At 42.1% G+C, this 288,358-nt stretch overlaps 6 protein-coding genes and 1 pseudogene across 16 annotated transcripts in view; 4 read left to right on the forward strand and 3 right to left on the reverse strand.

Annotated features, from left to right (window-relative positions):
• Positions 1–3,108: 3,108 nt before the first annotated feature.
• On the forward strand, positions 3,109–12,224 carry LOC111967783 (phosphatidylcholine:ceramide cholinephosphotransferase 1-like). 2 transcript variants are annotated; one of them, XM_023993131.2, is made up of 5 exons: positions 3,109–3,801; positions 5,309–5,426; positions 11,322–11,475; positions 11,662–11,828; positions 11,959–12,224. In XM_023993131.2, the coding sequence occupies exons 1-5, from the start codon at positions 3,191–3,193 to the stop codon at positions 12,136–12,138; spliced, it is 1,230 nt and encodes a 409-aa protein (XP_023848899.1). In that variant the 5' UTR covers positions 3,109–3,190; the 3' UTR covers positions 12,139–12,224. The 2 variants fall into 2 exon arrangements, with proteins under 2 accessions (XP_023848899.1, XP_023848900.1); XM_023993132.2 differs by having other exon boundaries at positions 3,109–3,711.
• A 2,076-nt stretch (positions 12,225–14,300) lies between these two features.
• Positions 14,301–29,260, forward strand: asah2 (N-acylsphingosine amidohydrolase 2). Its single transcript, XM_023993133.2, has 21 exons — positions 14,301–14,544; positions 15,049–15,190; positions 15,425–15,531; positions 15,851–15,994; positions 16,168–16,344; positions 16,556–16,683; positions 16,826–16,903; positions 17,082–17,202; positions 19,149–19,274; positions 19,458–19,547; positions 19,897–20,001; positions 20,578–20,659; positions 21,186–21,301; positions 21,482–21,576; positions 21,883–21,922; positions 26,570–26,668; positions 26,771–26,866; positions 26,963–27,115; positions 27,236–27,292; positions 27,400–27,488; positions 28,604–29,260. The coding sequence occupies exons 2-21, from the start codon at positions 15,058–15,060 to the stop codon at positions 28,800–28,802; spliced, it is 2,235 nt and encodes a 744-aa protein (XP_023848901.1). The 5' UTR covers positions 14,301–14,544; positions 15,049–15,057; the 3' UTR covers positions 28,803–29,260.
• Positions 29,261–30,354: 1,094 nt separating this feature from the next.
• a1cf (apobec1 complementation factor) lies at positions 30,355–38,876 on the reverse strand. Of its 4 annotated transcripts, none has more exons than XM_023993136.2 (12): positions 38,759–38,876; positions 35,980–36,123; positions 35,334–35,468; positions 35,113–35,243; positions 34,656–34,894; positions 34,275–34,439; positions 34,058–34,155; positions 33,473–33,752; positions 32,536–32,729; positions 32,202–32,338; positions 31,146–31,282; positions 30,355–30,633 (listed from the first exon to the last, which is right to left on the reverse strand). In XM_023993136.2, exons 2-12 carry the CDS (start codon positions 36,076–36,078, stop codon positions 30,482–30,484), a joined length of 1,767 nt encoding a protein of 588 aa, XP_023848904.1. In that variant the 5' UTR covers positions 36,079–36,123; positions 38,759–38,876; the 3' UTR covers positions 30,355–30,481. The 4 variants fall into 4 exon arrangements, with proteins under 4 accessions (XP_023848904.1, XP_023848902.1, XP_023848903.1 ...); XM_023993134.2 differs by having other exon boundaries at positions 32,536–32,753; XM_023993135.2 differs by lacking the exon at positions 38,759–38,876 and adding an exon at positions 38,567–38,656 and having other exon boundaries at positions 32,536–32,753.
• A 14,169-nt stretch (positions 38,877–53,045) lies between these two features.
• On the forward strand, positions 53,046–208,915 carry prkg1b (protein kinase cGMP-dependent 1b). Of its 7 annotated transcripts, none has more exons than XM_023993141.2 (17): positions 53,046–53,627; positions 86,778–86,944; positions 125,606–125,719; positions 162,649–162,754; positions 164,894–164,957; positions 174,117–174,194; positions 174,578–174,672; positions 182,882–182,947; positions 191,919–191,993; positions 201,807–201,903; positions 203,523–203,662; positions 205,535–205,624; positions 205,736–205,877; positions 206,004–206,167; positions 206,350–206,535; positions 206,696–206,762; positions 206,872–208,915. In XM_023993141.2, the coding sequence occupies exons 1-17, from the start codon at positions 53,362–53,364 to the stop codon at positions 206,968–206,970; spliced, it is 2,016 nt and encodes a 671-aa protein (XP_023848909.1). In that variant the 5' UTR covers positions 53,046–53,361; the 3' UTR covers positions 206,971–208,915. The 7 variants fall into 7 exon arrangements, with proteins under 7 accessions (XP_023848909.1, XP_023848908.1, XP_023848906.1 ...); XM_023993140.2 differs by having other exon boundaries at positions 53,047–53,627; positions 201,807–201,921; XM_023993138.2 differs by lacking the exon at positions 53,046–53,627 and adding an exon at positions 69,864–70,461 and having other exon boundaries at positions 201,807–201,921.
• Positions 208,916–213,849: 4,934 nt separating this feature from the next.
• Positions 213,850–215,662, forward strand: dkk1b (dickkopf WNT signaling pathway inhibitor 1b). Its single transcript, XM_023991931.1, has 4 exons — positions 213,850–214,186; positions 214,400–214,541; positions 214,761–214,904; positions 215,017–215,662. Exons 1-4 carry the CDS (start codon positions 213,977–213,979, stop codon positions 215,268–215,270), a joined length of 750 nt encoding a protein of 249 aa, XP_023847699.1. The 5' UTR covers positions 213,850–213,976; the 3' UTR covers positions 215,271–215,662.
• A 49,686-nt stretch (positions 215,663–265,348) lies between these two features.
• pcdh15b (protocadherin-related 15b) overlaps positions 265,349–288,358 on the reverse strand; it is a 185,485-nt gene continuing 162,475 nt past the window's right edge. Inside the window, exons 31-39 of the mRNA XM_070444889.1 lie at positions 286,885–287,103; positions 286,234–286,242; positions 285,785–285,895; positions 270,134–270,155; positions 269,645–269,683; positions 269,426–269,499; positions 267,772–267,901; positions 265,930–267,600; positions 265,349–265,436 (exon numbers count right to left, since the gene is read on the reverse strand). Of these exons, the coding sequence (XP_070300990.1) occupies positions 265,930–267,600; positions 267,772–267,901; positions 269,426–269,499; positions 269,645–269,683; positions 270,134–270,155; positions 285,785–285,895; positions 286,234–286,242; positions 286,885–287,103 (2,275 nt within the window). The 3' untranslated portion in view covers positions 265,349–265,436. The remainder of the gene's footprint in view (positions 265,437–265,929; positions 267,601–267,771; positions 267,902–269,425; positions 269,500–269,644; positions 269,684–270,133; positions 270,156–285,784; positions 285,896–286,233; positions 286,243–286,884; positions 287,104–288,358) is intronic.
• LOC139028092 (protocadherin-15-like) lies at positions 278,723–281,515 on the reverse strand (annotated as a pseudogene).

A 288,358-nucleotide genomic window follows, 5' to 3' on the forward strand; every position in this document is an offset into this window, starting at 1 on the left:
TTAACTGCACCTGTTTGAACTCGTTACCTGTATAAAAGACACCTGTCCACACACTCAATCAAAACAGGACTCCAACCTCTCCACAATGCCAAGACCAGGAGCTGTGTAAGACATCAGGGATAAAATTGTAGACCTGCACAAGGCTGGGATGGGCTACAGGACAATAGGCAAGCAGCTTGGTGAGAAGGCAACAACTGTTGGCGCAATTATTAGAAAATAGAAGAAGTTCAAGATGATGGTCAATCACCCTCGGTCTGGGGCTCCATGCAAGATCTCACCTCGTGGGGCATCAATGATCATGAGGGAAGGTGAGGGATCAGCCCAGAACTACACGGCAGGACCTGGTCAATGACCTGAAGAGAGCTGGGACCACAGTCTCAAAGAAAACCATTAGTAACACACTACGCCGTCATGGATTTAAATCCTGCAGCGCACACAAGGTCCCCCTGCTCAAGCGGCGCATGTCCAGGCCCGTCTGAAGTTTGCCAAGACCATCTGGATGATCCAGAGGAGGAATGGGAGAAGGTCATGTGGTCTGATGATTCAAAAATAGAGCTTTTTGGTCTAAACTCCACTCGCCGTGTTTGGAGGAAGAAGAAGGATGAGTACAACCCCAAGAACACCACCCAACCGTGAAGCATGGAGGTGGAAACATCATTCTTTGGGGATGCTTTTCTGCAAAGGGGACAGGACGACTGCACCGTATTGAGGGGAGGATGGATGGGGCCATGTATTTCGAGATCTTAGCCAACAACCTCCTTCCTCAGTAAGAGCATTGATGATGGGTCGTGGCTGGGTCTTCCAGTATGACAACGACCCGAAACAACAGCCAGGGCAACTAAGGAGTGGCTCCGTAGAAGTATCTCAAGGTCCTGGAGTGGCCTAACCAGTCTCCAGACCTGAACCCAATAGAAAATTCTGGAGGGAGCTGAAAGTCCGTATTGCCCAGCGACAGCCCCGAAACCTGAAGGATCTGGAGAAGGTCTGTATGGAGGAGTGGCAAATCCCTGCTGACAGTGTGTGCAAACCTGGTCAAGAACTACAGGAAACGTATGATCTCTGTAATTGCAAACAAACGATTCTGTACCAAATATTAAGTTCTGCTTTTCTGATGTATCAAATACTTATGTCATGCAATAAAATGCTAATTAATTACTTAAAAATCATACAATGTGATTTTCGGGATTTTTGTTTTAGATTCCGTCTCTCACAGTTGAAGTGTACCTATGATAAAAATTACAGACCTCTACATGCTTTTTAAGTAGGAAAATCTGCAAAATCGGCAGTGTATCAAATACTTGTTCTCCCCACTGTAACTGCCTGTAGCTCAGGCCCTGAAGCAAGGATATGCATATTCTTGGTACCATTTGAAAGGAAACACTTTGACGTTTGTGGAAATGTGAAAGGAATGTAGGAGAATATAACACGTTAGATCTGATAAAAGATAATACAAAGAACAAACCAACCATTTTTTTTTTTTACCATCTTTGAAATGCAAGAGAAATGCCATTATGTATTATTCCAGCCCAGGTCAATTTAGATGTTGGCCACTAGACGGCAGCAGTGTATGTGCAAAGTTTTAGACTGATCCAATGAACCATTGAATTTCTGTTCAAAATGTTGTATCAAGACTCCACAAATGTGCCTAATTTGTTAATTAATAACTTTTCATGTTCAAAACTGTGCACTCTCCTCAACAATAGCATGGTATTATTTCACTGTAATAGCTACTGTAAATTGGACAGTGCTGTTAGATTAACAAGAATTTAAGCTTTCTGCCAATATCAGATATGTATATGTCCTGGGAAATGTTCTTATTACTTACAACCTCAGGCTAATGCGATTAGCATATGTTAGCTCAACGTCCTGCAAGGGACCCACCGATCCTGTAGAAGTTAACTGACTTGCCTAGTTAAATAAATCAAATATAATGTTTAATGAGGTGTGTATGTGTGTGCGCATCCGTTTTGGGAGTCGAGCAAGAGTCGACTCCTACGACTCAAACCACAGGAGTGAGGTTGGGGACGTCCCAAGGATACCGGGTAGCAGTAACTAGAATTACGTCAGAAGACGTACTTATTTTTTCTGAAGAAATGGCTCCGATGGGCGTTTGATCCTTTTGCTAATGTAAAGCACATGAGGTGAAAGAGAGAACCGATTTGTAAATACAGTTGCCACACCCTGTGAGCACACCCTCCCGAGTTCTTCGAATCGCTTGCATGGAAGTTACCTCTCCCGCGCTTAACATAAAGTTGCCTCAATTTGCCTATTTGTTCATTACGAGGAATAGTGTAGCGTAACTATTTTCGTATCGGGGTTCATTCGGCAACATAGACACAGTAGCAACAAGGTAAAATGTTATTTGTTTAAAATTATTCCACAGAGCGTGAAACATTTTAAACATATTTGACTCTCATAACGGAATTTGCTTTCTCTGCTATACTGTATTGATACAAGAACAATATCAGACATGGTTCAAGTAGTTAGTCGTTGACGCTGTGTGTTTATGAAATAACTGTTGTACGTAGCTGTTGGCTACTTCCTCACCTGAATGCCCTTTTAACGGGTATTTTAACGGATCATTTTGGCTTTGTCTTCCCACATAGAAGTCTCATGCCCTCTTGAACGAGAGCGCGTGCATAAGTGTCAACATTCTGTGGTCCTGTGTGTGTGTGTAGACATTTCGAAATATGTTGAATGGGTGACGAATTTTAGTCCGCTCATTATGAATATTTTACTTTTACCATTATAAAAGTTTTTTTTAATGTAAGAATATTATATAATATAATATACATTTTGTATAGTTAAAATTATTTTATTCTTTGAGTCATCACACTATTTAATAGATTACATACAGTATAGGATATACTTGATTGTTTGAGGGGAACATAAAGCCTAATATGTCAAAGTGATGCAAATTTATTTTGAATATTTATTCAAATGTTTTTATTTTTCTCCCATTTTAGTACAAAAAGTCACTGCATCGAACAGCTGAAAATTCAATCCCACCTTGGTGGGTTAACCTCTAGATAAACCTGACTGGATACTCCATTTGTCGGCAGCACCCAATGTGCTTACCACATGATGTGTGACTTCAGGAGGGCTCAGGATTTGTTAGTCGTGAACACCTCTGGACTCTCCCTCCATTGTTTCTCCCTCTGTTTGCAACGCGTACGGCACAGGGTCTGACATGAAGAAAGTGGTCCATTGGTCAACGAAGGACGTGCTCCTGTGGCTGACTGATGTGGGAATGCAGGAATACTCAGAGGCCTTACGCCACCTGAACGGCAAGGGCCTCCTGCAGCTCTCTAAAGCGGACTTCCAGACGGCTCCTCTGGCCCTTGTCACCTTGGACGGAGGCAGACAGCTCCTGGACAAGATGGAGACTCTCAGGATAGAGCACCACATTGAAACGCATAAAAACGGGCATGCCAACGGACACGCCATCTTGGCCGTCAACAGTGAGGTTAATGGGAACAAGCCCAAGAGGAACGGTGTGGTCAATGAGTTCCACAAGGAGCGGATCCAGATCCCCATGCCTGAGATCACCCGCTCTCCGTTTCCTGAGGAGTGGGGGAAGACGGGCGTGGCTTTTGTCTACGCCATGATCTGCTTCATCTTCACCACCATTATGATCTCCGTGGTCCACGAACGTGTGCCTGCCAAGGAGGCCACTCCACCCCTGCCAGACAAGTTCTTTGACTTTTTCGGGCGAGTAGACTGGGCTTTTTCTATATGCGAAATCAACGGCATGATACTGGTCGTCCTGTGGCTTCTACAGTGGGCACTGTTAAAATATAGGTAAATGACCAAGATATGCTTTTAAGTCCCGTGCCATTATTTTACATGATATGATTTTATAGTAAGGAGAATATATTTCAACTTAGCTGAATAAAATAGATATTATATTTCTCCCGTTCCGGATCGAGTGCGCATATGAAGTTCCTATGTTGAGCGTATAAGTGATAATTTGAAACAGGTCCTATATGCTTGATTTTTTGTTATTTGGCAACTTGTGAATGAGACAAACCTTAAAATGTCTTAGAAATCATACGTATATGGGCTGCGTAATGTGACTTTAGGCTATTGGTGATGTGAGAAAGTTGCAACAAAAGCTTGCCTCAGGCTGCACACGCTGTTCTCTCATCAAGTGATCATATTTTCACCCATCAGACTATTCTCAATTTAATCTGGTCTTTACTAATATGTAAAATTAGTTTTGATTTAGGGTCAGGGGAAAAAAGACATATCATCCGTATGCATATCATATATCATATCATCGTTTTTCAATCATGCCGGGTAGGCTACTCCGGTTTTATAGGGGAGCATGGAGAATGTGCTTAATATTAGCAGAAAAATATAAATAGTAGCAGCTGGGATCCTCCTCTTTTTAGTGGTAAAAACTAAACATTAAATTAAACTGTTGACAGCTCCTCTTTCTGTGCGCTCGAGAAATGAGATGGAAATGCATGTTGGTGAGATTCTGTAGCTAAAGGTAATGTCAGCAGCCTATTACTAGGCTATTCAAAATCAAATACAAATTCACTATAATTGTAGGCCAACTCTAAGCCGCCCTACATAATCAATGAACCAACAGCATCGCCTAGGCCTATATGTTCTCTCCCAGACGTGTGGATAGAACATTTGGAGCGTAGCATAAGGTAACCAGTCCATCCAGTAAGCATAATAATACAGTCCACACTCAAAGAAGATTACTCTAATTTGTTTAATTTTGGAGTATAGACTAGACCAATTATGTACCAAAGACATCTTAAGTATGCAGTAGGATATTAGGCTATGTATTGTATATCGGCACGATCATCATTTTAATTATTCTCATATAGGCCTATGCATATTCACAAGTTCTACCTTCATAAGCATTCACCTTCGAATGCGTCGTCCATTTAGTTGTGTTAGGCTTTAAAACAACATACACAACAACCATGTTTTCACTCAGGTACAACCTGTTGAACTTCTCCAAATTGATTGATCATAGTGAGGTGAGTTTTACAATCAAAACAGTATCGTGATTTTAAGTGTTTGATGTGATTTTTGATTGCATTTGCATTGATTTCAGAGTGGTTAGAGGGACAATAGAGCACTGAGTTACATTTGGGTACAACCAAAGCATGTCCAGAGAGCATAATAGGATATTGCCATGACTCAACGGTCATGTGGAATTTTACTGCGGTCATGACTCTTGACTGCCGGTGTGGCGGTAATACGGTCACCGCAACAGCCCTAGTAGTGTGCTGGTTAAGCACTCCAGCAGGTCTTGATTCTTTATGTACAACGTTCTCATCCTCAGGTCCATCGTTGGTCGGCGGTTCTTCTTCATCGTTGGCACACTCTACCTCTACAGGTGTATCACCATGTACATCACCACACTCCCCGTGCCAGGGATGCATTTCAAGTGTTCTCCTAAGGTACTTACCACCTCTCCCTGGGCTCAGAAATATGCCATATTTGTTGCATTTTTCCATTATGCAAAAACATAGCATACTAAGTTACATGACTGTGTAGTAAGTAGCCTTATGTCTTAGAGAGAGGAACTGCACCCTTTGATTTGGCCTCATTTCTTTGGCTTGCTCCTCAGGAAATGCTTGCAGAAGTCACAGAAGCCAAACGCGTGTTGGGTTGAGGATGTGGTTTGATGTGGGTGTTTCTTGGGTGTGTCCTTGCCACCACCAAGACACACCCATATGTCAGAACCTTGCCCGTATCCATTTTCCCCCACTCAATTACAACAAACCAAACTCCTGCAGTTTGAGTTCAATAACTACAGGTAGATGTATGGTGACTTGCTGAATTTATGTAGATGTTCTAAACTAAGTGTTTTGATAACTTTCAAATGTAGTAATACCATAGAAGCAGTGTTTTGCTAATATATCAATGTGCACCTGTCATTGTCATTCCCAGCTGATACAGATACTGTGCCTATTGGCATTTTGTCTGGTGGTAATGGGGCTACCTTGGCAAACATGTCAGAGTGGTCATACCTTCCTGTGTGGTGTCCCGTATACAACAGGAGTTCCATGATCCTGGTACAGAATACTTTGGCTTTTTCCTTCCCGATATTGGTTTGATATCATCAATTCAATAATTTAAAAAACAATACAAGTGAAAGTTGTRTAGTAAAATTTTATGCTGAGTGCCAGGGCTCTCCGTTCAGAGACATCCGTATCAAGCCATTCTGTCAGTCTGGACTTCATCACATCATCTTGCAAGTCTCCATGTGCTGGCTCCATAGATGCCTCTGTGAACACATACACACATAGTCACTGTTCTATAACCAATGGCAGTTAGGATAGGTGATATCTGACAAACAAACATATACTATGTTGAAGTTTGAACAGGTCAGACTAAACCTACCTAATTCTGGCGCCCCATTAATAGGCATGACAGCGTAGGTCAGCTCCTGGCCTATGACAGCGTAGGTCAGCTCCTGGCCCATGTCAGCGTAGATCAGCTCCTGGCCCATGACAGCGTAGATCAGCTCCTGGCCCATGACAGCGTAGATCAGCTCCTGCCCCATGACAGCGTAGATCAGCTCCTGCCCCATGACAGCGTAGGTCATCTCCTGGCCCATGACAGCGTAGTCAGCTCCTGGCCCATGACAGCGTAGATCAGCTCCTGGCCCATGACAGCGTAGATCAGCTCCTGGCCCATGACAGCGTAGATCAGCTCCTGGCCCGCTGAGTGTCCTCTTGTTGGTCTTCTTTATAGTGCATGTTAGGCTGCAAACTGGATATCTCTGAAACAATTACAGCAGGCAATCCTTACAAACAATGTACTTCCTCATCTTATGAGGTGGTGTGGTAAATTGCATTTTGTTATAAGAAAGGACAAAGCTTTTTGAATATCCAATTCACATCCAAAATGATTACTACATGTATCTGCTTGGCTGGGAAATTGATTTATCAAACCGGGTATTTTTTTCACTTTTCACGGAACTCTCATTACCTTTGATGAAGCTGTCTGTGTCATCAAGGAAGTAACTCGGATCAAGATACAAAGTCATACAGGCCCCCTATTTCTAAAATGTTTCTTCTTAAAATGTGATAAACCCTAACCCTTAACCACACCGCTAATCTTATGCCTAACCTTAAATTAAGACCAAAAAGCTAATTTTTGTTTAAATACATTTTTGACTTTTTAACTGTGGTAACTAATGGAAACTCTAATTTTATGCTTTACAGATGCATTAGACTGATTGTAGCTCCAGATTGGATTAGATTCAGGCTGGCAACGCCATTACGGTTCTTGATTCTAGTTCACTGTATTAGTCAGACTCAGATATTAGTTGGCTACTACCATACCTGCATCCATTATTTCGTTTTGCCCTAGTTGGACTGGGGTGCTCAGGAGTATGGAAAAACCTAAGTCATTATATTCCAATATCTGGTTATACTCACCACCACTGGTCGTTACACACCGGAGCGCCATTCAAAGGGCAGATTCGTTTTTCAACCTCTCCACAAATTTCTTATTAACAAACTATAGTTTTGGCAAGTCGGTTAGGACATCTACTTTGTGCATGACACAATTCATTTTTCCCAAAAATGTTTACAGACAGATTATTTCACTTATAATTCACTGTATCACAATTCCAGTGGGTCAGAAGTTTACATACACTAAGTTGACTGTGCCTTTAAACAGCTTGGGAAATTCCAGAAAATGATGTCATGGCTCTAGAAGCTTCTGATAGGCTAATTGACATAATTTGAGTCAATTGGAGGTGTACCTGTGGATGTATTTCAAGGCCTACCTTCAAACTCAGTGCCTCTTTGCTTGACATAATGGGAAAATCAAAAGAAATCAGCCAAGACCTCAGAAAAAAATTGTGTAGACCTCCGCAAGTTTGGTTCATCCTTGCGAGCAATTCCCAAACGCCTGAAGGTACCACGTTCATCTGTACAAACAATAGTACGCAAGTATAAACACCATGGGACCACACAGCCGTCATACCACTCAGGAAGGAGACGTGTTCTGTCTCCTAGAGATGAACGTGCTTTGTTGCGAAAAGTGCAAATCAATCCCAGAACAACAGCAAAGGACCTTGTGAAGATGCTGGAGGAAACAGGTACAAAAGTATCTCTATCCACAGTAAAACGAGTCCTATATCGACATAACCTGAAAGGCCGCTCAGCAAGGAAGAAGCCACTGCTCCAAAACTGCCATAAAAAAGCCAGACTACAGTTTGCAACTGCACATGGGGACAAAGATCGTACTTTTTGGAGAAATGTCCTCTGGTCTGATGAAACAAAAATATAACTGTTTGGTCATAATGACCATCGTTATGTTTGGAGGGAAAAGGGGGAGGCTTGCAAGTCGAAGAACACCATCCTAAACGTGAAGCACGGGGGTGGCAGCATCATGTTGTGGGGGTGCTTTGCTGCAGGAGGGAGCACTTCAGAAAATAGATGGCATCATGAGGGAGGAAAATTATGTGGATATATTGAAGCAACATATCGAAATCAGTCAGCAAGTTAAAGCTTGGTCGCAACTGAGTCTTCCAAATGGACAATGACCCCAAGCATACTTCCAAAGTTGTGGTAAAATGGCTTAAGGACAACAAAGTCAAGGTATTGGAGTGGCCATCACAAAAAGCCCTGATCTGAATCCTATAGAAATTGTGTGGGCAGAACTGAAAAAGAGCGTGCGAGCAAGGAGTCCTACAAACCTGACTCAGTTACACCAGCTCTGTCAGGAGGAATGGGCCAAAATTCACTCAACTTATTGTGGGATGCTTTTGGAAGGCTACCCTAAATGTTTGACCCAAGTTAAACAATTTAAAGGCAATGCTACCAAATACTAACTGAGTGTATGTAAACTTCTGAAAGAAATAAAAGCTGAAATAATTCATTCTCTCTACTATTATTCTGACGTTTCACATTCTTAAAATAAAGTGGTGATCCTAACTGACCTAAGACAGGGAAGTTTTACTAGGATTAAATGTCAGGAATTGTGAAAAACTGAGTTTAAATGTTTTTGGCTAAGGTGTATGTAAACTTCCGACTTCAACTGTAAGTAAAAAATACTTTAAAGTACTACTTAAGTAGTTTTTTTTCAGTGTCTGTACTTCACTTTATTATTTATATTTTTGACTACTTTTACTTCACTCCATTCCTTAAGAAAATATTGTACTTTTTACTCCATACATTTTCCTCGACACCCAAAAAGTACCTGTTACATTTTGAATGCTTTCAGGACAGGAAAATAGTCAAAAACACGCACTTATCAACCGAACATCCCTGGTCATCCCTACTGCCTCTGATATGGCGGACTCACTAACCTCAAATGCTTTGTTTGTAAATGATGTCTGAGTGTTGGAGTGTGTCCCTGGCTTTCCCGTAAATTAAAAAAACAAGAAATGGTGCTTAATATAAGGAATTAGAAATTATTTATCTTTTACTTTTGATACTAAAGTATATTTTAATCCAAATAKTTTTAGACTTTTACTCAAGTAGAATTCTACTGGTTGACTTTTACTTGAGTCATTTTCTTTTAAGGTATCTTTACTTTTACTCAAGTATGACAGTTGGGTTCTTTTTCCACCTCTGCTGTGACGTGAATGGGGGAAAAAGAGGTGAGGGAGGACCGCCCTTCTCAAATTGAACAGTAATCTGCGCCACTCGGTCATGTTGGCAGCATGGTGAATTGTTCAGAAACAAGTTTAGAGCAAAGTTATTGGTCAATCAAATCTCCTATGCGGAGGCGATTTAAAGGAGTTGAGAAAACAAGTGACGCTAGTTAACATATAGTAGTGGATGCACCTCAGCCTGTAGTAAATGTTTGCTGCCAGTTAAAAGTTACTTTGTGTTAAAAGGGTAGATTTGTGGGGTGCATTGCCACAGTTATAAACTTTACGTCTCAAAGAAGCTGGACATTATTGTGGCTCCAGCAGAATTTTTTGGGGGACTCAAGGGTTTTGCATCTGAAGACTTGCAAGCGGTACTGGCGCCGGAAGATGGCCCGCCCTCCCAGGCTCATCTTGAGCCTGTGTAGGGATCAGATCTATTTTTATTTTTAACGGAACAGTTGTTTGGTTTATTTATTGTTAGTTTTTTTGGTAGTTTGTACATCCCACACAGTAGGTGGCGGGATGCACACTAAATTGTGCGAATGCCAATATACCATAGAATCATTCTAAGTGCCTACTGCTTGCAAAATATATATTTTTTTCAACTATAAGAAAGTTCAATAATGCCTGAATGGCTTCACCTTGCTTTTCTGGTTGGCTGTCAAGTTTCACCATCCAATTATTTTAGATCAATAGGAGAGCAAGTTTCACCATGGCACGACTGTAGCGTTATGTTGACACATGATAATTATTAGAATATGGCAAATATTAGTCAATTATTGCATTCTATCCATGCTGGCTTTCGCAAACTACCTGAGACATGAAACAAATAGGTGGGATGGCATAGGCTTCAGGCTGTCGCCATTTTATTAGGCCTAATGCGCAATTTGCCTAAATGGGAAATGGAAACACTTCAACCACTTAATTTTTATTAGACACTGTAGGTTTGTTTTTTTGTTTCTTTTGTTACATCTAGCAATTTTTATCGACACAAGCTAGTTAAATGGAAATGCACCGTGGCATGAAATTGTCGCATTTATTTTCTATGCAAACTTTCTAAATGTCGACAACAAATTCACTGGACAAGTTAATGGAAACATAGCTAGTGTCGGTTAAAAAAGAACCGGAGACGTTCTCACATTAAACGACAACAGACGATGTATGCCTCTTTGGAGGATTTATTTTTCGTTTGTGGCAACGTTGGTCCCATTTTAATGGATAGTAGACAGCATTTGTCAATATGACTGTAGACCCATTTCTTCAGCAGTTTCACCTCAGCCATGCTGTAGTAAAAGCTGATCTACTGTATGCCCTCCCATTAAGACGTCAATATATCTGCAGCCAATGTTTGGAACGGTTTCGAGACTCAACGGCTGGATTTTTTTGTTGTTGGACTGCACACGATGACTTCGCCTACTGTGGCTAACCTCAATGCTCCCGACCGTTAGCACGTCTTTTCAGTGATATCACGAAGCAGTGGTGAATCAGTGAGTTCCTCATGAGAGTCCCCCCCCCTAAAGTTAGTGTGAGTCATACAGTATAGGCCTAGTGAACATGGTAGGGGTGAGTCTAACTATAATTTCCTGTGAATCTAACTATAATTAGCGATACTGTTGAAACCTTTACACAGATACAAATGTTACTGTATTGTTGTTGAATAAGTCTGATTTCATGTGCTTATGCCTTTCTGGAGCACACTAACTTCACACACTTTTGTGATGTTTTTTTCCTGTTGTAGCTGTTTGGTGACTGGGCATCCCAAATGAGCCGAGTGATGAAGATGATTGCAGGAGGAGGCATGACCATCACTGGCTCCCACCACATGTGTGGGGACTACCTTTACAGTGGCCACACAGTCATGCTGACACTCACCTATCTCTTCATTAAAGAGTGTAAGTAGGCTACACAAAACTACTGCATAGCCTCTCTTAGTAAAAACCTGCCTATAATGTTTATTTTGGAGCAACAGAGACACCTGGTGGTATATTGTAAGAATGATTCAATCTGATATCTGACTGTTGAAAAAACACATGTTTGATTGGTTGCATGAAATAAAAGGTATTTTCTGTTTCTCATAGATTCCCCCAAAAAGTTATGGTGGTACCACTGGATCTGCTGGCTGCTCTGTGCTGTGGGACTCTTCTGCATTCTCCTGGCTCATGACCACTACTCTATAGACGTGGCGGTGGCTTACTTCATCACCACACGCCTATTCTGGTGGTACCACACCATGGCCAACCAGCAAGTAAGTCTATATTTTGTCACACTTACTAGTGGAATAACCAATGTAATTACCCTATAATGGACTAATATCACTTGTATGTGCAACAATTATGGAATGGTGTTATTCATGAACATTTTTATTTGTTTCACAGGCGCTAAAGGAATCATCGCAGAGCAACTTTTTCTCAAGGGTGTGGTGGTACCGAATTTTCCAGTACCTGGAACAGAATGTCACAGGCATCGTCCCTCGGAACTACCAGATGCCGCTGTCATGGCGATCGGCCCAGTGGAGTCAAGTGAAGTACAGCCGGATCGACACTGTGTGCCCGTGACAGGAGGAATTGACCCCCCCCCCCNAGAAGGACATGGTGTAGGACTCTTAACTACACTCCTAAAAGTGCTATATCTAATCACAAGAAGATGCCCTATCTATTGAACTCTGATGCTGTTCCATCTCCCTTTAACTTTCTCCTGTAGCATACACTCCAGTCCAACTGGCTAGTACTGTGACAACCATCGTTTCAGCCAAAACATTTCACATTGGAAAACAGTCTATCATCTAATCTGAAAGCTATAAGGGTTTCCAGTGAGTGGATCACAAGCATTTTCTTTGTCAGGTCCAGATCTAGTTCAGTTAACAATAGGACATGTAACTATATATGTGAACACCAATATCTCTCTCTGTAATTGTTACAGATACTCTGTTGCTGAAATTGAACGAAACAATCATGTTTGTCACGGCAATTGGGCTGTTCCAAATGTTTAGTCTTTCATGCTCAAATGTTTTACCAAGTTTTGGTTCAAAAGACGTGCTGTAGCATTGAGAACTGACCTGTCATGAAGCAGGAGGCGCTTTTTGTAGTGCAAACCATTTCCTAAGTATATAAACAACGTGGTCTCAGAGCATTTCGTATTATTCTGTATGTAAATCCAAGACACTCCATTTAGTATGCTATTTTACGTTTCATATGGTGCGCATTCTTTTGTGGATGTTCGTTATCCATTTCGTATTATGTTATGAATTACAATTCGTATGATATGCTACAAATTACATTTCGTATGATATGTTCAAATTGCAATTCGTACAATATGTTACGAATTTCAATTTGTTGTGGATAACATTAGCTAGGTGGCAAGGTTGCTAACGCTACAGTTAGCTAGCTGGCTAACCTTAGCTAGGCTAGGGGTTAAGATTTGGGGTAGGGTTAGGAGTTAGGTTAACGTGTTAGGGGAAAGGTTAGCTAACATGCTAAGTAATTGCAAAGTAGCTAAAAGTAGTAAGTACTTGCAAAGTTGCTAATTAGCTAGAATGCTAAAGTTGTCCGTGATGAGACTAAAACACCCAATGCTATATGTTCACGTTAAAAGCCCATCCATCCACCCCGACCAAGCACCCTCCTTTCATTTTTCCTTAACTAACCACTAATTTCAGTGTCCCAGATMTACATTTACTATGTTACGTCTAGTCTATGAGACTAGTCTGATATAACAGATTTATTTTTCAAATTAATGCTTTAGATTTCTACAGTTGGGAGACAAAAGAGAGTGAAAAGGAGATAAGAATTAGTAACAATGTTCCTCAGTGCCTTTCTTGTTATGATTGTATAGTAAGTGTAGCAGTGTCCTCACTAATGTATTCATGTTGAATTGAATGACCGTTTTAAAGTTATACATCAGTGTTTAGACTGGAACAGATAGGACGATGCTTGAATTATCCTGATGCTGATCACCAATATAGCACGCACACACTTGAACAATTATGACTCCATTACATTTTCTCCTTGTTTCTGAATGTAAAGAATCATGTAATTCTTTGAATCCATTCAGTGTCTTTCCAAGGCAATCATGTTTGAAAAAATAAATTCTGACTAATTTCTTATTTTCTATTGATTTATTTATTACATTGATTATTGCTTGTGTTTTTCTCTGTTAGGGGAATATTAGACTCTCTATGTCATGTAATTTCTTGCCTATTATGCCAAATAGCTGCATTGTGTGGGCTGTCCTTTGACCAAATTGTAGGTCAGTGTGATGGAGAGAGAGGTTAACACAGTGAGGTTTTATTGAGGGGTCATGACAATGTCCCTGCTTACTGATGAAGACTGACCCAAATGCCCCTCTCCTCAAATGAAATGTATACCTCAGAACTGTCCTGTTAACCACCCAAAAAGAAGAGCTGATTGTGGTGTAACCATGGGAAAAAGGTATCCGATAGGAAATTGCTTACTGATGAAGACTGACCCAAATGCCCCTCTCCTCAAATGAAATGTATACCTCAGAACTGTCCTGTTAACCACCCAATGAGAAGAGCTGATTGTGGTGAAACCATGGGAAAAATGTATCCGATAGGAAATAAATCCTATGTAGCACACTTAATCTGTGATTGTTGTATGTATGTACTGAAGAAGTGATCTTTCTCTGCTCAGTTTGGTCACGTGTATATTATTTCACAATGTAATCAACCATATGCATCTATGACCTTTGGAGTGAAAAATACTTCTAAGTTATATCTAATAGTTATGTAACAAAGCCACCCTTGGACAAGGCTGAGATGTATTTTATTGTACGAATGGGTTGTTTTCAATACAGGCTGTAAAAAAAATATCAGTCAAGTCATGTTACCTTAGTTCCAGGACTGTACACTATAACCTTGTCGGTCTGTTAGACACAATTCCATTTGTGTTGTCTTTTTCTCCTGAAGATATTGATCCTTCGCTCAAGGAGCGTGTAAACAATATGTGAGTATGACATGCTTTTACCATGTTGCTTTGCTACGTTGAAATGTGATTCTTATGTACGGGTAATGGCATTTTCTACTCCATGACAAACACCCGTTATGCTCTCGTGGTGTGCTATGACGTGTCATTCTGCAGTGAACTAGAAAAGATTCTGCTATTGACTGTTGTTATCTTGGAATGTCATTCAATGTTTAAAAGAATTGGAGCTTCAACAGTTGTGATTGCTTGGGGAATATTGTCAACTTAGACAGTTTCAACTTTTCTGTCCAGTTGCAAAATAAATCCATGCAAAAAACGGAATGAAATGATGCAGCATTAACAGATTTTATTACGTTTTTCAATAACCGTTTCTTTCTTCTATTTGCTATAATTTTCTAATACAAGCGTATCATTAGTGTGCTTCTGTCAAGCTTTAAGCTGAATGACTTTCGTTCATGAAGCACTTCTCACATTTCTAAGAAGTGCCTCTATTAACATTCTTACCACAATGTCTGTTATGCTTAGCGTTGGGCCATGGCTCGGGGGAAAACGGTGTGCTGTGGCCTGAGCACCCTCGAAGTTACCCTCATGGTCCTGTTTGTGGTCATGACCGCAGTATCTGTGGGGCTCATCTCAGTCATGGCCGTCCACTGGGAAGACCGATTGCGTAAGAGTTCATGTCCGCTTGTCTGCTTTTGCGCATGTGGGCAGTTTGTTATTTTAGTGCGAGATAGCAGGGGTTTATCATGTTGTTTATTTACGAATACGAGTAAACGTTCCTTGACCACATGACTGCCAAAAATGAAATCTACATTCCTTTTATTTATAAAAGTCTAATTCAGAAACATGTGTTTATTTTTGATGGTATGAACAACTGATGTGTCATGTTTTTTGACTACAGAGGAACCAGAGCCTACAGTAAGTCCTACTGCAGGACCACATGAGAACCCATACCTCATAGGGGTGGGCAGAGCAGACTGCACAGGACCCCCTGGGGATGTCCCCCTGGTGAGTGGCAACGGTCCTTCAGGACCCCGGAACTGAAGTTTTATTTATTTTTGTATTTTCTTGACTATTTCATAAAAAGTCATGCATGCTTCTTGCATTACACTAGTGGCGTCTCTTGTATGCTCACAAATCATTGTCATGGAGATGTGGCTGAGATTGACCCACCCACATTGAGAAATACCTGATAAGAATCTGTAATAGCATTTATGATGAGACAATGAGATGAGATCTATGATAAGGAGTCCTCGTTTTTAGTTGTTTACAGTTTGCACTTACAATGCCATAAACCAGGGAAGTTAATGGTATATCTTCATTCCAGATGGGCTATGCGAACTTGGAGCAGACTGCTGCGGGTATCCACACACGCCTCTTCAGCAGGGCCTTTATTGTGGATAATGGGAGCAAGAGGGTGGTGTTTGTGACAGCTGACATCGGCATGGTCTCTCAGAGGCTACGGCTGGAGGTGAGCTACAGTGTACCGAACTACACACACACACGTTAAGCTCTATTCGCTTTCAGAATCAAGGAGGAGGCTGACGGAAATGGAGAATGCAAATGCACTATAAAACACACTCAAAAAATGCATACGTTTGAATTAGTAGTCAGTGTTGTCTCATCCAATGCAATGTGTTTTAGGTGCTGAAGGAACTTGAGGTGAAATATGGTAACCTGTACAGACAGGACAACGTGATTCTGAGCGGCACCCACACACACTCTGGTCTGGGTGGGTACTTCCAATACACCCTCTTCATGATCACTAGTAAAGGTTACATCAAACCCTCCATCAAAGCCATCGTCAATGGAATTGTCAAGGTGCCTGTCCCTATGTCACTCCTGACTGCAATATATAAGTCCATATATCGTACTGCCTCAAGTTGACAATATTGATCACGTTTTATGCATTACAGTACTTGAGTTGCATTACTTCGCTATATATGGTATTCTAATACAATAAAATGGATGAACTAGTGAAAATGCTGTTGGAGTTTGCGGTTTGACAATAAAACCTTATGTGTCCACTTAGAGCATTGCTATAGCACACAGGAATATAAAACCTGGGAGAATCTACATGAGCAAAGGAGAGCTCGAGGAGAGCAACCTAAACAGAAGTCCTCACTCCTACCTCAACAACCCTGCAGAGGAGAGGAACAAGTATGTTTGTACCATTTTTTTTATACTGTAGCTCACAAAGTATAAATACAGGATATAGCTTGTAGACCAGGCTTGTTCATATTAGTGAATGTTTCAGAAATTGGTTTGTATTGTAGACTCTCAATCATACAACCTTTTACAGYTATAAATCCAACACAGACAAGCAGGTCACACTTCTGAAGTTCACAGACCTGGATGGAGATGGTATGGGCATGCTCAGGTAAAAGGAAACACGTTTCCACCTCTTATGTGCATCATACAAAACCAACCTGTGGCCTGTTGGTGTCAAAATCTGGCTATAATGACTTATGAGACTGGCAGTGAGATGTCTCTGAGGCCCTCTGACCCGTTGGTTCACATTTATCAGACCCATTGACATATGGCACTGTCACTTTCAGCTGGTTCGCTGTCCATGCTGTCAGTATGAACTACACCAATCAGATGGTCAGCAGTGATAACATGGGCTATGCCTCTTACCTACTGGAGCAGGAGAAAAACATTGGCTTCTTGCCTGGAGAGGTGAGGTTTCATTATCCTTGTCCAATCAACATTTTCATATTTAGTATAATAGAGACGTGGTGGCTGTTGGCCGTTTCCCCATTGCAACTACAGAATGATTGAATGTGTGTGTTGGGAGAGTGACTCGAGTCTGTTGAGAGCCTGTGTGGAACAAATAAATAGAGCCAATCTAAATGTTATTTTTCTGCACTTTTGGGCTGAATGTGTAATAAACTTAACTTCTGTAATTAAATCATGTTAATGCAGTTCTCCGTTATGCAAGTTGATTAAACCTAGCTCTCCACAATCACTCGAGAGCTGAGCTTTGATTTCTTTCTTTAACAAAATCAAAACTTTCAGACTGCTTACATATGCAAAACTTGGCTTTGATAAGCTAAATTGGGGTATGAGTTCATTAGAGCTGGGAACATTTTAAGTATTGATTAATAAAGTGATTTTGGAACTTACATTCATGGGACATGAAAACAAAATAAATATGTATATGAAATATATTACGTATATTACATTGTGTAATATATGGAATATATAGAGTACCAGGCAAAAGTTTGGACACACCTACTCATTTATTTTTACTATTTTCTACATTGTAAAATAATAGTGAAGACATCAACACTATGAAATAACAAATATTATGGAATCATGTAGTAACCAAAAAAGTGTTAAACAAATCAAAATATATTTTAGATTCTTCAAAGTAGCCACCCTTTGCCTTGATGACAGCTTTTCACACTCTTGGCGTTCTTTCAACCAGCTTCATGAGGTAGTCACCTGGAATGCATTTCAATTAAAAGGTGTGTCTTGTTAATTTGTGGAATTTCTTTCCTTAATGCGTTTGAACCAATCAGTTGTGTTTTGAAAAGGTAGGGGTGGTATACAGAAGATAGCCCTATTTGGTAAAAGACCAAGTCGATATTATGGCAAAAACAGCTCAAATAAGCAAAGAGAAATGACAGTCCATCATTACTTCAAGACGAATGAAGGTCAGTCAATCCGGAAAATTTCAAGAACTTTGAAAGTTTCTTCAAGTGCAGTCGCAAAATCCATCAAGCGCTATGATGAAACTGGCTCTCATGAGGACTGCCACAGGAAAGGAAAACCCAAAGTTACCTCTGCTGCAGAGGATAAGTTACCAGCCTCAGAAAATGCAGCCCAAATAAATGCTTCACAGAGTTCAAGTAACAGACACATCTCAACATCAACTGTTCAGAGGAGACTGCGTGAATCAGGCCTTTATGGTCGAATTGCTGCAAAGGAACCACTACTAAAGGACACCAATACGAAGAAGAGACTTGCTTGGGCCAAGAAACACGAGCAATGGACATTAGACCGGTGGAAATTTGTCTGGAGTCCAAATTGGAGAATTTTGGTTCCAACCGCCGTGTCGTTGTGAGACGCAGAGTAGGTGAACGGAAGATCTCCGCATGTGTGGTTCCCACCGTGAAGCATGGAGGAGGAGGTGTGACGATGTGGGGATGCAACAGGAAATTGACCCAACACACTTCCAGGCTGTGTAAGGGTTATTTGACCGAGTGATGGAGTGCTGCATCAGATGACCTGGCCTCCACAATCACCTGACCTCAACCCAATTGAGATGGTTTGGGATGAGTTGGACCACAGAGTGAAAGGAAAAGCAGCCAACAAGTGCTCAGCATATGTGGGAACTCCTTCAAGACTGTTGGAAAAGCATTCCAGGTGAAGCTGATTGAGAGAATGTCAAGAGTGTGCAAAGGGTGGCTACTTTTTATTTGTTTAACAATTATTTGGTTACTACATGATTCCATATGTGATTATTTCATAGTTTTGATGTCTTCATTATTTTTCTACAATGTAGAAAATAGTCACAAAAAAACCAAACTTGAATGAGTAGGTGTGTCCAAAGTTTTGACTGGTACTGTATGTGAAGGACGCCGTACTCCATTTGTATGTGTGACACTGTCTTGTTCCAGGGGCCGTTTGTGGCAGCCTTTGCCTCTTCTAACCTGGGAGACGCCAGCCCAAACATCAGAGGGCCATTCTGTGCCAACACTGGACTCCCCTGTGATTACCTCAACAGCTCCTGTCCCATCGGAGGGGTGTGTACGGCAGACACAAAACAATAGGAGTACTCCATGGAATACTGTAGCAGATGTTTACTGAACAGCATCAGCATGTTTACGTTCTGTGCAAATTCAAAGTTTATGTTCGCATAGAATCCATAGCAAAAAAACACTACCGCTCCAACCTATGTACACCACCTCTTGTGTGATGTTTTCCAGCTAAAAATGTGTGTTGCGCTGGGTCCGGCAGGATCTGACATGTTCAACAACACCAAGATCATAGGAGAGAACATTTTCAAAAGGGCAAAGGTAAGACATCTTACCGGTCACTATGAGTGATATGCCCATTTTAAGTCCATGACCTGTGAAACAACTTTGCCTCGCTGAGAAACCAATTACGTGGATAGATGTTTATCTTCTCCATCAAGAGATTAGTTGAGTTGATGATCCATATCTAGGTAACCTAAGGGTCAAGATCGTTGGCCAGTAACCGAAAGGTTGCTGGTTCGAATCCCCGAGCAGACTAGGCGAAACATCTGTTGATGTGCCCTTGAGCAAGGCACTTAATGCTAATTACCCTGTAAGTAGCTCTGGATAAGAGTATCTGCTAAATGACTAAACTGTAAATGCCTGTTATATTGTTGTCTGCCCCCTGAAGGATCTGTATGGTAAGGCCAGACAGGAGGTTCGTGGGCCCCTCCATGCAGCCCATCAGTGGGTGAATATGACTGACGTGACCGTCCAGCTAAACTCTACACACACAGTGAGAAACCCTAACCTTAATTCTCAACCTAACCTCTGGACCTGTAAGAGCACACAGGGAGCCAAACCAAAAAGTGTGTCGCAAGTAACAAAGAATGCCCTCGATTCAACTTCTCACCTCTGCCTCACTCTTTATCTTGAAACACTAAGAGGATGTTCTAGGCATTGACTTTTATGGTGCCTTGCTTTATCAACATCAGAGATAATGCTGGAAGTATTAAGGATAATATTATTCCCTGATGTCGACTGCAGTGTGATATAACTGAAAAATATGCCGATGTGCCCTTGAGCAAGACACTTAATCCTAATTGCTCCAGGGTCGCCGTTGATTATGGCAGGCACTGGCCGTGACCCCACTCTCTGAGGGTGTCTCAGGAAGATTTGGGATGTGCAAAAAAACACATTTTCAATTCACACATGCGTATTAATACACACTTGTACATGTATGAAATAGGACAAATATAAGCACCCACCTCATTATTATTATAATTATTATAACTGCAGAAGTTTGACCCAGTTCATTTTGATACAGTATGTATTGAATTTTGTGATTCTGACGCTTGTCTCTCACAATCAGGGCAGAACCTGTAAACCAGCCCTGGGACACAGCTTCGCCGCAGGGACTACAGACGGAGGAGGCGACCTCAATTTCACACAAGGTTAGAAACCTTTCTCTGCTTTTTAATGTCCATTATACACTGAGTGTACAAAACATTAGTAACACATGCTCTTTCCATGACATAGACTGACCAGGTAAATCCAGGTGAATGCTATGATCCCTTATTGATGTCACTTGTTAAATCCACTTCAATCAGTGTAGATTGGTATTTGGTTTTGGTATTGGTATTTAAGTGCAGTTTGAGTGTCAAGAACTGCAACACTACTGGGTTTTTCACGCTCAACAGTTTTCCGTGTGTATCAAGAATGGTCCACCACCCAAAGGACATCCAGCCAACTTGACACGACTGTGGGAAGCATTGGGCCAGCATCCCTGTGGAACGCTTTCGACACCTTGTAGAGTCCATGCCCCGACGTTATTGAGGTGCAACTCAATATTTGGAAGGTGTTCCAAATGTTTTGAACACTCAGTGTATATTATTGTACTATATTAAGATAATTTTCACGTAGATAATCACTCCTCAATGTACCGAATTGTTCTGAAATGTACATGCTGTATGTATCCAGGAGCTGTTGAGGGTGACCCATTTTGGGACGGAATTAGAGATGCACTGCTTGGAGCTCCCTCCAATGAGACTCAGGACTGCCACCAACCCAAACCTATTCTCTTTAGCACTGGAGAGGTGGGCACTGTTCTCTTTTTCCATTGCGGTCCAAGTGCGGCCAGAGACTTTCCATGGGCTTGAACTGCGTCGTTACAGTAGGCAAATTGTGTTTCCATAGCCAGAGCTGTGTGTCAGTATACTGTACATGATGTCACCATCAGTGTAATGTGACTGTAACCGTGCTGTTCTCTGCCTTAGATGACCTGGCCCCTCCCCTGGCACCCAAGCATTGTGGACGTTCAGATGATCACCATAGGACCTGTGGCCATCGTGGCTATCCCTGGAGAAATGACGTGAGTTTCCACTACAGTCTGTAGTTTTTATTTTTTTTATTTTTTTACCCTAATGGACCCTAATTAGATTTTCCTCACAATACTGTCATGGAAAATGTGATTAAGCAACAATGAGTTAGAGTTGGACTTGAGATGGAACAGGTTGTGACTCTGGGGTTGCTGGTCACGCATTCAGGCACACATTGGAAGAACAATGCAAATCAACCTTTAGTGAGAACACACAACACAAAACAGACAGTCCGCAGTGTTTGTTTAGCTGACGTGTTAAAAGACATTGATTGAATTCTGTTTACCCATGTGTTGCAGCACGATGTCAGGAAGGAGGATAAGAGAGGCAGTCAAGCAGGTGAGAATCAAATATCACACACATACAAATGTAGGCACATGCACACCACATGCACGCACACCCACTTATTAAGGCAAATATTCTTTTAGCATTCTTTATGTTTTAAATTTGAATGTATGTCATACAAATCACATTTTATCAAATCACATGGTTCGTATACAACAGGTTTGGACTGACAGTGAATTGCTTACTTAAGGCCCTCCCCAACAATGCAGAGAGAAAGAAAATAGAGAAATAATAGAAAAGTAAAACATGTAATAAAAGACAACACTGAGTGACAATAACTTGGCTATATGGGTACCAGTACCTGGTCCATGTGCAGGGGTACGGGGTAATTGAGGTGGGTGTGTACATATACAGTGCATTCAGAAAGTATTCAGACCCCTTGACTTTTTCCCCKAAAAAATTACGTTACAGCCTTATTCTAAAATGTATTACATATTTTTTTCCTTCATCAGTCTACACACTGACAAAGGGATAACAGGTTTTTGCAAATGCATTAAAAATAAAAAACAGAAATACCTTATTTACATAAGTATTCAGACCCTTAGCTATGAGACTCGAAATTGAGCTCAGATGCATCCTGTTTCCATTGATCATCCTTGAGATGTTTCTACAACTTGATTGGAGTCCACCTGTGGTGAATTCAAATGATTGGAAAGGCACACACCTGTCTATATATAAGGTCCCACAGTTGACAGTGCACGTAAGAGCAAAAACCAAGCCAGGAAGTCAAAGGAATTGTCTGTAGAGCTCCGAGACAGGATTGTGTCAAGGCACAGATCTGGGGAAGGGTACCAAAAAATGTCTGCAGCATTGAAGGTCCCCAAGGACATATTGGACTCCATCATTCTTAAATGGAAGAAGTTTGGAACCACCAAGCCTCTTCCTAGAGCTGGCCGCCCGGAAAAACTGAGCAATTGGGGGAGAAGTGCCTTGGTCACGGAGGTGACCAAGAACCCGATGGTCACTCTGACAGAGCTCCAGAGTTCCTCTGTGGAGATGGGATAACCTCCAGAAGGACTACCATCTCTGCAGCACTCCACCAATCAGGCCTTTATGGTAGAGTGGCCAGACGGAAGCGACTCTTCAGTAAAAGGCACATGACAGCCCGCTTGGTGTTAGCCAAAAACACTCTCAGACCATGAGAAAAAAGATTCTCTGGTCTGAAGAAACCAAGATTGAATTCTTTGGCCTGAATGCCAAGTGTCACGTCTGGGGGAAACCTGGCACCATCCCTACGGTGAAGCATGATCGTGGCAGCATCATGCTGTGGGGATGTTTTTCAGTGGCAGGGACTGGGAGACTAGTCAGGATCGAGGGAGCAAAGTACAGAGAGATCCTTGATGAAACCTGCTCCAGAGCGCTCAGGACCTCAGACTGGGGTGACGGTTCACCTTCTAACAGGACAACGACCCTAAGCACACAYCCAAGACAATGCAGGAGTGGCTTCGGGACTAGTCTCTGAATGTCCTTGAGTGGCCCAGCCAGACCCCGGACTTGAACCCGATTGAACATCTCTGGAGAGACCTGGAAATAGCTGTGCAGCGACACTCCCCATCCAGCCTGACAGAGCTTGAGAAGATCTGCAGAAAAGCATGGGAGAAACTCTCCAAATACAAGTGTGCCAAGCTTGTAGCATCATCCCAAAAAGACTCAAGGCTGTAATTGCTTCCAAAGGGGCTTCAACAAAGTACTGAGTTAAAGGGTCTGAATACTTATGTAAATGTTATATTTCATTTTTTTGCTTTGTCATTATGGGGTATTTTGTGTAGATTGATGAGGGGTTGGGAAATGTAATCAATTTTAGAATAAGTAACAGAGTGGAAGAAGTCAAGGGATCTAAATACGTTTCTGAATGCACTGTAACTAGGAATAAAATAATGGATAGTAAACAGCATGGGTGGACGGTGCCGTTCAAGATTTGGGAGGCCAATATTTCTTCTTCTTCTAATGCAGCATATTGGATGACTGTCATTCATATTCCATTCACCCAGCTCAATGTAACATCGATAGGTTTAGGCTACTACATGATACTCTAATTTTCCCTATACCCAATCATGCGGTTTCTACAACCTAGCATATGAATGAAAGTTTGCAACACACAGTTGAAGTCGGAAGTTTACATACACTTAGGTTGGAGTCATTAAAACTCGTTTTTCAACCACTTCACAAATTTCTTGTTAACAAACTATACTTTTGGCAAGTCGGTTAGGACATCTACTTTGTGCATGACACATAATTCTTTCAACAATTGTTTACAGACAGATTATTTCACTTATAATTCACTGTATCACAATTCCAGTGGGTCAGAAGTTTACATACACTAAGTTGACTGTGCCTTTAAACAGCTTGGAAAATTCCAGAAAATGATGTCATGGCTTTAGAAGCTTCTGATAGGCTAATTGACATAATTTGAGTTAATTGGAGGTGTACCTGTGGATGTATTTCAAGGCCTACCTTCAAACTCAGTGCATCTTTGCTTGACATCATGGGAAAATCAAAAGAAATCAAAAAAAATTGGAGACCTCTACAAGTCTGGTTCATCCTTGGGAGTAATTTCCAAATGCCTGAAGGTACCACGTTCATCTGTACAAACAATAGTATGCAAGTATAAACACCATGGGACCACGCAGTTGTCATACCTCTCAGGAAGGAGACGCGTTCTGTCTCCTAGAGATGAACGTACTTTGGTGCGAAAAATGCAAATCAATCCCAGAACAACAGCAAAGGACCTTGTGAAGATGCTGGAGGAAACAATTACAAAAGTATCTATATCCACAGTAAAACGAGTCCTATATCGACATAACCTGAAAGGCCGCTCAGCAAGGAAGAAGCCACTGCCCCAAAACCGCCATAAAAAAGCCAGACTATGGTTTGCAACTGCACATGGGGACTAAGATCGTACTTTTTGGAGAAATGTCCTCTGTCTGATGAAACAAAAATAGAACAGTTTGGTCATAATGACCATTGTTATGTTTGGAGGAAAAAGGGGGAGGCTTGCAAGCCGAAAAACACCATCCCAACCGTGAAGCACGGGGTTGGCAGCATCATGTTGTGGGGGTGCGTTGCTGCAGGAGGTACTGGTGCACTTCACAAAGATGGCTTCATGAGGAAGCAAAATGATATGGATATATTGAAGCAACATCTCAAGATATCAGTCAGGAAGTTAAAGCTTGGTCACAAATGGGTCTTTCAAATGGACAATGACTCCAAGCATACTTCCAAAGTTGTGGCAAAATGGCTTAAGGACAACAAAGTCAAGGTATTGGAGTGGCCATCACAAAGCCCTGACCTCAATCCTATAGAAAATGTGTGGGCAGAACTGAAAAAGCGTGTGCGAGCAAGGAGGACTACAAACCTGACTCAGTTACACCAGCTCTGTCAGGAGGAATGGGCCAAAATGCACCCAACTTATGGAAGGCTACTCGAAATTTAAAGGCAATGCTACCAAATACTAATTGAGTGTATGTAAACTTCTGACCCACTGGGAATGTGATGAATGAAATAAAAGCTGAAATAAATCATTCTCTACTATTATTCTGACATTTCACATTCTTAAAATAAAGTGGTGATCCTAACTGACCTAAGACAGGGAATTTTTACTCAGATTAAATGTCAGGAATTGTGAAGAACTGAGTTTAAATGTATTTGGCTAAGGTGTATGTAAACTTCCCACTTCAAATGTCAGAATAATAGTAGAGAGAATGATTTATTTCAGCTTTTAGCTACAGCTACTGGCTGTAGCTTATGCTTTCTGTACTAGATTCATTTTCTGATACTTTGATTGGGTGGACAACATGTCAGTTCATGCTGCAAGAGCTCTGATAGGTTGGAGGACGTCCTCTGGAAGTTGTCATAATTACTGTGTAAGTCTATGGAATGGGCTGAGAACAATGTGTCTCCTAGGTTTTGTATTGAAGCCAATGTACCCAGAGGAGGACGGAAGCTAGCTGTCCTCTGGCTACACCATGGTGCTACGCTACAGAGTGCTGTTGAGGCTACTGTATACCATTGCAAAACAGTGTGTTTTAGTCAATTATTTGGTGACGTGAATATATTTACTATAGTTTTATCTAAAAAGGATAACTTTTTAAATGTTTTTAATCATTTTAATTTGTATTAAAATCACCGAGGAGGATGGTCCTCCCCTTGCTCCTCTGAGGAGCCTCCACTGGTAAACAGTAGCAGCAGTGTATGTGACACTGATGAGTCCAAAAAGTTAGTGCAAAAAGGATCAATGGAGATAGTCCGAGTATCTATTTGGTTAACTATTTAACTTACTATTTAATAGTCTTATGGCTTGGGGGTATAAGCTGTTCAGGGTCCTGTTGGTACTGCGTGCCATGCGGTAGCAGACAGAACAGTTTATGACTTGGATGGCTGGAGTCTTTGACAATTTTTAGGGCCGTGCTCTGACACCGCCTGTTATAGAGGTCCTAAAGATCGGAGTGCCCTTGCCAAATCTTTTCAGCCTCCTGAGGGGGAGAGGCGTTGTCGTACCCTCTTCACAATTGTGTTGGTGTGTTTGGACCATGTTAAATCCTTAGTGATGTGGACACCGAGGAACTTGAAGCTCTCGACCTACTCCACTTCAGCCCCATTGTTGTGAATTACATGATGCTTGTGTATGTGTTTGTTGATCAGGAACTGGAGGCCCAGGGAACATTCAGTAACGCAGAGGTGGTCGTCGCTGGCCTGTGCAACATCTACACTCATTACATCACCACCTATGAGGAGTACCAGGTACGAGAGAACAAGCGATTTTGAGTGATATCAAATCACTGCTCCTGATCTGATCTGATCACTAAAGGGCCCATAGTCACTGATGAGTATTGTTTTCTACAGATCCAGCGTTATGAAGGAGCTTCCACCATCTACGGGCCTCATACACTTTCTGCATACATTCAGAAGTTTAGGGGCCTGGCCAAGGCCATTGCAGAGGTGAGGACCACATACTGTACAGTACATGTACCGGCTCCTGTTACAGTGAATGTCTTTTTCCAGCTGACTGCATTTCAACTTCTCCTATGCTCACAGGGTAAAGAGCAGGAGCTGCCCAAGGGTCCTGAGCCCCCGTTCTTCAAGGACAGTCAGCTGTTCAGCTTGCTTCCTGCTGCGGCTGTAGACAAAAAGCCAATCAACACCACGTTTGGAGAGGTTTTAGAGCAAGTGGACCCAGAGTACACGGTTGTAAGTCTGACTTGGTCAAAATGCTATGAGCTGATGTTTTTTTTAACTTGTTTACAACATCAATATTGAATCTCCTCAGCATATGAATGCAGTTCAAGGGATGTTAATGTATTCCTGTAGGGGGATGTTGCTTCAGTCACATTTGTTGCAGGGAATCCAAGACACTCAGGAGATATGGTGAGGCCGCAATCTTACACTTAACTAGTATCATTGATGGCATTATGCTTCTTTAGATACCTTGGTTGTATAGTATGTAGCACATCACTGATACCATGTCATTTTAGAGGGACAAGACTTTTGTCACTGTGGAAAAGTATCATAACAGCACAGCATACTGGGACGTCGTTCACACAGATGCATCTTGGGAGACAAGGTAGAGCACTGTTCATTCAAATTTCTTATTTCATAAACACTCTATCAGACATAATCCATTTTGTTAGAGCTTGATATCATTTTAATGGCCGCTGTAATAATTAGCGGCACCTGGAAAACTACCTGTTCAGTTTGATTATTTTATCTGACAAGCACAGAATGCTCATTGGGCATTATTCACATCGGGCCTTATCGTTCAAGGACCACTCGTTGATAATGTTGTGCTGAGTCAGCACCTTGTATCTGATTATCACCACAGCTTAACACACAGGCTGCTATTAAAGGGATATTGTGAGATTCTGGCATTTTAAGACATTATTCTACTTACCCAGTCAGATGAACTCGTGCAGTATGAAGGAAGTTAGCGGTAGTTTCCGAGCCAATGCTGACTAGCGTTAGCGCAACGACTGGATGTCTACTGGTACGCTGGCATTGCTACTGTACCTGTAGACTTCCAGTCATTGAGCTAATGCTAGTTAGCGTTGGCTTAGTTGTCTCACAAAACTACCACTAACTTCCTTCATACTGCACTCAGAGACATAAAAATGGTATCCACCAGTTCATCTGGCTCTGGGTAATCTCGCAGTATCCCTTTAAACACAGGCTCAAATCCAGGTTCACAATGACGCACAAGATGCGTCTAAAGGAATCATGAGGATGTAGACAGTGTATTTTAATTGACTCAGATTATTGATGGCCGAGTAGGTCGTTCATTGGCAGAGTTCGGCTGCGACGTTAATTGAAAGCATAACATGTATTTTTGAGAGGAGCATTGGTAGGTTGGGCAGGATGATTGGTTGGGGGTGGTCTTTAGAGCTTGTATAGCCCAATTAGGGTTAGATTCAACCCCCGTTCAATGGGGTCAGCATTGGTCCACTGACCTCCATGGTGTGGTCATGATGAGTCTAAAGCCTGATATATCTGTGTGACAGTAACGAGGTCACAGTCTCTTTGAACAGCTCAATCAACATAATCCTGACGACATCAGGGGTGGAGGTGGGGGGGAGGGTTTCAATGGAGGGTGTGAATGGAGGGTGACGCTGACCCCTCATGTCCCCCGTGTTCTTGTTTTCTTTTCTCTCTCCTCTCCTCTCCTCTCGTCTCCTTTCCCAATAGGTTTCACTGGGTGAAGAATGGAGCGGAGAGCAATGCTACCATTGAGTGGCACATCCCTCTGTCAGCCCAAGCTGGCTCCTACAGGATCCGACACTTTGGACACTACAAACAGCGGAAGGGATTCCTAGAGACTGTGATCATGGCGTATGAGGGTGTGTCGGGTGTCTTCAGAGTCTCCAAAATAACGTATAATTACTAACCACTGATCATTTGAATACGACAAGACCAGCAGTGGAAATAAGGCAGACGATGTACACTTCTAGTGGCCCTGATATGATAAAGATTGTATGTTCTCTATTTCAATGTAATACAATGCACGTACAGTACTAAAGCATTAAACAAGACCCATGCTTCAAAACAAAACCGGCCTTTGGGTTGACGTGCAAAAAGCCCATGTGCCGAATGGGGACTACACTCTACAAGGTGTGAGGGGAAAATACGTGTGATTTTGAATGAGAGCAGCTTCATTGCTAGTCTATATTTCATCTTCCATGGAAGTTAAGATAATTTGTTTATGATCAGTTTATTCACATGTAATTATGTGCAGTCCTAATTCTTTTATAGAATGAAATGATTTGAAGTATTGTGACACATTTCTTAGTTATATGTAGAAAGAAAGAGTTGTAATAAAGTGAAGAAAGCAGTTCTCAAAATGCAGCTGGTTTATTCATCATGGGCAATTGCAGTTCATGACACGTTCTAATTACCCAAGCAGTACCACATGTAGTTTCACAAAAATGTACCCATTTCTCCTTAAATTTCAGATTTGCATTRATTTCAACCCTTTATCATTTGCTTTTATGGGATTTCAGAGAAATTATTGAGGCACAGAGAATTTGAAATATCCAAAAACAATATAACTATACAAATAGTGTTGGATTTCTGGTATAAAAATACGTTCTAAGTGCTATACACACTTTAATACTGTCACTGCTTAGGCATTATCATATTTATCAGTGTCGTTTCYTGCCCTGATAAGTGTGTTAACACTTCCAATGTCCATGTTCACAAGCCTAGGTCGGGTGTAAGGTAATAAGGGGAATAAGCAAAACAGAATGACGTCGATCTCTGTTCAAGATGATCGTCCATAGCTAACACTCCAATGTAAAGACATTTTTTTACAATAAATATCCCATGGCTAAAACAGACACGTTTGCACAGACTTCCATAGACAACAAAACCTTAAAATATTAAAATAGGCAGTTCAGCTTCACAGCTTGTGGATGGTTTTCATTTTCTGCACACTATAACATCGGAAAAGAGAGGGAAACAAATTCTCTGTATGCATCTGTAAATACTGAGACACAAATAGCAGAAAGAAACCCCCTTTTCCACACATCTCACCATCAAAAGTGGCTGAACTACGCCAGTGTTTTCAGTTTAACAATGTACAACTGTGCAACAACATCAAAAGGCACCTGCAGCAGATTTAGGTAGAAAGTAAAGGTCACCATTGAAACTATGGCAGAAATGGTATCCCTGACATTTGCAAACTCTACTTCTATCAATGATTTATGAGGAAATATAAAGACTTTTAGGGACAATTGAACAAACTTGAAAGGGACACTACAACCTCTATTGGGTCAAAGGAAGTCACTAGTCCGTCACTATGAACCAGCAGCTGTGTCATAAAAAAAGATGATTTGGGAAAAAAAGAATTGGCCGTCAAAATAATGATAAAATACATCATAAGCAATCTACTTCTGACAATTTGCTAACTCTACAACATCTAATTGTGGTCCTCTACCACTAAATAGATCAACACAATCAAATGAAATTGACATAATGGATACTACATAAGTTTTACACAGACTGAGAATGTATATACTAAGAAAGAATGCTGGTGACTGAGACGAGGTTCCAGGATGGCCCTAGAACTTAGAACACTCCATAACCGTCTCCACGGGTTGCCACGGCGAAGGCCGGATAGCCCTCGTAGGTAGCGTATGCTGTCAGGTCCTGGCCCAGGGTGACAGCCTGTTTGAGCTGGGAGGCAGCTACTGAGGCTGAGGTGTTCGCTATTGTGTAACCTGCAGATCAGGAGAAATGACGTACATTTAAGTAGTTTAATCTCATATCTTGCTGTTATTGTGTCTGTATGATACGTTTTTTTCTAGAACCTATCACAAACTAGCACTTGCCAGAATATGTCATTAATGAGGTTCCAGGATGGCACTAGAACTTAGAACACTCCATAACCATCTCCACGGCGAAGGCCGGATAGCCTTTTGGTTTGGTTAGTATATGTAGTGTATACCATTATGTGGTTCTAGGCTAGCGACCTACTCTAGAGAGAGGGTTGGATGATGGTTCATCTTATTGACCTTTGTGGGAGGCAGGTAGCCTAGTGGTTAGAGTGTTGGGCCTGTAACCGAAAGGTTGCTAGATGGAATCCCCGAGCTGACAAGGTAAAAATTGGTCGTTCTGCCCCTGAACAAGGCAGTTATCCCACTGTTCCTAGGCCGTCATTGTAAATAAGAATTTGTTCTTAACTGACTTGGCTTGTTAAATAAAGGTAAATAATAAATAAATTACAACATACCTGGGAATGCAGCTACTGCTGCAGAGGAGGCCTCAGCGCCCTCTGTCTGCAGCCCCAGGGTCTGCAGGGCATGCTCCGCAGCATGAACCTTGGCCTCATCCACAGCTGTACACAGCTTGGCTGGGGTGAACGGATGCCTGGAGGAAAGAAGGGAGAGAKGGTTAAAGAAGTTGATGTTGTATGTATGTAAATGGTATGTAATAGAAGAGCCCAGACACTTGCTCTTTTTGCGATTTCACTTGGCTTTAGAAATTGACCACACTAGCGATAGACTTCCTCATGCTTATTCATGAGTTGTGTCATTACAATCTTTATCCACAACGTTTTTTCCATGTTGTGTGACTCGAGCTATAGCAGGGGTGGGCAATTCCAGTCCTTCGACGGCCTGATTTGGTGTCACAGTTTTTCCCCAGCTCCAGTTTTACACACCTGACTCCAATAATCACCTAATCATGATATTCAGTTTAGAACGCAATCTGATTAACCAGCTGRGTTTGCTAGGGATGGAGAAAAAGTGTGACACCAATCAGGCCCTAGCGGACTGGAGTCGCCCCCCCAGGAGCTAGAGCCTACCTTTACGTGTGCGCATGCGCGAGCTACACGGAAGAAGTATCGCTCGAGTCGCACGCACCACATGTCTGACATGGAATATAACGTTTCGGATAAAGTTGGGAATGACAAAATCACATGTGTACGACATCTAAAGACCTGRATCGCTATACTGAGAGCGTTGCCGTTTCCAAAATGACAATGTTTGGGTGTTTTTGGAATCTTTGTTCATGTTTTATCTGTGCCCTTGCAACTTCTTAACGAGCACGAATAGTTTTATTGCTGGTGGATTACGTTTATCAAAACCAAGTCGAATCGCAAAGAAGGTGTTTGGGCACTTCTGTAACATGCCATTTACATCCAAAATACAGATTTGGTAAAAAGAAAAGAAAAGTGAACTTCTTTTAAAGGTTATTTTATCCAAAGGGGTCCTTCGATATAGGAAGCCACTACTGAAAATATAACTGATGTGTACAGTAGACGCCAAAGTATGGCTGTGTTTCTTACACATTAGGGTATTGGGTGGCCAGAGCCGGAATGGTGACTTTGTAGAGGAACAGTTGCCTTTGATCAAGTCCGATGGCAGAGTGAAGCTGGTAAACTGGCTGCCCCCAGTTGTTCTTCTGGCACACATCCTCCAAGATCTGGAAGATAGTATACGAATCGATACATATCCATAGATCAATCAATGATATGACATTGTTTTTCTGCATCATTCAATTATTGAGTGAGCAGAATTCTGAATACCTTATTTAGGGCTAATAAGTAAGTGTGTGGGTGCGTGTGTGTTTGTTCCTCATCATGCAGTTCTCATGCATTGCCTCATCCAGGAGGTGTGTACCTGTGGCGCATGTTTGATACCGGGAGGCTTCATAGACACAGGGTTCATGGGCGTGAGCTCCATGCCCGGCAGCAGGTCAAAGAGCTTGTCGTCGGGGTGCTTGTCTGTCTTTAGTTGGTAGGTGGCACAGCCTCGGCCTACACCTGCGTAGGCAAGGTATCCGCGACCACCCATTCCGCGCACCCCCGCTGCCCCTACAGGTACATTCATGTAAATTTCTAGGAATGCAAGAAGGCATTAAATCCAATCAAAATCACCAGAAATCACCTGGGGGCCATCAAGACGATGTAAACACTGATTATGGTGTCATCCAGGCCGGCACAGTACAGCGATTCTCATTTTCACCGCTTAAAGCTGTGGCGTTATTTTGATTATTTTTTGGGGTCGTCATTCATTTCAATGATTCCATTTTCAACATGTTCAATTCCCCCCAAATCCAACTTAATTGAATGATCGCACTTGTCATACTAGACTGTAATATGCAGCCATGGAGAGCACATTTTAAATGAGTCAGACATCCCAAATCTCTTTCTACTATAAATAAAGCAGTACAGCACAGTGCTAAATGCATGAAAATGGGTAACTTATCTCTATTATGAGATCAAACATAGACATAAATGAAAGAAAATATACTATCATTGCAAAATGTGTATTTGGTTCCAGCCTTGTTTAACATTTGAATGAAGTATTTTAGAACATGCTGTGATTAAAACCATTCATTGCAATTTAGACAAGTCATTTCAGTTTAATCTTTCAGTGAAGTGCTGATGTTGGAATCTACCCATCGAGGCTGGTTGGATTTGGATCTCTCAAGTGATTATAGCAGATACCATTGATCAAGTCAGGTACTCAAAGACAAAGATTGGTAGATAAATTGCCATATATATTTGTGTCTCACTGATTGTCTGTGGAGAGGAAGCAGAGAGAGGGTACCCACCTCTAACCGAGGGTGTGCGCACCAGGCCACGGCCACCCACATGCCCCTTGGCACTGGGGAAGCGGAACTGATTAGGAATAGCAGCATATGCCTGTGGGGCGTAGAACACTGGGGCACCCAGGTAGGCTGCTGAGGGATCATACACCTGGCCCAGTGTGTAGGTGTACTCCCCCTGGAGCAGGGCCCCACCTCGGCCACCTGTACCTCGGGTGTAGCGCACATAGTTGTCCTTATCCACCGGCTTGGCCAGGGTCACCTCCACGGGAGAGCCATCCACCAGCTAGGGGAGGAGTTGACATTTAGTAACTGTTCAGTGTAGAGGATGGTTGTGTGGCTGGATCGTGCATTGTTGTGTGGCTGGATCGTGCATTGTTGTGTGATATTGCTTGGTTCTGGTGGCTGAGTGGCTGGAGCCTGATTCTGATGTGAGTTTGATTCCCACATGAGTTGCATGTATTGATATTGCGTGTATGGTTAACTGGGAGTCACTTTAGATAGAAGCACGTGTCGTCATAACATTACATGTCCTGGGATAGACCGGTGCGAGAGAGAGGCCCGCGAGAGAGAAAGTGTTAGAGATTATACCTTTCCGTTCACTGCGTCCATGGCGCTTATCGCGTCCTCTCTCTGGGTGAAATGGACAAAGGCGTAGTCTCTGATCTTCTTCACTCTCTCTACAGCACCTGTGGATCGTTAACATACATCCGCTTATCAACCCCATTACAACACACGGTCACGTACAGAAACTCATTGTTGAACCCAAACGTGACACACTATCCGGCTGTACTGTAACTGAACCTGCCTGGTTTGATGCTGTTGAACTCCTTCTCGATGGTCTCTTCTGTAGTAGCCAGCATCAAGTTCCTCACATAGAGAATCTTCACCGTTGCCATGGTGTCCTCGTCCACTTCCACTTCAGGCTCCGCCCAGTCCACAGCGATGGCGTGTCCCCACAGCTGGATCCTCCCTGGGGAAGAAGATCAGGAAGTTCAACATTTCAGCCAATCAGCCCACCCAAAGTCATAAGACCCAAATTGGTTTTCATAGTCAAAAGTCTCAAAGTTATCATCCAATATGATATACTATATCCTTCCATAGGATTATGTTACAATGATGCTGTTTTTAGACTGACTGCGATTCTCAGTACTATGACTGTTAATAGTATAAAATAAGGGCCCAGTACCTGGCAGTAGTTTCCTCCTGGCCATGGCTGCAGCACGGTGACTGTCGTACTCCACAAAGGCGAAGCCCCTGTTCTTGGTCTTGTCCGCAGCACTGGGGTAAACAATCACCTCCAACACCCCATCTGTCACTTTCTTCATCTCCATCAGGATCTCCTCTCTCTTCTTGGATTTGGGGATTCCCCCRACAAACAGACGACAGTTGTCCACACTGGCACACACTCCTAGGAGTCTTCCGTTCCTGGAGAGGAAACAGATTGAATTGAATGGGAAGATTGATTTAGTTTGTCAACAATGTACACAATGAAATCCGATATTGTTGCTGCATGCTGATGAAGAGAGTGTTCGTAGTCCTGCAATGAGTTTTCCATGACTCAGGCATATGTTTCTGGTAGCTGACCATTAGGCTTCACAGGGCTTTTTCTCCATTTCATTTCATTGTGTCATGTGATTGTTTACCTGATTTCATAGTTATTGAGCTGTTTCATGGCGGTCTTAGCTTCATTTTTGGTGGTGAAGGTAACAAATGCATATCCTCTATTATTGCCGTTGAAGTCCATCATCATCCGGACCTCATAGATCTTCCCAAACTGTGWATAGAAAGGGGATTTATTTTGAAAACAAGGACATACAACAGGTTACACTTTGGCAACCGTTTTAAGTCGGCAAACATCTCTTACTTTCTCACAGAGGGGGACCAGCTCATCCTCGAAGAGGTCCCTGGGTAGCTTCCCCACAAAGATCTCACTGCCCCTCTCTGGGGGAGGGCCTTCCCAGCCTGGAGGGGGCCCGCCGTACCTCCTCTGACCATTCTCCTGTGGACACAACTGGAATGAGTAACCAGTAGCACAGGGTTTGTAAGGATTTCCTACCACTTCAAAGCCCTTTTGTAATGCAGGTTTCATTCCGAATGAGAGATTGGAGCATTCATATAGAAATCTCCCTGATATCTTCATTTGGTATGATCTTGTAGTTGTGCACAAATTGCTCAGACAATCCGCATAGCAATAAAGTATGAGCTGTAGAATCACCAATCAAATGAAATTGCCAGGGGCCAGACTGCAGCAATAACGGCCAAAGGGATCCAGTCGTTTGTCTCTTCCACCACAGGGTGGTGCCCCATTATCACTTGTCATGATCGAGGCCAAGCGAAAATAGGTTTGAAACTGATGGATAGGCGTTGGATTTTATCAGAGCCCCACTTCATTGCACACAAACTCCATAAAGAAGGATGACTTTTGTGCGGGGGCCATGTGATAGTATCCAACACTGTGCATTGGCCATATACTGGGTGAAAGGCCTAAATGATTGGGGTCTGGTTCCTACCTGCAATAATTGATATCCTGTGCGCTGAATGAGTGCACGCAGCGACACCTCTTTCTGCATGCCCGTCAGTCCATCCCCGGATTTTTGATTAGATTCCATTGAGAGCGATTGTCAGCAATAAATCAGCAAAATTAGGGGTGCTCACTGAAATTAAATCACAATTCAGAACACATCAGTGACATCGCTGAACAACCCATACAGTTACCTGACTGAACTGGAGCTCAATAGGTCACCAAATCACACTGTTACCGTGCCTAAGCCTTCTTTTGTTACTATTTTCACTTTTTAGGCATAATCTCTTGAACTGGTTCAGACCTTCAGTAATGTATCACACTTATAGCAAGACAATTGTGCTCTGTATTGTGAGATACATTTGCTCATAAGTACAATTTAGCCTTTACAGAATGATTGCCTTTACAGAATGATTACCTTTACAGAATGGTAACCTTTACAGAATGATTACCTTTACAGAATGGTAACCTTTACAGAATGATTACCTTTACAGAATGATCAGGTATGATTTTGGCTGAATAGCACCTCCAACATGTACTCAGTTGTTATGCACTAATGCCATTGCTCCATGTCATGACGACATGTAGAGAGAAGCCTATTTCATTCAGTTCCCTGTCAAGGACAGCTATGTAATTATTAACGAAACTCAGCCAACCACAGGAACAGCAGACCACCACTGAGGCCACTTTTGTCTCAATCTATTCCACCCCACTCTCTCATGTACTGTTACATAAGACATACATGAAGTATTTATGCAACAGCTTTGAATAAGGGTCTCTTAATCAAGCCTTTTGATTTTCAATGGCCAATCACAAGACGCCCAACACTAGCACACTATAGGCTACTTCAAGATAATCCTCTTTTGTTGGTAAGAGGTTGATTAAATTATCAGGACGATACAGTAAACAGGCAACTCTGAGTGTTGCAATCATTTCCATCCTGATTGAGAGGCCTGTCTCTGTTTCTTTCTACACATATGGATCAAAGAGAGGCCTGCTAGTGACGACAAGGCTCCACTCAGAAGGGGTCAAAGGGTACGTGAGGGGTGACGGCCACTCAAACGATCTTCAAACGTTCTCAAGTGCCAATCATGACGGAAATTATGATATCATGCARACACTGTCTTTTTCACCTTGAAATGTTTCCAAATACAGTCAAACCAATCTCTCCTTTAAGAAAGTGAATTCTGCCAACACACACAAGCCCACAGATGGCTTTGTTTTCACAGTTCACTCCTCATCACTCTCCTCAACGGCTGTCTGGAAGGCTTTGTTGTAAATGTCAAGACACCAGGCAAAATATGAAATACTGGAGTAGACCTGCTCTCGGGTCGAGCACCATCCTTCACRGACAGTCAAGCCAGAGGTGATATGGTTTCACTCTCTCATTTCAGATTTCAGATTGTTTGTTCACAATGTCATCAGTAACAATACTGGGACCCAGGTCATGTATTTTCATCTGTGAATTCAGTATTAGCTGCCATTATGATACTCTCCAGGCCTGTGTCTAGAGAGATGAGTTATTGCCTAATCATTCGCTAGCAGAACATTAGCGTAGGCAGCCAGCCATGGCAACATCACTCTTCTATTCCCTGACCAAGAAACACCCTCAATGAATCTCTACTGTCAAATATGAGGTATTGGGTTACGCGGGTGCCACTTTAAGCCTAGGTAAACACCTGGGGAGGAAAACGGTCTTTATGTTCTATTTCTGTTCTGGGTGGCTTGGAGAGAAGGCGTTGTTATGAGGGTAGGCCCTGAGTGAACATAATACTACAGAACTCCATTACACTCTCTCTCTTTCTCTTATTCTCACTCTGTCTGGGGCTCTCTTCACGATAGCCTGGTTACCGTTTGCGTAAACAAGATAACTAGACGGAGGCTTATCTGGCAGTGATCAGTACCTGCTTTTAGGAGCTTTGTTGACTGAGGCTAAATACACACAGGGCTGAAGGCCACTGGGTTGGCCGCTGCTGCTGCTGGAAAAATTAGTCCGAAAAGATTTATAATACAAATGATATCAAATAGTTCAGACTTATATCCCTTTTGGAGTCTTTAGTCACACGTTTTATGAATTATCTTTCCTTTTGAGAAAAGCCCCTTTAATGTTTACTGGGTTATGTGTTTTTTCCACTGGACCTCGAAGTTAAAATGGAGCTATGACTAAGGTTCCATATGTTCATTGGCATCTGGCCTACATACCATACCTTACGGTATGTATGTGGTAGGTAGTGGTAGGTGTATTTAATAGGATTACATTTCAGTTGAAAGAGCTACTGTTAATCAGTTTGTCTTATCTGAAACTGTAAGCCCCCTACTGTGAACACTATGCCCTTACTGTCATAGAATCAACAATTGACAAATAAAAATGATAGACCGGCTACAAAAGTATAAACGACTGAATTAAACTGACCATTTCAAACGTGGCTTTTCCCCGCCAGGCATGTCACACATGTGACACCTTCAACATCAACACGATTAACAGAAAATGACACGCCACTGTTTGAATCAAAGTTGTTTCCAAACATCTACATGAAACCATCTAACCGTGCCTCCCTCTCCCTCTGCTTTCTTACCTTGACCGTGTCCTCAGAACCATACGAGTCACCCAACACAACATTTGACCACAGGTGATCAGTTAGATCTGTCACATGAAAAACATCCCCAGTGCTAAGAGAGCAGATCTCCAAGGGGAGTTTTTTTTTTTTTTTTACAAGACTCCAAAGCAGCAGACACACAGCAAGGAAGAGTTAGGGAGCAAAGCTTACCTGAGCAATTCCAGAGATCAACACCCGGAAGACTCAGTCCTTCATTCTGGGGAATTTAGCAACGTGTCACTGGGGTGATTCTGTCATCACATCATATCAAACTCCAAAGGTTCACTGTCCCGCAGCTGCTTTATGAGCCTGCAGGGTTAAACTTTAACCAGCCCTATCTCTCTCTGCCTCTGCCTGCAGAGAGAGGAGCCCTTTGACCAGGGACAACAAGATCATGGTGCTCTCAGCCAGACACAGACTCACTGCTCACTTAACTAAAACACCACATTATATACTCTCAAGTCAATATGATTATTTTTTGTAATATTAAATCACGGTATTAACCATAACTTTTGACTCAGGAATACAGTAGCAGTCAAATGTTTGGACACGCCTACTCATTCAAAGGTTTTACTTTATTTGTACTATTTTATACATTGTATAATAATAGTGAAGACATCTAAAGTATGACATAACACATATTCTGGAATCACGTAATAACCAAAAAAGTGTTAAACAAATCAAAATATATTTTATATTTGAGAGATTCTTCAAAGTAGTCACCCTTTGCCTTGATGACAACTTTGCACACTCTTGGCATTCTCTCAACCAGCTTCACCTGGAATACTTTTCCAACAGTCTTGAAGGAGTTCCCACATACGCTGAGTACTTGTTGGGTGCTTTTTCTTARATTTACATTTAAGTCATTTAGCAGACGCTCTTATACAGAGCGACTTACAAATTGGTGCATTCACCTTATGATATCCAGTGGAACAACCACTTTACAATAGTGCATCTAACTCTTTTAAGGGGGGGGGGGTTAGAAGGATTACTTTATCCAATACCTATCCTAGGTATTCCTTAAAGAGGTGGGGTTTCAGGTGTCTCCGGAAGGTGGTGATTGACTCCGCTGACCTGGCGTCGTGAGGGAGTTTGTTCCACCATTGGGGTGCCAGAGCAGCGAACAGTTTTGACTGGGCTGAGCGGGAACTGTACTTCCTCAGAGGTAGGGAGGCGAGCAGGCCAGAGGTGGATGAACGCAGTGCCCTTGTTTGGGTGTAGGGCCTGATCAGAGCCTGAAGGTACGGAGGTGCCGTTCCCCTCACAGCTCCGTGAGCACTCTGTGGTCCCAAACCATCTCAATTGGGTTGAGGTTGGGTGATTGTGCAGAACAGGTCATCTGATGCAGCACTCCATCACTCTCCTTCTTGGTCAAATAACCCTTACACAGGCTGGAGGTGGGCTGGGTCATTGTCCTGTTGAAAAACAAATGATAGTCGCAAACCAGATGGGATGGTATATCGTTGCAGAATGCTGTGGTAGTCATGCTGGTTAAGTGTTTCTTGAATTCTCAATAAATCACTGATAGTGTCACCAGCAAAGCACCATCACACCTCCTCCTCCATGCTTCATGGTGGGAACCARACATCCAGAGATCATCTGTTCACCTACTCTGCGTCTCAAAAAGACATGGCGGTTGGAATCKAAAATCTCAAATTTTGACTCATCAGACCAAAGGACAGATTTTCACTGGTCTAATGTCCATTGCTCGTGTTTCTTGGCACAAGCAAGTCTTCTTCTTATTGGTGTCCTTTAGTAGTGGTTTCTTTGCAGCAATTCGACCATGAAGGCCTGATTCACGCAGTCTCCTCTAAACAGTTGATGTTGTGATATGTCTGTTACTTGAACTTATTTCTGAGGCTGGTAACTCTAATGAACTTGGGTCTTGCTTTCCTATGGCGGTCCTCATGAAAGCCAGTTTCATCATAGCGCTTGATGGTTTTTGCAACTGCACTAGAAGAAACTTTCAAAGTAAATTTTTTCCGTATTGACTGACCATGTCTTAAAGTAATGATGGACTGTCAATTCTCTTTGCTTATTTGAGCTGTTCTTGCCATAATATCGACTTGGTCTTTTACCAAATAGGGCTATCTTCTGTATACCACCCCTACCTTGTCACAACACAACTTATTGGATCAAACGCAATAACAAGGAAAGAAATTCCACAAATTAGCTTTTAACAAAGCACACCTGTTAATTGAAATGCATTCCAGGTGACTACCTCATGAAACTGGTTGAGAGAATGCCAAGAGCATGCAAAGCTGTCATCAAGGCAAAGGGTGGCTACTTTYAAGAATCTAAAATCTAAAATATATTGTTTAAAACTTTTTTTGTTCCGACATGATTCCATAATATGTGTTATTTCATAATTTTGATGTCTTCATTATTATTCTACAAGTTAGAAAAAAGTAAAAATGAAGAAAAACCCTTGAATGAGTAGGTGTCCAAACTTTTGACTGGTACTGTATGTGTTTTCCTGTTTAAGAGATAGTGCCACAATTACATGTGTATAAAGTAAATTAAATGAATGTGTAGTACTTTGACAGCGAGAGCTATATATTCTGTTATTCTATTCAGCAAAAATAATATCACCAAAGTCGTAGTGTGACACATTATCCACCATTTGTCAGTGATAGACTGCAGGTAAACAAGCTTCTGAGATGCCATGTTGTCGTGCCACAGTGTTTGCTGTTTCGTCTTGTTTGTTTGAGTGACATATCACCTAGATTACATAGGCAGGCAGAGTCTCCCTGCTTAGTACGCTTTACCCTCTCAGGGTTTTTACCAGGTGTTTCTCTGTCTAGCTGTTCACATCCACACCACTAATCAGAGTTGGCCTCCTAGCTGGGATGAATAAGAAGTAGGTGAGACCGGGCATGATTGTAACACGGGATAGTTGTAACACTCTCAAATACTCCAATCAGGAACAAGCTAAAATCATGTGACTCACTGCACATGTTCAGTTTAGTACGCAACCCTCATGTGACGAAGCAATACCCTGTGATAAACTCTGCAAATTTGATTGACAAAAATCACATTTTGAAGTAACAGAGTATTTTTTTTTGTGACGGTATCACCTGCTTTGTAGTTAGATTCACCAAACTTATTTCAGGTATATAACCAGTTTGTGTAGATATACTTGGCGTAAGTTAGCAATGCTAAAGTTTGAACGGCTCAAATGATTATTTCTGCAACACAAAATGTTTAACATGGCAATGTTGTTCTCATGTTCTCAATAAAGGCTTTCAATATCTTGTTGCATGTCATGATTCAAGCATTTTTTCAAAGTGTTACATTTCACCCTAGGCCCTGTTACAATTGAACTCTCCTTGCATTTGAGCCAAAGTCACACCTTGTCTGTTGGATTTAGTGATAATACCAATACCAATTTGTAGCAGACAGATGGAAGTTGTTCCTATCACATTTTGAATGAAGTAGCTCTAACAATCTCTGAGAAATTGACAAAAATGGTGTTGCAACCATCCCGGTCTCCCCTAATATCATGTCACATAACCCAGGTTTTGGTAAACAATATGTAATTATAAGAAACCTATTATTCGTGCCAAACATTGGTATCCATATTTGGCCTCAACAATTGTGAATTTAATGAAACATTGGCAGTGTCGTTGATCTATGTTTTGTGCATAATTGCTTTTGCCCATTTCTTTCCACTGGCAGACATTTTTCATTTCCGCACAAATAATTGGTTTGTGTCTCCCAAGGCTGTGTGCCACTCATTCCATTACTGATGCATTCAATAAATTGTGCATGTCAGTGTTATCCTGTAGACATGGAAAAACATTGCATGTCACATTGTTTGTCCAGACCTCCAGCAGTCTGTCACGTCTTATTGACTCTCTAGCGCCCCCGTGRGGTTGAACAGATACGCCCGTAAGTAGTGAGTGGTGGTACCTTTACTGGTGGCTCACTTGAACCAAAAAGTGAGAAAACTGCCTTAAACATTTCCTCAGCATTACCTCATTAATCTGAATGACGTAATAATGAGGCAGCCTTGCGAGAAATTCYGCCCCTTCTGTAGATCCCAGATCCCATCTGTCCTTTGGAGTGTCTGTTGTTTTCCACTTGGTGTTACTGAACATTTGTTTCTATAGGGTTGTGGCATTATTACTCTGGGTGACCTCCTCTGGCGCCATGCTCATTCAAACAGAAAACCACAAGGACATCCCTGACCAGGCATTGTTTATCAACTCAACCATGTAGTTAGACATATAACATCCATGAATGCTGTGTACATCTCAACATTTCATACACTTAGGAAAACATCGGCATTGAGATACTATGAATTCTGCATACAGTAATTGTTAAAGTCCTCAGAAAAAAGTCCATGTGTGTTTCATACATATTTTTGTTTGATGTTACATATATACCAAAATGGAGCCATCCATCACAGGGCAGAGCTGATATCAAAAGGAAGTGGCATGGGAGGAAGTCAACAGGATGTTAGATGACAGCTTCCTGTTTATTAAGGTACTGTGTGACAGATGGCTATAATGGTTCCCTCCTGGCCTGTCACAATACATCAGAACACTTCGTGTCTGTATGTCCCAGTAAAGCATATCTACTGGGCATCTCGGCTCTGACACACATGGAAAATGCTAAAGAAACAAATCAGTCATTCCAGAGTGTCCCTACCTTGGAAAATGTTTTCCTGCATATGAACATTATAGATAAGAAACCGGGTTGGCTTGCAGTGTGACTCTCTGGCGGTGATATCCAATCACTTATCTGATAGACACTTAATCACTGTTATCTGATTTAGGGTGTGAGGAACCCAGGTCACATTAATCAACCTGAGAGGAAACTCTGAGACTAACAAGGGTAAGGTGTATTTAATAAAGTTTGTCCAGCATTTGATCAGACGTTCGTTTAAAAAAAAACTTCCATTCATCACTTATCTCGTAACATAAAGCACTGCTGTGTTGATGCACTTTGTGCGACAGTTAAATGCATTTTGACATTTTGCATTCATAAGGTTAACCATTTGTGGTGTCCAGTCTGAGGGGGTTGTTGTAGGGTGTCCCTTGACTGGTCTCAGCTGCTCTGGGTGATAGCTATAATGACAACCTCGCACTGAAACACTGACATGGAGAAATCCACCGTGGCCGAATGGAGAAATTTGCTACATTCTCTCAGTCAGCTCTATCCTCTTTGGCCAAAGACTGCTTGTTTAATGAGGTTTTGAAAGCCAAGCCCATGCTGTGTGGAACATACTGATGACGTTGGGTCAGAAAGCAGACCGACAGGATTAACTAACTCAGGATGAACATCTTTACTGTAATTTGGTAAAATAATGAGGTTAGTTTGAGACAATTACATTCGTTTGAACCCAAAGGTAGAGCAGATTTGTATTTGTATTTTTTTAGGGATAACCATTAGCTGCGACCAAGGCAGCAGCTACTCTTCCTGGGGTCCAAACATATTAAGGCACTTACAGTACATCACACATAAAACAAAAGCTAAAACAGTACATCGTATAACATAATTACACCACTACAATACAACAGGTATAATGCCACTATACAGCAATATTACAATGTACATGGGTGCAGCGTGCGTGTACTAGCGTTTGTGTGTGTATGCGTGTGTCTGTACAGAGCAGATGTAATCAAAACTTACACTTATTTCAGTTTTCATACAAAGTTTCGATCTCATGGACATGCTGCCTATTTATGTCAGATAATGCCTACAAAACAACTAGAATTGTATTCAAAATGTAACAGAGTGCCATGCTTGGTACAGTGCCTCAAGCGTAGGTTCAAGGCATCAAATGTCACAACAACTTGTCTAAAAGTATCAGCAACCAATCAGTCCCCCGTTGTGCTCAGCAATATAGGGACACTGAGGTAGCTTTCCTTTATTGATCTTCCTCCGCGTGTTTCTATTTCTGCACCTTCAGGCATCTCTGAATATTAATGTGCTCTTCTGAAAAGGCAGTGAGAGGAAGGCTGGTCTTTTTTCTGATGTTTATTGACTGGAGGAGGCCCCTGTAGTGATGTGAAACAGTTCTCCTCTCTCTCTCTCTCTCTCTTAATGTGCTCTTCTGAAAAGGCAGTGAGAGGAAGGCTGGTCTTTTTTCTGATGTTTATTGACTGGAGGAGGCCCCTGTAGTGATGTGAAACAGTTCTCCTCTCTCTCTCTCCCTCTCTCTCTGTGTCATCCCTGTCCTCTGAGAAAGAGGAGACAAGCATACTGTAAGCTACAAAACAACTCTTTTGATTTATTGGGGTGAATCTGCCAAAGGAAACTTCATATCATATGCCTGCCTCTCAGAGTGAGTCAGTGAAATAGGAGGATGATGAAATGCGTTTGATGCCTTAGGCAATATCTCACTGGTGAGCAGCTGAAGCAGTGGTAGAGGGGAGGATGGTTGCTAATTGCACTAGAAGTCTGGTTCTCAATTACTGCAGTAAAACAACATGGGTATTAATGGGTCATAGGTGATAGTGTGTGAGTACATTGAACACCAGAAGGGCTGTCATTTAAGTAAATAAATTATACATGACATAATGGCTGGCTGCTACTTATCCTATAATGGTTCTTCGATGGGGGTGAGACAAACTGTGTGCTTGGAAATCTCTCTAACTCTATTGATATGATCATACCTAGTGGTAGAGAGCTCTACGCAGACATAAACATGAGATATTATCTAATCATAAGATATTATCTACAAACACTCATATTTTGTACTGAAGACCTATCAATGCAGTTCAAACCAACAACCAAAAACAAGTGACTCAAAAGCAGACTGAAAAAAGCAGCATGATCAAAAATATATAGAAAGCTTGGTAGTAGCCTATAAGTAGTGTGATAAAAGTGTTGAGCATCTCTCCTCAAAAAGCCTTAATACGTACAGTACAAACTATAGGGTTGTTGATTCTTGATGCACTTCTCAGACAAAAGTCAATTGTAGGCTGAGTAGGGTCCTAATGACTTCAAAGTAGCTGCAGCACTGTTGAATGGGCAGTAGTGGAATAGATCACATGGCAGGCCGCCCAGCCCTTCCTCTCAATAGAGCGTGTGGAGAGTATATTATAGGAAGGCGAGACAGGGTGGCACCATTATTGAGCTCTGCCTGACTGAACACTGTGATGTGAGTCTGGGCTCAGGGTGGCACACCCTTCTTTATCACACACACTATTACTGTATTACTGTATGTAACAATGCAAATACAGTATGTATTGCACATTGTTTCAGTTTTGTGATTCATGTCTTCCGATTGATAATTCAACAGGGACGCCTTACATAATATAGCATAGAGCTAAATCTTTATAAGGTTGTTGGGTGCTAAAATTAAAGTCATAATCATAATTTATGCATTCAATTACGATTACCAATATGAAAGGGAAAACATGACTCTGCATAATAACACTGTATTACATGAATCAGCAAGGATATCAGTAACCTATATTCAAGTATTCAATATGTAAATCTTTGTTTATTATTTAAAAAATCTGAAAACACTCCTGATTCAGCAGCTTCTCCAAGAGTTGTTCTCTATTTTTCAAGCGATAATAATTTCTCCCTCTGAATTTCTCCAAATTCATCTTACATTTTATGGCTGCCTGCCCACAATTCTTATTTTATTCGCCCCCCCCCCCTCTCCTAGAGAGCTACACATTGCAGCTTATCCTCCTTGACAATTTCTTATTGCCACATCTAAAATAATATGATACACGTGCTCTGACCTTTTCAGCTGTGCCCCACTCCTTACACGCAGACAGAAAGAGTGAGAGGGACAACGAAAAGAGAGAGTGAGAGACAGAGAGGGGAGAGAGTGAGAAGGGTATAAGACACAAGAAAGAGAAAGATAGAGGGTGAGAGAGATAAGAGCCAGATAAGGATGGGAAAAATAAAACGGAGATAGAGAAATTGAGGCAGAAAGACAGTGGTAGATGGAAAAGGAGAACTAAGGGAGGGATGATCTAATTTGATCCAAAACCCCATCATCGGGATAGGTTGCTGATGGTTTCAGGCACAGTTTGTCGTCAAAAACGTGATTTTCCTGTGTTTAAGATATATTTCCACATTGCGAGGGTTTGGAATATTACTGCGAAAATTAGAAATGTATGATAATTTTGCCCTTCTAGTGCAAGAGCTGTTTGAAAGGTCTGCCTGAAATTTCTGCCTGTTTTGGTGTGATGGAGTTTTGGCCTGCCTGGTGACATCATCAGACGGTAAATTAGTGAATTGACCAATAAGAAAGAGAGTTCCAAACCTCTCTGCCAATTCCAACTCGTCTTCATTTTCCCCCTCCCCACTCAGACCACAACCAGACAGTCATAGCAAAATTCTTGCTTGAGAAATGGCTCTTTGCTCAGAAGCTATTGTTGCTCATTTTTGACCATTTTAATTGAAAACAATCACAATAAGGTACTTAATTGTTACCCAGAACTGATTTGATATTGAGATAAAAATGGCTGCATTGGACCTTTAAGCATTTGCCTTGAGAGATCTCCTTCAGTGACCATCTGGAAAAGTGCCCATCAGTCACTGCACAGCGCTGACAGAGAATAATTCCTCTCAATCTACAGAAGGTCTAGCTACTCTAACAGTTATGCTTTAAAATGCCTAGAAAAATGTTTAGTAATGTGCGCCAAGTTTAGTTAAAAAGGCATTAGAGCCACATTTCAGTAATCTGGACAATGTCTGGCTGTGGCTTTGAATCTCCAGGCTTCTGTTTCTACTCTCTTRAAAGCCTTGTGAGAATAGCAGACATCCAGGCATGAATAACATCAAGTTTTTCAAGAGCTTTAGCAATATGGGGAGCTGTGATGAAGAGGCATCTGTTTCATCCCCTGGTACAGTAATTATACCAGGTAAAGCTGTTACAGCTCAGAAGACAAAGTGAGAGAACAGTCCTAAAAAMAAACACCTTCCAATAACCTCTGACCAATTTCCTCAAAATGTGTAAAGTGAATTGTGTATGTACCGATAATATGTGGGTTATTCCACATAGTGCCTTTTGCGTCCCTTTGACCACTATGTCTGCAAGTTTTCAGCATCATTGTAAAGCCCCAATTATGCTATTGCTATAACATAGTCATTTCTGGAGATTTTCATTTATTTTATTTATGTGATACATTTTTGTCTGTCCCTCATTTTAAAGTCAACCCTGTACCTGAACTCGTTTTAATATGGTCAAACTATTCCCATGTTACAAGGGGATTTATGGCTGATTTAAGATGAAATCGTCAACCTTGTTAGGGTCAGCCCTGTTACTAATTGGTGCTTAATTAGCAGATAGACACATGTTTTTATGAAGTTGAACATCTGCTCTTTATGACATAATGTAAACATTTTCTGAAATAAATAAATAAATAATTACACTTCCCAAAAGGCACTTTATTGGTGGGATGATCCATGTGTGTCCATCACTTTACTTTATTGTCTCTGTATGTACTGTATTGGTGTCCATTGTTTTGTCCTGTATTGTGTGTATACTTTATTTTTGTCCTGTCCATTGCTCCATTAAAACAATTGACCTGTACCACAACTTTAACCTCTTTGCTCCTTTGTCTGTCCAACAGTATGGGGCCTTGGCGTGAGTGCTCTGCTCTGCTCTGCAGTCCATCGGTCCATCATTTCTGCTGGCCAGGCGATTGAGGCAAACAATATTGATTTTGAAACATCCTGTGTTCCCTTAGAGACCATCTCTGGTTTCAATGAGAGAATCTGTATGCATTACAGGAAGGAGGTGACTAATGTCTGCCCTGCCTGACTCCTCTGAAACACAATACTCCCAGTGGAGATAAGGATGGACCAGATGATCTATTCTGGAGTGATAACTGCCTTATGCTCCCATTTTGTCAATCATAGTAGGATCCCCTTTGTTAGATGTGCTGAATGACAAAGTCAGGTTGACCAGTGAATGAAATTTTCTTTAGCAGGATACCCAGAGGCAAAGTCATTATTATCCTTCAGGTGATTGTTTGAGCCTTATTGGGGGCGTGGCATCCTTCTGAGCACTTCAAAACACAAAACAATGACAGACTATTTCTCTCCCCTCGGATCTAAAACCAGTAGTAACCACCAACTTCAATGACAGTTATCTTAAAATGAAAATAAATAATATTCCCGGACCCCAATAACATTGTTGCAGAGGAGGGTTTGTTAGCTAGCTACAGGAATCTAGGCACCTCAGACGTTTTCTTATAAAACAGCTCAGCTAGCAATGCTAGCTAGCGTTAGCTAGACTGCATCTAGATTCGGAGGCTCATGGGCACATACATAGACAAGTCACATAGGCTTCAGAGCCAGCTGATTAGATACATTTCCACCAATGGCAACAACAATTGGCTACTAGTTTGTTTTTACCAAAATATTTTAAACTCATAGCTAGTTTATCCAGTGACCACCGCATTATTTAGAAAGATAGCTACTGACTGAAATGTAGCTAGCCAGCATGCTGTCTCACACTGGCCAGGCAGTAGCCAACTAGCAAGCTAACAGTTAGCTAATTTTGGACGCCAAATGACGCCGCTAGCTAGACTCTGGGCAACAATAACTGGCAGCTAGTTCATTTTCAGACATATGTTCAACTAATTGTTAGTTTATCCACTGACCACCGCATTTAGAAGGCTAGCTAAATTACTTAAATGTAGCTACCTAGCTTACTGGCTAGGCAGTGGCCATGACTAGTACTGCATGATTAACAACATTAGTTTTTCAGAAACAACTAATTGACCGACGTCGGTTCAATTATTTGAATTCCATTTCGTTCATTTTCTTCTGAGCTCAATGCGCAGTATCTCTAGAGATAAATCAGATCAAGCCCAAATTGTGCAATGTTTTAGGGATATTTAGTTTAGCGCAGAAAACGTGCTAATTAACTACAATGACCATAACCCATTGCTCACCTACTTGTCTGGTCTATGCAGGGCACGCAGACACGGAGAGGAAGAGAAGAGACAGAAAAATGCAGGATCGAGAGGGATAGTGAGCAGTTGCTTCACGAGGTATCTCTCTCTATCTGAAAATACATGATCTAAGTGATTGATAGTTAGTATTCAGCAGTCATAATGCCTTATTTACTTTGAAGAACTACTAAACTAGTGATTTTGTCACACAGCATAGGCAGCAGCTCGGTTGAGATGAGTAGAGATGATGTCTTGGAATGAAATAATAAAGTCATCAAATAAAACAAATGTAATATACACAACAACTGAAATATTTTATTGAAGTAAAGTAAAGTGAATAAATGATGGTTGATAAGTAATAAGCAGTATGGGCAGTCATTACCATAATGGGACTTTTATTACTTGTTTTATTCTGTGTTGTTACAGTAGTCAACCCACATAATTCATTGTGCATTTAACATTAAATTAAATAAAACATTGAAATAGAAAACCGTGATTATATATTTTTTTATATCTAACCTAAATTGAACCGACTTCAAAAAGCACAAATCGATCAGCACTTGCCACTACTAGTCAACTAATCGTGAATTTCCTGTTCTTTGATACATTTGGGTCAACTTGCTCATATCAAGCAACAGATTTGTGGAAAGGTAAAAATAAGAATTAGAGGCTCGTTTTCTGAATGATTGGACAGTGAAACTAAATAGATTGGTAGCTAGCTGGTGAGGCTTTCATTTATTTCACAATGAATTAAGCCTATGTGACCTCTCTAACAATGGAAATACATGTCCTCAAAGATGGAAGTCAGGCAGGAGGAAGCGAGATCAGGTGGGACCATGCTAGCCAATGAGAGTGCAGATGCACGTGTGAACAACTCTGATATAAAGTAAAACATTTGAAGTTGCCAAAATGCCATGTGTGTCCACTTATATCAGTGCATTTGTAACAACCTAAATACTATGAAACTTCTATTAGATCAAATAAGCCTCATGTAGCAAATGAGCAATTCCATTTTTGTTCATCAAATTCGACACGCTCTCATTGACCTCCATACAAAAATTCCTTACTTCGTGGTCTTATTTTCGTGGACAGATTTTGGATGGAGTAAATAAACCCTCTCGCTTCGCCTTTTCCTCTCTGATTAAGCTGAAGCTGGGTTTCCCAAGTCGTTCCGTGCTTTCTGCTTATGCCAGCGAGCAAGATAAACAGACGGCTGTGCAGCACATCTGTCGGATGTCACACACCCAAAAAGGCTCAACCAATCACCCAATGTAACTCATGAATATTAATGACTTTGCCTCCGGATATCCTATGAAAGGACATTTTGCGACCGGTGATGGCACTGTTAGCAGTCGATATTTACATTTGAGCAATGTTGGGGAGATAATGTGTTTCAAACCTGGGTTGAAATATACTGAACAAYAATATAAACGCAACATGTAAAGGGTTGTTCTCATGTTTAATGAGCTGAAAAAAAAGATTCCAGAAATGTTCCATACGCACAAAAAGCTTATTTCTCTCAGATTTTTCACACAAATTTGTTTACATTCCTGTTAGTAAGCATTTCTCCTTTGCCAAGATAATCCATCCACCTGACAGGTGTGGAATATCAACAAGCTGATTAAATGGCATGACCATTACACAGGTGCACCTTGTGCTGGGGACAATAAAAGGCCACTCTAAAATGTGCAGTTTTGTCACATAACACAATGCCACAGATGTCTCAAGTTTTGAGGGAGCATGCAATTGGCATGCTGACTGCAGGAATGTCGACCAGACCAACGTTTTTTTTTAGAGAATTTGGCAGTACGTCCAACCGGCTTCACAACCGCAGACCACATGTAACCATGCCAGCCCACGACCTCCTCATCCGGCTTCTTCACCTCGGGCGTCGTCTGAGACCAGCCACCCGGAGAGCTGATGAAACTGAGGAGTATTTCTGTCTGTAATAAAGCCCTTTTGTGAGGAAAAACTCATTCTGCTTGGCTGGGTCTGGCTCCCCAGTGGGTGCAGCTATGCCCTTCCAGGCCCACCCATGTCTGAGCCCCTGTCCAGTCATGTGAGATCCATATATTAGGGCCTAATGAATTTATTACAATTGACTGATTTCCTTCTAAAAATTTTAACTCTGTAAAGTCCTTGAAATTGTTGCATTTATATTTTTGCTCAGTATACATGTGTATTTGGATATTTTTATTTAGAGATTTGAAATACTTATTTTCTGTGTATGTGAGTATTTAAAATAATTTGTCAGAATCCACTACTTCTATTTAAAGTATATGAAAGTATTTTCAAACAATTTACTATAAATATAGCCTACTATTTGACACTATTTTCAAATAGTTTTTTCAAAATACATTATTTCAAATACCCCTTGGACCAAAGAGACCTGGGTTCAAATGCATGGAGTATTCAATTACTTGTATTTAAAAAAACACTTTTGTGTATTTGAGTATTCAATAACCCAAATTATTTTCATCAGTTCATCTCTCTCTCTATTTCTCTCTCTCTCTCACACACACACACACACACATTGGGGCTACTTACATTGGCTCAAGGGTTTCAAATGCATGCTAATACTTCCCAAGTGTATTTCCAAATCCATTTCAATGTTCAACCACTTGTATTTTCAAAGAAACAATATCCAAATTATTACTTCCAAATGTCTTTGAAAGTAAATGAAATACCCTAAATAGCCTTTGAACTCAGGTTGGGTGTGTGTGCGCGTGCATCCGTGCGCACACCTCTTTATATATAGTAGGCCTATACAAAGTTTTACGGATCACTGTGTTACAAAATGCTACAGGCTCTGCATCTGTTGTTTTGCAAATAAAATATTAACTTTTGCAAATAAAATATAAACTTTTGGTAATGCTGAGATGCTACTGGACATTCCTGCATATTCAAAAGGTGCCTCTAAGTGAAATTGTCTGGTGGTGCAATTTTACAGAAAACAGTGACATTTATGTCCTTTGATAAATAACAACACAAGGTGATAATTGATAGAAGTGATCGATCAATAAACCATAAACACAGCTGGGTAGAAAAATAATCACTACCCTGTGTGTGGTGACTCACCACCCATATCACATGACACCTCCCTTTTTTGCAATTATTTTAGCTCCACAGTATGTGGATTGGAATATATTAAATATAAGTGCCTTTTAAAGAGTAAAACGTTTGAATCATTTCAGCAAATGGAGTTTGCTGAAATGCAACAATAATGTCTCTGATCCAATGATCAAAATTATTTTCATCAGTTCATCTCTCTTTTTATTTCTCACTCTCACACACACATTGGGGCTACTTACATTGGCTCAAAGGTTTCATTGATGAGCAAGCAGTCAATCAGACTGAGGGGTAACTAATAGCCTCAGACAATTCTGCATATAAGATCTCCAGGAAACATAACTTATTGCACTGCTCTATTGTTTTCAAGTGCTGGATCAAGTTACATGAAACTACGTCATCCACCGGCTCGTATGGTAATTTATGCTATTTCAGGCAAATAGTTTAGGGTTGAGAGTGAGCATGATTTTWGAAATATTGTCCTGTGTTTAGTTGCTGTTGTTCAACGTTGGACGGCTGTTTCCTCTGCATACCGCAAACTCTCTGGAGAGAAAGGGCAGCAGACCCTAATTGGTTTCTCAATGAAATATAACCATTAGTCCCACCACGGGAGGGACTGAGGAAAAGCAACACCCAGCATTCCCAATCGCCGTTACTCAACTGTCCACCATCTACTGTGAACAGAACCTTTTGGAGTGCCAAGGAGCCTCGACACGATTTGATCTCCATATTCCTACCAAATATTTTTTTTTTCGTTTTAGTAGCGGATCGCATTGGACCGTATAGCATCTTTCTTTCCGCCTAGAGAAAGTTTGTGCAGATTCAAACATGAGTGATTTGGAAGAAGACTTCAAAAAGATCCTATTGGTAAAAGAGGAGAGAATTAAGGACATGGAGAGGCGTCTCGTCGAGAAGGAAGAAGAGATCCACGAATTAAAACGAAAACTGCACAAATGTCAATCCGTTCTTCCCAGCGCGCAGATAATTGGACCTAGAACCAGGCGTGCTCAAGGCATCTCAGCAGAACCTCAAGCTTACCGAACCTTCCAGGAGTTGAACAGTGAAGCATTTCGGAAACATTCCAAGTCTGACAGGTACCCACATAGCTTATTATTGTTAATTCAACATAATTCATGTATTTCCTGTTCCTTCATTTCCTGTTTCCAATTACTGTTTATCGACTGGGCACCAGGGTTGGGTAGGTTACTTTAGGTTACTCCTAAATGTAATCCGTTACAGTTACCAGTTACCTGTCCAAAAATGTTATCAGTAAAGCAACTTTTGGAATACCCAAACTCAGTAACGTAATCTGATTACATTCAGTTACTTTTAGATTACTTTCCCCTTTAGAGGCATTAGAAGAAGACAAAAATGTATGTCACCAATTGAACGACATCTATTGCAGGATAAATCAATGTTAAAGTTTACAAAGCTGGCCATATATGGATGTAAAATGTTACTTTATGGGTTGGTTATGTAGGCTTCTTCCAAACCATCGCTTTCGACTATATATAATAATGATTAAATTATATCTTTACTTTAAAAACCAAAGTCTATCAGAATTCCAGTCATTCCAATACGTTATACCCCTTGATCTTCAAGAATAGGACTTAGAAATATGGAAGTATAGATTAGCCAAGTTGTTTTACCTGAGCATGACTCCAAAACGAAGGATTTATTAGCCAGCCCTACTCTGTTATTTATGATTTTGTTGTCATGGAGGACTAATTTGGCTCATTGATTAGAGTAAAAAWAAATAAATGCTGTGCTCATGGAATGGCATGCTTTGAGCACTCCTGAAAAGTGCTAAATGCATGTGAAAAATTAATACCATATACTGCATTTGCAATAGGCCTATTGTTTACCTTTTTGTTGGCGACACTTTGATATCTTTATATTAAACATGATATGCAGCTGTTTAAAGGGCAAGTACACAGATGAAACAATAACAAAATGGTTGCTTCAGTTTTGGTAAAAAGCTGAGGGATGGGTCTGAAGAAATATATAACCACTCTCAGATTAATACACAGAGCTATGGATGCAAGGCCTGACCATCCATGATATCACAATTATAGTTTTAGCCATGTTATGAGGCTATACAGTGTTTGTTTACCTTTACAATGTAGTGTGTGACAGTTGAACTAAGCTCATGAGGCATTTATAAGTTATATTCTTTAAGAATCAATGGATATACAGTACCAGTCAAAAGTTTGGACAAACCTACTCATTCCAGAGTTTGTCTTTATTTTTTACTATTTTCTACATTGTAGAATAATAGTGAAGACATCAAAACTATGAAATAACACATATGGAACCATGTAGTAACCAAAAAAGATTTAAACAAATCCAAATATATTTTATATTTGAGATTCTTCAACGTAGCCACCCTTTGCCTTGATGACATCTTTGCACACTCTGGGCATTCTCTCAACCAGCTTCATGAGGAATGCTTTTCCAACAGTCTTGAAGGAGTTCCCACATATGCTGAGCACTTGTAGGCTGATTTTCCTTCACTCTGTGGTCCAACTCATCCCAAACCATCTCAATTGGGTTGAGGTCGGGTGATTGTGTTACTATTTGTGTTATTACTATTTGTGTTAACCATATTTTTCAGGGACATTGTCACTGCCAGTATACAATAAATCCCAATCTCTTTTCTGCTGTTGCTATAAAGACAAATACACCATGACAGCGTAATACACAAGGGGGGGAACAGTGGCAAAGGTACCCACAGGACAAACAGAATAATATTAGTCTGAGGAGAGATTAAATAGCATTAATACAACAAAAATAATTCTAAACACAACTTTAGTTTACAAAGTTAAACAGATGTATTTTTTCTTCCCAGTAAACACAAACACCTTTGGCCGACATATCAAAATGTGTTGGGAATATGTAGTGTGGAGAGCGTTTGCACATTGGGAAGATGTCGCCGAGACATCAGAATAGAATGCTGATGCCAGGCCGACGTATAAACGATGTAGAACTGCATTTAGAATAGGTATTCCTAACACCTCTGTAAGACGTCTGGCCAATTAGCAAACAATGTCTAAACTGCATCTTCCCTACGCATCATGTATATATCCGTTGGACAGAGGTATCTGTGCAATCTGGGTTTGTTGCCTCTCTCTCACACATTTTTTTCGGTCACACACCCACACATGTACAACCAAAGAACCGTTTAAGGTTCTAGATAATACATTTTATTCTACGGTTCTAGATAGAATAAAAGGTATTAAGTGTGTAGGGCCGGGACAATACCAGTATCACAATATTTTTTTCAACCCAACACCTTGGTCTTTATATATCTTGTAAGATATACTGGTGCTGAGAAATAGTAAAAAGTGTGACAAAAAAACTCAGTCTCCCCTACGGTTAGCCTAACAAATAATGCATTTGGTAAACAAATTATATTGTGCGTAATTCCTGGATGTGGGATAAGCCAATAAACCAGACATCCAAAAAATAAAGGATGTGGTCACAGATCAATTAGCAATTTCAGCATGGAGGGATGTGGCAACTTTTAGATGGAAGGACAGCAGTCTAGTGATTTTAATTGATTGGCTCCATCTTCAAACTCCTAGGGGGGAATTACGCACAAAGGATGTCCCTAACACTAGCAGATTTTTTAATGCAAATACTGTTTTATGTAAAGAGTCCAATGCATAGGCCTATTTATGCATATTTTGCCAAATACAGGCTACTCCATAAAACATCTAATCTGTGCTTTGCTTTTCAGATGTCACTTTTCATGTCCCTCAATTGCTTCAGAGCAATTTCCACTGGGTACTGCTAATAGCCCGTTACTGTAGCCTCATTCAGGGCTGTTCAGCTAAAAGCTGTGGTTGTCATTTTATGCAGACAGTCACCATGGGGATGTAASCTGGAGAGAAGTGAGGGGATACTGTTATGTCTGTTGTGATCAGTAACTTATTCATTAGACATGTTCACCTAACTCTGTTGTGCAACAATGAGTGGCCCCTATGATTGGTTTACTTATAGAATTTTTGTTACACTGTTTGTAAACACTGCATATTTATATACTYGATTATTTTTTATATAATGGATTATATACRGGATTCTTATTCATATACTGTATTCTTTACATAGCTCTTTCGAATATATCCACTACTGCATTGCATTGCATTTTTGTTGCACTGTTTATATTCACCGCCTGTATGTACACTACCATTCAAAAGTTTGTGGTCACTTAGAAATGTCCTTGTTTCTGACATTAGAAATGTCCTTGTTTCTGTCCATTAAAATAACATGAAATTGATCAGAAATACAGTGTAGACATTGTTAATGTTGTAAATGGAATATCTACATAGGCGAACAGAGGCCCATTATCAGCAACCATCACTCCTGTGTTCCAATGGCACGTTGTGTTAGCTAATCCAAGTTTATCATTTTAAAAGGCTAATTGATCATTGGAAAACCCTTTTGCAATTATGTTAGCACAGCTGAAAACTGTTTAAAGAAGTAACTGTGCTGATTAAAGAAGCAATAAAACTGTCCTTCTTTAGACTAGTTGAGTATCTGGAGCATCAGCATTTGTGGGTTCGATTTCAGGCTCAAAATGGCCAGAAACAAATAACTTTCTTATGAAACTCGTCAGTCTATTCTTGTTCTGAGAAATTAAGGCTATTCCATGCGAGAAATTGCCAAGAAACTGAAGATCTCGTACAACGCTGTGTACTACTCCCTTCACAGAACAGAGCAAAAAGGCCCTAACCAGAATAGAAAGAGGAGTGGGAGGCCCCGGTGTACAACTGAGCAAGAGGACAAGTACATTAGAGTGTCTAGTTTCAGAAACAGACGCCTCACAAGTCCTCAACTGGCAGCTTCATTAAATAGTYCCCGCAAAACACCAGTCTCAARGTCAACAGTGAAGAGGCGACTCCGGGATGCTGGCCTTCTAGGCAGAGWWKCWCTGMKCAGTGTTTGTGTTCTTTTGCCCATCTTAATCATTTATTTTTATTGGCCAGCCTGAGATATGGCTTTCTCTTTATCACTCTACCTAGAAGGCCAGCATCCCAGAGTCGCCACTTCACTGTTGACACAGGAGTGATGGTTGCTGATAATGGGCCTCTGTACACCAATATAGATATTCCATAAAAAAATCTGCCGTTTGCAGCTACAATAGTCATTTACAACATTAACAATGTCTGCACTGTATTTCTGATCAATTTGATGTTATTTTAATGGACAAAAATTGTTATTTTCTTTAAAAAACAAGAACATTTCTAAGTGACCCCAAACTTTTGAACGGTAGTGTATATACTGGAACATCTCATTCCAAAATCATTGTCATTAATATGGAGTTGYTCCCCCCTTTGCTGCTATAACAACCTTCKCTCTTCTGGGAAGGCTTTCCACTATATGTTGGAACATTGCTGCYGGGACTTGCTTCCATTCAGCCKCAAGAACATTAGTGAGGTCGGGTACTGATGTTGGGCGATTAGGCCTGACTCGCAGTCAGCATTTCAATTCATCCCAAAGGTGTTCGATGGGGTTAAGGTCAGGGCTCTGTGCAGGCCAGTCAAGTTCTTCCACACCGGTCTCGACAAACAATTTCTGCATGGACRTTGCTTTGTGCACGGGGGAATTGTRATGCTGAAACAGGAAAGGGCTTTCCCCAAACTCTTTCCACAAAGTTGGAAGCACAGAATTGTCMAGAATGTCATTGTATGCTATTGCGWTAAGAATTCCCTTCASTGGAACTAAGGTGCCTGAACCATMAAAAACAGCCCCAAACTATTATTCCTCCTCCACCAAACTMTACAGTTGGCACTATGCATTCGGGCAGGTAGCGTTCTCTTGGAATGTGCCAAACCCAGATTTATCCGTTGGACTGCCAGATGGTAAAGCGGGATTCATCACTCCAGAGAACCCATTTCCACTTCTCCAGAGTCCAATGGCAGCGAGCTTTACACCACTCTAGCCAAAACCTGGCATTGCGCAAGGGGGGGGGGGGGGGGGGGGGGGGGGGGGGGGGTGGTGGTGATCTTAAAGGCTGTGGTGAGGCTGCTCGGCATGGAAACCCATTTCATGAAGCTCCCGACGAACAAGTTCTTGTGCGGATGTGCTTCCGGAGGCAGTTTTGGAACTTGGTAGTTGCAACCGAGGATAGACGCGTTTCAGCACTCGGCGGCCCGTTCTGTGAGCTGGTGTGGCCTATCACTTCGCGGCTGAGCTGTTGTTGCACTTAGACATTTCCAATTCACATAACAGAACTTACAGTTGACTGGCCAGCTCTAGTAGGGCAGAAATTTGATGAACTGACTTGTTGGAAGGTTGCATCCTATGACGGTGCCACGTTGAAAGTCACTGAGATGTTCAGTATGGGCCATTCTACTGCAATGTTTGCATAAGGAGATTGCATGGCTGCATGCTCGATTTTATACACCTGTCGCTGAAGTAGCCAAATCCACTAATTTGAGGGGTGTCCACATACTTTTCTTAGTATATATCGCATAGATTGCTTTTGGATTACTGATAGTGTTATTTGGGTAGTTAACTGGCTTCATAGTTTTCCGGGACCGGGGTCTGCATGCTGAGGTGTGGTTCCTTAGTGGTGTATCTGGATTCATGCATTTGTGAACATTGTACTCTAGACGAGTTAATGTGACCGCATAAGAGGTTATGGTACGACATATAAGTGACAAGGACTCAGACTGACAGAGACAGAAGCAGTAACGTTCTCCAGTGCACAGTCTAATTTTTTCCTAACTTTCTCGCTTTCATCTTGTTTAATGTCTGGGATGGCTATTTCTCTAATCTGTGCCAAATTCATGCGCAGTAGTGTACGTTTGTGTATTTCAAGACACTAATAGCCGCTGGCAGAACTAAGAACTACGCCCCCTCATCCCCAAGGTATGATAAGCACGTATGTGTTCCCTGTCGCATCATATAGTGGATGAGATATATTCTGCCAAGTAAGCAATGTGCTCCAAAAACGAAAATTGGTCAACGGTTTAAGTTGCTTGTACAGTTGAAGTCGGAGTTACGTACACCTTAGCCAATACATTTAAACTCAGTTTTTCACAATTCCTGACTTTTAATCCTAGTAAAAATACCCTGTTTTAGGTCAGTTTAGGATCACCACTTTATTTTAAGAATTTGAAATGTCAGAAAATAATAGTAGAGTGATTTATTTCAGCTTTTATTTATTTCATCACATTCCCAGTGGGTCAGAAGTTTACATACACTCAATTAGATTGGTAGCATTGCTTTAAATTGTTTAACTTGGGTCAAATGTTTTCAGGTAGCCTTCCACAAGCTTCCACAATAAGTTTGGATGATTTTTGCCCATTCCTCCGACAGAGCTGGTGTAACTGAGTCAGGTTTGTAGGCCTCTTACTCGCACACACTTTTTCAGTTCTGCCCACAAATGTTCTATAGGATTGAGTCAGGGCTTTGTGATGGCCACTCCAATACCTTGACTTTGTTGTCCTTAAACCATTTTGCCACAACTTTGGAAGTATGCTTGGGTCATGTTCCATTTGGAAGACCCACTTGCGACCAAGCTTTAACTTCCTGACTGATGTCTTGAGATGTTGCTTCAATATATCCACATAATTTTGCTTCCTCATGATGCCATCTTTGTGAAGTGCACCAGTCCCTCCTGCAGCAAAGCACCCCCACAACATGAAGCTGCCACCCCCGTGCTTCACGGTTGAGATGGTGTTCTTTGGCTGAGCAAGCCACCCCTTTTTCCTCCAAACATAATGATGGTCATTATGGCATAACAGTTCTATTTTTGTTTCATCAGACCAGAGGACATTTCTCAAAAAGTACGATCTTTGTCCCCAGTTGTAGTTGCAAACCATAGTCTGGCTTTTTTATGGCAGTTTTGGAGCAGTGGCTTCTTCTTTGCTGAACGTGGTACCTTCAGGCATTTGGAAATTGCTCCTAAGGATGAACCAGACTTGTGGAGGTCTACAATTCTTTTTCTGAGGTCTTGGCTGATTTCTTTTGATTTTCCCAATGTGTCAAGCAAAGAGACACTGAGTTTGAAAGGTAGGCCTTGAATTACATCCACAGGTACATCTCCAATTGACTCAAATGATGTCAATTAGCCTATCAGAAGCTTCTAAAGCCATGACATATTTTCTGGAATTTTCCAAGCTGTTTGAAGGCACAGTCAACTTAGTGTATGTAAACTTCTGACCCACTGAATTGTGATACAGTGAATTATAAGTGAAATAATCTTTCTGTAAACAATTGTTGGAAAAAGTACATTGTGTCATGCACAAAGTAATGTTCCGCTAACCGACTTGCCAAAACTATAGTTTGTTAACAAGACATTTGTGGAGTGGTTGAAAAACGAGTTTTAATGACTCCAACCTAAGTGTATGTAAACTTCCGAKGTCAACTGTACATAATGTTCTCTCAGCTCTTGTTGTTTTTGGGCACCATTGATTACAGATGTGTCCTGATGCATTGCTAACGAGCACCAAGGCATCGTCTGAAGTTATAAACAAGCTTTGTGGAACTAAACCCACTTTTGGTAATTACATGTCACTCACACTAACATATAGGCCTGCGTTGAGTGCACTGACAGAGGTCCACTGATATTGACTCTTGTGAAAGTGTATTTTTATCACTGATTGATATAACGAGAGCACTATTGGGTACTTACACACCCTCCAATACAATATTGAGTGCCCTGACTCCGAGTATACTTACTATGAGTGTGCATCGGAGCCGATACGATTCTCACTCTACAGATACTAACGTTTTGTCTGTGCTCACTGTTGGCTCAGAACGTGCCATGCTTTGATCTTCTGAGATGCAGAATTCCACGTGAGTGGGAGATGTCACGGAGGAGCTTGATTCACAGTTCTGATAGGGTGGATTGGCACCTTTCTCTGAATCGTTAATGGATTCACTGGTCTCACAGTCAGTCAGCACCTTCTGCTCTCTCTCTCGCGCTCTCCGCTTTTTTGTTCAATGGTTTTAAAGATGTGACGCTCAAACGTGTTCACAGGATCTGCGTCTGACTCGCATGCCATTCCCTTTTATTAAACCTAGGTATCCTCAGCTCTCATTGCAAGTGTTAACAGTACACAGTTTGAAACTCCTAAAGATGTCAACGTGAGCAATGTGCACTGTGAGCCATGTGTGACAATTATAAACACCCCAAGGCAGTTTCTCCACAGACACACGCAGACATAACAAAAGTGACCACTGTCCCAGATATTCTCCTCTAGTTGCAGGTAATAACAATAGCCACATGATGGCAGCAAAATGCTTTTTCATGGTTAGGATCCTTTTGTAAATGGGAGTGGCTGTGTGACCGGATTCTCTTGATGCCTATTCCCAATAGGTAAACAATTGTACCTCCTGTGTATGTGCTACTTTTCTGTTGTAACTAATATACGYCGTGATTAACACGTAGGCGGCCTACAAATAAATGCCTTTGTCTGTTGTAACTATAATGACATATTGCAGTATTACAAACATAAGCAGGACACAGACAGGCAGTCTAAATAGCGATTTAATGTAACGTTCTTTTTCCAGGTTTGGGAGGTGCATGCAGCTATCTTGTCAGCATATCTTCGAAGATTACATCATTGCAAACATAAGCACGAGGCAGACTGGGAGTCAAATGACTAGTGTTCTTTTTTCAGCTTTTCAGTCTACGATATGGCAGCATATGAATGGGTATGCTAAGAATTGAGTTTCAAGGGACTAGTCCTCTAAAGGACTAGTAAAGGCCCAGTACACTACTTCAGTTATTATTATTTTTTCTTTCTGGGGGGTGCTGCAGCACCCCTCCTTCCTGCAGCTATGGTTGTAACCATGTTTTAGTTCACTGTGTATACACTGTGACAATCCAGATTAACAWGGCGAGTAGTAAATGGATCCACTTAAGCTGTTTCGATCCAGTATGGACACTATGCTGTACATGCAAACACATAAGGGATGAGAGGCCCAATTCGATAGGTTMTTGTACATGGCTTACACTGTCTGCACCCAATGTTTCTCATTTAAAACTCCATATATAATCAACAAGCTCCTTCAAAAGCACTCCAGAATGGAAAGTGTGTTTTCTTGCTGAGACAGACAAAAAGGCCCTTGGGTTACCAGTGACCTGTGCTCGCATGTAGAACAGAGTGACTATTCTCTGCATTTGGAGATGYCAATCATACACCTTTCACCTGTATTGAAATCATGTATTGTATTGTACTTATTATTGTAGTGGTCCAGTGCGGGCTCAGTTTCTGAGTGCATGTCACTAGCAACACAGTTTCTGAGAGCATGTCACTAGCAACACAGTTTCTGAGAGCATGTCACTCGTAACACAGTTTCTGAGAGCATGTCACTAGCAACACAGTTTCTGAGAGCATGTCACTAGCAACACAGTTTCTGAGAGCATGTCACTAGCAACACAGTTTCTGAGAGCATGTCACTRGCAACACAGTTTCTGAGAGCATGTCACTAGCAAGTTGTGGGTCCGATTCATACCGGGGGCACATACAAAAATGTGTGGATACTGTTGTCACTTTGGATAAAAGCACCTGCAATTTCAGTAAAGCAATGTGACCCCAGAAACTTCATTTTGGATACATGTTTACTTTACAAAGGATGCATTTGTTATATACAGTACTTGTTATATACAGTACTTTTTTTTCATAATAGTCCTCATCAAACCKGTTTAAAATCTATAGGGATACCAAACGGTTAACTGATTATCAATTTAGAGCAGTCGGCTTAAGTAATAGTAAAATGTATTTTAACAGATGACATTCCAATCATGTCTAAAGCACTGTGACAATTGCATTGTGAAAAGCAATGACTTTATATGAACATTTATTGCAAAGTGAAACACTCATTAAGTTTGGTGAACTGAGTCAGGTTGTGACTGTAGGATGTTGTGTTATACTTAGTCAATCAAAAATGTGCTTAGAGTTTTGAAACAACTGCCTTTTTGATGATCTGTTTWGAGTTTTGTACTAAATGGGATGAAAATGTACCACAAACTGTACTGTTGAAAATTGGGGGGGGAAATGTAATCCCAAATGTATATAAATCTGAAACATTTGTTCATTATCTAGTACTGCTGCTTGTCTAAATAATAAAACCTAAATAGGATTCTGGGCTATGTGTGCTATGAGTTGGTCACAGGATGGAGCTGTAGACCCTAGTCAGAATCGTGTCCTTATTTGGCATCACTATTACAAACGTCATCAAGTCTGTGGCTAAGTAAGATAAGCTACCAAATGAAGCTCGGGTTAAAAAAGAAGATTAGGAAAAATATTGTCTTAAACTCAAGGGAACAATGATAACACAGAAAGAATGGTCTCATTTATGTCAAATAGAGCCATAAGAGAGGGAACCTGTTGGAAGAGATTGTTATTTTTGATCTGTACTTTCTCCGTTTCTGGGACTTGTCACAGACATTAGCTCAAACAGAACGATCTATCCAAACTATTAATCAGTGTTTGCAAAACCATTGTTACCCCAGTGTTTTGGGGGTCAACCCATGCTGCCTCAAAGGGGTGAATACCATCATCATTGTCATCKTGCCAGGATCATAATTAGAAGTGGTCAGCATCTTTTATCGGTCTCAAACCATGATAATGAGTATTGTCCTAATAGTGGGAATGGGAGTAAACGTATTCACATTACTGCATACAGTTCGTATCTGCACATTACTATTGAAACCATGCAATATTTTGTGCAAAGTAATTGATTACAAAATGGGATAAAATACGTAAGGGGTCATCAACGAGGGGCTCTATGCGGTCTGTGTAACAATAAGGTTTGATCAATAGTCCTATACTTCTACCCGAATCCTCACTGATCATGGAACTGGTATGACAACGGTCCAGTCATCATAAACGGTGCGCTAGGCTTCAGGGTTACACTGCCAGCCTAACATAGAACGGACATGGAACGAGACAGTAACAGCGTCAGCAAAGTCATAATACAGACAAAAAAACGATTAATGCAGCAGCGTGGAACTGACAAATATAGGGGAGGCAATAAACAGATGATGAGTGAGTCTAGGTGAGTCCAATATCGCTGATGCGCGTCACGAGGGACGGCAGGTGTGCGTAATAGATGATAGGCGTGAGTGATGCAGGGCAGCCTGGCGGAGGGGGGAAGAGCGGGAGCAGACGTGACAGGTGTGGAATTTTGGACGCAGAAGTGCAGTTATACTGCGATGTACTGAAGTTATACTGCGATCTTTTTTCGTAAGGGAAAGTGGGCTACATGTCCCAATTATTCAACTTGTTAAATATTATCCACTATTGCTAGCGACCCTCAGGATCAACCACACGGATGTAACAAAGGATAGATCAGGAAACTAATGATGTAATGGAATGATGCCAAATGTAAGCTACAAATTGAAAAAGTGACAGTTAAAGATTTGTTGTGATATTTGCGGGCAAAAATCATTGTTTTTGCTGCGGAAATCCTGACATTATGTTCAATTTATTGCGAAAATGCTCTGATGAGGGGAAAAAGATTGTTGACGTGTGGCTTGATTTGAACCATATTATGCAGTAAATGTGTGGTGATTGGTTGAAAATACGAGCCCTCTTTTTGCAATGGGTCAGTTTAATGCGATAATATTCTGATGTGTTTGTTTTATGCGGAAATAGTGCAGTGATTAGTCAAATTTGCAAGCCCTTGCATAATATGCAGGAATTGTTGATTTAGCAAAAAATTGTACGTTCGCAGAATCCTGGAGGGACTGATTACTGATGTTGGCTACCGATAGTGGATAATATTTAACACGATAAAAATAGTTTAAAAAGTCTGCGTTGAAATTAAAAAATTCTAGAGTGCACAAAGGTTATCTGTCTCGACTGTCACTCTGCACGGATTCGGTTTGTCATCTCATTTGGCTTGCATCTCCAAGATTCATCCCTGAAAGTTATAAAGCCATACAATTTTTATTCTGCTTAACCGCACAGCATTTCATATACTTCACTGTGAAAAAAGGGCACTCATATGATGACATGATTCCCTTTTCTTCTATATGACTGGTTTCACGTTAGTCTCCAGCGATCATAAGGAAAAAATAAAACTAAATTAMATTTGTTATTACAGTCCCATTCTCCAAACAGATTACTCATTGACCTAGCTCTTATCAATTACACATTACAGTGCATGGATAATGGTGTAATTTATATCGGAAATAGTAGATGTTTTTCCACTTGGAACCGACAGGTGCTCAACCTTACATCATGGTTTCCTCCAGAAGTTGAAATTGTTACATTTTTGGCTCTGCATGAAAGTTGAAAATACCAATTTTCTGGCCGTTGAAAAAAAGAAGTTTTTTTTCCTAACTTATGGATGTTGAAAATACTTATTTTCTGGGTGTTGGAAATATGTCTTTATGGACATCATTGTTTCTATGGCCAAATTTCAACCATACATGCATTCACTTACACTGAGCATACCTAATATTGAGTTGCACCCCTCAGAACAGCCTCAATTCTTCGGGGGATGGACTCTACAAGGTGTCGAAAGTGTTCCACATGGATGCTGGCCCCTGTTGACTCCAATGCTTCCAACAGTTGGCATGGGTGATGGACTATTCTTGATACACACGGAAAATTGTTGAGCATGAAAAAACAGCAGCGTTGCAGTTCTTGACACAAACCAGTGCACCTGGCACCTACTACCATACCCAGTTCAAAGACACTTAAATATTTTGTCTTGCCCATTCACCATCTGAATGGCACACATATACAATCCAGGTCTCAATTGTCTCTAGGCTTAAAAATCCWTCTTTAACTGTCTCCTCCCCTTCATCTACACTGATATGAAGTGGATTTAACAAGTGACATCAGTAAGGCATAATAGCGTTCACCTGAATTCACCTGGTCAGTCTGTCATGGAAAGAGCAGGTGTTCTTAATGTTTTGTATACTCGGTGTATATCGACATGTCAATGAAGAAAGCATTATATCACATTCAATATTATGAATTTCAATTAAAATAAAAAAATGGAGCAAACTAAAGTTTGCAGTAAGGAATATTTTATTATTCAGACCTATAAAAAATAAAAATAAAAAACATTCTCAGTAACGGTTACAAAAAGTTTTTCTTGCTATGACTGATGTGTGGTTGTTTATCTTCCTTACTTGAATGCATTGACTGTAAGTCACAAGGGTAAGAGCATCTGCTGAAGGAACAGAATGTAAATATAAAACAAACACTTACAAAGCATGCTGGTAACTATTCTAATGATCTCCAGCCCCAAACAAGTACAAATTTGGTCGGTCTGGAACAGACCAAATCTGAACGGTTCATAGATGTCTGAACTGTATGAACTGCATAGTACAGTTCAGTACAGTAAAGCAGGGCTTCCCAAACTTGGTCCTGGGGCTCCCCCATGGGTGCACGTTTCGTCTTTTACCCTAGCACTACACAGCTGATCCAAATAACCAACTCATCGTCAAGCTTTGAGTATTTGAATCAGTTTTGTAGTTCTAGGGCAAAAACCAAAATGTGCACCCAGGTGGGGCCCTAGGACCGAGTTTGGGAAACACTGCAGTAGAGCACAATAGACCAGAGTTGAGTACATTTAAGTTCAGAAGAGTAGAATACATTAAAGTAAACCAGGTTGCAATACGTAAGGCATAAACACCGACGTACTTCGGAAATGGACGACGCAGCGGGATGAGGGGGAGCCTTTTTCCAAAGTAATGTACAGAACGGAGGCGTTTATCCTGTTTATACCACAGTTGCCAAACAAAACACTACTAAAGCACACACTTACCGGTATAAATAACATTTTATTGTTGATATTTAAATTTTTATAAGATAATTCACGCTTTCTCATCTTTTGGTTGATACTCGACCCAGTCATTCATTCGATTAGTTCAATATTTATGGAAGCGACCGAGTTGTTTGTTCTATATGTTCCGTTGCCATGCAACACAGTTGCATAGCAAGTTGTGGGTCATCTCCAAACAGTTTACTCATTGACCTAGCTCTTATCAATTACACATTACAGTGCATGGATAATGGTGTAATTTATATCGGAAATAGTAGATGTTTTTCCACTTGGAACCGACAGGTGCTCAWCCTTACATCATGGTTTCCTCCAGAAGTTGAAATTGTTGCCATGCAATGCTCGCATTGCATATTGTTGCCATGCTCGCTGCTAATGTTCGTGTCCCTTGCTAGCTAGTCAACTAACTACAGCTAACACAGTCACAACCTCTGAAGACAGAATAACAGCAAAGTAGTTGCATTTGTGTTTGTTTAAGCTGTTTTCCAAAGTTTATTGCAACGTACCGGCCGCCTACTCTTCTTCTTTCAGCTGTTTTCTATTGACATTCATTTGGATACATCATAACAATGAGCTGATAATGCCCAATTTTGCCTGGCATAGCTAAAAAAAATTGCCTTCTCGTCAGAACACTCGACGCTGTTCATTACGAGGAGATCGCATTGCATATTAAACACTAGGCTAGAAACTAGCTAAATAGTTTGTTGCCAGTAAACCTGCCAACATCACAAAACCGAATTCAAAAATACCAGTTGCTGAAAACAGCTAGAAATATGTGAGAGGATTTGACGTCATTGCTCCACTTGCGTCATGACTGCAACAGTAGGGATCAGAGAAATTCATGTTTCATCACTCACCACGTTAGGTCAGCAGATGCTCCAAAAATAAGTCAAAGCTAGGTAGCTAGCTACATTTTTCCTCATTGGACCTACATTTATAATGTATCCAATTTCGGTTTGTGTGGTTGTTGATTTAGTTTTGTGTAACAAGTACGGTTATCATGTGTAGGCGAATACTGGGTCATGATTGCAAGGTGTACCGATATCTTTTCCAACTGTTCCAATATCCTTCCCAACTGTTCATTTATCTGGTTTTAATGTCCATGTCTAGAAGGGCATCTCTAGAAATCAGAAACGACTATTCAGCAAAGCTGTGTATAAAATACATTATCATGTATTATACAGCAGGTGGGTCTAATCCTGAATATTGATTGGTTAAAACCACATTCCAGCTGGCATCTATTCCACAAGTTACCACCGGCTAAATCTATGACATTAAAATGGCTATTAACTCTGTTCCATCTGACTGCGCAATCCACTGTCTCATTAGCCCAGCCAGGCAATTTATGAACTTGATCTCCACTATAAAAAGCATCTAGACATTATCTTACATTTCTTTTAGACTAACATGTACTTTTAAACAGAGGAGATTTGTATACATCTTGCTGTCTGTCTCTGACATTTGCAACATTGTTTCAATATTCAAATTTGATCTCCAGCTGTCGCATAGTAATGAAGGTTTTCTCAGCCAGTCAAAATCATGAATAATTTTTATGGACAGATACAAAGAAATACCAATAATAAACAGGTCAAACAAAAGCTAGTTTGCGGTCTTCGCAGCGTCAGTTTGAAGTGATTGTGTTAGCTGTGTTGTTGGCTAGCTCATCTGAACAACAGTGTCCTGACGAGAGAGCACATTTTCTAAGCCAGGTGAAATGGCGCCTCATTAGCTCATTGTTATGGATGTATCCAAATAAATGTCACTAGAAAACGGCTTAAACAAATGCAAATACTTTGTTCTTATTCTGGCTGCACTGTTTGACGTGACTGTAAGTTAGCTAGCTAGCAAGCAAGGGATAAGAACGTTGAACGTTGAAGGAACGTCCATAGATACAAAACAAAAAGACTTGGGTTGTGTCTCTGGCAACTGAACCGATAAAACYAACAACCAGCCAGCTTGGGTAGCAACCCTAGATTTGTGTGGGGACTATATCTTGTAGAAGGATGAAATAGGTTGAATAAATTAATGAAAATAACGTTTTTAATTAAAATGTTAAATCATTATTTGAATTTGTTGGTAACCTGTTGTATAAAAGTGATAATGCCTTCAAAGCCGGTGTTTGGAGGATATATTGACACGGTTTTCTGGCCCTCGACTTCATTTTGGGCCAAACAACATCCGTGCCAATATATCCTCCAAACACCGGCTTCTCCGGCATTATCACTTAACTATACTCTGCTGTACTCTACTGTACTGAACTATACTTTACTCTACTGTACTGTAATGTATTGTACTCTGCTGTTCTAAACTGTACAGTGCTGTCCAAACTTGTGAAACATAGATGTGTATGATTCGTTAAAATCTGAAACAAACATAGAAGTCCATGTTTGGGCTAAATCCAAGGCTGTTTGGGCCATAAACAATCTGAACCAATTATAGACGTTGAACTCAAGGCCGGTCTGGACCGCACCAAAAAAAAGATTGAAAAAATACATCCGGTCTGGACAGGACAAAAAAAAAACGTCCAAAAGACATCTGCGTCGGTCCGTGCATACTGGGTTATTACACTCGTGGGGTGGATGATTGTGCTTTGGCATCCTGCGAGCGCTGACGCTCACTCTGGGTACTGACGTATGTGAGCAATAAAATGAAACGTATTGCTCGTCACATTTGACCAACCTTTAATTTGAAACTCACCTGAGAGCTTCAAATCAAGCGCAAGAATTGTTCTGCCCGAAATCTGGAGCAATTGTTCAATTTGTGTAGTGGCACTGAACTGGGAGGTTGCCTTCCATATCTGTGCATCATTCATATCATTCGCAAAGTTTGCTGCGCTCTTGTGATCCTGACTTCTCTGGAAACTATGGGGACTCTACGCGATCTCCAATACGCACTACAGGAGAAGATTGAGGAGTTGCGACAACGAGACGCGCTTATTGACGAACTGGAGCTGGAATTAGATCAAAAGGACGAATTGATACAAAAGCTTCAAAATGAACTGGATAAATACCGATCCGTTATCAAACCGGCGACGCAACAAGTCCACAAGGCAAGCGTACTACAGGAGCAGCACAGGACCAAGAGACAGGCGATATCAGGAGAGCCCACCGCCTTTGACATTCATGAACTCAGTCATGTCACTCTTCCATTCTACCCCAAGAGCCCACAGTAGGTGTCATATGACCATCTTTGTTCATTGTCTCTTGTGTGCTTACGCCTGTGCGTCTGTTTTTATATCACCATATCCCTGTTAGAGTATGAGTCAAATGGTACCAAAAGTGAATCCCATGAAAGCAACATTGATGTCTAGTAAGCTAATTGAATGTCAACACGATGGCTTTAGATTTGCCTGTGTTTGCATTTGCAATGAGGTACGTGTGTGTGTGCGTGCATGTGTCTTAATGGCAATATGATATCAGGCAGCCACTATATATTTGCATACTGGATGCTAGTTGTGCAGTGACAGTATGGTTTGTGCATACACCTGGTTGAGTTTATATGATAAAACTAGCCTTCCCTCAAGCCTCAACATAAACATTTGTTTTACTTGAGTTTGACACCGTTATGGAGACTCAGTAAACCCAAATCATGCACACCCATTCAACATTTTACATGTTACAGTAATAGTCAGCCTCTGACAGCATACGCCTGACATTTCTAATTTACTTGTTGCTCAAACCCACATTAATCGAGAAGTGTTTAGAGACACAAACTATTCTTATTTACAATAAAAGTGACTCCAAAATGACACACTACATTATTTATGATTCATTTTTATTGGGAACAAAATGATCTGAAACAACTAAAATAAACTGCAAATGCATCCAACAAGTTTGTGGAGTCACAAACTTGATGTAGTCATTACTTGCTAGGACTATGGTACCAAATACTAAACTTTCTACTTTAATAATAAAGAGGAGTGGCAGGCCCGGTGCACAACTGAGCAAGAGGACAAGAATCTGGAAACAGAAACAGACGCCTCACAAGTCCTCAACTGGCAGCTTCATTAAATAGTACCCGCAAAACACCAGTCTCAACGTCAACAGTGAAGAAGCGACTCCGGGATGCTGGCCTTCTAGGCAGAGTTGCAAAGAAAAAGCCATATCTAAGACTGGACAATAAAAACAAAAMATTAAGATGGGCAAAAGAACAAAGACACTAGACCGACGAACTCTGCCTAGAAGGCCAGCATCCCGGGGTCGCCTCTTCCCTGTTGATGTTGAGACTGTTTAACCGGTACTATTTAATGAAGCTGCCAGTTGAGGACTTGTGAGGTGTCTGTTTCTGAAACTAGACACTCTAATGTACTTGTTCTCTTGCTCAGTTGTGCACCGTGGCCTCCCACTCCTCTTTCTATTCTGCTTAGAGCCAGTTTGCGCTGTTCTCTGAAGGGAGTAGTACACAGCGTTGTACCAGATCTTCAGTTTCTTGGCAATTTCTCGCATGGAATAGCCTTAAATTCTCAGAACAATAACAGACTGACGAGTTTCATAAGAAAGTTATTTGTTTCTAGCCTGTAATTGAACCCACAAATGCTGATGCTCCAGATACTCAACGTGTCTAAAGAAGGACAGTTGTATTGCTTCTTTAATCAGGACAACAGTTTTCAGCTGTGCTAACATGATTCCAAAAGGGTTTTCTAATGATCAATTAGCCTTTTTAAAATTATAAATTTGGATTAGCTAACACAACGTGCCATTGGAACACAGGAGTGATGGTTGCTGATCATGGGCCTCTGTACGCCTATGTAGATATTCCATTAAAAATCAGCCGTTTCCAGCTACAATAGTCATTTACAACATTAACCATGTCTACACTGTACTTCTGATCAATTTGATGTTATTTTAACAGACAAAAAATTTGCTTTTCTTTCAAAAACAAGGACATTTCTAAGTGACCCCAAACTTTTGAACGGTAGTGTGTGTGTGTCTTTCTTTATTTTTTAAAATGTATTATTCTTTATTTATTCAGGGTCAACCCATTGAGACCAGGGTTTCATTCTCAAGGGTGCCCTGATCACAGTAATACAACAATCAAATACAATGTGAAACCAAACAGCAATCAATGCAATGTAAAGTTTTTTTWAAAATTCAGCACAACATTAAAGAAAAATAGTTACATTCCTCAGCTACTAGGTCCTCAATCAACACTTTAAATTCCCCGAGCGGCACCAGAACATACAATTGCAATTAATTTTGGACAGATAACAGTTTCAGTGTAAGAGATACAATATCTGCATAAAACAAAATATTAGGTTAGGAATTTGAGTATTGTAAAAAATACAAATGTTTATGTTAATCCCTTCAGAGTACGGAACATAACTTTCTATTACAGCACTTTGTTTGTCAAAGCTCAGTTAAAGGAGAAAGATTTCTTATGTAGTCAGCCATTTGTCTCCCAGCTGGCTTTGCATTTTGATACAATCTAAGGCCTATGTAATCCACTGTCAAGATAGACTGTTTGTTTCAGCAAAACGAATAGGTTCTCTCCCTCTCGCCAATATTGTATGTGTGTGTGGGTGGTAGGGGGGGTATTCCCAAGGAATGGATTTTTGTGAGGATGTTCATATCTATGAAACAATGTTGTGTTATTTTACCGAATGGTTGCCTGCCTCATGTTTGACTTCTAAAAGCTTGATCTCACTAGTGGATCTACGGTCATACTTCTTCCATCACCACTTTTATCTCGTGTTTCATCACAGCAGCAATACTATAATAATTGTTAGGAACTCCATGTGTGCACTGATGTAATTGAAATAATGTCACATCTCATGCATGCCTTGGAAACTATATTTCTGAAACTGAGCCTTTCTCAGGCTTCTGTTTTGGTCTTGAAATGGCATTCTTGGGAGCAGTAAATATCCATATGATACTTCCTTGTTTGTGTTTTATAAGCCAGTTACAGAAGTCCTGCTTCTCTCAAAGAGAAATAGTTTTTTCAGTACATCTCATAATTATAGACTTCATCCATGTATCTGGTTGGTTGTGGTGGCCCAATTTCCCTCAACCCCAATACTTGCCATTAGAACAAGCTACTTCTGAGCAATTCCACGGTCATGGAATTACGCTAAGACTAATACTTTTCACTTTAAAATGTATGCCAAACAAACCATACAAATCTATGTACATGGACTACTTTTAARGATTTACACAGAACATTTGACCCAAAACAATTTTACTGGAAGAAATGTGCAGATGAAAAGTTTGGTAGCAGAATTAAGGTAAAATCTCCCTCAGTTTTTTATGCGACCACATTTTCCAAAAACTCTTGTTAAATATCTGCTCCGAATTAAGATTCAAAGATGTCTGCACTGCAGAAAGGATCAAATCAAATGTTATTGGTCACATACACATGGTTAGCATATTTTATTGCGAGTGTAGCGAAATGCTTGTAGTGAAGCGAAATGCTTGTGAAAAGTTTCTAGAAGGACTAGAAGCGAGGCAGCCCTCTCTGTCGGCGCCATCTTGTTCTCATAGGGGGTGTCAGTTATGACATTACAACTTTAGTTAAAAAAAAATCTAATTTGGTTATTTAACTACAGTAAGTTAAGTGGATTTACACACGGTAACAATATTACGGTAACAGAATTACATCACGGGTCCCTACACAGAAATGAATAATTATAGATATGAATGTCATTCTCTTAAATTTTATTTGTCACATGCGCCAATTACAACAGTTGTAGACTTTACCGTGAAATGCTCACTTATGAGCCCTTCCCAACAATGCATGTATCCATGCTTTCCACCTGGCTACCCCTACCCCGGTCAACAGTACTGCACCCCCCACAGCTACTCGCCCAAGCCTTCCCCATTTCTCCTACTCCCAAATCCAGTCAGCTGATGTTCTGAAAGAGCTGCAAAATCTGGACCCCTACAAATCAGCCGGGCTAGATAATCTGGACCCTTTCTTTCTAAAATTATCGACTGAAATTGTTGCCACCCCTATTACTAGCCTGTTCAATCTCTCTTTCGTGTCGTCGACAACTACTGTGATTATTATTATTTGACCATGCTGGTCATTTATGAACATTTGAACATCTTGGCCATGTTCTGTAATAATCTCCACCCGGCACAGCCAGAAGAGGACTGGCCACCCCTCATAGCCTGGTTCCTCTCCTAGGTTTCTTCCTAGGTTTTGGCCTTTCTAGGGAGTTTTTCCTAGCCACCGTGCTGCTACACCTGCATTGCTTGCTGTTTGGGGTTTTAGGCTGGGTTTCTGTACAGCACTTTAAGATATCAGCTGATGTACGAAGGGCTATATAAATACATTTGATTTGGTCTGAGATTCCCAAAGATTGGAAAGCAGCTGCGGTCATCCCCCTCTTCAAAGGGGGGGACACCCAAACTGCTACAGACCTATATCTATCCTACCCTGCCTTTCTAAGGTCTTCGAAAGCCAAGTCAACAAACAGTTTACTGACCATTTCGAATCCCACCATACCTTCTCCGCTATGCAATCTGGTTTCAGAGCTGGTCATGGGTGCACCTCAGCCACGCTCAAGTTCCTAAACGACATCTTAACCGCCATCGATAAGAAACAATACTGTGCAGCCGTATTCATTGACCTGGCCAAGGCTTTCGACTCTGTCAATCACCACATCCTCATCGGCAGATTCGACAGCATTGGTTTCTCAAATGATTGCCTCGCCTGGTTCACCAACTACTTTTCTGATAGAGTTCAGTGTGTCAAATCGGAGGGTCTGTTGTCTGGGCCTCTGGCAGTCTCTATGGGGGTGCCACAGGGTTCAATTCTTGGACCGACTCTCTTCTATGTATACATCAATGATGTCGCTCTTGCTGCTGGTGAGTCTCTGATCAACCTCTATGCAGACGACACCATTCTGTATACTTCTGGCCCTTCTTTGGACACTGTGTTAACAACCCTCCAGGCGAGCTTCAATGCCATACAACTCTCCTTCCGTGGCCTCCAATTGCTCTTAAATACGAGTAAAACAAAATGCATGCCGATCAACCGATCGCTGCCTGCACCTGCCCGCCTGTCCAACATCACTATTCTGGACGGCTCTGACTTAGAATATGTGGACAACTACAAATACCTAGGTGTCTGGTTAGACTGTAAACTCTCCTTCCAGACTCACATCAAAGATCTCCAATCCAAAGTTAAATCTAGAATTGGCTTCCTATTCCGCAACAAAGCATCCTTCACTCATGCTGCCAAACATACCCTTGTAAAACTGACCATCCTACCAATCCTCGACTTCGGTGATGTCATTTACAAAATAGCCTCCAATACCCTACTCAATAAATTGGATGCAGTCTATCACTGTGCCATCCGTTTTGTCACCAAAGCCCCATATACTACCCACCACTGCGACCTGTACGATCTCGTTGGCTGGCCCTCGCTTCATACTCGTCGCCAAACCCACTGGCTCCAGGTCATCTACAAGACCCTGCTAGGTAAAGTCCCCCCTTATCTCAGCTCGCTGGTCACCATAGCAGCACCCACCTGTAGCACGCACTCCAGCAGGTATGTCTCTCTGGTCACCCCCAAAACCAATTCTTCCTTTGGCCGCCTCTCCTTCCAGTTCTCTGCTGCCAATGACTGGAACGAACTACAAAAATCTCTGAAACTGTAAACACTTATCTCCCTCACTAGCTTTAAGCACCAGCTGTCAGATCAGCTCACAGATTACTGCACCTGTACATAGCCCATCTATAATTTAGCCCAAACTACCACCTCTTTCCCTACTGTATTTAGTTATTTAATTTGCTCCTTTGCACCCCATTATTTCTATCTCTACTTTGCACATTCTTCCACTGCAAATCAACCATTCCAGTGTTTTACTTGCTATATTGCATTTACTTTGCCACCATGGCCTTTTTTTTGCCTTCACCTCCCTTCTCACCTCACTTGCTCACATTGTATATAGACTTATTTTTCTACTGTATTATTGACTYTATGTTTGTTTTACTCCATGTGTAACTCTGTGTTGTTGTATGTGTCGAACTGCTTTGCTTTATCTTGGCCAGGTCGCAATTGTAAATGAGAACTTGTTCTCAACTTGCCTACCTGGTTAAATAAAGGTGAAATAAAATAAATAAATAAAATCCTGAATAGGACTGACCACATTTGGTCAGTCCGGACCAAATCTGAACCAATCATAGACGTCTGTTTCACAAGTTTGGACATCACAGTAGAGCACAGTATAGTTCAGTACAGTACAGAAGAGTAAAGTATAGTACAGTACAATACGTTGTACTGTACTCTATACTGGACTCTACTGTACTCTACTGCAGTGGTTCCCAACCTTTTTAGGTTAATGTACTACCAAGTACATTTTCCTCTGCCCAGAATACCCCAGGAGTACCCCCTCATGTGCATTTTACCAGTAAGTCCATGGTCTCTTCTCAGTACCTCCTGTGGATAGGCCAAGTACCCCCGGTTGGGAAACTCTGCACTACTGTACTCTACTGTGCTTCACTGCACTGTACTGTGCTGTCCAAACTTGAGAAACAATCATGTCTATGATTGTTTCAGATTTGGTCCGTTCACCAATCATGGACGTTTATGTTTGGGCCAAATCAATGCCCCCAAAAATCMAAGTCGATAGACGTTAAGGCCGGTCTGAACCAGCCCAGAAAACGACGTCTGTGGACATTGAAATCAAGGCCATGGTGGACTGACCAAATTTCAACATCTATGGACGTTCGACATCCAATGTTGTTCGGTGGGTGCGGATGCTGGTTACAGTAAATGGAAAGAGAATGGGCTCTTCGGTAGGTGTCAGTAAGAGCCGGGAGAGGTATCACCGGAGAGAGAGAGAGAAGAGAAAGGCAGAGAGCGAGAGAGAGAGGGGTTGTCCAGACTAGTGTCGTCACGATACCAGAATTTTTACTTCGATACCAGGTTTAGTATTACTGTCAAGGTTGTGCGCTACTGGTACGAAGTCAGGTGCAGGAGAGCAGTGAGTTGTGATCAGGCGCACTTATTTGTCAAAAGCACGAAAGAAAGACACAACTGCATCCAAAATCCTCCAGCCACAGGTAAAAGCCAATAAGCGCAAAAACACTCACAAATATACAAATGCATACAACGGGTCAAAATACGATACCCGGGGGAAAAACCAGTCTGGCGCATCACACTAAACACGTAACAAAACAATTTCACACAAAGACATGGGGGGGAACAGAGGAATAAATACATGTAGTGAGATTAGGGAATGCAAATCAGGTGTGCAGGGAACAAGACAAAACAAATGGAACAATGAGAAAATGGAGCGGCGATGGCTAGAAAGCCGGTGACGTCAACCGCCGAACGAACAAGGAGAGGAGCCGACTTCGGTGGAAGTCGTGACAATTACGTAACTCGATACCTTCATGATACCCAATACCAAATCGATGCCAAAACGATACCATGGGAGAAAAGGATACTGTGCCTATTGGCATTTTGTCTGGTGGTAATGGGGCTACCTTGACAAACATGTCAGAGTGGTCATACCTTCCTGTGTGGTGTCCTGTATGTAAAAAGAGTTCCCTGATCCTGGTGCAAAATTCACAGATGTTCTCCCTCCCTATATTGACTAATACCATTAAATTCAATAATTGACAACACAAGTAAAAGTTGTGTCTAGTAAAATTTTATGCTGAGTGCCAGGGCTCTCCGTTCAGAGACATCCGTATCAAGCAATTCTGTCAGTCTGGCCTTCATCACATCATCTTGCAAGTCTCCATGTGCCAGCTCCATAGATGCATCTGTGAACAAATACACACACAGTCACTGTTCTATTACCAATGGCAGGTAGGATAGGTGATATCTGACACACAAACAGCTACTATGTTGAAGTTTGAACAAGTCAGACTGAACCTACCTAATTCTATTCTCCCCGTCGACGACTGTTGGTGAGCAGGCAAGAGGTGAGGTCTTTGTCAGAGCCCCATTTATGGCATGGCATTGTAGATCAGCTCCTGGCCCCTCATCAAAGATACTGGTCTGTTAAACACACACACTAATGCACAAGCACTGGTGCGTTATCCATTCATGGTGCTTATGATTAGCATGGTGGAACCAATCTGATCGCTGCGTTCACCTTTTTATTTCCCTTCAGATATCATGATATGTGAAGTGAAATAGAATGTCGATCAGGCTGGTTCCACATGTCCTGGACTTTAAATGCATCTAATAAGTAGAGAATAAGCAACAAATAATGTCAGTTTACATAAATTATGTTTCACAATTGGATTATGAAATGTATCAAAGTAATGAAGTAGGTTACCTTCTGTATTTGTACATATAATGAGACTGTGACAGGTGAAGGTTGCTGGCCGGATACTTGCCAACATATGGCTGACTGTTCCATTCATAGTAATACTCACAGCGAAGGCATGTCTGCATGATGCTGATGAGCGACCCCTTGCTGGTCTTCTCTATGCTGCATGTTTGGCTGCAAACTGGACATCTTGAACAACTGCAGCAGGGTTATCTTATGAGGTGGTGTTGACTGGAAGGGCCTGTAGTAGGGGGGTGTACAGTGTAATAGACCGCAAAGTGGTAAATCACATTTTGTTTTAAAGAAAGGACAAAGATTTTTGCTACTGCACTTCACAACCAYAATTACTCTTTGTTGTATCTGCATGGCTGGGGAATTAGCCTACTATTTATCAAGCCTGGTGTTTTTAATACAACTTTTCACATAACACATTGCTGAACATGTTATGATACCCACCTTTGCTCCTTGTGGTAGGTCCTGGCATCCGTTCAAGACCAGGGGATCAGTCTGGCACCCAACTGTGCACTTTGTCTAACAGAAAAACAGGGTCAAGGATTGTCATCATCCCTCAATTATAAACATAGCTTTAGAGAGAGCGTAATCTTGTTTGGAAGCTAAATTCTGTTCTTTACAGATGTTGACTGACTGGCTCTAGATTAGATTAGATTCAGGCCGGTGACGAAGTTACACTATGCAACCATTTGCGACATGTTTTGCTAAGGCCCTGGGTTGGTTTGAGTTTGTTGCCACTACTTAGTACACTGRTGTAGTCAGACATCAGTTAGCTCGTACCACGATATCTGCATCCAATATATATTTGTGCCCTAGACATGGGTTGCATCTCGGAGGCTAATGTGACTGTTTCATCTAAATTGCACGAACTTAGTGGCATGGAAATACGATGACATTGCTAAAGTAGGCAACTAATTAGAAGGAAACAACTTTACCATATTATGATGTCGTCAAATTTACTTAAGCGAGATGGTAATGTTGCCATTACTGTTACTAACAAAGTTCTAAAATATAGCTAGCAATGCTAATGTTAGCTAGCTAAAATATGGTGGTCCCCTCTCTTAGTTAGCTGGCTAAAGTTAAACTGCATTTAAAGTCAAGCAAGCCAAATCTGAGTTGTATTAAGGTAGGCTAACATTAGCCAGCTGGCTAGGTAGCTAGCTAGCTAACGTCAGCTATGCTAGCGACGATAATGATGATCAAAATATACATAACCAGATACATAACTAGCATTCTATGGTCTAGCTACCGGTATACTCACAACCACTGGGGACCAATGAACTCCAACCACTTATTCTGCATGATAGGGTCATTTGGCAGGGCATGCAAACCATAGTTGTTGGTTGTACATTGTGTTGGAAGCATGCATTGCATGGTCAATCGGTATATGGCTTTTCAGTCTCAAATAGCCATGATCCTTTGAACGCGTTGGTTGGGGGCGATGAAACAATGGAGTAGTGATGGGTCGTTTGCGAACGAGTTGTAGGTGAACGTTGGGAGCCGGCTCGCATATCAGAAGAGCCAAATCTATTTATAAAAAATTAAGATATGAATTATCAAAAGATTTAAATGAATAGAATTAACTATTTCAAAGAACGAAAAAATAAATAAAATAATATAGGCCTAAATGCTCAAGCACACACACATTCTTTCTGACTGTCTGCTCAGACTAACAGCCTCACCTGTTGTTCCTGTCAATCAGARACCCAGTGTCAACCAATGAACCAAAGATGCGTGAGGGAGGGCCGAGCCAACTAACACAGTCACACCAGAGAGAAGCAAATATAACCACAGGACATGTGACAGAGTTGATGGAAACCCTATGTTCATTAATGGACAGAAAGTTCCACCGAATGGAATATAATCACGTGCTATCAGAAACCGCTGCACTTGACCCRAGGRTTAAGAAGTTAGCCTTCAGTGATGCCAGAGCGATTGATGAGGCTCTTTAAAGAATAACCTCAGCAGCAGGGAGGGACAGCAGTCAGCTGGCTCAGGCACCAAGGCAACAGGAAGAAGAGGGATCAGATGGAGCAGAAGCACCAGCAGTAGTGCCACAAACATCTGCTGTTTGGATGCTGTTTGACGAGAGAGCAACTGGGGATGCAGCACYAAGGAATCCCTCAGCAGATGCCATAATGGAGGTCCGATCCTATTTGGAGGAGCCCCTGCAAAGATCTGCAGATCCTCTGAGCTGGTGGAAGAACAAGGCCTCGGTCTACCCACGGCTTACTAAAGTCATGATCGAGAGACTCTGCATAGTGGCCACATCCGTTCCTTCTGAGAGGGTCTTCTCGAAAACGGGACAAATAATTACTGAGAGAAGTGAGGCAGCTTGCGTTTCTGAATGCAAATCTCTCATAAAAGCAAAATATGGTCAGCATTGCTGTGTGGTGCTGGTTATAACATGGCAATAAAGAAGAGAGAAAAGAGGGACCCGTTTAATGTTTTAAACGGGATGCTGCAGTTTTGCACATTGTGATTTATTTTTCTTTGATATGGTGCAATATTCTATTATGCTGTTCAGATGGTATTCGTTTTGAATGGTTAGATTTATATGCACTTTGTTTATATACATTAAAAAGTTATACTTTAAATGCAGATGTTTAATAGCACTCATTTTCATAACAAACCAATGCATTTTTAAATACATTGTGGTTAAGGTAGGGTATGATTTAATTAGAATTGTTTAAACACCAATCATAGTCAAACTATCGCAAACTGTTTGACTTGAAAAAATACAAAACATATATTTTTTTTAATGAGCCGTTTGGGAGCTAAAAGAGCCGGAATGCCCATCACTACAATGGAGCCCCATTCAATGAAAGGAACCGAAGTGGGCGGAGGGGTGATTTGCACGTGGTCTTGGCAAAAGGGGGCATGATTTGTTGACATAATTGTAATCCAAACCCAACCTTCATTTACTTGTGACGTACTCAGGTTCAAAACTCTGTTTTAGACGAGACTGACTTTATGACCAAAATGATCCTATTTAGACTTTTTGCAGTCCATTTTGACACCAGAATAAATGTTTCTGACTCATTAATGCCACACAAGCCTTTTCAAAGGGATGAGTTGGTTTTTAGGGCAGTCACTTTTTAATGAATCAATTCAACAATCCTACAATCAATTTGACTTTGGTAATAACAATCTAACTCCATAACAACATAATGTTAATCATTTATTTGAATGGTAAATCTATCGCTAAACAGGGTGAATCAAGATGTAGCTTAGGCCTATTCACAATACAGATGGATGCATATTCAATAGGAGTGTGTGCATGCATTGAGTTATTGAGCTTGTTTTGGCTGATTTCACAGGGCTACAGATGACAGACAAATCCCTTCCATTTGGGACTTATTTTATTTTATGGATCAACAACATTTGCATAGAAGTGGCTTATTTTATAAAGGTGCGTGCTTTAACCAGTAATGACGTTATTCACAAGGCAAGAGGGGGGCAGCCCATTGAACCCCTATTCACACACACAGTCAGTTCCCAGAGGTAATAGATCATCTTTGTGAGAGGCGTAATAGAAAGACCGTTTTGGTGGCAATCAGCTTTGAAATCAGCATATWTTGCGCTATGGTTTGCATMTTATCASAAACATATTACTAGACTCGTGAATTGATGTTAGCTTCAGCTGTAAACTTAAGCTAGCGCTCTAACTGGGGCGGCAGGTAGCCTAAGTGGTTAGAGCGTTGGGCCAGTAACCGAAAGGTTGCTAGATCAAATCCCTAAACTGACATGGTAAAAATCTGTCGTTCTGCTCCTGAACAAGGCAGTTAACCCATTGTTCCTWGGCCGTCATTATAAATAAGAATTTGTTCTTAACRGACTTGCTTAGTTAAACAAAGGTTAAATATATYTAGATATTTTTAAACTAGCAAYGAAAGGTAGCCTAACAAAGCTGGAAGCTACCAGTATCTTCTTGCATMGTAAAGTTATTTTTAATCATTCATGGACAGTGTTTTGTAAACAGTAATTAACAGTAAAAAAAAAAATCTACATGCCGTGTCGCATTATTCAAGTGTGTTAACTTCTGTGCAGCATGACGCAGCCCAGACTCCCAGTGCAGGCTAAGTGGAGCAGACACGGTGCACTCGCGCTGTAAGGGGGACATCGGCTGCACTGATAGACAGACTTGATATGTAAGACACATTTTACGGAAGTACCGAAAGAAACAAAAATTCCAGTACCGAACGTTGTTTTGTGTTCTAGTATCGAAAAGGTACAGAAGTTTGGTATACCGTGCAACACTAGTGTAGACTGCTTTCACGCTCACTTTGACCACCAGACAACAGAAAGAGAAAGAAAACAGTTATGAGCTGAACATAACAGTATGCCAGTGGGAGGAAGGACAGTAGCAGGTAACCCAACTGGGGTTTGTTGCTGCTATGTTTTCCCATTGTAGCCAATTCAATTGCAGTAATTCCTTTTACCGATTTTATTTATATATTTTTTTATTTCTGTTACCGATTTGGTAACAGAATTACACGTTTTTATCACTTAATAATGAATAAACTAAATTGGTAGGTCTACCTTTTCTTGTTACTTCTGTGAACTTTCATTATCCTCCCTCATGGAGGGATTAGAAAAATATCTTACAGAAGCTTACAGAACTTCTCCAAAACGAAATATAAGTGTTGATATTAGTTGGCGGGCATCTTTACTTCAACATGATTATGTTTTGATGTATTTCTAAATACCTTTTAAGACTGTTTATGGAAAATGTTTTCTAAGACCCCTTTTCCATCTGTTTAACCAGAAATCAAAGCTGTAATTTATGCCTAATTTCTAAGATGTAAAATGGTTCAAATCTTTCCCCAAAATATAGGCTCTTAGCTTTCCTTTGACACCCAGTTTGATTTGCTCTTATGAACTTCACATGTTGGTGGTCATGCGTRCTTTTACATGGAAATGTCCTGCTTCAGTCTGGAGAAACATATGCTATCCATTATGGAAGCACTTTTCTGTCTGAGCTCCTAATTGAAACTAAGGTTGGACGGTATGGTACAGGGGGGCATTGGGAACAAGAGTTTGATTCCTGCACCCGTCGTCKGAAGGCCCTATAAAGTCTGTAGTAATGCTGTCTATCCATCTGGCCGTGCTCTAAAGGAGCATATTTTATCCTTTTATGGGAACCGCTATGTTTATCTCTGGGCTCTGACAGYGACACGTTTTCTGAAGCAAAGGAAATGAAAAGCGAAACGAAGACGRACAAACGCAACAGGTCAAACTGGAATCTATTGACTTTCAGTTAAAATATTACATGTGACACCAGTTACCATAGTCTTGTAATTTTATGTTTTAATTTAACTAGGCAAGGCAGTTAAGAACAAATTCTTATTTACAATGATGGCCTACCCCGGCCAAACCCGGACGACACTGGGCCAATTGTGCTCCGCCCTATGCGACTCCCAATCACGAGTGTGTAGTGACACGAGACTGTAGTGACACCTCTTGCACTGAGATGCAGTGCCTTAGACCACTGGATCACTCCGGAGCCCTGTAATGTCCATCCAAGTTTGTCTAAGTTATGTTATTTAAAAGACTCCAACCAAAGCCCCTTTTTGTCTCCATCTGGCCATATATCGCATCAGTATTCCCCTGAAAAGCATGCCAGGGCACCCTATTAATGCAGAATATCAAAGGCTCTGATTTAACTTGAAGCAGCCTTATGAGCAGTGGTATTTCTGTCCCTTCTCCCCAAACCCTCTTCAAAAGGACAGGCTGGCCGGCCACCAAGGGGGGTCGGTCCTCTGACACTKGCGACCACCTGGAGTTCAATACCTCCAAAGGAACGAATGGTTTCGCTCTCTTCTTTTTGTGCTTTTTCCCAGAATAATTTTTGACTTTTTGGAGATGAGTCATTGTAGTTGAAAGAAGTATACTCCAGGGATTTGCTGGGTCTATATTTGGTTTCTTAAAGAAACATTTGACTTTTCTATCTGCTGATTGGTTCATTTAAAGAACGTTGTAATAGAGACTTAGAATTTTGACATTCCTCTGATGATTTGAGGATGGATATACAGTGGMGTCCAGAATTATTGGATCCCTTGATAAAGATAAACAAAAAAGACTATAAAAGAAATAATACAATTGCTGAGCTTATATTTATATTGTATGCAACATTATTTTATACTAATATAGATTTTGTTAAACGAGTAATAAAAGATTATCTCAACAAGATGGGGGTAAAAATGATTATCTCCTGTTTTCAATAATCCGTCACTCTCTCCTTGCGAGGATAACGACAATGAGCCTTTTTCTAAAATGTTTTATGATATTGGAAAACACATTGGAAGGSTCTTAGACCATTCCTACATACAGAATCTTTCCAGATCCTTGATATCCTTTGTCTGCGCTTATGGACTMCCCTCTTCAATTCAAACCACAGCTTTTCAATGGGGTTCAAGTCCGGAGACTGAGATGGCCGTTGCAAAATGTTGATTTTGCTGTCAATTAACCATTTATTTCCTGGCAAAGGCAACCAGGTTTCTGTCTAAAATATCCTTGTACTTGCTTCATGATGCCATTGACCACTGGCATACCCCATGTGCGGGGGCTTTTGGGGGCTTTTGTGGGCCCCCTCGAGGTCGGGCCCCTTCTCCCCAGATAGCACACATCACCGAATGCATCCCCCGGGGCAAAATGAGTTCAACACCCTGTCATAAGCCATGGTGAAAATGTTCAGAATTACCAGAAATTAGCTTTCAAAAATGGCATGAGAATAACTATATAACTGCACATGTTTCTCTCTGCCCCATGGCAGTATGTGTAGAATTGCAGGAAATTTGCTTTAAAATAGCAGCATTTTCTCTCAGCCTCATGGTAAAATGTGTAGAATAGCATGAGATAGATTAGACGTTTATTGTCATGAGTCTTGCCCTGGAGACAGAACTGAGCGGTTTCCGCTAGATAGGCCAGCTGCAAAGTCAAAATTGGCTATATTGTAAAAATGATCTTTTTGCCTTAATTTAAGGTTAGGCATTAGGATTAGCAGTGTGGTTAGGGTTAAAATAAAGATTGTATTACTTTGTGGCTGTGCCAGCTAGTGACCACTGCAGAGCTGTCTACAGTACACAAGTCAACGCAATTAATGCCGACCTGCGTTTCAGAGCCAGATTTGACAGCTACAGAGCTAGGTGGATTTTGGTTGATGTATCCACCACCCACCTCCACTTCTAGCTAAAATCTATGCATGTGAATGTATACAGTAGGCTACAGCAGATCATGTCATTTAAAAATAACACATTTAAACTCTCAGTGCCCTGAATGCCCTATCTGACACTGTGCTGTGTGACTCTCTCTTCTGGGCTTCGTAGAAAAACAAAGCTATCAAAAGTGAAATAGGAACTCAGAACTGGCTATGAACTTGTTATATCATTGTTAGGACAGACTGAGTACAGGGGGGCTTATCTTGAATCACAATACCAGCGTTCAAGTGGTGCCAGTGGCACAGTGCTAATGCCTTGTATCTGAGTGTCATCTCTCAGCTCTCCGTACCTCCGAAGGGCAACAGCACCAATCTACCAGCTCAGCTAGGATTCGCTGGAACCGATGCCCTATCGCGAACCATCCTCCCACACGAGACAACATAATATAATTTCCAATCCCAAAGAATAAGGCCATATGATTTTTAAAGTGCCCACTCTCTCTATTATCAGCACAGTACGGATGAATATGGTATAGTGAAGCCAAAGTACTTCTGAAGCTGGTCTTTTACAGCAAATCGTTGGATGAGGCAGTTCTGGGTAGTCATAACAAGACCTCTGAAGTAAAATGCAGGGTAGTAGAAAGGCCGTATAATCCAGCCTCCCAGCCTATAAAGGAGGACTGGAGTACAGATAACAACTGATTATATTCACAGGCCCTAAGGTGTGGAGAAACAGTATGGTGATTTTTGCCTCAAATTACTGGTTGTGCAACACTTCTCTCCAAACTGACCTTTAAGTGCCTTTCTTTTCCAAACTGTTGACTGGATGCTCACATAGCGTTATTTATCGATTGAAGTTTGTGGACCTTTTTTCAAATGGAAATATAGAAAAAGCTTCATGTGAAAGCAGTCTGTCAAAACAGAACAGACGTTGAGCCACTCATTTTTGACGAGATTTGTTCATGTGAACGGTTCCATTTTGCTAATCATTCTCAATTCAGTGACTTTTCCCCACACTTCATTCTAGCTTCAGGAACAGAACGTTAAACTTTGCTTACACATCTCTTTCCATTCAATTCACAGGTCCAAGGACTTAATCAAGGAGGCCATTCTTGACAACGACTTCATGAAGAACCTTGAGCTTTCTCAGATCCAAGAGATCGTTGACTCAATGTACCCAGTAGAATATGGCAAAGACAGCTGCATTATCAAAGAAGGAGATGTGGGCTCCTTGGTGTATGTGATGGAAGGTAAGGCATTGTGCAAATGTCATGTTAACKTCCCCATGTTGAAGAGAACTCAAGCATGTTGAGTCCTCTCACATCTCACAGAGGAAACCTTTTTTGCGCTTATGACTTCACTCACTTAACAATAGACATGACCCCCTTGTTCTGTAGAATGCACTTTCCGTTTTGAAAGATCCCCCTATGTATTGACCCCCCGTTGTACCTGATGTCTAGTTAAAGAAAGAGCGGAATTAACCCAAACGGAAAGCCGTGTAGTGTATCTACTGTGGGATCTTCATGGTTAAGACCTTCTGTTCTCATCCCTGTTATTCGTCATCAGTTTAGTTAGGAGCAGATCTGGAAACAGTGATCGCTTGGCTTGACCTATAGATGCATTTCCAAGGAAGTGAATAAATGYTCCTCTGCTGAGCTGTTATCCACAATTTTGACTCCCTATGAGAAAAAAGACATTCATGAAGGAATGGAGTGAATCCATTGATGCCAGATGGAATAGAGTAGCATTTGCCATGATTGCTGTCAGCTGTTCCTTTCCTGTTTGTTGCAACACAGTTTCATAACCACTCCGAAATGTAATGCTATCTTATGCCGTGTTAGTTCAGCAGAACCAGAACAAAACATGGAGAATGGAGAGGGATTTGTGAAGTGTGTTATTGCAAGCTTTTTTTCATGTCCAGTCTATGTATAGCCAAATGTCCAAACTGAACTGAAACAGTTAAGAGCAACTTCCGTTTGCACTTCTGGTCAATGTTGACTTTAGCCATAAGCAGTGTGTGTTTTTGTTCCAAATTGCTTTTGTCCCAAATATTAAATGGTCCAGTAGTTATATAACATTGTCAGGAACTTYACTGCAAGATCCTGTTCTCAGAGGACCTGGGTCATTTTTTTTGGCAMGACATGCTGTCACTGTCTTGCTGTTGAAAATAAGACTTAAAAAGCCTGTTTACACCAGTTTCTTCCCGGCTCCTTGTCATTTCCTTGTAGCCTAACTTTATGCCACAAGGAGCACTCCACTTTTATTTGAATCTGATAACATGCTTTATGTACTTGACAGAAATTACTGAAAATCCATCTCCAAGTCTACTGAATGCCATGAGTGGTTCTTAGTCACTCTGTTACTGTGGCTCTGTATTRCACCGTGCTGCCGGGTGGTTCAGAGTGGTCCTGAGGAAGATGCTCAAGCTGATTTCAGAGAACCTGTCTTGGCTTGAGCTGTCATTGAGCCACACTCTGCCATTGATTATGAGTAAGCAAGGCAAATTCCCTAATCTGAGCACAGGTGCCCACCACGGCCGGGCAGAGATTAGCACGTAGGGATGCTGCCTTGATGTGGTTCAAGGTGTCCTCGTCGATGGAGCCATGAAGGATCTGGCAATGGGAGGAACATTTTATTCRTAGAGAAGTTATTCTCCCGTCTGATGGCATTCACCTTGAATGTGCCCCTTCCCGCTACTCTATTCTGAATACACACAATGGTAAAGTCTGAGGACAAGTTCGCTGACAAAAGGGAATTTCTTAAAGTTAAATTAAAATGATAAAAATGAATTTGTAGGAATATTGCATTCGTGTGAGGGTTCAGTGTAGGCATTGACTTGTTGAGAGTATCTTGCTGTGTTAGCAGACTGGTTCATTTACTACTGATGGACTTACTTGTTTCCCACCACGCGGTCTCTCTCTCTGCATGAGATGTGTTTTGTATTGACAAGCTCCGTACAGAAGACCCACTTCACTGTGAGATACCTTCTGGCAACATACTGTATTTATAGTTTGTAAGGGCCTATGTAAGTTGAATTCACGTCAAGTAATAACTATATTCATCCACAGGAAGAGCGTTTCAAGTTTGGGCATTTTTACTTTTCTTGTCTGGTAGTTTGAGTCAATTGCAACCATCAAAAGCCAACAGATTATCGCCATCTGATCTCTCATTAAACCATCAGTACATGCTAAAATCACAGGCACAGCGGATCTCAATTGCAACCAACATTAGCCAGCAATTTACCACTCCCTAACGCGGATGTTGAGGTTATCTTTTTGTCTTGATTGCTGCCAACCAGGGGTTGGAACAGAAATTATTTTCCAATTGTTTCGTTCTGAACAGAACCTTTATTTTATTTTTTTCCCATTCCACTGTTCCGACCAGCAAAATACAGTTCTGAACCGGTTTGAAAGTACTGGTTTATATGGTTCTTTCTGTTCCTTTTTAAACCTCTGAAATCATTTAGTTCCCCCCCCCCCATTTAGCTCAACATTAAATGACTTCACCAATCAGTGTGATTAGAGCAGCTTGCTATGGAGCGGGAAAGCGATTTAATCTGTATAAGAAAGTCATTAAGAACAAATTCAATTTTGTCGTAACAGCATGGTTTAATCATAATGCCAGCCACAGTGTAGGGAGCGAGATGCAACTGAAAWTTTGCGGGTGATAAGATAGCGAGAGAAGATGGAGGAAACTTGCCTTTTAGCACTGGGCAGCTTGTTATGACATGCATTATCTGAATTGGGCCCACTGAATTATATTTAGGAAGAGCGACTTTCGTAAATCCAATGGGAAACGTGATAACTATAATATAGTTATATAACTATAAACATCTCTCCCTAATTTCTGAATCATGCTTGTAACTTCGTCAGTAAGCTACAGTAACCTATACTTCAGAGGGGAGGGGCAGGTAGCCTAAACACCACACACACACACACACATACACACACTGGCTAAGATTTCCAGCTGGCAGGCAGACACTGGAATACGTTTCTGAGTGACAAGAGTGAGGGCTTTGCATAGGCACTTTGTTAGGATTTTGTGGGACTGGGAAAAAATGCCTGGAATTTAAAATAACGTTATTATACGGTTCCTATGTTTTAAAATAATGATTCTGTCCCAGAACAGTATAGATCACTTAGTTTCCGGTTCTGTTCTTCAAATATTGTTTTCTGTTCTTTCCCTGAACCGGTTCCAACCATTACAGCCAACATTTTTCAAGACTATTTCGCCCTCTGGTTGGTATTATCATCGGAACAACTTTATGAGCAGACTATCTATTTATCTATTTGACAATCGTTCCGTACAACTGAAACAAGGTATTTCCTCGTTTTCCACTGCAAATCTTCTGTGGCAATTACCCGACACATTGTATGAATGGAAAACTAATTTAGCCTACTCTTATTATTTTCTTTGGTTCCAATTGATGTAATCCATTAAATACAACTGTCGTTAAAAGAAAATGGTCTGAGATGTTTTTTCTCCCCAAATTTGTGGTGTCCAATTGGTAGTTAGTCTTGTCTCATCGCTGCAACTCCCGAGAGCCGTGCGTCCCCCGAAACACAACCCGCACTGCTTCTTGACACAATGCCCATCCAACCCGGAAGCCAGCCGCACCAATGTGTCGGAGGAAACACCATACACCTGGCGACCGTGTCAGCGTGCACTGCGCCTGGCCCGCCACAGGAGTCYCTAGTGCTCGATGGGAKAAGTACATCCCTGCCGGTCAAACCCTCCCCTAACCCGGGCGACACAGGGACAAMTATGCGTCGCCCCATGGGTCTCCCGGTCACGGCCAGCTGCGACAGAGCCTGGACTCGAACCCAGAATGCTTGTGGCARAGCTAGCACTGTGATGCTGTGCCTTAGACCACTGAGCCACCCGGGAGGCCTGGAGATGACATATTAAGTCTAGGTAGGTGAGTTACTAAAAACAAGCATAATAAACTAGCAATGAGAGCATGTCGAACAAAACATAGAATTGCTAATTTTCTACATGAAGGTTATTTGATCGAAWATAGGTTTCGTAATGGTTAGGTTGATACGAATGCACTGACATACAGTAAGTGGGTGCACGTGGCATTTTGGGAACTTGTCATACAGGACTCATKATGGATATAACTTGTTTTAGCACGGACATTGCCATTGAGGCCTTCCACTATTTTAAAGTAGTCAACTGGTGGGGATARCTATGACTTGGGAGCAATCAGCCAATGAAGGAGAAGAAAATGTACTACTTTAAAATGGAGATTGCGTCAATGGCACTGCGCATGCTGTCACAGACACTATAATGGCACAGACACAAAGATGAGTACTCTATCTCTATGGCCTGTTGTTCACATGCYTATCTCTCATTTCCTAGAATGGTCCCACCTGATCTCGGCTCCTCCCACCTGCCTTCCATCTTTGAGGACATGTATTTCTATTGTTAGAGTGGTCACTTGACTGTCAATATAATTGATCATCTTTGGTGTTTCTTATTATTGTTGACGATGTTGCCCCAGTGCTTGCTCTGGTGTTTAAAGCCCCATGGTTTACACATAGATCTACAGCATCCTAGTGTTAAGATGTGATACGATTTTTTTCTGTAATACAAAACAATCAACTCAAACTGTATTTGTCACATGCGCCGAATACAACAAGTGTAGACCTTTACCGTGAAATGCTTACTTACAAGCCCTTAAACAACAGCGCAGTTCAAGAAGAGTTAAGAAAATATTTACCAAATAAACTAAAGTAAAAAAAAATGTATAAAAAAATGTATAAAAAGTAACACAATAACATAACAATAGCGAGGCTATATACAGGGGGTACCGGTACCGAGTCAGTGTGCGGGGGTACAGGTTAGTCGAGGTAAGTTGTACATGTAGGTAGGGGTGACGTGATAATAAAGATAATAAACAGCAGTGTACAAAACAAATTGATTGTGGGGGGGGGGGGGGGGGTCAATGTAATAGTGGCCATTTGATTAATTGTTCAGCAGTCTTATGACTTGGGAGTAGAAGCTGTTCACGAGCCTTTTGGTCCTTGATACAGCTGCACTTTGAGATAATATAGGTTTAGTGACAACACTAGAAAGTCATTTTCTGTGTCTCCTCTCACACAGCACAGTCACCAACCTAACATGATCTCATTGACATCTGCATAATGTCAAAACCATAATTCGCTTTCCATCATTTATTGAACTCATTAATGAGGTTAATGTTGTATAAATCATTGTGTGGGGATTGAAGGGTCTCTCTGAATACTCAATCTATCACATGCATCCTTGATTAATTATGTATTTACCATGGACACACAACACCTCTGACATCTTCCTAGAGATGACAAGGGTCAAGGTTTAACACATGCGGTCTCTTCATTAGACTATGGAGCAGAGAACAAGATTCAGCATCACTACTGCTGTCAATTAATAATGACCTTGTCACTATTGCTGAATGTTAATGGGAAGAAATACCCTGGCTAATYTGCCTGCTCTCCCAACAACTGCTATCTGGCTCTGGACACAAATAAATAACCAGGAAGAATTGAGAAACCCATTGATATTCTAACACAGCACAGATAGCTAATGACGTGATTGCTTCACTGAGGAGCGAAATGTGAATAGAGAGAATTTATGTGTGTGAGTGTTTAACACTTTTGGGCAGGGATAAACATTCTCAGCCTTTTCCAACATTTCACAGTCTTCTCCATGGCCCTGTTAAACCCACAGATGGACTCCAAATATAATGTGAGATGTAAACGGGAAGAGAAKATTTCCCGAATGAGATTCTGATGATGACAGGGCGCTATACTGTACTTGGGTGTTTTTTAAAAAGAGGATATGACTGTGAAAAACTCATCAATTCTGTTTTTGAAATGGGCACAGATGGAAATTGGCTCCGTCAGCCAACAAGTTACACTTTACAGTCATAAACCAAATGTGCCCAAGCTGTCTCAACATGGATTTYGTTGCATAGCAACCTGCTGGATTCTCACCCTTTGGCAACCCACATGAAATACTATACTACATACTGTAGTATCCCTTGATTATGAGTAGTACTTACTATAGAATGTTGTAGTATACTGTACAATACTCTAGTAAATACTACAGTAATATACTCAAAAACAATAGTCCGCAAAAAACACTACACCTTTTTAATTATAGAAATGACTATATTTTTCAATACTACAGTCTGCGAAAACACTACAGTAAATCCACAGAAAAACGACAGTGTACTACAATCCACAAAACACTACATTAATTACTGTAGTATATGATACCATTTCCTTTTAGTATAGCATTTTTACTATAGTTAACTGTAAATACTACAGTATGCACTACAGTAAATACTACAGTGAATACAACAATAAAGTCTGCAAAAAACACTACAGTGAGTATGTTGTTTATCTACATCTACATTAATATACAAGATTCCAGATGAACTGAGACCTGGAATTTCATGCTATAGATCCAATGATCTGAGAGGGTTTGGGGTAAACAACTAAGGCTAATGCAATCGATCAATATATTGTATGGGCAACTGACAAATTTAGCATTTATTAAATAGGCAAGTCAGTTAATTAAGAACAAATTCTTATTTACAATGACAGCCTACGCCGGCCAAACCGAGATGAAGCTGGGCCATTAGACGCCGCCCTATGGGACTCCCAATCACGGGTTTTGAAGAGTGAAAAAGTTAATGAATTAACATTGAAAAAAAAAAAAAAAACTATCTTCACATAAGTGTTGTCTTTGAGCTTGACTGTTTAAAAGTGAAATTATGTGTTTAATTTAAGATCCCCATGTTTAGTCCTGTAAATGTCATGCGGTGTGACCACTATAATTTTCTATATTTATTATTTCTGTAAATGTCTCACAAAATACATTTTCATATTATAATTTAGAAACTATTTCAGAAGAAATGCTAATTAATGATATATTGCAAGCAGCCATATTGTGATTCTCACTTGGCAACACTCCTTTTTGGGAACTGTCTATATAGAAGTTTCTGTAAAAAAATTAAAACACAAAAATAAATGAGATCGTTATTGTATTTTATTTGGGGGGGAAACGATATTGCATTTGGGAATGGCTAATTAAGCAATAAGGCACGAGGGGGTGTGGTATATGGCCAATATACCACAGCCAAGGGCTGTTCTTATGCACGACGACGCATCGCGGATTGCCTGGACACAGCCCTTAGCCGTGGTATATTGGCCATATACCACAAACCTCCGAGGTGCCTTATTGCTATTATAAAATGGTTACCAACGTAACTAGAGCAGTAAAAATAGATGTTTTGTCATACCCGTGGTATATACCACGGCTGTCAACCAATCAGCATTAAGGGCTCGAACCACCCAGTTTATAATAGAAGTTATACCATGTTGACTGAAATGCTATGAAACAAGGTTTAAAGAGGGAATCTAGGATTCAAACAACAACAAAGCAGTCCCTCCGCCACTTTTTTTCTGGCCAACAGCTGTGGGCTGGAGCTGGAGAAAGGTAACCACTCTCAAATTCATCAACAGAACTATGGACACAATGATCGATCATCCGTGAAATCATGATATCATGTTTTGAACCAATCTCAGATGACCTTTTTAATTCCAGAGGGCAAGCTTTGAAAGCTATTGAAGCAGATCTTAAGGCAATGTTTTCAACTCCAGGCCTTGAATACCCTCAACAGTACGCATTTGTATTGGAGCCCCAGACAAGCACACCTGATTGTACTTGTCAACTAATGGCTATGTTAGTAGAATGGCGCCGGAGGGGATGGCTGATGTTTTTTACGTGCTCCTAACCAACTGCAATTTTGTTAGTTCTTTCGCGTTGTTTGTAACTTATTCTTTACTTATTTTGTACATAATGTTGCTGCTACCGTCTCTTATGACCGAAAATAATTTCTGGACATCAGAACAGCGATTACCCATCTCGAACTGGAAGAATATATTTTTTTTTAACGAGTCCAATGCGAAGGATATACTGTTTTCTCMGGAACGGGCCCAAATACCTGTCATTTGCGTGAAGAAGAGACAGAGATAAAGGGGGTGAAGGTCGGACTGCCTTCTGAGAATTCGTAGGCGAGTGAGTAAACTCCTACTACCGTCCCTTCTATTGGCCAACGTGCAATCATTGGAAAATAAAATGGATGACCTACAATCAAGATTATACTACCAACGGGACATTAAAAACTGTAATATCTTATGTTTCACAGAGTCGTGGCTAAACGRCGACATGGATAATATAGAGCTGGCCTGATTTCCCATGCATCGGCAGCACAGAACAGCTACGTCCGATAAGACGGGGGGTGGGTTGTGTGTCTATTTGTCAATAACAGCTGMTGCGCGATGTCTAATATTAAAGAAGTCTGCTCGCCTGAGGTAGAGTACCATATGATAAGCTGTAGACCACACTATCTACCAAGAGAGTTCTCATCTATATTATTCGTAGCTGTCTATTTACCACCACAAACCGATGCAGGCACTAAGACCTCACTCAACCAGCTATATAAGTGTCACAGATTCCCCCGGTACTGCTGCTCATTCCATGCACCAGCTCCGGAGGTATACGTCACCGTCCTCTAGGCGTCACTGAACTGTTTCATTACATACACTTGGTTCCCAATCCCCCTGAGCCTTTTTATTCTCTATTTGGTTAGGTCAGGGTGTGATTTGGGTGGGCATTCTAGTTTTTCTATTTCTTTGTTGGCCGGGTATGGTTCCCAATCAGAGGCAGCTGTCTATTGTTGTCTCTGATTGGGGATCATACTTAGGCAGCCTTTTCCACCTTTAGTTTGTCGGATCTTGTTTTTGTGTAGCTGCCTGTGAGCAGCCCAGAACGGCACATTTAGTTTTTCTTCTGTTTTATTTGGTGAGTTTATTATTTATTAAACATGTGGAATTCTACACACGCTGCGCCTTGYTCCAATCATTATGACGATCGTGACAACCTCGCTCTTTTGTTTGGGTTACATCCCTGTGTTTTTGTATACYTGTTTGTTTTGGGCTTCGTCCCCGTGCCTTTCGTGGCATGTTGTATTTTGGGTGGAGTATTAAAACCCCCTATTACATATTTCTGCGCCTGTCTCCAATAATTGATATCACGTGACAATAAGGCCGTAAGCAAACAAGAATATGCTCATCCAGAATCGGCGCTCCTAGTGGCCGGGGACTTTAATGCAGGCAAACTTAAATCTGTTTTACCTAATTTCTACCAGCATGTCACTAGAGGAAAAAAAAACTCTAGACCACCTGTACTCCACACACAGAGATGCATACAAAGCTCTCCCCCGCCCTCCATTTGGCAAATCTGACCATAATTCTATCCTCCTAATTCCTACCTACAAACTAAAGCAGGAAGTACCAGTGACTCGCTCAATACGGAAGTGGTCAGATGATGGGGATGCTACGCTGCAGGACTGCTTGCACAGGCAGGAATATGTTCCAGGATTCATCAAATGGCATTGAGGAGTATACCACCTCAGTCATCGGCTTCATCAATAAGTGCATCGACGACATCGTCCCCACAGTGACTGTATGTACATATCCCAACCAGAAGCCATGGATTACAGGCAACATCTGCATCGAGCTAAAGGCTAGAGCTGCCGCTTTCAAGGAGTGGGACACTAATCCGGACGCTAATAAGAAATCCCACTATGCCCTCAGACGAACCATCAAATAAGCAAAGGGGCAATACAGGATTAAGATTGAATCCTACTACACCGGCACTGACTCTTTTCGGATGTGGCAGGGCTTTAAAACTACTATGGACTACAAAGGGAAACCCAGCCGCGAGCTGCCCAGTGACGAGAGCCTACCAGATGAGCTAAATGCCTTTTATGCTTGCTTCGAGGCACGCAACACTGAAAGCATGCATGAGAGCACCAGCTGTTCCGGACGACTGTGTGATCACACTCTCCGTAGCCGATGTGAGTAAGACCTTTAAACAGGTCAACATTCACAAGGCCGCAGGGCCAGACAGATTACCAGGTAGTGTACTGGCAAGTGTCTTCACTGACATTTTTAAACTATCCTTGACTGAGTCTGTAATACAAACATGTTTCAAGCAGACCACCAAAGGCCCTGTGCCCAAGAACACTAAGGTAACCTGCCTAAATGACTACCGACCTGTAGTACTCATGTCTGTAGCCATGAAGTGCTTTGAGAGGCTGGTCATGGCTCACATCAACACCATTATCCCAGAAACCCTAGACCCACTCCAATTTTCCATTAACCCCCAATAGATCCACAGATGATGCAATCTCTATTGCACTCCACACTGCCCTTTCCCACCTGGACAAAAGGAACACCTACGTGAGAATGCTATTCATTGACGAGCTCAACACCATAGTGCCTTCAAAGCTCATCACTGAGCTAAGGACCCTGGGACTAAAGACCTCCCTCTGCAACTGGATCCTGGACTTCCTGATGGGCCGCCCCCAGGTGGTTAGGGTAGGTAACAACACATCTGCCACGCTGATCCTCAACACGGGGGCCCCTCAGGGYTGCGTGCTCGGTCCCCTCCTGTACTCCCTGTTCATTCATGACTGCATGACCATGCATGACTCCAACACCATCATTAAGTTTGCCGACGACAAAACAGTGGTAGGCTTGATCACCGACAACGATGAGACCGCCTATAGGTAAGAGGTCAGAGACCTGGCCGTGTGGTGCCAGGATAACAACCTCTCCCTCAACGTGATCAAGACAAAGGAGATGATTGTMGACTACAGGAAAAGGAGGACCGAGCACACCCCCATTCTCATCGACAGCGCTGTAGTTGAGCAGGTTGAGAGCTTCAAGTTCCTTGGCATCCACATCGCCAACAAACTAACTTGGTCCAAGACAGTTGTGAAGAGGGCACGACAAGCCTATTCCCCCTCAGGAGACTGAAAAGATTTGGCATGGGTCCTCAGATCCTCAAAGTTCTACAGCTGCACCATCGAGAGCATCCTGACTGGTCGCATCACTGCCTGGTATGGCAACTGCTCGGCCTCTGACCACAAGGCACTACAGAGGGTAGTGCGTATGGCCCAGTAGATCACTGGGGCCAAGCCTCCTGCTATCCAGGACTGCTATACCAGGCAGTGTCAGACGAAGGTCCTAAAAATTGTCAAAGACTCCAGCCACCCTAGTCATAGACTGTTCTCTCTGCTACCGCACGGCACTTTAACTCTACCTACATGTACATATTACCTCAATTACTCGACTAACCTTTGCCCCCGCACATTGACTCTGTACCGGTACCCCCTGTATATAGATTCGCMACTGTTATTTTACTGCTGCTCTTTAATGATTTGTTATTTACATTTTTTACTTATCTATTTTTTAATTAACACTGATTTTTCTTAAAACTGCATTGTTGGTTAAGGGKTCGTAAGTAAGCATTTCACTGTAAGGTTGTTATATTGGGCACATGTGACAAATAAAATTTGATTTGATATCTTAGAAATATAACTTCGCTCTGTGCTTCTCTGAGCATGCACTTCGTAGCCAATAGCCTAAAGACTATGGATCATTTTATTGTGACCACACTAAATAGCCTATAGACGCACTTGATATTGCGCACCCAGCGGAGAATCAGAGATGAGGGGCGGCATCGGGCACACATCGATATATAGCCTAATAAGAAAGCAATTCTAGAACACTGAGAAATATTGACATTTTATTAATGACAAATTACARGAGCCTCCCCTGGACTAGATTGAACAAATACTAAACCCTCCCCTTGATTGAAATTGAAAAATCAAGCCATTTTCCTCAAGGTAACCWTTCTGAAAATGTTCTATTCGTCCCTAATTATTATAGCTCTAGATTGCTGGGAAAATATGTTTTATCTATTTAAAAAATGCACGTCATTTGTGCCCCCTCACTTTCTTCCTGCCCCCTCTAAAATAATGGGTGCATGGTGCCCCTGATGGCAAAGTAAAATAGTAGCAGTTGGTTACACCAATTTCACAACACTTTTGTTGTTCCAGTTCAACCTTGGACAGTTGCACCCTATGACATTTTCACCCTTTGACATGTCAAAACTGTAAAAATGTGTAATGCTTTGTGATAAATTGATATGGTGCCAAARGGGGCAGAACATGTAGACATGTGCTGTAAAAATATTTTTTATTGTTATTAACARGTCACATCAATTACCCATATAAAGTATTTGCTATTAGAGAAGTGACTACTAGGACAGCTGCCAGGTGATGCAATTTTCTAGACTGAGGACCACACACCTGAATTTGCCAGGTGCTATGCAGGTTGGCAGTTGCACACTTCTGCTCCATTGCAAAGGATTCATTAAAAGTTACAGCCAGTGGTGTTTTGGCAGCTAGCTGATAAAGAAACAGTGTGTGACAAATGCAGCTTGTCAACTGACAAAAGCAGGTTGTTACTTTTAATGAATCATTGTCACTGGAGCAGGCGTGCGAGACTAGATTTTTGCAATCTGATGAGGCGCCAGAGAGAAAGGTATTTTGCCTTAAAGGGGCATTTTTTTCCTGATATTTCCACACTATGAGGTCGAAATAACACTCTGAAATCGTGAAAATTAAGATACTGCCCTTTTAGTGTAAGAGCTTTTTTTTAAATACTTGAATTTCAGCCTGTTTTGACCTACAGCAAGACATCAKAATCTGAGCTGATTATTCTGAACAATGTCCAGTCAGCTTTTATTTGCATAATGTATCCTCCCACTAGACGATCCTATTCGCCAATCAGGGCTGTGTATAAAACTATATTTACATTTGTGTCAACACGCCCACACCATCAGACAGAGCATTTCAATGGTAAAATGAGGCTCAGGGAAATAAATGGTTAAACATATATTTGGAGTTATTGTCACGAAATAAACACACACAGTGATTTATTAGACATACAATGATGACTTAAAAATAAAAAAGATTGCTCAGGGGCTTAAACAAGAAAGCACACCTTACCCTCCACTCTACCCCTTCTCTACCTTCGCCTCTCTTCTCCTCTCCAACTCGCTCTCCTCTCCAGTCTTCATGACATGCTTGACTGTCTGCTAAGTCTCATGTTGTATTCCTTGTCTTTTTTTTTTTTTTTTCCTTGTCTTAGATGCCTGTCCTTTGTCTCTTTCTTTAAGMAGAGAGCGGCTCCTGTAGGGGGACTTTTCAGTGTAATAAGGACTTGATCGATGTGTGCTGATTCCCAAAACGGGGCATGTCGCCAGAGCATGCCATTGGGAGTACCATCGTATTAGCAACAGGTGACATATCAAAGGGGACATCCACCTTACTTTATCAGCTTACCGTAGACGACATGTCACCTTGAATTCCTTAGAAAGACAGTTTGGATGAAGACACCCTGGTTCCCTGGCCTGTAGTACAGTGAAAATGAAATGTTTTTTTCATGAGGCAAAACCCATTAATATGTTATCTTTGAAGTAAACAGTTCCACTCTTAAGGATTCCATCCTTGTCTAGTAATTGGCAACTATTACCATATAAATTACAATGTTCTGCTATTACCCAACTCACACTGTACCATTGCATACGAGTTAGAATATTTTGTCATTTATGTGCAAATTAGCCCTGTCCAGGAGAGAAGACATAGAAGACTGCACACATTACATGTGAATAGCTCAGTTAATGGATATACTTTATATTTTGGGCTCCTGAGTGGCGAAGCGGTGAAAGGCACTGCATCTCAGTGCTAGAGGCGTCACTACAGACATTGGTTCAATTCCAGGCTGTATAGCAACCGGCCTTGATTGGGATCCCATAGGGCGGCACACAATTGGCCCAGCGTCATCCGTGTTAGGGTTTGGCCGGGGTAGGCCGTCATTGTAAATAAGAATTTGTTCTTAATTTACTTGCCTAGTTAAATAAAGGTTAAATAAAATAAATATACAGTGCATTTGGAAAGTATTCAGACCCATTGACTATTTCCACATTTTGTTACGTTACAGCATTATTCTAAAATGGATTAAATTAATGTTTTTCCTCATAAATCTACAAACAATACCCCKTAATGACAAAGCGAACACAGGTTTTTAGAAAATTTAGCAAAGGTATTAAAAATATAGAACAGAAATACTTTATTTACGTAAGTATCCAGACCCTTTGCTATGAGACTCGAAATTGAGCGCAGGTGCATCCTGTTTCCATTGATCATCCTTGAGATGTCACTAAAACTTGATTGGAGTCCACCTGTGGTAAATTCAATTGATTGGACATGATTTGGAAAGGCACACACCTATATAAGGTCCCACATTTGACAGTGCATGTCAGAGCAAAAACCAAGCCAGGAAGTCAAAGAAATTGTCTGTAGAGCTCCGAGACGGTATTGTGTCGAGGCACAGATCTGTGGAAGGGTACCAAAACATTTCTGTAACATTGAAGGTCGCAAAGAACACAGTGGCCTCCGTCATTCTTAAATGGAAGAAGTTTGGAACCACCAATACTCTTCCTAGAGCTGGCTGCCTGGCCAAACTGAACAATCGGGGGAGAAGGGCCTTGGTCAGGGAGGTGACCAAGAACCCGATGGTCACTCTGACAGAGCTCCAGAGTTCCTTTGTGGAGATGGGAGAACCTTCCAGAAGCACAACCATCTCTGCAGCACTCCACCAATCAGGCCTTTATGGTAGAGTGGCCAGACGGAAGCCACTCAGTAAAAGGCAAATGACATTCCGCTTGGAGTTTCCCAAAAGGTACCTAAAGACTCTTTGGCCTGAATGCCAAGCATCACGTCTGGAGGAAACCTGGCACCATCCCTACGGTGAAGCATGGTGGTGGCAGTATCATGCTGTGGGGATGTTTTTCAGCAGCAGGCACTGGGAGACTAGCCAGTATCGAGAGAAAGATGAACGGAGAAAAGTACAGAGAGATCCTTGATGAAAACCTGTTCCAGAGTGCTCAGGACCTCAGACCAGGGCGAAGGTTCACCTTCCAACAGCACAGTGACCCTAAGCACACAGCCAAGACAACGCAAGAGTGGCTTCGGGYCAAGTCTCTGAATGCCCTTGAGTGGCCCAGTCAGAACTCGGACTTGATCCCGATCGAAAATCTCTGGAGAGACCTGAACATAGCTGTGCAGTGACGCTCCATATCCAACCTGACAGAACTTGAGAGGAATAGGAGAAACTCGCCAAATGCAGGTTGTGCCAAGCTTGCAGCGCCATACCCAAGAAGACTCCAGGCTGTAATCATTACCAAAGGTGCTTCAACAAAGTACTGAGTAAAGGGCCTGAATGCTTATGTAAATGTGTTATTTTTTATTTTTTTTTAACCTTTGCTATAATGTCTAAACCTGTTTTTGCTTCGTCATCATGGGGTATTGTGTGTAGATTGATGAGGGACATTTAAAAAAATAAATAAAATAAGGCTGTAACATAACAAATTGTGGGAAAATCAAGGGGTCTGAAAACTTTCCAGATGCACTGTATGCCTGTCATCGTCTCCACTGTATTAGCATGCAAAGGATCTTTTCATTTAGATGATCTAGTTCTTATTGATTGTTGTTCCTGCACGTTGGTTCTACCATTTGAACATCTTGCATTAGCACGTAATACATTTTTACATCCTAGTCTTTACTTCATGATATCGCAATAGGTGAAAGATTGTTAGAGTAAAGGTAACCTACAGAGCTTGGAGAAAGCTGATGTAGACGGTTGAGGGAAGGAGAGAGTCCCACTGGGCACAAACTGGTTGAATCGATGTTGTTTCAATGTAATTTGTCAACATATTGTGACGTGGAACCTGTGGATAATAATTTGAAATAAAGTTATCAATATAAACTTGTTTTTAGGGTGACATTTRAKCCACTGGATTATGTCATCATAGTAACCAATTTTCAATAGCCAAATCTTGTGAATTTGTACCTTTGAAATAATGTCAGATATTCAACGTTATATCCACTATAAAAAAAAAACTATAGGCTGGGCAGCACCTCCTACTGGAGAGTTGATCTACAGCTATCAATTTTGTCTCCCATCGAGGGTTTTAACCAAACCCAGCCCTGTTTAGCTTTTATATTTGTCGCTGACTACTACCAATATGCCATTGAGAGATATTGAGAGATCTGTTAATAACAAAATGTATTCACTGTTGCAATCAAAGTCATTCGAAAGGGTACGTTAATAGAGCAAATGTTACCATACTTTATTAGTCATGTTTATTTGTATTTTTTTATTTCACCTTTATTTACCCAGGTAGGCTAGTTGAGAACAAGTTCTCATTTACAACTGCGACCTGGCCAAGATAAAGCAAAGCAGTGCGACACAAACAACACAGAGTTACACATGGAATAAACAAGCGTACAGTCAATAACACAATAGAAAAAAGAAAGTCTATATACAGTGGGTGCAAATGGCATGAAGTAATTACAATTTAGCAAATTAACACTGGAGTAATAAATGTGCAGATGATGATGTGGAAGTAGAAATACTGGTGTGCAAAATAGCAGAAAAGTAAATAAAAAACTATTTGGGGATGAGGTAGGTAGATTGGATGGGCTATTTACAGATGGGCTATGTACAGCTGRAGCGATCGGTTAGCTGCTCAGATAGCTGATGTTTAAAGTTAGTGAGGGAAATATAAGTCTCCAGCTTCAGCGATTTTTGCAATTCGTTCCAGTCATTGGCAGCAGAGAACTGGAAGGAAAGGCGGCCAAAGGAGATGTTMMCTTTGGGGATGACCAGTGAGATATACCTGCTGGAGTGCGTGCTACGGGTGGGTGTTGTTATSYTGACCAGTGAGCTGAGATAAGGTGGAGCTTTACCTAGCAAAGACTTATAGATGACCTGGAGCCAGTGGGTCTGGCGACGAATATGTAGCGAGGGCCAACCGACGAGAGCATACAGGTCGCAGTGGTGGGTGGTGTATGGGGCTTTGGTGACAAAACGGATGGCACTGTATTAGACTGCATCCAGTTTGCAGAGTAGAGTGTTGGAGGCTATTTTGTAGATGACATCGCCGAAGTCGAGGATCGGTAGGATATATCATCAATGATACTATGTAGGRCTATATAGCATTTGCAAAGTCATCAACAGCTATTGTTTCAATTCAACCCAGGGTTCAACTAAAAATAGACAGTACATATAAGCCTAGGGTTTCAAGCTTTGGTTGATTTCAAATGTAAGTTAGTAATTGATATGTTGGATTCACGTCTCCAGCTCAACCCAAAATCAATGTTAAAGAATAGGACCATATCAAAACAAACTTGATTTAATGTGGATTTAAAGTTTGATTATATTTAGTCCTATTCTTTAAGTTAGATTTTTGGTTGAGATGGATACTTGAATCCAACATATCAATGATTAATTTGTAAACAAACTGGATGTTTAATTGTTTTTGGTTGTCAAAACAGCCAAATCAACATTTGAAGGAGATGTATCTTCTGTTTGGATAGTTCGATCTGTGACAATGACTTAGTCTGGCTTTAATTCCAGTTTGTCTACAAATTCATAATTTATATGTTGGATTCACGTCTACATCTCAAGTTAAAGAATATGACTAAATCCATTCAAACTTTAAAAGCACTTTAAATAAAGTTTGATTTAGTCCTATTCTTTAACTTTGATTCTTGGTTGAGATGGAGACGAGATGTGCATCCAACATATAAATGATTCATTTGGAGACAAACTGGAATTTGTGAACAACCAAACACAATTCAATATCACTTTTGCATTACTTACTTTAATGCAAGCCTATTAACTTAATATTTTGGATTCATGTCTCCAACTAAACTAAAAARACAAGTTAAAGAATAGGATTATAAGCCAGGGGCTCAGATGAAACTTTCCAAGCATGAGATATTRTTTAAATGTTGAGATTTGGTTGCGTTGTCAACCAAACACAATTCAATAATAATATAATACAGTAAATAGCCTAAAGTTAAGGCCATCTTATAAACTAATGTAAACGTATTTATTTAAATGAGGAACACATCCATGACCACATTTTGAGGTTAGCCTATTGTAACRTTAAATYTATTTTTATSTAATCATAYAAAGTGTGTATGTTCAAGATAGCATGCACAGGTCACAGGTCTATTATTACAATTGCTGTAATAATCTGCYCAGAATCTTGAACAGCATTGATCACTTGCACCATGAACTTCTAATGTAATCTCAACTGCAATCCAGGCCCTTTGGTTGTGCTATTAGATAAAGCACAGTGAWAACACATGTAGATGACAGGTCAGCCAAAAATCCGAGATGGTTTTTCCATTGMAATTTGGTTGTGCTTTTYGATCGTTGAATAAAGCATAGTGATAAGACTTTGGGAGTTCAACAAACCTCTGGCTGTCTTTTTGAGTTGGTAAATAAAGGTTGAAATCTCATTGATCACCGTTTCAACCAAATATTACCCAAAGTTCCGTGTTGAAATGACATGGTGTGCCCAGTGGGTAGGGACTTCCTCTGGTTGAGTAACTGTAAACAGAAGCTGGTGGGGTAAATATATATAGCTGAATGCTAAAAACAACTATGAGAATGCAGACATGTTAGGGAAAGTGAGCAGAGATTACAATGCATATTATATTAGTCAATGCATATTCTCCATTTAGAAAACAAYATATGAAAATATTTGACCTATAAAGCACATAATACTCAGCTGAACAAATCTCTCCCCACATTTTAAAATTAGGGTTAGTACATTCAGCAAGCAAGTTAATAGAGCAAGGATATTAATATATTAATGTTCCTTCATACCACCTTCTCTCTCAGGTGTACAAGCTGYCCATTTTAACCAGGCCAAGACCATACATCTAGCAAGAAAATATAATGTAGCCTACAATAGAAATGAGGTATTATGGGACAGAAAATAATGTACACTGTATCTAGTGTGACCCAATGGCTTTCCGTTTGAGGGTCATTGAAATATTAAGGTCTGACCTACAGGTACAGTGAGAGTCTTGACTCCCCTGGGAAAATAATAGCGTTCAAAATAAAATTGAGGTGGAGGCCGAAAGAGAATGCTACCATCAAGCATATACATGACATGACAAGGCCAGGCTGGGTCTGATAAAAGGTAGGGTAGAAATGGAACATGGAATGAGAACTTACCTAGGGCTTCAAATACCACTGAGATGTGTCTCACTGTTCATTATTTGATGTTCTAATAGTTGATTAGCTAAATGGGATTGTGAAAGGGATGTTTTGTTATTGTTATTCCACATGCCTGCCTTTTGATCAAATGAGATMCTGGTATTTTAGCATTTGGATGGCATGTACTTTACCAAGCTGCCACATCTGATCCTAATTGGGTCCATTTCAATAAATGCTGCCCAGACGTTTCACTCTGAGCCCTGTTTTAAAGTGCAKATATCATTGAAAAATATGGGCCAACTGTAAATCTGGGCTGTGTTTTGCATCTGGTGATTTTAGTTGTAGGGGTGCTAGCTGTTTTGAACCTCCCTGGCTCCAAGCCAGACTGCTGCTAGCTGCTGTTAGCTCCGAGGCTCCATTTTAATTGGAAGGTGTCAGCCCCATTATTCCAAACTCAAGTGTCAATTAAGTGGATCTAGCCAACTTTAGGCAGCAGCACTCATGTAGAGATTGATTCCAAATACAGAGACGGTTACAGCCTTTCTGATTGAGAAACGTGCCCAGACGGGTTAAGAGTTTCTTATTCATGCTATGTTTCAAAACACTGTCAAAAAACGGTCTACTCATCCGAACAAGAAAATCGTCACTAAATCGTCTGTAAAACCTGAACTATGTGAGCTACAAACTATTCATCGAAAGATGATACTCACGAACACAATAATGTTGGTTGTRTGGCTCCACGACATCCACTAACTTTAAGGTAGTTGCCTGAACTTTCTGTCGCGGTCATCCTCATTTCTAAGAGGTCTTTTCAGAAAACCGTGTGTCCAGACCGAGCCATTGGAGCTACAAACTAATTTTTGTATTTGTATTTTATTAAAGATCCCCATTAGCTGCTGCCAAGGAAGCAGCTACATTTCCTGGGGTCCAAACACATTAAGACACTTATGTGACACATAAAACAAAAGATACATGATATTACACTGTCACATCACCACATATCCCGAGTAGCTCAGTTGGTAGAACATGGCGCTTGCAACACCAGGGTTGTGAGTTTGATTCCCATTATGGACAGACTTCTCCCTGTCTTAGCTACTGTTGTATCAACATGTCTTTACAATGACAGTTTACAAWTCAGGGTTACTCCAAGCAGTTTAGTCCCCTCAATTTCCACAAGATTTAGTTGAGGTTTAGGGTTTGGTGAATGATTTGTCCCAAATACAATGCTTCAGTTTTTGAAAAATGTAGGAATAACGTATTCCTTGTCACCCATTCTGAAACTAACTGCAGCTCTTTGTTAAGTGTTGCAGTAATTTCAGTTGCTGTAGTAGCTGACGTGTATAGTGTTGAGTCATCCACATACATAGACACACTGGCTTTACTCAAAGTGGCATGTCATAAGTAAAGATTGAAAAAGGTAAGTGGCCTAAACAGCTGCCCTGGGGAATTCCTGATTCTACCTGGATTGTGTTGGATAGGTTTCCATTAAAGAACACTCTGTGTTCAGTTAGACAGGTAGCTCTTTATCCACAATATAACAGAGTGTAAAGCCATAACACATACGTTTTCCCAGCAGAAGACAATGATCGATAATGTCAATAGCCACACCGAAGTCTAAGAAAAATATGTCACCAATATCGAAAGAGGAGACTCACTCTCACAAGCTTCATAGGAGTTGTCTGAAGGTAAACCAGTACCATACTGTAAAAATTGAAAAAGTGCATAGGGTTAAAATGTGCCACGAATAACGTGACCAAACTTTTTTTTTTTTATATATCGCTCAGATATAGGACAGATACTTCCAAACCTTGTTCCTTATTATTTATTTTTGGACTGTCTGTTTTGCCATGTACAAATGTTATTCAATGCATTTCTATTGGCTTTAGCAGTAAAGGCCAAATTCAATGTTTCATCAAATACATTTTTAATATATATTTTCATACCTACACGGGTACTAAAATTCTAATCAAATGGTTAAATTATACATTCTCTGACCATCTTAAAACAAATCCATATGTTAGCTTAGTAGATATTGTGATCTAAGAGCTTAGACTTACAGGGGTTTTAAAGACGTTGCTTGACTCATCCCACAACAGACTGAGAAGTACACTACATGACCAAAAGTATGTGGAAACCTATTCGTTGAACATCTAATTCGAAAATCATGGGCATTAATATGGAGTTGGTCCCCCCATTTGCTACAATAACAGCCTCCACTCTTCTGGAAGGCTTTTCACTAGATGTTGGAACATTGCTGCGGGGACTTGCTTCCATTCAGCCACTAGGATTAGTGAGGTCGGTCACTGATGTAGGGCGATTAGGCCTGGCTRGCGTTCCAATTCATCCCAAAGGTGTTTGATGGGTTTGAGGTCAGGGCTCTGTGTAGGCCAGTCAAGTTCTTCCATATCGATCTTGACAAACCATTTCTGTATGGACCTCACTTTGCACACGGGCATTGTCATGCTGAAACAGCCTTCCCCAAACTGTTGCCACAAAGTTGGAAGCACAGAATCATCTAGAAAGTCATTGTAAGATTTCCCTTCACTGGAACTAAGGGGCTTAGCTRGAACCATGAAGAACAGCCCTAGAACAGCCCCAGAGAACACGTTTCTACTGCTCCAGAGTTCAATGGCGGCGAGCTTTACACCCCACCAGCTGATGCTTGGCATTGCGCATGGTGATCTTAGGCTTGTGGGCAGCTGCTCGGCCATGGAAACCCATTTCATGAAGCTCTCAACGAACAGTTATTGTGCTGACATTGCTTCCAGAGGCAGTTTGGAACTCGGTAGTGAGTGTTGCAACCGAGGACAGACGATTTTTACGCACTACGTGCTTCAGATCTGTTTGTTCTTACTCTACACTCAGTATATATAGAGGTATTATATTTTCTGTTTGACAGGTGCAAAAGTAGTTAATCAGTTAGATAAATTAGTAATTACGGATAATTATCCCTAGCCTGCTGGATATGATTTGTGTTTTTCCTTATTATTTTTCAGTCATCTACTTGCCTCTGGCAGGTGTTAAATTGCTAAACTCCATGTTTAGCATTTTCTTAGACTGAGGCCACAGTCATCAGACATCAGTAGATAAGTAATGACCTCATGTCTGTCCTCAATGATCCTTTTCTCCTTCTAGGCACCATATGTAAATGATGCTGAATAAAATGTACAGCTGTTACTATTCAGTTGTTGACACACTTTACATGTTGCTGGCTGCTGCTGAGATATGTTGACAAAGAGGCCATTGAGAGAGCTACTGTATTTCAGAGAATCTTGTAGGCTTCTTGGACCAAAATATGCATCTAGGCTCTCTCTGTTTTGTTTGTTAATTTGTCAAACATTCAAAAGGATAAAATGTAACAAATGTCAAGTCACTGGCTTGAGTTGAACGGATGCCAGTGGCATGTATTCATGGGGGCTAAGGGAAGCCAGGCTTCCCCAAAACATTTWSCAAGAAAAAACATACAAAATAATTGATATTTTGTCTTTCTGTGTTTTAATACATCTCTTCCAATTCGCAAGAGGCTGCTGAATGTATCTCACCGGAGAAAGCATCCGAGCGAATGAAACCCACAACCCTCCCACTGTCTCTGTATGTGTAGGCCATCTATCTGATGCTGTCTGGTCAGAAAGAGTATGACATTGTTGCCGCCTGAAGCATTGAATGCAAGGGAAGCCAGCGAGCATTTGGCCTCCCAAGATAAAAAATAAAATATTTTCCAATCAGCGTTGAGCTAAACTGAGTGAGCTCGGCTGTGAATGGTCCTGGCACACCAAAAAAAAGTGTAAAGGAAGAAAGTTTGGATTTGGCTTCAGAGCAAACATTATTAGTGACAGAAAAAAACATGAATTGTTGCATCTAGTTGTGTTGTCCTCCGGTAGCTAGCTAGCTAAAATCGGCCTATTTCCTAAATTATCCATGGATGGAGATAGGGATTTGGACTTGTGGTTTTACTTAATTCTCAACATGTAGCTAGCAAGTATTTTAGCCGGGTAGCCAAGGACAACAAAAACTAATACGTGGAGGATGGCATTGGCGTTTCTCTACAAGTAAGGTGAGTCAACATGTTTTTTCTACTTGGACGCATGCACACACCACACACACACACACAAACACACATAAATCAGTAACATGGACAGCCACATTATATTTAGCTTACATTGATTGGACTAAATCGATTTTGGTATATTTTAGTTGTCACTTTATTAGACTAAGCATACAGTTGAATTCATAAGTTTACATACACTTAGATTGGAGTCATTAAAACTTGTTTTTCAACCACTCCACAAATTTCTTGTTAACAAACTATAGTTTTGGAAGTCGGTTAGGATCTACTTTGTGTATGTCACAAGTAATTTTTCCAACAATTATTTACAGACAGATTATTTCACTTATAATTCACTGTATCACAATTCCAGTGGGTCAGAAGTTTACATACACTAAGTTGACTGTGCCTTTAAACCGCTTGGAAAATTCCAGAAAATATTGTCTTGGCTTTAGAAGCTTCTGATAAATTATGTCAATTAGCCTAAGTCAATTGGAGGTGTACCTGTGGATGTATTTCAAGGCCTACCTTCAAACTCAGTGCCTCTTTGCTTGACATAATGGGAAAATCAAAAGAAATCAGCCAAGACATAAAAGAAACAATTGTAGACATCCACAAGTCTTGTTCATCCTTGGGAGCAATTTCCAAATGCCTGAAGGTACCACGTTCATCTGTACAAACAATAGTACGCAAGTATAAACACCATGGACCATGCAGCCGCCATACCGCTCAGAAAGGAGACGCGTTCTGTCTCCTAGAGATGAACGTACTTTGGTGCGAAAAGTGCAAATCAATCCCAGACAACAGTAAAGGACCTTGTAAGATGCTGGAGGAAACAGGTACAAAAGTATCTATATCCACAGTAGAACGAGTCCTATATCGACATAACCTGAAAGGCCGCTCAGCAAGGAAGAAGCAACTGCTCCCAAAACCACCAGAAAAAAACCAGACTACGGTTTGCAACTGCACATGGGCAAAGATCGTACTTTTTGGAGAAATGTCCTCTGGTCTGATGAAACAAAAATAGAACTGTTTGGCCATAACGACCATGTATGTTTGGAGGAAAAGGGGGAGGCTTGCAAGCCAAAGAATACCATCCCAGCCGCGAAGCACGGGGGTGCAGCATCATGTTGTGGGTGCCTTGCTGCAGGAGGGACTGGTGCACTTCACAAAATAGATGGCATCATAGAAAAGAAAATGTATGTGGATATATTGAAGCAACATCTAAGACATCAGTCAGGAAGTTTAAAGCTTGTCGCAAATGGGTCTTCCAAATGACAATGACCCCAAGCATACTTCCAAGTTATTGGAGTGGCCATCACAAAGCCCTGACCTCAATCCTAGGAGCCTACAAACCTGACTTCAGTTACACCAGCTCTGTCAGGAGGAATGGGCCAAAATTCACCCAACTTATTATGGGAAGCTTGTGGAAGGCTACCCGAAACATTTGACCCAAGTTAAACAATGTAAAGGCAATGCTACCAAATACTTATTGAGTGTATGTAAACTTCTGACCCACTGGGAATGTGATGAAAGAAATAAAAGCTGAAATAAATCATTCTCTCTACTATTATTCTGACATTTCACATTCTTACGTAAAGTGGTGATCCTAACTGACCTAAGACYGGGAKTTTTTTACCAGGGTTAAATGTCAGGAATTGTGAAAAACTGAGTTCAAATGTATTTGGCTCAGGTGTATGTAAATTTCCGACTTCAACTGTAGGTGATTGGATGATGTTGAAATGTTGCTGGAACAGTGGAGGCAGCTGGTGTTTTCTTTGCGACTTGTGGTAACTAACACCGTACCCAAACCCGCCTGCGTGCATGCGCTATTGTGCGCAAATAGATTTTGTCACCCCACACCAAATGCGATCACGACACGCAGGTTAAAATATCAAAACAGGCCTCCCGGGTGGCGCAGTGGTCTAGGGCACTGCATCGCTAGCTGTGGCACCAGAGACTCTGGGTTCGCGCCCAGGCTCTGTCGCAGCCGGCCGCGACTGGGAGGTCCGTGGGGCAACGCACAATTGGCCTAGCGTCGTCCGAGTTAGGGAGGGTTTGGTCGGTAGGGATATCCTTGTCTCATCGCACACCAGCGACTCCTGTGGCGGGCCACGCGCAGTGCGCGCTAACCAAGGTAGCCAGGTGCACGGTGTTTCCTCCGACACATTGGTGCGGCTGGCTTCCGGGTTGGAGGCGCGCTGTGTTAGGAAGCAGTGCGGCTTGGTTGGGTTGTGTTTCGGAGGACGCATGGCTTTCGACCTTCGTCTCTCCCGAGCCCGTACGGGAGTTGTAGCGATGAGACAAGATAGTAATTACTAACAATTGGGGAGAAAAGGGGGTAATAAAAAATAAATAATAATAATAATATAAAAAAAAAAATATCAAAACAAACTCTGAACCAATTATATTAATTTGGGGACAGGTCGAAGAGCATTAAACATTTTTGCCAATTTAGCTAGCTAGCTTGCAGTTGCTAGCTAATTTGTCCTATTTAGCTAGCTTGACGTTGCTAGCTAATTTGTCCTGGGATATAAACGTTGAGTTATTTTACCTGAAATGCACAAGGTCCTGTACTCTGACAATTTGTCCACACATAAGACGGTCAACCGAATCGTTTCTAGTCATCTCTCTTCCTTCCAGGATMTTTCTTTTTTGGACTTTATATGACGATTAGCATAGTTACCACGACGACCAACATAACTCAGTTCATCTTTCAATCACTCACGTGGGTATAACTATTGAGGAGATGTCACGTGGGTATCTGCTTCTATAAACCAATGAGGAGATGGGAGAGGCAGGACTTGCACCGCGATCAGCGTCACAAATATAACTGATAATAATAATTTTAGCCCTTGGCAATGCAGACGCTTGTTGGCGCGCTTGAGCAGTGTGGGTGCAGTAATTGAATAACATGTATGTTTAAATGTGTTTTGCAACGCTCGTGCGCGCGACGTGAGTGGTGTGGTCAGCATCTTACACTAATATGTTGTGACATCTGTTGTGAATGTATTGTAATGTTTTTTAAATTGTATAACTGCCTTAGTTTTGCTGTACCCCAGGAAGAACGAGGATCCATAATAAATACAAATACAAACTCTATGTGGTTCTAAATCCGTAGTTGTTCAGTAGTCCGAAAATGTTAGAAACARTACCTTGCTTGACCACGCTGTAGGTCATGTAACAGTTTGTTACATGCAATATGTTTTGTGGACAGATGTTACTCTCAAGTTTTGTAATGAAACAAATGTATGCTTGAATTTATTCGGCCAATGTGTCTTCTTATTGTCTCGGCCTTAGGCCTATACAGTGCCTTTGGAAAGTATTCAGACTCCTTGACATTTTCCACATTTTGTTGTGTTAGTCTTATTCTAAAATTGATATTTTTTTAATCCTCAGCTATCTACACACCCCATAATGACAAAGGCGAAAACAGGTTTTATGAACTTTTTACAAATGTATTACAAATATAAACAGAAATACCTTATTTACATACAGTACCAGTCAGAAGTTTGGACACACCTACTCATTCAAGGGGTTTTCTTTATTTTTACTCATTTCTACATTGTAGAATAATAGTGAAGACATCAAAACTATGAAATAACAAAGTGTTAAACAAATCAAAATATATTTTATATTTGAGATTCTTCAAAGCAGCCACACTTTGCCTTGATGATAGCGTTGCACACGCTTGGCATTCTCTCAACCACCTTTACCTGGAATGCTTTTCCAACAATCTTGAAGGAGTTCCCACATATGCTGAGCACTTGTTGGCTGCTTTTCCTTCACTCTGCGGTCCAACTCATCCCAAACCATCCCTACTGGGTTGAGGTCGGGTGATTTATGAAGGCCAGGTCATCTGATGCAGCACTCCATCGCTCTCCTTGGTCAAATAGCCCTTATACAGCCTGGAGGTGTGTTTTGGGTCATTGTCCTGTTGAAAAACAAATGATAGTCCCACTAAGTGCAAACCAGATGGTGCAGAATGCTGTAGTAGCCATGCTGGTTAAAGGTGCCTTGAATTCTAAATAAATCACAGAGAGTGTCACCAGCAAAGCACCCCAGAACATCACACCTCCTCCATGCTTCACGGTGGAAACCACACATGCGGCGATCATCCGTTCACCTACTCTGCATCTCACAAAGAACACAACGGTTGGAACTAAAATCTCAAATTTGGGCTCATCAGACCAAAGGACCGATTCCACCGGTCTAATGTCCATTGCTCTTTGTTTCTTGGCCCAAGAACAAGTCTCGTTCTTATTGTTCCTTTAGTAGTAGTTTCTTTGCAGCAATTCCACAATGAAAGGCCCTTCTGCTAGCTTGCTATCCAGACGCTAGCTGTCTGAATCGCCGTGTCTCTAGCCAGCCTAATTAATCACTGGACCCTATGTCACTCGGCTATTGCATGCCTCTCCCTAATGTCAATATGCCTTGTCCATTGCTGTTCTGGTTAGTGATTATTGTCTTATTTCACTGTAGAGCCTCTGGCCCTGCTCAATATGCCTTAGCTAACCCTTTAGTTCCACCTKCCACACATGCGGTGACATCACCTGGTTTAAATTATGTTTCTAGAGACAATACCTCTCTCATCATCACTCAATGCCTAGGTTTACCTCCACTGTATTCACATCCTACCATACCTTTGTCTGTACATTATGCCTTGAATCTATTCTATCGCGCCCAGAAACCTGCTCCTTTTAGTCTCTGTTCCGAATGTACTAGACAACCAGTTCTTATAGCCTTTAGCCGTACCCTTATCCTACTCCTCCTCTGTTCCTCTGGTGATGTAGAGGTTAATCCAGGCCCTACAGTGCCTAGCTTCACTACTATTCCCCAGGCGCTCTCATTTGTTGACTTCTGTAACCGTAAAATATTTGGTTTCATGAATGTTAACATTAGAAGCCTCCTCCCCAAGTTTGTTTTATTCACTGCTTTAGCACACTATGCCAACCCGGATGTCCTAGCCGTGTCTGAATCCTGGCTTATGAAGACCAGCAAAACCCCTGAAATTTRCATCCCTAACTATAACATTTCCCGACAAGATAGAACTGCCACAGGGGGTGGAGTTGCAATCTACTGCAGAGATAGCCTGCAGAGTTCTGTCTTACTATCCAGGTCTGTACCCAAACAACTCGAGCTTCTACTTTTAAAAATGCACCTTTCCAGAAACAAGTCTCTCACCGTTGCCGCTTGTTATAGACCACCCTCTGCCCCCAGCTGTGCCCTAGACACCATATGTGAATTGATTGCACCCCATCTATCTTCAGAGCTTGTGCTGCTAGGTGACCTAAACTGGGACATGCTTAACACCCCGGCCGTCCTACAATCTAAGCTTGATGCCCTKAATCTCACAAATGATCAATGAGCCTACCAGGTACAACCCCAAATCCGTAAACACGGGCACCCTCATAGATATCATCCTAACCAACTTGCCCTCCATATACTCTTCTGCTGTCTTCAACCAAGATCTCAGCGATCACTGCCTCATTGCCTGCACTCATTGCCTCATTGCCTGCAATGGGTCTGCGGTCAAACGGTCACCCCTCATCACTGTCAACCGCATCCCTAAAACACTTCAGCGAGCAGGCCTTTCTAATCAACCTGGACCGGGTATCCTGGAAGGATATTGACCTCATCCTGTCAGTAGAGGATGCCTGGTTATTCTTTCAAAGTGCCTCCCTCACCATCTTAAATAAGCATTCCCCGTTCAAAAAATTTAGAACCAGGAACAGATATAGCCCTTGGTTCACTCCAGACCTGACTGCCCTTGACCAGCACAAAAACATCCTGTGGCGTACTCCATTAGCATCGAATAGCCCCCGCGATATGCAACTTTTCAGGGAAGTTAGGAACCAATATACACAGGCAGTTAGGAAAGCAAAGGCTAGCTTTTTCAAACAGAAATTTGCATCCTGTACCTCAAACTCAAAAAAGTTTTGGGACACTGTAAAGTCCCATGGAGAATAAGAGCACCTCCTCCCCCCTGCCCACTGCACTGAGGCTAGGAAACAATGTRACCACCAATAAATCCACTATAATTGAGAATTTCAATAAGCATTTTTCTACGGCTGGCCATGCTTTCCAGCTGGCTACCCCTACCCCGGTCAACAGCCCTGCACCCCCCACAGCAACTCGCCAAAGCCTCCCCATTTCTCCTTCACCCAAATCCAGATAGCTGATGCTCTGAAAGAGCTGCAAAATCTGGACCCCTACAAATCATCCGGGCTAGACAATCTGGACCCTCTCTTTCTAAAATGATCTGCAGAAATTGTTGCAACCCCTATTACTAGCCTGCTCAACCTCTTTTTCATATCGTCTGAGATTTCCAAAGATTGGAAAGCTGCTGCGGTCAATTCTCGGGCTGACTGCACCTGTACATAGCCCATCTGTAAATAACCCATCCAACTACCTCATCCCCATACTGTATTTATTTATTTATCTTGCTCCTTTGCACCCCAGTATCTCTACTTGCACATTKATCTTTTGCACATCTATCACTCCAGTGTTTAATTTCTATATTGTAATTACTTTGCCACCATGGCCTATTTATTGCCTTACCTCCCTTATCTTACCTCATTTGCACACCATGTATATAGACTTTTTCTACTGTATTATTGACTGTATGTTTGTTTATTCCATGTGTAACTCTGTGTTGTTGTATGTGTTGAACTGCTTTGCTTTATCTTGGCCAGGTCGCAGTTGTAAATGAGAACTTGTTCTCAACTAGCCTACCTGGTTAAATAAAGGTGAAATACAAATAGAATGAAGGCCTGATTCATGCAGTCTCCTCTGAACAGTTGGTGTTGAGATGTGTCTGTTACTTGAACTCTGTGAAGCATTTATTTGGGCTGCAATCTGAGGTGCAGTTAACTCTAATGAACTTATCCTCTGCAGCAGAGGTATCACTGGGTCTTCCTTTCATTTGGCGGTCCTCATGAGAGCCAGTTTCATCAAAGGGCTTGATGGTTTTTGGGACTGCACTTGAAGAAACTTTCAAAGTTCTTGACATTTTCTGGATTGACTGACATTCACGTCTTAAAGAAATMATGGACGGTCGTTTCTCTTTGCTTATTTGAGCTGTTCTTTCCATAATATGGACTTGATCCTTTACCAAATAGGGCTATCTTCTGTATAGCARCCCTACCTTGTCACAACACAACTGACTGATTGTCTCAAACGCATTAAGAAGGAAAGAAAGGCACACCTGTTAGTTGAAATGGATTCCAGGTGACTACCTCATGAACCTGGTTGAGTGAATGCCAAGAGTGTGCAAAGCTGTGTCATAACTCTCCTGTGACGATCTGAAGGATCAGGTTACAGTGGGTCTGCTCTACAGCGTACTCTCTCTCGTAAAGTGGGAGAGCGGGATGTGTGTACCGGTGCTCGACCAGTTGGCGAAAGCCAACATCAGCCACGACAGAGAACGGTTGATTGGCAACGACAATGAATTCCATTATCTTGGCGTTAATGGATTTGGCTCCTGAGTTGTCTTGCTGAAATGTTCTTACTCTTTCAAATGACTGCTCGACTTGTTGACTGCTCAATCCACACAGCAGACATTGTGGGCTAGGTTAGGAATGCTGTTTTGCACATGTAGTGCAAKATTTTYCGTGGCATCATTACTTCATGTACCTACGTTATATACAGTAGGTATGCATGTCAGCTTTGACATCGGTTTTGAACATCACCGTTAAACTAGACATTGGGCRGATACCGATGTTYGCATTTTTAGCTAATATCGGCCGATTCCGATATGTTCACCGATATATCGTGCATCCCTACTATCAACATTTTCCCGTGGTGCCTCAACGTCCAAGTTAATAAAAATGTACATGATTAGTTTAATCACGTAATAATAATTACACATAGAGAGTTGATTTGATAAAATAACAGTATTCACATTTGATGATAGTCACAGACACGACAGCTGTCATCAAGGCAAAGGGTGGTTACTTTGAAGAATCTCAAATATAAAATATATTTTGATTTGTTTAACTCTTTTTTGGTTACTACACGATGCCATATGTGTTAGTTCATAGTTTTAGTGTCTTCAATATTATTCTACAATGTAGAAAATTGTAAAATTAAAGGAAAACCCTGGAATGAGTGTGTCCAAACTAAATATTCAGAGCCTTTGCTATGAGACTCACAATTAAGCTTAGGTGCATCCTGTTTCCATTGATCATCCTTGAAGTGTTTCTACAACTTTACTGGAGTCCACCTGTGGTAAATTCAATTGATTGGACATAATTTGGAAACGTACAGACCAAAAAGGTTCTCTGGTCTGATGAAACCAAGATTGAACTCTTTGGCCTGAATGCCAAGCGTCACGTCTGGAGGAAACCTGGCACCATCCCTACAGTGAAGGATGGTGGTGGCAACATCATGCTGTGGGGATGTTTTTCAGCGGAAGGAACTGGGAGACCAGTCAGGATCCAGGGAAAGATGAACGGAGCAAAGTACAGAGACATAATTGATGAAAACCTGCTCCATAGCACTCAGGACCTCAGACTGGGGCGAAGGTTCACCTTCCAACAGGACAACGACCCTAAGCACACAGCCAAGACAAAGCACGAGTGGCTTCGGTACGAYTCTCTGAATGTCCTTGAGCGGCCCGGCCAGAGCTCAGACTTGAACCCAATCGAACATCTCTGGAGAGACCTGAATATAGCTGTGCAGCAACGCTTCTCCCTGCAACCGGACAGAGCTTGAGAGGATCTGCAGAGAAGAATGGGAGAAACTCCTCAAATACAGGTGTGCCAAGCTTGTAGCGTCATACCCAAGAAGACTCAAGGCTGTAATTACTGCCAAAGGTGCTTCAACAAAGTACTGAGTAAAYGGTCTGAATGCTTATGTAAATGTGATATTTCTGTTTTAAATTTTTTATCAATTAGCAAAATTTCGAAAAACCTGTTTTTGCATTGTCATTATGGGGTATTGTGTGTAGATAGATGAGCAAATAAAACAATTTAATCAATTTTAGAATAAGGCTGTAAAATAACAAAATGGAGAAAAAGTCAAGGGGTCTGAATACTTTCCGAAGGCACTGTATACAGTATCACGGTGTCAAGGCATATGAACTAACAGGTTATATAGCAAACAACGCAATTATCACAACTCGGGTTGTAATATGACTTCTTCCCAATTGGTTTCCCCAGGGATTTTACCCACTCACTGCTACTGACGGAGGTTTAAGGAGAGACAGGTGGATACAGAGGGAAATAAATGTAACTGTACAGCAAAAGCATCAAAGAAGAGCTTTTGTAAATGGCTCTTCTCTTTGGTACATAGAGAACGAAGCCAGTTACCTGACAGCAGGAGGTTTACTTGACTTGCTTCTTCTTCTTTTTTCTTTGCCCATTGGCAAGTCACAATCAGTAAATGAAGACGCCCCCCCCATAGGGGCGGCTTTGTGAGTGGATTTAATGGCCTATTGACTGCAGAGAGGGAGTTCAGTAAATTGATTTCATTGTAGCTTCTTGTGTATGCAAACATATACAATTGTCCAGAATGAACTCTATGCCTCCGTGTCATTGCTTATTTGTGCTTGAATATATGCCATTATCCTCAAAGGTAATTTACTATTGACTTGGCTCATTCACAATAAGGGATAAACGTGACATTTGAAATGTTTGGCTTTTGAACATCTGGCATATAAGCCTTGCCACTAGGCTTATTTGCAAAAAAAGCACTACATGGCCAAAAGTATGTGAACACCTGCTCGTCGAATATCTTATTCCAAAATCATGGGCATTAATATGGAGTTGGTCCCCCTTTTCTGCTGTAACAGCCTCCACTCTTCTTGGAAGGCTTTCCACTATATGATGGAACATTGCTGCGGGGACTTGCTTCCATTCAGCTACAAGAGCATTAGTGAGGTCGGACACTGATGTAGGGCGATTAGGCCTGGCTCGCAGTCGGCGTTCCAAATCCTCCCAAAGATGTCAAGGCTCTGTGGAGGCCAGTCAAATTCTTCCACATTGATCTCGACAAACAATTTCTGTATGGACCTCGCTTTGTGCACGGTGGCATTGTCATGCTGAAACAGGAAAAGGGCCTTCCCCAAACTGTTGCCACAAAGTTGGAAGCACAGAATCATCTAGAAAGTCATTGTAAGATTTCCCTTCACTGGAACTAAGGGGCTTAGCTCGAACCATGYAAAACAGCCCTAGATCATTATTCCACCTCCACCAAACTTTACTGTTTGCACTATGCATTCGGGCAGGTAGCGTTCTCCTGGCATCCTCCAATTCCAGATTCGTCCATCGAACTGCCAGATGATGAAGCGTGATTCATCACTCCAGAGAACACGTTTCTACTGCTCCAGAGTTCAATGGCGGCGAGCTTTACACCCCTCCAGCCGAAGGTTGGCATTGTGCATGAGGATCATAGGCTTGTGTGGATCCGTGGGGCGACGCACAATTGGCATAGCGTCGTCCGGGTTAGGGAGGGTTTGGCCGGTAGGGAGGGTTTGGAGGGTTTGGCCGGTAGGGATATCCTTGTCTCAGTATGTAAAACAAATGTAATAAAATGTATGCACTCTACTGTAAGTCGCTCTGGATAAGAGCGTCTGCTCTTGGCCAGTAGGGATATCCTTGTTTCAGTATGTAAAAATGTAATAAAATGTATGCACTCTACTGTAAGTCGCTCTGGATAAGAGCGTCTGCTAAATGACGTAAATGTAAATGTGACGTAAATGTGTGCGGCTGCTCGGCCATGGAAACCCATTTCATGAAGCTCCCGGCGAACAGTTCTTGTGCTGACGTTGCTTCCAGAGGCAGTTTGGAACTCGGTAGTGAGTGTTGCAAACGAGGACAGACGGTTTTTATGTGTTACACACGTCAGTGGTCCCGTTCTGTGAGCTTGTGTGTCCTACCACTTTGCGGCTGAGCCGTTGTTGCTCCTAGATGTTTCTACTTCATAATAACAGCACTTACAGTTGACCAGGGTGGCTCTAGCAGGGCAGAAATTTGGCGAACTGACCTGTCAGCAACGGGTGTGGCTGAAATAGCCAAATCCACTAATTTGAAGGGTGTCCACATACATTTGTGTAACTATGACTATCTTCTTTTCTGTTGAGGAAATGATGCTGTAATTAAATGTATTAATAACAAGCCCATACACTTACGCAATTGGCAGATTATTGTCAGATATTGCACCAATGCCAATGAGGATACATGCAGAGTGAATATGCAGATTACATTTCACTGCCAATATCTACGAAGGTCTTGAAATGGAAATCAGGGACATTGGTGTCAGTGTTGGAATTACTAGAAAAATTATAGATGTGTGAGTTTGTGGCAGCTGCAGTCAGTGACTAAGCAATTATGGTAACATTACTCACATAGGATTTATTGCCGGTGACATCCCCAAATACACTATCGCTCTGTGTGTCGCCTCAACAACATGATCGTACTCCGGTTGATTTGTTGGTTTTTCAACCTCAACAGTCTATTATGTTGATTGATTCAACAGATTAAAAAGAGCATGGTGGATGTCGCCGACAAATCAATATTAGGTATTTACAACCACGACAGCAAATGAATCAGCTGATAATGAAAGAGAGTGTCGCCATGGTGGTTATTACGTGGTTGATTAAACGTTGACCATAATGTAAGCTGATTGTTATACACAGAGGTCAGAGGGCACATGGGAGCTGGCTTACTTTTACTGCTCACATACTGAGTGGTTGGGCCCTGGTGGGTGTTTTTCTCTTCAACAATTACCACGGTAACGCTTGAAGTTGCTTTAATACCTGTGTAATAACACTGTAACACTCAGGCGAAACATCTTATTGACATGTAATTAACAGGTCGTTACATTCTATTTCTGCGACCGCTCTGTAATCGCATTGTAATCTAAAGTGTATTGAGCTGAATTAAATTGAACAGTGGACACACCATTGGCGTGGCTTTCATGGCCTTGCATGGTGACACCTGCGAGTGGCACTGGCTGTCAGAGGTCTTACATCTTCATTACAGCCGGAGCAAAGAGTTGACAAGCCTTGTGAAGGTGTGTAGCGCTGCCAATGTGTGTCATGACGCCTGGCAGTCACAGAGCTGCAGGCAGGAGACTGACCCCGTTTAGCAGGGCTGTTGGACGCCTGCTATACAATAGCTGTCTCTTCTACTAGGTCATTGTTGCTGCGTTCGTCATTTGATTTGAGCTGGATGTAGTTTGCATGTGTGCAAAACAGGCACAGATCCAGATATTATCTCACTCTGCTGTATATTGCAGCTTTCCCTTTTTGGTTTCACGCAACACCTCAACAATGTGTCAGAGAGGATTCAGACCAACAAATTCTGCTTAACAGATTCTATCTATTTATGGCTTTGTCTTCCTGAGTTGTAAAATGTTTCTTGTCATAGTCCTATATTTGGGATCTCATCAAAATCCAACGGTTCCTGCTTGGTCGATGTGAGCCTTTCCTTGGTAGATAAAACCATTAGGCCTAGCTGCTACAGTCTGACCACCCACAGTGATTAATTTCTCAATCAGACTGAAGTCAGGGGTCCTATTAGGTAACTGTCCCACATGAATAGGTAGGCTATAAGCGTAACCACAATGGATGGCACACTAAAGCATCTCAACACCACAAAGACGGTTTCGTTTTCTCTCATAACTACCAGGGCTCCCTCCCCGAGGCTGTGTTAGTCCACTGATAAAAGCCTTCAAGATGAAGCCTGCATTGTATTGTGGGGTAATAGAATGTGGTCCCCCATAACCCAKCCACCAGTATCTCCTCTGTGATTGGTCTATATCATCTAGAGATCTAGTCTTTGGCGATGGGGGAGTGAGTAGCGGCGGGAGGAGTACAATATGCCTGACTGCAGTGCACACTGAGAGTATGAATGGCTGGGCCATCGATCTAATGGTTGCTCCTAGATGAACTCTCTCCAGATATAYCAGACAGACACTTTCATGTGTGAATCTATCTGGGGTTCCTCTTACTGCGGCGCTACGGGATGCCCTGAGCAATCTTTCCCCTGTGTGAAAGCATCTCCAGACTCTCACTGAGATTGCTGCCAGGGTTGTTGATGAGTGACACTCTACTAAATGTGTTCTCACTCTGTGTTTTTGGACTTACAGTAGAAGTACTGAATAGCGGTACTTTGCTACTGATACAGTATTAATCCCATTAGTGATCATGGACAATGAGTTAGACAGATCTCAACAAGTTCCTTTTAAACAACTAACACCCATTGTACCCATTGTAAATGCCTKGTTTCTATACCCATGGGGTTATTATGCCAGTTGTACCCTCTAGTGTAGTAGCGATTTGATTCATATGAGTGTATTATTTGGAGGGATTCAGTGACAGAAGACCAGTTTGATTAAAATACCTATCTAGTCAATTTGGCTATTGTCTACTAGAGGCAGATTGTGTCTGCTCTTATTTATGCCCTTCATGATGTTACACAGTTAAACAGACTTTCCTGAGATGGAAATGAATCCCATGCTTTTCTGGCAGGAAATACAATGATGACTGATACAGAACGTCATGATGCCCTGCCATCATGCAGCATGGACTTAAATGCAAACGTGACTCTGAGATTAACACTGTATCCTATTGTCCTCCATGTCCTCCATCCCGTTTATCTTATTGGGCTGCCACTCCATCACAGATAAAGCTGTCAGGGGGTGATGGATATCTAATACAAGTGTTGGGAAGGAAGGTGGGCTGGCAGAGTGAGATAACTCGCTCRGTGTGTGAAGACCAATACTTTTTGAAGTCGCAGGTGTTGGCGCTGTCATCTTAAAACCCCAGTATATTCTTATGGCCCATTTTCACATTTTGTTTTTTGAAGGTGAATTACGGAACAGTCAAGATAATATCCGAACTTGTTTGAAGGGAGTAGATATGTGTACATTTCATTCTGCAGCTGATAAAGGAGGTGCCAACAGTGCTGAAGAAGAATTCTCCCTCCAGAAGCRTTAGATGGAAGAGAGGCTGTTGATGCTGTCACCATTTGGGTCAGTTCCACACTGCGTTTGCCTAGATCCAATGTTTAGATCAATTTCACACAGCTGTAGTCAGTGCACCACAGGGTACCATCAAACCACATCAACAGTGTTTTGCCTTTGTTTGCAGAGGTGCTTTTGGAAGGAAAGGCTCAAGTTATTTGGCAAATGTTTGGTGTTCAGTGAACACAACGGAACCAGGATTGTAAAATTCACATAAAAAGAAAAGTTAAGAAGGTGTTAAACAAGAGATAAGAGAGAGTATAGGTAGGAAAATATGTAGCTTAATCCACAGGAGGTTGGTGATACCTTAATTTGGGAGGATGGGCTCGTGGTAAAGAATTGTTTGGAATTGTTGGAATGGTATGAAAAACAGTGCCTTCAGAAAGTGTGACTTTTCCCACATTTTGTTGTGTTACCGCCTGAATTTGAAATGGATTAAATTGAGGTATTTTGTCACTGGTCTACGCACAATACCCCACAATGTCAAAGTTTCCCTCCCATTTCCAAGAATCTTCCAAACATGATTTTGCAACCCTACAAGCAAGTCACATTATGAATTTTTATTTATTCATAATGACTGCCAGGGCAAGGAACTTTGTGATGAGACTATCTAAGCTGTTTAAACTGGAACAACCGTTACGGGTGCAAAAAATATAACTCATTGATTGGATTAGTTTAGAAAAAATTCTGTTATTTATCTTTGTGGAGCAAAGATTAATCAATCATTCTATGTACATGCAAAAACGCAAATATGAAATACAATTAGATTTTCTTTTAACCTGAAGTAGAGCATGCTGGGAAATATGATAATGATATTGATTATGGTGCAAATATGCCCTTTTAGGGTACCACCCCAGTGATGAGGCCGTTAGTTCCGTTTTAGGTGCAAAAATCCATCATTGTACCTTATGGTGGGTATTGAGGGTACACAAAATATGTTTGTACCCTGAGAAACAGAAATGTACCTCCACACCTTACCCCTTGTTTTGAGAGTGAGAATGTAATTATTGTACCTTTTTTTTTTATATTCAAAAATATTGGGTAAGAAAATGTACCATTATATTCTTTATCCGCACATGTACCCTAAAAGGTACTGAACAGTACTACGTGAGATAATTATGTGTACCTTTGAAGGTACATTATGTGTATTTTAATATTTTTGTACCCCAGGGAACAATACCGTACCCTTATTTCTAAAAGTGTGTCAGTATTGACATATGCTCCAATGACTCACTTAGAAAACGTTCTCACTACGTGGCATTTTGGTAAATGCATGTTACACCTCCGGCCGTTAGGAGAACGATGTATTGTTCAAACACTCATAGGCTTAAGTTCCATCACTATCGGGAACCCCCCCCCCCCCCCCCAGGGGAATGACCAATCTGCTCTGATTAGAGAATGGCAGTCATTCATCTGGTGGCAGTCTGTAAACTGTGAGTTGTTGCTGCTTGGTGAATCGCCCACTTGCCAGAATCAGATACATCAATGCAGAGATAGGGATTTTGGAGCCTGCAGGTCTCTGCTGGACATTCAGCGACATTCCTTCCCTCACGTTCCAGCAATACTTTCAATCTCCCCCATCTGTCACTTCGTAATGACTTAAAACTAATGTCTGTTTTGCTATTTCCCTTTCCCCTATATTTTTCTTCTAGCCAGTGTCCCATTTTTCCGCTGAGCCCATTATTGTGGAGTCTGCATACCATTCTGCTGTTATCCCTCTCTCATGTCCCATTTAAGTAATGAATTTAGAATTTTATTGTAGTGCATTAGCTTTGACTTCTCCCCAATCTGGGCAACAGCAGCACGGAGCAGCACGGTGACATTTCCAGCTTGTCATGCTCACTTTCACGGACCGTGCATCAGCGGGGGAAATGAAAAAGTGTGCTCTGCTCTGTTGTTTTCCCTTGCAGATGGGAAGGTGGAGGTGACAAAGGAGAGCATGAAGCTGTGCACCATGGGTCCTGGGAAGGTGTTTGGGGAGCTGGCCATCCTCTACAACTGCACCAGGACGGCCACCGTCAAGAGTAAGTCTGACCAGTATAATAGAGGCAGTGGGTTGCCCAAGCACTGCACACCACATAGTTGAGTTCAGTTATAAGCTTGACCATAACTGTCCACAAGCTTATCTGCCATATACTCCCTGGACCTGATATACTAAGCATTTGCACATGTTATTTTCAGAAGGTAAGAAAGAAATCCCTATCCAAGCTTAGTAAATCAAACTTACTGGCCTTTCAGCAGCAGTAAGTTGAGCTGAGGCGATTAACGTGTAAAGTACACATTTTCATTCTCTGAGCTTTGTTTGACTCAATTATGAATATCCACACGGCATGGAATCGGACAAATTATTCCCCCTCTTATAAATTAATTCCAGGTGAACACACTGGTCGATTTGACTAATTCTACCTCCCAGATACTGATAACAGCCTCTGAGTAGTTTGTTGTGCTTTGAAGGTTACATTTCTGCTTTTGTCAAACAGAGAGAGAACTTAAGCACACACACAGATGAACGTGTCTATCTTGAGGAGATTCACTTTCTATTTTTACACTGATTAATCTACGTAAGTATGGAAACATGACCGAAAGCAAATGCAGCCATTATCTTGCCACAGTTCCTTGTAGTGACAGCTATATATTTCTGTTTGCTCTGAAGCCAATGTAAATGGTAAGAGTAGCAGCTGTTGATGAAAACAAATCTGATTAGGCTATCTCATGCACAGCATCCATTTCAATTGTTTTTATATATCAAATCTAGTTTTTCGGGGAAGGTTTAGAGCGCAGTGAATACACCCACTCAYGCACTCCCACGCGTTCATTTAGGTCTGTGTAACCACACAACCCACCTGCGCACACACACAGATCATCACAAAGATTTCAACATGTTTTTCTAGACCCTGTTCATACTTTCAAAAAGAGAAGATGATTTGATTGTGTAAATAGCCCAATGAGTCAGCCTAGCTGAAACAACATGTCAAAATCTGCTCAAATCCTCATTATGTTAGCTTTAATTGATTCCAGCTACATTGATTCTATCAAAGGACACACATTATGCACATTTTCTTTAGCCACGAAGAATGTGTAAAGAAATCACTTTGTTTCTTTTCCTCTGAAACACATCAAAAGCTTCCCTCACATGCAGCTTTGATGAGTCTGCCACCAAAAGATTGCCTGATTACAGCTATAGGTGTAATGAGCATTTGCTCTGAACTAGTGGTTGTCTCTACAGAGAGTCACACAAACACCATTACTGTGTTTTTCTCAAATAAATGAAGAGATTAATTAAACAATCAATTACTGTAAAATTAAGCAGCGTTATCAATTAATTTGTTAACTGCATTTTTTAAATTGAGGCGTGATGGTACTTGCTTAGACTTAGATTCCCTCTTTCATTCACTGACTGTGGTAATAGAAGCAGTACTTCATTAGGATTGCAACAACGTAATGGGGTCATAAGAGTTCTGATGTCTAGGATCCTTCTGGGTCAAATCTAGCTGCAGTTTGCGAGAAGATCTCAGTCCTTCACGATAACCGATGTCTTTGGAAATATGACAGGTCCTGTACAGCGTCGAAGAAAAAAAAGGGATATAGTATGTGACTGAAAAGGGCTGCTATTGGAGAAAGAGCTTTCTGTACTTTCAAAGCTGGACTGGCCAGAGCCTGAAACGCTTTGCCTTGAATGTACAGACAGAAGAACCCCTAGGAGTCAATGACAGACCTCTCTATATCACTCTCCTCCAATGTATCAGCCATCTGTTAGTATACTTATATTTTCATGGGATTATTTTCATGCAGTGAAACGGTAATGTGTTTCAAAGTAATGGCACACCCACGTCTATAGGTATTGGCAGCCAGTTGACATGGCAGCCGTTCAGCATTTTTCACCAGCAACATGTCTGTCCTCTCTCTTCTGCTGTGTTGGAGTGTTAGCATAAGGTGATCCCCCTCTCTCTCTATTTCTGTTATATATTTTCAGGGGCGCAACTTTCACTGGGGACGGGGGGATAAGTCCCCCCCCCCACATTCTGAAATTGCATTTTTGTCCCCCACAATTTTATTATTGGAATGTGATACAAAACGATGCCACGGTGTGCTTTAGGACCATGTGGACGCTTCTGAGCGGTCGGGTAGGCTGTTTGGAGTGTTTATCTGACTGGATGAAAAAATATATAATAATGTCCCCCCCACTTAAAACCAAAGTTGCACCCCTGTATATTTTCACACATAAACTCATTACCAGTATTAAGAGGGGCTGTCTGTTTTTTGGAGGGTGCTGCATTGTCCCTCTCTCGTTTTCATTCAGGTGTTATGTTGGCTGAATAGCTTGTTGCCATAGAGACATCTCTATCCTGACTATTTATACTGAGTCCCGGGAGAAAATGCGTTTCACCCCCTTGTATGCCGCTAATAACCACAAAGAGCAGGCACAGCCAATCATATTGCTTAATTAAAACTACCTTAGGGCTCCTGCCTGTAACTCAAGGTAAATGGTTGCTGCAGGGAAATATAATAAACCACTCATCTGATGCTTCATATTTTTCCKGAAGTTGAAGGTTGATAGAGACGTCGCTATCTGCGTTTATGTTGTTGCCATGGTTTAGATGTACTTCAGTGGATTGTTTAGCTTTGTAGCATGCTGTGGACATAGTGGACTTAGTATTGGCTTTCTGTGAGCTTGTGAGACTGGCAGTTATGTACTAAAAGCCTACTGGCTAGGGCTGTTGCGGTGACCGTGTTACCGCCACACCAGCAGTCATGAGTCATGACCTCAGTAAAATTCTGCGTGACCATTGAGTCACGGTGATCTCCTCTTGTGCACTCTGGGCATGCGTTAGTTGTACCAACTCACTAACGATTATCAGGTTGCTAATGGTGTGGTACTCAGGGCTCTATTGTCCCTCTAACCACTCTGACATCAATGCGAATGCTATCGAAAATCGCATCAAACACTTATCATCAAAACAGTATGTATTTTTAAAACTCACTCACTGCACAGCGAAATTACCAGAGTAGCCTACCTGACGGGAGTGAAAAACGTACTGGCGGGAAAGTGTTCTCCATTCGCTATTCCAGTGCATACGGATGACATGTATTTTTTTGTCTTGCGCCCGTTCCTGCCCATTTGATAATGGGCCATTCTAAATCAAAACAAATGTTACATATTAGTAAAGACAAGATTAAATTGAGAATAGTCTGATGGGTGAAAATATGATCACTTGATGAGGGAACAACTTATATATAGCCTGAGACAAGGTACAGAGTGCAAGCTTTTTTCCCCCGACTTTCTCAAATCATCAAAGCCTATAGTCGCATCATGCAGATTCTAAGGTTTGTATCATTCACAACTAAAGTTGCCAAATGACCCTAAATCTAGTGTATAGGACCTGTTTCAAATGATACATTTTACGCTCAATATAGCCACTTTATATGCGTGCACTCTCGCTCGGGAATGGAAAAAATACATTTTAGCTGCAGAAAAAATACATTTTCCATTTTATTCAGCTAAGCTCAATTATATTCTTCTTACTATAATATATACTGATCAAAAATATAAACACAACATGCAACATTTTCTACGATTTAACTGAGTTACAGTTCATATAAGGAAATCAGTCAATTGAAATGAATTCATTAGGCCCTAATGTATGGATTTCACATGACTGGGCAGGGTCCCAGCCATAGGTGGGCCTGGGAGGGCATAGGCTTACCCACTTGGGAGCCAGGCCCACCCACTGGGGAGCAAGGCCCAGCCAATCAGACTTAGTTTTTCCCCACAAAAGGGCTTTATTACAGAGAGAAATACACCTCAGCACCCCTCCCCCTCCGCCAGCTGATCCCACAGGTGAAGAAGCCAGATGTGGAGGTCCTGGGCTGTGGTCTACGGTTGTGAGGCTGGTTGAACGCACTGCCAAATTCTCTAAAACAACATTGGAGGCAGCTAATGGTGGAGAAATTAACATTAAATTCTCTGGCAACAGCTCTGGTGGACATTCCTGCAGTCAGCATGCCAATTGCACGCTCCCTCAAAACTTGAGACACTGACCCGTAGCACTCACGTATGTAGCCATGAAGTGCTTTGAAAGGCTGGTCATGGCTCACATCAACACCATCATCCCAGAAACCCTACACCCACACCAATTCTCATACTGCCCCCAACAGATCCGATCTCAATTGCACTCCACACTGCCCTTTCCCACCTGGATAGAAGGAACACCTACATGAAAATGCTGTCCATTTACTACAGCTCAGCGTTCAACACCATAGGGCCCTCAAAGTTCATCACTAAGCTAAGGACCCTGGGACTAAACACCTCCCTCTGCAACTGGATCTGCCACATCTGCCACGTTGATCCTCAACACGGGGGCCCCTCAGGGATGCCTGCTTAGTCCCCTCCTGAACTCCTTGTTCACCCATGACTGCGTGGCCAAGCACTACTCCAACACCATCATTAAGTTTGCCGACGACACAACTGTGGTAGGCCTGATCACCGACAACGAGACAGCCTATAGGGTGGAGGTCAGGAAAACAACCTCTCCCTCAACGTGATCAAGATTGCGCCGTACAAGATGGCCGCCGTTTTGCAAGCTCCGACCCAATTTGCTATTTTGTGATTATTTTGTCTTTTCTTTTTAGTCTATTTTCACGTAATGTATCCGCTATTATTTCTTACAACCGACAATATCTCTTGAACATCAGATCGGCAGTTACTTACCCCAATTCCGGCTTTTACTTCGACTCATCTGCCCTAGGCTTTCTCTGAAATTCCAACCCAATTTTCAGGCTACCCAAGAGGAAACGCTGACAAGAGGGAGGATCCGGGTGAGATTAAGGCAAAGGATAAACTGGCCACCTCTTCCCTCAATTCTACTGGCGAATGTACAGTCACGGATTCGATACCAACGGGACACTTGGAATTGCAATATTCTTTACTTTTCAGAAACATGGCTCTCAGACATGATACCCCCAGCGGCTATCCAACTCGATGGATTCTCCATTCACCAAGCGGACAGGACAGTGGAGTTGGGGAATTCGAAGGGGGGAGGGGTTTGCCTCTTCATCAACTCCAACTGGTGTGCTAATTCCAGCGCGGTGGAAGTGTTGACGCACTGTTCACCAGTCTTGGAATACCTTATGGCCAAATGCTGAACCTTCAACCTCCCGAGGGAGTTTTCAGCTGTTATCGTGACTGCTGTATACATTCCACCTCAGGACAATAAAAATAACAAGCTGGCGCATAACAAACTGTACAATCAACAAACAGGAAACCCTGCACCCAGAGGCTGCATTTCTGATTGCCGGCAATTTTAATTTGCTGTCACTAAGACACGTGATGCCCAACTTCCATCAACAAGTTTACAACGCCACTAAGGGCGATAAAGTCCTAGACCACTGCTATTCTACCCGAAAGCAAGCATACAAGGCCCTCCCTCATCCGCTATTTGGGCAAATCAGGTCACAACTCCGTACTCTCTCTTCCTGTTTACAAGCAGAAACTAAAACAGGAAGTACCCGCGATTCGCTGGAATTGAGAAACGTTCAACAGAATCAGAGGGAATGCTTCAGGACTGCTTTGCTATCTCTGATTGGAATATGTTTCGAGACTCTGTCTATAACATCAACAAGCTAACCACCTTCATCACCGGCTTCATTAGAAAATGGATCGGCGACGTTGTACCCACAGTGAGGGTTCACTGCTTCCCCAATCAAAAGCCCTGGATTAACACTGAGGTTCGTGCTAAACTAAAGAGCAGGGCTACCGCGCACAGAGCTATCATAGACTACCCTGATGCTACGGCCAAAGACAGGAATAAGTACAAGAAGGCCCGCTATGACCTCTGCAGAGTCGCCAAATGAGCAAAAGGACAATATAGGAATTAGGTGGAATCATATTACACAGGCTCCACCACCGGCCGCATGTGGCAGGGGCTTCAGTCTATTACGGATTTTAAAGGAAGACACAACCGTGATCTGCCCAACGATGCCTCTCTACCAGACGAACTCAATGCATTTTATGCATGCTTTGACGACGACAACAACATCAAGCCGGGTGTAAGGGCCATCACTGACCCATAGGATTGGGTGATCTCGATCCCCGAGGCCGGCGTGAGAAGGGTCTTTAATCAAGTCAACACCTGCAAGGCCGCAGGCTCTGACGGTATTCCAGGGCGCGTTCTCAGAGCATGCACAGAACAGCTGGAAGGCATATTCACAGTAATTTTCAACCTCTCCTTGTCCCAGTCTGTAATCGCCACATGTTTTAAGATGATCACAATCATCCCTGTTCCCAAGAACTCTAAGGCTTCATGCCACAATGACTACCACCCTCTAGTACTCACATATGTAATCATGAAGTGCTTTGAGAGGCTGGTTATGGCACACATTAACTCCACCATCCAGCCACCCTAGACCCACTCCAATTTGCATACCGCCCCAACAGATCCATAGATGACGCAATCTCAATTGCTCCCCACACAACCCTCACCCTGGTAGATAAGAGGAATACCTATATGAGAATGTTGTTCAACACCATTATCCCTTCCAAGCTTGCCACCAAGCTTAGTACTCTGGGCCTAAACACCTCCCTCTGCAACTGGATCCTGGACTTACTGACCCCAGGTGGTGAGGGCAGGCAATACCACCTCCACCACGCTGACCCCTAACACAGGGGCCCCACAGGGGTGTGTGCTTAGTACCCTCCTGTACTCCTTGTTCACCCAAGACTGTGTGGACACGCACAGCTCCAACACCATTATCAAGTTCATTGACGACACGACGGGGGTAGGCCTGATCACCGGCGATGATGAGTCAGCCTACTGGGAAGAGGTCAGTGACCTGGCAGTGTGATGCCGGAGCAACAACCTCTCCTTCAAGGTCAGCAAGACCAAGGAGCTGATCGTGGACTACAGGAAACGAGGGGCGAGCACGAGGTACCAAAGAACCAAGTTTAGGTTAAAAAAGATCCTTAACGGCTTCTATCCCCAAGCCATAAGTGCTGAATAGTTAATCAAATGGCTACCCTGACTATTTGCATTGACCCTTTTTTTACGCTGCTGCTACTCTCTGTTTATTATCCATGCTTTATTATCCATGCCACTAAACAAATTTGTGCACAAAATTTGAGAGAAATAATCTTTGTGTGCGTATGGATATTTCAGCTCATGAAACATGGCACCAACAATTTACATGTTGAGTTTATATTTTTGTTCAGTGTATTATAAAATAACGGCACGGGATCTTGTCTGCTAAATGAACAAGCCTACAGCCTATGGCATGGCGCATAGCCAGATAACATAGAGTAGGCCAACTCATATTCTGTTCTTCTAAAAAAAAWATATATATATATATATATTTTAATGTTTCTTTAGATCTGCCTAAAATAAATAATACATGATTGTGATTGTTTATATTCAATTGATTTATTCMACTTTTTAAAATGTAGATGTTCCAAAGGCTCGCATCAGCAGCTTGTATGTGTGGAAGCCTGGAGATGGGAAACTTGTTTATGTTAAATAACGGTCAAATACCATGCAACTGTTGCCTATAGGGGTTGAAACCGTGGCCCAGGGGGAAATGTTTTGGGTGGATGTGCTGTTTTTCAAATCAAATCAAATCAAATGTATTTATATAGCCCTTCGTACATCAGCTGATATCTCAAAGTGCTGTACAGAAACCCAGCCTAAAACCCCAAACAGCAAGCAATGCAGGTGTAGAAGCACCTATGTTTAGATTTTTACTAGGGGCTGCTGCAGCATCTCTACTTCCCACAGCTATGGTTGAACCTTGTTCAAGATGTAACTAGTGCATACCAAACAAACTTTTAGGGAAAGACCTGGCAACAACAATTCCAAACGATTGCGTGCACGACTCTGTAGATCGCAAATATGTTATAATATAGGGGAGATTGGTCTTGAATATAAATGCTATTATTACGTAACTGCAAATAATCCTGAAACTGACAACACACGGTTGCAATGAATACATCATCTAGGTTAGTGGGACTGTATTCCTCCAGGTATTGTTGGATTTTTTTTTTTATCTCTAGACACAGGCACAATGACAGAGGTCACTGAGCTGGACCTTGGTTGTGTAACCTAAACTAGATCAGCTCTGAAACTAGCAGACGGATTATTCTTTCAAATAACATTACTTGCGTCATTTCTGATTTCCCCCCATTAGCATTTGACTCTTTCCTTCTATTTTACTTTGATGTCTCACGAGGGTCTTGAAACTGCTCTATTTGTACCATTATTATCAAGATTTCCCTAAAAATAAATACTTTACCTAAAAGTATAATCCTATTTCCCATTGATTGATCGTGGTTTTTCAGATCTCCTAACAGTACTGTTTGTAGGTCCATCTTAACACAGACATTATGACTCAACAACCCCTCCTGGACCTGACTCCAAAAGCGAGTCACTGAAGGACAGTACCAAAAGAGGGGATCTATTGATTAAAAATGTATATGATTTTTAAAATATTTTTGGGGGGCGGGTAGATCAGCTTTAATATTGCAGATTGTATATACAGTGGGGCAAAAAAGTATTTAGTCAGCCACCAATTGTGCAAGTTCTCCCACTTAAAAGAGAGAGAGGCCTGTAATTTTCATCATAGGTACACTTCAACTATGACAGACAAAATGAGAAAAAAAAATCCAGAAAATCACATCGTAGGATTTTTWATGAATTTATTTTCAAATTATGGTGGAAAATAAGTATTTGGTCAATAACAAAAGTTTATCTCAATACTTTGTTATATACCCTTTGTTGGCAATGACAGAGGTCAAACCTCCGATACCTCAACTGGTATGCCATCCAACTTAAGGACTTTATTTGAATCAATAAGTTCCTCCTCTGTAATTTCGCCTTCACATGAGTCTTTCTGTACAGCTGTTACTTTTACTTTATTAATAGAAAGAAAATCCATACAATTAGCTTCGGTTAGAGAAGATGGATCAGACAAACGAAAACATATGCTTAAAGTACTTTGCTTCCTCTTTCAAAATATTATTTTGTGAATCATGGGTGACTCATGGGTCATTTGTAACAAGATTCAGTCAATTGTTTTTCGTGGCATTTAAACATATATAATCCCCCCCCCCATATTCCATCCAATTTGGTAAATTTTTTATAATATATTACACTTGATCTTTCTTGAATAAGTTCCTCCATTTCTTTTTGTTTTTCCTCTAACTTAGTCTGAGCCTCTATGGTACAGTTTTTATTGCCATTTCCTTTGTTAATATGGAATCTTGACCTAAATTGCTTTTGTTTAAGAGCTGAGTGCCGAATTGCATGGCCTCTAAAGCCACATTTTTAAAAGTGTCCCATACAATAACGGGATCTGCTGTACCTATGTTATGTCGGAAAAATGCAGTTATAAATTCCTCTGTCCTAGTTAAAAACTAGTTAGGCTTTTATAAACTTTCCAATATCCTCACCCATGTGGAAATTCAGTCCCCAGCAACACTTTTTTACCTTTTTGTGCCAACYAAAATGACATAAGAAAGTAGTCAAGACGACTACCTTGATTGAGCCTCCGCCATGTATATKTCACTAGGTCATGATATTTAAGCCTCCATATATCCACTAGTTCCAATATATCCATGACATTCGTGATTTCCTTAAGAGCATGTGAGCGACTAAACATTTTACTGTCCTTATTTACAATGTCATTCATAAACATGATACCTTACTTTAAAATGTTTTCAAAGAAAATTGGTCTTAAGTCTATCAGTACGTTGAAGTTTGGCCATATTATTTGCTGTAATATTTGTTCTGCATCTTCTGGAGGATAACATTGGGAATTGTAATCAACTCTGTGTGGCTTCATTTGGAAAGGAGGATTCTTTAAACAGGGCTCCATTGTCCATCCACTGTAAATGGTTGGTTTTAATCTGTGTAAGAGACCCCTTTTTGAACATTGGATATGACTCTCTTAGTAGACTGTTGGTAGTGCTGAGCGGTTAAACGTCATTTCGTTTTCCCCCCAGTTATTAAACAACTTCTTGACCGACGTCGTCAGTTTAATTAATTTGAGCTTAACGTGCAGTTTCTCTAGAGAGAAATCAAGGAAGGAACTATGTGGGATGCTGGGCTGAGGGGAGTTGTAGTTTTCATTAAGCAAATATTCAACCTAGTTCTGCGCAGAAACGTGGTAAATAACTACAATCCTGCTGTGACTGATCTGTGCCATTGACTGTGTTTTCTCAAGCTGCAGACGCCGCAATACGGATGAGCGCCTTCTCCAGTGTAATTAAAAACTCTACACCACCAAGGGCTTAATGAGGAATTGGACCGTGTATGTTTCTTGTTGTGTTGTCCACACGTACCAGCAGCCCCCCCCCCCTTCCAATTATATGTGACATTTGAATGGTCAATTTTTGATACTCTTCTATGTATTCCTTGTTAATATGCACTCCCTATTCGACAGTCTCTAATCAACTATCTGCTTGCGCCTATTATGCACAGCAGGTGTGTCTTAAGTACACGCCTTCTTAATTTGTTTGTACAGCACTGATGAAGGCATAAGGCCGAAACTCATTTTTATATAGCACCTTGCACTTTCACTCTTTGTATTCTTTCGAGCATGGATTAAATTCATGATATTGTTTTTGCATCTCAGCCTCCTTGGGTTATTCCTTTTCATGGTTTTGATTGCGAGTACTTTTTGAACTCTACAATAAACTACAATGACCATAATCCATTTTTTTGGGGGTCGGATAGATACAGATCTCTGGACAGCTTGCTAGATTCGGTTAGATCCACGTTTCCCAAACATGGTCTTCAGGACCCAAAGGGGTGAACGTTTAGTTTTTTGTCCTAACACTATACAGCTGATTCAAATTATCAAAGCTTGATGATTAGCTGATCATTTGAATCAGCTGTATAGTGCTAGGGCAAAACCCAAAACGTGCACCCTTTGGGGCCCCCGAGGAGCGAGTTTGGGAAACCCTGGGTTAGATACATACACACACAGACTGCATAGACCACACGAGAGAGGAATGTACACAGCACGTCAAGAGGGACAGAGACTGTTCGTGAAAGTATGCCTTATGTACTTTGAAGAACTAGTAAAATGATTCTGTCAGACAGCTCTGCAGCATATGGATAACCTTAGATGGTCTGGCTGGCTGGCTGCTATTGGCRGAGCAGAGATGATATGAGCACTTTAAAGGAATTAAAATAATAAAGTAATCAAATAAAACAAAGTTATAAAACACAGCTGAAATATTGTATTTCATAATAATTTCACATTTTTCTATTGATGTCTAGCCAATGTGGACCTGACAGAGACAATGTGATATTTGCAATGTTTTGGCAATTGAATGTTCACTATTTTTGACTTTTGGAATTTCTATTAAAAGCTRTCTAATCATTGTAATGCCATTATTTTATAATGCATTTCATATTTTTTTAAATGATCGAAATCAAAAACCCGTGAGAATTTTTTCAATAATTGGACCAAAACCGAACCAACCTCAAATATAAATCGCTCAGCACTACCTGCTCGAAAACCTGTTTGGATTTAGATATAATTGCCATCAATATGTTGGAGGCTTTAAGTGAGAGGTTTAATGCCTTAGTATTTAATCGTGTTAACCTTCCAAACTCATGTTTGTTATATAAATACAACAAATAATAAAAAGCTTCAAAGAATCTGATTGGATCTAATGAACACAACGAATGGCCACAGCTAAAAGGGGCCAGCGCGACATGGTTAAATTGAATGAGATCGGGTAGTGCGGGCAAGTCTACATGCCACTCTCTACTAAAGCACCATTCCGTCACTCCACTCCGCTCTGTAGAGACTTACACTCTCTAACAGCTGTTGTACATCAATACAAGAAGATAGACATTTTAGGGTAGTGTATTAAGTTGTTCTGCTTATAAAGAAGAAGAAAGAAGGAAAATATAAATACATGTGTTGTCATGCCTGAGATCTCTTCAAAACAAATGTAGCCCTCACCATGCTGTAGCCACAAGTCAAAAGACTGACTGCTGTGCTAAATATAAATATGCCTCTCTCTCCTCCCTCTCTCTCTGGCCTCATCAAACATGCCAAATATATGTACTTTCTAAAGAGGAGGTCTCCTCTCTCCCTCTCACCCTCTCTCTCTTGCCGTCTTTCTCTCTCTCTCTCGCTGTCTCTCTCAATTCAATTTAACAGGCTTTATACAGAGATCTCTCTCTCCCCCTCTCTCTTTCTCTCGCCCTCTATCTCTCACCCTCTCTCTCTCTCTCTCGCTGTCTCGCTGTCTCGCTGTCTCGCTTTCTCTCATTATCTCTCGCCCTCTCTCTCACTCTCGCAGTCTCCCTCTCTCTTGCTGTCTCTCCCTCTCTCTCTATTTCTCTCTAACTTTCTCTACCCTCTCTCTCTCTCTCTCTTCCTCCCTTCTCTCCTGCCAGACTAAACTCACACAAACCAGATCCCCACATGTCACCTCAACCTGCCAGGCCAGGCCCCTGTGAAATGATACAGTGTTATATGGAGCATACAAAGAGGACCCCTTTACCCTCCCCTGACAGACAGATAGCACTTTACCATGGTTTCCCCTTCTAAAGGAAAACATTGACCTGACACATTTTTGGCTAATTGGTATAGATGGAGCTACCAGCTACCCTCTCATTCAGGAGGTATTTCCTGTCTCCAAGGTTACAGGTAGTATTGGGGAAGCTACTCTGAAAATATAATTTACCAAGCTACCAATTACTTCACACTGGAAGAAGTTAAACTACAGTAACAACTACCCTTAAGAATAATATTGTTCACTTAACTAAATGTACTTTGAAAAAGTAGTTCACTAAATTGAAACTACTTTGTTAAAATGATCATATTTAAATCTGAAATGTCAGACTACAAATTGCAAGAACAGATCACTCTAGAGTCAGAAGTTAACAATGTGTAATTTGGCCTATTTTAAAGTTATTAACTAACACTGTTTATACGCCACTGCCTTGTCTTAGGTTGAATGCAGCATTCCGTAATGTAAACAGACACTCACKTATACTGCTGAGTCTATAGATCTTTGCATCCATTTTTCTTTGTGTTTTTGTTTTTGTGACACCTAGTAAGAGTGCTTATCTAGGATCATGTCCCTGCTGTCCATGTAATGTTACTCATTATGATCTAAAACGCCAAACTGATCAGCACTTCTACTCTAATGCTTTATGAAAATGGGCCCAGGAACTTTTTTTGGAAGAGAAGGTGCCAGAAGGTATTTTTTGATTGATGTTGTGAAAATGATCTGCTTGCTCTGGTGACGACACTTCAAAGGGGAGTGTCAGGTGGTGTCAATATTTGCGGCTCAAAATCCTATAGGAATTCAAGAGTAAATACTGTCCATGGTGCGTCCGGAGCTACAGGACGACATCTGTAAGACTGAGTCATAACATCTGTTTTTGGTTGACTATTTTATTTACACAAATTATATATTGGCCATATGCTGCCAGGACCCAGTAAGTTGGAACATTTTCAACAAAAAAATCACTTAAAAGCCCCCTGTGCCCAAAAGTGACATTTCTCATTGAAGAGCTTTAAAAGCTTTTTCGTCTCTTGCTGAGTAATATCTGCAGGACATAGCTGTAATAACTTGCCTGGTCTGCATGAACGCACCGGGAACTTTCCAAAACAGATTACTCTTCATACCGTTTCCTCCTTACCAATACTCCAATACTTTAACAGACCATTGCCCCTTCCCTGCCACAGCGCATACTGGATTGTCACATCACACATTTTTATTTAATTTGATTTATTTAACCTTTATTTAACCAGGAAGGGCTCATTGAGATTTAAAATCTATGTTTCAAGAGCGTCCTGGCCAAGATAGGCAGCACCAAGTCATTACAAAAATGACAGACAAACAACATGAAAAACTACAAGTAATCTAGTAAAAACCATAGAATTCACAAGAGTATAACAAAAATCCAAAACAGCTAATTAAAAACATTGACAGGTCAGGGAATCAGTCTCAAGATCATTCATCAGTGATTTAAAAATACCAATCGGGACAAGTTCTTCCAGTTTAAAAGTATTTTGTAAGGCGTTCCAAGACGATGGCGCAGAGTACATTAAAGCCCTTTTACCAAATTCAGTTCGGACATTTGGAACAGTWAGCAGGATAAAGTCCAGCGAATGAAGAGAGTACCCACCACATTTCTGAACAATAAAAATGCCCAAATAAAATGGTAGTAAACCCAAAATGGCTTTATAAATAAAAGTATACCAGTGACTGAGCCTACGAGTGACTAGAGAAGGCCAGCCAACCCTGGTATACAAAGTGCAGTGGTGCGTAAGGGTTTTGCAGTTTAAAATAAATCTCAAAGTGCCATGGTGTCAATTGATCTCAAACACTGAGCGGAAGCATTCATATATAAAATATCCCTATAGTCGTGTAAAGGCATAAATGTAGCTGATACTAGCCTCCTTCTGGCTTCAAAATAAAAACAGGCCTTATTCCTAAAATAAAATCCCAATTTCAGCTTACATTTTTTTGTAAGTTGTTGAATATGCAATTTAAAAGAGAGGCTGTCATCAATTAAAATTCCAAGATATTTATATGAGGTTACAACCTCAATCTCCTTGCCCTGACAGGTAGTAATAGGTGAAAGGTTCAGAGGTCTATTTCTTGCATTAGAAAACACCATTAGTTTAGTTTTGTCAGTATTGAGGATAAGCTTCAATTGACACAAGGTATGTTGAAAAGTATAAAAAGCAGTTTGCAAGTTCTGGAAAGCTTTTGGAAGAGACGAGGCACAACAGTAAATAACAGTATCATCAGCATAAAAAGAGTTGGATCTCCCCCTTTTAAAAGTGGTAGGACAAATGCTGATTTCCAGATTTTCAGGAATTTCATTACATTCCAAGGTTAGATTGAACAGATATGTAAGTGGTTCAGCTATGAAATCAGCTGCCAGATTTAAAAAGCAGGGATCCAAAAGATCAGGACCTGCAGGCTTTCTCTGATCTAAGGATTTCAGGGCTTTATGTACCACCTGCACTGAGAATGGCAAAAAGCTAAAAGTTTGACCAGCTCTCACTGGTACTCACTCACTCTCACTCACTGGTTGTACAGAGACAGAGGACACTGTTTCGTCCATACAGGGTTGTACAGAGACAGAGGACACTGAATCAAACAGCCTACCAGATGATACAAAGTGCTCATTGAAACAATTCAGCATTTCAGTTTTGTCATATACAGCAACAGAGTCCTTCAAAACACATGACGGTAATTCATTAACATTWCTATTACCAGACATAGACTTAATAGCCTTCCAAAACTTTCTAGGGTCATTCAGGTTATCAGTGGTAACAGACATAAAATATTCAGACTTGGCCTTCCTGAGAAGAAAAMAACACTTGTTTCMTAACTGCCTAAAWATAAGCCAATCAGCARCAGAACAWGATTTCCTTGCTTTAGCCCAGGCTAGATTACGGTCGTGAATAATACAAGACAGCTCAGAAGAAAACCATGGATTATCCCGCCCTTTAACCCTGAACCTGAGGAATGGGGCATGTTTGTTTACTATTTGGGAAAAAAACATAATGAAAGAATATCCAGGCAGTTTCCACATCAGGGATAAGCTCAATCTTGCTCCAGTCAAAATAAAACAAATCATGAAAGAAAGCCTGCTCATTAAAACACTTCAAATTTCTCTTACGAATAAATCGTGGGTTTGTCTTAGGAACCTTAGTATTTCTAACAGCAACAACAGCACAATGGTTACTTAAATCATAACAAAAAACACCAACCGCAGAACATTTATGTGCAACATTTGTTAATATCAAATCAATCAGGGTAGATTTATCTGGGCATTTAAGATTTGGGCGGGTGGGTGAGTTAATCAACTGGGTAAGATTCATAGAATTACAAAACATGTTTAAATCATCAGACACCGGCTTTAACCAACACCAGTTGAGATCACCAATCAAGATCATTTCACTGTAAAGAAGTTTAGACACAAGGTGCGTCAAAGAAGWAAATGCATCACCGAGAGCAGAGGGGGGTCTATAACAGCCAATCACAGTTATAGAGAGACCCTTTGAAACCTCAATATTCAAAGCAAGAAATTCCAACTGTTTACAAATAGTTTCAGACTTTGACACACTTACATGGAATTTAGATTTTACATATATAGCCACACCCCCACCCTTCTTAACCCGATCAGTGCGATAAACATTGTAACCACTTATACAAATATCCTTATCAAAAACAGACTTGCTGAGCCAGGTTTCAGAAAACACAATTACATCAGCATCAGTTGATTTAGCCCAAATCCTAACCCCATCAATTTTTGACAACAGTACATTTTAAAGGAAAAATACCAAAACCAGATCTTGATTTAAAATCAGAGGGGGTTTGGAGACATTGCATATCAGGGCCAGGGTTGGGTTGCACGTTACCTGATATCAACAACAGAAGAATAACTAGGCACCTCTGTTTAATAACCTTGCACGGCATCTCTTTTTTAAGAGACCTACTGCAAGCGAATTCTACAAGTGAGTTTCCAGACAATAGAAAAGAGTCATTTAAAACCATTASACTTTGGTAGTGACACATTCGTACTGTTCACATCATGCCACAAATCCATCGGCACTTGGACGAGTGGACCGAGTGAAAAAGAGCGAGTTCCTGCAGACAAAATGCCTAATGGACGGGAGAGCACATTGTCAGATGTACTCACCCAGCGACAATGTTTTCTCCAGAGTTCAGTAAAGTCAGTGCACAAAGCAATACCACGAAAATTGTCATTTTCTCTGACAAATGTAAAAAATAGAGGCATCACACCCACTGTCCCCTAAAACAATATAGTGAGTGATGACATCCTCTGTATGTATAGCAGCCGGCCAAAATTGAACAGTATTTGATAAAGAAACAAACCTAAATGAATTATCTGTGAGTGGAATGTCACCCACTGGAGTTACTCACTGGAGTGTGACGTAAATGGGGCAAGTGAAGTGTCAGTAGGATTTTGCATGAGGCTGGTAATACCCTTTGTAAATACCCACAGAAGTGTACTCTGAGAATTGACTCACTAGTTTCTGCCTCACTGCTGTTCCTCTCCTGAACCACCTGCAACTTTAAATGGGCTGTGGTGACGTCTGAAGAGCTGTTTACAAGGCCCTTAATAAGAGACATGGGATTGCTGGCCAACCGGGAAGCTCTATTGGTCTGTCTGGGCYCACCAAAGCCCTGACAGGAAATATAAGAGATATTCCTTATTCTTCGAACAGGAAATGTTCCCAGCATTCCTCAGACACAACCTAACAATGGAAGCTGACTATACTACAGTATATAGTTCTGTTGCTCTAAAAGAAATATACAGATTTTTCTGTGGCATGTTTTTATTACTGCCTGGGGCAATTTAATTACGTACTAAAGGAGTCAAACAAATCAAGCCGCCAGTAGCTGCAGGCACGGAGGATTGTAATTCGTTGGAGTTAATGTGTTTTTATTCTGCTTCCAGATGTCGGCTTTCCAGTGACTGATTGGTGCCTCATTCATTATACTGTAGCCTATGTATACTGAAAAAAATCGAAATGCACCATGTAAAGTGTTGGTCCCGTGTTTAATGAGCTGAAATAAAAGATCCTAGAAATGTTCCATACGCACAAATAGCTTATTTATCTAAAGTTTTGTGCACAAATTTGTTTATATCCCTGTTAGTGAGCATTTCTCCTTTACAAAGATAATCCATCCACCTGACAGGTGTGGRATATCAAGAAGCTGATTAAACAACATGATCATTACACATGTGCACCTTGCGCTGGGGACAATAAAAGGCCACTAAAATGTGGAATTTGTCACACAAAACAATACCTCAAGGTTTGAGGGAGTGTGCAATTGGCATGCTGACTGCAGGAATGTCCACCAGAGCTGTTGCCAGAMAAATTAATTTCTCTACCATAAGCCGCCTCCAACGTCATTTTATTGAATTTGTCATAATGTCCAACCGGCCTCACAACCGCAGACCACGTGTAACCACGCCAGCCCAAGAGCTCCACATCTGACTTCTTCACCTGCGGGATGGTCTGAGACGAGCCACCCAGACAGCTGATGAAACTGTGGGTTAGCACAACCAAAGAATATCTGCATAAACTGTCAGAAACCGTCTCAGGGAAGCTCATCTGCGTGCTCGTTGTCCTCACCAGGGTCTTGACCTGACTGCAGTACGGTGTCATAACCGACTTCAGTGGGCAGATGCTCACCTTCAATGGCCATTGGCATGCTGCACAAGTGTGCTCTTCACGGATGAATCCCGGCTTCAACTGTACCGGGCAGATGGCGTCATGTCTGGCGAGCAGTCTGCCCCATGTTGGCGGTGGGGTTATGGTATGGGTAGGCATAAGCCACGGACAACGAACACAATTGCATTTTATAATTGTCAATTTGAATGCGTAGAGATACCGTGATGAAATCTTGAAGCCCATTGTTGTGCCATTCATCAGCTGCCATCACCTCATGTTCCAGCATGATACTGCACYGCCCCATGTCGCAAGGATCTGTACACAGTTCCTGGAAGCTGAATATGTCCTAGTTCTTTCATGCCTGCATACTCACCAGACATGTCACCCATTGAGCATGTTTGGAATGCTCTGGATTAATGGGTATGACAGCGTGTTCCAGTTCCCGCCAATATCCAGCAACTTTGCAAAGTCATTGAAGAGAAGTGGGAAAACATTCCACAGCCTGATCCTCTATGTGAAGGAGATGTGTCATGCTGCATAAAGCAAATTGTGGTCACAACAGATACTGACTGATGTTCTGATCCACGCCCCTACATTTTTTTWAYGMWWRRMMMYKCKAKKYYWMSSMWWRRMMWWTRCCKYMTTWRGTGAAATCCATGGATTAGGGCCTAATTTATTTATTTCAATTGACTGATTTCCTTATTTGAACATTAACRCAGTAAAAAAWTTAAAATTGTCGCATGTTGAGTTTATAGTTTTGTTCAGTGTATAAGAAAGAATGTCCATTTAGTCAGGAATACAAATMATAAAAATGAACCCGTTAGCAGGTAATTTATCATACTGTGGAGATCTCCATTTTATTATGACAGCAGGCAGGCATACAGAGGAGAAACAAGAAGTAGGGCATATATGACTTCCATTCTACAGTCAGTCCTCCCCTCCCCTCATCCCACAAGTAGGGTGTAACCTACTTCCAGTCATGTTTGTCCAAAATGAGTAATAGTCTCCAGGAAATGTATTATTTGATTCGTATAGGAGACCCAGAAATCACACCATTTGATCTTTGCCATCCACCAAATTTGGATGGAACAGCAGCAATTGTACGTATAAGGCCATGAATATTTCCCTTTTGACGATGGATAGGCTAACTCTTTGTAACACACATATCCCATTACTTATAAATGTGCTATTTCCCTTGCACAATAGTTTACAAAAGTTTGAAGGATTACAGTATAACAGTGGCTATTCAGCACCATGATACATTATTGATATTGATGTAGCAAAAACACAGCTGGAAAGTTCATTGTGTGTAAATATCATGACCTTACCCCGCAGGCRTATTCTCTGCTGTGCTGGGYTTACGTCCCAAATGGTACCCTATTCCCTATATAGTACAGCATTTTTTAGCTTAAGGTTCCCAGCGAGGTCATCCGAGCGAGGAACTAAGGGAAGCTGTACTAATCTTATTCTGTTATAGAAATGTTCATCTTTCTGCAGCCAGAGAAATGTGAAATGTAGGAACCTGATGTTGTGGATGAGTCAAAAGGAAGAGAAAACAATACTAATGAATGTGCCAAACTATTGCAGCAGTTTGAAGTGAGAATGTGGTGCGACACAAAAAATGTACCATTACCTGTCGACTGATCTTCTCAGATGTCACAAACTTGGAAAAGTGTGGCAAATTAGACTGTTTTACAAACAGATGGACTGTCTGAAATCCATTCTGGTGTGCTTGCATGCCTGTGTGGATGTGTGAGTGTGTGTATGTTTGTGTATAGTTTGTTTTTCCCTCTTTAAGTTACATTATTTAGATTCAGAGCAACACTTTCCCCCATGTTTAAAAAAAWATATATATTTCACCTTTATTTAACCAGGTGGGCTAGTTGAGAAAAAGTTCTCATTTACAACTGCGACCTGGCCAAGAATAAAGCAAAGCAGTTCGACACATACAGCAACACAGAGTTACACAGGGAATAAACAAACATACAGTCAATAATACAGTAGACAAAAGTCTATATACAGTGTGTGCAAATGAGGTAAGATAGGGGAGGTTAGGCAATAAATAGGCCATGGTGGCGAAGTAATTACAATATACCAATAAACACTGGAGTGAATGATGTGCAGAAGATGAATGTGCAAGTAGAGATACTGGCGTGCAAAGGAGCAAGATAAATAAATAAATACAGTATGGGGATGAGGTAGTTGGATGGGCTATTTACAGATGAGCTATGTACAGGTGCAGTGATCTGTGAGCTGCTCTGACAGCTGGTGCATAACGTTAGTGAGGGAGATATGAGTCTCCAGCTTCAGTGATTTTTGCAGTTCGTTCCAGTCATTGGCAGCAGAGAACTGGAAGGAAAGGCGGCCAAAGAGGAATTGGCTTTGGGGGTGACTAGTGAGATATACCTGCTGGAGCGCGTGCTACGGGTGGGTGCTGCTATGGTGACCAGTGAGCTGCGATAAGGCGGGGCTTTACCTAGCAGAGACTTGTAGATGACCTGGAGCCAGTGGGTTTGGTGACGAGTATGAAGCGAGGGCCAGCCAACGAGAGCGTACAGGTCGCAATGGTGGGTAGTATATGGGGCTTTGGTGACAAAACGGATGGCACTGTGATAGACTGCATCCAATTTGTTGAGTAGAGTGTTGGAGGCTATTTTGTAAATGACATCGACGAGGATCGGTAGGATGGTCAGTTTTACGAGGGTATGTTTGGCAGCATGAGTGAAGGATGCTTTGTTGCGAAGTAGGAAGCCGATTCTAGATTTAACTTTGGATTGGAGATGCTTAATGTGAGTCTGGAAGGAGAGTTTACAGTCTAACCAGACACCTAGGTATTTGTAGTTGTCCACATATTCTAAGTCAGAACCGTCCAGAGTAGTGATGCTGGACGGGCGGGCAGGTGTGGGCAGCGATCGGTTGAAGAGCATGCATTTAGTTTTAATAGCATATAAGAGCACTTGGAGGTCACGGAAGGAGAGTTGTATGGCATTGAAGCTCGTCTGGAGGTTAGTTAACAGTGTCCAAAGAAGGGCCAGAAGTATACAGAATGGTGTCGTCTGCATAGAGGTGGATCAGAGAATCACCAGCAGCAACAGCAACATTATACAGAGAAGCGAGTCACCCCTTGAATTGAACCCTGTGGCACCCCCATAGAGACTGCCAGAGGTCCGGACAACAGGCCCTCCCTCCGATTTTGACACACTGAACTCTATTAGAGAAGTAGTTGGTGAACCAGGCGAGGCATTKATTTGAGAAACCAAGGCTGTTTAATCAGTCGATAAGAATGTGMTGATTGACAGAGTCGAAAGCCTTGGCCAGATCGATGAATARGGCTGCAGAGTAATGTCTCTTATCGATTGCGGTTATGACTGGTAAAGACGTTGGAGACATCCATCTCACCTGTTTCTGACCTCTAGCTGCTTGAATGCGTAATGACCATCAAGTCACATTAGCTGCTTGATTTCTTTGATGCCCTCGTAAAACCTGCATAAAACAGTGTGGTGATGCAGAATTGAAATGTAGTGGTTCTCAGCAGTAGACAGTTCAGAAAAGATTGATTCATGTCTGAGAACATGTAGATTGTGAAATAACAATCCCTGGCCTCTCAGGTGGCAATCACATGAGGGCATGACCTGATGGTCATGGTAAAGGTTTTTTATTGTCCAGTGAAAGATGTGGTAAAATCACACATGACTGGTTTAGCCCACACTAGGGACCTCTTCAGCACATACTACCCACTGGCTGTGTCRGAATACAGGTACTTGCGTCCTAAATGGTAGGCTGTTTCAGTATGCGAAAAAATTAAGGTTAATAATCTCCAACATTTCAAAAATCAAGTGTACTTTAAATGCCCGGATGTCATACTCATTTAGGCTTTGACAACAGCTGATCAATTAGCTATGGGGATSCGCTACCGAAATCAACAAATAGCGGGTAACAACGCAATTTTAATATTATGCGAAATTTCGGGGGGGGGGAAAGTATTGTTTAAATGCCAGGATGTTATACCTGATTTTGTTTTTTCATCTATTCAAATTCGATGCACACTTTTCCACAAGGCATTGGAAGAGGTGGGCTGCGAGTGATAGGCCGTATTTCTCTTCAAGTAGCCAAACAACAAAATTAGGCTACTTAATTGGGAAGATACCCAAAGCTTCTGCGGTGGTGTTCACATTTGAACAAATGTTTTCAAAAAGTAGTTTTTGTTCTCCTTTATATGATCAAGAATATTGCATATTAGGCTACATTTTTAAAAACAATTTTTTTATTTTCCCTAAATGGTTTTCTCACTGAAAATTGTTTCTTGTTCTRTTGGTCTTCGTTCACAGCGTTTAGACTAAATACTAAACCATCGTTTGATTTTTGAATGTGTAAGGCACCGGGACCTTGGGAGGTGGCTGCGATATTAATGTTAAGTTAATCAGGCCTTTTGTTTTGAACACATGGATTGTTTTAGTTTTGTATGCTAGGCTACCTCTTTAATTATTTCATTCATGTATCAAGCTTTAGCAGTCATTCTGATATCGTTCCCAATGATCAATGCTATAGTTTATAATGTTGCTGTTCAGCGGTTTTGAATATCCGATGCATCTGACTTTCCACGTTTTTCTGTGCAATAGCCTTTTGATTTGAACATTTGAAAAGTTTTTGTTTTGTGTAGGTTATTTTATTTCATGTATAGTACCAGTCAAAAGTTTGGACACCWACTATTTCAAGGGTTTTCCTTTATTTGTACTATTTTCTACATTGTGGAATAATAGTGAATACATCAAAACTATGACATATAACACATGGAATCATGTAGTAACCAAAAAATATTCTTCAAAGTAGCCACCSTTTGCCTTGATGACAGCTTTGCACAATCTTGGCATTCTCTCAACCAGCTTCATYAGGTAGTCACCTGGAATGCATTTCAATTAACAGGTGTGCCTTGTTAAAATTAATTTGTGGAATTTCTTTCCTTCTTAATGCGCTTGAGCCAATCAGTTGTGTTGTGACAAGGTAGGGGMGGTATACAGAAGATAGACTGGTACTGTATATATGCTACAMCACTTRGGTTTGACTAWTAAATATGTTGAAATGGAACCAAATAATCTGTTTCTGTCTTCAGTATTTTTTAAATAGGATAGATGGGCTATATGGTCTACTATGGTATAGGTTGAATGTGATATTCTGTCTATAACCAGCCTGAGGCTTATAACTCCATTCTTATTCTATTCAGAGTTTAGAGAAATTAATTAAATTGGAAATGAGCTATTATCAAGCTGGTTAATGCYATGCATGTCTGTTGAATTTGAAAAAATCCACTTGCACTCGGCCCCGCCCCACCTACTCAGCCGAWCAGGAGCTGCGACTGACTTGCGGCTGTGGCATGCTGCATATGGTGCGTGCTAAATAGTATGTGGGTATTCGGACACGGCCACTAGTTGAATCAACGTTGCTTCCACCTCATTTCAATTAAATTACGTTTAACCAACGTTGTCGAATAGACGTTCAATTGATGTCTGTGCTCAGTGGATGCTGGCTGGATGAGAGGTCAGAGGTAACATCTGGGCTTACATTTCCATTTGTTTTACACTCCCTCCTTCAGAACGTTACTTTCTCTCCAGGTGTAAGAAGTTTGAACATGTTTGCACTTTACAGCTGTTGAAAATGTTACTGTTCATGTATCCATCCAACTGGCTTTCGCTTCATACAGTGTACCACATCACTGTGAATGCTCAAGGCTAGTACATTAGCTAGTACACCCTCAAGGCTAGTACATTAGCTAGTTCATTAGCTAGTACACCCTCAAGGCTCAGATTAGATGATGATTTCCTTTGCATCGCTGTATCTCCCTGTTGAACTCACTCCTCCCTTTTTCCTCTTTCCTCGCAACACCGATCCTTTTAGCTACATGACTATGTTTATCTGTTAAGTGCTCTTAATGAGATAATGTAATATTTACCCTCAGTGGAGTGAATAGATAGATATTCCTTGTTTATTCCCCAGTCGGGTCATTCCATGTCATTTCAGCAAACAATGACAGCCACAACGAGTATACAGTATCAGTTCTCTATGTTTGACAAGTAGTGTGGAGCTGCGGCTACCAGTATTGTTTCTTCATCCTATGTAATGTATTCTCAGTGAATTTGGTGGTGCTTTTTTTGTCCTTCTTCAGAGAAATTAGTCATTGAAGTTGTTAGGTTTATGTCCCATCCTACATGCTGATATTACCAGGTTCTGACCACTAGATGGTGCTGTTCCTGCTGTTAGTTTTTTTTTTTTTATGGATAGTTCACCCAAATTACAGAATTACATGGTTTCCTTTCCCTGTAAGCAGTTTATGGWCACATTTGCGATTTAACGCAACATTTTTGTGACAAAACAATCGGTTGAGTTGAAAATGCGATGAAAACACATTGAACTTGTACATTAAAACCTAAGTGAAATGGTACATTTTGTGTGCACTACGTCATCACGCAATGATTTGTATCTGCAACAACTTAGTTTGGTGGAAACACACTGGTGGGAAAATGTGCATATTTTCTTTGTGCGGATTTTAGAATATTCACATGAAAATATGTCGCCAGTTCAATGGAAACCTAACTATTGACCCTACACATTAAAATTGCKAATTTGGGTGCAATCGATTAGCTTAATTTCTCAGAGATCAAATTATATTTCAACAAAATAATGATGCAGGAATGCTTTTCTTATCTGTTTCTAAACACAGAAATAATTTTAGGACATTATGAAATCCTTTGTCTTGTGATGTTTGAGGTGTGCTGAACCATTTCAATTAGTTGCCATGGAGATTCTCAGGAAGGCTCCAGAGCACACATGGTGTGTTCGTTCGGGATGAAAGGGTTGACAAGCAGGAGATGGAGCACACACTGACTTCCAGCACACACAGATGGCCCTTTAGCRGCAGGCTTAGGAGTAACACAGTCACAGATTCTGCATTACACACTGTCAAACACACACCTCTGCTGAGATGACCCCTTAGCCACAGGAATTACACACGCAGTCACAGACCCTCTCAGGTTATATTCAACCACAGATAAGAACAGGCCCAATTCCCAGCTAATGGAGGAACAGTGATTGTTAGTTATTTCAGGCTGACTCTTCAGGCCACAGGTGCCAAAGAAAGGCGAGGATCGTGGTTAGGCTGTGTCTCTTGACAGCTTGGATGCTTGTGTCGGTGAGGGGGGAAGCTGTGACGTATTTTGCGAGGTGGTGAGGTGAGGGTGAGGGGGGGGGGTGATATATGGATGGATGTGTGAATATGTGTTATTAACCCTTCCCCCTCTGGGGAGGAACCCTTTCAAGTGTTCATTTAAGCAAGGTTAGTGTGGGCGGGGGATAGTTTGTCATGAATATGTGATTTTAGAAGAGCTGTGAGTGATGAAATCAGATGGAAATTTCTCTTTAACATGTAGAGGGTTTATAGCTTTCATTTCCTTGGATTTTTGAAGGGGTTACCTGGTTACAGAGTCCTTTGATCCACTTAATGCACAGCAATTAAATAAGGAAAATATCTATGGCAATACTGTTCTTCTGATACAGTCCTTCTGACAGAATGGTCTGTACTCTGTGTGTTTTGATCCAGCCAGTGTGAATAACCCAACATATTGGGTTGTTGGGATTACCCAAACATGGGTTAATTTAATCATCAGTTGCATATTTTTTACTCTCATGCTGGATGGACCMAGCAGCTGGGTCTTTTTTAATGTCATCCTTAAGTTACTTTCAAGGAGGTGTGTTTTATTAGGGTTCATTTTTTWAAAMATATATTTTGTTGGCCACCTGCGAGTAATAAATGTCGTTCCTGTTTATCGTGTTAAGTTTACATACTGCAAATTCAAAGTTTCCTTATGTTTTTGTTGTGTTTTACACATTCTTCTACAATACTAAGATTATTAATTACATATTATATAAGGTACACCACCGTGTTGTATCCCACAATGGATTTACATAGGCTTTTATGGAACTCATACACTTCTGTAAGCTTAATAGAAGCTACAAAAATGTCAATGTTTTCGACCTTAACATGTGATAGCTATACAACAGAACAGATGAACAGGAATGACATTTACTCTCATGGCTGGCTAAAAAAACTCTCTGAAAGCCACGCCCCTACAAAACTACACCTCCAGTCTTCTGACATGACCCACTGGGTCATATCTCAATAACCCAGCATCATTAACCCAGCAGTTTTTATAGAAAACAACCCAACTAAGTGACCCAACGCCTGCAACCCACCAGTTGGGTCAACCAAACAACCCAGCATTTTTTACAGTGCACTCTGTAGGCTGAGGAATGTTGTGCTAAGTTTGTCAGCTCCTTATCTGTGGCAGAATGACTATACTTTAGTTCAGACCTCCTTATTCCAGCAATTCAGTGGATACATAGTCATAACAYTCCACAACCCCTAATCATGTTTTTTTAACCTTAGAAATATCAGAAATTATTTGAATATTTCTGTATCTGTAACTTTTTCTTTTTCTTTGTATTTTTTTCTTTTAAATTTTACCCCCTTTTCTCCCCAATTTCGTGGTATCCAATTGTTAGTAATTACTATCTTGTCTCATCGCTACAACTCCCGTACGGGCTCGGGAGAGACGAAGGTCGAAAGCCATGCGTCCTCTGGCCCGCCACAGGAGTCGCTGGTGTGCGATGAGACAAGGATATCCCTACCGGCCAAASCCTCCCTAACCRGGACGACGCTAGGCCAATTGTGCGTCACCCCACGGACCTCCCGGTCGCGGCCGGCTGCGACAGAGCCTGGGCGCGAACCCAGAGTCTCTGGTGGCACAGCTGGCGCTGCGATGCAGTGCCCTAGACCACTGCGCCACCCGGGAGGCCTTGTATCTGTAACTTTAAATAAAACATCTCAGGAAGTGTTATCTCCTGTGGAAGTGTCATCTCCTGTGGAAGTGTCATCTCCTGTGGAAGTGTCATCTCCTGTGGAAGTGTCATCTCCTGTGGCTATTAAGGCATTTCTCCCTTATTAAAAACATTATTTCTATGGATGATTCCTTTCTCTAACCACGAGAAGCCGTTGGATCCTAGCCTGCCAGGGGTAATGAGTGACCACGTGGGATTGGTCAGAATAACTCCAGTCTGATTATAGTTTCCTCACAGTTAGAACAGAGAGTTGTCAGGCAGCGCTCATCACTTGATGCCTTCACAATTCAATGAGTCCCTATCCAGGAATGCCTGGGCCTGAAAATATCCAGGCTGCAGCATCTTCCGTACTGTGGGGAGTCACATATGGGAAGAGAGCCGATGCCTCTGTCTGAGAAGACTGACAGTCCCTAATTGGGGTTGGAGTCGCAGGTCTGGTTGGAGTAGCAGGTCGTGCGCGCGTGCACTCACTCGCTCACATGTGCGTGTTGGAGACAGAACACACTGTGAGGAAAGACAGAGCTCGAGAGAGAGACAAATTGACAGAGACTGAGAGAATAGGTGTGAAAAAGTCAGAAGTATGTGACAGGGTTGAAAATGTGCTCTAAAGTACTCTACATTCACAGTATGCTAGTTGGATTATTAATAATGTCAGTCACCTCACCTCTTGAGTAACGTCCTGAACTTTACTCCATTGCTGCACACCACAGTATAATATACACTACAGACTCCTGGCATAGGAGCATGGCCTCCTTTCTAGCCAAGGCTAGCTACTGATGTTGCTGCCAAGTGATTTGCCAGTGGTATGTGGGTGGCCTACGCAGATTAGATGTCTTTTAAGGAATTAAGAGAACGGGACTCAGTTAAGAGGCCATGTTTGACTTTGCTTATTGAATAAGGGCATGCAGGCCTGAGGGAAGGTAAGGAATTTGTGAAAAAGCCAAGTTATGTAAGGGGATTTTGTTGCTTAGTACTTAGCATTGTGCATGTTTCTTTCATATAAGCACCTTACCTTTACCTACTCGTCATTGACCTTTTCAAGAGACGTCAACCCTGACCAATGGTCATTTGATGAAATGCTCCATCTTATCGTCACACCTGTCATAAGACATTTTCCCAAAGCTTTTCAATGACTTCTCCGAAAGCAAGGAAATGGGTGATGTTCAGTACAGGATAGAGGGCCTTGGTTGTCCTAAAAAACAAATGTGTACACTATCCTTTTCATTTTCACCTCTTCATTTGACACATTTTGGAATTCCTTTACAAACTTCTTTACAAAGTCCTTTTATACAGGAGTTCCATAGATGCAGTATGTTCCCCAGTCTATACTCCACATTTCTATGTTTCCAGTTCTTTGTTTTTCTGTTTCACCACAGGACATAAAGTATCACTTCCTTCCACATGCTCGTAGGAGATAATGTTTGTTTAATGTTTTTGTTTTTGAAGGAAAGTCATTTTGTGTAAAAGAAGTCTTCTGCTGTGWCTGTGTCACCTGTTTGCTTGTGTTCAGAGACGAGGAGCACGTCACCCACAGAAGCACAATCTGTCTTTGGGGAAGAGTAATTCCCTCTGAATTGAATTTAGTCCCCAGTTCTCTCCCTCTGTTCTGCACCGTCTGCTCTCAAAGTGATAGCTTTGGTCTGGTATTCTCTTTTTAATTGAAAAATAGCATTCATTAGAAAGTGAATGGAATGAAACGGCCYTTTTGAGATGTTTCTATAATATTCCGCGACTCTGTGAAAATGAATATTTGAGGACATATTGATCTGATATGACTGTTGGACTAAATTGACATCTCCTCTCTCGGATGTGCATGTTGAGGCTTATTGTGACGCTCGTTACATTTCGCCACAGTGAGGTTCACTCTCAGTGCACGGTGATGATTGGATGAGCTCCCTTTACAAAGAAATCAAACTTTTGTTTATTAAGGTCAACTTTTCCTATTGAGATAAAGGAAAACTCCTCCCAAAAACTATATTTTGCCATTTGTTTCAGTAGTCCATTGTTGATATAGTCCCTAAATGTTTTGCATGTCAGCAATCAAGTTGTCAAGATATATACCTTTAAAAATACAGAAATACAGCTGTATTTTTTTTATTCTGAAAGGTGTACACAATATTAGGAACACCTGCTTTTTCCATGACATAGACTGACCAGGTGAAAGATATGATCCCTTAATGATGTCACTTTTAAATCCACTTCAATCAGTGTAGATGAAGGGGAGGAGACAGGTTAAAGAAGGATTCTTAAACCTTGATACAATTGAGACATGAATTGTGTATGAGTGCCATTCAGAGGGTAAGACAAAAGATTGAAGTGCCTTAGAACAGGGTACGTGCCAGGCACACCGGTTTGAGAATGARAAGAACTGGATTTTTCACACTCAACAGTTTTCCCGTGTGGATCAAGAATGGTCCACCACCCAAAGGACATCCAGCCAACTTGGCACAACTGTGGGAAGCATTGGAGTCAACATGGGCCCGCATCCCTGTGGAATGCTTTTCACACATTGTAGAGTCCATGCCACGACGAATTGAGGCTGTTCTGAGGGCAAAAGTGGGTGCAAATCAAACCAACTCTACTCAAAATATTTTGGGACTATATCAACATTGGACTATTGAAACAAATACCAAAAAAATTGGGGAGGAATTTTCCTTTAAGGTAAGCCCATCACAAGCTTCTCCAAGAATTTCAATCTGTGTCTGTTTGTCTATCTGTGTGTAGTCTGTGTGTAGTCTGTGTGCACGAGCGTGTGTTTTTCCGTCCGTGTTTACGCTGTGGCTTATGGATATTCTAAGCAGCACCATTAACTAAACGTGACCATTAAATTCGAGAGCACTGTGAGGTGTGACAGTAAGAGACCCTATCTACCGGGACAGACGGACAGACYTCCCAGGTTGTCGTGCCCGTGGTCCCTCAGTGACAGTAAAGAAACTGCTCCAGATGTCAGCGTGGAGTTGTCGCTGTGACTCTCACCTTGACATTCCTCTCAGACTGGCAGATGCATATCCCTGTCCCTTCATGTATGTATTTTTTTTAATGTTTAAAAAAAAAAGTTAAACCTTTATTTAACTAGGCAAGTCATTTAAGAACAAATTCTTATTTATGACGGGCTACCGGGACCGGGGATTATACCCTCCTTTGCTCGTGTATAATCTCTTAAACCATAGGTAAAAGGTCAAAGGTGTGTTCTTAACTTAGTGTATCATATACAGTACCAGTCAAAAGTTTGGACAAACCTACTCATTCAAGGTTTTTTGTTTTTTTAACTATTTTCTACATTGTAGAATAATAGTGAAGACATCGAATCTATGGAATAATACATGTAGTAACCAAAAACTGTCAAACAAATCCAAATATATTTTATATTTGAGATTCTTCAAAGTAGCTACCCTTTGCCTTGATGACACCTTGCACACTCTTGGCATTCTCTCAACCAGCTTCACCTGGAATGCTTCTTCACTCTGCGTTCCAACTCATCCCAAACCATCTCAATTGGTTTAAGGTTGGGTGATTGTGGAGGCCAGGTCATCTGATGCAGCACTCCATCACTTTCCTTCTTGGTAAAATAGCCCTTACACAGCCTGGAGGTGTGTTGGGTCATTGTCRTGTTGAAAAACAAATGATAGTCCCACTAAACGCAAACCAGATGGGATGGCGTATRGCTGCAGAATGCTGTGGTAGCAATGTTGGTTAAGTATGCCTTGAATTCTAAATAAATCACCCGACAGTGTCACCAGAAAAGCACCCCCACACCATCACACCTCCTCCTCCATGCTTCACGGTGGGAACCACACATGCAGAGATCATCCGTTCACCTACTCTGTGTCTCACAAAGACACGGCGGTTGGATCCATAAGTCTCAAATTTGGACTCATCAGACCAAAGGACAGATTTCCACCGGTCTAATGTCCATTTCTCGTATTTCTTGGTCCAAGCAAGTCTCTTCTTCTTATTGCTGTCCTTTAGTAGTGGTTTCTTTGCAGCAATTTGACCATGAAGGCCTGATTCACACAGTCTCCTCTGAACAGTTGATGTTGAGGTGTATGTTACTTGAACTCTGTGAAGCATTTATTTGGGCTGCAATCTGAGGTGCAGTTAACTCTAATGAACTTATTCTCTGCAACAGAGGTAACTCTAGGTCTTCCTTTCCTGTGGCAGTCCTCATGASAGCCAGTTTCTTCATAGCSCTTGATGGTTTTTGTGACTGCACTTGAAGAAACTTTACAAGTTCTTTAAATTTACCGCGTTGACTGACCTTCATGTCTTAAAGTAATGATGGACTGTCATTTCTCTTTGCTTATTTGAGCTGTTCTTGCTATAATATGGACTTGGTCTTTTACCAAATAGGGCTATRTTCTGTATACCACCCRTACCTTGTCACAACGTAACTGGCTCAAACGCATTAAGAAGGAAAGAAATTCCACAAATTAATTTTAACAAGGCACACCTGTTAATTGAAATGCATTCCAGGTGACTACCTCATGAAGCTGGTTGAGAGAATGCGAAGAGTGTTCAAAGCTGTCATCAAGGCAAAGGGTGGCTACTTTGAAGAATCTCAAATATAAAATATATTTGGATTTGTTTAACCCTTTTTTGGTTACTACATGATTCCATATGTGTTCTTTCATCGTGTTGATCTCTTCACTATTATTCTACAACGTAGAAATAGTCAAAATATAGAAAAACCCTTGAATGAGTAGGTGTGTCCAAACTTCTGACTGGTACTGTACGTCACATCTCTTTCCTGCTCATAGGCTTTAATTGTTTAAGTCCCATTTCATGAAGAAAGTTTGATTGAAGTTTGAGCTACTTGTTTTCTCAAACGTTGGCCAGCTAATAGAAACTGCTAATAGAAAAGTCCAGGTAGTTAAATGCTCACAGTTTAATTGACGTCCTATTTAATAAGAATGACGAATTGGCTATCTGACTGCCAGGGGTCCTGCAGTAATTTGTTGTATTCAGCCAAGAATAACATTACCAGAGGAACAATCAATAGAGGGATGTGCCCTGATTTTAACTAGACTGATAACTCTCTGTCTTTCTCTTCTTCTCTCTGTCCTTAGGTTTGCTGTGGTTTGTACTGTGACTTTTAGACGTCTGGTCTGAAATGAGGTGCTTTAATGTTAAGTCAGTTGAATCATTTAGTGTTGTAGCAATGTCTGCTACTCTCTTCCAGCATGTTGTAGCATATGAGTATGGAGATGATACATAACGAGGTATACTGGAAACATCATTTAAGATTGCGTACGTTTTTTAAGTATGCTGGTACTACCAGGTTTCTATGGGAATGTGGTGCTTATCTGGGTAAACGTTGTAGTTCCCTAGACTTCCAAAAAAAGGTCAAATGTCAGCAATCGGCAACATCAAAAGTTGACTGCTTGGGCGTCGCTGTCATTCTTTTCATTTTTTTTGTGAGGCTTAGAATCTGCAAGATTACCTCAGTTTTTATGATCACCACTGTAGAATATTCATGACCTGGATCGGTACAGATGATAAAAGATGTATGCACATTTACTTTGTGCTCGCTCTTAGCCAGCAGTATTATTATGGTAGAGAGCGTGTTTATCATAGCAGAAAAATGTAATGAGACAGTTGTAATTACTTCCAGAGTGAAATCCTTCCACTGTCTGAAAACACGGACGCACCCACCCTGCTCACGCATAATCAGCGTCTTTACCCATCGTCTGGGAGATTGTTGTAGAGACGTATGGAGATTTGAAGGTAAAACATGGAAACATGCACAAGGCTTTTGTTATTACCAACACAAGGCAATGTCAATCATCATTCTCTCCTTGAGGAATTGGCTGAATATTAATTACAGCTAGTTAGGTTGTGTTATGTAATGTTTGTCATTCATTTGATGAGCATACACAGATTATTGTATWTTTTTTTTTACATTCTTAAACTATTCCCAATAATACAACTTTATTGCAGCTAAAAGGTTAGTCTGTGGAATGTTTCTGGTTCCTCTGTTTATAGTGGACCAGCCAGAGGGACATGCAGTGGTTCACCATCCTACCCTCCACTGGGGCTGTTTGGAAGGCCATATCTCCTGGCCATCATCACATTCACACATCCCTTCCCCTTATTACTGTTTGTGAGAAGAGCTTTCCCCCTCTCAGAAGCAGTCTTCCCAGGACAGGACTCTGCATGGAAGATAGGGAGAGTTTTCAAACATTCCTCTATGGAGCATCTGCTGTTCTGAGAGTTCTTCTGAGAGTTGTGAGAGCAGCCCATCACATCCAGATGAGAGTCATTGACCCTGCTCTGCCCCTCCTCCTCCTCTCCATCATTCCTCTCTGACACCAAGGGACAAAAACAAGGTTCACATGCCAAGTCAGGGGTTTAGAGGACGATGCTTGGGCCACATGTGTAGTGGATCTCCCCTAGCTCCTTATCCCGGGCCTGACAGTGGTGGGCCGGGATAGGGAGCTGCAGTGAGATGGACCTCAGCAGAGGATGGTGTTTGACCCCTATCATCTATCATGCAGACAGCTACTCCTGCCAAAGTCCCAATTTTAGTTGTTGCTTCTATGTCTCATTGAAATTTAKATTTCCTTCTTGTTCGTTCCACAAGTCTTAGTAATACCCGTATTTGGCTTAAGTGTACTGAAAGAGTTCTATTATATTTTGACTATCATTTTGTTTTGATTTTGTCTCATTTCCATACTCAAAATGAGGGCACTAAAGCTACAGTTTGTGCTTGCATAATTTCTTTGGTCGCTTAAGTTTGTTTTGTTCGTCAGGGGCCTGGGTATTTGTATATTTTTCTTTGTACGGATAATAAACTGCCAACTACTACAAACAAACCGGGTGGAGTTAATTACACGCTGATTGCTGATGAAGTTCTTTGTTAGTACAATGATAATCTCTCAGAATGAAGGCACGTTCTCCAATAGCTGGGCGGAGAGAAGAGCATTTGAATAGGACCTCAAGTCAAAGCACATAGRGATTACCATCCATTAGCAATTTTTTCCACCATAAATATTATAATAGTCTACCTCTATGTGGCCCAAACCTTTTGTTACGCCTTGGTTCCGGTCTTTTTTTCTTCTGTTTTTAATCCTCTCCTGCTTAGCAGAATTTACTATTCTTAAATTCTTTACAAATTGCAGTGGAGGCTGACTCCAGGAAGAAAAGCAACATTTTAGTATATTTAATTGTGACCTCATCGCATCTGTTGCAGAGGATGCTGGATGAAGCAGAGTTGGGAATGAAAGGTGGAGAGGTGAATCAGTCCCTGACAGAAACCTTGTAGGCAGGCAACCTGTTCCCGTTGTCTTTGAATATTTAAAATTCTGTCTCCCATTCATCAGAGAGAGAGAGAGAGAGAGAGAGAGAGAGAGAGAAAAATAGGTGTTGACAGAGAACAATGCCAGGGTTTCCTCTGTCAAGTTTAATCAAGTGCCTTTGTTGACAGATGGAACGCTTTCTGTTCTGATCCTGACAAATGAGTTGAATTTGAACTTTGAATTTGCCAACTCCCCTGCAGATGAAACACCAGTCTTAACACAAGGTCAGGTTTTCACTTTGCACTGAATGAGCTGATTGTGTGTTATGTGTATGGTTTATTTCAATAACGCTGTGATATTTTGAATACGTTAGCTGGGTCTTTGTGCTATTTGGTGCATGCTAATTGGACATTTTAATTGGCACTGTCCGGGTCAGGTTGTGCACCTCAGAACTCCCCAGCTCTATCATGTCTGAAAACCTAATTGAAATTACAGATGAGAGCGAACCGTGGGGTAAATCGTTTTATGCCAAATTGCTGGCATTTGTTGGTGTCTGTCAGGGGTTGTTATTTTCTATGGAGGTCTTTATGTAGCTGTGGTCTATTTATAAACCTGCCATTTGATGATCATCAGGGGCTAAGCTGCTTACGCCGCCATCTCTCTATTTTATTCACTCGTATAATAAGCAACATATTCCACTGCCTTGATGAGTAATGTGAAACGTCAAAATTGGAACTGGTTGGTTTGTTTGTTTATTTGGAGAGTTTCAGACATACGGTCAGAGATGGCACCTTGCATCCCACCTTTACTGATGTTGCATCTGTGTTTTCWAWTTWTTWTTWTTTTTTTACTGTGTTAGGAGTGTGAAACAGCGGAGGCCACGGGCGTTCTGTGAACTGGAACAAACAAGTGAACGAATTGTCTGTCAGTCGTTGACGGTGTGTCTGAGGCACAATGCCTATACAGTAAGCGTCAGGATCTTTGCTTTCCTGAACCATACGTTATGTTCCAGCACGCAAGTCACAATGATCGTCGTTCCATAATCAACACCTCCATCACTGCACATTGTGCTTTCTTCAGCGAGTGTGAAGGTTTATGGAGCACTGAGCCCTAATGTTCCCTAGTCCTCCTRCTCTTCTTCTCTGCCTGTCAGACATACGCTGTACGGATGCTATATGTGATGGGTTTCATGGGGCCGGACGGACGGGGGGTTTAAAGCTATAACACAATTGTTCAACCTGGGATGAAGACTTATTTACATAATGTGAGTAATCTTCTACTTACCCAACAATTGATCCATAGAGATGGAGAAATGTATGAGTGAAGGTACATACTATACACTACATACATATTATGACATGGCTAGAAGTAACTGATACGGAGATGCAAACTACTGTCGTCGGAGAGGGGGAAACGTTCACTCGGTGGGAATCACTGACACTGTTCTTAACTAGGACACTACAGCTCTCTCTCATCTATAGTAAGATACAGTACTCCCGTGTGGTATTACTGGCCTTGATATAAAGCAAACTGCACAGASCACTCATAAATCAATGGTGAAGTAGGCTGTCCTGTTTTTTTTTTTAACACAATTTGTATAAGCAGGACTTTTACTCACTCACTTTATTCAAATGTTTTAATATTACCATATTTGTTGTAACTCAAGATATGCCGTAATAGATATGTAACTAATAAAGATAAATGATGAACTTAGACATGAATGGGGATTTTGCTACTAGCAACCAGTCACATGAACCATGAACAATTCAATAAGTCTGATGGAGCATCATGCAAATGCCTTGTCTTGTCACACTGCAAGGGTCCAAGGGGACTTGGGATATTCCCCCTAAGTGCATTGAACTTTCTCATTATATATTCCCATCGCTGTACCGGAGTAATGAATAATGATATAGTTTGTCAGCTATTCTAGTCCTTCAACCAGTCTAAGACTCCTTAATCTGTGTACCGTAGATAATGATCCATTAAGGGAAATCAATTTGGCTTCACTGATACAATTTAACACAGCAGTCAACAGAAGTTTTTGTTGGTGTCTAGGAGTTTGGTATCTCTCTGTGTGCTCAGTGTTAAATCATGCTGAGGATTTGAGAGTATACCCATGTTTTACATTTTAGTCATTTAGCAGATGCTCTTATCCAGAGCAACTTACAGGGGCAATTAGGGTTAAGTGTCTTACTCAAGGGCACATCGGCAGATTTGGTCACCTAGTTGGCTCGGGGATTCGAACCAGCGATCTTTCGGTTACTGGTCCAACCCTCTTAACTGCTAGGCTACCTGTTGACTCACTGGACAATGCTTAGCCATGGAAGTCATGGTATGATTTGATTATTGCTCCAGGTTCCAAATAGCTGGACTTGGGTTTAGCCACAGGAGTTGCCATGGATACTGTATGTCTGATGATCTTGTTTAGCAGATATAGTAGATTCGGTAATCAAGTGATACAAGTGCACCGGGTTTTTAATTAGATTCACATTTTAATGTTAATGAGCAAATGGAATATTGTCGATTTTTGTTGATATTCTGCCATTATATGAGACTGTTTGTGGGGCAACCCAAGAGAGGTATTGCATCCTGACATTTAAAGCTTGTTATTTTCTCTATCTAATGTCTTTTTGCTGTCTCTTTCTCAGCCCTCACTAATGTGAAGTTATGGGCCATCGACCGCCAGTGTTTCCAGACCATTATGATGAGGACGGGCCTCATCAAACATGCCGAATACATGGAGTTTCTAAAGAGGTGGGCTCCTCTCTCTTTCTCTCGCTCTCTCGCTCTCTCTCACTCTCTCTCGCTTTCCCTCTCTCGCTTTCCCTCTCTCTCTTTCTCTTTCTCTCCCTCTCTTTCTCTCCCTCTGTCCTCTACCTCCCCTGAGATGCCATTCGAGCGAGGACTGAGGTTTGAGTGACTGTCCCTGACAGTCACAGAATCACCTTCCCCCTCTTCCCGTTTCCTGTCACTGATGTCTGGGTGCACTGTTCAACAAAGACACTTGCTGGATGCATGTTCAAATGAGCATCAGGTGATTGTGCACTTCAGGTCTTTTATACTAAATCTATGTGTTACCACTTGGAACTGTTAAAACACCAGTTTATTGATCATTATCATACTATGTTTGATATCACTCTCCTCTTTCTGTTCACACAGCTGAGTCTAATCCATGCTAACCCATTGGCTGAGACTTTACATATTGATTTCACATTTCCTTTCTTTCTCAGCTTCAGACCTGCCTACTTTTAACTTAGTTTTTGTGTTTAATATATAGTAGGCTTACCAATGGGTTTTCTGCTCTTCAACAAACAGCATGACGTCCCTCTCAGACCAATATATTTACTCTCAGTAGACATACACAATACAGTAGATGATGAAATCCCCCTTTTCCGAGCAGGCAAGTCTTAGCGTGCCGTAGCAATAACAAAGGACATCGTCATCCCCGAATGAAGATTTCCCACCCAGTGATCAACTGTAGTGATTCAGATGGAAAGTCCACAACAGCTGTTTGACCACAAATACTCAGACAACACATTCCAAACACATCCTCAAGTACTGATTTTCATACACAGACTCTTTAAAATGCCTGTAAGTGGCCAGGGCTGGAATTTGCTCCAGTCTCCATAATGAAATAGAAAATTGAGGAAGAATGTTGCACCTATCTCTCCTGCCAGAGGCCCTGCTTGTACCCTTTACTGGAAGTTCTGGACCCGATGATATCACATGCAGGGAAAGAGGAAATTGATTTGGATGAAGTTGGCTTTTAGTGGTAAAATAAGATGCCTTTCTCCCCATGCACTGGCAGCTACATCCGACTGGTGCACAGGGGAGGAAGTCTCAAACAATCAATCAAGTCGTTTGACTTTTAATGGCTCCTGTAATGTGATCTCTGAAAATGCACTCAATTTGTAAGAAAAGATACCTTTTGTGTCACAATATTTGTGAAGTAGCTTCTGTCAGTGCATCTCTTCAATATAGAATGTCAAATATCAAACGCATCCATTTCGCAAGGAATCGTTTCCGTGGTAACAAGCAACTGTGTTTTTCGAAGAGACTCGGAAGTTGTCAAACTGACAGATTGTGTGTGTTTGTTTGTGCCCTTGTGTGCGTTCCAGCATGTTTGTTTTGTTTTTTGTGCGTGCATGTGTGTGCGCCTGCGTGTGTGTGTGTGTGTGTGCGCCCACGCATGTGCCCGCCCACGTGTGTGTGTGCGTGTGAAGTCTCTCTCGTTGAGGAGAGAGCATGCCAGAGGTATGTAAATATCTTTGAATCTGCCAAGAAAGCCTCCTTGAGCCTCCAGGAAGGCTTAGTATAATTGGCAGCTGCTCTCAGGCTCAACCTTAAACTAAAACCCTGTCCTGTTGTAAAAGAGGAAAAGAAAAACAAACTAACGTCACCCACATGTGAACATTGAGCTGTGGCTTACGACTGTGGTGATTCTGCACAAACTTCTCCCCACTTCAGAGGATGCTGGTGTTAGGGGAGGGTTAAAGCACGTGCGAGAATTGGTATGCCGCCACAGCTGTGCCTATATACATACGCCTGTGAAATGTATGTACCCGTTTTATCTTCTCTCTCTTTTGTCAGTCATACAGATTCCACTCTTTCATGCAACCTGCTGTGCTGGCTTTTACATAGATTCTGCATACATGCTCTGCAAGTACATTGGTCTTTTGGATTACTTAAAGAGATAGATAGGCAACAGAGAGAGTATTGATGATGTGAACCTCGTGAATACACCGTATTTATCAGTTGTGACCGGTGCTTTGTGAGTCATAAAGCACCACAGCACCTAGTTCTGTTCACCAGGCGAGAACAGCGTGAACTGTTGGCTTCACCTTCTGGCTGAACTCTCCAAAATAGCTAACTCTCGCTCCCTCTCCCCAACAGTGTTCCAACATTCCAAGGCCTTTCAGAAGAAATACTCAGCAAGCTAGCCGACGTTATGGAAGAGGTGAGTTTCCAAGGTGTCCTGGTTGAAATTAGCGGTGTTTGTGGCAATGGGTACTGATGATTTACGTCTATTTCATTGACTGTGTAATTGAGCAATTCTTTTATGAACCACATCATTACATAATGAGGAATTGATGTCCTGGAAAACTCCTAATGATTATTATACTGTGGATATTCACACTTTAAAATAGGTTTATCTGGAAATGTAACTACACTGCAATTTGTAGTCATTGCAATGTTCATACTAGTGGCAAGGATTTTCAGGTCTCCTGTCCTGGGCTGACAGACATTTTAATTGATTTGAGGTCTCATCTGTAGACAGTAGCTCACCAGACACAACCTGAGGTAAAAACTCACTGACAACCTGACAACCTCGGGTCTGACAACCTCTGGTCTGACAACCTGACAACCTCTGGTCTGACAACCTCTGGTCTGACTACCTCTGGTCTGACAACCTCTGGTCTGTCAACTTCTGGTCTGACGGTCTGACAACCTCTGGTCTGTCAACTTCTGGTCTGACTCTGACTGCAATAATATCTGTGTATAATTAGGAGACCACGTTACATGACCAGGAAAAATATCAAAATTAGACTATAACCAGAGCCCAGATTTACAGCATTCCTAGTCAGGTCACATGGACCGGAAAATCTTTCTTGCTCTGATCAGAATATCAGAATGCTATCAACAGTGTGTCTAGTTTCTGGTTGTTAACTCTAAATGACCTCTTGCCGTAGATCTATGAGTAAGAGGGAACAATTATAGTTGTAATCCCATCCTCAGAGCAGATTGCTAAGCCTTTTATTATTTACTGGCATGCAGATGGTTCCCAAAACTGTGGTAAGGGGTCCTCGGGACCACTCAAGCACCTCAGACATATTACATTAGGGATGCAAAAATGTATCTCTACAGTCTTTCACCTCCAATTTTTAAGCTCGTTCATTCCAGAACAAGCAAATGAGCTCTCTGATGTTCGTTTTTAATTGGATGACTTGACCCCCAGTATCTCGTTTCCAAAGTTTCCACAGAACATTTGGTAATGAAAACCACATAAATACATTTCTGGCGTGCTTTCTCTATCAAAGTCAAATGAAGTATTAGCACAAAAATCACAGGGGGATTTCTTCTTCTTTTTTGTATAAAAAAAAAAGATATAATAAACTTTTATGTAACTAGGCAAGTCAATTAAGAACAAATTCTTATTTACAATGACGGCTTACCCCGGCCAAACCCAGACGACGCTGGGCCAATTGTGCGCTGCCCTATGGGACTCCCAATCACAGTTACTAGTCCGGATGTGATGCAACCTGGAATCAAATACATTATGTCATTGTTATCTTAGTGTATAGGATCAATAGAGGATTAGCTCCATTACGAACACACAGCCTTATTTCTAAACCAACCAATAGCATTTATCTTGCCATGTTTTGTTTGTTAAAGTGTTTTTCATTGGCACCAACTGCTGCTTCTGAGTCACCCTGACTTCCCCAGCCCTTAAAGAACCACAAAGGAATTACATGCGAAGGGCAAACACAAGTCTGATTTATACTTCATATGATAAAACAGTATTTGAGGAGCAGTCATATCACAATCGTACAATCCACTCCATAGTTCCCTAGGTGTTTCAGATGCATACAACTAGAATTTATATTCTGTTTCTATGTTCAGACACAGAATGCCCTATTGGTTACCAAGACACTATCCCTCCGACTGACTGAAATAAAACATGAGGAAAACCCAGAATGTTCAAACAGTTGAGTGCATTGAGCTCCAAAGAGGGCTGATGATAAATGTGCTGCCATGCAGCGTGGTGGAGTTGGGTTACCCTGTAGGAGTGGGAGCAGGGGCTCTTCCCAGGCATGAAGTGCCCAGGGCAGGCCAACCTCTCCCCTCAGGCTCCCTCTCTGATCCCCCTTCCTCTGCACATCTACAGTAATCCTGCCTGCTCGGTCTCTGCAGATTACCCACGCCTGCTGGCTTACTGCGAATGTGTGTGTATGTGTGCGTGCATGTGTGTGCGGGTGCGTTTAGTTAAAGAGTGGACACCACCAGAATACGCTAGAATCAATCAGACTATATGCACCTGCAGAACGATCAAAGAATGGTATTCAACATGGAACAACACAATGCAGACAATCTCCTTGACCAGTTTGTTTGTTGTCATGGTGATTTGCCTAGACATGAAAATGTGATTGTAAAAATGGCATATTGCTAATTGCGTAGTTATCAATCGTTCCTTATTGAACCTGAGTGTTAACACCATCCTCTCTGGATGTGTGCTGTGTTGTGCCTCGAACTACAGTAGTGTTTAGCTTCAGTGTTTCCTGAAAGAATAGACAGTCATTGTACTAACATCAGGCTCAGAGATGGTATTTATCGTGATTTAAATGAGGAAACTCAGTTCTGAAGGTTACAAATGAGAACATTCGGGAACCTCAGGCAAAGCCATTTTTATATCAACATCTGTGATGCGTGGCATTTCATTGAAGACTCACAGAGATTTCTCATTACTTACTGTCACTCATCATTTCAGTCAAAAATCTGCAGACATCTATCTATGTGCATCCAGAGGAGRGTTGTAGCGTCTGTCTGTGTGTGCGTGCGTGCAGACAACTACTACTTAGGCATTCAAGTAGTAATGTTTTCCTCCAAGGAAGCCAAAGGGCTTCTTTGTGACATGGAGGCTGGATTGTGGAACAAATCACATTTTTTCATATAGTCCTTCTTACATCAGCTGATATCTCAAAGTGCTGTACAGAAACCCAGCCTAAAACCCCAAACAGCAAGCAATGCAGGTGTAGAAGCACGGTGGCTAGGAAAAACTCCCTAGAAAGGCCAAAACCTAGTAAGAAACCTAGAGATGAACCAGGCTATGAGGGGTGGCCAGTCCTCTTCTGGATGTGCCGGGTGTAGATTATAACAGAACATGGCCAAGATGTTCAAATGTTCATAAATGACCAGCATGGTCAAATAATAATAATCACAGTAGTTGTCGAGGGTGCAACAAGTCAGCACCTCAGGAGTCAGTTGGCTTTTCATAGCCGATCATTGAGAGTATCTCTACGCCTCCTGCTATCTCTAGAGAGTTGAAAACAGCAGGTCTGGGACAGGTATCACATCCGGTGAACAGGTCAGGGTTCCATAGCCGCAGGCAGAACAGTTGAAACTGGAGCAGCAGCACGGCCAGGTGGACTGGGGACAGCAAGGAGTCATCATGCCGGGTAGTCCTGAGACATGGTACTAGGGCTCAGGTCCTCCGAGAGAGAGAAAGAAAGAAAGAGAGAATTAGAGAGAGCATACTTAAATCCATACAGGACACCGGATAAGACAGGAGAAGTACTCCAGATATAACAGACTGACCCTAGCCCCCCGACACATAAACTACTGCAGCATAAATACTGGAGGCTGAGACAGGAGGGGTCAGGAGACACTGTGGCCCCATCCGATGATACCCCCGGACAGGGCCAAACAGGCAGGATATAACCCCACCCACTTTGCCAAAGCACAGCCCCCACACCACTAGAGGGATATCTTCAACCACCAACTTACCATCCTGAGACAAGGCCGAGTATAGCCCACYAAGATSTCCGCCAKSGCACAACACAAGGGGGGGCGCCAACCCAGACAGGAAGATCACGTCAGTAACTCAACCCACTCAAGTGACGCACCCCTCCTAGGGACGGCATGGAAGAGCACCAGTACGCCAGTGACTCAGCCCCTGTAATAGAGTTAGAGGCAGAGAATCCCAGCGGAAAYAGGGGAACCGGCCAGGCAGAGACAGCAAGGGCGGTTCCTTGCTCCAGATCCTTTCTGTTCACCTTCACACTCCTGGGCCAGACTACACTCAATCATATGACCTACTGAAGAGGTTGAGACCGAGTCTGCATCTCTCACATGGGTAGGCAGACCATTCCATAAAAATTGAGCTCTATAGGTGAAGCCCTGCCTCCAGCTGTTTGCTTAGACATTCTAGGAACAATTAGGAGGCCTGCGTCTTGTGACCGTAGCGTACGTGTAGGTATGTACYGCAGGACCAAATCGGAAAGATAGGTAGGAGCAAGCCCATGTAATGCTTTGTAGGTTAGCAGTAAAACCTTGAAATCAGCCCTTGCCTTAACAGGAAGCCAGTGTAGGGAGGCTAGCACTGGAGTAATATGATCAAATATTTGGGTTCTATTCAGGATTCTAGCAGCCGTATTTAGCACTAACTGAAGTTTATTTAGTGCTTTATCCGGGTAGCCGGAAAGTAGAGCATTGCAGTAGTCTAACCTAGAAGTAACAAAAGCATGGATACATTTTTCTGCATCATTTTTGGACAGAAAGTTTCTGATTTTTGCAATGTTACGAAGATGGAAAAAAAGCTGTCCTTGAAACAGTTTTGATATGTTCGTCAAAAGAGAGATCAGGGTCCAGAGTAACGCCGAGGTCCTTCACAGTTTTATTTGAGACGACTGTACAACCATCAAGATTAATTGTCAGATTCAACAGAAGATCTCTTTGTTTCAGAGTAACACCATAGGAGGGTTAACTGTGAATGAACTTGTAGATGGGGTGCTGTCAAAGGCTCTTATTGCAAGCTCCTAGAGCCTTGCAGTATAGGATAAGGAACATTCTCCTGTGGGAGCAGAACACCAAGGCATGATAACTGGAGAATCTACTTTAGAACACAACTACCGTGGAATCCCCTGGGTATACAGTGTGGCCAGTGGCTAGTATAATCAGAAGACATTGTGTTTGTACAAACGGCATCGTTTTTTTTCTTACTTTGTCTTCACACTTAGTTTAAGTGACAGACGCAATAAGAGCCTTTGACAGCACCCCATCTACAAGTTCATTCACAGTTAACCCTCCTATGGTGTTGCTCTGAAACGGATGACAGGCTCCTCAAGCACACTGGGAAGAGAAACAAATAAATTATGTCACGAGCCATATCAGCTGTAACGGAACAGCAGAGTAGGTCTTGGATTCTCATTCCATATGCAAATAAAAGGAGACTGGCACCCAAGTAAGAAAGGAACTGATTCTTGTCAAATTAAAGTGATAGATACGTAAAGTCAAGAAGTAACTGAGTGTTGTGAAGCAGAATGTTCTGCGTGTGCCTGAGCACCTTTTCATCATGGCACTTCAACCATGCCTTTCCTCTCTTTTAATGACTTGCCAATTACATCATGAGAAATACCCACTACCTCTGCTCCAAGACTACTGTTTGATGTTTAGCCACCATTCATAATGAAAATAAACTCTTAAGATTCTTCTGGTAAGTTATAACTTTTTAAAACTGAAACACATGAATTACTTCTAAAGAGGCCTTTCTACTGACTCACCAAAAGAAAAAAAAGAAAAACACCAAAAGAAAGATGCCCAGGGTCCCTGCTCATCTGCGTGAATGTGCATTAGGCATYCTGCAAGGAGGCATGAGGACTGCAGATGTGGCCAGGATCGTCTTCGCAGCGGTAGACCACATGTAACAACACCTGCACAGGATCGGTAGATCCGAACATCACACCAGCGGGACAGGTACAGGATGGCAACAACAACTTCCCAAGTTACAGGAACGCACAGTCCCTGAGGCTGGACTGAGGGCTTGTAGGCCTGTCGTAAGGCAGGTCCTCACCAGACATCACCGGCAACAACGTCGTCTATGGGCACAAACCCACCGTCGCTGGACCAGACAGGACTGGCAAAAAGTGCTCTTCACTGACGAGGCCGCGGTTTTGTCTCACCAGGGGTGATGGTCGTACTGCTCGTTCTGTGCGTGATTTTCTGCGAGACAGGAATGTCAGTGTTCTGCTATGGCCAGCGAAGAGCCCGGATCTCAATCCCATTGAGCACGTCTGGGACCTGTTGGATCAGAGGGTGAGGGCTAGGGCTATTCCCCCCAGAAATGTCCGGGAACTTGCAGGTGCCTTGGTGGAAGAGTGGGGTAACATCTCACAGCAAGAACTGACAAATCTGGTGCAGTCCATGAGGAGGAGATGCACTGCAGTACTTAATGCAGCTGGTGGCCACAACAGATACTGACTGTTACTTTTGATTTTGACCCCCCCTTTGTTCAGGGACACATTATTCCGTTTCTGTTAGTCACACGTCTGTAGAACTTGTTCAGTATATGTCTCAGTTGTTGACTCTTGTTATGTTCATACAAATATTTACACATGTTAAGGTTGCTGAAAATAAACYCAGTTGACAGCGAGAGGACGCTTCTTTTTTTGCTGAGTTTACTACTCATTGGAATGCCCATTCTTTAGCAGAAACCGCTCTAGACACAGGTGGTTTATTTCAATTTGGGAGAAAGAAAAACAAAGTCTGGGTCAGGCCAAAAAGTAATGTTCCCTTAAATTAGCTATTGATTTTTGTTCTTCTCCATCTTCATGGATTTTTCCCATGCAGTTTCAATGAATTCTGTTGCCATTTTCTCCCAAGCCTAAAAATACACTAAAGCAGAGAAATAAACTAGAAAGAGCTGTTGAAAGACAGTTCACCTTTGTCACTGCTGATGACTGATCCTCCCGACCTACTCTAACTGGTAAATAAATACTGACTAGGATAAACATGCTTTACTCTAAAAAAAGAAATTGGTGAGCTGTGTTTGTTTAACATCGTTTACTGTACAGTCATTCCAGAGCTGGAGAAACATACAGTACACACAGTGCCATGGTGCCTGGTATGAAGAAACTGTACAGTATCAAGAATGTTAACAATGCAGATATGAATCATGGTGGTATCAAACCCCCAGAATCATACTATGGATGTGTGTCCAAGCAGGCAGCAGTTGAATTGGGAGTAGAGGTTTATTTTTAATTCCAGACATCTGGGCTTGGTCAGCTAGGGGAGTGGGCGGCTATTCCCCGTTCCCACACTGTTCTGTTCTGGCCCATACAGAGCAGAGCAGAGCATGTCAATAGTTCACTGTTTTCCATCTGATGTGTGAGGGTAATTAAGCAGCTACAGATGTAGAATCAACATTTGATCGCACTGTTGCAGGAGAACTTTCTTGCATTGCAGGAAATGTAAAACTTGTAGTGTATTTGAGGTTTAAGAAGGCTTGTGAAGTTTCCATTTTCCACTTAGAAATCCCTACAAAAAAAAAGTCAATTAATCCACTTAATAATTCACATTTCCTTTTGCTGCGGGATTATTTTCCTGCTTTAGCAAACTGGCTCAAATTAAGATGCTACACCCGTATCACCAATCGATGGGTGGCAGATGATCACATGTTAAACTAAAGAGGAATGAAAAAGGAATGTTACCACAACCTGTCAATCATCATTGAATACAGAAGATTGGAAATAATGCAATGCATAGTGATGGTACATACACTACAGGCCATCATTTCCCCTTGATAAGCCTGCCCATTATACCAAGGAATCTCATTTCCGATTCATGACCCTTCCCTTCACTCCATCTTTATTGAAATGGTGCTGCTGTCTATTTTAAATTAATATGGGGGCTTCGAGCTCCAGTTGGTCTCTTTCTTCTTGATGCATGAAAAGTCAATGTTATTGGTTACCTCCAATCCATAAAAACATGCTATTATCTACTCTTACCTCAGACCTATTTATTTATCATGGCTAATGTACTTTTTTTAACACAATCATCCCTACTGTGTTTCATTATACCTTCCACCAGTCCACGTAAATCTAGTGCTACCTGTATAGGAGCTCAGTTGACTTCCTGCCACTCTGAAAACCGAACAGTGGGAGAAGAGCAGCTAAGCCTTGTCTGGAGTCCTATAGCCTGAGGGAACTGACCCTGAGCTGTTGCTGTGTGCTTTTCTTCCTCCCCGGCCTACAGAGGTGTAATGAGTTCGCACTCAAAAATATATTGCATAAAGCTTACTTCATTATTCAATGTTTAATTTTTTTTTCTTTTTACCGCGTCAGGGATCGTGCACACAGACGTTTCGCCTTTACACCCTTCTTCAGTGTGTAGGTACAATTTCTTTCATTCAAAACAGCATTTGTAAAGAACTACAGTAGAGAGGCAGGTGCTTCTAATCAGGGTGGCCACTCATCGGCCAATCAGGGACGTGGCTCTTCTGGTCTACCTGTATACAAATTAGTCACGAAGATATACAGAAACGTAGGGGAGCGGGCACGAAGGCCAACTCACAAATCAATCTGCGCAGGTGTCCGCTCATCTAGATACATCAAGATACATCACATCAATTCATCATTCAGACAAAGCCATTCATAAATATGTGGGGCCAACTCATAAACGATATGCAACATCTGATATGGACAGTGTTCTTGTGTAACAGTCTAAATGTGGCTTATAGGATGGAGGTGAAATCTATTCTTTGTTCAAACCGTGTGGAGATACAGAATGTAATGTATAGATCCACATGGCTTGTCTATGGAGTCATTTGTTGTCATAGTTACCTCCTCTAAGTGGTGGGTATACGTTTTCAATCAAGACGCAACGCAATTCATTCATAGAATGTTCTACTGTTCAATGAAGCGTCTCGCAGCTGGCGAGGTGATGTCTTGACGTCCAGTAGTAGATTGATGTTCTCCAAGATGTACTTTCAAGGTGCAAGATTAAAATAACTCAATGAAATGTCAGGAAGGAAACTCTGAGGGTAGTCCCTGATTGGTCCTTTAGAATTGCTCAGTGATACACAGTAGTGAGTAGCCGTCAGGGGGAGAATGAATGACAACATAAATGATATGTTAACAGAACATGAAATTAAAAGGCTCCTAGTTGATCTACTTATCACCCAGCAGTAGACGTAAAATGTCTCTCCTTCTTCATCTGAACACATCTGAGCAGAGGGAAGGAGGGGGTAATGATTGGAAACATGTCAATGCTTGAAAGGGAAACACTTCACATAAGAGCCCTGCTTCCTGCCGGTCTGATGTGAAGCAGCAGCAGCCCTATATCTCTGTTTCAGTCCCAGTCTGATCAAATGCAGGAAACGAGAATGTATCATTTTTAACATCACAAACTGATATTGATGTCATTCTTGTCTTCTTTGGTCTCGTCTGTCAGCACATGGTCTGTGTACACAGCGATTAGATTTTCCTAACTGATATTCCTCATTGTGGCAACTGGTGATGATTCAACATGATAGTTGCGTGTCTGACAGAGGCCCGTCCTCAGCCAGACCTCTTCGTCCAGTTCAGGGTGGTGCTGAGTGACACTTCTCTTCCTCTCCTTACAGACGCACTACGGGGACGGGGAGTACATCATCAGACAAGGAGCCAGAGGGGACACCTTCTTCATCATCAGCAAGGGGAAGGTGAGGGAGGACACCATCAACATCACGTAGATCAACCATTCCATTTTATGAAGAGCGGTGCATGTATTAATAGCAGAGGTGCATGTATTAATAGCAGAGGTGCATSTATTAATAGCAGAGGTGCATGTATTAATAGCAGAGGTGCATGGCGTCAGTGGGGCTAGGCAAGGAATGTCTACTATGGTGATTACAGTAGAGGTTAGTTCAATGTCATTAAGAGGGGATCTTATCCTCCTGAGGGTATATGCTCGATTTGTGATGGAACTCCCTGCCGTTAAATCTGAATTGTTGCTATTTTAAGCTGTCTTTCCCCTTCCGTGTGGGTTTCGGAATGAGGCCCCTCTATTAAAGCATTGAATGACTGCTGATCTCTTTTCTGACAGGTTAATGTCACCAGGGAGGATTTGCCCAATGACATGCCTGTGTACCTGCGAGCCCTGGGCAAAGGAGACTGGTTTGGGGAGAAAGCCCTGCAGGGGTATGTTGATTTATTTCTGAAAAGGCCATATAAAGATTTTTCAATACTGAGTGAAACCTACTTCTTTCCAATCTCCTCCAGATATAGTATGTAAGTGATTGGAATATGTAATACCGGTATGTAACACCCCACTCTGCACATTCAGTCCAAGATCACCTCATAGGGACCAAGTGGAAGGTCGAGAGTAAAAGTGAGATAGAGGGAGAGTTTGAGAAAGAGGGTTAGGATAAGAGTGAAGATGTGATCAGGTCACCACACTGTGTGTTTATCATAGTGAAGAGCCCCACCGTGTCCGAACAGTCAGCAGCCTCTCTCAGATCACACTTAAGGGAAAGTCACCCCAAAGTTCAGCTTTTCACATGTTACAATTCCCCCGCTGTTGCATATTGTTAACCTGTTAGAGGCCATGGAGGGAGGCACTATTGCTGAAGAGATTGTATTGTGGAAGAGAGGTCAGATCAGTCGATCAAGTGGTGTGTATTATGAAGTACTGCATCACATTTGATGTAAAGTTAATACAAGTAGGCCTACTTTATGGGAGATACAGTACAGATGAAAGACAAAAGGAAAAAGGCTTCCTCCAATTGTGTTTATACTCTTTGTTTGTGAGGGTTTCATCTCCCTGTGTTAACCTAACAAAAGCTCTTCCCTTAGCATGACAGCTACTTGAAGTTCAGCCATTCTTCTCTGTACTTTTATAGCTGTGGAACAATGCTATTCAGGTCATTGGTCCTAAGGTGTAGACAGCAGCAGCTATCACACTGATTAGAACAGTCTATCAATGAAGACCTGGGGCTCCTTCTTTCACTCAGTCAGTCAGTCATTGAGTCCGTGTGGTGTGAGGACAGTTATCCAAGATGGCGTAGCAGTCGAACGTGTGTTTTGTCTTGTCCCGTGTAAATATCATTTTCCACGTTTTTTTCTTCTTCTTGTGTATATTTTAATCTCACGTTCCGTGTACGGACTGAATATACTCTCCTGCAACCCGCCTCACCCAATATGGTACGGATCTGCTATTTTTATACTTTAGAACCGGAACCCCCATCAGAAGCTAGCCAGCTAACTAGCTACTAGCTACTAGTTAGCCACTGCTAGCGTTCTTCACCGTTAACTCGGACACTGGCCAGCCTCAGCTCGGTCAATACCTGCCAGTCTGCACAGCGATAAGCCTTGGTTTCATGCATGTTAACATCAGAAGCCGCCTCCCTAAGTTTGTTTTATTCACTGCTTTAGCACACTCCGCCAACCCTGAAGTCCTAGCTATGTCTGAATCCTGGCTTAGGAAGGCCACCAAAAATCCTGAAATTTCCATCCCCAACTACAACATTTTCCGACAAGATAGAACTGCCAAAGGGGGCGGAGTTTCAATCTATTGCAGAGATAGCCTGCAGAGTTCTGTCATACTATCCAGGTCTGTGCCCAAACAATTTGAGCTTCTACTTTTAAAAATCCACCATTCCAGAAACAAGTCTCTCACTGTTGCCGCCTGTTATAGACCCTACTCAGACCCCAGCTGTGCCCTGGACACCATATGTGAATTGATTTCCCCCCATCTATCTTCAGAGTTCGTACTGTTAGGTGACCTAAACTGGGATATGCTTAACACCCCGGCCATCCTACAATCTAAAATAGATGCCGTCAATCTCACACAAATTATCAAGGAACCTACCAGGTACAACCCTAAATCCGTAACCATGGGCCCCCTCTTAGATATTATCCTGACCAACTTGCCCTCCAAATACACCTCTGCTGTCTTCAACCAGGATCTCAGCGATCACTGCCTCATTGCCTGCGTCCGTAATGGGTCCGCGGTCAAACGACCACACCTCATCACTGTCAAACGGTCCCTAAAACACTTCAGCGAGCAGGCCTTTCTAATCGACCTGGACCGGGTATCCTGGAAGGATATTGACATCATCCTGTCTGTAGAGGATGCCTGGTTGTTCTTTCAAAGCGCTTTCCTCACCATTTTAAATAAGCATGCCCCATTCAAAAAATGTAGAACTAAGAACAGATGTAGCCCTTGGTTCACCCCAGACTTGACTGCCCTTGACCAGGACAAAAACATCCTGTGGCGTTCTGCATTAGCATTGAATAGCCCCCGCGATATGCAACTTTTCAGGGAAGTCAGGAACCAATATACACAGTCAGTTAGGAAAGCTAAGGCTAGCTTTTTCAAACAGAAATTTGCATCCTGTAGCACTAATTCCAAAAAGTTTTGGGACACTGTAAAGTCCATGGAGTAAGAGCACCTCCTCCCAGCTGCCCACTGCACTGAGGATAGTTAACACTGTCACCACCAATAAATCTATGATAAGCGATCATTTCAAAAAGCATTTTTCTATGTCTGCTTTCCACCTGGCTACCCTTACCCTGACCAACAGCTCTGCACCCCCTGCAGCAACTTGCCCAAGCCCCCCCCCCCTTCCCCTTCACCCAAATCCAGACAGCTGATGTTCTGAAAGAGCTGCAAAATCTGGATCCCTACAAATCAGCTGGGCAAGACAATCTGGACTCTCTCTTTCTAAAGTGATCCGGCAAAATTGTTGCAACCCCTATTACTAGCCTGTTCAACCTCTCTTTCGTATCGTCTGAGATCCCCAAAGATTGGAAAGCTGCCGCGGTCATCCCCCTCTTCAAAGGGGGAGACACTCTACACCCAAACTGTTATAGACCTATATCCATCCTGCCCTGCCTTTCTAAAATCTTCGAAAGCCAAGTTAACAAACAGATCACCGACCATTTAGAATCCCACCGTACCTTCTCCACTATGCAATCTGGTTCACCTCAGCCACGTGGCACCTCAGCCACGCTCAAGGTCCTAAACGATATCATAACCTCCATCGATAAAAGACAGTACTGTGCAGCCGTCTTCATTGACCTGGCCAAGGCTTTCGACTCTGTCAGTCACGGCATTCTTATCGGCAGACTCAATGGCCTTGGTTTCTCAAATGACTGCCTTGCCTGGTTCACCAACTACTTCTCAGATAGAGTTCAGTGTGTCAAATCGGAGGGCCTGTTGTCCGGACCTCTGGCAGTCTCTATGGGGGTGCCACAGGGTTCAATTCTTGGGCTGACTCTTTTCTCTGTATATATCAATGATGTCGCTCTTGCTGCTGGTGATTCTCTGATCCACCTCTACGCAGACGACACCATTCTGTATACATCTMGCCCTTCTTTGGACACTGTGTTAACAAACCTCCAAACGGGCTTCAATGCCATACAACACTCCTTACGTGGCCTCCAACTGCTTTTAAATGCAAGTAAAACTAAATGCATGCTCTTCAACCAATTGCTGCCTGCACCCGCCCGCCTGACGAGCATCACTACTCTGGACGGTTCTGACTTAGAATATGTGGACAACTACAAATACCTAGGTGTCTGGTTAGACTGTAAACTCTCCTTCCAGACTCGCATTAAGCATCTCCAATCCAAAATGAAATCTAGAATCGGCTTCCTATTTTGCAACAAAGCTTCCTTCACTCATGCTGCCAAACATACCCTCGTAAAGCGGAATATCCTACTGATCCTTGACTTCGGCGATGTCATTTACAAAATAGCCTCCAACACTCTACTCAGCAAACTGGATGTAGTCTATCACAGTGCCATCCYTTTTGTCACCCAAAGCCCCATATACTACCCACCACTGCGACCTGTATACTCTCGTTGGCTGGCCCTCGCTACATATTTGTCGCCAAACCCACTGGCTCCAGGTCATCTATAAGTCTTTGCTAGGTAAAGCACCGCCTTATCTCAGCTCACTGGTCCCCATAGCAGCACCCACCCGTAGCATGCGCTCCAGCAGGTATATTTCACTGGTCACCCCCAAAGCCAATTCCTCCTTTGGCCGCCTTTCCTTCCAGTTTTCTGCTGCTAAAGACTGGAACGAACTGCAAAAATCACTGAAGCTGGAGACTCATATCTCCCTCACTAACTTTAAGCATCAGCTGTCAGAGCAGCTTACCGATCACTGTACCTGTACACAGCCAATCTGTAAATAAACATAATTCCACTTTGACATTATGGGGTATTGTGTATAGGCCAATGACACCAAATCACAATTGAATCCATTTTAAAGTCAAGCTGTGACACAACAAAATGTGGAAAAAGTCAAGGGGTGTGAATACTTTCTGAAGGCACTGTAAACCGTATGGTGGTGGTACAGTGGTACTGTATATCAATGGTATACAGTCAATGGGCCAGACTAACGTTTACAACAGTGTGCAGTTTGTTCCTCGTAATGAATAAAACACCAAGAAAAAAAACTAGTTAAACTAATAGGTGATAAAGATAAGACCCGAAGGGGTAACAGTTTCATATTGTTCTACTGAATAATGTAGGTAATAAAATAATGAATCTCATACAGGCATTTGTTTTTATAAATCTATTAAGATTGTTTTGTTGCTAGACTCATACACCATTGAAATATTGTTCATATAATTGGAAACGCAATAAATGTCTTGCGTCTCACTGGAGTTTCCTCTCCTGAGTTAATAGCATTAAAATTCTTGCTTCTGTTTTCCACCGCAAACAAAGGAAGAGAGATCTTGTTATACGCTGCTTTGATGTTCACCAGAGTAGCAGCCACAGCCATGAAGAGCTAGGCTTTAACAAGCTCGGGTGGTGTATTAGTTAGACTTTGAAAGGCGCCACATCTCCAAATGTGTGTTCTTCATCTGCCTCTCGCTCTGTTTGATCTGTCCCCCTCTCCTTTGTCCTAATTAGCACGCTCCGGTTGTTTTCTCCGTAATGAATTCAACATGAATGATAAAAAGTCCAACTAAAGGGCGATAAAGATAAGACCCGAAGGTGTAAACAGTTTCATGTTGTTCTACTGAATAATGTAGACAATAAAATAATGAAACGCATAAAGGCATTTGTTTTGATAGATCTGTTAAGATAGATTTATTTTGTTGCTAGACTCATACATCATTGAATTGTGTTAATATAATTGGAAACGCAATAAATGTGTTGTACCTCACTGGAGTTTCCTCTCCTACGTCCATTACTACATCAAGCCAATCAATCACTGCTTTAGTTGGTGTGCTGTTTACCCAAGCGATATTTGCATGCTAGCCCTGTTAGCATGGTTCTGGGGGAGGAGATGATGGAGCCGTGAAGAATTGACTACAGACAGGACTGCACAATAGTCCTTGTGGTTAAAAAGGTGTGAGTGGCTTACTGGCTTTGATGTGGAGGAGGCTGTATGCTAAGTGCACTTTCATATCTGCCCAACACAAAACACCTTGTTCCCTCACATTAAGGCTAATTATTGGCTATTAGGGAGATGTCAGGACTCTCGCTCACTCGCGACACACGCACCCACAAACATCTTTCTTTCTCCCTCTCAGCCATACATGCCTGAACTTTGCCCAAAGATGTTGTACACCAAGCAGTGCTCGATTCATCATAAGAGCCTTTCAGCTGCCGAGCTGTAAATGTCACCAGAGTTAGGCAGCTCTCTGCTGCTTAACAAAGCCCCCCCAGAAATCTGCCATCTCTCCTAATCTACATTTCAGTAATATAGCAGACACTCTTATCCAGAGCAACTGCATACATTTTCACACTAGTCCCCCATGGGAATTGAACCCACAACCCTGGCATTGCAAGCACCATGCTCTACCAACAGAGCCACACATGGATTTTCTTGGCTGGGTTGTGATAAACCGAGGTGTTAAATGCCTACGGCATTATATTTCCCCCTAGTCTTTGTACTGTGCACACGTTTCCATTGAGACGGACAACCATAACCTTTCCTCCAAGCTGCTCTCTCACTGGTTGTGATTGGCATTGGTGGAGGCATGGTCTACTGATGCTCAAACTGAGCTGTGGAGCATGGCTGTCATTGCTCAAGTCTCTCTTTCTTTCTCTCTCTCTCTCTCTCTCTCTTCTCTCTCTCTCTCTTCTCTCTCTCTCTCTCTCTCTCTTCTCTCTCTTCTCTCTCTCTCTCTCTCTCTCTCTCTCTCTCTCTCTTCTCTCTCTCTCTCTCTCTCTCTCTCTCTCTCTCTCTCTCTCTCTCTCTCTCTCTCTCTCTCTCTCTCTCTCTCTCTCTCTCCTCTCCTCTCTCTCTCTCTCTCTCTCTCTCTCTCTCTCTCTCTCCTTCTCTCTCTCTCTCTCTCCTCTCTCTCTCTCTCTCTATCCTTATCTCTCTCATCTCTCTCATATAGTAGTTATGTAATATTTGATGGGTGATATGTTTTGCTAGCAGTATATGTGGTGAGATAACAGTCCCAGTGTGGCTACCTTCCATGTTTATCTCTCCCTGTTCCTGCCATGATATGTGGTAATTGGTTTGAAGAGTGGCATGTCTCGAAAGCTCTCCTTTCATTTTACTGGGAGATATCTGGTGATATAGCAGGTCTATAGTCTGCCGTAGATGTTTCCATCTCCCTGCCATAATATGTGCTAATTGGCTTGAAGAATGGCATCCTGCTCCCTCAACGGGAGATATCTGCTTACACGTATCAGCTGTGTAACCAAACACTGAAATGAAGGTATACTGCTAGTTAGGTGGTCCAATAGTAACAACTGGGATTAATGCTGTATTGCTGTAAGTGACATATCCGTGTGAAATGGACACCTCAGCCTGCGTCTTCAGAACCGCATGGTGTTCTTGTGATATCCAGGGAATTGTTGCTTCATCCATCAGCAGGGGGGAAATCACAGCTGTTTTCCCTGGTCTGTCTATTAGGGGGCTCAAATGTAATAGTTGGGCTGGATGGATAGATTTCCTCTCGTATTCATCTACCCGTCCCTCTCCCCTCACACTCTCTCCTCCTGTCACCAGATAGTTCTGTCAAATTAGATGATTCCCATCCCCTCTACTCTAAAAACAGACCTGGTCTCACTGGCATGGCCCACGGAGACAGCCTGGACTGGACAGCTCAGGGCAGGCAGCTGATTTCATGGAAGATGGGGTATCAGATGGGGTATCAGATGGGGTATCTGGGTAACCTACGACACATGGAGGAGAGTTTATTCCGTAATGCATTGTAGATACTGCTGTTACATGACCATATTGAATTCATGTCAATTACAGGGATGCCTGTAACATAGAGATGCAGTATACTGTATGGCATTACTAGCAAGGTGATCGGCTACTATTGTGCTATTTTATTTCATGATGAAATCATCTGGACATTCACCATTCATTGCTGTGATATAAATTACATGAATCTACTAATGGGAACTTCATCTAATAGTCTAGGGAAGTGGTCACATTGCTGTCTTTGTCAATACAAAGCCACTAATGCCGCGCGTTAGTGAGAGAGAGAGTGTGTGGACGTTTTCACAGATGGATCACAGGTCATTATGGAAACCACTGATTCAGAGTCGTTTGCAGATTCAAGTGATTTGGAAGAAACTTCTTCAGGTTACCGTGAAGGGGATTTGATGATGAAGTAGACAGCTGGTTGTTACTATCATCTCTTATTCTTGATTTGTTTCTGTGTTAGGAAGGATTGTGTGATGGCAAAGTTAATTAAATKAAAATGTGACATTGTGCAATGGGGCCTCCCACTCCTCTTTCTATTCTGGTTAGAGCCAGTTTGCGCTGTTTTGTGAAGGGAGTAGTACACAGCGTTGTACGAGATCTTCAGTTTCTTGGCAATTTCTCGCATGGAATAGCCTCAATTTCTCAGAATAAGAATAGATTGACGAGTTTCAAAATGTTTCTGGCCAATTTGAGCCTGTAATCGAACCCACAAATCCAGATGCTCAACAAGTCTAAAGAAGGCCAGTTTTATTGCTTCTTTAATCAGCACAACAGTTTTCAGCTGCGCTAACATAATTGCAAAAGGGTTTTCTAATGATCAATTAGCCTTTTAAAATTATAAACTTGGATTAGTTAACACAACATGCCATTGAAACACAGGAGTGATGGTTTCTGATAATGGGCCTCTGTACGCCTATGTAGATATTCCATAAAAAATCAGCAGTTTCCCGCTTCAATAGTCATTTACAACATTAAAAATGTCTACACTGTATTTCTGATCAATTTGATCTTATTTTAATGGACCAAAAATTTGCTATTCTTTCAAAAACAAGGACATTTCTTAATGACCCCAAACTTTTGAACCGTAGTGTATGTAATATGTATGCATGCATGACTGTAGGTTGCTTTGGATAAAGGCGTCTGCTAAATGGCGTATATATGTGTGTCTTTGGGGGATGTGTATGACTGATTTGTTTTCAATTTGTGTCCCCACAGAGAGGACATCAGGACGGCTAATGTCATTGCTGCTGATGCCGTCACCTGCCTGGTCATTGACAGAGAGTGAGTAGTACCCTGTGTCATCTAAAGGTTTACTTTTAAATGTGTGCAGTTTGTTGTAAGTTGATTAACCCTTTACTGCCATGAAAAAAAGCAATTGTAGTGCAGAGCATAAACCACACATCACAGTAGCATGACTATTATAGGATTGGTATGTTTTAACAAAGGTTTGCTGTGTTGATCCATATCATTGGTAATAGATCATTCATCACTCATCAGTATTATGCAATTTATTCTAAAACTCGAAACAAATATCTTCCCCACATTTCAAAAGTTTTTACAACTACATCATGACATAACGCCATACAAAGAACATAGAGAAGAGTTCCTGTTTTGAATGACAAGCAGCATGGTAAAACAGCGGGACTGGGGATGGAGCACTGTGCACTGCATGGTAGACAGCCTGTTCTCTTCTACTCCCCATAGACCTCATCAGCGCTGTGTGGGCCTGGGTCTCTGTGTGTCTCTGTCAGAACCAGAGGCAGGGCTAAAAAAAGGCAAACGCAGCACACAAACGCTGGAGGCAAGAGAGGAACATTTTTCTATTCGCACTCTGCAGGAAATACGCCATTCATTTGACCGTGTTGGCCGCCTGAAAGCTTTATGGCCGAGTCTGTTAAAGAGGGCTTGTTTTGGCTGCCACGCTGCGCTCCCTCCGCCATCATGCCGTTGTCGTGCACTTAATGGTATGATCACTGTTGTGGATTGGGATTCCGGGAGGTTGTCTGAAATAGCACCCAATTCCCTATATAGTGCGCTACTTTTGACCAGTGCCCATAGGGTAGTGCACTATATAGAGATGCAGACCTGGTACCAAACCTACACTCGGACACGGTGGTCAGGGAGAGTCAACTGAGTTGATTCCGTCTCCTCAGATGTGCTAATAGAGGAACATACTGTATATCAGGCTTGATGAGACTAGCCTACTTTTTGTGCTCTGTCTGGCTCTTCACAGTGGCGGTTGTTAGTAGTGTCGTTTAGGAGTTGGATTTGCTCTGGCTGCTACGTATAGCTATCTGGCCTAGTCTATAAACTTTACGATAAGTCTAGGCTATAAACTTTTTATCTCTTCTGCATTACTAATATCAAACACATTTATATGGCAAGTCGGCCTTATCCAGTGCGATTGGACAACTTATATATGGGCTTTTATAGGAGAGGCACAATAAGAATGCAACTTTAAGTGGGTGTGAACTCTATAGTTAGAGCAACGCAGTTCACACTTCAAATGCCCTTTCATTGGCCTTAATGGTCATATTTCCTGGATGATATCTAATGTTTTTGCAGTCATGAAATGATAATAAATTCCTTCAGTCTAGACACATAATGAGGTCACAACTGTCAGGAGGTTGTGACAGTTCTTGGCTAACCTCACTGGACGTCAGTTATTCTCTACCACTTACCATACATCATGTTGATTGTGTGATTACTTTTTCGGAAAACTATTTCATCAAAGATCCTTGTAAAGAGCTGTACCAGTCTGACACCTCAATCTAACCCCGGTGAGAGCAGACTCATAAACCTCAGAAATAACTCCTGATGTCTACAGTATATCTATCTATATGTGTAGTGATCGGGGGCACATGGGAGAGTGAGTATTCTGTTCTGGAACACGAGGCTGCCTCTCAGTGCCCGAGGGCCAGGACACACGCTTTTCAGCATTGTTGCCTGCTGGGAGAAAATGCCCCAGAAGCAACACTCCACAGACAGAGCTCCGATGTGTCACATTTAAATGGCCACTCCGCCAACCTGCCCCCTCTCACTGAAATGCAGGTTGGTAATCAGACCCCTCTTAGCCCCTCTAATGGTTTCAGGCGCTTTGAAACAGATGGCTAAAAAGAGCACAGAAGGACCCTTAATGACAAAAACCTGAATACGCTAAATGGGAAAAATGATCCATTTTGAGGACGCTCCATCATAATCTGGTTATTTTTATATAACCAGACATGTGTCTACTTCTTTAGCTTGTTTTTCCTCTATAAGAGATAAGAGAAAGTCTCAGCTATGATATCAGGGTTTACCTGTCAGTCCTTTCTATTTTTATCATGTTTAAATGTATTCTATTATCACATTTTGACAGTAATGTGTCATTACTTTAAAATGGCCAACTCCATACTAAATTGTAAGTAAATAGTGTTATTAGAGCTTACGTTTTATGTACAAACTCAAATAGACAATAGAAGATTGCATCTAAAAAAGACAATGATTTACCATACCTTGTCAGGTAAATAAATTTGATTGCAGACAACATGTCTGCCTTGTTAACCTTGACAGTATCATTGATGACAATATTTATTCTCCAGAACAGCTAACATCCACCATATCTTGTGCGTGACAGTACATTTAGGATTGCCTTTTGAATGTTCAAAGCATGCCAGCAGACGTATATTCTTGATTTCGGAAAGAACAGAAATGAAACGTCAATTCAATCTAGTATGGACAGTCAGATCTGTTGATTGTTTTAATGCATTTCCTCAATCAAACTAAGACGAGCACGCCTGCTCTCCTCCCATGCATCTCATCACTGTGAGAGTTTTCAGCAAAATGCTTTCATCAAAATGAATTCTCGATTGCATAGAATAAAATCAACCAAATCATATATTATTTGTCACATGCTTCGTAAACAACAGATGTAGACTGACAGTGAAACGCTTACTTACTTTTTTTTTTTTTAAGTAGATTAATGGAAGTAGTGACACGAGGAATAAATACATAGTGAATAACAATAACCAGTACTATCTGCACCGGATTATCTGTATCGACCCTTTTTGTACTAACTTGTTTTGTCTCATCACATATTCTACTGCTAATGTTTATTATCTGTCACTTTATTCCTAGTTATACTGTATGTACATATCTATCTCAATGACCTGATACACCTGCACACGGACCCTTATCTGTCACTTTATTCCTAGTTATACTGTATGTACATATCTATCTCAATGACCTCGTACACCTGCACATGGACCCGGTACTGGTACCCTGTGTATATAGTCAAGTTATCGTTACTCACATTATTATTATGTGTTTTACTTTTCTATTATTCTCTATTTTCTTTCTCTCTGCATTGTTGGGAAGGGCCTTAAGTAAGCAATTCACTGCTAGTCCACACCTGTTGTTTACGAAGCATGTGACCGAATACAATTTTAGATTTTTTTWAATTGATTTTGAGGAAATATAACAGGGTGTACCAGTACCGAGTTGATGTGCAGGAGCTCAAGGTAATTAAGGTGTGTGTGTGTGTGTGTGGCGTCAATACTGTATGGATGTGTGCGCATGTTATGTGTGTGTGTGGGTGTATGTACAATACCAGTCAAATGTTTGGACACACCTTCTCATTCAAGAGTTTTTCTTTATTTTTACTATTTTTACTATCTATATTGCAGAAAAACAGTGAAGACATCAAAACTATGAAATAACACATATGGAATCATGTAGTAACCAAAAAAAGAGTTAAACAAATCCAAATATATTTTATATTTGAGATTCTTCAAAGTAGCCACGTGTTGCCTTGATGAAAGCTTTGCACACTCTTGGCATTCTCTCAACCAGCTTCATGAAGAATAATTTTCCAAAAGTCTTGAAGGAGTTCCCACATACTGTATGCGGAGCACTTGCTGGCTGCTTTTCCTTCACTCTGCGGTCCAACTCATCTAAAACCATCTCAATTTGGTTGAGGTCGGGTGATTGTGGAGGCCAGGTTATCTGATGCAGCACTCCATCACTCTCCTTCTTGGTCAAATAGCCCTTACACAGCCTGGAGGTGTGCTTCGGGTCTTTGTTCTGTTGAAAAACAAATAATAGTCCCACTAAGGGCAAACCAGATGGGATGGCGTATCGCTGCAGAATGATGTGGTAGCCATGCTAGTTAAGTGTGCCTTGAATTCTAAATAAATCACAGAGAGTGTCACCAGCAAAGCACCATCACACCTCCTCCATCATGCTTCATGGTGGGAACCACACATGCAGAGATCATCCGTTCACCTACCAAAAATCAAAAACTTGGACTCATCAGACCAAAGGACAGATTTCCACCAGTCTAATGTCCATTGCTTGTGTTTCTTTGCCCAACTCAGTCTCTTGTTCTAATTGGTGTCCTTTAGTAGTGGTTTCTTTGCAGCAATTTGACCATGAAGGCCTGATTCACGTAGTCTCCTCTGAACAATTGATGTTGAGATGTGTATGTCACTTGAACATTTATTTGGGCTGCAATTTCTGAGGCTGGTAACTCTAATGAACTTGTCCTCTGCAGCAGAGGTAACTCCGGGTCTTCCTTTCCTGTGGCGGGCCTCATGAGAGCCAGTTTCATCATAGCTCTTGATGGTTTTTGCGACTGGACTTGAAGAAACTTTCTTGAAGTTCTTGAAATGTTATGGATTGACTGACCTTCATGTCTTAAAGTAATGATGGACTGCTGTTTCTCTTTGCTTATTTGAGCTGTTCTTGCCATAATATGGACTTGGTCTTTTACCAAATAGGGCTATCTTCTGTATACCACCCCTACCTTGTCACAACACAACTGATTGGCTTAAACGCATTAAGGAAAGAAATTCCACTTTTAAGAGGGCACACCTGTTAATTTAAATGCATTCCAGGTGACTACCTCATGAAGCTGGTTGAGAGAATGCCAACAGTATGCCAAGCTGTCATCAAGGCAAAGGGTGGCTACTTTGAAGAATACAAATATTTGTTTAACACTTTTTTGGTTACTACATGATTCCATATYTGTTATTTCGTAGTTTTGATGTGTCCAGTATTATTCTTCAATGTAAAAAATGGTTTAACAAAAACAAACCCTGGAATGAGTAGGTGTATCCAAACTTTTGACTGCTACATTACGTGTCGCGGTGTCAGTTTAAGTATGTGTGTGAGTAGAGTCAGTGCAAGAGAGTRAGTAATAAAAAAAGGGTAAATGCAGGTAGTCCGGCTAGCCATTTGATTAGCTTGTTTAGCAGTCTTATGGTTTGGGGGAAGGAGCTGTTCAGGGTCTTGTTGGTTCCAGACTTGGTGCACTGATACCTCTTGCTGTGCGGTAGCAGAGAGAACAGTCTTGGGCCTTCCTCAGACACTGCCTGGTATAGAGTTCCTAGATGGCAGGGAGGTTGGCCCCATGATGTACTGGGCCATACTCACCACCCTCTCTAATGCTTTGCGGTCAGGTGTCGACCCGTTCCACTACAGTCCCATCGATGTGGATGGGGGTGTGCTCGCCCCTCCGTTTCCTGTAATCCACAATCAGCTCTTTTGTCTTGTTGATGTTGAGGGACAGGTTATTGTCCTGGCACCACAATGCCAGGTCTCTAACCTACCTACAGTGGTGTAAAGTACTTCAGTTGAAATGCTTTAAAATACTACTTAAGTAGTTACTGGGTGTCACGGCTGTCAATGTCGTTCTCCTCCTCAGACGAGGAGGAGCATGGATCGGACCAAGATGCGGAGTAGGAGGTATTCATGATTTTAATGGCAAACCAACAAACACTACAAATAAACAAAACAACAAACGTGACTAACCTGCAACAGTCCTGTGTGGCCCAAACGCTAACACAGGAAACAAACACCCACAAAACACCAGTGAAACCCTGGCTGCCTTAGTATGACTCTCAATCAGAGACAAACGATACACACCTGTCTCTAATTGAGAATCATACCAGGCCGAACACAAAACCCAACATAGAAATAGAAAACATAGACTGCCCACCCAACACTCACGCCCTGACCAATAAAGACATACAAAACAAGAGAAAACAGGTCAGGAACGTGACACTGGGGGTATCTATACTTTATTTTACTATTTATATTTTTGAKAGCTTTTACTTTTATGTCACTACATTCCGAAAGAAAATAATCCACTTTTTACTCCATACATTTTACCTGACACCCAAAAGTACTCGCTATATTTTGAATGCTTAGCAGGACAGGAAAATGGTCCAATTCACAGATTTATCAAGAGAACACGTGGTCATCCCTGCTGCCTCTGATCTGGTGGACTCACTAAACACAAATGTATCTTTTGTACATGATGTTTGAGTGTGTGCCCCTGATTATCTGTACATTTTAAAAACAATAAAATGGTGCCGTCTGCTTTGCTTAATATAAGGATTTTTTTTATTATTCATACTTTTACTTTTATGTATATTTAGAACCAAATTATTTTTGTCTTTTACTCATGTGTACAGGGGTACAGGAGGGGACTAAGCACAAACCCTTGAGGGGCCCCCCTATTGATGGTCAGCGTGGTGGATGTGTTGTTGCCTACCGTCACCGCCTAGGGGCGGAACATCAGGAAGTCCAAGGTCCAGTTGCAAAGGGAGCTGTTCAGTTCCAATGGTCCTGAGCTTGGTGATGAGCTTGGAGGGGACTATGGTGTTGAATGCTGAGCTGTAGTCAATGGCATTCTTATATAGGTATTCCTTTTGTCCAGGTGGGTGAGGGTAGTGTGGAGTGCAATAGAGATTGTGTCATCTGTGGATCTGTTGGGGTGGTAAGCAAATTGGAGTCGGTCAAGGGTATCCGATAATGCAATTGATGTGAGCCATGACCAACCTTTCAAAGCATTTCATGGCTAGAGATGTGAGTGCTACGGGGCGATAATCATTTAGGCAGGTTACCTGTCATCTTGGGCACAGGGACTTTGGTGGTCTGTTTGAAACAAGTTGGTATTACAGACCATGTCAGGGATAGATTGAAAATGTAATTGAAGACACTTGTCAGTTGGTCAGCGCATGCTCTGAGTACGCGTCCTGGTATTCCTTCTGGCCCCGCAGCCTTGGGAATGTTGAACTGTTTACAGAGAGCGAAATCACACCGTTTTCTGGAACAGCTGGTGCTCTCATGCATGGTTCAATGTTCCTTGCCTCAAATTGAGAGTGGAAGGCATTTAGCTTGTCTGGTAGCCTCTCGTGGCTGGGCAGCTCGCGGCTGGGCTTCCCTTTGTAATCCGTGATAGTTTGCAAGCCCTGCCACATCCATCGAGCATCAGAACCGGCGTAGTAGGATTTGATCTTAGTCCTGTATTGATGCTTTGCCTGTTTGATGGCTTGTCAGAGGTCATAGCGGGATTTCTTATGAGCGTCCGGATTCGTGTCCCACTCCTTCAAATAGGCAGCTCTAGCCTTTAGCTCTGTGCGGATGCTGCCTGTAATTGGTAGTCTTAACAAATCTACTTTGAAACAAAAGTATACACCTCACACACATGGTTATGGGCTTTAAAAAAGTAAGACACCTGTACCATGTCAGATATAGAGTTAAAATGTATAACATTTTGAGTTTGCATCTCAATAGAGACTTTATATACATCACAGAASATTGAAATATAACAAAACTGTTTAACGTAGAAACACCAAATTTTAGTCGTAAAAAATATAAAATCTTTATAAATTATGAAATTATGAAAAATATTAATAACATTCCACCCATGAAGCCAAAGAGGGCACTTTTGGTCATTGACTACAGGAAAAGGCTACTGAAGCCAGTGAATGATGTGGTAAACTCCTCAATGTTATTGGATGAGTCCCGGAACATATTCCAGTCTGCGACCGAAACAGTCCTGTAGCTTAGCATACGCTTCATCGGACCACTTCCGTATTGAGCTGGTACTTCCAGTTTGAGTTTTTGCTTGTAAGCAGGAAGCAGGAGGATAGAGTTATGGTCTGATTTGCCAAAGAAAGGGCGAGGGAGGGCTTTCTATGCATTTCTGTGTGTGTTGCTTCTAGTTGCACAGGTGACATGCTCATACAAAAAATAAATGCCACCTCTGAATGTTTATTTTCTTCTTTTCTTATGGCCCTATACAACTTGTTGAGGGAGGTATAAGTGCCAGCATCGGTTTGTGGTGGTAAATAGACAGCTACGAGAAATGTGGTCTTGGTAAATAGTATGGTCTGCAGCTTATGAGGTATTCTAACTCAGGCGAGCAAAAACTCAAGAGTTCCTTAACATTAGAGACATGCCCCTCCTCCCTTCGTCTTACCCGAGTCTACCGTTCCGGTCTTGACAATGCATAGAAAAAAACAGAAAGATGTATATCAGCAAGATGTATGTCCTGGTTCAGCCACGACTGACAAACATTGGATTTTTTGGGCGGGTTGGATTGATAGGATAGACTAAAAATGGAGCTCATCCAATTTGCTCAAGGGATCGCCAATAGAGCAGAGGGAAATGGCAGTCCATTTGCTCGCTAATGTACTCTGGTCAGGATGCTGGTTCGCCTGCATCTCTTTCGCTGCCGCTTCCTCTTCCGTGTCCAGGGGATTAGGGCCCGGCCCAGAGTATGCAGAAAGTCCAGAGCTGCCGACTTGTTGAAGTACAAAATGACGTCCATATCGAAGTTAGTTTTCTGATGTCCAGACGCTATTTTCGGTCATAGGAAATTATGGCAGAGACATTATGTACAAAAAAAGTTAAGATCAGCGGTAAAAATGACATAAAATAGCAGAATTGGTCGGGAGTCCGTAAGACGGCTGCTATCCATTGCAGCGCCATCTTAGACTCTATGCATAGTCTCATAATAATAACAATCTAGTCTGTAGAGTGAGTCTTTTCTCAGATGGGTTATAATCAACACTTTAGTTGATGGGGAGGGGCAGCACCATTCAAGAACAGTATCTTCTCAGTAGTTTTTCTTTTACATTTTCAACTGAACATATGGTGTGATTCATTTGAAACCGAAATGGAAGCCACCCTAACATAATGCTCTTGATTTGCACTGGTCTCACAGCACAAAGATGAATGATGTTCACTGATTCTTAAACATTGTCTCAACATCATCATGTTAATGTCAACGCACTCTACTCACGGCACTTTTCCTAGACAAATTTTTGTGACAGATGTTTTAGGTGATTCGCTGCCCTCCTATGTCCCGTGCATTACTAATACTGAACTCAATGGGGATCTGTGACAATAACAGCATATGTGACCTGGTGTTCAAGGTGTTGAGCAAGTTAATGATTTAGTGTTACTCTGTGATCTCTCTCAGCTCATTTAAACACTTGATTGGGGGCCTGGAGGATGTCTCAAACAAAGGTTATGAAGATGCAGGGGCCAAAGCCAAGTAAGTATCTCACTCTTTACACTCTTTATAAAGTACTGTACAACTCAAATTCATACCTGAATTTTGTTATGAACTATATCACTCCTTTGCATTGATGCATGCATCACACACATAGTCGTGCACACACATGCACGCACGCGTGCACACACCTCAATTGCTCTAAACACTCCTTACACCACTCTCCAAGTACATGAATGCACACACACACACACAAATGTTTCAAACACACCTCATTACAGTAGTACCAAACTACCCCTGCTTTCCTCCACACACACTACACCCCTCATTAACGCTGAACACCACTAGCCATTGCGAAACCTGTTTTTCATGTTTTTTTTATTTTCTTGATTGTTGTGGATATATTCTGCTTGATGAGGTTCTAGTCTATGCATAAAATTAATTAGTGTCTCATTTGATCTGCTCATTTGATCTCAGCTGCACCGGCTTTCAGGAAAGAGAAACTTTATCCAACCCAATGGCTTTGTTACATATTGAATCCTACCCTAGTCCCCACTACAATTAATGAGCTCTGGGGTTTAGAATGCTTTCTTGATTTGCTGATTGGTGGGAATATGAGGAATGTGAAGAATCCATCTGATAATAGTAATTCAGTTTTAGTTCAGCTTACATATTTAATTAGAAAATATACATACGGATCTTGAAAACCGATATTTGTACCAGCACATATGTGACTCACCACCTGGTTTCGGTCTAATGTAACAACATTTTTAATTGTGTTTTTTACATTGGAAAAAGGTAGAGACTCAGAGCTACAAAATGGTATATCATACACTGCATTTGAGGAACAATGGGAAAGTAATTCTGCTTTGAAAGTTGATCTACTTACAAACTCACTTTTGAGAAAATGGCCTTTGAATGATTTGGTATCTAGTGAAGAGCTCTTATTTGTTTACACCCATTACGCTTTTTCGTTCACACCCTCTTAAGCTTTAACCCCACCCATCTCGTTTCACTCTTGGAGCGCACACTTGACGCTCTGGCCGATGATTTGTTTACCTCTGGATAACATGAAAACAGCCTAACCAGCTCTGCTGGCAACAATTTCATTACGCTTTTTTGCAGACATTTACTGACACCGGCCATATTCAACGGGTGTTGTACGCACGTCACGTAACGTTAGCTAACGAGCCAGCAAGCTAACATTAACGTAAACTCACTCACTTTTGTACATCGCCTTGGTCTGTACAATTGACATTATTTTAGCGCCCCAAAAACGTAATACTTCCAGATCAACTGTAATGTCAATACCATTGTAAAGCACAATTTCTCCCCTTTGCAACAGAATCAATTACATGACCCCCACGCTGCCCAGTTCTGCATAATTCAAGAAGGCAATGAGCCCCGTCGGGTCTTTTTAAAAATGACGGGTGGGGAAGCGAAACAAATGCGTGATAGTGAGAAGGAGAGATGTGTGTGGGAAAAACATTTTTTTCACTCGATCTGTGAAAAACTATGAAATAACATATACGGAATCATGTAGGAACCAAAAAAGTGCCCTAATCCTCCGATCCAACAGGTCCCAGACGTGCTTAATGAGATTGAGATCCGGGCTCTTCGCTGGCCATGGCAGAACACTGACATTCCTGTCTTGGAGGAAATCACGCACAGAACGAGCAGTATGGCTGGTGGCATTGTCATGCTGGAGGGTCATGTCAGGATGAGCCTGCAGGAAGGGTACCACATGAGGGGGGAGGATGTCTTCCCTGTAACGCACAGCGTTGAGATTGCCTGCAATGACAACAAGCTCAGTCCGATGATGCTGTGACACACCGCCCCAGACCATGATGGACCTCCACCTCCCTATCGATCCCGCTCCATAGTACAGGCCTCGGTGTAACGCTCATTCTTTCGACGATAAACACAAATCTGACAATCACCCCTGGTGAGACAAAACCGTGACTCGTCAGTGAAGAACACTTTTTGCAAGTCCTGTCTGGTCCAGCGATGATGGGTTTGTGCCCATAGGCGACGTTGCTGCCGGTGATGTCTGGTGAGGACCTGGCTTATTACAACAGGCCTACAAGCCCTCAGTCCAGCCTCTCTCAGCATATTGCAGACAGTCTGAGCGCTGATGGAGGGATTGTGCGTTCCTGGTGTAACTCGGGCAGTTGTTGTTGCCATCCTGTACCTGRCCCGCAGGTGTGATGTTCGGATGTACCGATCCTGTGCAGGTGTTGTTACACGTGGTCTACCACTGCGAGGACGATCAGCTGTCCATCCTGTCTCCCTGTAGCGCTGTCTTAGGCGTTGCACAGTACGGACATTGCAATTTATTGCCCTGGCCACATCTGCAGTCCTCATGCCTCCTTGCAGCATGCCTAAGGCACGTTCATGCATAAGGGGACCCTGGCCATCTCTCTTTCTGTGTTTTTCAGAGTCAGTAGAAATGCCTCTTTAGTGTCCTAGCTGTGACCTTAATAGCTGTTAGTGTCTTAACGACCATTCCTCAGGTGCATGTTCATTGGTTTATGGTTAGTTGAACAAGCATGGGAAACAGTGTTTAAACCCTTTGCAATGAAGATCTGTGAAGTTATGTTTTTTTTCTCGAATTATCTTTGAGACAGGGTCTTGTTTCTTTTTTTGCTGAGGTTAGGTACTGTGTGCATTGTACCCTAACACCGCTTCCAGCTGCCCCCTGGTGGCGATTCTAAAAATAAAAAAAATCTGATATTTAAATCCTCCTCTGCAGGATTATTTTTCTACTGTGACGAAAGGGGTCAAATTAAGATTCGACATCTGTATGTGTGATGCCCTGTGTGTGGCCTGTGTGTGTGTGTGTGTGTGTCAGACAGCATATTTAATTTGGCTAAATCTGTTATGTGGGTGTCCTGTAGATCCTAGTGTATTGTATCACATGCCTTATTCCTCTGCCATCTTCTGCATAACATAGCAACAGGATTCATTATGAATGTACAATTCATTTGTATTGTAGGCTAAAGCACTCTCTGTATTGCCTTTCTACTGTCATTTGAAAATGTTGCAAGTGCTCCCTCTAATGGTTAGTGATCCTTATTACAGGAAATGCTTCATTGATGTCTAAGCCTGTTCACAGTCACACATGGACAACTCTTAAATTGAGATATATTTTCATTGACAATGAAACAGGCCATAGACTAGTAACTAAGGAGATATATCAATGTGCTTACCCCTCAATATCCTTTTGTGATTCCTCTTATCACTAGCAACTGTTGTTGTCATGGTATAGTAACAACAGTCACTTTTACTGTTGTGTGCATCTTGATGCATAATGTATTCACTATAGAGACAGACAGGCCTCTCATGCCTTCATCAGTCCTCTTGCATATCAATGGGCTGGAGTATAGAGAGCACGTAATTCACGGTTCGGTTGGGTCAATGAAATATACAGAACTCACAATAAGGTGTGTGCGTTGACCTTGCGGTTTCCACTTGTGTATGATTGACTTTTCAAGGATAGAGACCAGACTCTATTTGTGTCCATGGGGTCTACTGACGTTCATTAGTTACTAAGAGACCCGTAGGCCTAGTTGTTAAAATGGGCTTTGTGTTGTTTCTGGGAAAACAAAATCTATTTTAGGTTGTCTGATTTATGAGGAGCACACAAAAACGTCTAAAATAAAGCCTTATCTGAAGGAAACAACAGGAGAGGAAATCTTTAATTTCCTCGTTTTGGGGTCTGGAGTTTGCAGTCGTGGTAGCAAGCGCTTCCCATGTTAAATAAGCGCAGTTCTCAATGATGTATTATGTTGTCTTGGTAACATTGACATCTACAGTATCAACATTAATATGTCAACAAACTGATGTCAAGCTGCTAGTTGACAGATGTTCCTTGTAGAGTAATACACTCGCTACTACTTCAGCTCCAGCAATCCCATCAGTCAGCCTGCAGATCAGGATCCTAATCCTACAGCTGGCTCTATGTCCCTGGCCTTCTCTCTCTCGGACTCGGACCTTAGCCAGAAGGGCTTACTCTATGCAAAGGGAAGACTGCATCCCCCACCATGGGGACACAATGTGCCCAGAGGCTGAAACTGTACAGTATCTTACACCCCAAGGGTCTCTCACACCAAAGGTTGCACCACAAGGGGGACTGGGATGGCTGTAGGACATGGGTTCAGGCTAGTATCCCCTGCCCCACTACCTGCCTCCTCCGTGCCCCTAGGGTTCCCTATGTTCCCTGGCTGTAGGCTACTGTGCCTTCTCCCTGGACTCCTTTCTTCTTTTTCTGCCTACCTTGGCGAAACAGGGCCTATGTTTCTAAACGTTAGAGGGTGGGAGAACTCCTGGGCAGCTGTTTCCGCTAGGTCCCTGTAAACACATGTTTTTTTCTGTGGACAGTCGGTGGTAGAGGGGTAGTAGGGGGTATAAACAGCCTCTATATGTGGCAACACACTCTTAGAAAAAAAGGTTCCATCTAGAACCTTAAAGGTTTGGCTATCCCTGTAGGAGAACCATCTGAAGAACCCTTTTTGGTTTTACATGGACCCCAAAAGAGTTATACATGGAACCAAAAAGGGTTATCCTATGGGGACAGCCGAAGAACCCTTTTGGAACCCTTTTTTCTAAATCCGATGTCACACAAAGCAATCTGGATGCAATTGATGTTGCTTGAAACAAAGTTGCATCTGGGTTGCTCCGCGTGTCACCCTAACATAATTGCCTGCAACCGAGTTGTATTGGACCGCAAGAGATACAAATCTATCCTATTTCCTGCAACTGACTGAATGCAATGTCCAATCAATGAGCAGAAAAGTTGACATGACTCGTCATATCATTCTGTTGTCATGTCAACACAGCTGTCAGTGCTGATAAAAACTGCGACAGACGAGACATGGGAAATGTATCAAAAATTCTAGACGTCATGGCTAGTCATGGTTTATGTACATGGTCTGCCAGTCAATAAATTGCATTTTATAAGTGAACCCAAACCTTTCCCTGTACAGTTTCAACTGAAATTGTCCAACATGAACTACACTAGCTAGCTGGCTTATCTCGTTGCTAGCATGGGAAACTAACGCTAGCCAGCTAGCTTGAAAAGAAAGAAAGGCAAATAGGCAACGTTTTGGCTAGCTATATAAATTGTACATCCTGTATTTTGTCTATATCAATGCTGTTACAATTACCAACCGGTTTGATAAACTAATTATTTATAAAAACATGATGTGATGTATGACAGGATTGGATGTTGCATGCAATTTCAATTGTGTTTGAATTGCTTCATGTATCAGGAAATTTGCGTGAGATGATGTCATTTTCAATTTGCATTTGTAACAGAAATTTTGTCCAAATTGCTTCGTGTGACACAGTCTTAAGAGTGCAGGGCAGCCAGGCCAGAAGCTTTGACCTTGTGGTTTCTACTTGTGTGTGATTGACTTCTCAAGGATAGAGAGTTCTTAAACTCCTTTCAGTCTCCCTGTTTTGTTGTGGAGATTAAACTTTTCATTGTGTTTTCTTATTTTATAATCACATTCTTTAAGAGAGTGGTACAATTGTCTTCAAAAAGTATCATTTCTAATACCTGATCAACTCATTGACATTATCTGTAATGTTATTGGTAAATCAAATGGGTTTGTGACCTGTTGACTGCTGAAATACTATATTGAGAGACACTTAGGCAAGAGGAGTTTATTTTTGTGTTTGACCTTTAGTTCTAGCCTAGGCAGTGTCTCTTTGACAGCTCAAGAATATTACCAGTGCATTCACAAGGTTAATTATGCTTTGGAACAATGACAGGAAACCATATATTGTAAATGCTGCACTTCCAAATAAGGAATAGGCTACTTTATATGGATATAGTGGAGTCATGTGGCCTCTCCTTAGGCTGAATATTATGTGTAGCTCAGACTTTTGCATAAAAGTTAGCATTTGGCCCATTTTGGAGGATCAACAGAATTTATATTGCAAAACAATTAGACAAAAAATGTGCAATGCATTATTTGTCCGAGATGTTATGTTTTAGTTACTCCTACATTGACCGTGTTCAACCTAAAAGACAACCGTACTTGAATGTTATCCCTGTTCTTGTGGACATGAGTTATGTGAAGCGAGCTCTCCCACAGATTACCAGTTGCCATTACTGCCATATGACTGGCAGGGAACAAAGATGAGATTGATGGCAGGTCAGCGCTGTAGTAAAGCATTTATGTTTGACTGTTAGACCTCGTGCTTAGCTCTGAGAATGGAATCAGGAACCAGAAGCATCCCAAGGCCATGACATTTACGGCTACACGATCACAACAGAACTGCACAGATATGGAGCTGTATTAGCTGTAGAGTAGTCATTTAATGGTGGCAAAGCTGCAATATGTAACTTTTTGGTGACCCAACCAAATTCACATAGAAATATGAGCTATAGATCTGTCATTCTCATTTGAAAGCAAGTCTAAGAAGCGGTAGATCTGCTATGTGAGCTATTCCTATGCTTCCCGTTCTTAAGTTCCGTATTTGCGTCTTTGACTTTCAGTTTTGTACACCAGCTTCAAACAGCTGAAAATACAATATTTTTTGGTAAGGAAAATATATTTCACAGTGGTTTAGATGTTACAATGATTCTCTAGTCTAGACTATTCGTGCTTTGTTTTGTCACATAAACTGAAATTAAAACGATTAGAACTTTAGCAAACAGGGAATGGCGGAGCGATTTCTGCATAGTGCAGCTTTAATATTAGTTTAATAGAAAATAGGGCAAATTAAATTGAAGGTACAATTACGAGTACATGGTTCGAGTCAAATAGTTGAAGATCATCAGAAGTTCACAACATCAAAGGATACACGATTAATGAACATGTGCCTTCTTAAAATATAAGATGCAAGGTAGCCTAAATGAATGAAACACAATGAGACAAGGATAACACCAAGTTGAACTGACCTAGGCTTGAGTTGTCAGTTCTTCAGGTCAAGGGGACATAATCGTGTCAAATTGCTGCATTGTGCATTAACACCTGGTAGCCCACTTCTATCGGGATAATTTTTGGTCATCTCTGCTCCTGTGGTGGCTGTATTGTGAAACAGGTGGGGGGGTCAAACCCCTATAGGTCGGTCTTAGTTGTGCATTGACCCCTGAGGTGAGCGGCCTCATTCAGCCCCAGGTTGGGACTTAGCAGATATTTTGACAGCTGCCACGGCAGCAATAGTGCAGATATTGGAAGTAGTCATGTCAGAATGGAGGAATGTGACTGTTTTGTCGTGAGCACGCTTTTCAGCAGCAGCTCTGGTATTTTGAGGGGCCTGGGGCGTAGCCGAGAGAAATTCGATTGGATAGTAAGGTTTTTTTTTCAACCCCAATTTTTTATATAAGTGTGTCTCATAACAGGACATTGTGTAGCAATAGTATCCATTATCCATACGGTGCAATGTTGTGGTTTAAATACACATATTTTCTAGTACTTTTCATTGTAGGCTATATGGCGTTGTGTATAGGCTTGTACACTTACATAAGAAAGTCACTGGACTTAAGTCAGTAGGCTACTAATGCCTCATATGGGCTGTGAAACAAAATACATATGGTTTAAGTGTCTGGAACTCGATCTGATTTTTACATTCACAGTCCTGCTTCATGAGAAGGTCACTGTTAACCTAAACGTCCCAACTGCTTCTCAGAGTCATGGGCTATCCTAGGACAAACGAATGGGATTGAAGAACGACCTAGTGGAAAATCACCACACCGCTGAGGCCTCTGACAGTCTGGTCTACTGGAGGCATCATTCAGCATAGCTTCTGTCAGCAGCTCACCAATTACATCATGTGACACCCCATCCGTAAACTTTTTCCTCTTAAGGCCTCGAGAGAGTTGATTGGTGAAATGGACTCCACGACAAGTCAGGGGGCCACAAATGAGGGGATGGGGGAGATGTGTGTTTAAGCCGTTACTATAGAAACAGAAAACAAATACACTAGGCTATACACTCAACAATTACGAATATGACACATTAGAACTGTAAAAATACCATTTACATGAGTTGAGCATTTATATAGACATTGACTAGATCTTTGGTCTTGTAAAAGTTTATAATTATTGTGTGGCGTTTAGTAAAGTCTTTATACCCGCCTACACAGTCTCAGTTGAGAGTAGACCTATAAACCCTGAACCTATGGTTCGTCATAATACGTAGGGCTTCAACGGTGGGTCACCAGACTTAAGTCCGATGAGCGATCAGCTGATGTGCGTTTGGTAATGTGACTTTGGCCTCAGTCAAGGCTTACTCGATGCGGTTCTTTGCTCCTTGACAGCACCCCATAATGGTCCTCTCTGATTGGCTGGTGTCCGTTTCTACGCACTGCCAGAAAGCATTAAGGTGACACCTATATCCTTGGATAACATGCAGTTTGTAACAGACGTGGCTAGTAGCAACTCCCCTCTCCCTGTCTTTGGGGACTCACGTCCCACCAGCATAGTGTGATGCAGTGGGGTAAAAAGTGTGATAAAGAGGGTGTGCTGTGAGTTCATACTACTAAAATGACATGGGTGCTTCCTGTTTTGTTCACCTCAAACTCACATTGAAGATGGGCGATAATTCTCAGCATATGGGACAGATGATGCAGACACTCAGTTACATGTCCCAACACAGATTCTGGGGGATCACACAGTAGCTCAGATGTCTGGGAAACAACCTGATAGCCTGGTTCACAGGATATTTTCAGGCCTGCTTATCTGTCAGATTTTCCATACAGGATTATTATATTCACTCATTCACCAATTAGCTGAATTGAAGACCATCCTTCATGACTGTAMTTAACAACAAAGTTGGTTCAAACTGATCAGGGAATCAGTAAAATGACACTCTCCACTTCAGCTCAGTGAGGGACCAAATCCTGTCTATAATGGTTCTTTAATATGGAGGTGTGATCTGCATTCCAAGTTTATAAGTGAGGTGTAAGGCCTTGCAGATGATGGAGTCTCAGTTTGGCAGTATGGCGTAGGGGTGTGAGAGCTATGCTAACTGGGTGAACCTCAAGCAATGTCCAAATGCTATTAATACCAGTGGGATCAGCCAGGCAGTATTTGTAGTCACTGGTACTTGGAGCCGAGTACACTTGGCTTTTTGTTTTGACACGGACACCCACCTTAGTCGCTGTCCTGCAGTCTGGATTCAAGGCTTTAGTCTCTCCCTACCTTGTGGTCTAAGTGGACGTACTGTAAAGTTAATTCATTGACTGTCTGCAGAGTTGTTTCAGTGTTGGATTGATCTTCCTTGGATTGAACTTTTAGTAGGTTACCTCTACCAGAAGTTTATGCCTGTTTATTTTCTATGCTTTGTTTGCAATACTCTGGGTGGTTTCTTCAAAGTCAGGATTTCTACCTTGAGGGTTGTAATTGCTGGACTCTGAACTCAACACACGCAGAGGACTCTGAGAAAGCGTATTTGGACTGCGATTACATGCGGACAAAATRTGAAGATCTGGCTAATTCACCAATCTTCCACACCCAGATAACGCTATATTCGAATCCTCGAAATGTGAACTGGAAATGGCGCCTTAACTCCACTTTCGAGAAAGAACTCTTACAGATGCTGTGTAGAAAGTGTTGGTGAAGCAACAGATCAATAACTGTGTCCCGCAAGGCATATACTTCCGTTCTATTGACCATATTATTGACTATTATCAGAGGGCTCCAATTGATTGATTGCTTTTCACTACTTGGTCAGACCAAGGTGTGGACAAGATGCGTGAGTTGATCTTACCTATCCCAGTGCGGAAAGAGAGGGAGCGCCAGAACAGTCTCCCGGCTCCCTCCCCGCCATTGTCATTACTTATCACCTCCTACTCCATCCAGACTTCTAAGAAGTTTCCCTTTTTCCACTTCAAAAAATGTAGATATGAAGCAGAAAATGCCTTCTTCTGCAACCTGAAGCTGTTGGACTTCAACATAATTGACACGTTGGGGGTCGGAGGCTTCGGACGTGTGGAGCTGGTAGGATGTTTAAATAAAGTATGTACTGTTTGTCTGTATGTACTATATGTTTTATAACGTCTTTGTCTCTTTGTACACTGTTTCACTCCCAATCCCAATGTCTTGGCATACTGTATCAACTGGGTAGACTGAATAGTCAAGGTTGCCCATGGATGATAATGTCAGTTTTTCCATGGTGGTAAAATTGCTAGGAGGTCCTCAAGAGTGAACACGATTACTGTAGTCGAGTGATTTCATTTTCTATGGAAGGTAATTAGATGCAGACATCGTTGAATCATCGAATAGCTTCTTTTTGGAGCTCTACATTTCCAGACAGTTCTTGAGACACGTCCTATTTCATTATAAACCATTGGCAGGGAATAAAGCGCAAAGAGATCTTGAACTGAATTGGGAGATCTAGGACAGGAAGGATCCGTGGTCTTCTTGTCCTGTAACGGAGCAGTCTCAGGTCAGGTAGCAAGAATGTCTTTGGGCTATTTGAAGTAACTTTCCACTATGAGGGCAGAAGAGGTAATGGAGCCCTGCCATGTGACCCACAGTGTTACATAGCATAGGAGTTCTCTGAAACTTTCCAACTTCAGTCTGCTTGTAGTACAGGCCTAATAGAATTGTGAGATTAACTACACCAAATCTTGGCCCAGACTTCAACTATGTCTAGTTGTAACATTGATTGATTTATAATTACACACAAAACACACTCATGATTTATATTTTGAATGAATATAGAAAAAACTTTTGACTCATTGTACAGGTAACTGCCAAAATAAAGGAAACGCCAACATAAAGCACTGTGCCACCATGAGCTGCCAGAACACCCCCTTATGCTCATTTGAACCCCCTCTACAAAGTCACTGAGATATCTTCTTCTAGCCATAGTATCCAAAATAATGGGCAACTGGCCATTTTTATACATGACCCTAAGCATGATGGGATGTTAATTGCTTAATTAACTCAGGAACCACATCTGTGTGGAAGCACCTGCTTTCAATATAATTTGTATCCCTCATTTACTCAAGTGTTTCCTTTATTTTGGCAGCTATCTGTATATTGCAATGCACAATTTGAATTTTGTCAATAAAAATGAATATACACTTAAACTGACACATAAAAGACTCGAAAGCATGTAAACAGATAGACAGAGCAAGTGAGGGTTGATCAAGTGAGTGCTAGAATGGAGCAATGCGGACCAGTGGGGTCTCAGAGTTGCGGCAAAGGAAAAGCCCAGCAGCTTGGCCTAAAGAGGAATCCCCTGCCCTGTCCTATTTTCGGCACTGCGGCATCCTCAGTAAAAACAAGTGGCCTTTCGCCTGCCTCCAGTCATCGTGTTCACTGTAGTGCAATCCATTGCTAGACATCCCGGGGATTAAATGACCCTGGGAATGTAGGTGCTTCCTGAGATAGGCAATGTGAAGAATGTCTGCTCCCAGTCATACTATTTTCAGGTCCTCCGGAGTTACGAATAGACCCATGACTCATCTGCTATTACTGGGTCCCAGAACAAGTGTTAAAAATGGCTCAACTAAGACTTGATCTGCACAGCCAGGACATGTTTACAACTTCGCTTTTAGTGGTCGTTGACCTTGAGATGCTGTATATCTTGCGTCGTCTGTGTCCTGCAGGTGCAGCTAAAAAGCGATGAGATCAAAACTTTTGCGATGAAGATCCTGAAGAAGAGGCACATCGTGGACACTCGGCAACAGGAGCACATCCGCTCCGAGAAGCAGATCATGCAGGAGGCCCACTCAGACTTCATTGTCAGGTAGCTACATACAGTGCCTTCAGAAAGTATTCACACCCATTGACTTTGTCCACARTTGCTTGTGTTACAGCCTGACTTAAAAATAGATTAAATTGAGATTTTGTGTCACTTGCCTACACACAATACATAATGTCAAAGTGGCATGATGTTTTTGGATATTTATTTTTTCTAAATAATGTTCAGGAGAATAGATTTGGGTAACAAGTCACATAATAAGTTGCATGCACTCACTGTGTGTGCAATTATAGTGTTTAACATGATTTTTGAATGACAACATAATCTCTGTACCCCACACATACAGTTCCTCAATCAAGGAGTGTATTTCAAAGACAGATTCAACCACAAAGATCAGGGGAGGTTTTCGCATGGTGGTGACTGCATGATGTTGTAMGTATGCTTGTCATCAGCAGGGACTCAAGTTTTTGGGGGATAAAAATAAAACCGTATAAAGCTAAGCACAGACAAAATCCTAGAGGATAACTTGTTTCAGTCTGCTTTCCACAAGACCCTGGGAGACAAATTTACCTTTCAGCAGGACAATAACCTAAAACGTGCTGTCACGTGCTGAATAAAACAGGTGTAGACTTTACTGTGAAATGCTTAATCACATGCCCTTTCCCAACAATACAGATTTAAAAAGTATGAAAAATGTATACAAATTTGCAAATAAGAAAAACTAAAGGCAATAGTAACACAAAAACATTATGATAACAAGGCTACATACAAGGATTACCGGTACCGAGTCAATGTGCAGGGGTATGAGGTAGTTGAGGTAATACAGTATGTACGTGTACTGTAAGTAGGTGTAAAAGTGACTAGGCAATCAGGATAGATAATAATGTGTGTGTGTGTGTGTGTGAGTGTGCATAAAATGTCAGTGCAAAAAATTTGCACCAATGTAAATAGTCTGGGTAACCATTTCATTAACTTTCTTCAGCAGTCTTATGGCTTTGGGGTATAACTGTCCAGGAGCCTTCTGGTCCCAGACTTGGCGCTCCGGTACCACTGGCCATGCAGAAGCAGAGAGAACAGTCTATGACTTGGGTGGCTGGAGTCTTTGACAATTTGTGTTTGTAGGACCTTTCTCTGACACCACCTGGTATAGAGGTCTTGGATGGCAGGGAGCTTGCCCCCAGTGATGCACTGGGCCGTACGCGTTACCCTCTGTAGCGCCTCTGTAGTTGCCATACCAAGCGGTGATGCAGCCATTCAAGCTCTCAATGGTGCAACTGTAAAACCTTTTGAGGATCTGAGGGCTCATGCCAAATTTTTTCAGTCTCCGGAGGGGGAAGAGGCATTGTCATACCCTCTTAATGACTGTGTTGGTGTGTTTGGACCATGATAGGTCCTTAGTGATGTGGACACAGAGGGAACTTGAAGCTCTCGACCCACTCCACTACATCCCGTCAATGTGAATATTAAATAGAATAATGTGTAAATATTGTACACTCCAGGGGTGCAAAGCTCTTAGAGACTTACCCAGAAATACTCACAGCTGTAATCTCTGCCAAAGGTGATTCTAACATGTATTGCCTCAGGGGTTTGAATACTTATGTAAACGAGATATTTCTGTATTTCATGTTCAATACATTTGCAAAAATGTTCACTTTATAATTATGGGGTATTGTGTGTATCAAAAAAAGGTATTCAGGCTGTAACAACAAAACGTGGAATAAGTCAAGGGGTATGAATACTTTCTGAAGATATGCATACTTTTGGAAGGCACTGTATATGTAGAGATGTCAGATACTAGCTAGATGTAGAGATATCTCAGCCAGGTGTCTCTACTGATATCTCTTCCGATAGACTACTTCATTATCCTCAAGAAAAGGACGCAATTTACAGTTGACATGTTCTTGATGTGTGTTTCAGGCTGTATCGGACATTCAAAGATGCCAAATATCTTTACATGTTGATGGAGGCTTGCCTTGGGGGAGAGCTCTGGACCATACTTAGGGACAGGTATGGGAAATGCATCTCTCAACCAATTAACTTTCAAATGATACCATGTTGCCTTGCTTTCCCCTGCCTTCATCATTTTAACTTGCGTGAATATTGTCTTCAACATTGCAGAGGTTCATTTGAAGACTCGACCACGCGGTTCTACACAGCCTGTGTGGTGGAGGCCTTTGCTTACCTACATTCCAAAGGGATCATCTACAGGGATCTCAAACCCGAGAACCTCATTCTGGATCACAGAGGCTATGCCAAGCTGGTGAGTGGACAGAGACCTGAGGACACCTTCACACCTGTAGTATAATAATATGGCTCAAGACCCACAGCAGCTGRGGGAAAGGTGTTCAGTCAATGAGATCTCATTGGCGCTCCTGTCTTTTCACAGGTGGACTTTGGCTTTGCCAAGAAGATTGGGTTTGGGAAAAAGACGTGGACTTTCTGCGGGACCCCGGAGTACGTGGCACCTGAGATCATCCTGAACAAGGGGCACGACATCTCCGCTGACTACTGGTCATTGGGAATCCTCATGTACGAACTCCTGACTGGAAGGTGAGGGAGGAAGTTTGTGGATATGGCTGTAGGAGGTTTTATTGTATATCCAATAGAATAAGTGACTGGGATCAGAAGGAATGCCTGCTCTGTCTCTCATACCTGTAACTCCACCCACATCTAGATGTAGGGTTAAATTACCACATATTTGTTTTAAATGAATGCTCCTGCTTCTTTTTCAGCCCACCATTCTCAGGGCCAGATCCAATGAAGACGTACAATATAATTCTGAGAGGAATCGACATGATTGAATTTCCAAAGAAGATTACCAAAAATGCTGCCAATTTGATTAAGAAACTATGCAGGGACAATCCTTCGGAAAGACTTGGAAACTTGAAAAATGGAGTCAAAGATATCCAAAAGCACAAGTAAGTCAATTAAGTACTTTACCCTGCCTGGCTAATGGCCATGATTGCACTTTAGACCAAAAAAAACAACAGGAAAGATAACTCTGTTTTCAAAGATAACTCTGTTTTCAAAGATAACTCTGTTTTCAAAGATAACTCTGTTTCTCTCTTTGAATCTCAGATGGTTTGAAGGCTTTAACTGGGAGGGGTTGAGGAAAGGAACCCTGACTCCTCCAATCATCCCTGATGTAAGTCAAAATATGCATCATTTTAAAATAGCAGGCCAGTGTAGGCTTAATTTTCAATATTAAAGCGTGACATGCCATTAATCCAGCCCCTCCTCCTCTTCTCTATTAGCTCTCGTCGTCAACTGACACAAGCAACTTTGACAGTTTCCCAGAGGACAACGATGACCCTCCTCCAGATGACATGTCTGGCTGGGATACTGATTTTTAACGCCACCCTCCATGTGTAGTAGCCTCTCCAGTAGCTCCCTAGTCCTGCCTCATAATTGAATTTCTGGGGATGCCTTTCAAGGGTTTGGCAGCAGAGAACAGCGAGACAGACAGTTGATGATGCTGTGAACGGACAGTGACAGTGAATGGGGCAGTCGTACCGCTTTGGGTCACCAAGATGCCTTCACCAATGTTGCTCCACTCTCCTCCGAGGTGGCATTGGGACTAACGTTTTAGAACGACAAAAGTCCTCTTCAGTCTCTCACCATCATCGTCAACCATGCCCCCCATTGGATCCCCTCATGGAGAGGTTTTTGATTTATTTTTGTCACACGTGTATATTTAGGTTTATGTATTTGTTGTGGCTGTTAGCACTTACAATACCAGTGTTTTCAGTGATTACTTGTGATACTGAGTGGATTGGGACTGAGAGGGAGAGATTCCTGCTCACTGTTGTAGCGTTTATGGACCACGATTCCAACGGGGGGGGGGGGGTTGTTGACTCTTTTCAACACTTGTCATCAATATTCAAAATGTTATTTTTTACAAGTTCCTTTGTATCATATTATACATTTGGATGTTACACATGATTACAGCACATAAAGGTGATATATTGTCTATTATGCATACTGTATTCCATTGGGGAAAAAACACACATACACACACACGCCACTTTCAATTACACACATGTAATTACACAATTTATAAGCGCAAAGTTGTTTGATTGATAAAAACTACTTTGGCCTTCCCTTCACCTTTCAGATCTTTTCTAAAGCTCTACAGTGTTAAGAAATTGCAAGGACATATTGGACTTTTCAATGTATTAACATGTAGTTATTTACTAAAGGTCACATGCAGCTGTTTTTTTATTTCAATATCAAATCATTTCTGGGTAACAATGAAGTACCTTACTCTGGTTGTTTTAAATTAAAATTGTAAAAAAATGATAAAAATAGCTTCTTAGCAAAGCGCACATTCTCAAGCAAGAATTTAGCTAGGACTGTCTGGGAGTGGTCTGAGTGGGGAGGGGAAAACTGAAAACTAGGAGAAAGGTTTGGGAGAAAGGTTTGTAACTGTCTTATTGGTCTATTAACTAAATTACCACCTAGTGATGTCACCAGGCAGGCCAAAACTCCATCCCACCAGAACAGGCTGAAATTTCAGCCGATATTTTCAAACAGCTCATACACTAACAGGGCATTATCGTCATTTTCACAATTTCACAGTATTATTCCAACCTAATAGTGCGGAAATGTATATTTAAAAAAGGTGGTGGGTGGGGGGGGTTCTACTAAGCTATATGGAATTGTTTTAAGGAGGTCACACCAAGGATCATTTAGCTATTTGATTTAGAATTTTAAGACCCATTGCAGTATATAAAAAAATTTGAATCATTGATTAAACATTTTATTTGGCCTTACTGCTATTAGCCCATACAAACGCATTGAATAACAGATTCAGTACAGGAACAACAGATAGTCCCCCGCAAAAAAATTCAAAAGGAAGTTTGTTCTGAAGTGTCTATCCTATATTTGAGAGATATGAGAGATCTGGAAATATACAATAATTCTTCTTTAAACGTGTATTTAACCCCTTATTTTTGGCACTAAACAGTCTCCATAAACACAGTACTTCCATTATTATTATTCGTTTTTTTTTTTACTGGTACCGGGGACCTTCAGACAAGTCTTGTGAGTCCTGTGGGCATCCTAGAGAAAAACAATTGACATGTTRGTGAGAGTCTCATATTTTCATAGAGGGGTTATAATAGTTTGCAGGCCAAACCATTCGGACCCTACAGACCGATTTTGTGAGTAGACCGATTTTTGGGATGTCTCATGGTCTGACAAACACAGCTCTAGCTCTGTGACCTTTCAGCAGATGAAGTAGTGCGACATAGGCGGATGAGGTGGATTGAGACGCATCCGATGCAAAAAAAAAAKAAACAGATATCTCTAGTTTAAACATGATAGATTTTTTAATGGGGATTTTTTAATTATGCTAATTAGATTTCCCCGGGGGCTCGGACATCGACCTTCGGGGGGGCAAAGGGATGATTCAACCATTGAGTGGGGAAACAGCAAAGAACAGTGTATACCACTAGAGGGCAAACTGGTACTTGTACAAAAACAGGCTTACCAGAGAGGAACACAGCAGGGGTTTTGTCTAGAAAGGACACAGCTTTTGTCAAAATGTACTTTTCGTTGTAGGTTTAGCAGAACTTACTTGGCAGGTTAGGATAATTAACATAGCAGGTTAGTTGAATTAGGTTAAAGTTAAGAAAAGGGTTAGGGTAAGGGTTAGCTAAAAGGCTAAATAATCGACTTTTGATGTCAACTTGACAAAAGCTGTATCCCATGTAAACATCCCACAGGAGGTGATGTCAATACACTGACAATTTAAAGGGAGGCAGCAAGTGGACTTTGATACATGGCTAAATACAATCAGTCTGTCATACAGAGATTATTCTACTATTCACATGATTAATTTCCCATCAAAATGGACCTTAGAACATTAGAATTTCTAAATGAAAGGCAAGATGGCTGCTATTCTACAGGCCTCACATATATTATCATAATTTCTAACTTTTATATTGCGCTTGAAAACAAATGAATATTATTTATTTTAGGACCAGAAGTAAATATTACACATACAATATTACATTACATATGTACATCAATATTTAGTGCTGATTTAAAAAAAWATATATGTATATACAGTGGGGAGAACAAGTATTTGATACACTGCCGATTTTGCAGGTTTTCCTACTTACAAAGCATGTAGAGGTCTGTAATTTTTATCATAGGTACACTTCAACTGTGAGAGACGGAATCTAAAACAAAAATCCAGAAAATCACATTGTATGATTTTTAAGTAATTAATTTGAATTTTATTGCATGACATAAGTATTTGATACATTAGAAAAGCAGAACTTAATATTTGGTACAGAAACCTTTGTTTGCAATTACAGAGATCATACGTTTCCCGTAGTTCTTGACCAGGTTTGCACACACTGCAGCAGGGATTTTGGCCCACTCCTCCATACAGACCTTCCCCAGATCCTTCAGGTTTCGGGGCTGTCACTGGGCAATATGGACTTTCAGCTCCCTCCAAAGATTTTCTATTGGGTTCAGGTCTGGAGACTGGCTAGGCCATCTCAGACCTTGAGATGCTTCTTACGGAGCCACTCCTTGTTGCCCTGGCTGTGTGTTTCGGGTCGTTGTCATGCTGGAAGACCCAGCCACGACCCATCTTCAATGCTCTTACTGAGGGAAGGAGGTTGTTGGCCAAGATCTCGCGATACATGGCCCCATACATCCTCCCCTCAATACGGTGCAGTCGTCCTGTCCCTTTGCAGAAAAGCATCCCCAAGAATGATGTTTCCACTCCATGCTTCACGGTTGGGATGGTGTTCTTGGGGTTGTACTCATCTTCTTTCTTCTCCAAACACGGCGAGTGGACTTTAGACCAAAAAGCTCTATTTTTGTCTCATCAGACCACATGACCTTCTCCCATTCCTCCTCTGGATCATCCAGATGGTCATTGGCAAACTTCAGACGGGCCTGGACTTGCGCTGGCTTGAGCAGGGGACCTGGCGTGCGCTGCAGGATTTAAATCCATGACGGCGTAGTGTGTTACTAATGGTTTTATTTGAGACTGTGGTCCCAGCTCTCTTCAGGTCATTGACCAGGTCCTGCCGTGTAGTTCTGGGCTGATCCTCACCTTCCTCATGATCATTGATGCCCCACGAGGTGATATCTTGCATGGAGCTCCAGACTGGGGTGATTGACCGTCATCTGAACTTTCATTTTCTAATAATTGCACCAACAGTTGTTGCCTTCTCACCAAGCTGCTTACCTATTGTCCTGTAGCCCATCCCAGCCTTGTGCAGGTCTACAATTTTATCCCTGATGTCCTTACACAGCTCTCTGGTCTTGGCCATTGTGGAGAGGTTGGAGTCTGTTTGATTGAGTTTGTGGACAGTGTCTTTTATACAGGTAACGAGTTCAAACAGGTGCAGTTAATACAGGTAATGAGTGGAGAACAGGAGGGCTTCTTAAAGAAAAACTAACAGGTCTGTGAGAGCCGGAATTCTTACTGGTTGGTAGGTGATCAAATACTTATGTCATGCAATAAAATGCAAATTAATTATTTAAAAATCATACAATGTGATTTTCTGGATTTTTGTTTAGATTCCGTCTCTCACAGTTGAAGTGTACCTATGATAAAAATTACAGACCTCTACATGCTTTGTAAGTAGGAAAACTTGCAAAATCGTCAGTGTATCAAATACTTGTTCTCCCCACTGTATATATATGTGTATGTGTATATATATGTGTATATATATATATATATATGTGTATGTATGTATGTATAATATATATATATATAATATATATGTATATATATATTATATATATATATATATATGTGTGTATGTATGTATGTATGTATGTATATGTATATATATATATATATATATAATATATATATATATATATATCTATATATATTTTGTATAAATAGGTTATACTTTTATTATTTAATTTGAATATTTGGGATATGTTTTGTCAAATTAAATCTTGACATATTTTCTCAAGCTTGAATGATCTTTTCATGTTATCACCATCATCCAATGAATGACTGAAGTCGCTCACCCCAGTTCTGAACATCATCACATGGCTTTTGGCATTATTGAAAGTGCCTTAAACTCGATGGCATCCAGAAGATATCTTCAATATTTGTTTTAATGCTGCATGACAAGATCAAACTTAAACGGTCGTCATTACTTGGCTTGCTGCTTTTTTTAATGGTCCAGCTATTTATATGCCGTTTTCTTACAATAAAATGTAACTTTCAATCAATATGAAAGATGATGCTCCTTATTTGATTTGGTGAAGCTGTTCTCTGGTTACTTACTCCCTGATCTTTACTGGTATTTTGTACTGGGTCTGTAACTACAAGGCAGCTTATTTGATAGAATTACATGTTAAATACACTGTTATTACTTCCTTTGATAACCACTCTGACCACAGGAGGGAGCTTTCAGAACACCTGACCCTCCAGGCGAAAGATTACCTTATCTAACAACTATAAAGTGCATTTTCTGCCCGTTTATTATTTAAATCGAACACAAACCGGATTGTGTGTTTATTTAACACTTTAGGGACATGGGCTATTGTAGCATGAATGGATTAGGCCGCAACCAGGTATTTCAAAACGGACCTGGCATCCTACCAAATTAATTTGCTGAGTAGCGGACAATGTCTGTTTAAAACCCGCTAAAAGCCGAGCAAACGGACTGTTTGTAAAAACGCCATAGCTGCCGGAGTCTGATTAAGACATGGGGGTTCAGGACTGTTTGATCTGTCCCCATCAAAGGGGCCTTCACACAAGCTTTATTTTACACCACTGTAGGCTTTGGATGTACAATTAAAACAAAGCCTAAAGACCAACGAATCGGGATGAATGCTGCCAATTGACGTTTAATGAAGTGTATTGAACGTTTGTCTTGTGGTGGCCTATTATAGCCTAACTAACCTTTGTCAACAACATCAAAGCCATTTATTTCAGAGGCTTTGCCTAGGCTATTTGGCAAACATGCACTTTGAAACTGTTAAATCGTATTTTGTTCCTGAATACTTCACTCAATTATCTAGTTCGGTTATTTAGGCTATGGTTAAGATTTGAAAAATATTTGAATCACTTTAAAATACAACTTTAATATATTTTTTGTATTTTATTCAAACAAGCCCCTATAGTATTTTAKATATGTTGTTAATTTTCCCCTTTTTAAACTTATTTCAAATTAGATGTTTAAGGCTATTGCAAAAAAAAATATTTTAACTCTTTTTCTAATCCACTATTCCTAATTTAAGAGCAGGCTAGTTTTAAAAACTGGACAGGCTTTCTTTCATAACCCGATATCAAGCAACAGTTTTTACAATTCTCTGTACAGATGTATTGAAACGTAATTATCATGCCACAATGTTGGAATTTGCACAATAGGCTACATCATCACGAGAGGTGCTGTATGGGTAATTAGGCTGACAGCAGCTTTATCCGAGGGGAAGGGCCTACTTCTGTGTCTAATTGTTTTACAGGCTACATAAGAAATTCAGAGAGACCGATGCGAATTCTTTATCGCGGGGTGCCAATCAACCCATATTTATAAGTAATTCAGTAAACTTTTCATTCTCCACGATTTGCATATTCCCCTTTGATCCCCGCCAGTTTTTCCAATCAAGTGCATTTCAAAGTTCCTCCAGTACAATTACGGATCAAATGCCGCTAATGGGGAGTAAATGTCTTTAATGATCACCCATTAGAAAAACCATGGGGCGCCTGGGGTCAGTAAGAGCAACTATTTGCAGGGGCATTTGATGACCCCTGATAAACCTCAGTTATAAAAAGGTATAAACATGTATTAACAGTAGCCTATAGGCTTACAACGAAAAACTACTCAATATACACAATGTAGCCCCCATTATGTTCATCATCTCGAAATACTGACTTAAGTGCAACCAGTGACACCTTTATGGGATAAAATAGGCTGCAAATGTCCAGTGTTATCAATAAACCTGACCAGATGTTGTTAAGGCGCAACAAAATATGAGTCAAATGAAAGACTGTAGCTGCATAACGGTAATAGGGGTAACGTGTCCATTAGAGGAAAAATGTGTCGGTGTGTCATCTCGTGAAAAGTCATTGACAGTAATTGTACGCAAACATTTTTGACATGTTTTGGAATAGGGTTCCCGGCCAATGGGTACTTGCTGTGGGATGCATCATGAGTTGAGCCCTTTGAAATGTCATCCACCCCTTTGTTACACATAGCTGGGGGCGGGATGCAAACAACTCGGTATGTATAAATCTTGCATCAGGAATCCTAGGATTACAGTGGTAGTTTACTCCTCCTACTAGTACACCTATCTGCCCTCGAGTTGTAGGCTACTATTGCATCTTGGAATTGGTACCATTTTTTACATACAACAACCATTTCTACAATGGCAATGATGCTGCCATTCGGTTATTCCGCTGTCTTTTACATGCTGGTCGGATACTTTGATTCTGCATGCGCTGGATCCGTGCTTCTCAGCTCAAATGCCATCAAGAACATACCTTTAGTGGCGAGTCCGAGTCACCCGATAAGCGCGAGCCCTGACGACTTTTCATTTGACAGCGGGACCCAAAATATGGCAATTGATACCATACAGGTAAGCCCAGCATCAATTTGTCATAAAAGTTGACTATTTTATATTGATCAAAGTAGGCTATAGATTGTGTTGAAATTGAAGGTTTAAAAATGGACCATAGATTCCCTCCGTTAAATTGAACAGTTTACCATCAGCAATATGCCTATTATTTAAATTGGATAGTATTCTAAAAAGTTAAATGCATACATTAATCATTTACCTCTCTTCTTTCAGTCTTTGAGTTGCTCCACGGATGAGGAGTGCGGTGACCATGGTTTATGCGTTGTGTCCCGAGGCGCCTGTCTCCCGTGCAAGAGGCGCAGGAAGCGCTGTATCCGGGACACTATGTGTTGCCCGGGCAACCAGTGCAGCAATGGCGAGTAGTCTACAAGTCCCAGCTCTTTCATGTTAAATTACACCGTCAAATCTGTTCAATAGAGCCTTAGAAGATGTGTCTAAAGCCGTTCCTCACTGCTTTGAACTTTTYAAGAGAAGTGCAGTCAGTTGAATTTAAGCAATTCAACACACGTGTTGAAAGACTTAGTGTAATTTCAAGCACATCATCTCATGTTTGATCTTCTTGTTACCTTCCTAGGTGTGTGTTTACCCGGCGATCCTGACATGGTTCAGCACATCAGAATGGAGGACATAGTGCCACTCAGCAATACACAGGAGAAAAACTCTACAGTGGAACTGAACTCCAAGTTGCCCACACAAGATCTTTCACAAACCCCAAAAGGTATGTACCAAATCAGTTATGACGTTTACTGTTGTAAATGGACTCCGAGTGATATATGTCTTGTTATACACAAAGCCAACAATATGCTAATGTGGTTAACTTATTTGTTCAGGTCTGGAAGGAAAGCACTGCCTGAGGTCTTCAGATTGCACAGAGGGACTTTGCTGTGCGCGTCATTTCTGGTCCAAGATCTGCAAGCCAGTGTTGAAAGACGGTCAGGTCTGCACCAAGCACAAAAGGAAAGGCACCCAAGGTTTAGAGATATTCCAGCGGTGTGACTGTGGAGACGGTTTGTCCTGCAGAACACAGAGAGGGGAGCACAACAGCAAGGCAACTCGAAGTCTGCACACTTGCCAAAGACATTGAATCAGCAGCAATCTATGGATTTCGGTAGCCTTTCAGAAAGTCTAACTGAAGGACTGATGTGATTTCTGACAAGTGAAGTGGAAAGGAAAGAGTTTACTATTGGGAGACCGTTTTGTTTTGGTCTTCTGATTTTATCACTCAAAAATAGCAGAGTAGTTGTGATTGTTTCTCTATGGAACTTGACATATATGATTATTACGGTAAATTACTGTATTGTACATAACTTATAGATAATGGCACTTAATTATTTTTGGTCACAACTATTCGAAGAGAAGGTGCTCTCTATGCTGTTATCACATTATTGTAAATGTATTAACACTGTGATTTATACAAGTTTATATAGATTCTGATATCAATTTATATTTTTATTTGAAATAAAGAGTGTTAAAATATTTAACTGTCTTATGAAATAATTGGCACATTATTGCATCATATCAAATGTATTTATAAAGCCCTTTTTTACATCAGCCGATGTCACAAAGTGCTATAGAGAAACCTAGAGAGGAACCAGGCTCTGAGTGGTGGCCAGTCCTCTTCTGGCTGTGCCGGGTGGAGATTATAACAGTACATGGCCAAGATGGATGTTTGTAATTGCATGTAATCATTTACTAGTTTAGTGACCTACCAAGGGAAAGTGGAATTTAAATGATGCAGTCAAAGGATTGATATTGGCTGTTCCATTAGTCTGACCAATTCCAAAACATGACCTACTGCAAGGTACATGACACAAGGTATACACCACATTTATAACTAATGATGCATATTCCTACAGTTCTAAAACACTACTTATTATGGAAATAATGTATTAGGCTATATGGGAATCACCGTGATACTTTCCTTTATTTTACAAATCCTAACATCAAACCACTGTAGTGAGCTGTATAATTTGATGTACACTAGAACCAGTCCCATTGCTACTCCTGCATGCCATATGGCTGTTTTAGACAGTGACTTCTAGGGAAGGGTGAGGTGAGAGGCTCATCACACTCCCTTTGGCCTGGTCATCTTGAGCAGAAGAACCATATGTCCTAACTAACACATGGAGGCTTGGGTCTAACTCCCAGCTTAGTCAGATAGCCAAGTGAACTCTGATGTTGAACTCTGAACTTGCAGGGAGGTGTGAGTGATGTGTGGGGATAGTGTCGTCATGCTTGTCCCAGACCACAAGCGTACCGTGGGTACAAGCTTTGCCTGATGCCAGAACAAATGAATTACATTTTAAAGAGGCAATGCATTAAATAGACATACTTCCGCATTCCCATTACATAGTGCACAAAACATCCATCCCTTTCAAGTATTTGTTGTTTCAGTATGCAACATTCGACTTTCTTTGTGTGTCCCCCAACTTATAGGTAACGAGGAACTGCAGAGTTTAAGTATTTACTTCAAGGTGTCAAGCGTGACAAAGCAGAGGGGTAGGCATTTCAAAGCACAGGGTATACAGTTTGCAATTGTCCTCTTCCCATACATGTGCATCAGCTAGTACTAGAGAGGCTTCCCCTTGCTTTTGTCGAGACCATCAACAGCGGCGGGGAAGACCCAAAACATCGGTGGATGGAATCTCATACAGCACAATGGTGAGGAGAAAACTCTAAATGACCCACTAGAAATACAGCATAACAGCTAATTCTTTGAGGGAAAAAGTTGGCATCTTTAGAGTTTCAAAACAAAGGCCTTGCTATTTGATATAAATGTCTAAAGGAAAAGGGAACCCTTTTTAGTACATGTTGCTGGTATACACTCATAGCTAATCTGCAAACATTCAGCGTGAATCCTCTTTTGCAGTGCAATACAATAAAATAGCAATTCGACTCTCCTCAACAGTGTGAATGTCTGCAGACTACCTCAAATACCCCCTCATAAAGAGTAGTTAAGTAACAGAAGGTTTGCAAACAAACAGAGTTAGAAAAACACCAAAACATTTACGTGAAATGGGCATTGTGTTTGGTAAAGTATGTGCTTTTAAACTCACACATTCAGACCTTTGTTTCTCCTTGACCTGGATGTTGAGGACAAGACGTGGTTCTATATACTGCATGTGTTTTATATGGGATTGTGAGTTGATCTGCTAAAATGTAAATGGATCTGTGATACACACCACACACACACACACACACACAACACACACACACACACACACACACACACAACAACACACACACACACACACCACACCACACACAACACCACACACACACACACACACACACACACACACACACACACACACACACACACACACACACACACACACACACACACACACACACACACACACAAGCAACTGTAATACAAATCATTAAACATCTACAGTATGAAACTTAAAGATGACCATCAGCGTAGTCCACTTGTTCACCTAGAACCTTTCTTCTTGATGGAACCTTTGGCTTATTCATGGAATGTATTAACATTCAACTGGAACCCTCATCTCTTTAATGGAGATGAAGAGTTCAAGTGCACAAAGCCCCAGTCTCTAACGACTTCATTTGGTTGCACCCAAAGCAGGTGTAACATATGTAGATATTATGGGTAGGGGTTACTCCATTACCTTGCCTATTACTGAATYAGGATGTTGCTAGGCTGTTATTTTCCAAGAACGTACTCACCTGTAAGCAATATAAGTGTATGTAATATAAACTACTGTATGAGTAAGGACATCACCACAGATCTCTTTCATTTAAACGAGGGAGATAATAACTGGTGAGGCAAGGAAGGGAGATTGTCGCCCACAACCTGTGGATACGTTGCTATCTTTGGCCCTCTGATGTTGGCATCAAAGGACTGAAGATGTTGATTTGATGGGAAAACAGGATGCACAGATGACAAGTAATTAAAACTGCACTTCCAACTCCCCACTGCCCATTAGTGGCGTGACAATAAATATGTTCTCCTTCCTGTGAACAGGAATAATTCAGGGGATTTAACCTTATTGAATATAAGGTGTGTGCCACACAACAGCTTCCTCTTGATATGGCTGAATGGGATATACCAATTAATGTGCCCTGATGCAAATGAACTGTGGTGACTCATTAGGGATAACCTGTGACGATTTTGCACTTCCAGGAGTTGGCACTTCTGCGAGAACAATATTTCCGCTGTTAGACTTCAAAAAGACAAGCAATATGTCAGATGTTAATAAGTATGATAAAAAGCATGGTGTTGACTCTTTTAGAATAAGTGCATAACCATTTTAATATAACTCCTCATAAAAACATCCTGGTCATTTTGTTTTTGGGTCAGTGATACAACAGAAGTAGTTTACAGCATTAACATAGATGACCCAGTACTAGCAGCTGTGTATTTTTACTAGCAGCCTGACTGCCATGTTTGAAAATTACAGACGTGAAGATCCAACAGGAATGATGTCAGGCGTCACACACAGGAGCTCACAGAGAAACGGGCTTCTGAAGAGCAGACGMCTGTCTGCGGGGTCAGCACACAAACAGACAGGAACAGTCAAACACCTTTACTGTTGTGGGTTTACCCAAAGGCTGGTCAGAGACAGAAATGATTTAATTCTTCAAGTAAAAGCTAGCTGATGGCATTACCGTAGGCCTTTACACGAATACCTTTATACTGTACGTGTTAAAAATGGCAAATCTGGACACTGATAAGCGCATCAATTGGAACACAGTGGCTGTACAGTAACATTCTATACATGATGTCAGAGCTCAAGTTCTGCGCTTCACAGCGCTGTATGGGTTTTGACTGACAGCCGTTCTGAACTTGAGCACCTCACGCGACAAGAAGTTGCCCCCATCCCTCCGCTAATTAGGCCACTTTTGCAAATGTTTTGGTGTCTGAGTGAAGGAAATGCTATAAATTAAGAGGACTAGATGTATTTGGAAATATGAGACGTTCAGGATTATAATAAATACCMCTTTGATGTCATACTAGCAAGCCAAATGTGCACTTTACATTTCCATATCATAAAACCCATGTCATAAACAGTGTCAACCTTTATAACCACTATGTTTGATGTACAGTTACAAGATGACATGGCTTCATACCCTGGGTTGTTCTTAACAGAATGAGCCTGTTTGTCTTAGTGTGAACAAAATTTGCTGCATGAATTCACTCATGTCTCCATTCTATGCGCACCAAAATGATCTGTTTCTCTGAATTGCCTTTTGAAAGCCTAATACCGTATTGTTTAACTTAACTAGTCGCGTTGGCAATGGATCAAGCTTTCAAATGATGCCCACCTGACCCAGATTCTGATTTATAATGGTCKATTTTTGGATTGCGAAAACAACAATAGTTATTGTGCAATGGCAGGGGATGCAGGGTTGTGATCCAAACAAAACAACTACAAGTGTGCTTGCTCTAGATCCTCAACAGCACAGCTAGGAGAGCTCAAAAAAACACCTTATAGGTGAAGACTCTTCTTTGAGTCATAAAAGTGCATTGAAATTACGTAGGAACTGTGGAGACACCAGGTAGTCCTCTCACTCAAACCATTTTTTTGTTGTATGTTGCATCTACCCTACATTTTCCAGGAATACTGTTACCATGTTATTGACCGTATCCAGAGTATTTTCAGATTCCGTTATCAACAAATGCGGCAGAAAGCCGTATAATGTTTGGATTTAGTCTTGTTTCAGGTGAACTGCTTTGTCCTCAACTTTGTCCTAATCATTTCCCCATTGCTCCAAACGGTTTCCTTTCAATTGCTACCATGCTTATGCATTTTTCAAATTTCCTCTGTGAGAAACATTTCAATTTAGCCATATAGGCCAATTCCCATGCGTGTAAAAGCTTACGGATCAACATCTATTGTACTTTATATGTATACTAATAGTGATTATGTCCATTTCCAATTCATTGCTTACAAGACAGTTTACCACATTGCCTGGGAACTGCAGATGTATCATAGACAGARTATATAAACTTTGAATTTACCCCCTCATTATCTAACCAAATATCTTTATCTCTGCCAAAAGCATAATATTTTCAATCTTTATTGGACTCAACCAGAAGATGTTTGCCTCTCTGCCAGACAGAAATTGACAGGCTACCACAGATATGGGATGGATTTCTCATCTGGAAACATSCATTTGGTCACATCTGCAATGACAAGGATACGCAGCATGCTGTCTCTATCAATACAATCTGTGTGCTTAAACTCCCTCCTTCCAATTCATTCAAATCAAACTTCTGTTGTTGTCCAACAGACTTTCCTGCAGGATGCTGATGTCTCCAGGCTACATCTGTACCAGGCAGGTGTAGCCTCTCTGTGTTAAGGGGGAAAAAAACAACTGTCATAAGATTACTAGACAGCCCTGATATTCCAACATAATAAAATAATAAGGTGGACATTAAAAGGCAATATCCTTGACTACCCTATAGTAACATACGGGAGAGAGAGAGACAGAGAGGAAAGTGATGATGAACTGAATGACTGGCCTCTGTCGTAAATCCAACCTCTGATTTACAGTGAAGGGGGCTGGGGAAAGGCAAACCAAGGTGAGCCTGCCAGACTGTAACCAGCTTGTGTGTGTGTGTGTGTGTGTGTGTGTGTGTGGTGTGTGTGTGTGGTGTGTGTGTGTGTGTGTGTGTGTGTGTGTGTGTGTGTGTGTGTGTGTGGTGTGTGTGTGTTGGTGTTGTGTGTGTGTGTGTGTGTGGTGTGTGTGTGTGTGAGAGAGAGAGAGAGAGAAGACACCACAGCCTACCTAACCTCAACTATAGCCTTGTAAGCCAGAGAACGTAAATAGATGCTTTGCTTCAGACTCTTAACACTAAAACGTGACACCGTGTTTTGCTGGCTTGAAAGAGCTGATGATTCACACAAATGCAGGACTGTGATACTGTATGTTTCAAAATATTATCCTAGCATCAACCACAGGTTTACCTCTGCCACTCAGTCACAGAGATATTCCTTTGATATGGTGAATCTCAGCTTGACTCAGACGCATGTTGATTTAACATGACAGCAGGAGTTCATGTGATTCTTGAATTACTGAAGCGGATTACCTTGATAGCTGTAATTAAAGAATGGAAAGTATTTAGCTATAATGATTTCATGTCTGGTGGAAAGTTATATGTGAAGACTATTCTTGTCAATTTCCTGTGAACATGCAAACTAATCCACTAACAATAGACTGCTATCCCAGCAAAAACACAACCACCACAACGTTGCCTCAAAGTCTGCCCAGATTAAGCCGACTGATGGCCTCTCAGGTAAGTGTCATAACAAATTACAGATTCAACAAATTCCAGTGCTTCAGTCCTACCTGGTTTGAAAATAAAAATGTTGTTTCGGTGTAACCTCAAGCCAACTACTACAAATGGGATTTCAACCTTACCTGCGATGGCAAATATTCATGCACCGAGAGTCTAAACAAACCACATTTTTATATATATATATATTTTTGGACTTAGTTAAAATGTTGAAAATGAGCCCACGGTCCTCTTTTACCGACAACCTTGTATTTTCAACAACATCAACATCATTTGCATATTCCTCATGTCCAGAAAAAACAAGAAAARGTCCGCAGGCTTTTTAACAACACCCCGAAAATTATTTATGATGTAAAAACTGCCAAGGTCGGTGTCGCCAAAGGTTTTTAACAGTCTGTAAACAATTTTTATACAAAACAGGTCATTATGAAGCCTAGCGCACCTCCAAATCCTCTAGCCCTACCTCTGCATGCTTTCAGGCTGCAAAGAACCACACAACCTGGCATAGTCGTACACTAAATATCAGATCCGCCAAATAATATAGGCCTACTTACCAATCACATAYGCCTATAACATAAAATAATGAAATCTAATGATGGCCCATTTCAAAGACTATGCATGAGTGTCCAAGCCCAGTCCTCTACAGCTGCAGACAGGCCTGATTCAGGCAGGCAATGCTTCAAACTGGGCCTCCTAGACATCCCGACATACCAGCCTTTCTAGATAGATGCATTCAGTTCAGAGCATCAACTAAAAAGCATACAAATGTTATGTCTAGCTTTTGTGCCAGACAAAATGAAATAAGATAAATAAGTGGCCTTGAGCTCAAAACTTTGAGAATCTGAATAAAATATCTGCTGCCTATTATTACTTAATCGGCCCATATTTTATTTCGGGGGGGGAGAAATAGTACTCAAATTTCTCATCTTTGAGAGTATTCCCAATTAATGTGGAATCCTAATAAATACTAAATACTCAAATCTCCTGATGTTCAATATTAAGGCCAATTATGTCACATCTATTTATCCTCATGGCTTTTTGAAGGGAAGCAGCAAAAAAAACATTTACCGTGTGTTTTCAACTGTCTCCATTGTGCTTTGTACAGTTTACAGGGCTTAATAGACTGGGGGCTGCTTACGTTTGATACCACCTCTTCCACCGTGAAACACATAATGCCCTCCATTTGTTTCTACACTAAAGACTGACTTACACCAGACAAAGAGGGGGTTACACACAAGCTCATTTGCTTAAGCGTATAAATCCACAAGAAAGAGGAGAAATCTTTGATCTCGGGGAGGTGTAAATGTGTTGGATTTTCTCCTCTCGGTGGCTGTTGTCCGGCAGTGTGAGCCATTGGGTTAAACAACACTGGATCTAATGCAGGCCATTACTTACACATGACTATCTCTCTTCGTCTGCCAACAGGAACAGTAGGAAGCTTTTAAAGTTCAATGACACACTTCCAAAAGTTGTGCATTCACAGGTCCGCCACTATCTGAAGACAAACAACATTTAGCAATTTGGTGTCTATTAACAATGATGAACCAGCTGCCAGATGGGGAGGGAAGAAAGGACTAGAAGAGCTGATAGAAAACCTCAATACTTCCTCCACCCAACATAACCCAGTTCACCCAGGGCCATCGGTCTAACCCTTTAAAGGGCCAATCAGCAGTTGAAACAATAACAGAGCCTGCAGCAACTGACCATCCTTGATATCAAAATGWTYGTTTTGAGGCTATYAGGCTCTATTCAATCTGTAAAGCTGAAGGGTTACGGATMCTGCAGTGGAAACGTGATGGTCATTTCCGATTGAGCCGACGWACGCAGCATTTATTAGGAATGCAGTCTCCACTAAAGCAAGAACATTGCCTTTAAATTTCAACCACACTGTAAAGCTGAACTTCCCCGATGCGGATTGAATAGAGCCCATAGTGTTTGTTCACATTTACTTTGTTTKCAACCATTGGAGTAGAACAAGCAGCTTGTTACAAGCTTATATTTGCGTTCTGATGGGGTACGATAGTTAAACTAAGCTCATGAGGCAGTTCTAAGTTATATTCGTCAAGAATCAATGTTTACACGTCATTCATTTATACGTTAAAAAAAAATGGATGCAGCAACTGCTGATTGCCTCTTGAACAAATACAAATGTTTTCTCTACAATCCTTTTTCTCTCAAAATATGAATGAACTAAAAACATTTTCTTCTCGTCTGTGCTTGAAACAAATACCATAAATAAAGCAGAGAGGAAGAGGGAGGGATTGGTGTACATTACCAGACTTCAAAGAACTTCTCTGCCCCAACAGCTAAGGTAGTGTGGTTATTTTCAAGGTGCCTATTCATGTGAAAAGACTTGGGGCAAGATCATTCACCGTTACCTGAGGATACTCACCCGCTTCCTCTAAAAGAGAAAGAGGCCAAAACAAAACTCTGAGAACTTGAAACTGACAAAAAGGATATGTTTTGGGTAAAAGAAGTGACCCTTTCACCCAAAGGCAATATCAATTAACCCCCGGTTTTACAGTCTGGTGAACTGTGAGAAAAGACTCTCACACAGCAGCTCTAATGATAAGATAACCCAGAAAGCTCAGGGTCGGCTGTTAAAAGAAAAAGTCACAACCTCAATGTTTGGCATTTTGAATTACATCAGAAATCCAAATAGTTCAAAGTTCTTTAAAATGCCTTTCATTTTCTGTCAAACTAGAATAAGAATCTTCCAGATGCGAATGAGAACAATTATACATTTGAGATGTCGAATCACAACCAGAATGATGATTTATTGCCTCCATTAAGATGAAAGATRCTTTATTCCACAGTGTCACCAACACGTTGATTGCTCTGTTCTTGCAATGTTTTGATTCTCCCTTTTCATATGATAGATGGTGCCTGTGACAATTAGGCTATCAGTCACGAGTCATTGACTCGACATGAGGGTTACTTTTCTCAAGTCTCTCCCCCTCTCCCCCACCCCCATTGTGCACAATTTTCAACTTAAAATAAAGGGACTCAAAAGACACTAATTTCGTGTATGACCCATCTTCCTGTCCATCTCTGTCACACCAATATTGTCCTTTTTTTTAATCATATATTGATTATGTCGGAGATTAAAGGACTGGCTTTCATTATCACAGTAATGTGCCYTTTCAACTGTCCATATGGAAACACTTGTCAGACAGACCCGAACTTGTCTGTCACAATGCAGTCAGAGGCTGTGACAGAGGTGGATATGAATGCAGAAGCCTAGTATGAATAACCATGTATCCTGGAGATGACTGTATTGAAGAATTGAAAATTGTATGAAGATGACAACTTGGTGATAAATATTGACATACCTAACCAGATGCGCAACTGCTGATTAAGAGTGTGTGTGGTCTTTTCTTCCTGCATATATAACAACCTCACGAACTGTGTCTGTGGTCACCTCATACAAGACTCATTACATTGCAAAGACAAGTTTGACTGTTATATAAAAATAAAACACTGAGTAAGGATGCCAAGACCCCCAACCATTACTCTCACTGCTGATATATGCAACAAAAAATGCCTTCCTGCGGTGACACTAAATGACAGTATTTTCCCCCCACAATTACAAACATGGTACTCTCGATACCTCTCCTGCCAATACCTTGGTTTCAGCTCCGTTTGTGGCGGCTTAGCATTACGTGTATTGGTTTGCAACAGCTCAAAACATTCACCAGTGGCATGTGAGTGATTTTGATGAAAACCATGCATAGCATACAACCTTAACTGTTATTTCTCTTGATAGGGCACATACGTACATCTTTTCACAACGAGGGCCGAATCCAAAAGAACGTGACGAGTAAAACGAGTAAAATAACGTGTTGAAGAACGTGTCGTTTCTTTCCCCCAGCCTCTATGGAATGAGGAGAGGTGCAGCGCTAGACCATGTCTACGACAACCCTCAGAGAGTAGAGACCCTACTGATTAACGTGACAGCAATGGCTAGCTGCGCCGTGCAGCGTTGACACGTMGAGTGGAGCCTGTGTGCAGGTGAKGGAAGCCCTCTTAATAACACAGAGCATTTACATATCAGGTAAGAATAACCGTCTTTGGAGTCTGAGACGACTCCCAATCCCATCCCTGGCCCACAGGTGCTTCCCATCCAGACAAACATGTTTACTAAGAGGCTTCTTACGGAGGGATGATGACAAGATACAKCAGGAATGTCTCCTGTGAACAGTGCAGAGCCAAGTTAGTAATTGGGCCATTTGTTTTACACAAACATTTCTGAGAAGTTACAGGCCAGACAGAGAATTCCAAATTAGGACCAGCAAAGCTATTTACAGAGATGATTCCACGAGGAAGACCACAAACATCAACAGCATTTTTCTTTGCTATTTTATCCAGAGATATGAGTAAGAGATCACTCGCCAACTGATATACTGACCACTATTAACATTCCACAATCCAGATGGTCGAAAGATGTACCACTTCAGTAAGTATTCTCTACCATCCAGCAGTGGCAAAACCAGTTCCTTGAGAGGACGGCCTTCATTCGCCTTCTTACACTGAGCCGTACCTGTTTCCATGGCTGACTGACAATGAGTATGTTACGTGCACACTATGGTCTGATGATTGTGAATAGTCAGATTAATATAATAGTTTGATTGAAATGGCTACATGCTTTGCAAAAATAACCATTTCCCTAATAATCCAGTTTACATGGACATATCTGAAATCAGGCTACCTGATGGGACTTTGATAAATGCAGAAAATCACCAATCAAAATAAACGTTCTACCACAGTGACCAGTGACAAAATTTCAGTTTTTCCAAGCTCACTTCACTTGTGCAAAAGAAGGAAGCTTGCMCTTCAAATACAGCACTGTAACGCTGATTAAGGCCTTTACATCAGAGGAGGCTGAAGCTATAAGAGGATGAGCTCATTGTAATGACTGGATGGAATTAATGGAACGATATCAAAGACCTCAAACATATAGAAAKCACGTTTGACTCAGTTCAATGACTTCCATTCCGGCCATTGCAACGACCCCATCCGCCTATAGATCCTCCCACCAGCCTCCGCTGGTTTAAATGTCCTAATAGAAGACCACAGATGATGCAATCTCTATTGCCCTTTCTCACCTGGACAAAAGGAACACCTACAGTTGAAGTCGGAAGTTTACATACACCTTAGCCAAATACATTTAAACTCAGTTTTCACAATTCCTGACATTTAATGTTAGTAAAAAGTCCCTATCTTAGGTCAGTTAAGATCACCACTTTATTTTAAGAATGTGAAGTGTCAGAATAATAGTAGAGAGAATGATTTATTTCAGCTTTTATTTATTTCATCACATTCCCAGTGAATCAGAAGTTTACATACACTCAATTAGTATTTGGTAGCATTGCCTTTAAATTGTTTAACTTGGGTCAAACGTTTCGGGTAGCCTTCCACAAGCTTCCCACAATAAGTTGGGTGAATTTTGGCCCATTCCTCCTGACAGAGCTGGTGTAACTGAGTCAGGTTTGTAGGCCTCCTTGCTCACACACGCTTTTTCAGTTCTGCCCACACATTTTCTATAGGATTGAGGTCAGGGCTTTGTGATGGCCACTCCAATACCTTGACTTTGTTGTCCTTAAGCCATTTTGCCACAACTTTGGAAGTATGCTTGGGGTCATTGTCCTTTTGGAAGACCCATTTGCGAACAAGCTTAAACTTCCTGACTGATGTCTTGAGATGTTTCTTCAATATATCCACATACTTTTCTTTCCTCATGATGGCATCTATTTTGTGAAATGCACCAGCTCCTCCTGCAGCAAAGCACCCCCACAACATGATGCTGCCACCCCCGTGCGTCACGGTTGGGATGGTGTTCTTCGGTTTGGAGGRCTCCCCCTTTTTCCTCCAAACATAATGATGGTCATTACGGTCAAACAGTTCTATTTGTGTTTCATCAGACCAGAGGACATTTCTCKAAAAAGTACGATCTTTGTCCCCATGTGCAGTTGCAAACCATAGTCTAGCTTTTTTATGGCGGTTTTGGAGCAGTGGCTTCTTCCTTGCTGAGCGGCCTTTCAGGTTATGTCAATACAGGACTTGTTTTACTGTGGATATAGATACTTTTGTACCGGTTTCCTCCAGCATCTTCCCAAGGTTCTTTGCTGTTGTTCTGGGATTGAATTGCACTATTKGCACCAAAGTACGTTCATCTCTAGGAGACAGAACTCGTCTCCTTCCTGAGCGGTATGACGGCTGCGTGGTCCCATGGTGTTTATACTTGTGTACTATTGTTTGTACAGATGAACCTGGTACCTTCAGGCATTTGGAAATTGCTCCCAAAGGATGAACCAGACTTGGAGGTCTACAATTGTTTTCTACGGTCTTGGTTGATTTCTTTTGATTTTCCCATTATGTCAAGCAAAGAGGTACTGGGTTTGAAGGTAGGCCTTGAAATACATCCACAGGTACACCTCCAATTGACTCAAATCATGTCAATTACCCTATCAGAAGCTTCTAAAGCCCTGACATCATTTTCAGAAATTTTCCAAGCTGTTTAAAGGCACAGTCAACTTAGTGTATGTAAACTTCTGACCTCCTGGAATTGTGATACAGTGAATTATAAGTGGAATAATCTGTCTGTAAACAATTGTTGGAAAAATTACTTGTGTCATGCACAAAYTYGATGTCCTAACCGACTTGCCAAAACTATAGTTTGTTAACAAGAAATTTGTGGAGTGGTTGAAAAATGAGTTTTAATGACTCCAACCTAAGTGTATGTAAACTTCCAACTTCATGTTACGCCCTGACCATAGAGAGCGTTCTATTCTCTGTSTTGGTTAGGTCGGAGTGTGACTAGGGTGGGTCATCTAGGTGATTATATATCTATYTTGGCCTGGTATGGTTCCCAATCAGASGCAGCTGTTTATCGTTGTCTCTGATTGGGGATCATATTTAGMCAGCCATTTCCCCATTGTGCTTTGTGGGATCTTGTCTAGGTATAGTTGCCTGCAAGCACTACATTGAGCTTCACGTTTCGTTTTGCGCTTTATTGTTTTCTTCTTTGAGTTTTCTCTTCCAAATAAAGAGGATGGAAACATGCCACGCTGCATCTTGGTCCACTCATTATAACGAARGTGACACTTCAACTGTATGTGAGAATGCWATTCATTGACTACAGCTCAGCATTCAACACCATAGTGCCCTCAATGCTCATCACTAAGCTAAGGACCCTAGGACTAAACACCTCCCTCTGCAACTGGATCCTGGACTTCCTGACGGGCCGGCCCCAGGTGGTACGGGTAGGTAACAACACATCTGCCACGCTGATCCTCAACATGGYGGCACCTCAGGGGTGTGTGCTCAGTCCCCTCCTGTACTCCTACCTGTACTCAGGTAGGCCTGATCACCGACAACGATGAGACATCCTATAGGGAGGAGGTCAGAGACCTGGCCGTGTGGTGCCAGGACAATAACCTCTCCCTCAACGTGATCAAGACAACGGACATGATTGTAGACTACAGGAAAAGGAGGGCCGAGCACACCCCCATTCTCCTCGACAGGGCTGAAGTGGAGCTGGTTGAGAGCTTCAAGTTCCTTGGTGTCCACATCACCAACAAACTAACATGGTCCAAGCACACCAAGACAGTAGTGAAGAGGACACGACAAAACATATTCCCCCTCAGGAGACTGAAAATATTTGGCATGGGTCCTCAGATCCTCAAAATGTTCTACAGCCGCACCATCGAGAGCATCCTGACTGGTTACATCACTGCCTGGTATGGCAATTGCTCGGCCTCCGACCGCAAGGCACTACAGAGGGTAGTGCYTACAGCCTAGTACATCACTGGGGCCAAGCTTCCTGCCATCCAAGACCTCTATACCAGGCAGTGTCAGAGGAAGGCCCTAAAAATTATCAATGACTCCAGCCACCCTAGTTATAGACTGTTCTCTCTGCTACCGGTACCGGAACGCCAAGTCTAGGTCCCTACCCCTAAGTCGCTGGTAAGTTGGAGACTTACATTTCCCTCACTAACTTTAAACATCAGCTGTCTGAGCAGCTAACCAATCGCTGCAGCTGTACATAGTCCATCTGTAAATAGCCCACCCAATCTACCTACCTCATCCCCATATTGTTTTTATTTACTTTGCTTCTCTTTTGCACACCAGTATCACTACTTACACACCATCATCTGCTCATCATCATCTGCTCATCTATCACTCCAGTGTTAATCTGCTAAATTGTAATTACTTTGCTACTATGGCCTATTTATTGCCTTACCCCTTCATGCCATTTACACACTGTATATAGACGTCCTTTTTTTCTATTGTGTTATTGACTGTATGCTTGTTTATTCCATGTGTAAGTCTGTGTTGTTGTTTCTGTCGCACTGCTTTGCTTTATCTTGGCCAGGTCGKAGTTGTAAATGAGAAATTGTTCTCAACTAGCTTACCTGGTTAAATAAAGGTGAAAGAATAAAAAATAAAAGCCATAAGACTCCTGAACAGCTAATCAAATGGCTAACCAGACTATTTGCATTGTCCCCCCCTATTTTACGCTGCTGCTATTCTCCGTTTGTTATCTATGCATAGTCACTTTAACTCTACCTACATGTACATATTACCTCAATTACCTCGACTAACCAGTGCCCCCGCACATTGACTCTGTACCGGTACTCACTGTGTGTATCCTCGCTATTGTTATTTTACTGCTGCTCTTTAATTATTAGTTACTTTTATTTCTTACTTATCCATTTTTTACTTAACATGTATTTTTACTTAAAACTGCATTGTTGGTTAAGGGTTMTAAGTGAGCATTTCACTGTAAGGTGTTGCATTCGACGCATGCGACAAATAAAATGTGATTTGATTTGATTTGATGAAAACCTGGTCCAGATTGCTCAAGACCTCAGACTGGGGGCGAAGGTTCACCCTCCAACAGGACAACGACCCTAAGCACACAGCCAAGACAACGCAGGAGTGGCTTCGGGACAAGTCTCTGAACGTCCTTGAGTGGCCCAGCCAGAGCCCGGACTTGAACCCGATCGAAGATCTCTGGAGAGACCTGAAAATAGCTGTGCATTGATGCTCCCCATCCAACCAGACAGAGCTTGAGTGGATCTGCAGAGAAGAATYGGATTAACTTCCCAAAAACGTGTGCCAAGCTTGTACATAGCATCATACCCAAGAAGACTCAAAGCTGTAATCACTGCCAAAGGTGCTTCAACAAAGTACTGAGTAAAGGGTCTGAATACTTACGTAAATATAATATTTCAGTTATTTATTTTTGATGAATTTTCAAAAATMTCTAAAAACCTGTTTTTGCTTTGTCATTATGGGTTATTGTGTGCAGATTGAGGGGGAAAAAATATTTAATACATTTTAGAATAAGGCTGTAACCTAACAAAATGCGGAAAAAGTCAAAGTGTCTGAATACTTTCCGAATGCACTGTATATATTGGTGCATGAGGCAGAAATAATGCAGTGCGACTTGAGTTTCGCCATCAGCTAGAAGACTGAAAGAGCAGAGAGACTGTAAGTCGGATGAGAGGCAGTCTCACCGCTGATCCCTCCCCCCAGACTGACCATCAGATGCAGTTTATCAGTCCAGTAAAAAAATTRATCTAAATATTATGCTCACTCAGCTGTGCCTCACAAGTAAKACAACCAATTATCTATTACCAGCGTGATCATATACCTACATTGTTTTTAATATAATTTCTAAATGGTCTGAGAAGAACAATATTGGRAGGGCAATTCAAGCCAATATGCAGTGATAATGTATTGGGCCTATAGCCTACTGCACAAACCTCATTGCTACAGAACTGTTTGATTAACGTTGCATAAGCTTACGTTTTTTAAAGATATGTTCAACAACAAAAAATCAGAGCGGTAGATCTCAGCTTGCATTTTGACGCAGAAAAGGTTGATGACCACTGATGTAAACAAACATACTAATTCCATCAGACGGGCCAGGCTCCAACAATGAAACCCTTGGCCTAAAGGGTTACATTATAGAAGCAAAAAGCTTTGAAAACACGTKAAGTTTATTTCACCATATCTTCACACTTGGATTGCCATTGGGTCATTCTGAAAAAAAGTTGATTTGTGAAGAGGTTTCACACAAATCCCCTCAACTTTCCGTGCACAGCGTGTCAAGAAAACTCTAGACACATTCCCTCTGGTTTGAGCCATAACCWTGCATCCCCATCATCACTTCAAGGAACAGTGCTTAAGTGGCAATTAGAGGGCAATAGAGGTTGAGAGACTCTGGGGATGGGAGGAGAGAAGGAGGGGTTGGGGGGGGATCACGCTTGTGGCAGCCACAGAGAGAACACACCATCCACAGACCCCAAAGCCACCCCAGTCACCCAACCAATGATATTTACACACTTACTCAGCAGCCTGGTGATCACTATGTTAACCACTGGAAGTCTGTCGATGTGTCGGTCTCTGTCTCTTTTGCCTTGGCTCTGCCAGGTCGTTATTGAAAATGAGAGCTGTTTCTCAATGAATGTACCTGATTAAATAAAGGTGGATTGATTTGAATTGGCGCAGTGTCTTCAGCAGCCAAGATGGTTTTTCTTGTTTCCAACAAGGTGAAAACACTCCTGTAAAAGTTGTCAGTTTGCAGCAAACATCCACCTGTGTAAATGTACCTTCTGACATTAATTTAGTGTAAACATTTCTGTTTGTTTATTAAACCTGACATCTAAATTAAGTTTTAGTCTGGGCACTGGACCCTGTTGACCAAGGTCTTCAGACTATGCCTTAACAGCCAGGGGGACAGACACAATGTAGAACTACTGTATATTCCCTCAGCGTAAGAACTTCTACTCACATATTTAAGTGCAACAAATGCTGACTCACATGCACAGGCGATGACATGTACTAATACTATACAATGACATTTATTTTCTAATATTTATTAAGTAAATCCACAAAGTATTTAAACATGCTCTTTTGGTATGAACCCAAGGAAACTTAATCTAAAATAAATCTCCATGTCCCAGTCATAAAACCATGTTGGGAGCTGGATGATATTTAGGATGAGCCAAAAATAATGTGTTTTAAAATGGGCCTTCGTGGCCTTTTAAAGGATTGCGAAGGGGAAGTCTTTGATGCCTTTAAACCTTTAATGAACCTCCTAGTCTACACTAGCAGTAATGCTGCTGTGAGAGACAACTGGATTCACTCAGAGGAGAAAAGCTCTTCCTTTGAAAGATAACAATGACTGCACGTCTGATTGCCTCCTCGGCTATCTGTGATACTTAAAAGACATTGCGAGAGGATGATAATGGAAGAACCTAGAAAAGGGCTCCTGACAAGAAAAAAATACAATGGTAATGATCATTGATATCACATGTTCCCCTATCAAAGGACAAAGACAGGAGCTTAGAGGAAAGAGGCTATACATTAGTCTCCTGACCTCCTGTCTGCCAGTGCACTTCCTCAATGGTGCCTCTTGCTAATTTGTGGGGTTGCCTACACGGCTCCAGAGAACCTCTCTGATAAATGGGGATTAAGATGTGTGGATGGGACGACTAATGAAACGTCATAAAGACTAGGCCTGCTGGCTCCACTCCTGGTTGCCAGTAATGCCAGGGGTTCTCAAGGCCTCTTATGATGAATACAAGAGGAATCCTGAGGGGGACTGCAGAGGGGAAAGACAAGGTGTGGCCTTCCTTTAATCCTCTATGGTGACTCTCACAGGCCACAAATCCTTGTCCGTCTAGAGACTTGAGTGGGCACTTCAAGTGAGTTGGACTCATAGGCCTTTACTAATTTAAATGTTTGTATGTATACAATACCAGTGAAAAGTTTGGACACCTACTCATTCAAGGGTTTTTCTTTCTTTTTACTATTTTCTACATTGTAGAATAATAGTGAAGACATCGAAACTATGAAATAACACATGGAATAATGTAGTAACCAACAAAAAAAGTGTTAAATAGATTCTTCAAAGTAGCCTTGATGACAGCTTTGCACACTCTTGGCATTATCTCAACCAGCTTCAGTTGGAATGCTTTTCCAACAGTCTTGAAAGAGTTCTCAGATATGCTGAGCACTTGTTGGCTGCTTTTCCTTCACTCTGCGGTCCAACTCATCCCAAACCATCTCAATTGGTTTAAGGTTGGGTGATTGTGGAGGCCAGGTCATCTGATGCAGCACTCCATCACTCTCCTTCTTGGTCAAATAGCCCTTACACAGCCTGGAGGTGTGTTTTGGGTCATTGTCCTGTTGAAAAACAAATGATAGTCCCAGCGCAAACCAGATGGGATGGCGTATCGCTGCAGAATGCTGTGGTAGCCATGCTGGTTAAGTGTGCCTTGAATTCTAAATAAATCACAGACAGTGTCACCAGCAAAGCAACCCCACACCATCACACCTCCTCCTCCGTGCTTGTGGGAACCATACATGCAGAGATCATCCGTTCATGTACTCTGCATCTCACAAAGACACGGCGGTTAGAACCAAAAATAAAACATTTGTACTCATCAGACCAAACGACAGATTTCCACCGGTCTAATGTCCATTGCTCGTGTTTCTTGACCCAAGTAAGTCTCTTCTTCTTATTGGTGTCCTTTAGTAGTAGTTTCTTTGCAGCAATGGACCATGAAGGCCTGATTCACGCAGTCTCTTCTAAACAGTTGATGTTGACATGTGTCTGTTACTTGAACTCTGTGTTGAATATATTTTGGCAGCAATTTCAAAGCCTGGTAACTCTAATGAACTTGTCCTCTGCAGCAGGGGTAACTGGGTCTTCCTTTCCTGTGGTGGTCCTCATTAGAGCCAGTTTCATAATAGAGCTTGATGGTTTTTGCGACTGGACTTGAAGAAACTTTCAAAGTTGAAATGTTCAGAATTGACTGTCATTTCTCTTTGCTTATTTGAGCTGTTCTTGCCATAACATGATCTTGGTCTTTTACCAAATAGGGATATCTTCTGTATACCACCACTACCTTATCACAACATTGGCTCAAACACATGAAGAAGGAAAGAAATTCCACAAATTTACTTTTATCAAGGCATACCTGTTAATTGAAATGCATTCCAGGTGACTACCTCATGAAGCTGGTTGAGAGAATGCCAAGTGTGCAAAGCTGTCAACAAGGCAAAGGGGTGGCTACATTGAAGAATCTCAAGTATGTTTTGATTTGTTTAACACTTTTTTGGTTACTACATGATTCCATGTGTTATTTTATAGTTTTGATGTCTTCACTATTATTCTATAATGTAGAAAATAGTTAAAAGAACGAAAAACCGTTGAATGAGTAGGTGTGTCCAAACTTTTGACTGGTACTGTATATACCATACATATTAACAAATATATACATATTCATATTTAGGTCAAGTCATCTACAATCAACATATCCTATCAGTTTGACAGTGGTCAAATGATCGTCCGAGTTCCATTGAAATCTAAAGTGAGTGTTATCTTCGACAATCCAGCCATACTTGTACTGGAAAGACAGCAGCTTTTGTTGAGTAATTGGTTAATTCCTTACTGCAGCAGCCACGTCAGGAATGTTGGAAGCAGAGCAGACATCATCAAGTGTTTGAAGAGACAAGATGGAGATTCATGGCTAGATAATGACATGGCTCTGGACAAGAGGATTAGGGCTTCACTAATACATATACAATTTTACACGGAAAGTCACTTTGCTCATAATACATCTGAGAGGTTATAAATAACTCTGTCAAATATGGACTGAAGTGCACGACCAAATCAGTATGGTATGCGTGCTTATTTGTTATCATGACAAAAGGCTGAAGGGCTCTGGTCAAATTGTAGTGCATTATATAGGGAATGCAATGGCAGCCACAACTTTATCCTTCATTTAGTATACCCCTCCTCCGACCACAACATTTTCACCAGTTATGTAATATACAGACTCCCTAATGCATCACAATCACAATGCCTCTATGGGTCCTGTAGTAATGTTCTACATTGATCAGTCTGTGGTGGACTACCGGATTCAGGTTACAGGGCAGTAGCAGTGTCAGTGTGTCTCCCATTGGGCTGAAACCTGATCCGAGCTAGTGTTCAGAGGAGTAGACCTACTGGCACCAGGCTGCACGGAGAGGGAAGATGCTAACAGCGCTGGAGGGAAGGCCTGTCATTAGAGTGGCTGACTCCAGATCAGCTGTATGATTAATTACCCAGAAGAGCGGCGCTGTGTTGCATGGCCCTGGCGGCCCGGGACAGAGAGAAGAGGGAGTACTAGCGACACACCTTGAGCCTTGCTGGGCTCGCGCCTGCTGGGGTCACCCAGACCCCCCGGGTCTCATTAGGGCCTGCTCTGGCCTGTAATTTACTCTCCTCTCCCAGAGAGATCTGTCTTTGGCCCTGCGTCAAAGGCTGCCTGCCATTCACCACAACACACTGAGGGGTCTGACAGAGGGCCATTCAAAGAGTTCCAGGAGAATAAGGTTGGAATATTCCATGGTAATGAAATCGTAACCTCTTCGATAATGTTACAAGTCACCGGAGAAAGAAATTAGTTAAACTAGATCATCGTCACTCATGATATGGTCAGTTATTAATATGAATTAACTTTAAATCCAATCTTTATCAAATAAATATGTCAAAACTATATAACTGTATGAAGATACTGTATTAGTACCAGGACCTTTAAACATATCACATGCATAGCGCCCAAGAACCTCAAAGCAAACTGTAGTCTACACAGCAGACAGACACGTCAACAAAACAGTACTGAAATATTTCAGCCTGACAGCGTGGAGATCAAATTCCTTCCTGTAAAATAAATGACTTCATCTTCCTTGGAGTAGTCTTCCTCCAGTAGTGAGCGGAGGGCGTAATAACAAGGCTACTGGCGGCAGTTGTACATGCTAAGGCTGTGAGTGACAGCGGGAGTGTCTTCTCTCTGGCGTCGCTAGTCCTCAGACCATCCACACAATTTATCTTATTACAAGGCGATGCAGTTGATACAAGCCCGGCTACAAAATAAGCAATTACAGTTAATTAGACAACACAAAAAGATGGCCTCGTATACTTCAGTCAGTCTGACTGCAGCCAAGCTAATGAATGAAGAAAACATCAAAGTGTAGGTAAAATTACGGTTTCATCAGTGGAGCCAACCGTGGACCCCTGTCGTAAAATATATACTATAGTAATTCTTTCTGTTGTTGCAAACTGTAGTATACTGTAGTATTTTTGCAGACATTACTGTAGTATTTACAATATTGTTTTTGTTTTATTATCTTTGGCATAGCAGTGGGGGCTGTCTCCTTGAGAAAACCTACTATATACTCAAAGAGCAATTTTTTCATAGCCTGTAGGTAGGTATGACTAAAGTCTGAAAACAATATATGGTCTATGCTTGGCATGCAGGCTTCTCACTTATGGGTGGCACAAATTGGGATATGGGGGAGGAGAATGGGAAGGGTATATTCAAATGAAATACTGTAGTTTATACTGTCCGCAAAATACTACTGTTTTTGCGGACAGTAATATACTGTAGTATTTATTACAGTGTTCTACAATACACRACACAATTCTATAGTAAGTACTACACATGATCGAGGGATACTACAGTATGTAGTACAGTATTCTAAAGTATACTACAGTTAACTACAGAATTAAATGTTGAGTACTGTAGTATTCTATAGTAAACTGTAATATTATTTCATGTGGGTATTACCTAAATCCACCTAAACTGTTCATGTTGCTCCAGTAAAAGTGCTATGTGCACAATTCCACCTTGTGTGAACAACATCCCTCACTTTGAGATTAACCTGTGAGAAGACTCAAAGCACTGAGTCACACAACGCCGAGCCGACACACCAAAACACAGTTACTAATCCTGGCCCCAGTCAGTGGAGTTAAAAGGCAACGGCTTCATTTTCTTGTTGTTGTAGTTGCGGCAGGCAGCCCAGCATAAGACACTCTACACGCAGGCTTGCCTCTCTCTGGTAATAGATCTGCTCAGCTCGCTCTTAATTTGCCTGGCTTCTCATCACTGTCAGGGCCCCCCGTTTGATCTCACAGACACCCTCTCCTCTGCAGTCTTTCTGCAGCCATGGGAGCAGCCACAGTCAGCTAGCTAACACAGTCAGAGGTATAAAGACAGACAGAGAGAGAGCATGCCCAGCTACTACACACACACACGAAAGGCAGACCACTGAGGTCTGCCACTCGCCTCCCGTCGCCATGCCAACCTGTGTCTGAGGCCAGCTGGCCAGAGGGTGGCATACTGTAGTACTATAGTGCAGGGGAGAAACGGACAAATGCCATATACAGTAGGCCTATATAGTATACTGCATCTATGGCTCTGAAAGAGGCCTTCTTATATACAATATATGGGTCCTCACCTACTCTGAAGTCATTTGATCAAGTCCTAATCAGATTGATGGATGGGTGATAGAGGGAACACTGTCACTCATTCATGGCTCAGTAACTTAAAATCAGCGTGGAATCAACAGGTGTTATAGTCACTCAACACATATGCCAGGAAGAGATTCCTCTGAAAAGCACAAACTCTTACCTGGAAAATACAGGGAACTTGGAAAGTATTCAGACCCCTTGACTTTTTCCACATTTTGTTACGTTACAACCTTATTCTAAAATGGATTAAATTGTTTTCCCCCTTCATCAATCTACACACAACACCCAATAATGACAAAGCAAAAACAGGTTTTTAGACATTTTTTCAAATGTATAAAAAAAAAATACAACGAAATACCACATTCACATAAGAATTCAGAGCCTTTACTCAGTACTTTGCTGATGCACCTTTGGCAGCAATTACAGCCTCAAGTCTTGGGTATGACGCTACAAGCTTGGGGAGTTTCTCCCATTCTTCTCTACAGATCATCTCAAGCTCTGTCAGGTTGGATTGGGAGCTTCACTGCACAGCTATTTCCAGGTCTCTCCAGAGATGTTCGATCGGGTTCAAGTCCGGGCTCTGGCTGGGCCACTCAAGGACATTCAGACACTTGTCCCGAAGCCACTCTGCATTGTTTTGGCTGTGTGCTTAGTGTTGTTGTCCTGTTGGAAGGTGAACCTTTGCCATAGTCTGAGGTCCTGAGCACTATAGAGCAGGTTTTCATCAAGGATCTCTCTGTACTTTTCTCCGTTCATCTTTCCCTCGATCCTGACTAGTCTCCCAGTCCCTGCTGCTGAAAAACATCKAAATCAAATCAAATCAAATCAAATTGTATTTGTCACATACACATGGTTAGCAGATGTTAATGTGAGTGTAGCGAAATCAAATCAAGTTTATTTTATATAGCCCTTCGTACATCAGCTAATATCTCGAAGTGCTGTACAGAAATGCTTGTGCTTCTAGTTCCGACAATGCAGTAATAACCAACGAGTAATCTAACCTAACAATTCCACAACTACTGCCTTATACACACAAGTGTAAAGGGATAAAGAATATGTACATAAAGATATATGAATGAGTGATGGTACAGAACGGCATAGGCAAGATGCAGTAGATGGTATAGAGTACAGTATATACATATGAGATGAGTAATGTAGGGTATATAAACAAGTGGCTAGTGATACATGTATTACATAAAGATGGCAAGATGCAGTAGATGATATAGAGTACAATATATACATATGAGATGAGTAATGTAGGGTATGTAAACATTATATTAAGTGGCATTGTTTAAAGTGGCTGGTGATACATTTTTACATAAATTCCCATCAATTCCCATTATTAAAGTGGCTGGAGTTGAGTCAGTATGTTGGCAGCGGCCACTAAATGTTAGTGGTGGCTGTTTAACAGTCTGATGGCCTTGAGATAGAAGCTGTTTTTCAGTCTCTCGGTCCCTTCTCTCGTCCCTGCTTTGATGCACCTGTACTGACCTCGCCTTCTGGATGATAGCGGGGTGAACAGGCAGTGGCTCGGTGGTTGTTGTCCTTGATGATCTTTATGGCCTTCCTGTGACATCGGGTGTGTAGGGTCCTGGAGGGCAGGTAGTTTGCCCCCGGTGATGCGTTGTGCAGACCTCACTACCCTCTGGAGAGCCTTACGGTTGTGGGCGGAGCAGTTGCCGTACCAGGCGGTGATACAGCCCGACAGGATGCTCTGATTGTGCATCTGTAGAAGTTTGTGAGTGCTTTTGGTGACAAGCCGAATTTCTTCAGCCTCCTGAGGTTGAAGAGGCGCTGCTGCGCCTTCTTCACAACGCTGTTCTGTGTGGGTGGACCAATTCAGTTTGTCCGTGATGTGTACACCGAGGAACTTAAAACTTACTACCCTTTCCACTACTGTCCCGTCGATGTGGATAGCGGGGTGCTCCCTCTGCTGTTTCTCTGAAGTCCACAATCATCTCCTTTGTTTTGTTGACGTTGAGTGTGAGGGTATTTTCCCTGACACCACACTCCGAGGGCCCTCACCTCCCTCCCTAGGCCGTCTCGTCGTTTGTTTAATCAAGCCTACCACTGTAGTGTCTCTGCAAACTTGATTATTGGAGTTGGAGGCGTGCATGGCCACGTAGTCGTGGGTGAAACAGGGAGTACAGGAGAGGGCTCAGAACGCACCCTTGTGGGGCCCAGTGTTGAATCAGCGGGGTGGAGATGTTGTTACCTTACACCTCACCACCTGGCGGCGGCCGTCAGGAAGTCCAGTACCCAGTTGCACAGGGCGGGGTCGAGACCCAGGGTCTCGAGCTTGATGAGAGGGTTTGGATGGTACTATGGGTTAAATGCTGAGCTGTAGTCATGAACAGCATTCTCACATAGGTATTCCTCTTGTCCAGATGGGTTAGGGCAGTGTGCAGTTTGGTTGCGATTGCGTCGTCTGTGGACCTATTGGGTCGGTAAGCAAATTGGAGTGGTCTAGGGTGTTCAGGTAGAGTGGAGGTGATATGGTCCTTGACTAGTCTCTCAAAGCCCTTCATGATGACGGAAGTGAGTGCTACGGGGCGGTAGTCGTTTAGCTCAGTTACCTTAGCTTTCTTGGGAACAGGAACAATGGTGGCCCTCTTGAAGCATGTGGGAACAGCAGACTGGGATAAGGATTGATTGAATATGTCTGTAAACACACCAGCCAGCTGGTCTGCGCATGCTCTGAGGACGCGGCTGGGAATGCCGTCTGGGCCTGCAGCCTTGCGAGGTTAACACGTTTAAATGTTTTACTCACCTCAGCTGCAGTGAAGGAGAAGCCGCAGGTTTTGGTAGCGGGCCGTGTCAGTGGCACTGTATTGTCCTCAAAGCGAGCAAAAAAGTTATTTAGTCTGTCTGGGAGCAAGACATCCTGGTCCGCGACGGGCTGGTTTTCTTTTTGTAATCCGTGATTGGACTGTAGACCCTGCCACATACCTCTTGTGTCTGAGCTGTTGAATTGCGACTCTACTTGTCTCTCTATACTGGCACTTAGCTTGTTTGATGCCTTGCGGAGGGAATAGCTACACTGTTGTATTCGGTCATGTTTCCGTCACCTTGCCCTGGTTAAAAGCAGTGGTTTGCGCTTTCAGTTTCACGCGAATGCTGCCATCAATCCACGGTTTCTGGTTTTGGAATGTTTTAATTGTTGCTGTGGTATTACGTCGCTTATGCACTTTCTAATGAACTCGCTCACCGAATCAGCGTATTCGTCAATGTTGTTGTGGGATGCAATGCGGAACATATCCCAATCCACGTGATCGAAGCAGTCTTGAAGCGTGGAATCAGATTGGTTGGACCAGCGTTGAACAGACCTGAGCGCTGGAGCTTCTTGTTTTAGTTTCTGTTTGTAGTTGGAAGCAACAAAATGGAGTCGTGGTCAGCTTTTCCGAAAGGAGGGCGGGGAGGGGCCTTATATGCGTCGCGGAAGTTAGAAATAACAATGATCCAGGGTTTTACCAGCCCTGGTAGCACAATCGATATGCTGATAGAATTTAGGGAGTGTTGTTTTCAGATTAGCCTTGTTAAAATCCCCAGCTACGATGAATGCAGCCTCAGGGTGTGTGGTTTCCAGTTTACATAGAGTCAGATAAAGTTCATTCAGGGCCATCGATGTGTCTGCTTGGGGGGAATATATACGGCTGTGATAATTATTGAAGAGAATTCCCTTGGTAGATAATGCGGTCGACATTTGATTGTGAGGAATTCTAAGTCAGGTGAACAGAATGACTTGAGTTCCTGTATGTTGTTATTATCACACCACGTCTCATTGATCATAAGGCATACCCCCCGCCCCTCTTCTTTCCAGAAAGATGTTTGCGATGCGTGAAGAAACCAGCTGGCTGCACCGACTCCGTTAGCGTCTCTCGAGTGAGCCATGTTTCCGTGAAGCAAAGAACGTTACAGTCTCTGTCTCTCTGGAATGCTACCCTTGCTCGGATTTCATCAACCTTGTTGTCAAGAGACTGGACATTGGCGAGTAGTATGCTAGGGAGTGGAGKGCGATGTGCCCGTCTCCGAAGCCTGACCAGAAGACCGCTTCGTTTGCCCCTTTTACGGCGTCGTTGTTTAGGGTRGCCGGCTGGGATCAGATCCATTGTACTGGGTGGAAGGCAAAACAAAGGATCCGCTTCGGGAGAGTCATATTCCTGGTCGTAATGATAGTGAGTTGACGTTGCTCTTATATTCAGTAGTTCCTCCCGACTGTATGTAATGAAACCTAAGATTACCTGGGGTACCAATGTAAGAAATAACACTTAAAAAAACAAAATACTGCATAGTTTCCTAGGAACGCGAAGCGAGGCGGCCATCTCTGTCGGCGCCGGAAGTAGCATGATGCTGCCACCACCATGTTTCAGCGCAGGGATGGTGCCAGGTTTCCTTCAGACCTTACGCTTGGCATTCAGGCCAAAGAGTTCAATCTTGGTTTCATCAGACTAGAGATTGTTGTTTCTCATGGTCTGAGAGTCCTTCAGGTGCCGTTTGGCAAATTCCAAGCCGACTGTCATGTGCCTTTTACTGAGGAGTGTCTTCCATCTGGCCACTCTACCATAAAGGCCTGATTGGTGGAGTGCCCAAGATATGGTTGTCCTTCTGGAAGGTTCTCCCATCCCCACAGAAGAACTCTAGAGCTCTGTCAGAGTGACCATCGGGTTCTTGGTCACCTCCCTGACCAAGGCCCTTCTCTCCCGATTGCTCAGTTTGGCTGGGCAGCCAGCTCTAGGAAGAGTCTCGGTGGTTCCAAACTTCTTTCATTAAAGAATGATGGAAGCTACTGTCTTTTTGGGGACCTTCAATGCTGCAGACATGTTTTGGTACCCTTCCCCAGAACTGTGCTTCGACACAATCCTGTCTCACTCAGCGCTCTACGGACAATTCCTTCGACCTCATGGCTTAGTTTTTGCTCTGACATGCACTGTCAACTGTAGGACCTTATATAGACAGGCAAATCAAATCATGACCAATCAATTGAATAGACCACAAGTGGACTGCAATCAAGTTGTAGAAACATCTCAATGATGATCATCGGAAACAGGGTGCACCTGAGCTCAATTTCGAGTCTCATAGCAAAGGGTATAAATACTTATGTAAATTAGGTATTTCTGTTTTTTATTTGTAATACATTTGCAAACATTTCAAAAAACCTGTTTTCACTTTGTCATTATGGGGTATTGTGTGTAGATTGAAAATATTTAATCCATTTTATAATAAGGCAAAATGTAGAAAAGGGGAAGGGGTCTGAATACTTTCCAAACGCACTGATAATTGACATGTTAACCCTTTGATTACTGTCCAGCTAAGGGCCCTCAAGGGATTTCATTATGTACTGACTCATTGCACTCCTTCAGAGGTGAATAACATTGACTACAACATGTGCCAGTGTCATAGAGACATTACTACAGCAATCTTGCTTTTTATTGTATTGCAGTCCTTTGTTCCCCCTCTCTCTGCACACGTGTGTGTATGCAGGGATAGGACGGAGGTTAGTGGGTAGCTAGTTTCAATGTACGAGTCGTGCTAAAAACTACAATCATTGCTTTTTTCTAGAACTATGTTTAAAATGCCTGGCATCCATTCTGCATGAACCACAGTGTTAGTAAAATATATGGTTGTCACGCCCTGATCTGTTTCACCTGTCCTTGTCATTGTCTCCACCCCCTCCAGGTGTCGCTTATTTTCCCCAGTGTATTTATCCCTGTCTCTCGGTGCCAGTTCGTCTTGTACGTTTCCAAGTCAATCGGCGTTTTTTCCGTTCTCCTGCTTTTRGCATTCTCCTTTTTCTAGTCCTCCCGGTTTTCACCCTTGCCAGTTTCTGGACTTTGTACCCACCTGCCTGACCATTCTGCCTGCCTTGACCACAAGCCTGTCTGCCACTCTGCAACTCCTGGACTCTGATCTTGTTTTGACCTTTTTGCCTGTCTACGACCATTCTCTTGCCTACTCCTTTTGGATGAATAAACTTAGTAAGACTTCAACCATCTGCCTCCTGTGTCTGCATTTGGGTCTCGCCTTGTGGCTTGAGAATGGGGGCATCCAATCATCGGTGTAAATGACTATGTCTACGGAATGTCTGCAGCCATGGCCATTTCAATCTGGACAAAAGCATGCTATTACAGTCACATGGAAAGAAATTGTACATCACACACTTGACAGAACGGATATCTGAGGGAATAACAACATTCCTTTGCATGGTTCGCTTTGAATGAGCATAATCCTCACTTTTATTCACGCATCATTTAAATATTGTATTATTCTGAAGGAATCGCATTAATAACACAAGATCCGCATACACTCAAACAGACATGATTTCATTGCATACTTGTTTTCAAGTCATGCCTCCTGTTTTATTCCACTCCTGTTTTATTCTACTTGCTTCCTAAAGCTTACTGTAGAGCTTGAAGTGACACACTGAATGACTACGGGAGGATGAAGCTGCATACCAAAWACAGCTGTGCTTACTGTGCAATTTACCTGCAGTATAAGGTGTGTGCATACTTCCGTTCAGGCCTGGTTGGAGGAATACAGATAGATCCATTTACAAGTAGTGTTTGGTAAGAGCTGTGAGATGAGAATACTGAGATTGTGTTATTCAAGGCAGGGGCTTAATCATATCAAATTAGGCAAAGTTGACAAAATACAAATCGAAACATGTTATTACAGTTCCATTAGTGTTGTTTGATGTTGGGTAGAAATACAAAAGGGAAGACTTGAAGACAAGCCCTAAAACAAATCCTGTGTTTGTGATACCATAGCAACCTCAACCTGAATCCAATGCCTGGCTAGGCTGTTAAATAACAGGGTCCAAGCTTGAAGCATCTAATAGGCCTATCAACAATGGGAACTAGGTTCAAACACATTCAGCTACGACTGAACAATAGGTGGCCGATAATCCAACATTCTGAACAGAACAGTCATGGAGGTTGAGTCATCAAAGCTTCTACCTCAATGTCTCGCAATCTTGTGCTTGTTGGATTGTTGTCAAATGCATTCTCAAACTCGAGATACAGCTTGACTCAGCAGCTGGGGACAAAACTAAATGGGGTGAACCAAATAAAAGCCACAGAATGATGGCTTGCCTTGAATTCCAGACTATTTAGTGAGTCAGTTAAAGTTATTGGCATGCAACTCAGAAATACTAAATTCAGCTTTTTAAAGCTTTTAGGCAAATCAACACACTTTACGAGCACAGGGGAGTCGTGTTTTGTTTCTCTGAGTGTGCAGCGAGGGAGTTGATTCTTCGAGGACGCCAGACACAGTGGTCGGACTTGCATCGCATCCAGCTGTTATAATGAGAACAGACAGTCAAATTCTCATTTAAATATCTCTTTAGCGCCCGGTCCACCAAGGCCACTGGAATGTGTAAATGGAATTTTTCAAATTTGGTTTTAACAAGACTCCCTGCTGAGACATTAGGAGCCAGTTGGATGGCTGGCCAAGGTACTGCTGGCTACAGCTACAGTAGCAGAGTAAGTACTAAGCCTGAAGCAGCCCATTGGTGTGAGGGTATGGTATATCATGATTGATTCACAGTGATTGATTGATGCCTCATACTCATTGTAGCAGAATTGATTTTCTACTGTAAGTCTTGTGTGGTAGATAGTGTCTACTATAAAGACTTGGTTAGCTATAAAGACTTGGTTAGACTAGCTATAAAGACATGGTTAGCTAAAACTGCTAAGCCCAAGCTAACTCGGCTAGCTCCTTACCTGCCCATACGGTAGCACAAGCATTGCTAGCTAATTCGGAATGAGTTCCCTAARGTGGAACGAGTTCTCTACCTTGGATGGTGTCATTGACAGCACCCTTGTGTAGTACAACCTACGTTCACTTGTTTACATTGACTAGACTGACCGGTTTAGCCTCTCACTATTACGGTCGTGGGAAATGTTCTACACAAAGACGAATACCCACGCGGTTCCCTTTGGCGACCACTGTACTAGCTATAGCAACCTTTGCCCATGAGCTGGTTGCTTGCTAGCTAACGCCTACACTAGCCCCACAGCTATATTGTTTATACTGTACACAGTGCTCACTTCAGCTAGCCATTAGCTGCGAGGCATCTAATAAACTAGCTCACACCTGTCAAGGATAATTCGCAGCAGGCACTACTGGGTTAGCAGGCCTTTTTCCACTAATTAGGGACGTAGAAAGGGTAACAGTGGCTTGACCATGGCCCAACCTGACTCCACGGTTCACCAAATTATGGCCACTGCTACCCCGCCTGAGGTAGGCACTCAAACCCCCTCGCTCTTACGCAGGCAGCCAGCTGCCACTGGCTCTTCCACCAACGGTGGAATTGCCAGCTTGCTCTCTTGTTTAGTACATCTAACGTTCATTTGTTTTGTTGGCTAAACTGACCGGTTACACCTCACCGTGCTATGGTAGAAAAGAGACTCAAGACCGAAGAAGCAACGCTATTCATGCGGTTTTCATGACAGCTAAAATGGTGCTAGTTATAGCTAGGCTATTAGCCCACTGGTTGAACACTAGCTAGCTAACACAAAAGCCTCACAGCTAAGCGTTGACTAGCACACGCATAAACAGCTAGCAATACTTTTTCACAGAGTTATTAACGGCCCCCGTACCCAATGGGAAACAAACATGCTCAGGCAGCTCTCGAACAAGTCCTGCAAGTTTTGTAAGGTTTTACCAGCTACCGGCCCGTGCTAGCTTAAGCTACGCTACTAGCCCACACAGCAAATGCTATGCTAGTTAACCACCATCTAGCGATTGAGCTAACTTAGCTCTCGTATGTAGTTCACCTAGCATACTAGGCAGTGTAAGGGGAAGGCCCAAAAAACTCCAGCCACCCAAGCCAGACTGTTCTCTCTTTTACGGCACGGCAGGCGGTACTGGTGCAACAAGTCTGGAACCAACATGACCCTGAACAGCTTCTACCCCCAAGCCATAAGACTGTTAAACAGGACTGACTGTTAAATAGCTAATCAAATGGCTACCCGGACTACCTGCATTAACCCTTTTTTGAACTAACTCTCTTGCACTGACTCGAAGCACACACACGGTACTCTACCCACACACATACTTACACTGACACCACAACACGTGCACATACGCTGCTGCTACTGTTTATTATCTATCCTGTTGCCTAGTCACTTTACCCCTAGCAATATGTACATAGCTACCTCAATTAATCAACTCACTACTGGTACCCTAATGATATTTTTACTTTGTATTCGTTATTCACTGTGTATTTATTCTTCATGTCACTATTTCAATTTTTTATTTTAAATGTTTTTTCTTTAACTCTGCCTTGTCGGAAAAGGACCCGTAAGTAAGTATTTCACTGTTAGTCAACACCTGTTGTTTATGAAGCATGTGACAAATAACATTTGATTTGATTTTGATCAAGTTGATTTATACCTACTAACTGAACCCGTCCAACCATGCGGTGATCCGGTCCACGAGTCTGCCTAAAACAGGCTAGCTAACACAGCAAGGCTGGCTGTACCACCGCTAACCTAGGCAAAACGCTCACACAGCCTATTTCAGCTAACACTTGCATTGTAGACAAATGGTCAGGCGCCACCAAGCACTGTACCTAAATCCCAGTGTTTTTTTACACTTCCCTTTTTTAATAAAAAGGGTGGCTCGCTATAAACGCCACCAGAGGGCGCTTCAGCGTCATTGGTGAGTGAGACTCATCTTACTTGTGGGCGACTAGCTGCAATAGCAGGGAACTGGCGTGCATGTGCAAGCCAGACCTGGGTTTTGTCCACTGTTACAAGAGGGTACAGATTGCAGTTTGCTATGAAGTCACCCATTATCAATGGTATTCTGGCAACCATAAACAGCTAAACCACTTTAGGAAATGAAATACATATTAACACCCCTGAAGTACACACAATGYCGAAAAATGACCTACAAAGGAAAATCCTTTATAAAAAGGTATCTAAGGCCGCGGCCTGGATTCAGCGCTGCTGAATGGACAGCAACACTATTCTCATGTTCATTCTACAGTAGCCTAACAACAGCCTAACAAAAAATGGATTCAGGCCTACAGTTACTAATTGTAAATGAAGTCCATCGGGGTGAACCTCTCGGTGACAGCGTTTGTAAGTCTTCTTTATTCCTTTTGAGTTTGAAAAGTCTCAATTGACGAGGGCCAAGGATGGCGCAGATATACTTCCCCAGCTCTCCCAATACATAATGTGCCGAGCTCGCAGCTTGTTTGTCATTGCTCATATCATTAAAACGCCACTGATTTTGCTTTTAGACACAATGCAACATCATACTTTCAAAATCTTAGCTAGCAAGCTAGACAAGCAGTCATCATCATGAATCAAGTCGACAATCTTTTTCAATTCTTGTCAACCGAAAGGTTGCAAGATCGAATCCCCTAGCCGACAAGGTAAAAATCTGTCGTTCTGCCTCTGAACAAGGCAGTTAACCCACTGTTCCTAGGCCATCATTGAAAATAAGAATTTGTTCTTAATTAACTGACTTGCCTAGTTAAATAAAGGTTGTTTTTTATWTWTATTTTTTTTTAAATATGAAGAGACATTATAGATAAAACGTATCGGTGCTCATCAGCCATTGGACATGAACATTACACAACAAGTCGGATGTCGCAAATTCTACAATGAGGGGTTTGGAAGGAATAAGTGGCTAACAGTAAGTGTTGCAAAGCAATCACTAGCCTGCTATTCAGTGGAGTGGGTGTGTGGTCCAAGTCTGGGTTTAAGGGTCTCTTTTCCAAGCTTAAAAGTATAAACATTCACATGAAACACCATGGGCAAGAAAAGTTTGAATACATTGACCACGCTGTCAAACCAGCTTCTGCTGAGTTCAAAACAACTGGAAACTCGGAACTGGGAAATCTCAGACTAAAGTGAGTTAGTGGGGGGGATCCGCGTGCATGTGCCTGGCCGCCACAAGGAGTCGCTAGAACGTGAAGGGACAAGGACGTCCCAGCTGGCCAAACCCTCCCATAACCCAGACGAAGCAGGGCCAACTGTGTGCCCGCTCATGGGTCTCCTGGTGGCGGCCGGCTGCGACACAGCCCGGGATCGAACCCGCCTCTAGCTCGAAAGGCAGCCACGGTGCATACTTTATTTAAATGGGGAGATCAAGCTGATCCTATCTGTTATATTACTATTTCTATTTTGTCTGTTTATTTTTATTATTATTAAGTTTTTCCAACACTTTTGATAATCAACTGACTGGCTTTCTTGATGTCTATAGAATTCTCTCTGGTTTTTATTGACTTGACCAAAGCTCTTGATACGGTAGACCATTCCATTCTTGTGAGCCGGCTAAGAAGTATTAGTGTCTCTGAGGGATCTTCGGTCTGGTTTGCTATCTACCTCTCTCAAAGAGTGCAGTCTATAAAGTCAGAACATCTGCTGTCTCAGCCACTGCCTGTCACCAAGGGAGTACCGAAAGGCTTGATCCTAGGCCCCACGCTCTTCTCGATTTACATCAACAACATAGTACAGGCAGTAGGAAGCTCTCTCATCCATTTATCTGCAGATGATACAGTCTAATACTCAGCTTGCCCCTCCCTGGATGTTTTGTTAAACGCTCTACAAGAAAGCTTTCTTAGTGTCCATAAAGCTTTCTCTGCCCTTAACCTTGTTCTGAACACCTCCAAAACAAAGGTCATGTGGTTTGGTAAGAAGAATGCCCCCCTCCCCACAGGTGTGATTACTACCTCTGAGGGTTTAGAGCTTGAGGTAGTCACCTCATACACGTACTTGGGAGTATGGCTAGACGGTACACTGTCCTTCTCTCAGCACATATCAAAGCTGCAGGCTAAAGTTAAATCTAGACTTGGTTTCCTCTATCGTAATCGCTCCTCTTTCACCTCAGCTGCCAAACTAACCGTGATTTAGTTGACCATCCTACCCATGCTAGATTACAGAGACGTAATTTATAGATTGGCAGTGAAGGGTGCTCTCGAGCGGCTAGATGTTCTTTTCCATTCGGCCATCAGATTTGCTCCTTATAGGACAGATCACTGCACTCTATACACCTCTGTAAACTGGTCATCTCTGTATACCCGTCGCAAGACCCACTAGTTGATAAAACCCTCTTAGACCTCACTCCCCCCTATCTGAGATATTTACTGCAGCCCTCATCCTTCACATACAACACCCGTTCTGCCAGTCACATTCTGTTAACGGTCCCCAGAGCACACACATCCCTGGGTCGTTCGTCTTTTCAGTTCGCTGCAGCTAGCAACTGGAACAAGCTGCAAACAAACACTCAAACTGGACAGTTTTATCTTACAGTTGTGGCTGCTTTGCGTGATGTATTGTTGTCTCTACTTTCTTGCCCTTTGTGCTGCTGCCATGTTGCGATGCTACCATGTTGTTGTCATGTTGTGTTGCTGCCATGCTATGTTGTTGTCTTAGGTTTCTCTTTGTGTAGTGTTGTGTTGTCTCTCTTGTCGTGATCTGTGTTTTGTCCTATATTTTTTATTTTATTTGTTATTTTTAATCCCCTGTCCCCGCAGGAGGCCTTTTGCCAGACCGTCATTGTAAATAAGAATTTGTTCTTAACTGACTTGCCTAGTTAAATAAAGGTTAAATAAAATATATAAATAAAAGAAGCACTGCGATGCAGTGCCTTAGACCGCTGTGCCACTTGGGAGGCCAAAGAATGCCAGACTTTGATGACAAAATTTGCCCACAAGAAGGACTGCCGGGCCACCTTCCTGTTCAAGTGACCACAGCACAACAAGGTGAGTCCAAAAATGTCTTGTATGCTGCTGCATAAATGATGTAATATGTCAGGGAGATATATATACTTTAGCTAAGAAATTAATACTAAGTGTATGTTGTGTAGTAAGCTGTTAGTAGCCCATGTGCCTCACCCTAATAATTTGGTCCGTTTCCCCCTCATTACTTAGCCTACTGTTCTGACTTGTTGGTGCACATGTAGCCTATAGCCTGTTTTAAACATTGTATATCATCAAATATTGTAAGAGCTTTCATTGTCTGCTTATATGCCCCCTTTATTCATCCTACGGTTCTGACTTGGTGTACAGGGAGAATACTGTAAGAACAGTCCATGTTCTGAATTCTGTCGCTGTACATTTCAAAAGTGCTGAACACATAATTAAATTGACCACGTTCGTCCTAGCTCGCTCATTAATGTCTTAATCGAAATTACAGATTGCCTCTTATCCGATCATCATTTCCTTATGCCATAGTTTGTACATCTCAATTGTCAGTAGAAACCACATTTGATTAAGCAAGTCAGCCATATCAGTTGTTTTTAAAAAGTCAGTAAATGAGGCTGAATGAATTGTTTCGCTGCCAGACAAGGCTCCGCTGATAGCCAGGTGTAGCGGTGGTAAGGATTCACTCCATGGTGCTGAAAAGAAAGCTCTGCTGTTGGGACAGTTMTATGTAGGCCCAACAGTTTGTGGGCACTATTTGTCACCATTATAGTGCAATTAATGTATTGTTTAGTGTTGTTTAGTTGCTTTGCTGGCATGCATCCCATTTTGTAAGATTTACGTGCTAAAATCACCATTGGTATCATCTATGGTCTCATCTACTACAACAAATGGGGCTGCATTAATCATCAATGTCCTTTCTAATCACGTCACTGACTGCTTCAATCAAATCATTCTGTTTGATGTACCCGAAAACACGAGACACTTGGTGGAAGTCTCCAAGTGTRTAGCTAACCTTTCGTCTTTTTCAGCAAAGGCATACAATAACTCCACATAGTTGCRACCATTACACGAGCTTGTGCTCTCATCGTTACTGCAAAATTATAAAATATTGCAGTAAAATTATGTTTCCCTAGGTAGCATGTTGTTCTAATAATGTCCTTCAACATCTCAGGGTTTTCCTTTACCTTAGCATTGTGTAAGTTCACTTGTTTTTGCTGCTCACCTTTGAGGTTTTGGTGCAGTTTTAGAGCATAAAAACTATCAGAATTATTGAGATTTGGTTTTTTAAATGTAATTCTTTTTTTAAATGACAATTTTCTTAACAGCTTTTTTTTCACAAGGTAAGCAGTGCCTAGCCTGACTGCACATCCCTGTTGACAAGCCAACGGCAACTCAACTCAATTGATGAAGAACCCTCTCCATCGAGCTAGAGAACCGTCAGTATGGTTGAATAAAAGGTGCATGAATCATAAAGTAGTACCAGATGAATATGGGCTTAACATCATTAGCAAACTGAGGGAATGAATATACAAAGGGATATAATATAGGACAAGTGTATGTTATTTAGGACTTACATTCTACAAACAGTATTATAACAAAGGGCTCTTCCTTCAGCATACCATGCCCAAAGGAAGGAAGGAAATGGACCACCCTGTAACACTCGTCGTATGAAGTAGAAGGAGACCAAGGTGCAGCGTAGTAAGCGTTCATGATTTTTAATCAAACTGAACACTGAAACAAAATAACAAAGGAGACCAAAACAAAACAGTTCTGTCAGGTGCAGACACAAAACAGAAAACAATTACCCACAAAACACAGGTGGGGAAAAAAGGCTGCCTAAGTATGAATCCCACACTCGGCCAAAAACAAAGAAATAGAAACATAGAATGCCCACCCTAATCACGTGACACACCCTGTGGCATCACCAAGCATTAACCATTACTAGGGTGGCAGAAGGAGCATGCTGCTCATATGGGAAACAGAGGAGTTGAAAAGGAGAGGTGATTAGGGAGTGGGAACAGGTGTGGCGGGAAGGGGTGTGTGGCCTAGGGTAATTGGAAGCAATTGGAGTCCTGTAGGGGTGCCACGACCCTTCACAACAATGGTATTTCATTTCTTATATTTTCTGGTTCAAAGTAAGGGGCTCTTATCGGTCAACAGAGCCCCAGACAGCTATCTGGTACTCCCAACTCCACAACTCTCAGGCYTTTTCCTCGTCACGTTTCTACCCTGCACTTGGTTCATGCGGTCGGGCCGTTGCCTGCTCTACTTCCCTTTACGAGCGCGAGCGGCTGGGGATTATTTTGCCCTTGATAACCCTCCTCCTTGGATTAGGGCCAAGATGGACCAGTCATCAGCTGCTCTTCTGATGGTGTTAAGAATTAACTAAAATTACATTTCTTCTTTAGGATTTGGTTGACAGATTGCATTCCAACTTTTAGGTGCATACACCACCATCTACTGTACTGGTGTGTGAGGCCATTCATGGTCTACCTACATTAAATTATTGATACGGTAATACAAAATTGGGAAAAGGAAACTTGCCCTGCCAACTACAGTATTACCCCTCTCAACAACACCCCACCCCACCCCATTCCACTATTTAACCCTATCTAATCCTATTCCAGACCAACGATCTGAGAGGACAGTACACTACCACTCAACACCCCTTACAACTGTTCTGCAGTAAATCCTCACAATCACAAGTACTTCTCTGCCACTGCCACCTCGATTTTCCATTTCTGCAGTACAATTGACAACCATGACTATAAATGCTAAAAAGTCCACCTTACTGAAGCACATATTCTTCCCATCACTCTCTCTTGGTCTCTGCCTACTCACAGGAATCCTCTCAGTATCCCTCACCCTGTAACCATCTTCCTCTACCACTCTTCACTGCTTCGGCATACGACACTTTCTGTACTACTCTAACAGGCAACCTTAACCTGCCTTTCTCTCACCGGACACCTCCGATCCCACAGCTAACACACACAACTTTCTCCACCGATACTACACATTCCTTCGTCTCATGCCATCTTTCCGGGCTGTCTAGCTTCCACCTATTCCTTCTCACAATTCGTCCAGATCATCATGYCATTTGTAGTTCTTTATGATAGCCACATTAGCAGCTAATTAGCATTTCATTTTGTGGGGGGGTAAATACAGAGGAATATATTGATAAGTCACCTTGTCCTAGAGAGATTTACACGGTTATCAAAACGTCACGCCGGGGTACGCCTACATGAAACACAGCCCTTATTTTAAGTGTTTCTGAAATCCCCCTGGAACTCCCTTCCATCTCATATTGCTCAAATGAACAGCAAACCTGTTTTTTATTTTTTATTATTAAATGTATGTAGTTCTGTCCTTGAGCTGTTCTTGTCTATTAATGTTCTGTATTATATCATGTTTCATGTTTTGTGTGGACCCCAGGAAGAGTAGCTACTGCTTTCGCAACAGCTAATGGGGATCCTAATAAAATACCAAATACCCTATGGGAAAAATGAATGGTGGAAAAACGATTAGATCCACTTCCATGTTTGACCACTAGGTTTTATGGGTCAGAACAAAAATTCAGGAGAGAAGACCAGACTTGAATGCAACACTTTAACTAGTTGCCTTGAATGCAGCTCCACAACAAGCATCAGCTGCAACTCATTGCTAATCAGCCTCCACACCTGTCCTCACTCTTCTTAATCACCACTGCCACCCTACTTAAACCTGACCAAACTAACAGTTTTCCTCTTTTGTTCTCCTCTTTTTGATTCTGTGTGTTATGAGCCTTATCAAGTTTTGTGATCTAGTATCGCTTCGGTTCTTCCAAGGATCTCCTTGGGGGATTGCCATCACCACAGCAGCCTAACTATCATGGCCTGACAATGATGTCTACCTGAAACTCCAAACCAAACTCTACAGAGTCCACCCCCCCCTGGACCCTTCCTCTGCAGCCCTCGGCTTCACCTGCTTCCCAAATCCTCATTRTCACACCCATTAAATTTCCTCAATACATTTTCTAAACCCAGTTCAATGTCTGGTCCTTAAAACTCAAGAACTCAGGATTAAGACGTCTGATAGCCCTGCTCTTGCCACTCACTAGTGGCACAGTCCAAGAGGATTGACAACTCAAAAGCATGTTTCTCAAAAGAATACCCTGTTGACAGAGCCCCCTCATATGCCTCGGACATGCGTTGTTGCACCCTGGAGTGCACATGACACGCATGTACTGGCATTTTCCACCTCTAAAGCACGCTTTCATGTCTATCCAGACTGACTCCCAGACTGATAGAAGGGACAACCCGTTGGGAGTTTTTGAAAACACACTACTAGGGGTGGAAGTGCTAGCAGGTGATGCCTTATGCCTTATGCTTTCTCATCTATGCCTGACACTCCATCCCTCATCTTAAAGCCTCTKGATGGGCAGGGAAGGAGATCACTCTCCTGCTTTTACAACCAGCCCTGGCAACTACCGTTATGCAGGGATCTTTTGAGGCTAGCAAACGAGGAGATTTCCCACCCTCACCCAGGTACTGTGGGACTGGCCCTGAGAGGATGAACTTGAATGCGACAGGTCTGCCACTCAAGGTCATTTAGACTATCTAAAGTGCCAGAACCCCTTCTACACGCTCACTGTATGAACAAGTGGTGAGTTAAAAAAAAAAGTGTTGTGACCTAAGGCAGATCATTCCTTACCCATTGCATGCTTTGTATCTGAGGTTCTATGCTTTTTGCAGGATCTTTTGGACAGAGGGAAGGTTTTCTCCACTGTAAAGGTCTATTTAGCCGCTATCTCGACCGGTCATATAGGTTTTGACAATACACAGTATTGTCTTTAGCCCTGTCTTGGGACCTGTCTATTGTGCTTGAGGCTTTTCACAGCAGCCTTTTGAGCTATCTCTCTCCTTCAAAACAGCTTTACTTTTTGCCTGCAAAGCAAGTGAGCGACCTGCACGCACTGTCAGTCCACCATTCGTGCTTACAGTTTCCCCCCGGGGTTATCCAAYGTAACCTTGTTACCTTACCCCGTCTTTTTTTGCCTAAGGTCAGTGATAATTATCATTGCCWCACCTTAGTTTGTGGCTTTCCACCCTCCACCCTTCACTTCTACAGAAGAAGAGTGTCTCCACCGTTTATGTCCAGTATGCGCTTTGCACATTTACTTAGAACGAGAGCATTACGTAAGAGTGACTAACCCTTTGTATCTTGGGCACCTCCCTGCTAGGGTAGGCCCCTCTCTTGTTTACACCTATCCCATTGGATATTGGAGGCTATTATATTGTATTTTAATAGCAAGGATTTACAGCCCCCGGAAGGCCTGAGGGGCTCTTTCCACCAGAAGTATGGTTACCTCTTGGGCACTATTCAAAGGCATCTCTTTGTTAAGATTTGGGATGCAGCATGTTGGGCCACCCCTCATACATTTGAAGTTTTTACCAACTGCATGTCATTGCACCTTCGTTGGAGCGTACTGCCTGTCCTCAGTGTGGGAGCCTCTGAGGGGTGATGCTGTTGGGACTACCCTGGGTTCAGAGAGCATGTCTGCTATACTAGAGTTGGCCATATCCCACTGTGATACATCAAATATTTGAAAGAGAACTCAGTTACTTTCGTAACCCTGGTTCTCTGATAATACGACTGAGTTGTATCACCACATTTTCCCTGCTCGCAAGAGCACAAGGTAGAGGCATGCTTGAGAATAACCAGAGGGTGAGCGAGTGGCACCTTTTATAAAGAGGAGCTCGCTTAATTCGCCAGTCGACCTGTCTGTCTCCGACAGACGTTGTGGGATTGATTCTTCCTAGTAGTGATCTGCCTGGAGCGAATCTCATAGTGATGCATCTCACTTATATTATCAGAGAACCGGGGTTAGGAAAGTAACATTGAGTTCTCTGTTGTGGTGAAGCCAGGTAGTCTACACTATTTTTTTCACCTGTGGAAAACAATATGTTTAAAACAGTATTTTCATTGTGTAAAGAGGACATTTTTTGACCCAATGAGTGTAATTCTAATGTCTGAGCAGGAGACATGCATGAAGCACCCCCCCATTAACTGGGCCCGACTGTGCCAAGCTTATATTTTTCTATAGGCCTTGCGTTTTGAGATATAATAAAACGCTTGGGTGTGATGCCATCAACATTATTTACCCACATGTTTGTGGGTGAAGGGAGATCAAGAAAAACAGAAATACTAAGAAAAAAAATCTATACTCAGTACAGGAAAATTGGCTGTATTGCGGGTTTCATTTCTCTCATAGTCCTGCCATCATACAGTGTGACAGAAATTGGGAAAAATATGGGGATGAAATTGGGATACAATTGGGAAAATATACAAACTGTTTGGTGTGGTTCATCTCTAGTGAGTTTAAACGAGTGAAACAGTAGAATATGACCACCGAGCTATTACCCACCTGCGGTCAACGTCTCTGACGCTACTGTGTGCTGTGTTTTGTCCGGTGTGTGTGTGTGCATGCGTCCTATTGCATGCATGAGTCCCAGTCAACACCAGCTCCCACTTCTGTATTGAACTTTACTGTAGCTCCAGGTTCTGTATTCTGACACTCGCAACGTCTTCCTCTGATCTTCCTGATAATTATAGAATTTGAAGGGACCATGATGATCTGTTATTCCAAATCTGCAAGCTTGTAATTATTCACTTCATTATTTATTTTGGATGTTTGTTTGAAATATTTCAATGGGGATCCATCATGTGAAGATCAAAGGGTATAATGTCATTAAAGTCCTGAGGTAGGCTACAGGTAATCTTGTAATCATTTTTAAGTGTTAATTAGATTGCCTCTCCTTGTAAGCTCTCTCTCTCTCTCTCTCTCTCGCTCTCTCTCTCTCTCTCTCTCTCTCTCTCTCTCTCTCTCTCAAGAGCAGTGTAATTCACTTGTTTTCTCCCACGACTGCACTTATGTGGAAGAAAACACACCGCTCAGCGTGAGAGCTTTGTCAGTGTGACGCAGCCTGCTGGTGAAAAGTCAACTTTGAGTAGATCAGGGCACGTTGAGAGCAGTATGGTACTCTACCTGTGAAGTTAAGTGTTAATTAACAAAGGTCTACACAAGTCATTCCTATGCAGAGGTGAACCGTTTGTTTTGCAGGACGTGACTGTCATTATATCATACAATTAAAAACAACTGATATAATTGCCACTTCATTAAACACGTTTACTGCCTGTAATCAAACCAATTGATTAGATACCAGGGGTTGATGTAATGCAAACTTCATCACCTCCATCTACTGGTGAACAGCAGTTACTACAGAAATCAGTATCACTCCACATCAGAGTGCTTTCAATTCCTTTCTCTCTCAGGGCTCTCTCSACATAACCTAACATAGCAGGCGTAAAGGAAACACATGTGTCGGAGGAGTTAAGATGGAGTGTCGCCTTGTTAAAGTCCAAAAGCAGAAGTCGGTTATATAAACGCAACGTGCAACAATTTCAAAGATTTTACTGAGTTCAGTTCATATGAGGAAATCAGTCAATTGAAATATATTCATTAGGCCCTGATCTATGGACTTCACATGAATTGGAATACAGATATGGATCTGTTGGTCACAGATACGTGGATCAGAAAACCAGTCAGTATCTGTGGTGACCATCCTTTGGCTCATGCAGAGTGACAAATCTCCTTCGCATAGAGTTGATCAGGCTGATGATTGTGGCCTGTGGAATGTTGTGCCACTCCTCTTCAATGGCTGTGTGAAGTTGCTGGATATTGGCACCCTGTCGTGCATCAAAGCTGGGACCGAGAGACTGAAAAACAGCTACTATCTCAAGGCCATCAGACTGTTAAACAGCCATCACTAACATTGAGTGTCTGGTGCCAACATACTGACTCAAATCTCTAGCCACTTTAATAATTAAAAATTGGATGTAATAAATGTATCACTAGCCACTTTAAACAATGCCACTTTATATAATGTTTACATACCCTACATTACTCATCTCATATGTATATACTGTACTCTATACCATCTACTGCATCTTGCCTATGCCGTTCGGCCATCGCTCATCCATATATTTTTATGTACATATTCTTAATCATTCCTTTACACTTGTGTGTATAAGGTAGTTGTTGTGAAATTGTTAGATTACTTGTTAGATATTACTGCATGGTCGGAACTAGAAGCACAAAAATTTCACTACACTCGCATTAACATCTGCTAACCATGTGTATGTGACAAATACAATTTGATTTGATTTGATTATATTTTTTGTCGTACATGTCGATCCAGGGCATCCCAAACAATCTCAATGGGTGACATGTCTGGTGAGTATGCAGGCCATGGAAGAACTTCAGCTTCCAGGAATTGTGTACAGATCCTTGCAACATGGAGCTGTGCATTATCATGCTGAAACATGAGGTGATGGCGGCGGATGAATGGCTCGACAATGGGCCTCATGTTCTCGTCACTGTATCGCTGTGCATTCAAATTACCATTGATAAAATGCAATTGTGTTTGTTGTCCGTAGCTTATGCCTGCCCATACCATAACCCCACCGCCACCATGGGGCACTCTGTTCACAACGTTGACATCAGCAAATCGCTCACCCACACAACGCCATACACGCTGTCTGCCATCTGCCTGGTACAGTTGAAACCAGGATTCATCCGGAAAGAGCACACTTCTCCAGCGTGCCAGTTGCCATCGAAGTTGAGCATTTGCCCACTGAAGTTGGTTACAACGAAGAACTGCAGTCAGGTCAAGGCCCTGGTGAGCACGACGAGCATGTAGATGAGCTTCCCTTAGACTGTTTCTGACAGTTTGTGCAGAAATTCTTTGGTTGTGCAAACCCACAGTTTCATAAGCTGTCCGGGTGGCTGGTCTCAGACGATCTCGCAGGTGAAGGAGCCGGATGAGGAGGTCCTGGATGAGGAGGTCCTGGGCTAGTGTGGTTACACGTGGTCTGCGGTTGTGAGAACGGTTGGACATACTGCCAAATTCTCAAAAAACTATGTTGGAGGCGGTGTAGTAGTCAAAATGATCACTATTTAATGAAATATCTAGATTTGTAGCTAACTTTAGAATAATTCACTATGGGGAATGAATTTGATCATAATAAACACATTTCTGAGCCCAAAACAGCCACCTAAAATGTTTTTGGGGCCATTCTGCCCATTGTAATTTACATAGGCTTTCTAAGGCAGACCAGGGCTTTTGGCACCACTAGGTTGCTACGCAGTAGCTGACCAGCAGAGCTTATAACTTCACGTTCCAGACCGGACATTGGGGGCCTGTGAAAACCGAATGCATCCAGTTGTTTCCGACCCGTTGAGGGTGCTCGCCACAGTGGATAAAGACAAGTAAAATGTACAGTGTCAGATGCCATCTAGTGGATCACTTGAGAACACTGTGATTCTTCAAAAAGCCTGAAATAAACAGCGTAAACTGTCCAATGGTTTTGCTTAAAAATAACTGGTTTGAGGTGTCAACACAACACAATTCAATCAGATCCGTTTTAAGGCTTCAGCATGCTTCACTTCAGCATGCTTCAGTTCAGCATGCTTCAGTTCAGCATGCTTCAGTTCAGCATGCTTCAGTTCAGCATGCTTCAGTTCCGCTGACGAACGAGTGTGCTGCATACTTAAAAAAACTGTTTCGGATCGGAAGCATTTGGACGTCTTTAGCCGACGTCTGCATAGGGGTTGTTTTGACGTGTCGGAAGTGGAACTGCGCTACCTCTGTCAAATCCACAAGTGGCTCCTTATATCTCAAGCGGACATTGCCATTGGCTACACAGAGTCGCATTAACATAAATCCAATGCAGCGTTGTTTACAAGTTGGAACAGTGGAATGCGAGATGTAATCTACACCCGATGATAGAAACCTTTATTATTTAGTTGAGTCATTTTTCATTTTGAGTGTAGTTATTTCTATATACACTGTAGCCTCATAGCCTTGGGAAGTATGGGTGCCGAGGGTGCTGTTGCACCCCCAGATAAATCCAAATGAAAGAAATAATAATAATTGTATTACTCCTGTATGAACCGAAACATTTGCATAATCTTGCGTCAGCCTGAAGTAAAACGTGACTTAAATAAAAAATAAAAGAGTTCACATACTCTCTGGCCAGAAGAATTAACATGAATCTATGGTAAACTCAGGAAAACTGTGAGATTTCCCCCTAGTATTTCTCACATCCAGGAGAATGTTGAAATGTTGAAATGGATTGGGGCTGAAAGCTTCCCTGGTTGTCAAGGAAACTCATTTGTCAACAAGCCAGAGAAAGAGAGAAGTGGTGATGGTGCTGGAGCAAAGAGCAGAGTCAATTTTGGAGATTGGTTTTTCTCTCTCGGTGTCTGGAAATCATAATCAGATGGGAGGACTCCGGCTCCCAGAAGGCTTTGCCCTGCAGGAAAAATGCTCAACACCCCATTAGCATCATTGGCCTGTGGGAGCAAAGAGCACAGTGAGTCTGGTAGCAACAGTTGGGATGTGTGTGTTGCATGAGTGTGTTTGTTTGTTTGTGTGTGTGTGTGTGTGTGTGTATGTCTGTGTGGGTGTATGTGTGAGTGAGTGCATGTGTGCTAAGGTGCAGAGCATCAGATCAGGCATTTAATGTTTAGCAGTATTTTAGATAGAAACTGTCTCTGAGCCTGTTGGTATCAGACCTCATGCTCCAATACCGTCTGCCCGACGGTAAGGGAGTAAACAACTCATGGCTGGGGTGTGTGGGGCCTTTGATTATGCTACAGGCTTTGCTCAGGCACCGAGTAGATATCCTGGATAGGTGGTTGCACGGTCCCAGTGATGTACTGGGCCATCTTCACCACCCGCATGAGGGCCGTACCGGGCCGTGACGCAATCGGTCAGGATACTATCGATGGTGCAGCAGTAGTATTTGGAGATTTCTTCAGCCGCCTTAGGAAGTAGACGCTGTTGTGCCCTCTTGACCAGAGTGGTGTTGTTGTTGGTCCATGACAAGTCCTCTGTGATGTGGACGCAGAGGAAGTTAACTGCTGACTCTCTCTACTGCAGTCCCGGTGATGTGGATTGTGGCATGTTCCCTCTTTTGCTTCCTGAAGTCAACAATCAGCTCCTTTGTTTTGCTGACAAGGGAGAGGTTGTTGTCCTGGCATTGCGGTTCACCTACCTCCTCCCTATAGGCTGACTCATCATTGTTGGTTAGCAGGCAGGGGGCTGAGGATACACCCCTGGGGGGGCCCTGTGTTAAGAGTCAGTTTGGAGGAGGTGTGGTTGCCCAATCCTCACAGCCTGTGGTCTGCCTGTGAGGTAGTCCAGGATCCAGTTGCAAGGGGTGATGTCCAGACCCAGATGTCTGAGAAGGTGCCCGCCAGCTGGTCAGCACACACTCTGAGAACGCGGCCAGGGAGTCCATCTGGGTCGACGGCTTTGTGAGAGTATTCCCTCTTTTGAGAGTTTTCCTCAAGTCAGCCTTGGACATCAAAAGCACCTGGTCGTCCGGAACTGCAGAGTCTTCCTGGATGGCTCGGAATTGTCTGCCTCAAATAGAGCATAGAATGTGTGAAGCTCGTCTGGGAGGGAGGCTTCGGTGGACACCACACAGCTGGATTTGCCTTTGTAGTCCGTGATAGTCTGTAGTCCTTGCCACATGCATCGTGTGTCTGAGTTGTCGAACATCAATTCAAGTTTGAGTCTGTATTGAGTCTTTATGCGAGAGCCTAATGGATTTGCAGAGCTCGTACCTGCTTGCCCTGTGCGCGTCGCACGCCCTCAAGTCATCAGGTTTCCTTCTGCTGACAGTGAATGCTTCAGTATGGGCTCTCAGCATGGTATGGATATCTCCGTTCTTCCAGGGTTTTTGGTTGGGGTATGTCCGGATTGTTATTGTGGGTACATCATCAACACATTTCCTAAAGAAGCCTGTAACTGACAATGTATATTCCTCAATGTTGATGGATGAGTCCTGGCTGGATGAATCTTTGAACATTATCCAATCAGTATTCTCAAAACAATCCTACAGCATTGTCTGCCTCCTCTGTCCAGTGCATCACTATCTGTATTGGCGGCTCCCTTCTGAGTTGCTGCTTGTAGGCGTGGAGTAGGAATAGAGAGCCGTGATCTGATTGGCCAATGTGGGGGATGGCTTTGTACGCATCACGGATGTTTGTATAAACATTATCCAGCATGTAAGCTTCCTCTCGTGGGGCAGGATACATGTTTGTGATATTTTGCGAAAAATGTGTTTTAAATGTGCTTGGTTAAAGTCACCTGTGACAATAACGACTGCTTCTGGGTGAGAGGATTCTTGCTGGCTAATGATCTTGTACAGTTCTCTGACAGCCGCCTTGGTGTTTGCTTGTGGCGGTATGTACACAGCTGTGATAATAACACGTGAATTCCCTCAGCAAATAGTGGGGTCGTCATTTACGCGTCAGAAACTCCAGGTCCGGAGAACAGGAGCTCGAGATGTATTCAACTTTGGTACACCAGGAATTGTTGATGAGGAAACATACCCCACCCCCTTACTCTTACCAGAAGCCGCCGTTCGATCCATACGGAAAATGGGAAAGCCATCTGGTTGAATAGAAGATTCTAGTGTATCATCCGTAAAGCATGTCTTTGTAAAAACAAAAGACACAGCATTCCCTGATGTCCCTCTGTGATTGAAGCCTTGCCCTGAGTTCACAATGTTTATTTTCCAGTGATTGGACATTAGCCATCAGGATACTTGGAAGAGGAGGCTGTGTAGCCCGTCTTTTCAGCCTAGCTTGGAGTCCCCCTTTCCTTTCCTCTTTTTCGTCACCGGCATTGCCTTCGTTCATCTTGGTCAACAGCAACAGGAAAGCCCGATGTGCGGGGAACAAAGGAGCCAATGTAGTATTCCAGATCTGGGAGGCTGAGAAATAAGTCTGTAGCTTCTGATTCATGATCCAGAAGTGTTTCTCAGTTGTAGGAAATTATTGCACGACCGTTCTGAGCAAACAAAGTAATAATTAACCAAAGTTGCTATAAAAAAGGAAAGTCAAGCAGGAACCAGCAAGACTAGGAACGTTATCTCTATTAATTGAGTTAAAGCAGCTGATTCAGACAGCACATTTCACAGGTTTGCCACTTTGAACAATACTGTTACTGGATATTTCTGTTGCTATTGGCTAGGATTACACTTATGGTGAAAGGAATTAAATAACAATACAAAACAAATAGTATAACATGTTAGAAATATTGGCATTATTTGTATGTGACAACAAGTGTGAGCTTTGGGCAGACTTGATTCAATTAAAAGTTAACCATGTAGAAATAGATAAGCTTTGAGTATGTAAACATGTAGATATGACTCCAGAGCCAAAGCACACCACTTCTCAGTTCATATAATTCTCCTCAGGATTAATGAGGCGAACCATCCTCTGACTAACGCAGAGATAATAAGCCCAAATTAATTCACTGTGTACGCACTGGCATCGCTATAATCAGGCAATTTAGTTAAATCAATAAAATGGATGTTTGATATATTTTCCTCCCAGAAACTATTAAAAAGAAACACTTTCTTCTTAAGTTCTCTAGCTCTAGTGAATAGTAACCAAAGTACTCACTTGTAATCGATCATCATACTGCTGATTCTCAGAGCAAAAGCAAACACATGGAAATTTAACTGACTGCAATATCAAATTTTAACTGGGCATAGAATAGACAGTTTTTTTTAACTTGGCATACTTCTCGCTACAAACAAATTGATTTGTTTTATTATTTCAGAGAGCGGGAAAGGACTAGATGAATAAAACTAGCATCATTTTGTTGTGAAATGTTTATTTCTGTATCCATCATCAGGTTGGTAGCCAGACAGATGAAGGTGTGTTTGATATATCGGCACTAGAACAAAGATTACTGCATTGCTTTTATGTGCTTATAAACATCACATGGCCAGTACGAATATCGATTCAAAACAAGACCACAACCAGAATTGTTATTTCAAGACGTGTCAAATATGCAGTATGCAGCAAACAGGATAGTATTTCAATTCTCCCTAAAAAATGGACCAATCTGTATAAAAATGGGGGYAAAAAGAACAATGGATTGAAGTCTGAGTGACTTTTATGATTGGGGTATCTCCAAAGCACAACTATAGGCCCAGGTGGACAGCAAATGCATCCGTAATCAATACATCTTCATGTCTCCCAGCCAAATCTATCCAGCTTTCTATGGAAACAACATTCTAGAAGTGGCTATATTAGGAAAATAGCATGTCAACTCAACATTTTGAAGAACCTGTATTTAAAAGAAACATAATAACTTACTGGCTGCAAAAACTTTTACATGAATGTAGCTACATTTAGAGTAGCACATTTGATAAGATTACGCCAATTACTTTTGTACTGTAAAAGCAAACCAGTGGATTACTGATAAAGAAAGACATTATATTGAAATTAAGTGCAATTCAATTTAGCTTTATGCCATATAATTGGGGACAATACTAAAAAGTACAATTTGTCACATACTGTAGCAAAGTGGAAATACAAAAGTCACAGTTTTGTCATTGGTATGTGCAGATTGTTCCAAGGCCCCATCCATAGCTCCTCCTCATCGGACTGTGTGCGATCGCTCTGAGATTCTAAAGGTTCTCTCACGTCCTCATTGTCCACTGGTGACTCCTGCTCCTCAGCGTTCCGGGTTCTCTCGCTCCTGGCCTTGGCGATGTTGGACTTTGATGCTATGCTCTCTGGGCCAGTGGTGCTGGAGGCCAGGGAGCCGCTGGAGGGCTGGGTGTTGAGCGTCTTGTCGACCGAGGACGTGGTCGCCACGGGGCTGTTGAGGGGCAGTCGCTCCTCGTGAGTCACGGCCAGTTTGTCCAGTTTCTTAAAGTGCTTGCCCAGCCGCACTGGGGAGTTGACCTTGATGTTGTTTGAGTGGACACCCCGGCGGGTGCGTACGACTGAGCCGTTCTGCGCCAGGTACACGCTGCCATTGATGTTGCTGTGGTTGGTCAGGTTAGACAGACGGTTTCTTTGGGGCTCCGGAGCGCTGTCCTCCCCCGTCGAACTAGTCTCATACTCCCTGTCCACCACCAGCTTAATCCGCTTCTTCCTCCCGTACTGAACAACACAAACAAACAGAAGGCAGATATATGAGAGACATCACAACATCATTAGAGATGGGTTCACACCATTTGACGGGCAAGGCGAAGAGATGCCAGCAGCAAACACAATGTCACACTGTCATGCCGGAGACGGAGCTGTTGAAGGAAATGATTATGTCTTCTGATGTGAATTAACCACAATCTGTTATGCTTCTTGACACAGACAGATGAGAAGCAATCATTAACCATTTACTACAGAGCCCTAAGAGCTTTAGAAGGAAGAATAAGATTATCCCACCAAAGGACAATGCTTTCAGTATTCATGAAAGCAATGTAGAAAAGGCAGCAGCAGCGGCAGCTAGAGATAGGACCAAAAAGAGAACAAAGCAAGGAAGGGCATGCATTTTAGACTCTCTGTAATTTAAAAGCTTCTTAAAATGGCTTATATGACAATAATAAATTCCACTCAGATAATTGCACACGCAATCCAAGGCATTCAGTGATCTTACTTAATGGGATCGGAATTCACTTGAAGATGTTACGGCTTCATCAGCATCGGAATCAGCTGGGTTGTCATCTTCCGATTCCCCGTCTTCCTCCTCCTCTTCCTCTGTGCTTTGCTTCAAGCCGTTTCCATAAATACCGCTGGACGGTCTCTTCATCGTGGCTTCCTCCTCATCCTCGGTGACAGGGGAACGGTCATCTGAGGTGTCCATCATGCCACCGCTGGCCTCTGTAGAGTAGGACACGGCGGTCGGTCCTCGTCCATTTCCTGTTGAGGCCGTTGTCCGACTCCCACTGGACTTCCTGGAAGACGACCCCTCACTATGCTCCTCTGGTGATTCTCCACTCTGAGCCTCCACTTCCTCCTCCCCCGAAGACTCCTCCTCTTCCTCGCTCTCCTCGTCGATGGTGTCCTCGGACCCTAGAGTGTGGGAGGAGGACCTGGATCTAGCGCTTCTTGTCCTGGTAAATCTAGAGCTCCTGGAGCTTGGGTCAGAGACACTTCCACTGTTGTCAGAGGATGCTCTCCTACTGGCTCTGCTACTGCGGCTCTGTGACCTGTCTGTGCCACCGCCACTGTCTCTGTCACTGCTCTGGCTGGTGACCACAGAGGATCTTCTACTGGATGGTGGCCTGGGTGAGGACTTCCGAGTCCCTGGTGCTGTGTCCTCAGTTTCTGCAGATGTCGCACTCCTCTTGTTGTCCTCAGTCTCTGATCCTGAATCTGTCTCTTTCTCTGTGTCCGAGTCTCTCTCTGCCTGGGACTCCTCCTCTGTCTCCAAATCCTTCTCTGTGTCTGAGTCCCCATCTGAGTCTCGCTCTGACATCCTTTCCTCCTCCTCAGAATCTCCCTGGCACTCCTCCTGCTCCTCGTCTGAATCTACAGCCCTCTCCTGGTCCTCCTCTCCACCTAAGTCTCCTCCCGTGGTACCCAGTGTGGAGGATGAAGCAGCACTGCTCCTACTACTCCTATCGGAGTAGGCCTCTTTACTAATGCTTCCTGCCTCAGAGCTGCTGCCCTCCTCTTGCTCACTAATGTCCCAAGCCAGGGAGGCCTGCCACCTCCTCTCCTCCCTCTTAGAGTCATTGGAGCTTTGGGACCCAGACCCAGACATCCTCTGCTCAGCTACAGAGCTCACACTGAGGATTTCAATAGGGGATATCCTCCGGTCTTGAAGCCTGCTGGAGATGTTTATACGGCTCAGCGCCTTCCGCAACTGCTGTTTGACCGAGGGCTTGGCATCATCCGAAGCCTGGAAGTAGCTCCCATCTATGACCATGCCACTGTCCATGATCAACATGCTGTCGGAGCGGTTGGCCTTAGTTAGTGTCAGGAAGTCCCCACCATCTCCTCCGACCCTCCGATCCTTGGAGGAGAACGTCATGGGGAATATTTTGGCTTTGTTCCATGGGGGGTGGAGCGAGGGGGGTTTACCAGGTTCCTTGCTAACCGAGACAGGGAACTTGCTGAGTTTCATGACTGCCTTTAGTTTCTGAATGACCGTGGAGGAGTGGTGGGGCTTGGAGTCTGATGCAGCAGTGCCCTCTTCTGGCGGTGGCCGGTCCTGCTCTGTTCTAGAATGGGGGGGCTGCTGGTCTCTAAAGGCCTGTCTGGGGGGGCCGTGAAGGGGTCCTTTGCCTTGGATAGGGGGCCTCCTCCCACCCCGCATGGCCACCTGTTACAGTCACATCAGCCCAAGCTACCATTAAAGCCACTGTTAACCATTACTGAGCCATTCAACATGCAGTGTTTCCTCCAGGCACATAGTGTACTTTCCATTGAATTCAAAGTTGCATCATACATGTAGCCATTGAACAATGTAACAATTGTAGATAAAATCCGCTACCTCTCCCTCTGACTCCTGCGGACTGTAGTAATAGCTCCCATCGTCGTCCACGATCACCTCTCCGTACTCGTCATACAGGCCTGTCGGAGATATCAACTTCCTGCGACTGCCATACTGAGGCAGTTCATACCTGGAGGGTGAGATGGAACAGGTTCGTTACACACTGTACTGACACACACACACACAGACAGCACACACACGCATTACACGAGCGTGCACGCACTACACGAGCGTGCACGCACGTGCACGCACTACACGAGCGTGCACGCACGCACGCGCGCACTCACTCGCAGCCATCACAACATTTATTCAGCCTCTATCGATACACATTTCTCAGTAGAATTCTGTCATTTGTTTTTCAGAAGTGAGTGTAAAACAGAATATGTGAATAAGCCCGGGTCCCCAGTGCCTCCTAGCTGTGTATGGATATGAGCGAGCGAGCGAGAGAGAGAGAGAGAGAGAGAGAGAGAGAGAGAGAGACGGCAAAGGAGCCTCTTTATTTAGGCTAAGGCCTCCTTATGGGATTTTACAGTCATTACCCCAAGGCAGTGTTTTTTTTCTTCTTTCTGTGCCTTTGTTCAGCTGATCTTTAGTGCCAGAGGGGGGCAGACAAGGCGTACAATAAGATCCAGGGCCCACTCACTACAGAGCGTAGAAGTAAGGTCCCTATGCACCCAGATTAAAGGCTTTTAGTGCTCCCAGGGAGAAAGCGTCTGTTAAAATAGAAACAGACCATCAGCTTAACAGGGCGCACTCTGACATCTCTGGATGGACCAACAGTACATGGTGTCAGTAATGGCTAAATAGCTCAAGCCTCCAGCCAGAAGACTATTACCCCACATCTCAACCCCACGTGAGCCAAACTCTAATTGTATTAATGGCGGTCGGTGTGACGGGAAACATGAGCATTTTGAGAGSCAGGCCACATAGCAGAGAGAAAAAGAACACCCGGTATGGCTGAAATGAGAGCCTGAACGTTCAAATTAAAAGTTGAAAATCTGCGTCGAGAGAGAGACGAGAGAGACGAAAGAGACTCAGAGTTAGGGAAAGGTAAATGTACTGTATCTGCTGCTACAGCGTCTGTAGAACCAAATCTTTCATCCTCTAAAACTAATCGCCCTCTCACTTTGGTGCTGGAGYGAGGAAGTCTTAAGAGCCTAATTCCGTGCACAACATTTAATCTAAATCCACGCTCCTTTTTGCTCTGTTATAAGATACCATATGGATGATGCTCATTGTAACAGGTTAGGTGAGTGATTAGACTCGCTAATTATGGAATTCATCACAGGTGGCAACAAATGACAATATGAACCGTTTCGTCTGAAGCTATCGTTATGTATTCCGACCTGTATGCTGCACTTCAAGGCTGTTCGAAAAACTAATTCGGATGTTTCAGTGGGAGGGGAGGCAGTCTGGAGGCCTGTCGTGACAAGAGCTGTTTGGTATTGGACTCTAAAGGAGTCTCTGGACTCTGCAGACTGACTGAGCTTCCCTGGTGTGAGGTAAGCTGTCGGCCCTTGTGTACACACAGGATCAGAAAGGCCTCAGTAACACAAACATACATGCACACAAACACACAACACACTGTGCACTGACACACACACACACACACACACACACATACACTCTCTCTCTCTCTCTCTCTCTCTCTTACCCGTGGTCATAATTATAATAATCCTGGGTGTAATAATCCTGGCCTGGGTCGATGCCAGACTCCATGGAGAGCTCCTGTTGTGGATAAAACAAGTCATTACTCAAAGACAATGAAGTTGAAGGAAAACATGAGAAGGCCACCAGAGGCCTCTGTGCTTTATTAAAGACAAATATTTCACTACTTAGCCGAGCAAAGGGAGAAAGAGATTGTGTTCTGTACCTCTGGTCTCAGAAGAGAGGGCCTAAGCAACTGTTGTTGCTGCCAGAGAGAGCAAGGACAGAGGAGGAGGAAAATACGGAAACAAGACGGAGAGAGAAATATAAGGTTTCATTAAAGAGATTGTGGATCAACGTAAATACGGATGGGGAAGGGGTAGCAAGCAAGGTCAGAGGGAGTTGATGGGAAATAGAGATAAAAAAAAACAGCCTGTGAAGTATAATAAGAGAATTTCATAACCAAAACCCAAGGTATATAATACCAAGGGATGACAGCTTCCACCATCAGCAGAACTTTTCCAATATCTGTTCATCACATCGCCTCCCCAAATATAAGGCGGGCGGCGCATTGGAAGTTTTATTTCCCCATTCCGTTTTTGTCATTCTATCAAGGCGGTGTCTATAGATAACATTGTGTTAAATAAACTGACAAGTAGGACGACCATTCAAAAGCAGCAATGTCAATTTTAGGCGAATGGAAACGCCAACGTACCTCATGATGTCCGTACCCACGCCTGTAGGGGAAGAAACATTGTGGGAATCAGTAAACAAGATTGTCAAGATAAAGATTGTTTGAGCTTTCAGATATGAACATTGTTTTACTTACTGTAGCTGAATTTGGCTGCTTAAATCAAACGCCGAGAGTGGTCTCCTTTAACACATTTTTCAGTTTCAAGTGTGTAAGAATTGGAAAGCATTTGTTCATTTCCTTTGGAAGGCAATAATCTGAAACATTCTTCAGTTCTCTTAAATCTATTTTACCCCTATCCCTTACCCAGAGAGAGACAGAGAGTGAGGACCGAAAGCCAACAGAAAAATAAGGTGTGTGAATTTCAAGACTTTCATAACTTTTAAAATGGCATTTTCTAGTATGATATATAGCCATGGCCGGATTCTTTTTTTTTGTAGGAGTGCTGCTGTTCAGAAACAAATGGAAGTTGTTGAGAAAAACTGTTTCTATTGGTTCTACAGACAGATGTGTTTTTTCTTTTCTACAGTAGGCATTTTTGCCCCAAACTACATTTTCCCCTGCAATTAGTTAATTTGCAAAAGGCAAACCGAGAGTCGCAACCAAGCATATAAATATAATCCATAGATGACAGTCAGGACTGGCAGCCATTGCTAGTGTACCCATGAGTTTAATACTCAAATTGCCAAGGTAAGAGGTTACAAAACCCTTCGATGGATTATATGTCTATAGCCACAACGCAACAAGCTGTATATTTGGCGTGCATGCTGCCAAAATTGTGGCCTTCCCGACTGTAGGCATACCGGTAACTGCTAAAATATAGGTAACATTTGAGTAAATGAGGGATACRAAAGTATACAGTGACTTTGGAAAGTATTCAGACCCCCTGACTTTTTCCACATTGTGTTACGTTACAGCCTTATTATATAATTGATTCAATCATTTTTGTCTCAGAAATCTACACACAATACCCCACAATGACAAAGCGAAAACAGGTTTAGACATTTTTGCTAATTTATTCAAAATAAAAAGAGAAATACCTTATTTACATAATTATTCAGACCCTTTGCTATGAGAATCAAAATTGAGCTCAGGTGCATCCTGTTTACATTGGTCAACCTTGAGATGTTTCTACAACTTGATTGGAGTCCACATGTGGTAAATTCAATTGACTGGACATGATTTGGAAAGGCACACACCTGTCTATATGAGGTCCCACACTTGACAGTGCATGTCAGAGCAAAAACCAAGCCATGAGGTCGAAAGAATTGTACGTAGAGCACTGAGACAGGATTGTATCGAGGCACAGATCTGGGGAGGGGGACCAAACATTTCTGCAGCATTGAAGGTCCCCAAGAACACAGTGGCCTCCATCATTCTTAAATGGAAGAAGGTTGAAACCACCAAGACTCTTCCTAGAGCTGGCAGCCTGATCAAACTGAGCAATCGGGGGAGAAGGGTTTTGGGAGGGGAGGGGAGCAAGAATCCGATGGTCACTCTGACAGAGCTCCAGAGTTCCTCTGTGGAGATGGGAGAACCTTCCAGAAGGACAACCATCTCTGCAGCACTCCACCAATCAGGCCTTTATGGTAGAGTAGCCAGACGGAAGCCACTCCTCAGTAAAAGGCACATGACAGCAGACTTGGAGTTTGACAAAAGGCACCTAAAAGACTCTCAGCCCATGAGAAACAACATTCTCTAGTCTGATGAAACCAAGATTGAACTCTTTGGCCTGAATGCCAAGCGTCACGTCTCGACTAAACCAGGCATGGCTCATCACCTGGCCAATACCATCCCTATGGGAAGCATGGTGGTGGCAGCATCATGCTGTGGGGATGTTTTTCAATAGCAGCGAGACTGGTCAGGATTGAGGGAAAGATGAACGGAGTAAAACACAGAGAGATCCTTGATGAAAACCTGCTTCAGAGCGCTCAGAACCTCAGACTGGGGCGAAGGTTCACCTTCCAACAAGACAACGACCCTATGCACACACAGCCAAAACAACGCAGGAGTACTTGAACCCGATCAAACATCTCTGGAGAGACCTGAAAATAGCTGTGCAGCGACGCTCCCCAGAGCTTGAGAGGATCTGCAGAGAAGAATGGGAGAATCTCCCCAAATACAGGTGTGCCAAGCTTGTAGCGTCATACCCAAGAAGACTTAAGGCTGTACATGCTACCAAAGGTGCTTCAACAAAGTACAGAGTAAAGGGTCTGAATACTTATGTAAATGTGAAATCAGATTACAATTTTTAATACATTTGCAAAAATGTTTAAAAAAAACAGTTTTTGCTTTGTAATTATGGGGTACTGTGTGTAGATTGATGAGGGTAAAAATAAGGCTGTAATGAAACAAAATGTGGAAAAAGTCAAGGGGTCTGAATACTTTCTGAATGCACTCAAAAACAATTGGGAAATTAGATTATTTTATACTAATACAATTGCTCCGAGAAAGAGATTTATTTTAACAAGTAATAAAACAATTCTGAAAAAAGGTAGGGGTCAAAATTATTAACACGTCTGTTTTCAATACCGCAATGGCCATTGCAGAATGTTGATTTGGTGGCCAATTAACCATTTATTTAGTGGCTTTTGATGTGTGCTTGGGGTTATTAACTTGCGGCCAAGTTTCAGCCTCCTGACAGAGGCAACCAGGTTTTTGGGAAAAATATCCTGGTACTGGGTAAAGTTCATGATGCCGTTGACTTTAACAAAGGCCCCGGGACCAGTGGAAGCAAAATGGCTCCATAACATGAATGATCCAACACCATATATTACTGTAGGTGTGTTATTTTCCACCCATGCATTCTCATTTCCACTCCAAACACAGCACTGGTGTGCTCAGCCATCTGACCAAAGCACCGGTTCTAATCCAAGTGCCAATTCCGTTTAGCTAACTAACTTACATTTGTTGGATGACCTGAAAATAGAGCTCTTAGGCCACACACACCAGTGTTGTGTTTGGAGTCGAAATGAGAATGTATGAGCGGAAAATAGCCCAATACTTACTGTAAAATATGGTGGTGGATCTTTGATGTTATGGAGCCATTTTGCTTCCACTGGTCCCGGGGGCCCTTGTTAAGGTCAACGGCATCTCAGAGTATGAGTTCATATGAAAGACAGGGAGTCTTCTCATTCACACTTTACACAGACTAGACTAACAGCAGTCTGTTGACACTACACTAACCATTGACACTACAATAATCATTCAGAGACACTGGACAAAAGGGAAACATTTAATTACACAGAGGATGAAAAAAAAGGATCGGGAGGAGAGCATCTCCATTCATCAGCGGAACCACTTTGCGTTCAACACTAGTGATTAGAATTCATCCCAGGACGCTGATCATCTGAAGCAAATGATCGCAATTGTTCCCTGATGAGAACGTAATGAGGAATTTAAAATGAACATTTCATGGCTAAACAATCATTTGTGACTCAGAGAGGAATTCCTCAGCCCCGCTCCACTGGTGGTGTGGTGAGGCGGCTAATGTGCCCCTGTGTGGTGTAGCTCGTCCAGTAGAAATACCCCTGCTCTTGTGTCGGCCTATCAGGTCACGCCTCGTCCCCAGAGGAGGGTGTGTGGGACTGGTCTGAGTAGTGGATGCCTATGCTCCTTAGTCTGGGCCTGGATGTCATCACTGGCAGAGTTGATAAGCAGTTTGTGGTACTGGGTGGGAAAATACGCCTCGCTAGTCAAGCTTATCATGGGTCACAAGCAGAGTTAACACTCCCAAAAGACACAGTACTTCATTAAGTGACTCTGGCGGAAATCAGAGCCAAAGTGCATACAGTGCATATAGAGTATGTACTATACATCTGTGATTGTGTAATACATCTGTAAAGTGTCCAGGTTGTATAAACGTGTTAGCGCGATACTGTGAAACACTGTGGATGCTTACTTTGATCTCAGCACTAAACCTAGTGTCTTGACTTCATAGTGTGACTCGCCTGGCTTCATCTCCTTCAGCAGAAGAAAGGCAGTGTCCTAATCCTAGACAGGAAATCATGAATATTTCCCTAGGATTAACAGATTCTGGAGGACAGTGCGTCATCTGAGAGGTGCTACTACCTCCGTCTCACTGCTGACTAACAACACCTAGTGTAACTAGGAGAAACAGCCATGAGCACAGCATGAGCTAAGGATGAAAGGGAGGCATGACATGATACAGGGGGATGCTGAGGAATGATGTGTGGAGGAGAGGAGAGGATACTCTTCCAGGGCAAGTAGTGGAAAGAAATTGTAATAGAGTGAGAAAGAGGTAGAAAGAGAGGTAGAGAGAGGGGTTATAGAAAGAGAGAGGTAGAGAGAGGGGTTATAGAAAGAGAGAGGGGGAGGAAGAGAGAGAGGAGAGAGAGAGGTGCAAAACCAAGAATCAAGGCTATAGAGAGATGACAGGCCAACCTTGAGTTTCTCTCTGCCAATTAAACTGCTATTTCTTCTACCACTGACTACCTGAGGTCCTACGATCAAACTCACACTGGCAAACAGGACACAACAAGGAGAGCCGCAGCAGTGGATATTGATGAAAGTGAGCGAGAATCACATGTAATGACGCAGGATACAGTCTCCATTAGTTGCCAGCCTAATGAAAAGTGGGATTATGGAGGGAGTCGGAGGGATGTCGGGCTGAATAAATGTGGAAGAGTTACCGCCGGGATACAGGCGGGAGGAGACAGGAGGCCGAGCAGAAACACGATGGATTGGTTAGGTAATTAAAAGCATATGCATCCCAATTTGACAAGCAAGTTGTTTCACCCACGCACAGCTAAGATGTGCAGAGGCACGGAAAAAGCCAAGTACCATAGAGAGGTACTCAGATCACTGACTGAGTCTCTGTGTCTGTATTTCATTCCACTGGCTGGCTTGTCTCCTCTTCAGATGAATAGTGATTCCATCCCGTGCTTTAGTTCTAGTAGTCTGGCCTTGCCTCTGTGTGACACAGASTATCTTTCCAAAAGTATACTTGAATCCCATTCAATGAAACTGGTGGGTTGGTATTACACATTGTGTATAACAACACTATTGAAATAGAGAGTGTACACCGAACACGAGTGACAAATAGAAATGATTCTACAAGCCAAGACATGGCAGCCCCTCTCACCTCAATCACTATCAAAGAGCAGAGCAGAGAACTCAAAGTTTCCCTCTGACTTTATACATGGTGTAACTTTATTTGAAAGTCATTTACATAACGCAGTAGACTTCAAAACCTGCAGTGTGTCTGCGTGTGTGTRTGTGTGTATGTGCGGGACTGCATGAGGGAAGATCTAGGCTAGTCAAAAAGACGTAGAAGAAGAAAGGAGAAATGAGAGAGAGAGAACATGTGGTGTACGAGCGAGCAAAGCTTTACAGAACACATATACAGTGCATTCTGAAAGTATTCAGACCCCTTGACTTTTACACATTGTGTTACGTTACAGCCTTTACCTAAAATGGATTAAATAAATACAAATATTCATCAAAATAAAAATCAGAAATAACTTATTTACATAAGTATTCGGACCCTTTTCTATGAGACTCGAATTTGAGCTCAGGTGCATCCTGTTTCCATTGTTCATCCTTGATGTTTCTGCCACTTGATTGGAGTCCACATGTGGTCAATTCAAATGATTGCACATGTTTTGGAAAGGCACACACCTGTCAATATAAGGTTCCACAGTTGACAGTGCATGTCAGAGCAACAACCAAGCCATGAGGTCGAAGAAATTGTCTGTAGAGCTCCGAGACAGGATTGTGTCGAGGCACAGATCTGGGGGAAGGGTACCAAAAAAGTTCTGCAGCATTGAAGGTTCCCAAGACCATAGTGGCCTCCATCATTCTTAAATGGAAGAAGTTTGGAACTACCAAGACTTTTCCTAGAGCTGGCCGCCTGCCTAAACTGCACATTTGGGGGAGAAGGGCCTTGTTCAGGGAGGTGACCAAGAACCCGATGGTCACTCTAACAGACCTCCAGAGTTCCTCTGTGGAGATGGGAATACCTTCCAGAAGGACAACCATCTCTGCAGCACTCCACCAATCAGGCCTTTATTCTAGAGTGGCCAGACGGAAGCCACTCCTCAGTAAAAGGCACATGACAGCCCGCTTGGGGTTTGCCAAAAGGCACCTAAAGGACTCTCAGACCATGAGAAACAAGATTATCTGGTCTGATGAAACCAAGATCGAACTCTTTGGCCTGAATGCCAAGAGTCATGTCCTGAGGAAACCTGCCTCCATCCCTACGGTGAAGCATAGTGGTGGCAGCATCATGCTGTTCTTCAGCGGCAGGGACTGGGAGACTAGTCAGGATCGAGGGAAAGATGAACGGAGCAAATTACAGAGATCCTTGATGAAAACCTGCTTCAGAGCGCTCAGGACCTCAGACTGGGGCGAAGGTTCACCTTCCACACATTTAAGACTGCGCAGGAGTGGCTTCGGGACAAGTCTCTGAATGTCCTTGAGTGGCCCAGCCAGAGCCCGGACTTGAACCCGATCTAACATCTCTGGAGAGACCTGAAAATAGCTGTGCAGCGACACTCCCCATCCAACCTGACAGAGCTTGAGAGGATCTGCAGAGAAGAACTGGAGAAACTTCCCAAATACAGGTGTGCCAAGCTTGTAGCGTCTTATCCAAAAACACTCAAGACTGTAATCGCTTCCAAAAGTGCATCAACAAAGTACTGAGTAAAGGGTCTGAATACTTATGTAAATGTTTAAAGGTTCTCAGAATGTTTCATGAGGTTGTGGGTACAGTCTGGTGGGTAAATTGATGGGACATCACAAAAGATATGTTCCCAAAACACAAAAACTTAATGATCTGGCTGCAGAGTTGAAGATCGCAGGTTCATTCCTACACATTCTTAAACCACATTTCTTAAAAAAAAAAAAATGAAAAGAAATCTGTGAAATTGAGGCTCATATATAATCTACTAAAAGACAGGATGTGTTTATTTCATCCAGATGTATACATCTAGTAAGAAATGCAGAATGTAGCCTAACTGTAAAAAATAAAATGTGTAAAAATTGAATGTTCAACTTAAAAAAAAAAAAACACACCTGATATAATTTCTACTTTGAGATGCTTGACATGGTCCTSCATGTCTTATTTTTCATTATCTGAAAAGCATAAGTGATCCTAGATCAGCACTCAGTCTTGGATACCTTGTAAATATGGGCCCAGAAATATGCAGCTTATAAAAGAGGATTGGTGAAGTAATGGTGAACAACCCAGTGCCCAGTGTATCCCTGGGTTAGTTACATCTAAATATGCTAAAAAGGAATTTCATTCCTGATTAACCTGAGAGCTTCCCTGGTGGTGCAGAGAATAAAAAACCTGGCTTGGGAACCAAACATTTCAGGTTTAAACCCCACATGTGCAGACTTTCAACATATAAAGTGTAKAAAATATGGTTGTGTTTTTATGATTAAATACTGTTCAAATGTCCTATAAATGTCTCACAATACAGTCRCTTAAATCGACTCGTCATTAAATCTGGAGAGAAACATAGCGGGTATGTATTCGAATCTGCTTTAAGGAGCTACAAATTTGCAAGCTGAGAATGTTGTGGTAATATTAGGTAAAACTTAAAAATACATTTTTTGAAATGCTCTGAGGACCTCCAAGACCAGGTAAAATGTATATTGCGTGAACATCAATGGAATATTATGTTATACCTAAAACAAATAGGCTATGAACGTGATAAAAATTGACAGATTTGGAAATTGTGGAACATTGTGCAACAGCGTGGGAATGTTCTGTGCAACCTATGTGAATATCACAAGAATATTCTTGCAACATCCCACACAACTCCCATAACTTGATGAAATGTCATGGGAACCATTAAAGAACTTAGACCAGGTTTTCTGTCAACATTCTTACAACATTAGAGAAATGTCCTGTGCAACCTAACTTAAACATGACCTGAATGTCAGCACAACTGGACAGGTTTTGTGTCTTGACGAAACATTCTGGGAACCTTTTAAAGATCAGATGTGTTCTGGGAACGTTCTTGCAACATCAGGTGAATGTTTTTTTGCACCCTAAAAGAAACAGTGTAGAATCAGCCACACAAATGGACAGTTTTTGTGTTTTGACGAAACATTCTGGGAACCTTTTAAAGATCAGATGTGTTCTGGGAACGTTCTTGCAACATCAGGTGAATGGTTTTTTGCACCCTAAAAGAAACAGTGTAGAATCAGCCACACAAATGGACAGTTTTTGTGTTTTGGGAGCATATATTTTGTGGTGCCACCACATTGTTCCTACCAGACCGTTACCACAACCTAATGAAACATTCCGGGAACCTTAAAATAATCAATTCAATCTGTTCTAGGAAAGTTGCTTCGCTGGGAAAACATTACTGGTACATTGTGTCACTACATTACCTGGAAACCTAGAACCTAGAACTTTTGGGGAATGTTCTGTGGTGGTTGTTACAGATGTTAAGCACGATATTATAGTGAATGTTAGGAGAACATTCTGAGGATATTTCATTTAAAACATAAAATAAGAAAACTATTTTGTTATCATCCTAACGTTCGATAAAACCCTAACTAGAACTTATTGGGAATCTTAGCTAATGTTCTGGGAATGTTCACGTTATGCTGGGGTGTGACTTCAAGGTAAACCAATGTGCTGGAGCACTTTCATTATATATCTTTCAGGTCTCAGGTTGGGAAAATTCTCCTTTTGGGATTTTGACCATGAGACTCAAAATGGTTAAAATGACTTGAGTGCAATGAATATGATTTTTGCTTTTTATGAGACTGATGGGTAGAATTCTCTTGACTCTTTAATCTTTAGGTGACGATAGAATGAAACAATTATAGGCTAACTATAGGCTTAACAACAACACATCACTAACAATACGTACATCAATAAATACATATTGCTGTTTGATCGAGAACAACTCCCTTGAAAAAAATACATAGATGACACACAAACAAAGAATGAAAACAAATGAAAACAAAGATAAAGAATGGAATTTCAAAATTAACAAAAAAAATGAAGAAACAGTTAATGAAGAAAGAAAGAGAGAGAAGAAAGAGAGAGTCACATTGCAGTGGACTGAGAGGGGAAGCGTTTCTCCAGCTCTTCCACTATAGAGTTCATGTTAACGTTTGGTTGGACCTGCACCTGCTGTGGCTGTTCTGCAACCGGAGCCTCTGCCTGTACCTCTGTTATGGTGGGGGCTACAATCTCTGCAGTGTCTAGTACGCCATTTAAAGAGTCCATGGAATCCACAGACCCTCGTGGCCTCAGGGCGCTTCGTGGAAGCATCTGTTTTTTGTCTATTTGACTGTACATATTAGCGACAGATTTCTCGATGTCGGCGATGTTCTGTATGTTCTTCAGGATCCCCTTCAACTCCTTCCTGGGGGGCTGGGTATCGGTGGGGAGGGGCGGCGGGGGAGGGCGCAGGGACACGGGTCTCAGGGTGGTCACAGCGGGCAGGGGGGGGAGCACAAACGTAGATGGACGATTGAGGGAAGGGGACAGAGGAGGAGGAGAGGCGGAGGAGGGGGCGGGGCAGGGTTTTGCCGTAGTTAAGTGGGGGGGACGGATGGGGTTGGAGGAGGAGGCGTGGAGGGGGGAAGAGGGGAGTTGGGTGGGGGTGGAGGGGGCACGTCAGGGGGGTCAGGGATGACCTCCAGGTTGACCTCGTAGGGTTCGGTGGAGGCTGAGTTGTAGCTGGAGAAGCTGGAGTTGAACCTGCGCCGGACGGGTGGAGTGGGCTTGTGGCTGGGGGGTGGAGTTCCATCGCTCTGGGTGATAATGATGCAGGGTGGGCCCTCTCTGTCTTGGCCCAGGTGGCGTTCCTCTCTATCCAGGATGGAGCTCACAGAGTGGCTGTGGTGCTGGGGGCTGTCGCTACCCAGGATGGAGCCCAGAGACTGTCGGTCCTCTCTGGCCCGGTGCTGGGGGCTGTCGAACCCCAACCCCATCAGGAAGTCTGGAGAGAGAGACCCCCGGGAGTCCCGACTCTGCCTCTGCTTCATCTCCCTCATGGCCTGCTGCTCAAACTGCCTGGCCTGCTCCTTCACTGACAGGGGCTTAGGCTCCATGTAGGTGCTGCGCCCCAGGTTTCCCCAGTCCAGGCCATCCAGCATGTCCTTACTGTCCTTCAGCCCAGTCTTCAGAATCTCCAGCTCCCATTGTACCGGGTCCATCACCACCTGTCTCCTCAGAGCATCATACATCTCCTTCCTGTGGAGTCTGGAAGGTAGGGTCCAGGAGTGGCCCGAGCCACCAGAGTTGAATCTCAGGAAGGATTCTCTCAGGCCTTGAGGGGCCTGAGGGGAGTAGGTCCCCAGGAGGTCCATCCTCCTCTGGTGCTTCCCCAGGGTCTCTGGGCTGCTGAGCGTGCCCGTGCCTTCGTCAAACAGGGGGTTCTTGGTGGTTAGGGGATTCTCGTCCGAGAATAATGTGATGTTGCTCTCGGACTTGGGCATATTGTTGAGGAGGATCCCATTGGCACTGGACTGCTTGTGGGCAGTGATGGCCCGTGCGGCAAATGTGCTTATGAGCCTCTGGCGGTCACCTTCCTCTAGCACACAACGCTTACTCCTGCTTTCATGGAGACGGCAGAAAAGAAAAATACTTGAAATAAAAGAGGGAGATAAGGTGTGATGAGACAGTCAGAATGAGGGGATGCAAGAGGAAAGTCATCTATGGGATTCTAGCTAGACAAAATAAGGGCTAATTTCCAAAGAAAAAGGTTGTTTATCTGAGGCTACCATTTACACCTTACTGCCACCAAATAAGTTTATCTACATATCTCCATTGCGACAGACCGCAACTGCCAGACTGACACAATCTACACTGACCAAAAATATAAATGCAACATGTAAAGTGTTTCATGACCTGAAACAAAAGATCCCAGACATTTTCCATATGCACAAAAAGCTTATTTCTCTCAAATTTGGTGCACAATTTTTCTTACATCCCTGTTACTGGGCATTTTATCCTTTGTCAAGATAATCAATCCACCTGACAGGTGTGGCAGATCAAGAAGCTAATTAAACAGCATGATCATCACACATGCGCACTTTGTGCTGGGGACAATTAAAGACCACTTTAAAATATGAAGTTTTGTTATAAAATACAATGCCACAGATGTCTCAAGTTGAGGGAGCATGTAATGTCCACCAGAGCTGTTGCCAGAGAATATAACCACGCCAGCCCAGGACCTCCACATCCAGCTTCTTCACCTGCTGGATCATTCGAAAGAGGGGCGGGGAGGGGGAGCGGGGGGGTTGTGGTGGGGGGGTGCTGAAGAGTATTTCTGTCCATAATAACGCCCTTTTGTAGGGAAAAACTAATTCTGATTGGCTGAGCCAGGCTCCCCATTGGGTCTGCCTGGCTTCCAAGTGGGTGAGCCTATGCCCTCCCAGGTCCACCAATGGCTGTGCCACCTGCCCAGTCATGTGAAATCCATAGATTAGGGCCTAAGGAATTTATTTTAATTGACTGATTTCCTTATATTAACTGTAACTCTGCAAAATCTTTGAAATTGTTGCATGTTGCATTTATATTTTTGACAGGAACTGACGAGCAAAACATAGGGAATAGTTCACTCTGAGAAACTATCTACATACAGCTGAAGTACGAAGTTAACATACACCTTAGCCAAATACATTTCAACTCAGTTTTTCACAATTCCTGACATTTAATCCTAGTAAAAATTCCCTGTTTTAGGTCAGTTAGGATCACCACTTTATTTTAAGAATGTGAAATGTCAGAATAATAGTAGAGAGAATGATTTATTTCAGCTTTCATTTCTTTTATCACATTCCCAGTGGGTCAGAAGTTTACATACACTCAATAAGTATTTGGTAGCATTGCCTTTAAATTGTTTAACTTGGGTCAAACATTTCAGGTAGCCTTCCACAAGCTTCCCACAATAAGTTGGGTGAATTTTGGCCCATTCCTCCTGACAGAGTTGGTGTAACTGAGTCAGGTTTGTAGGCCTCCTTGCTCGCACACGCTTTTTCAGTTCTGCCCACAAATTTTCTATAGGATTGAGGTCAGGGCTTTGTGATGGCCACTCCAATACCTTGCCTTTGTGGTCCTTAAGCCATTTTGCCACAACTTTGGAAGTATGCTTGGGGTCATTGTTCATTTGGAAGACCCATTTGCGACCAAGCTTTAACTGCCTGACTGATGTCTTGAGATGTTGCTTCAATATATCCACATACTTTTCTTTCCTCATGATGCCATCTATTTTGTGAAATGCACCAGCTCCTCCTGCAGCAAAGCACCCCCACAACATGATGCTGCCACCCCCGTGCTTCATGGTTGGGATGGTGTTCTTCGGCTTGCAAGCCTCCCCCTTTTTCCTCTAAACATAATGATGGTCATTATGGCCAAACAGTTCTATTTTTGTTTCATCAGACCAGAGGACATTTCTCCAAAAAGTACGATCTTTGTCCCCATGTGCAGTTGCAAACCGTAGTCTGGCTTTTTTATGGCGGTTTTGGAGCAGTGGCTTCTTCCTTGCTGAGCGGCCTTTCAGGTTATGTCGATATAGGACTTGTTTTACTGTGGATATAGATACTTTCGTACCTATTTCCTCCTGCATCTTCACAAGGTCCTTTGCTGTTGTTCTGGGATTGATTTGGACTTTTCGCACCAAAGTACATTCATCTCTAGGAGACAGAACACCTCTCCTTCCTGAGCGATATGACAGCTGCGWGGTCCCATGGTGTTTATACTTGCGTACTATTGTTTGTACAGATGAACGTGGTACCTTCAGGCATTTGGAAATTGCTTCCAAGGATGAACCAGGTCTACAATTTCTTTTCTGAGGTCTTGGCTGATTTCCTTTGATTTCCCATGATGTCAAGCAAAGAGGCACTGAGTTTGAAATACACCCACAGGTATCGCCAATTGACTCAAATGATGTCAATTAGCCTATCAGAATCTTCTAAAGCCATGACATCATTTTCTGGATTTTTCCAAGCTGGTTAAAGGCACAGTCAACTTAGTGTATGTAAACTTCTGACCCACTGGAATTGTGATACAGTGAATTATAAGTGAAATAATCTGTCTGTAAACAATTGTTGGACAAATTACTTGTGTCATGCACAAAGTAGATGCCCTAACCGACTTGCCAAACCCATAGTTTGTTAACTAGAAATTTGTGGAGTGGTTGAAAAACGAGTTTTAATGACTCCAACCTTGGTGTATGTAAACTTCCGACTTCAACTGTACAATAAAAGGACCTCCTACATAAATAATAGCCAACAGACACGAAGCAGAAACTAATACTCGAATGAGCAACCGCACAACTCTCACAGCTCACAGATTTTACCCCCCAGTTAAAACCTAGCAATACAACAGAAGTACTCACTTTAGTCTGGAGGCCAAGGAAGGGAAAATGAGGGAATAAGATAGACAGATGAGAATAGCAGGAAACGCAGGGTGGATCAAATAAATGCTATAGGCTGTACAACCAATAATGGCAGAATTAATTATCCGGTGGATGGCTGACCATAACAAAAACAATTTGCCCTGGCATTGCATTGGTTTTGAACAGATAAGGAGGAAGCTACAACCCAAGAAAACAAAGTGAGCACTGAGGGCAACTTGAGCAGCGTACCATCCTGATAACCCTAGAATCCAGCCTGTGCTCCATGTACTCAACAGCCTTATCGATCAAATGAATTATGTTTCACCACGGCCCATATGAATAGTGGCTGCATTTACTTTAATTATCTTAAATTGACATTCATTTCCCCCTATTTTTCAAAGAGCTGCCCAGTCTGGTTGGATTTTCTTTACTGTCCATTTTGAACAGTAAAAAAATCTAAAATAATAAAGATTCCAGATTATATTCTCGTTGCATATAAAATGATATCATGGTAATGGCAGCGAGCCAAATGGAAGGCAGGAAACTGCTGAGCCATGGAACAGTGATAACAGCTTTGCCCCGAATTACACTGAAACGCAGCATGTCTTTAACCTCCCAGATAAACTTAAAACAATGTCTATAGTAGCGCCTGTTTGACCAGGGAACCCAATCATGGCCAGGGAAATTGGTCCGATTCTAAATCAAAAAGAGAATTTGCAAGAACAATACAGGCCCAGTCTAGGCCGTTCTGCCGCCCTAGGCGAGGCACACAAAAAATGCCACCATCATGTACTCGCAAATCTAGAATAGTCCCAGTAAGCAAAATTACATTTAAAGATATCTAGAATAAATATTTTACATAACGTTGAAGTTATGTAAATTTAGCCCAAAATAAATTGTGATACAAACTGAAGACCATTAATCATGACAATTTAGCCCATGGGGTGAAACTCCTTGACATCAGATGTGAGTATCCTGAATGTCAATTGTTTGTATGGTGTTTGTTCAAATGTCAGCGCATTTTTTTTATTTGATTGGGACCCATTTAGGTTGGGCTATTTAATCGGAGAAACGTGCATGATGTAAGAATTGTCCATCTCGTTGCATTGCACACATTTTATCTTTAGCCTGTAGGCTACAGCAAAGGCTACATACTATTTCTACCATATTGTATATCTGCTACATGATTTATGTTAGATGATTTTTTGACGGAATGTTGATGGAGCGCAGCAGTGATGAGACCAGCCACACATACAGCTGATGAAACTGTGGGTTTSCACAACCGAAGAATTTCTGCACAAACTGTCAGAAAGCATCTCAAGGAAGCTAATCTGCATGCTCGTCATCCTCACCAGGGTCTTGACCTGACTGCATTTCGGCGTCGCCACCGACTTCAGTGGACAAATGCTCACCTTCGATGGCAACTGGTATGCTGGAGAAGTATCCTCTTCACGGACCCCGGTTTCAACTGTACCGGGCAGATGGCAGAGAGCGTGTATGGGGTCATGTGGGAGAGCGGTTTGCTGATGTCAACCTTATGAACAGTGTGCCCCATGGTGGCAGTGGGGTTAGGTATAAGCTAGGGACATAATTGTATTTTATTGATTTTATTAATTGCATTTTAGTGATACAGTGACAAGATCCTGAGGCCCATTGTCGTGCCATTCATCCGCCGCCATCATCAAGTTTCAGCATGATAATGCACGGCCCCATGTCACAAGGATCTGTACACAATTCCTGGAAGCTTAAAACATCCCAGTTCTTCCATGGCCTGTATACTCATCAGACATGTCACCCATTGAGCATGTTTGGAATGCTCTGGATCAACGTGTACGACAGCGTGTTCCAGTTCACGACAATATCCAGCAACTTTGCACAGCCATTGAAGAGGAGCGAGGCGKCATTCCACAGGCCACAATCAACAGCCTGATCAACTCTATGTGAAGGAGATGTATGCTGAATGAGGCAAATGGTGGCCACACTAGATACTGACTGGTTTTCTGATCCACACCCCTACCTTTTTTTAAGGTCTTTGTGACCAACAGATGCATATCTGTATTCCCTGTCATGTGAAATCCATAGATTAGGGCCTATTGAATTGATTGAAAATGACAGATTTCCTTATATGAACTGTAACTCAGGAAAATCTTTGAAATTGTTGCATGTTACGTTTATATTTTTCTTCAGTGTATGTTGTTGGGGGTGCGTCTTGGTCAGTTTAGCTTGGAAAATGCATCCCTTGTCAATCTTCCGCCATAGGCTAACCACATAATCCTGCCTGATGGGCGGGCCGGCCCTGAGGACACACATGATGGAATTTGTTGGGATATATCATAACACTTACATGGCACTGTCCCCAAGCTCTTCGTAAAGGTTGTTGGTGGCGGCGCCCACTGATTTGCCTGTAGGGAGGGCCATTTGGATCCGGGCAGTTTTAGCACACTCCGCTTGTCTCCTTTAGTAGTACCATGGAGAGAAAGTCAACCAAGTTACGTTAAGTTACAGCATCAGCATATTCGAACAGGACACTGCTACATTATACATGCACATCACTTGGTACGCAGTGTCACCATAATATACTCAAATAAACCAATTTTGCCGGCACATTTCTTATTTATAGGCCTCCGACTGCAATATAAGGGAGTGTATAAAAACAGGTTATGCACAATTTATTTGTTTTAGATTTCATTGACTTCCCTGATCCCAAACGTTTACTTTGAAAACGGTGGAATGTGAATGCATGTGTCCAAAGTAAAGGCAATAGAAATAAGTAATAACGACAATAATACTCACTCTTTGAATCTGTTGATAATGAACGGAAATGAGAGAGAGGAAGAGAGAGAGAAGGGTGTTAGTAACAAGCGAAGGGCAAATTACAGACAAGATGCTTCTTATAATCGTCGCCTTGATACAAAAATAAAGAGAGTGAAAGAATTCACTGTAGGTTAAGCCAATTTCCTGAACCTGAGACACTGAAGAAGATGACACTGARGATTCTCTTCTCATCTGTTTAACATCCATCCTTGAATTTGTGACAGCCTTCAGTCTAGCCTTCCCAGCTTAGTTCGCAGGCTCGGAGCGGGGGGAGAAAAACCTCCCCAAACAGCAACAATCAGTCTGCTGTGTTTGTTTGCTCTGGCATTAATTAATGTGCTTTTACGCTGTGTAAATAAACAATTACGATGGCTCTCGAAGGCGTTAGCTTCCTCCTAAAAGAATGGGTATTAGGGAGAGCCTCTGGGGGCTGGAGAGCAGGTAGCTTGCTGTCTAAACCCCTTTGTCTACACTACTGTCTCTATCTGCACCAGTACTTGTGCCTGATGCCCTATTCCCTATGTCCTGCCCTGTGCCCTAGTCATACTCACCTTTCTCACGACCAATTCCCATTTGGCACAATGTACTTCCAATAAAGCAACTGAACTTTGAACTGTTCTTTTTACTCACTGCCTGTAGGTGATGATGACGATGAGGATGGCAGGGATGCAGCAGAGGATGATGATGACGGCGAGGGCGAGCAGCGCCCCCTCTGTGTAGCCCACGGTCTGCACGGCCTTCTTCACACTGGTCACCACATCCGGTGTGCGGATCTCTAGGATCCTCCCGCCTCGGCCCAGGTACGGTTGGAACTCCTTGTTGATGTCCAGCAGCTTCCCGTCCAGAAACCTTGGACGTAAACAGACAATATATACAGTACAGTTACACACACACACACATGGTCATCATCATCTTTATCACTACCCATCAACCTCATCGTCAGTCAAAGACGGCCAGGAGTTTTTCCTGATCACCTCAACTGAGCTGACCAGGCCTTCGTCAGGAAAGGTCTCATTGCAAAATTAAGCCTGTTGCCGAAACAAAGACGCTTCTGACAAGTTTTTCGGGGAAGGAAAGACAGGATTGCTTCACATCACTCTCTCACGTGAGTATCTTACCTATATAACCGCAACATGTAAAGTGTTGGTCCCATGTTTCATGAGATTAAATAAAAGATCCCAGAAATTTTCCATCTGCACAAAAATCTTATTTCTCTCAAATGTTGTGCACAAATTTGTTTACGTCCCTGTTAGTTAGCATTTATCCTTTGCCAAGATAATCTATCCACCTGACAGGTGTGACATAACAAGAAGCTGATTAAACAGCATGATCATTACACAGGTGCTGGGGACAATAAAATGCCACTCTAAAATGTGCAGTTTTGTCACAAAATACAATAACACAGATGTCTCAAGTTTTGAGGGAGCGTGCAATTGGCATGCTGACTGCAGGAATTTCCCCCAGAGCTGTTGCCAGAGAACTGAATGTTCATTTCTCTAACATTTCAAACATCGTTTTCGATAATTTGGTAGTACCGGACTCACAACCACGTGTAACCAGACCCAGTGGGTGGGTCTGGCTCCCAAGGCCCACCCATGGCTGCCTCCCTGCATTTCATGTCAAATCCATAGATTAGAGTCTAATGAATTGATTTCAATTGACTGATTTCCTTATATGAATTGTAACTCAGTAAAATGGTTGAAATTATTGCATGTTGCATTTATATTTTTGTTCAGTATATTTATTTTCAGATCTCATTTTMCTCTTTTGTAGCTTTGGCAACTCTGTGTGTTTTATATCCCAGTTCGCTCCTGTCACTGTAGGCTTTACAGACAATCCCCACCCCTTGGCTGCAACCCTTTTAATTTAGTGGACCCTGAGCACACAACCCATGTGGAATTCCTGCTCTCTGGCAGCGTTTGGAACTGCCGATCTGCGGTGAAGAACACAGAGTTCATCTCAGCCTATGCTGCCCTTCTGTCCCTCGACTTTTTGGCCCTAACGGAGACATGAATAACCCCAAAGAACACTGCTACTTCAGCTGCTCTTTTTTCATCCGACTACGTTTTCTCTCATAGTCCGAGAGCATCTGGTCGTTGCATTG

Source organism: Salvelinus sp. IW2-2015, linkage group LG8 (genome assembly GCF_002910315.2).
Source record: "Salvelinus sp. IW2-2015 linkage group LG8, ASM291031v2, whole genome shotgun sequence".
In the NCBI taxonomy this organism is placed as follows: domain Eukaryota; kingdom Metazoa; phylum Chordata; class Actinopteri; order Salmoniformes; family Salmonidae; genus Salvelinus; species Salvelinus sp. IW2-2015.

Excerpts from the sequence above, each read along its gene's own strand:
- dkk1b (XM_023991931.1), top strand. The coding sequence starts at position 213,977 with ATGGCAATGATGCTGCCATTCGGTTATTCCGCTGTCTTTTACATGCTG. Across the intron at positions 214,542-214,760 it reads GGGCAACCAGTGCAGCAATG|GTGTGTGTTTACCCGGCGAT; the intron begins GCGAGTAGTCTA and ends TTACCTTCCTAG. Across the intron at positions 214,905-215,016 it reads TCTTTCACAAACCCCAAAAG|GTCTGGAAGGAAAGCACTGC; the intron begins GTATGTACCAAA and ends TTATTTGTTCAG.
- prkg1b (XM_023993138.2), top strand. The coding sequence starts at position 70,157 with ATGGGGACTCTACGCGATCTCCAATACGCACTACAGGAGAAGATTGAG. Across the intron at positions 205,625-205,735 it reads TGGACCATACTTAGGGACAG|AGGTTCATTTGAAGACTCGA; the intron begins GTATGGGAAATG and ends TCAACATTGCAG. Across the intron at positions 206,536-206,695 it reads AAAGATATCCAAAAGCACAA|ATGGTTTGAAGGCTTTAACT; the intron begins GTAAGTCAATTA and ends TTTGAATCTCAG.
- LOC111967783 (XM_023993131.2), top strand. The coding sequence starts at position 3,191 with ATGAAGAAAGTGGTCCATTGGTCAACGAAGGACGTGCTCCTGTGGCTG. Across the intron at positions 5,427-11,321 it reads ATTTCAAGTGTTCTCCTAAG|CTGTTTGGTGACTGGGCATC; the intron begins GTACTTACCACC and ends TTCCTGTTGTAG. Across the intron at positions 11,476-11,661 it reads CTATCTCTTCATTAAAGAGT|ATTCCCCCAAAAAGTTATGG; the intron begins GTAAGTAGGCTA and ends TGTTTCTCATAG.